This window comes from Dermacentor variabilis, chromosome 4 (genome assembly GCF_050947875.1).
Source record: "Dermacentor variabilis isolate Ectoservices chromosome 4, ASM5094787v1, whole genome shotgun sequence".
NCBI classification, from domain to species: Eukaryota; Metazoa; Arthropoda; class Arachnida; order Ixodida; family Ixodidae; genus Dermacentor; species Dermacentor variabilis.
In genome coordinates, this window is record NC_134571.1 from 18,150,196 (window position 1) to 18,420,116 (window position 269,921).

Below are 269,921 nucleotides of genomic sequence, written 5' to 3' on the forward strand. Positions count from 1 at the left end.
GCTGGTGGTTGTATCCATCGCCTCTTGCGAGGCGCTGGACACGCGCTCTTCCGAGCGCTTTGTTTGACGTAAAGGCCTCGGCACGTTGGACGAGACCTTCGAGGTCACCTGCCCGGAGGTGGATGGTCCCTTCTGCTGGGGTGACGGAGCAGCGCTAGCTGCAACCGCCGCGGGGGCAGTTAGCGTAACTGCCGACTCACTGTTTGTGGGTCGGACAGCCGCCGGAAGCCGTTGTGTCGCTGCCCCTGACGCGTCACATCGACAAAACTGCTCTTAGGCAAGTATGAAACCCGCCTACGTGCCTCCTTGAAAGATATGTTTTCTTTGACTTTGATTGTCACAATTTCTTTTTCTCTTTTCCAAGACGGGCAGGACCGCGAGTATGCGGCATGCTCGCCATCACAGTTGACACAATGTGGAGTGTTCTGGCACGTTTCGGAGGAATGTTCATTGTCACTGCACTTGGCACATGTCAGCCGGCCTCGACAATTCTGTGAACTATGGACGAACCTTTGGCACTTAAAGCATCTAAGAGGATTGTGCACGTATGGCCTAACACGAAGTTTGATATAACCGGCCTCGGTGGACTCGGGAAGGACACTTGAGCTGAAGGTAGGTATCAGGTGTTTCGTCTTGATCTCTTTACCATCTCGCCTCATCTTAATTCGTTTAACATTTATTACATTCTGTTCACTGAAGCCCTCCAAGAGTTCAGTTTCAGTGAGCTTCAGCAAGTCATCGTCCGAGACAACGCCGCGGGTGATGTTCATAGTACGGTGCGGGGTTACTGTTACTTGGGTCTCCCCAAGTGACACAAGTTTCGGCAGTTTCTCATACTGCTTCTGATCGTGGAGCTCCAAGAGGAGATCACCACTTGCCATTCTCGACACCTTATATCCTGTTCCAAAAACTTCAATCAAAGACTTGGAAACAAGGAATGGTGAAATGTTTCGCACTAGTTTGTCTGGATTTTCCGAGTGAATTACGTGGAATCGAGGGAAGTTGTGGACTCGTCGTCCGAAAAACTGAAAGACAACTTCGGTGCGCCCTCGTTTCTGAGGGCGATCAGCTAGGTACTTTAGGAAAAGCATTTTTCATAAGTATAGTTGGGTTTTCGGCCGCGATGCCAACCACCCACCATGGAGCCCAACAGGTGGACGTGACAGAAGTTCCTGCAAGAAAAACCCTGTCAACGCCAGCTGTACATCGCTGCTATAACCAAATACAGCATAACCAAGGCTGGCCAGCCACACAAGGTTAACCCTTGCCGTCAAGGAGAAAAAAAGTAAATGGAAGAGAGAAGGAGACAGGAAAGATGATAAAGGCGATAGAGAAAGACGAAGATCGTTGAGGAAGACAGGAAAAGGCGACTGCCGATTTCCCCCAGGCGGGTCAGCCTGGAGGTGTCGTCTATGTGAAGCAGAGGCCGAAGAGGTGTGTTGCCTCCGCCGGGGGGCCTTAAAGTCCAGACAGCCAGCGTCGGCTCAACCTCCAGGATCCCCCTTTCCCCAGACCCGGCTAAGCCGCGCACGGCTACACGCGGGAGGGTCCAACCCTCGTGTGCTCGGGTACGTGGTGTCGCAACACACCAAACGCCTGCTGACGCACACGCCCCTGCGGGGGCCAACATTCCTTCCCCTCCGTAGTTCCTTAGTGGCTATGGTGCTCGGCTGCTAACCACGAGGTCGCGGGATCGAATACCAGGCACGGCAGCCGTATTTCGATGGGTATGAAATGCGAAAATACCCGTGTACTCAGGTTTAAGGGCACGTTAAAGAATCCCAGGTGGTCCAGATCATTCCGGAATCCCCCACTACGGCGTGCCTCATAAGCAGATCGTAGTTTCGGCACGTAAGACCCATAGTTTATTATTTAACATTCTCTAAGGATGTCCTTGGCAGTCGCCCTACTTTTGAATACAAGTGTCAGGCCTGTTGTGCGTAGCCTTTATGGCATTCGATATCTGCTAGTCTACATTGCGGCTATATTATAAAGGCGGAACGGCAACATGATAGCCAATATGGAGAACAGACAAATGCCGCATATATCACTGCACAATAATTTTAAATAGCGGTCTTCCTTCACGCATGTGGATAACCGTGACAGGAGATTACTTTGGGAACTAACTTCAAGTACTGTATATGTCATACCCAAAGGTGTACATGACCCGGTGGCCAGTAAATGTGACGTAATATTGCGAGCAGCTTCGGCGATAGCATGCTAACGGATAGCTTGCACAATTCTTGTGTCGTGCCTTTTGCCTCAAGATGCAAAACCAACATATCCATATATCCAAGCTTAATACTTAAGCACCTTTCGATTTTCAGCTGCTGCGGTATACCCCATGAGTGCGGATAGCAAAGCTGTTCGGGAAATAGCCCGTGAGCTTTTAGAAGATTTTCATGTCAAGGAAAAGGGCGATGACTTGCGTAAGTGATACTTCTGTTGCCTTATATCACGCTGAACAGAATTTGCTGCGCAGCTTGTGTTGACAAGAGGCAGGCTTGATTTGCCCTCACCTCCTCTTTCCCCATCCTTTTGTAGTCACGTGTGAACACTGCCTATTTATGCAGATTCGACACAAATAAACCCAGTTGATAGATTGCGCTCTTTTCGTCTCATCATCATCATCATCATCAGCCTGGTTACGCCCACTGCAGGGCAAAGGCCTCGCCCATACTTCTCCAACAACCCCGGTCATGTACTAATTGTGGCCATGCCGTCCCTGCAAACTTCTTAATCTCATCCGCCCACCGAACTTTCTGCCGCCCCCTGCTACGCTTCCCTTCCCTTGGGATCCAGTCCGTAACCCTTAATGACCATCGGTTATCTTCCCTCCTCATTACATGTCCTGCCCATGCCCGTTTCTTTTTCTTGATTTCAACTAAGATGTCATTAACTCGCGTTTGTTCCCTCACCCAATCTGCTCTTTTCTTATCCCTTAACGTTACACCTATCATTCTTCTTTCCATAGCTCGTTGTGTCGTCCTCAATTTGAGTAGAACCCTTTTAGTAAGCCTCCAGGTTTCTGCCCCGTAGGTGAGTACTGGTAAGACACAGCTATTATATACTTTTCTCTTGAGGGATAATGGCAACCTGCTGTTCATGATTTGGGAATGCCTGCCAAACGCACCCCAGCCCATTCTTATTCTGATTATTTCCGTCTCATGATCCGGATCCGCCGTCACTACCTGCCCTAAGTAGATGTATTCCCTTACGACTTCCAGTGCCTCGCTGCCTATTGTAAATTGCTGTTCTCTACCGAGACTGTTAAGCATTACTTTAGTTTTCTGCAGATTAATTTTTAGACCCACTATTCTGCTTTGCCTCTCCAGGTCAGTGAGCATGCATTGCAATTGGTCCCCTGAGTTACTAAGCAAGGCAATATCATCAGCGAATCGCAAGTTACTAAGGTATTCTCCATTAACTTTTATCCCCAATTCTTCCCAATCCAGGTCTCTGAATACCTCCTGTAAACACGTTGTGAATAGCATTGGAGATATCGTATCTCCCTGCCTGACGCCTTTCTTTATTGGGATTTTGTTGCTTGCTTTATGGAGGACTACGGTGGCTGTGGAGCCGCTATAGATATCTTCCAGTATTTTTACATATGGCTCATCTACACCCTGATTCCGTAATGCCTCCATGACTGCTGAGGTTTCGACTGAATCAAACGCTTTCTCGTAATCAATGAAAGCTATATATAAGGGTTGGTTATATTCTGCACATTTCTCTATCACTTGATTGATAGTGTGAATATGGTCTATTGTTGAGTAGCCTTTACGGAATCCTGCCTGGTCCTTTGGTTGACAGAAGTCTAAGGTGTTCCTGATTCTATTTTCAATTACCTTAGTAAATACTTTGTAGGCAACGGACAGTAAGCTGATCGGGCTATAATTTTTCAAGTCTTTGGCGTCCCCTTTCTTATGGATTAGGATTATGTTAGCGTTCTTCCAAGATTCCGGTACTCTCGAGGTCATGAGGCATTGCATATACAGGGTGGCCAGTTTCTCTAGAGCAATCTGTCCACCATCCTTCAACAAATCTGCTGTTACCTGATCCTCCCCAGCTGCCTTCCCCCTTTGCATATCTCCTAAGGCTTTCTTTACTTCTTCCGGCGTTACCTTCGGGATTTCGAATTCCTCTAGACTATTTTCTCTTCCATTATCGTCGTGGATGCCACTGGTACTGTATAAATCTCTATAGAACTCTTAGGTGTTAGAACTCTTAGGAACAAAGGTGCAGCGGTGGCGTAGAGGTAGAACACCCGCCTCGCGTGCAAGAGGTCCGTGGTTCGAATCCCGGTGCCGGCAATTTTCCACCGGATTTTAAAAAAAAATCCGCGTGTTGATAAAATTGCACAAACAGGCCTGGAGTGTGGCCTGATCCCGGTGACCAGAACCGGTAACGCACTCCCTCACCAGAGCAGGATTGGCCACCCTAGTGCAGTACTTGGCCACAACCTCCTATGAACACAACAATCTTTTCGTCTACCTCGTTCTTTTCCTGTGTTTGTTCTTTCTTAGGCGCAACTCTTCCTAAAACATAATGAAATCGATAAGTCAAAAGCAAGAACCGTCCACCACGGGGTCTCTCGTAGACGCTGTGCGATGTTCGGACGTTAAGAATGTGCGCCGACTGAAGAAAGGCTGCCACGGAGTGCTACTGACGATTACCCTAGCTTGTTTACTTCGTAGCATAAAAATAGAACCATATAAAAAGCCCACAATCAATCATCGCTCGTCGCGACTAAACGGCCTTAGGATGATAAGTCGTTTCCAGCCGACGAGCGGCTACGCTTTATGAAGAACGCTGATAACGCCAGTGGGACAAGCATTGTGGCGAAGTTCAATGCGAAGGGATAGCTTTTATTTTATTTTTGTTTTGTTGACGTCGTCACGGCGCAAACTGAAAAGTTTAAGGTCAGTACGCCACGTGGTTGCACTCACGCGAACTAAACCCTCGTGTCCAGAAAAGCTGCATACGGTTACATTTAAAACAAGTACGTGCAAGTTTCGCAGCGCGTCACACTAAAAATCGTCCAAATTTGAAGTTCGTACATTGTGCCGTTGTTTTAGGAGTCTGGGAAACATTTGGAATAATGACAGTGCACCTGGAGCGCTCGAATAAGTAACTTTCTACAAAGGCTGCAATGAGACCGCACAGGTTAAACATTTATCGCTTGCCACACAGAACACGATTCCTACTTCAATGAAATGTGAACACCGCGAAGCACATGGTTTACCGAGGGAACCAGGAAAAGCAACTGAATACCTTTTATAACGCATAAAAGTTGGGATAAAGTGGGTATTTAGTCAGTATCTTCAAATCACATAAGCAATCTACACAATTCAAACTTTCGGTATATATCACCCAAAATGTTGCCCCATTTCTTGAAAATATGAAATCTCTACCCTTTTTAGCTTCTGTCAGGGAACGTGTGCTAGTGTAACTGCTATGTTGAAAGATCCTAAAAATAAAGTTAACATACAACGTCAGGAGTGACACCGATAGAAAAAATATCAAGGTAGTGTTGCAATGGCATTATAATGATTCTCCACGTTCGACAGTGTCGTTTTATTCTTAACGCAGGACGCACAAAACATAAACACGAAACAAGAATGCAGAAAGCGAACACTAGGACAAGTGCTGCCAAGATTATTCGTCACCAACTCACCCAAATGTCGACATTCCTGAAGATCGTTTTCACCAACATATCTAGATTAGATTATAGGGTTTTACGTGCTAAAACCACTTTCTGATTATGAGGTACGCCGTAGTGGGGGACTCCGGAAATTTTGACCACCTGGGGTTCTTTAACGTGCACCTAAATCTAAGTACACGGGTGTTTTCGCATTTCGCCCCCATTGAAATGCGGCCGCCGTGGCCGGGATTCGATCGCGCGACCTCGTGCTCAGCAGCCTAACACCAGCCACTGAACAACCACGGCGGGTATAACACATCTAGGATAAGTGGTGACTACACAATGAAATTCGACAACTTCTGGAAATTATATATATATATATATATATACACATATTCAATATAGCACCGATATTTGATAATCCAAAAATGTCATGCCATAAGGCAGGGCATCGTTGGGCGCGGCTGTTTATAATACTTTACAAACCCTCGCCCTTAAGTTAAATACATCAAGATAACTTTATGTTCTCCAACATGATTAGGCGGTTCCAAAAGACTGGGCATGATGGAGCAAGCGCAGCGTGAAATTTGTTATGGGGGGAACTGCGCCATACACGCCAACGTGTATGGCGCACCCATGGCGCACCCCGTTCGTCGTCTGCTACTGCACTTCGCGGCGAGGCACAAAAGACATCCTGACTGCCCAAACAGAGGATTGCAAAAATGAAAAGCATTACTTACGTGGCTAATGCATTCCCAAAGAAAATTTAGCCTCAGCTGTTGATTTGTTGGATTTTGCAGCATGCAGCCAAAAGCGCCTGCTTTCAGAAGTGGCGGGGGGGGGGGGGGGTAGTACAAATGACACATGTTGCCCCTCCACTTCTGATAGTGGTGGGAGGGTCAAGTGCCCCTCCCCACGGTCAGAAGTGGAGGGGCAAAAGTAGGGGACGTAGACTTTCGTCAAGCCTGTGAAAGGCTTTTTGTCTACGTCCTCATCATCATCTTAATGATGTAAATAAAGTTTCCGTCTGTCTGTCTGTCAAAATCCAGCGTCGGCTTCCGGCGTCCAACGTAGGCTGTCGCTCCGGCAAAAAGATTTTCGAGCCACTCATACCCAGGCCCTCCATGTGGCGTGCGAAAGTTACTGAAGTAATTGAATTTCTCAAGCTAAAGTACGTAGAAAAATTGTAAAGTACTACTTACAGGCCACCTACAAACATGGTAACGTCGGAATGTAAATTGACTATACGAGAAAACCTGTTACGCGAAAACTCAAAGAATTAAACCCCTTTTCCGGGTATCTCGAAGGCCTCGGAGCAGAACGTCCGGTTCCTTGCAATACCTCCAGATAGCGCTCACCTCCGCCTCATAAGGGCCATTCAGGAGGCCGCATTTCTACCCGAAAGCCCGCGTTCGTGCACAGCGTTCGCGGCCAGCGTTTCCCGGTAAACATTACGGTTACGTACGCTCCAGTTGCCGGGAAGCGTGGGAAGCAGTCAGGGATCTTTGGATGCTATCGCGTTCCACTCTTAAAGGTGAAGCTTAAGCGTTCTCTATCTTTTTCGTTTTCTGAAAAAAAAAAATCGCAGTCCCGCCCGAAAGGCAAAGCACCACTTGCGATAGCAACTTTGTAGATAGCTGTACGAAGTAAGGACAACAGTTTTATCGGCCGTAGAAACTTGTAAACATTCCCTTACCAACTAAATTAACAATGACAGAATGTGTAAGCATGACTCAACAAGAACGTGGGAAGGAACAGACAGCAACAGCTCGGCCTCCTCCTCCTAGAATTTGTCGAGGGATCAAATAGATGAATAACTGCACTGCCATTGCGAAAGGTGCTGCAAACGAATTGTTGAACGCGACGCACTGCCAAGACAGGTAAAATATGCATTTTTTCGTAAAAGAATATGCTCATATATCCAAAAAATTGTGCCCAAAATGACTGATATCAATGGTTCCATGTTTTCTGTCTACTTAATAAGTAAAAAAAAATATCGCACGGACTTTAGAACTATATCAGTTTGATACCGGCAAAGCAGTGCATGCCGCTGATATGAAAAATGTAAAGACTATGAAATGAACAAGTTGACAAATATTTTAATGACACTTTGTCATTCACGAACCTTGTTTACATTTTTGTACATATGCAACCTCCAGGAAAAAATCTCAATGACACTGTCCCTTGTTCCAATGTACTGCGCAGAAGCAGCTGTCACCGGCCGTGTATTGTAATTGCACCGAAATTATAGTCGCAACAGAGAGCACATATACAAAGCAGAAGTTCTGCAAAATATACGAGGTCGAGTCAAATGAAAGTGAGCCAATTCGAATATATGAAAAACGGAATATTTTATTTAAAAGTTGTCTCCATGAGCATTGAGACATTTGTACTACTGACTAACAAGTGGCGTGATTCCCTTCTCAAAGCTTCTCGGGTTGCTGCTTCAAAATGTCGGTAACTGACTCTTTCACGTCATGGTCCAACACGAATCTGATTCCCTTGAGCTGGTTTTTTAATTGCCCCAAAATGTGGAAGTCGCAGGGCGACAGGTCTGGACTGTATGGCGGATGTGCAGCGTTTCCCACTTGAAAGTTGCCAGTTTTATGTTAACCATATCAGCGACGTGGGGACGGGCATGGTCGTGCAGCAAGATGACCCCATTCGTCTATGTTCCGCATCGTTTGTTTTTGATTGCGACACGCAGCCGATCCGGTGTTTCACAATGTCGGAAGCGGTTCATAGTCTCTCCAGGTTTAGCAAATTCATTCAGTAATGGCCCCTGACGATCTAAAAAAAGTCAGCACCTTTCCACCAGAAATGACGGCCTTTGCTTTCTTTGATATCGACTTTACATGAAAAATCAGGACGACAAAATAATTTTAAAAAAACGGAGCAGAGAAATGCCAGGGTGCAGCGGGCAAATTGTGCCTGATAGTCTTTACTTTGCTCTGAACACACTTTTCTGGAGCCGCATAGTCAGAACGAAAACCCGTACAATGCTTTACAGCATGCATATGAAATTTTCTCACCGAGGCCGGAAGGCAAGAAATATTTTAAAAGGTGTTAAAAGAAAACTTCACACACATAAGGTGGACAATTATGTGAGCGCGTTTTGGCTGCCGAAACCAGCCAATTAGTGATCGCTGCCAAGAGAACTATCGTGCTCGCAGTTATGTCACGAACCGCTAACAGAGCGTCATTTATCACTAACCGTCGGTCACAGGAGCTACACGTTTTAGATATGTGGTGCCGACACGTAGATTTAAACGCATTTCAAGTGTTCACATGCGCACATCTTATGCAAAGCTTATTTTTACGATTCATATCGCAAACTGAACAGCTGCTTCGTAGCAGCAAATATGCAAGTGGAAAAAGACTCAAGGTGCACGCGAACTTCTAGATCAAATTTATTTCGTACAAGGGAATGGATCAGCAAAGGTTGGTGGCAGAAGGGCAAGAGTGCTGGTTGTTGGAGTCTTGGGGGCCAGAATTCAAAGCAACTGGAAAGGCAACAAGTTATTAAGAGTAACAGTTTATATTTATTGGACTAATCACATAAGATGACAAACTGGCAAAGTAACTATTCACACATTGCAGACTGTAATATGACAGCACATTTTTCTTTATCTCTTCATACTACTCAAGTTAATTTACTGTAACGCAGCGCTTATTAAACGTACAAAAATAATTTCACATTCCTCATGTCGACTAAGGCTGATCGAACAAGCAATATATTGCGGGCGGTAAATGCTGAAGCTATCGCAGCTGTCTCATAAGCGGGAGCGCACGGTGTTTTCGCTTACTGCAATACAATGAACACCAGCACATCAATCGACTTTACATGAAAAATCAGAACGACGACAAAAAATTAAAAAAAAGAACGGAGCAGAGAAAAGCCAGGGTGCAGCGGGAAAATTGTGCCTGCTAGTCTTTACTTTGCTCTTTTCTGGAGCCGCATAGTCAGAACAACCGTACAAGCAACAAAGCGAATTGAGCGAGTTGGTAAGTTAACATTCTTGGCGTATATGTGCAGAGCGACACAGACGTGTCGTCCTTTCTTTGTACCACGACTATGACACGCGCTGCACGTATACACCAAAAATTGCACAAGTGAACAACCTCTCGTGCCAGACGTGTACAGGAGTGTTACTCGAGATAAATGCCGCTTTAGTGTAAACAAGCCGAACTCACCTCTGTAAACAAGGCGAACGGACCTCGCATATCCTGGTCCCTTTCTGAGCCGGCCGGTCTCGTCCATCCGCACGGCGGCTCATAAAAAGCTTTGCCACCTCCTGTGCGATTTGCGCAGTTTGGTGCGCTGCAACCAGTCATACTGGAATACAAGTGTCAAAATGATCTGCTTCGTAGCACTTCACCAAAGTTATTCACTTAATATCCTCGAATACCGTACCTACAACCCGGAGCCGATCGTTGCTACGCACGCTCGACGGTCCGCTGATTGCAATATCGATGGCACTGACGAAGCGAGTCGGCGCCGTTTCCGTAAAGTTGGCTTCGGAGCGCGCCGTTGATCATTAGACGTCATTTTTACGCGATAGCGTTAAGCAGCTCGTGTCGCAGAAAAGCCGGTGTCGGCGTCCGCGGCGTTGGCCGTGAGCGATAAATCACGGCAGGCACTTCATAAATAAAAAGCAACTTCCAGGATGGGCTGGGTGGGAATCGAACCAGGGTCTCCGGAGTGTGAGACGGAGACGTTACCACTGAGCCACGAGTTTTTTTTTTCTTTATTGTACTGAGCCACGAGTTCGATGCTTGAAAGCGGTACAAAAGCGCCTCTAGTGAACGCAGCGTTGCCTTAGAAACGAGCTGTTTCTAAGGCTCAGGCGTGCGTCGCTTGCTCAGGCGCACATTTCGTTGTCGCGCCGAACGCTGCGTTGCTCGACGCTCAGCGCGTCCGATGCGGGGCGCGTAGTCGCTGCGCCGCAGCCCATTGTCTTACACCCCTTGGCGGGTCGACGGGAACGCTGTCGCGTTCCACTCTTGAAGGCGAAGCTTAAGCGTCTTCCAATTTTTGCACCACGTGATCGCGCTCGGCGAATAGCAGTGCGAGCGACGCCGGAAAAGATGTGCGCAACTCTGCTCCCTGCGGGAGCATATACCGAACACGTGGGAACACTAGGTGCCGCGCGGCTCAGCGCCGCCTGTGCAAAGTGGCGCGACACTGGAAAGGTGGGAAGACCGCGAACTTTAAACATGTTAAAACTACGTGCACATGTCGCCGAAAGCCGCACGTACACTCTAAGAACAGTTTACACCCTTTGGCGTGCCCCTTCTGCCACACAACGATAATCGTCATCTGCCTTGATGCGTTTGACACTCCGTATGGCTCCCATTGGCCGTTTTCGAGCAGACGCTCTTTCGACGCTAGCGCCAAGGTCCCCTTCAGTTACGGCCCTAGCCAATGGGCGACGCAGAAGCAAAATGGCGGCGCACATGATTGTTTACGTTGTCATGGCAACAGCAACAGCATCCGCGCGGCACCTCCTCTCCCAAACGTTTTACTTTTCTTTTTGTTTTTATTATGCCGACCCCCTCTACTCCCTATCCCCCTTTCCCCCATGCCGCGCGCGCCGCTCACTTTTTTTTTTACCCGTAAGCGGGGCGCTTTTTTTTTTATAGCGCGCTTGTTACGGCGCGCCACGCGCCAGCTCGCAAGCAATGCGCGCGCTACGCAGCGCATTGGCATTGCTTGCGAGCTGGCGCGTGGTGCGCCGTGGGCTATGCGTTGGCATGCACGCAGTCTTGCCCTACTTATATTATACCAGCATGTGCCGGGGCATAAAAAAAATTACACTTCCAACACAACAGATGTTTAGTCTCGCTTTATTGACTTCGTTTCCGAAAACAGATTTTTCTTACAATGTGGTGTGATACACGCTCAAAAAATGAGCAATAGTGAAAGGTGCATGACATATACAAGAGTACTAAAGAGAAAAGTTCACAGATGGTGAAATAACAAAAGAAAGCGCTAGAAACCGCGAAGGCCCTTTCATGTACACACATTAAAAAAATATTTTTATATAACGTCCTCAAGACCGAAATGTAGACGAGCTCCTGATATATGCACTTAGATATTGCACAAAATTGGACGACGTGTATGACATAGTCATGACAACTATAAAAATGGAAAACTCACGGGTAATGGCAAAAACAATGACACGCAAAATACCTGAAAAATAGAATAAAATGCTAGCATTGTTTGATTGAGAGCCATACCAAAAGAAAGCTTATTTATAAATCTGCACGAAAGTATATGAAATGCGTGACCTGTTCATTACTGCTGAACAAATTGAAAAAACATGGCAGAAAAAAAAATAACATTGTACTAAAAACTGAAACACACATTATCACATTATTTTGCACTTGGCCACAGCTTGAGTAACCATCGCAAGGGGAACAGAAGGAAGTCGGCTTTTGCAGCAGCACATACAAAACATTCGCAGAAAGAAAGGCTTATTCCTCAATCAAATACCAGGTAAAATAAGCCAACGACACAACTTTTCTTTCGACCCGAATGCAATGCTTAGCAATAAAATTACGTCACTTAAGGCACTAAGTCGTACCTACTGGGCTCTCCTTTGTATAATAAACACGAACTGCAAAAATCTGCATGTAGGACAATTGCAATGCTCATGCTTTCCAGAAGAAAAATAAAAGCGTATCATGCCTACACATGAAGGTTGTTCGCGCGGTTTTCCCATCGGGGGTTACTGAGATAGTACACAAACACTAACAGTAATTTTTCAGCTCTTAGTAGGTTTGTAGAACGTGACACAGAAAAAGCAGTGAGGGCGGTATGGAAAGCTGGGCAAGTTACTGAAGTTGCAGAATGAGACTTGGCAAAGAAAAAATGGCTGTGGCTTAGCTAAGGTTAAGCCCAGGATGCGAAGCATACTAGCCTTTATTTTAGTTGTTGAACCACTGTTTAGCCTGGTGAACTGCTGTTGCTTGGCTATATTTGGTTCGGCTAGACGAAGAAACAACTCATGCAGGCGAGCGCACGAGCTGAGACCCGGCTATGTAGCTACGCGGCCGCAAGCGAGCGCACGAGTTGAGCCTCCGCTTTTGCAGCTGTTATGACGTCATATGGTAGCTACTCCATGGTTCAACTTTCATTTGACGCTGATAGTACATGCGCCTTCTGATGTCCTTGAGTCTGAGCGCTCACCTGTTGTCTTTAGGCATACGGAACAACCCTGCAGGGCTTGTTTTTGAGGTATTTGTGCACCACTGCACGATGCACGAGCGGTACGAGTCGTGAAACGTGTGAAACATCGCGGAGCACAAGCACACAGCTACTGAGGACCCGGAAACTGACGAAACTGGCCACGCCGGTCAACGCACAGCAGCGCACGCTTCGCGATAACAGCAGATAACATGAAACTTCATGCAGCGGGCTGAGCTGGCTCCGGGCCGGCGGGGCCGCACGGCGTGCGCGCGGAGGCAGTCGAAGGTGAGGGTGTTGCGAGGGTAGTAACGAGGGAGAGCGATTAGAGAGGAGTTGGGGAGGGGGAAGGGCTCGGCCACCTGGATCGGCGCGCGTGCGCGCGACGATCTATGAGGCCATGCAAGGGAAACGGATTTTTGCGTTCGCCCATTACAGAGATGGCGCCAATTTCCTGTGCCGCCTAGAGTTACTGTATATGCTGTGCCGCCGAAACCGAGGAGTGTCCCCCCCCCCCCCCCCTGGTTTCGCGTCGAGTCACTGGCGTTTGGCCGCGTTTAGCCGCGTTCTCCCGATTGCGACCCGTGGCTTTGGATCAGCGCGGCGACGACGTCTGCTGGTTGATGCGCACGCTCGGATCGGATTGCCCTTTGCCGATACACGGGATCGTATCGTCAGGCGCCCGTGACCGTTCATAAATCATAAGGGGCAACTTAATGAAATGTGTCTTCATTCAAATTCAACGTTCAAAAAATACGGGTCCCTCAGAATTTCCTGAATTCGTTGCGCGGTCGTTGGTTTTGGACATAGATTCAGTTTGGATGGGGGGAAACCTTCACGTTCAACCATCTTTCTTTAAAAGAGGGGCTTTGATTTTTTTTTTCTTTTTTTTTTTTGTAGATGAACGTGCAAGCGTAGACCTCGGTGATGTCGCAGATACTTTTTGCGGTTTTGGATATATTAAAGGAATAGGAGAGTACTTTCATGCTGCTGCGTTAACCAGCGGAGACAAGCTACGCTATATACTTCACATGTTCTCTCCGCGAAAAGAGGCCGGCCTCACGCAAAGAGCCGTTCGCAGCAGGGAAAACAACTGTACGAAGTCACCCTGCACGTGATTAAAGTTTACTGCGACACTAACACTGAAGTCACTAAACTGGCACCCTGAAAACCTTGTGTTGACTGATTTTTAATCGACGCCTGTTGTTGGCGATGCATGCCTCGTTTCGCTCCAGCGCGTTGTAAGCCGCGGCCTATCATTTGATGCGCATGTCGCATTATTACTTTACATCGTCATATAGCTCAATCCCGACTGGGTACAGCTGCACAGTCACTTTGGATCGCGATTTTGCCCGATATGCGTTCAGTCAATCGCGATCCGCGCATCGAGTTCGAGCTTCATGATCGCGATCGTATATAGGCTGTCGTCGGCACCGTCATGCCGAGTGGGCTTAACTAACTCGATTCGAATTGTTGGACCGTGTAGCAGTGACCATGTTTGACCGAAATTGAGAAATTTGATCCGGTCGGGCGCGATCTTGATTGAAAGTTACTGCGTGACCCAACCGCAAAACGCAGCACCTCGCGACATCGACATCAAGAAAGGAATGTAAACAACCGAGAAAACGCCACGTCACGAGTTTGCACTGCCGTCGAGGCGGGCCCTGCGAGCGAGTCTCTCGCCCCTCCGATCGTCCCGGCGTCTTTCTTTTTTTTCTCCCTGGTCGTGACGCTGAACTCTTTCGCCGCTGACGGCGGCACAAAAATCGGCTAAAATTTGTTTCTGAAACGAAATAACTCACAAAGTGACCTCCAAAGTGGGCATGTTATAAAACGTTGCGCGATATAGTAAATCGTTGGCGTCGGCGCAGTGCAATCGTCCCTGCGAAGCGGCTCGCCAGGCTAACGTGTTTTCTCATCGCTACGAACGACGACGGGAAAACTATTTGTATTGTCACTTATGAGCGACATAAATCTGTGGACGTCGATTTTGTTTACGAATATAGATGCTTTATTACCAGCTGCGGACGGTTCGCAAGGGTCGTCAGCCTTGGATCCGACGGCCAGCTAGCTAAAGGCCCATATACCGTTTCCCAGCGATCGGCAGCTCGCATGGCTTGTCGGTGTCGATAAGCGGCAGAAGTGCGTGCCACTGGACGCTTAGAATTGACTCCGTTGAAGAGCAGCCAGATTTGCTCGTTTCATTTCAAGCGTGCTTGGTATAAAAACCGGCTAAGCTTAGAGAAGTCCGACTATATTCCGCCGAGACTACGTACCCCCCAGCCTGATGCTGTGCCGACATTTACCTCACCTTGTGTTAATATGCTTCCTTCCCAAAGCGCCCGCGACGAATGGCTCATACAACTTGTACCAGTGCGTACGCATATTGATAGCGGTCGCTAGCCGCACTTTCCGAGTCGCTGCTTTGTAGTGGATCCAGTCAAATGTGGTTGGCCATGTCTAATTCGGCGGCGACTAACGAGACGTTCATTTGAGGGATCGCCAGCCGTTTGTACGCAGGCCCGAGTAAGAGCGGGCGTGAGAGAGAAAATTTTTTCACGGGCGCCACCATAGATAGATAGATACTGTGGCTTTGCCCTTTGTATCAGGCGGTCACACCAGTGTGTCCTAGCCGGAATGAAAAGAAAAAAATGTTGAACACATACAACATATATACGTCACAGCGCGGGAGTACTGTGCCCACAAGAGTCTGGCACAGTCAGTCCGAGTCTAGTGACGCGTTTGCCACCCACCATTCAGAGAGCCGTCGCTTAGTTACTGTCGTCTAAGCGTTCGTCTCGTCCATAAAAGCGAGCGCCTGTGCCAGCGTAAAACCCCCTCCTGGAGTCGGTGAGAGGCCGGCACAGCCCAGGATGAGGTGCTCCGCAGTTTCCTCGTCCACACCACACATCCTGCACGTTGTGCTCTTGAGTCGAAGCGCTGCCGGTAGGCAAGAGTGCGTAGAGCTCCCGCTCGTGCCTCGAAGAGAAGGCTGCTGCCCACGCCATTGTCAAACAGCCGCTCCATTCGAATTTCCTGCTTGGAACTCCTGTACAACTCAAGCGTCGGCTTCACCTCCATCGCCTGCCTCCACATCTCCCTTCCTCTTTCGCGGACCTGGGTACCGGCAGCCAGGGCCCACTTGCGCTCAGTTGTCTCGCTCACAGGGTTGAAGAAAAAGCCGTATCGCTTGCACAGATGTTGCAGGCGCTTGGTCCACCTGGTGCGCACCCCACAGCGATGTAGGTAGTCAAAGACCCGCCGGGCCCAACGATGGGATTGCATCAGCCGTAGTCTCCCATCGTATGCAACATTGTTTCGCGGCTCGCGCGCCTTGAAAGTCGACCACCCGAGGTCTCCCTGCATGGCCTCATTGGCAACGTTGCCAAGGCATCGTGGTTCCAGCCTGCCCATCACACGATGTGCGCGTTCTAGCCATTCACGTGTCGGTGCGGTCAGACAGATGATGGCATTGGCAAAAGTTAGCGCGGGCACATCCTTCCACAGCTCCCGGACTGTGAGGAACCGGTTACATCGCCAGAGGCTTTGCCTCTGGGTGATATTCCCGGCACGTGTCGAGCTCTGTTTGAGGTGGACTTCGTGCTGCTCTCCGCACCATCGCCGAACTGGACACCCAGGTATCTGTAGCTGGCCACCACAGCCAGAGCCTCACCATCTGGCAACTGCAGAACATCTTCGATGGCAGCAGAGCCCGCGAAGCACACCACGGCCGACTTTTTGGCATTGAAGGTGAGCTTCAGCTGCGCCATACCATTAGCATAGATTGTGAGCAGTGCCTGCAGTTCTTGCGCTGTGTTAGCCAGGAGCAGTATGTCGTCCGCAAACACCAGTGCCGGCAGATTAGCCTGTAGCCTTATACCCCCGCTTACAGAGGCCAGCGTGAAGCCCAACTTCGACGCTATCAGTTAACGCTCCACTGGGGCTGCGTGGAGCATGTAGTGTAAGGGGGACATTGGACAGCCTTGTTTTAAGCCTTTCTGCACTAGCACTTCCTGAGATGTCACCCCATAGATGCTGGCCCTAGCTGTGTTGTTGGTGTAGAGGCGGCGCAGGATATTCAGCCATATTTGTGGCATCTGTAGACTCTCAAGGCGGGTGAAAAGCTCTCCATGTGGTATGCTGTCATAGGCCTTTGACACATCCAAGAAAGCGCACATTAGGCCATGTTCTTCCTTCCGTGCAATCTCAATGCACATGGCTAAACACGAAAAGATTGTCCTCAAGCCGCCGACCCCTCCGAAAGCCATTCTGAAGTTCGGTTAGGTGGCCGTTAGTCTGTGCCCAACCGCTCATCCATGTCTTGACCACCTGAGCAAACACTCTGTTAAAGACGCTGGTGACAGTGAGGGGTCGGTAGTCGCTAAGCAGGCCTGGGTCTCCGCCTCGTTTTGGCACAAGGGTCACCTTTCCCCGGAGCCAATCTCTCGGCACTGGATCTCCTGCCAGGATGCCATTGAAGATATCAGCCAATTGATCTCTCGTCTGGGATCCCAGGTGCTTGATGAGTCCAGCTGGGATGTTATCGAGACCCTGTGTAATGCGAGCGCTAATACGACCGATGACTGTGTCAATGGCTTGTCTCGACACCGTCCACAGCCCTAGGTCGCTTGGTTGCATTGGCGAGTCTTTCCTGCCTACTGGCTCACCGTATGGATCATTAAGGGAGAATTGATAGGGTTCGGCTGTGTACAGATCACGGAGGTGCTTTGTTAGGAGGTGCTGGAGATCGTCCGTTTTCTGTCCTGATTTTTCATCACGGATTTCGGGCTGTGCTGCTTTCCTATCCATGGATGACACGTATGACCACAATTTCGCTGTTGCCCCTCGCCCTGCTGCTCGGATCTCCTGGAGCTTGCGATGCTCCGCTTCGGCTATCTTGCGCTGTGTCAGTGTCTGCATTTCGCGCTTACATCGAAGGTATTCTAGCCAGTATTGCTGGACGTCCTCACTGCCTAGCGTCTTCACAGCGTGGCAGTGTTGTCGGTTCGCCAATCTTCAGGCTTTGAAGGCTGCCTGGACTTCGGCGTCCCACCAGCTCTTTCTCCGAAATCCCCCCTGAGAGCCGACACGCTTTTCATGTCTGCACATGACACGCCATAGTTCCGAGATGGATGCCTCGTAGGTCTCAGCTACCTTGCGCCGCTCACTATTTTCAAAGTCTGCCGCGATTAGCTCGTGGGCTGTGCTGGGAAGAAACCAAGTCGACATTTGCTGCGGTTTCCTCTCTGGTCGGTGGTGCCACGGCGACGGCACGTAGTCTAGCCGAAGCCAGTTGTGGTCGCTGCCCAGACTGTAAAGTCCCTCTTCATCGATGTGCATTGAGTGTAGTAGGCCACTCAGGCCGTCAGAGAGCAGTGCGTAGTCAATGCAGGTGCGGATTCCACGTGCGCACCAGCTGAAAGAAGTACAGTCTTCCCTCATGTTCGCTATGTCAAGATGCAGGTCTTGTGCCAGCGTTTTTATGAGTGTTACATTGTGGTCTTCATATCCATCCAGGTCCTGTATATGGGCGTTAAAATCACCCAGTAGCAGCACTTGTTTGTTGAGACCCCATCTCGCAACATCCTGTGCAATGCTGCGCATAATGGCAGAATTCTCGGAATGTTGGGCCGGGGATACCCCTAGGTAAACCACGCCCACCACCACTTGAACATCATGTATGCGTCCAGACACCCATGTATGATCTGTGCATGGGCGTCCATGCGCTGTCATCTCGCCACAGGAAACCCACCCCACCAACTTTCCGGGACGCACTGTCACGGTTAGACTCAGTCCAGTAGTGCCATCGAGTGTGAACTGGGGGTTGCTCCAGGTCTCGCAGGTGTGTCTCCGTAACACAAAAAGGCGTCATGTCCTCCTCTAGCAACAATTTGTACAACTCTTCCCATTTCTAGAGACGGCGGCCACCGTGTAGGCTCAGAAACCCCACTGTCACTTTCTTTACCTGCTTGTGGTTTCGCCGCTTAAGTCGACATGTGGCTGCGGGTGCAATACCCTCTCTCGTGTTTATATTCGTCCCAGCAGTCACCGCTTGTTGCAATCTCCGTCGCATGTCGATAGAGGTGCTTTGGTTCACATGCTGCTGCAACTGTGCTTTTCTCAGCAAGGCCATTGCTTGGCCATGGAGGGCTCTCTGAACTACTGTCTCGATCAGGTCGGCTAGATTGTTTCGGCGCCTCCGGGGCAGACTTCTCCCGCCATGGTGCAGTGTATGGCTTTCGTTGCTCTCTTTGTTCGGACAGTGTGTCAGCGCTAAGGCCTCCGCGCTCCACGCCTGTTTTACATCTTGTCTGCCGGCTGGATTTTCTCTTTTACCGATCGTTCCTGGCTCTAGAAGTGTCCTCGAAAGTGGTCTCGAGTTCCGGTCACTGGATCCATCTTGAGTGCTGGTTTTTTTTTTTTGTGTGTGTGTGCACGTTGGAGGCGTCAATCGTATCTTCGACTGTGGTCTGTGCCGGTGTATTGCTCCAGGGCATGAAAAACGAGCCGCCACTTCGCCTATGATCTGTCCGACCGCCAGCGCGCCTTTTAGCCCGTAATGTATGCCATTTTTAAGGAGCCACGGTGATCGCTCTGCCCTAGTCACATCAAGATAGCGGTTGCCTGTGTTCCGGCACCACTTCTTCAGTTTGGCATTGGCAAGCACTGCTGCTGCTCTGATCTCCCCACCTTGATTGATCAGTTCCGGGATTGAACACACAATCAAGTCCACCGGGCGGCCTGTCCACTTTGATACTAGAATGTGAGCCACTTTTTCCGGCTGCCCTTTCAGCACATCCTGGACGCCCACATGTAGGAGGTACTTACGCGACACTTCGCGTCCTTTGAGCTCATACTCCGTCACAAGCCTCATTGCCTCTTCTACTGTAGCATTCCTGCTATATATTGCTATATATTGCCATGGGTGGATGGATGATTGAGGCTCAACCCTTTGAATCGGGCGGCGGCGCGCGCCACCTAGCCTTGAATGGTACTATATGCATGCATACCTATGTATTTACTCCTTTACTTTTGCGTTGATATTATCCACCAAATAGATAGCCTCCGTTTAGTTATTTCTACCTGTTCAAACTCTATTTTACTTTTACTGTCTTTAAAACCCAAAGCTTTGAATAGTTCCCCGTTACATTCAACTGCAGGGTGGAGTTGTTTACAAGCAAGTATCAGGTGTTCAGCCGTTTCCTCCTCCTCTCCACACGCCCCGAACAACACATCTATCTCCTGGTATCCTGTCCTGTCGCCTTTTCTTGTGTCCGTTATTTTGCGCTAAACGAAGTATTTATGGATCCTGGTATCTGGTTCGCTACGTTTTAGTCCGCGGTACACCTGTCCTGGCGTCAAACAACAATGAGCTTCCCTTAGAGTTATCGTAAATATTTTCTTTGGCTATTTCTTGCTTAAACGTCCTGTATGTCTCTAATGCTGATTTGGTTTGCATCTCTGTTTTCCACATACCCCTCTCTGTCTCCTTAACCTTTTTCTTGACGGATGATTCCTTACCTGCCTCCCACTGCTGCCCAAGTATTTGCTTGTCAATTTTCTAGTTTGCTTCCTCCACCTTGTGTCAACATTCCTCGTGCATAAGTAACTGAAAACCTTCCTAGCCCACCGCATTTCCCCCATTTTTCTTAATCGCTCCTCAAATGCTACCTTGCTACTAGCCTCTCTGCCCTCGAAAGAAGACCATCCCAGATCCCCCTGCACCCCAAGATTTCGTGTCTTGCCATGTGCTCCCAGAGCGAGCCTACCCACACCACGTTGCCTAGTTTCCAACTGTTGCGGGGTCTCTGCTCTCATACATAGAACTGCATTGACAAAAGTCAGGCCTGGAACCATTACCCCCTTCCATATCCCTCGTACTACCTCGTAACTATTGTAGTTCCACAGTGCCCTACTCTTCATAATCGCTGCACTTCTCTTACCTTTAGTCGTTAGATATTTTTCGCATTCTGTCAGATACTCAATGCCATTATTTATCCACACCCCAAGGTACTTGTATTTATCGACTGTTTCCAGCGTGGCCTCCTGTATCTTATGCTTGCCGCAAAGGTTATCATTAAAAATCATGACTGCTGATTTTTCTATGCTAAACTTCAAGCAATCTGTTTTCTTCTGTACCACATATGTCCATCAATCCCTGCAGATCTTCTGCATTGTCAGCCATCAATACAATATCATCCGCCTACATCAGTCCTGGTAATGACTGTTCAATCAATTTTTCTTGTTTGAAAAATGATAGGTTGAAGCCGAGTCCGCTTTGCTGTATTTTGGCCTCTAAACCTTGTAGGTACCGCATAAACACCAGAGGTGACAATGGGCACCCCTGCCTAGGCCCCCGCCGAATCATTACAGGCTCCGAAACCTGCTTTTCCCATTGTATAATCAATCACCTGGTCGCATTTACAGATATCTTTTAAGAAATTGGTTACTCCATCTTGCACTCCTAAAGTTTCCAGAATGCCCCACAAACCCTCTTGAAGTACACTGTCATAGGCTCCCTTGATATCCAAAAAAAAAAAAAAAAGCCAGCCATAGGGGTCTGTGTTCCTTTTCAGCTATTTCACTGCACTGTGTTAGTGAAAACAGATTGTGTTCTAGCCTCCTATGCTTCCGGAACCCGTTTTGTAGCTCTCCAAGTACCCCCTCGTTCTCTACCCATGCCTGCAGTCTGTCCTTTATAATCTGCATAACCACCCTGTAAACCACTGACGTCACTGTTATAGGCCGGTAGTTATTTATGTCAGCTTTGTCCCCCTTTCCCTTATGTATCATTCTCATTCTACTTAGCCTTCATTCGTCAGGTACATTACCATCCATTAGCATTTTGCTCACCACCTCCCTTAATGCTTCCTTAGAATTCGGGCCCAATTTCTTTATTAGCATAATTGGAATACCATCGGGGCCTGCCGATGTGCTACTTGGTACCCTCTTCTCGGCCCTTTCCCACTCTCTTTGTCCAAGCGAAAGCAGTGGATTGACCACCGGGCTATCTCTCTCCGACATACTGCATGTACCATTTCTCTGTTCTGTAAATTTTCCCCTCATCATGGTTCCTATATGCTCCATTGCCTCCTCACCGAGTACCTCGAGCTGTTACTATATACCTCTGCTCTAGGCTTGTCCTACTACCCAAGGATTTCAGATGTTGCCAGAATTTCCTAGCTGCCTGTTTATCTTTTTTTTATTGCTTATTTCTGACAGCCATTGGGACCCTTTTGTCTTGATTTTCTCGTTGATCAAATAGGATGCTTCCCTTCTGCATTTTATGTAGTTTATCCATTTCCTCTCTACTTCTACTTCAGGTTCTCCCTTACTTTTGGAATACCTGTGTTCCCCGGAGGCTTCCTGACGTTTCTTTATGGCCTTCTTAACCTCTTCATCCCACCAGCTCTTGAGTTTTCGTATCCCTTGCCTTGTTTTCCTGACTCGCGCCTTACCTAGCTCACACTCAAATAGTCTCATTAACTTTGGTTAAGTCCAATCAGTTTCACTACCCTCTGATATTTACTCTTCAATTTGTTTGGCCGCTATTTCCACTTGGTCTTCTGAGTAAAAACTCACATCTGGCATTTCCTCACGCGTCGCTCGTGCTTTAGTTTCCCTCTTAAAACTCAACTTGATACGTTTGTGGTCGCTACCTATACTTCTGGAGCCCTGTTCATCTATAATCACGGCTCCTAATCTATCGTACATCCTATGTGACATTAACGCATAATCTATTGTCGAGTGTCGACCCCCTACCTCCCGCGTTATGATCCCGTCACACTTTTCAGTAGAGTTACATACAACTAAGTTAAGCCTCTCACACATATCCAGCAGCATGTTACCTGTAGCGTCTGTGTACCCATCCATATCTTCAACATGCGCATTCATGTCTCTTAATACAATTATTTCACATCCTTTTCCTAGCTCATTGATGTCCGCTGCTATACAGTCCAACATTTTTTTTTTCCTCTTTAGCATTTGATCCTGTCCAAAGGTATACAAAGCCTAGAACTGTTTTCGCACCTGCTACTTTTCCTTTTAGCCATCAATGCTCCTTGCATTCCTGTTTGACCATTTGCCAATTTGTATATTTATGAATGAGTGCTCCATTTCCCCCGCCCTTTCTGCTACCCTGCACTCTGTTGCAGTATTCCCATGCATAATCAGGGTTACAGGGCGGTTGTTCCATGTCCGTAAGATGTATCTCTACAAACCCATAAACCATTACGTTCTCCTGCCTTGGTTGTTCTTCGATTTACTCCCATTTTAGCCTATTTCTGTCACATTGCATGTTAATGAACCCTATGTCTTACTTAATTTGGCTCTGGTGCTTACTCCTGTAGCCTCTCCTACAGTACCGATGTTTGCTTGTTTGTGGCTCCTGCCTCGAATCGTCCACGCCTACACTGCTTCTTTCAGGGCTCTGGGTCCCCCTAAAAAAAGCTGTTGCCTGGCGACCCATCCTGCCCCCTATCCTTTTGCCAGTGACACCACTGTAGTGAATGCCATCCTGCACAAAAGGCCGGAAGCCGGCTCCGTACACGTCCCTGTTGACCTCCATCACGCTGTACCCGAGTCGTCCGCTCCGACTCCTAATGACCCGATTGGCCCCAACCACCCTCCTTTCTACCTAGTAAGTCTGGCCCTGGACCTCTTGGATAGTGCATATGGTCACATGCACCCTCCCGGGGGCCTCTCTGAGGTTACTCAGCCCAGTCTCAATGTGCCTCTCAAAGTCCTGGCTTCTCCCCTTAAGCACGTCATTGAGCCCAGCATGCATAATGACCAAGCTGTCGCTCTCTGTGCTGTCCCCTACCACTTCCCGCGCCTTGGTCATTGCTTCCGCATTGCTACAATTGCTTCCATTTTGATTGCATTCCATTTGCTTGCCGATTGCTTGCATTGCTCATAGCTTCCATATTGCTATGCAGTGGCGCCATCTATGGGCAGTAGGCGTGCTGGCTTGGGCGAGCACCGTTTTGCATGGCAGGTATACGCTCGGCGGTAGTTTCTGGCGTTTGTTTTCGCGCTCGTGCGGTCTATTTAGTATGACATGGTGTCTTCTACGTGAAAAACAGTTCTGTGAGACACACCGAAGTCGGTATGGCCGAACTTTCTGCTGGCGTTGAGGCGGACGGAGCACGCAGAGCGATGAGTGCGCGTATGTTTTAGCCTATATAGAATCATCCTCGGAGTTCAATAGTGTAATTCTGAAAGTTCCATTCACTAATATGATCTTATTACAGTATTATCCTCTAGTTCTACGGTTTAGGAGCAATGAAACATACCCGACGATCGTACCAGCGTGGGTACCGTTCTGATGCGATCGGAGCTGTGCTGTTATACTTTGACAAGCGTTCAAACTGTTACCTGCAGATTATGTTGCGTGACTACTTGGTTCGGTGGATGAGGTTTCCACCCATGAATAAAATAGTTTTGGTTAGTAATAACAGTATACCTTACAGTGTGAACTATACTAGTCCAGCAAAGCGACCGTTTACGAACTGCGCGAGCATCCTAAGCAGTGGTATATAGGTGCTAGATTACAGATATCTATGTTCTATATATCGTATGGTCCAAGCATGCGACATCAACGTTTATAGATCTATAAAGGTTGTGCGGCGTGACTATGCGAGGTCGCATTGCGTCGTTAGCTCTCTTTCTCTTTCTTGTTCGAGAAAGAGGATGATAACCGAAGTTTTCTTTTTCGGTTGTGTTCGTGGTCCGTTCTCTGCGACGCACTCACACGCATTACGGAAATTTTGTTCTCAAAAATAGCTATCGCATTCTTTTTATGCGATCAATCTCGGATATTATGACTTTACAGGGCAAAGAGGTAATGCCGAAACACATAGCTTATTTATGTATCATGCCGGTTTCCCAATTAACTGCAGTGATCGCTGTGTTGAGCAGCGCCATCGGCCTCATGCAGGAGGATAGCGTAGACATATAGTGATTTCAAGGCTACTAGACTTGAAATGCGTGAGAACGATGCCGGTGTATCACAAATATTTGATAGCGCCTGCCGCTTATTATTTCGTGGTTGCCTTGGGTTGACTGTACACGAGCATGCGCTCTTATGTTTTAGTTCCTACGCCAAGCGATCAGATAGTGAGCAGATTTACCATTTCATGCTGGTAAAACAGAGACGCCGGTTCTTTCGTTGAATTAAAACCGATATACGCAAAATATTTCACAACACATACATGCACTGCGGATGATAATGCGCGTTGCATGTTTGCGCCCCCATGATATATTTCCGCGTACTGTAGTTGCCGATGAACCGAAAGGCTTCCCTGAAGACGTCATATGAACGGTCATGCGTGAATTTCACAAAGTACGATCTAAAACATCTCGAAATCGTTCAGCAGCACGCGACAGCAATTCTTTCAAGCAGCGCCGCGCCGGACCGCACAAGCCCGAGAGGAGGATGAGTGGATAGATGTTAAGAGCGTCCCCTTTGGAACGGGGAGGTAGGTTGCGCCACCAAGCCCTTGCTATTACATTGTTTAATGTTCTCCCTAGGTTAAACAATAAAAAAAAGAGAAGAAAATACGCTATCAAGTACCCCACCCAAATTTTCTGATCCGCTATTTCGAACTTTGCTTTTGTCAGTCTCCGTTATTTGTCGTTTCCCTACTTTTCTTCCACCAATCCTCCAATCGCCGCTTGCGAATGCCTACTGCGGACATGCTTACTTTTCCACTGCTCTCGCTGAACCCAAGTGTTTCAAGGAGGCCAGTGGCACCTAAATCGACCGCTGGGTAGACGTATTCACATTCCAATAAAACGTGCTCCATAGTCTCCCATAGCAGCGTGTTTACAGGAGGTATTCAGAGACCTGGATTCAGAAGAATTGGGGATAAAAGTTAATGGAGAATACCTTAGTAACTTGCGATTCGCTGATGACATTGCCTTGCTTAGTAACACAGAGGACCAATTGCAATGCATGCTCACTGACCTAGAGAGGCAAAGCAGAAGAGTGGGTCTAAAAATTAATCTGCAGAAAACTAAAGTAATGCTTAACAGTCTCGGGAGAGAACAGCAATTTACAATAGGCAGCGAGGCACTGGAAGTCGTAAGGGAATACATCTACTTAGGGCAGGTAGTGACGGCGGATCCGGATCATGAGACGGAAATAATCAGAAGAATAAGAATGGGCTGGGGTGCGTTTGGCAGGCATTCCCAAATCATGAACAGCAGGTTGCCATTATCCCTCAAGAGAAAAGTATATAATAGCTGTGTCTTACCAGTACTCACCTACGGGGCAGAAACCTGGAGGCTTACTAAAAGGGTTCTACTCAAATTGAGGACGACACAACGAGCTATGGAAAGAAGAATGATGGGTGTAACGTTAAGGCATAAGAAAAGAGCAGATTGGGTGAGGGAACAAACACGAGTTAATGACATCTCAGTTGAAATCAAGAAAAAGAAATGGGCATGGGCAGGACATGTAATGAGGAGGGAAGATAACCGATGGTCATTAAGGGTTACGGACTGGATTCCAAGGGAAGGGAAGCGTAGCAGGGGGCGGCAGAAAGTTAGGTGGGCGGATGAGATTAAGAAGTTTGCAGGGACGACATGGCCACAATTAGTACATGACCGGGGTTGTTGGAGAAGTATGGGAGAGGCCTTTGCCCTGCAGTGGGCGTAACCAGGCTGCTGCTGCTTAATCTCGATGGCAGCTGCTACGATTTGGCAGGCAACAGCGGGGCGTGGTGCTTTTGACGGCGCTCGACGTTTCTGCGCAGGCACGAGAGAACATCTGGGGGCTTTTGCTTCTTGAATATATGACGCAGCCTTGGCACTACAGAGGAGATTTCTTAGCGCGCGTTGTATTCGTTTGTCCCCTGGACATGCCGGCATTGCGGAGTGCGGTTGAGCGCTCCGCCGCTGGCTGTCCGCGCGGTGAGGCAGTGGGCGCGGACACGCGGACACCGCTTGGTGATCGCTGTGTCTGAAGGGGCAATGTTCTGACTGGTGTTGTATAAGTCGCGGGTCGCTTTTATCGTCGCGACGATAGATGGGATTCTTTTACAAGCACTACTCCAGCAGGGCACATGTAACCGGCAAACAGAGGCCTCAGGGGAGCACCTGAGGTTATATTAAAGCAGGCGGCGCAGGATCTCCGGAGCACCCAAGCGGTAGCGGGGGTATCAAAGCTGGAAGCAAGGCGGCGGCCCGTAGGTTTGGGCAGCGGAGGCCGAAGCATGCCAGGGGGTGTTCGCATAAAAAAATGGCTGTCCGCTATCGCGGACAGCCGATCTTATACTCTCCTGGCACGCGCAGGCCCCACATTTTCTCTCACGCCCCCTCTTACTGGCGCCTGCGCATAAACGGCTGGCGATCTATCAAATGAACGTCTCGTTGTCGACGCTCTCAAACCGAAACTTGTTCTGGTTGCTACAAATAAGACTCCAAATAATTACCTGTAGCGCTCTGAAGCCAATGATGTTTCGTGCCGTGGTTACTGGGTCATTACTGGGTTACTGGGACAGTTTCAGTATAGCGTACGCTATACCATTGCGTACGCTAAAAAATAGCGGATCGTCACTGCGCATGCGCTGAACGCTAACCGAAATAGCGGGTATAGCGGGCGTACGCAACGCAAACGAGTTAGCGTTAGCGTTTTTGCGGGGTTTGCGGAGCTTGCGGGAAACATTGCGGCGGTCCCGGCTGCCCACTTCGGATTGAATTTGGCGTTGCTTTTGTAAAATGCACTTCGTTCGTAGCAAATGACTGTGTAAACGGCTTTCGCTTAGTCTCAGGCCGCTTCGACGACAGAGTATTATGGATAACCTCGTTGTGTTTTCGAAATCGCTTCTCGTTTCGAACGAGTCGAAGCCTAACAAAAGAAACGTTCGAGATGTCAGCGCCACCTGTCGCTAAAGGCGCGAAATAGCCGCAACGACGGCATATGGCCTCTGCGATCCGAAGATATCGCCGGCCAACTAAAATTTGTGTCAGTACTCCTTTAACGTCTGCTTGTAAGGTGTGCAAATATCCACTCCATACGTTTTTTTTTAGAAATCTCCTTGGTATAGAACTTCAATGTCTTTCATGTGATGTCATATTCTGCAACGTAAAAGTATGACACCTAACTTTACATCAAATTGCGTAAAATTATCACGTAAATGAACCTTCTTGTGATGGTTTCATAGGAAATTTCCCACAGGTTAGTCGAGTGGAAGTCACAGAAAGTTAAATGTTAGTGAAAATAACAGCTTGGCTATGTTGCTTGCATGGAATTTCGCTACACTACAAGCAGTCACACTATATGTAGGGTGGCAACACTTAGCCATGTGAATATTTTGGAAGAAACTGCTGCTCATTATTGGGTGTCCTTTGAATTTGCTTACATGTAAGATGTTCTTGTGCAGAGCTTCTGGAGTGAAGGTTCTTTGTCCTTTGCACCCTGGTTCATAGTCCACTTGAAAGCTGCTAGTGCAAGTGATGCACAGTAAAGGGGTTGTGTGGGGGTGAAAAAAAAATGTTTATTTTGTGTATGGTTGTCTACAGCATGGAAAACACTTCTGAGCAATCTCGCCCAGGTGGAAAATGCCAACGAAACTTGCTCTGGCAGCTGTCAATGGGACAATTGTTGCAGTGCTTGCTCTTCCATCAAGTTACAACAAAGTGGCTAAATGATGCCTTTCAGAAGTTGAGGTTTTTTGGATACCTGGTGCAAGTTGTAACCAGTTGGTGCAGGGCCGGGGTAATTGGAGATCGCTAGGAGAGGCCTTCCGGCATTGAATGTAAAAATTGGCCGGTGGTGATGATGATGATGGCAGTACAAGTGTGGTACTGCCTTGCTTTATGTTTTCCGCAAAGATTCAGCATACCGTGGCATAATCCATGGCAATGTTTCACTGCTGCCCAAACACTTCATCTTGCAAGCCAACATGAGCATCCTCGTTCCCATGAACTGTGACAAATTGGTCTTGTGAAAGATTGGCACCACTCTGCCCGACTAGGAAGCAGTGCTAAACATTTTATCTAGAAAATTTATGAAGGACCATATGGATGCAAAAGCTCCAACAGGCCACTCAAATGTGGCGCTGCATGTAGTGTGTGGCATTGTGTTGCTTATGAAGTTGCAAGAAGTGCACTTACCACTGCTTATGCTGCATACAGCATTGTACAGCTGATGAAGCTGAAGTACATTTGGTACCAGAGGCACGTGGAGAACAGGTAATTGCATACAGCGGTGGAAAAGTTGAATCAAAGTTCCCCTGTATGCCAGTACAGTCTTACGTTGGCACACAACTGATCCCAGCAGAAGTAAAGGTGTCACACGAAAAACAATGCCTAATGCAAAGGACCAAACAATCTACTAAACAATTTCTGCGCTTACCTTCCCATGTAGATAAAGCAATAGCCAAAATGCTGGATTTCTGAAAGTAGCCACAGAGGAATGAAAGAAAGCTTTAGGTACGTCAGTGTTCTACCTTTATTGTCCAAAAAGTAGAGGGTGTTGTTTCCCCGGGCACAGATGTCTTGGTGCGGGAGGCCAAATGGAACAATGGAAAAACAATGTCCAAAAAAGTGGTGACGTTACACATGGCTCCTTCCTGTACATCATAAGGCCAACAGCATCAATCCCTTTTTGTACTTTATCACAAGAAAAAAAAAAAGCATTCAAATAATTTACAGTAGGCACAGAACTGTAAGGCACTTCTGCGGCAAAGAGGTAAGACGTGTGTTGGTGGGCAGCGGTGCTTCGTAAGTGTCCGTGACCGAAACCGTTACACCGGGGCGCAGGCTGGGCACAGCATGGCTATGGCTTGACCTTGGCTTGGGCTTAGAGCAGCAGCCATGGTTGGCGCAGCGACTACGGCGTTTGAGGTGGTCTCAGGTACGTACACAAGCTCCGAAGGGACGCTCAGGTTTCGGGCATTCGGCTCTGGTGGTCTGCCGACGGCTAGCTGGCCCCGTGAGAGACTTACTCCTCATGCAAGGCCGTACTTTTGATCGATGTTTCAGTGTGTGGCGCGGCGGTCTGCCGCCTTTGTAGACTTCAGGCACTTGGGTGTCTTGACGTCACACCTGTACACCCAGCACAGGATCTACAGTGTATTCGTAGCGCTGTTGGGTGGATGCAGCGGTTGGCATTCCTGGGGAGCGCGCCACTTCCTCCTCCGCGATGTCTGCCTCAGGAGGAAGCACAGGAACGGTGGACTGGGCCCGTGTGAAGAAGGCCATTTTTTCTCTGGTGGGCAGAATGCACAACAGCACTCAATTAGCACCTGAGAGTCTCATTGCTGTGTGCAAGAAAACATGATGAGGCAGAAATGCATAAACTTGCAGGACATTGTACTTGCAACAGGGTTTATGTTGTAGGTCACGTTGCGGGTTTGGTTACCAGCCATGGGTGCTAAATTCCAGTGGGCGCAAAATGCAAGAACGCTTGTGTGCCTTGCTTTGAGTGCTCGTTAAAGGGACCCTGAAACGATTTTGACAATCTTGTACAAACATACTGAGTCGTTAGAGTAGGTCCTTCTGATCATTAATTGAAGCATCTAAGTGCTCTGCATAAAGCGTGTAATTTATTATAAGGCTTTAAAAAATGTACATTGCTGCTGATTGCAGCATACTCCTTAGTGGAATTTTTAGCCGCCCCTACCCATACGACGTAAATCACCCAATCGATGTCAGTAGGGTGAGCTATCCGATTGGCTGTCCAGGGCGCATCATCAATAATTTTTCCACCTTCATGGTGAACAAATGACGTTCGTAATAGTTGGAATGTTAGTTCATTTGTTTCTATAAAAAGAAAGTAACAGAAAGAGAATGCAGAAGAACAATTTCTCACTACACTTAAGCACTTCCGGCACACAACAAGCGTCGTCTGCTTGTGTTACAACATGCTCCATCTTGACGAGCGCTCCGCGGTCAGAATCAACGTTTATAGATACATTAAATGTTGGTAAGAGTCAGACTCAGTCTTTTCGCGAACACTATGATTCGACTTTGTTGCGTTGTGGACTGCAAACGCAGCGACTGGCAATATGGCAAGCTGCAACATTGCGTCCCTCTTCAAGGCAGCAGACGAGCGGACTGGCTGCAGTGCATCGGACTGCCGCTATCCGATCGGCGCCAGGATTTGCACCATTTGCGGCTGTTACTTTACACAGGAAGGTTACTAATGCAATAGCGTTTCGCGAGTCTGGTATTAGGGTAAACGCAGGCGGGCCTGGCTGTTTGACTGTGTCGTTTCACGGGATGAGCAAAAGTGCAAATGTGAATGGTCTGCATGGTGTAGCCACCTGGTGGCACAGAGCTCAACCACACACAGTAGCAGTAATGAAATGTATTCTTCTTCTTAGCTGCTGGTGTAAATTTTTCGCAGGAGTGTAATTGTTAACACATGCTTTTTTGTAAATGTTTAAAAGGTTTTACACTTGGTTAGAACAATATTAGCTCTTTGTTTGGCTGGTTAAGCTCTGCGCCAACGGGTGGCTGGACCGTGGAGACCGATCAGGCAGCTCACATACGTCTACGCTAAAGTACCTTCATCAGCTTGAGTTTATGCCTCCACCGTTCTGCCAAAACGCCCAGCTCGCCTGTGGTTACCGGAATAACAGACACGTTCGGCGCTGCGACAGAATGCTCGCAACGCACGCTGCTTCAATAACTCTCGTTTGGGGTCGACTGCCAAGCAGCTGGCAAAGAGTGTGGAGAGGTGTTGCACGCTCGCGCCTATAGAACCGGAAGTCGATGACACGACATGCCATAATGATGCAGAGCCAGTGAAGGCGGAGCTTAGCCCTGATCACACGGCGAACGAGTTGAGGAGAAAATGCATGACTATGGAGGAGGGTAACTTGTAATTGTCCGTAGCTCTCTTAATATGAGACGTTTCACATAAATTGTGGTGCGAATGATTAGCTGTGTCCTACGCGTCTACAAAATTTGTTTCAGGGGCCCTTTAAGGAAACTGTGGTAGTTAAAATTAATCCAGAGCTTCCCCAGTGCAGTGTTTCTTCAAGCTCGCGAGTTCCTTGGGGACAATAAACACCCTAACATAACATTTTAATCAGACAGAAAGAGTCAAAGATGGGGAGGTAAAGTGAAGAAAGTGTCTGGAATGGTTATACTGAGCAGGGCCATTTGCACACATTTGAATGCATTTTCCTTTTGCATCAGCATAGCAAATAAGAGTTGTTTACAATGGCAATATGCATATTTCTATTTTCTCAAGTGCTCAAACACACAAGAGCTGCGCTGCTTTTGCCTGACGCATGTGCGCATGGGCGAGCTGCGATAGAGAAATCTGGACACTGCGCCTATGTACTATGGAGGAAGGAATGCTTTGCCCCATTCGTCTCTAGCCGATGGCAATGTGCAGTACGTGAGAACCGGTGCTTGACTTCCATCCAAATGGGATCACAGCAGCCGACACAGAGCACCGAAATGGTGAAGCATAGAACAAATTTGCAGTGACATGTCGTTATTCATTGGTCTGTGGTTGCTAAAACGAGATACACCGCCACCCCCCTACCCGGCACCCTACCACAGTGTCATGCTTGGTGATGAAGTGTAGGTAACGAACAACTACTGCAGAAGTCAAAAGGAGCAGCAATATATGTAATGCAAATAAACAAAAAAATTGAATGACGGATCTCCCAACTGAGAGTGCAGTGCTGCGACTGTTACGCCATGACGTCTTATTGCAGAGTATTCATTCGCAGTCAGATAGTGCAGTTCAGCTGGGGAAAAACAGAGCAGAGTGAGTCCTCCTCCACAGCAACTAGATGCAGTCCCCTGATACACTTCTCTCACAACTCACTCATGCACACAAGAGTCAGGCAAACATGGTGTATCCACTCACGTGTCTGGGCCCCTGACAAAATGGAAGTAAGTTGCCCATATGGAAGCTCAAAAATCTATGCTTTAGAGCCCATAAATCACTAACATTTGTTTCTAAACGAATTATAATGAGATACCCATAATTATTCACATCAAAAATAAAACTGGAATATTCTAAAAACTGTCGTGAAGGCTGCAAGTGCAATGAAAGACATACATTTTTATTCAGTTGCGCACTACATACACCTGGAACATGCTTTAAATATGCCTTGCTGCAAGTACAATGCCCTGCCAGTTTGCTTCACACTTTTGCTAGCACCAATGTTGAGCATGTCAGAGAAAATTACGCCATCGGAGCAAAACTGTGCTACGGCAGTTATGATAACCATGCACTACACGAGTCACATGACAGGTTATAGGTTAGCTTGACGAGGGAACAAGGTAGCCGATGACCACAAACACAAGCAGCAACATCTTTAGTAGTAAGCAACTCCGCACATACTGTATTTACTTAATTCTAACGTGCCCTTGATTGTAACGCGCACTCATTTTTCGTGGCAGCAACAACAAAAATAAAAATAAAAAAAATAAAAATAAAAACATCCGCGATTGTAAGCACACCCCTTTGCCGTGACCTAAAGAAAGAAAAGTCCTTAGCAGTACCACGCACCCTTTCATACAGAAATACAACTTTCTCTCATTTGGAAAAAACAAAGATTTACTCCCAATGCACTAAGTTGCAATAAAAAAAAGTTGCAGTTTCGTGCGAAAGGCGAAGCATCGATTACGATAGCAAATTAGTAGACAGCTATATGAAAAGTAAGGATAGCAGTTTTATCAGCCGTATTCGCTTACTAACTAAATTAACAAACATGGTGTCATGCGCGCACAAGCATGAACACGTCTAACTCAATGACTGCAGAAACTCTTTAAAACGCTGGAGTGAGGAAGTGCGATAACAGGAGCCAGCGAATTGACCTTTGTGCGGCCTCTCGCTTCGATGCGAACTAAGCAACGAGAACACAGCGTGGTATACCTAGATGCATAGACTCTTGTCTCTGCCCCAAATTGCTTTCAAGATAGGGGCGGTGCGGCAACGCTGTATGTAGCAGCCGTCAGTGTAGAACGCCTCTCCTGTTTACACCAGTCCTGCATGCAAGTTTCGGGAACTCCGAACGCCCGTGACGTGGCCCGATTTCTGTTCATCTGTGCACACGTGATCGCTTTCCTTTTAATGGCGGCATCATGATGAACTCAGCATATCTTTGCAGTTGGCACTTCCATGCTGATAGGGCAAATGTAGAAAACGGGAAGACGGACGGTGCACTAACAGGGTGTCTACCAAATTGACATTTACAAATTCCCCGAGTTTTCCAGGTTTTCCCTGAGTGCCTTTGCGAAATTCCCTGAGTGATGCAGTACTATGTTTTATGTCAAGACGGGCTGAAACCATATCGCCCGATGCTGTCACTCTTTAGTAAGCAGATGAAAAAAATTCAAAAAGAAAACAACTTAATCCAATTTGAATGCTAAGGAGTACTATGTCATTCAAAACGAGTATACAAGGGAAGGGCTAGTAAAATGCACAGCAAATAAAATGCCTTCGAAAAAATTGCAAATAGAGTCGGACATTCTGAAATACGAATAAAAAGGAGATGCATACAGAGGCAAATATTTTCGAATACGAACTATTTATATCAACTTATAGCAAGCTCAGTGGTATGAGGCCCGAACTTCGTCACAATTGAGATTCTCTCTCAATGGCTCGTAAGTCAACCTCAATTGTCCTGACATACTCTCAGCCCGCGCACGACGCCTCAGTGTTGTGTTTCACTGCTTTAAAGAGTTTTTATTTAGCATCAGCCAACACTGTTTTTTGAGCTCAAAACGGCGGCAGCACGCTTCCTTTCCTGTTCATTCCCCAATGTGTAGGTCCTTTCTGTTCTTGTCCTCCTTCCGCCACTCACTCGCCCCGCAGACCATTTGAAGCATCTTCTTGCTCAGTTGCATAGTCCACGTCCGATTTTTCTAACACCCTAGGGGCCGCGAAAAGGTCTGAAAAATCGGCCAGTTATAAAAAATAAATGCAAGTCATTTACTGCCCTTAAGGGCTCAAATCACCACAGGCACATTCGAAAAAGCTCTTAAGGCCTGCCAGTACACCTATTAGGCATATTGGTGATGGTACTGTGACAGGGGACGGGGGTGCATGCGTGTATAACTAAGGAATACATACTGTGTCCCGTGACAATTGCCTCTTCGAACGCTTGTTATGCTTCACCGCGTAACACTGCTGCACAGAGGCTAAGCTCACTTTTGGAGACTGGCATTAAGCAACACGCTGTGTTCTGCGAGCTTCGAAGCCAATCACGAGGATTACAAAGGCGGAGTCGGTGCCATTGCTGACAGCGGCGAATTCTTTCAATGCAAAACACAGCATCGCACGGCAAGAAGCTTAGTAGCGAACATAGAAGCAGCTAGGCTTAACGTTGCCGTGGTGGTGGCTACGGCTGCCAGTGGATCTGCGTGCGAGAGCGTCGGTTCAAAGCGGCGAGGTAATCGAAATGGCAGCAGTGGTGGCTTTGATTAATGCAGTTTCGAACCTGCGGTCATGGCAAAACGTTCAGAAAATTGGACGGTGAAAAGTTCTTGCGTCCGAAATTTCAGACGTTCTGATACATTGACTCTATAGGGGTAAGTGGTGGTGCGGCGAAGCCGCTCAAATTATCGGGAATCCGGACAGTCGGTCAAAGACGACTCATTACGATTCCTGTCTGTTACTCGAGCCAGTATTCGTGACTTTCGACCCTTTCAATAAAATTACAGCTAATTTTCCGTTACAGCACAAATTCCCTGAGTTTTTCCAGACTACTCAAAATCCCTGAGAATTCCTGGTTTTCCCAGTTGGTAGACAGCCTGACTAACCTAAGCAAAAGGAAGCATTGCCTAAGCACACGTACCGCAGCACATGGAGAAAGCTACGGCAGCTAGTCTCGAAGCACGTACGAGGCGGCCATGTTGAAATGCTGTTGGCGATGTGGCAATGCAGGTTTAGGGTTGTATTCAATTCTAATGCGCACGAAATTTTGGAACCCGTTTTATTGGAAAGAATGTGCATTAGATTAGAGTAAATACAGTATTTCTCACACATTTGGCTGTTTCAAGTGAGCAGAAGAAAACGTACTTGAAAAACGCCATGTCAGGTTGTTTCTTGCGACTCTTACGCAACCTGTATATCTCCCGAGAAGTTTTCTTGAGCAACTTTTCCGTCTTTTTCTCCTCCACTGTTTGCCTCGAGGCCTGCAGCAACAGCAGAAAGAGATGTTGAGAATGCAGCACATTACTGGAGCTTTACTTCGCAACAATAGGCTCATATATTTTACCTGGCGGTCTGCTGCTGCTAGTACTTGTCGCAATCGTTCATCATCAGCCAGCCAGGCAGGTATCTCAGTTTCACCTGCAAATAAACACAAATGTTTACTTTACTTAGTAGAAGCAAAAAATATAAGACATTTGCTTCAAACACAGATATGCAATAGAGCATTGTGGGGAAATAAAAACAACAGTGAAGTGCGTCGAGCTGTAATGTGCTACAGAGAAAGCTCAGTGTCAATGTTCAATGAAGTTGATTGTTCAAACCTGTTGAAACCTTATGTGATAAGTGATGTCTACTATGCAACCTCACCCAGTTGCTTCACGGAACTAGGCTTGCACAATGTTTGTAAAATATAGACAGGGTGAGAAAAATTTGAGGAAGACAGAGGTTAGCCTGGGATAAAACTCCACCTTTTGTGTTCTACTCAGTAGTGCGTCGCCTAACATTAATTTTACATGTTGCAGTGTTACTGTAACTACCCAAACAAAGGAGTGCGCATTACCTATGTCAACTCAATTCAGTACAACCTCCACCCAGTGCTTGCTGCCCTCTGTATTCCAGTTTCAGATGTTGAGCTCCGTTTGATGCAATGCATACGAGCACAGACCTACTTGTCTGGTTCACTTTACAAATTCCCTTTGCAGTGATGCAATGACATTCTTACGTTGCCACCCACTATAGGGCTAGATGGCATGAAATTCATCCTTCAGTACACCATAATTCAAGTTCAGTTACGTTCAAGCAGGGTTATCCCAAGTGGCGACTAGAACAAAAATAGACACAGGCAATGTTCAAAATATGCAATTGTAAGTAACAATGTCTCGCAAGTGATTTGAGTGTCACATTTCAAACATGCGATCAGTGAAAAAAGCTTAAGAACAACAGAAGTCCCAATAAAAATCAACTTTGTCAGTAGCTATCGAAGATACACAGCAACAGCAATATTAACTTTTTTCGCAATTAGTTTCACATTTAAATATGACTCGTGTGATGTTACAATATCGAGACATTTCTGTAGCAATGTACTTTTGGTTGAAGCTGTGACGTTTCTGCTTGCCATTTTGTCTATGAACACAGCATCAATGTAAAAACTAACACTGACACGAGTACGCAGAAGCTAATTCCCTATAAGACTTCTACCGTTTGCTTAGGCAATCGGCAAGCCCTGAAAGTGATGTCAGCAAAGGGACAATCAGCAATGTGCTTCAGAACAACTCCTAAAAAGAGCAGTGAAACAGAATATAGAAAGGTAGAAACACTTCTAGGTAATATAGCCGGAATATATGCATAAAAAGACAGGCCCTACCGTAGACAATAAATGTGCCTCAGAATTTTTGCCTACTTGGATGCTTCACTAAAATATATATTTATTTACCATTAAAAATATATGTGCACAGAACAAAATCAACAGTGGTTGAAAAGAGGACTTGTCTTTGTCCTGATAAGCTTACGAGTCCCCTCGACGGAACATTAGCTCCACTGCCATATCGCTATTGATAATTTCAAGCCTATATTTTCCTGCAAACCTCTCTCTTACATAGAAAGACATGCAAAGTATGAAAGTCTGTTTCTTTGCTTGCCATTGTCACTTTGTGCCAGCATCAATGTTTCTACTTTTCCGTGTTCTCATCTTGTCTTTCTTTCAATGGCAAATACGTATCTTGGTCAGTAATATATCCACATTGGCGCAAAAATGGGACTTGCCTCTTGCTTTTGTGTCCTCGAGGCGCCTCTTCATCTCCCTGAGGCGAGCCAAGTCCTGCTGTAGCAGCTGCAGCCGCGTCTGTGACGCCTGCAGATCCAGTGCCAGATCCAGGGACGTCCGGGCCCCTGATGCGTGGCTGGCCAACTTGCCTCCCTGAGCCATTGACTGCACCCAAAACCACACAATGAATGCGCAAGCTTCCCAAATCTACACGAAAGCTGGATGCTTTACCTGGGGTTAGAAAGTTTGGGAACCCCTCCCTGACCTAGGACGCATAAAGTGCAGAATGGCTGTTGCCAAGCTTGCAAGTAGAGTTCTTACCATAGGTGTCCGGACAGATCTACAGATCTTCTGCCTTAACTGACATGCAACACATTTCAAAAATAGTGTAGCACGTTTACCCAATTTTAACAAGGCACCAAAGCTAACCTAAAGTGCACCCGCTTCCTCCAAGGAAAAAAAAAATTGAAGTGATAACAATGGTGATAATGCTGGCTCTGCCGCAAATCCAGTTTCAATGTCCTTTCTGATTATAATATGTAGCCAATTTTCAGACCCAATTTTTGGGCAATATTGTACAGATTATAAATGGATAAGTAAGCTGTGCTAACGAAACAAAGGGAAAGCTACCATGATGCAAAGAGAAAAAGATGATAAAGTGGTGGTTATTTCACGTAACCATAGTGCTTCAAAGTGTTCACAAGCTTTAACAGACGCTGAGCATAGCATTATTATCTTATCGCATTCAGCATGTCCTTACCTTCTTGCATCGTAGGCTTCTACGTTCCATAGCATTTCTCTGAAAAGGGCCACTCTTCCGATACAGTGGCATGGCACTGTCACTGTCGCTGCGGTTGAGCTGCATACAAACAAGCACAAACAAATCAGCAGAACTCACATGTGCACTCTTGGGCATCCTCATAACCACTGTCCATGTTTTGGGTGAACTCGGCTTATCTGCGACATCGCACTGAAAAAGTGCTCCAAACTTTATTGTTGCACCTGCTTTTGAACTTTCTGAAACAAGCAGGGCTCATCCTATCACTTTCCTGCACTGATCACGACCGTAACGTTAAGAAGAGGGGCTGTCCTTGACCACAACTTTATTTGTTTCTTGAGATGTCTGCATGACAGTTTCAGGGTAGGTTCAAAGCCCAGGCTTAAAGAATTTACGAAATGTTCTGGCACTGTGAAATTCATTATGTATTATTTTACTGCATATGTGACCCCAGAAAGCTTGGTGCCTTTAGTGGGTTGCACTACAGTACAATTTGAATGGTGTATGTAGCAGCAAGAAGGCAAAATGGTGATGGTGATCCAAGGATAGATACTTTGGGGCAAGACAGAGCCTTTTTTAAAATTTCTTTACAGAAACATTTTACTACAGCACTGAATTAGTGTTGTTGATGAGACAGCTATTTCTGAAACAATATATAGAAAAAATTGGCTGGTCTTGCCCTCAGAAATTTATTCAGGACCTCGCAGAGTAGCTAGAGATGTCCTTGCGCACTTTCTTTCTCTGCTGCTTCTCTTTTCTGGTCTTGTCCATGCGCATGCTGCAATTGCTGAGGCTGATGCACTCTGGACTTACACACGTACACACTTACACACTTACAATGATGCATTTTTCTACCGATGGCACAGAAGATAAGTGCAGTAAAACCGCGTTAAACTGTACCTGCTTAAACAGTAGTTTCGTTTTAGAAGTAGTAAAGTCCAATCCCTGACTCAGCGGCCACTGAATATAATGAGTCTTGTATGCGCATAAACCGTACCAGCTTATTGCATACGTATCAGTTAACACGTAGTGTTTCCATTTTTCGTCGCACGCTCACGGTGGTGCATCGTCCCTATCGGGTGGGCCCAACAAGCCTCAGAGATTGGAACAACGGCCTTCAAGCACCCTGTGCGTTTGCGCGTGAAGCCACTCAACAACACTTCAGCGTCATGCACGCAAGGACTCACGTCATGCCGAAGCTCGGATAAAAAACACCGGGTGCTAAGCATAAGCAGAAAAATTGGACATCGTTTGTGCTATCGTACGTGGCACGAAGAAGTCGGCGCTGGCACGCGACAGGAATCTACTGCTGACTACATTGTGTGGCATTTGGAATGCAAAGAATGCTGTTGCGACCGCCAAAAGAAATGTTGGCTACGAGGTTCGATTTTTTTCCATCGTTGCCTCTGTTGTTGCCGAAGTGTTGCCTAACGACAGTGATGAGGATAACACGGAAAGCGACAGCACGGGCAATTCAGGCCTGACAGTGGCAGAAGCTGCGCGTTATGTCAGCCTCATGAATGCAATCGTCGCATTAAGAACAGCACCCCGTAATGAGCACCACAGCACCCCAGCACCCCCTGCAACTTCTGCAGCGCTGCTGTGCCCGTGCAAGGAGAATAGGCAACGCCAATGAGGAATTTGCCATGCTGGTGTTTGCCGAGAAGAGGGGGCTGGCTGAAAAGCTGGCTTGCAGCTTCAGTAAGTTTGAGGCCGCTGTCGTCGCTGCTAGGCCGCCGCGGCATTAAAAAAAAAAAAAAAAAAAAAAAAAAAAAAAAAAGACCTTTATCACGCGAAGTGAATAAATACTGCATGTTTTTGCCCTTTCATTGCACTCTCACCGAGTTCCATTTTTGACAGGTAAGTGGGTGATCTCATGCTATTTTGGTTAAGCAGTACTACCGTTTAGTACGTACTTTTTTCCGAGGTCCGGCCAACTACAGTTTAATGAGGTTTCACTGTAGCTGGTAGCGTCTATGCAATTGTTTTGTACCAGTAGAAAATATGATACATTGCTAGACAAGTCGACGTAATTGTTTGTGCCACGCTGTGCCAGATTCAGCTTTGCGATGTGGACAAAATTCATGGAGCGCTTCCACGCAACGAACGTGTGTAGCTTCTTGACCTTCATTCCACACATTAAATCCAACCACACAATGATCGGGCAGGCTACAACTACTCAAGCAGAAGGCAGGCCAAGAGATCCTAAAGGCAGGGAAGACTCAAGAGAGTGGAGCGAGTGATCATAAAGCTAGCGAGAAGTGAAGCGGAGCCCACAAAGACCTAAGAAGCAGGCAAACGTCTGCAGCAGATGACGGGCTGGGCAATCGTTGGACGAGACCACTATGTCATCGTGCACAGCAGCCAATAGGAGCCATGCATTACCCTGCTTGCTCAAGGAGCGCCCACTTGGTCTAATCACAAGCGGTATATTCTTCACCCAAGCTGCCACCAAGGGCAGCGAAAAAAAGCTCCATGTTGCCACGGCTCGCAATATATTCGATTTAAAGTAGCTTCGTGGTGAATTAGGCACTGATAATTACAAAAAGGTAATTTATCACACATAGAGCCCAAATATGCGGTTTCCTAAAAACTGGGTTTTTCACCAAGATAATAGAAAAATATAGCAGAAAACTTTAGTGGGATGCAGTCATTGTGTTACTGCACGTTGCATACCTGCCAATACATGAACTTTAAAATACGTAAAGATCCAGCACACACCTTTTGCAGGATACATATGCATTTCATTAACGATGATTTGCCTTTAGATACAGCACACTAAGAGCAACAAACTTGGCACAGCAGAGCTAAATAACATCATACTTAGTAGTTAGATGAGAAAGAAGCTGACACAAGACCAGACAGACACAGACAGACAGACAGACAGACGTACAGAACGACAGACAGACGTACAGAACGACAGACAGACAGACGTACAGAACGACAGACAGACAGACGTACAGAACGACAGACAGACAGACGTACAGAACGACAGACAGACAGACGTACAGAACGACAGACAGACAGACGTACAGAACGACAGACAGACAGACGTACAGAACGACAGACAGACAGACAGACAGACGTACAGACAGACAGACAGACGTACAGACAGACAGACAGACAGACGTACAGACAGACAGACGTACAGACGTACAGACAGACAGACAGACGTACAGACGTACAGACAGACAGACAGACGTACAGACGGACGGACGGACGGACGGACGGACGGACGGACGGACGGACGGACGGACGGACGGACCGACCGACCGACAGACAGACAGACAGACAGACAGACAGAGACAGACAGAGACAGACAAGAAACTTTAATTGGTCCTAAGGGACTATGTTGTCGTAGTCGCGGGCCGCATTCGCACACAAGAAGACAATTTTTTAAATGTCAAAGAGAAGGGGCAGTCAGAATAAACAGTAATGGAGATTGTATTGCATGACTATACTTCACACCATTATAATAGTAATTAAAATTGTCAGAGTATGGGAGAAAGAAAAAACAGTGTAGAATGAGAAATAAAGTCAGACCCTCAAAGGAGCCAGAGAATATACTAGCATTGCAATGTGATCTCACTCAAGCCACTCCTGCAATTAGAGGCAAGAACAAGAAAAGGCATGCACTGACCCTCACCCTGCAGACGTAAGGGTGACTTGCAGGTCCGAAAGTTTGTGAGCGCTTGACTGGGGAAATCGGTGCTGCAGGCACGGCCAAGCTCACAGCCAGGTCCCCCATGACGCCCTTGCGGCCTCGGCGCCCTTCTGGCTGGAACACGCACTCAGTATTGGTCTCCTTGTCACAGTGCACCACAGGCTCCCCAGATGACAGCCTCAGGGTGCCACCTTTTCTTGGCTCTTCCCGAGGCTGCTGCTCTTCCCTGCAAGGTGCACCTGCAGAAGGGCATACAGTTGAACCTCGCAATAATGAAATCGGTGGGGAACACAAAAAAAAATTAGCTTTAGCGAGAATTTAGTTGTTGTGAAATGAGACAGCATAGACAGGTAATGCATTGCAGAACGAAACTTTACTGTCAAAATTCTGTAAGCCTACTTTGGCAAGCTTGGTCAAGGATGTAGAACTGCATTGCTGACAGCACAAAGTGCCTGACATGCGTCGATCAGCAACGGCAGCACTGCCATGTAGCAGTATTCTTGGTCAATTGCTTTCGGAGGCATGATCACTTTGTGAAATTTTGCATAACTTGGCACAAGGCACAGAACAACAGTGCTCCATGCATGCAGCAGCATTTCTCCAGCGCATGCTATCGTTCGTAGGCGCCAATAGGTCCGGTGCGGAGTGTGAAAGTTGTCGTATCTCACATACCCGAAGGCAATCCATCGAGATTACGACCCTTTCGCGTAAATCAACGTCCGGACCCAAATTCCTATGCTATGCCTGTTCAATGGCATCAAAACCAGCGCTCTTGAAGAAAGGGTGCGTATTCGCAGACAATTGCTCAATCACAGCCCGATGTGTGGTACTCCATGCTGTGACTGCCATCTCAAGTGCCATAAATAATTCCACGTCGGTGGGACATGGATTTCCTTGTCCTTGCTGCATTTTTCTCACCGAGGCGTATATTACGCACTGCACTAGAGGTACGTTCAATTCACCTGCACCCAAACGAACCAGCTCACGAGGTGCTGCACACTGGCATTTGTTTCAGCAGTGCAGCAATGGTGCCCTTTGAACAGGTGCAGGAAGAGTGGAGGGCTGCTCCATGATTTTGATGCGCCCTCTCTACTGTCAGTGCCGAGTTGGTGCAGATATACTTGTGCGAAACAGTCGCACAGCAGACGACACAATGCACATGCGCAAGCACTGTTAAAACCCGGCTTACATGCATCTGCTGTGTCTACACAAGCACCACCCAGATGTGCTTGCACCTCAGGAGCTGGCTATCCTAGCAGTTCAGGACTTTTTTTAAGCTTACGCACTCCGCGCACATTAATCAGAAAAAAAAAATGAAACACCGGCATTGCATCTGCACCTTGACATTCGTTTCTAATGTCCTGCTGTGCCTGCACCGAAGAAATCGAGCTGCACAATTTCTGAACTTCTCGTGAACAGCCTTGAACTGGTTCCCTGTGTTGCAGGCGAATCGAATGAACCTCTAAGTGTGCAAAAACCGTTGTCACGTTGGTAGCAACATGCATGCTGTTTCAAATGGGTGATCAACAAACAAGATGGCGGCTGTGTTGTATTTCCAGCGCACGTGATCACTTCTACACTTGGTTGTTTTAGTAAACAGAAATGGTGGCACCCACACAAGCATCATGTGGTTGTATTTTACACAATTTCAGTGCAAAGCAATTGCATTTGAGTACATTTTAGAGCCTGATAGCCTTGCCTGAGTAAATAATATGGAGGGTTACGTTCTGACAAATTTTGTTGATGCAGGATTGTAGTACAGCGACATTTCATTGTCTAGAGGTACAAAATGCATTGAATCCTATGGGCGTTTGCCCGGGATATGAAAATATTTCACGAGAATCTAGTCGCAGGATTTCGTTATCAACTGTAGTACAGACATAGCACAAGCATTGCACAACTGCTCATTTGAGCTGTTTAAAATTGTATCAAATCAAATTTGCAGCGTAGTTCCCTTTAGCCATTCTTGTTTTGTTTTCAGCTCTGCAACTTTGTTTTTCTTCAACCAAAAAAAATTTTGGCTATAAAAGTCTATAACGCCTCCAAGTGACTGCAAGGGCTTTTTTTGTATCTTGCACCTAGGTGCACCTACACGAGTGTTGTATTCGGCCCCACGTTGTAACGTGGCTGCGGAATCCAGAAAACAAACTCGCAACGTCGCGCTCAGCAGCAGCATGCCATAGCCATGAAGCCACTGCAGCAGGTCACCAAAGAGTGTGCAAAAAGCAAAATTTCGTATTCATGTTTGAAATTTAGAATATTCATGCACATCTATTACACATGATGAGTCAAAAACTTAAGGACTGCAGGACTTCACAAAATGTCGAATATTTTAGCAGCTTGTGTTTGTAGCCAGAAAAAGTATACAGCATTATGTTGTTTACAGGCTGGAAACCCAAATATCAGGCTGTGAAAATATTCAGCTTTTTCTCAAATTCTGTGGTCTGAAAACTTCTGATAGCGACTGTATACACACACACACACACAAAAAAAAAGGGCGTGCCTTTCATGTCTTCCGTTTCATTTGTTGCAATTCTACACAAAGAGACAAGGATATGCACCCCGCAGGCCCTGGTGAACTCTCACAAAAGGGAAGCCATGGCTGCAGTGCAGTACCTCACCTATGTTCCTTGTGAGCGTGGATGTCTGTGAAGAGATGACCGTTGACTCATCACTGCTTTCATCTTTTCCTGCCACTAGCATTTCAGGGGGGAAAAGTTCCAACCAACGCAGCAAGATCGCAGATGGGTTCAGGCCACACAGAGGCAGCTGAGCACAGCCCTGGGAAGGAAGGCAGTGATTAATATGTTTTCACGTTTGAGTTAATATATTGTTATTTTTTAAATACAGTGAATGCGTTAGAGACAACGATTAGAGATAATTCTGCTTGCCACCAGTAATCTTTAGGTTTTGTCCTCCGGCATACCAAAGGCTCTGCCCTTTGCAAATGCAATATGTTTGCTACTTCAGAAGCATGAGCTACAAATCTAGGGAAGGCCTCCCCCCTATACCATCCACAGTATTTCCTACAAAAATCACCAGAGGGAACTCGGGCACTGCATTCACACAGCTACAGTAAGAATGAAGGGTAGTACGCGGATTTGTCTAATATTGTGCTTCATACATTCTTGTGGCATTATTTATTTAGCTTTATCTGCCTAAATTTACTGGCCACCATATTTTTTCTAAATGCACCAAAGAAATAGGTCTCTGCAAAAATGCATAATCATTGCGAATTGTTGCTTTTGTAAAACAATATTTTGTTGAAAATGCTCAACTTGCAAGGTCACGAGGCTGCTTGAAAGCCACAAGGATGAGCTTCAGGCAGTACTACTCATCCTTCACATGCTGGCTGAGCTGCCATACTTCCAGCTGTCTACACAGCACCTTCAATTATATTCTGTAGGAAGTGTGGTGTAGTGATGGTAAAGCAGAAGCAACTCAAGAATGAATGAATAAAAAATAACTTTTTTTTTTATTCACCACTGTGTATGTTAAATGTGCGTCATGTCATCGACGTCTATTATATTTTTTCTTTGTTTGTGAGTTCAAAGTATGCTTCTTGCTATGTTACTTGCTAAAGTAGACTTCCATAAATTCGACTCTGGTTAATTTGATCCTGAACAAAAGTCCCGGCCGGCATCTATGCATTTCTATGGGCCCTAACTTCCATTATTTCGATCCTAAAATTGGCCTTCGCCGGATAATTCGAACTTGACCAGTCAGCATGCATGCACTCATGATGAGAGCGGAAAATGTTCTCAAGTTATGCGGTCCAACTGATGTGGTAACACAATTTCTGGGTCACCATATGTCACCGCAGACCCAGAGCCGCGATCAACCCTCGGCTGGTATGATGCAGAACGATTCCAATCTGTATCTATTGTGATAGGAATTACATGGACACTCCAGGTGCATTTCTGCCATTGGCGTTGCCATCATGTTTCGTATAAAGTACAGGGGCGATAATATCATTACTGTGCTCTGTCTGCTGTATGTGCGGCTGCGTGGGCCCTATCTTGAAGGCGATCTGTGATGTAAACAGAGTGAGAACAGAGTGTGCTCTGTGTTTTTGCCACTTAGTTCGCATTTAAGTGAGGGGCAGCACGAAGGTCAATTCGCTTGCTGCTGATGCACTTCCTCACTTGAGCATTTCGACAGCGAGTTTCTGCAGTCGTTGAGTGAGATGTGTTCATGTCTGCTTGTGCAGCCTGCTTTATAATTTAGTTAGCAAGCTAATGTTTACAAGTTTATACGGCTGATAAAACTGCTATCTTTACTTCATATAGCTGTCTACTACAGTAAAAGCTCGTTAATTCATCATCATCATCATCAGCCTGGTTACGCCCACTGCAGGGCAAAGGCCTCTCCCATATTTCTACACTACCCCGGTCATGTACTAATTGTGGCCATGTCGTCCCTGCAAACTTCTTAATCTCATCCGCCCACCTAACTTTCTGCCGCCCCCTGCTATGCTTCCCTTCCCTTGGAATCCAGTCCGTAACCCTTAATGACCATCGGTTATCTTCCCTCCTCATTACATGTCCTGCCCATGCCCATTTCTTTTTCTTGATTTCAACTGAGATGTCATTAACTCGTGTTTGTTCCCTCACCCAATCTGCTCTTTTCTTATGCCTTAACGTTACACCCATCATTCTTCTTCCCATAGCTCGTTGCGTCGTCCTCAATTTAAGTAGAACCATTTTCGTAAGCCTACAGGTTTCTGACCTGTACGTGAGTACTGGTAAGACACAGCTGTTATACACTATTCTCTTGAGGGATAATGGCAACCTGCTGTTCATGATCTGAGAATGCCTGCCAAATGCACCCCAGCCCATTCTTGTTCTTCCGATTATTTCAGTCTCATGATCTGGATCCGCGGTCACTACCTGCCCTAAGTAGCTGTGTTCCCTTACCACTTCCATTGCCTCGCTACCTATTGTAAGCTGCTGTTCTCTTCCGAGACTGTTAAACATTACTTTAGTTTTCTGCAGATTAATTTTTAGACTCACCTTACTGCTTTGCCTCTCCAGGTCAGTGAGCATGCATTAATTCACTACTCGTTAATTCAAAATTTTAGACAATTCAAAGTAGCCGCCGTGGTCCATCCAACAATGTATTGAAAGCAACATGTAACACATCCTGCTAATTCGCACTGAGATCTGCACTGCCACTGAAGAAGGTTCCTTCTAAAACAAGGAAGAGATGTTCCTCTGCTGTCACGCAACACTTGCCTGGGCGGAGCATGCGCTCGCAAAGCCCGATGTGTTGTTGCCTCTACAACAGATAAAAAAATTCTCTCCCACATTTTTTTCGTCTTTTTTTTTTTATTTTGCGTCTCAGGTTTTCCAAACTCGTGTGCTGCAGCATTCTTTTTCTGCGCCTTGTTGTCTGCTAGCCTACTGTTGAGCTGCCATAAAGGAAATAGAAATCTTAGAACTCCAGATTTCGGAATATTATTTCATAGTACTGAGGCGGTGTTAACATGGCACGGAAACTGAATAATAATTGTTATTCTGTACAGTTCGGTAGTCTGAAGTTTGCAGTACTGAAATATTTTTACATTGAGTCAGCAGGGGATTTTTGAAAAGCTTTTTAATGTGGTATTCATAGTAACGAGGTTTCACTCTATCTAGTTTGCTCGCAGTGCCGTCAGCCTACATTTTGTTGTTTTGTGCCTCAGCTATAGGAAGTGCCGCACTGCACAGCCCACTCAACCGTATTCTAGTACACTCTAGTGGCCGCATGCGCGCCAGCCATTAGCCGGACGCGCCAGAAAGTCCAGCCCAGTGCGAAAATTCTGTGCGGGAGTAGCCCTCGCACGGTGTACGGCATGTAAATGGCTGCACTCTTTTTTGGAGAATGAATCTGCTTGCTGTTCGCGGCCACTGCCAGAGCACACATGCCGAAGCCATTTTGGTGCAGTGTGGCGCAATTTCTATCAATTTTCCATGTTTGGCGCAGTCTGGCACAGGAATTTGCGTTTGTATCAAAATGGCGCAATTGATGCAGGAGTCCCACGACTGTCAATGCCACCTCTACTTTAGATTTCTACTTTGGACACATAGAAAGCGCGGGTGCATATTACTGTGGGGCGTGTTACAATCGCACAAATACTGCCAAATAAATGAGTAGGATATTCAGCAACTTTTTTCTGCATCTTGTTTAGTTCAACCCGCCACATAATTGAACAAAAGAGAAGTTTAGCTTGTCCAGTATTTAGGGAAACGCAGGCAGACTGGGCATTGGGGCGGAGATGTAAACGTGAGATTACAGCATTGTCGCAATCGTGTTGCTGCAGAAAAGTCGAAAATTTACACCAGCAGCTAAGTCAACACACTTGGTTACTGCCCCATGCAGGCCGTTCGCGTTTACGTCTCCGCCCCAACAACCAGTCTGCCTGTGTTTACCCGAATACCGGACAAGCTAAAGTTCTCTAATTTTGTGAGTCCCGCCAGGGTTGAATTAAAGGAAGTCGACTGTATGCACGTCTGTGCATGTCTGTGATCGAGAAAAGAAGAACAGTCAAGCTGTTTAGTCTGCAGCATTTACCTGCCCTTCCTCATCGCAAATTGTACAAAGTACATTTGTGAGAAACAAAATCAACATACAATGTTAAGAACTTGTGACCTGAAAGCAAAGCCCTGCTAATGTCGAAACGATAGCAGTGAGTGTGATTGGAGGCTGCTGAATCAAAACACGTCTCAAATTCGCCCAAGATTTATACATGTGTTGCCGTACAGTCTAGAGCAATCGCTGGTGCTCACGTAGATTCGAGATTGCACAACACTATTTGTGCTGAACATGCAATATGATTAAGCACACCTGCGTCACCACTGAATTTGCGACAACATTTACGAAGCTTCCGGTAGTGCAAAGTGCACCTTGCTCGTTAGCAATGATCTGATAATCCAGCGACAGTTCGGTGAAAGCAGTCAGTGGAAAAAAGTAAAGCAACGTGTGGCAATATAGACAGAGTTTCCCACAAGAAATATTGTCGCACTTGTGTCAACAGGCAGTAAAGGTACGGCAGTTCAGCCAGCCTGGGAATGATAAGTAGCACACGAATTTACGCTAAACTTCATTTCTCTGGCTTAAAAGAATTTTGTGACATTGCAACAAAAGATTTCACTACAATTTCTACAATTTGTAATGATTGTGCATGTTTGCAGGTGCCTTCATGTGTTTAGAAAAGTGTGACTGCTTGGAAATTTAGGAAATTAAATCATAATAAATGAAGCCATAAGAATGTCTGAGACACAAGCACAAACAGACAAATCCACATGCAAACTAAAACAATGTGGTGATATTCAGAAATACTAAACATGTGCACAGAAGAGACACCACAAAGAAGAAGATGGACAACAATCGAGTGCTGCTACCAACTACTGCACTTTGTTGTCCATCTTTCTTGTGCTGTCACTTATGCACACAATGTGTTTATTCACAGATACAAACCATCATTCCCATGGTAGCTGAACAATTGCAGCACTAGATCTCCCTCTAGTAGCTGCTATAGGAAAAACTATGGCAATATAAAGAGCCACTCACCAGGCACTCCTGGACCATGCGGGCTTTCTGGCACCAGAGCTGAAGCTGCAGGGTGTGTCCTGACAGCCGAGGTCCCACAGGAAGGTGAAGTTCCTGACCCAGAGTGTCTTCTTCACTGCCAGTCTGGCCACTGGCAGCATCTGCAGTGGTGGTGCCTACAGGCTGGTGACTCTCGAGCCGCACCCAGGGTGATGAGTGCCAGCCACAACCAGGGCCCCCAGGAACCACCGTAGCACGCACACAACTGCAGAGTAGACAGGACACACTTGATAAGCCATGTCAGTACATGCCATAATGCAGTGCCAGGCCAAGTTTGCTGCCCAATAACGTAGGTAACTCCAAAGTGTGAGAAGGAAGAGCCCCATTACAAGCGCGCTCAAAGTTGTTTCACCACTTCAGTTTGTCCACATGGTATCACATCACACTGCTCCCTCCCCATCAACACCTCACCCCAGGGTGCACTGTTTCTACAAATAAACAGATGATTCTTGCCCAGCTCTTCAAGTGTTGAAATGTGCCAGCGGCCAGCTATTGACACCTGTTCACAAGGGCCATGTTGTGCTCTCAGTTTCATATTCTCACAATTACTGCTGAAAACCTACTTAATGAATAGCCAGACATTTTAATTATGCTCTCTTTTTAACAAACACTGCTCTTTGTGCAAATGTAGAGCTGAAACGAACAGCATGAAATTCAATAGCAGCAACACTTTATAGCATGTCACTTTGAAAAGCTCACTGTTAAGCCTAACGAGCACCTGCAAATGCATGCACTTAGTGTTTAACAGTTATGCCACAAGTGCCAGCACACTGACTCCAAGATTTTTAGCATGCCGCAGGCATTGTCCAATCACAGAGCTCGTGTCCAGAAGCCATGCTGGTTTTCAAGGTTCTGGGTTTTACGTAATTTCCTGCATGCATTAATGATGGCGCTTAATCAGAAATGTCTATTTCTGCAAGTTGCTCATGATGCATCCACTCACATTTCAAACTTAAAACTTTGAACAAAGGCTGCTTCTTATATACACTATATGAAACTACGCTTTTCACACAGTCTAAAACTTCGACAGTGTTGGCCTTCAAACTTGCAGTGTACGCTGTTTACTTCTCTTGAAAGCAATAAAAGGATCGGATGGTAAGTCAGGGCAGCAGTAATGTGGCACTTACACAGAGGCACAGTGAGCCACAAGAATGCTGAGGTGTCGTGCCTTCTCTATACGCAAGTTCAGCGTGCCGTCCTTGGTGCAGTGCTGCAGCCTCAGCTGGAGCTGGAGGCAGGGGAAGTCCACCTGGTCCAGCGGGTTCTCGTCATCCTCATCTTCATCATCATCGTCTTCCTCCTCCTCCTCATCATCATCCTCCTCATCCTCTTCTTCCTCATCGCCAGGCCTGAAGGGAAGGCAAATCAGAGTGCTATGGCCCCTATCGGCTGACAAAACAGCAGCTTCATTTTGAGAGTATTCACTCTCAAAATGAAGCTGTTGCTTCAGTTTGTGGCCATATGTAACACTTTATTTTCATAGTTTCAATCAAAGGAACAGTAAGCAGTTGCAGTGAGCAGTTGTTTTGTTTTGACCCAGTGCAGTGCATGCATAAAGTCACAAACACGACGGAAGCTGTCGGATGAAAAGAGATTATATTGTGACCCCACACGCTGGTACCAAACCCATAGGCTGCATTGAGATGGACAGATATTCTCTCACTGACCAGCTCCCTGTCGAAAAAATAATCGGGATGTGCCCACGATAGTGAAAAGCATGTCTCAAATGAAGACACAGGCCTTACAAGTCTTCATTAAGTTACAATTCAGTCAGAAATCAAGTCACAATGACTTCGCCGATGCGAGTGCTAATCAGTCACGAGATGATGAGAATTGGAGTTTCTGCACTGCTTCTGCGCAAAATAGAAACATGACTTGTTATTCATTAAATAAAAGCATGTTGATGTAAGCATTTCTTTATTGCTCTTTTGATACCCTCAATGAATTAATTTGACAGTTGGTTAATACAAACATTTTTCTTGGTCCCGCGAAATCTGAATTAATTAGGTTTTACTGTAATTCATAATGACTTTAATGACTGTAATTCATAATTCATAAATCATAATGACTCTTTCAAGTATTCATTTTTTCCACGAACAGCCAGAGACTGGAATAATCTCAGCAGCTGTATTGTTCAAGCAGACTCTTTGTCAGCTTTCGCATCCCTTCTTGATGGCTGAAACATAATTGTTTATATTATAGTGACTGTCTATATGACTTATGCGTTGAGTGTTCGTCTATTTCATTTGCACATTTGATAAATGTTTTGCTTAATTTTTCTTTTGTTCTTTCTTGACTGTGACCTAGGCATGTACATATATTTCGTTTGCCATTATGTTGTATTTTCTCTCATGTATTGTAACCCGCCCTGCTAAAATCCCGGTGGGGATTGCAGTATCAATAAATAAATAAATAATAAATAAAAAATGGGGCAGATCAAACAATGCATAGAGAAGATAAAATAAGCAGTGGTACAGTAGAGAAGCACAGTAAGTGACAAGGGAAGCGAATTGCAGTTGAGAGTGGAAGAAAATTAGAATGACTTATGAAATATAAAAACTTGCAACTATGCAGTGAAACCACCACTTGATTAACTCTTTCGTTACCACGCCTATTCAAATCGATCACTGGTGACTGATGCCTTAGATCGCTGATTTCTACATGTTGGAGTCGTTTCTTAACCACTTAAGGCCATCCAGTAGTTAGTACCGGCACTGCACTTTCAGAATAAGTTTAAATTTTCGCACTCCGGCGACATGGTTTTTGACGGACCTTTTTATGAACTAATGTGCATATGTTGTTGCGAAAAGAGGCGTGGCTGTCACCTTCTGCCGCGCACGAGAAAAGAGCATGCCACGCTGTACTAGCACCAACTTTTTGTAATCAAATGACTCCACGCAAGTCAAGAATTAAATTATATTGCTGGCTTTGCCGTCCGATAGTGCTGAGCGGTGATAATTAACCGAAAATGATGCCAGCTGTTCCCTACTGAGCTTTGGTTTGGAGTTCAAGACGTTTTATTCTGCCAAAGTGTGTTTCTGAAGGTCCCCCGCATATGTCCAACATGTGGTCCTGGCATTATCAAGGAATGTCCAAGAGTTTCGGTAACGCTTCTCTCGCAAAATCCTGGCAAGGGGCGCTGCCGGTGTCACTGCGAAGTTATCGAAAGTCGCTCCCATGGCGTCGTCCCGTGTGGATGCATCGCAAGAAAAGTGTCTTGCTCGAAACCATGCTGCACCCGCACTTCAATTTAGTGATGAGGACTCGAGTTAAGATTCCGAAGATGACAGCAAAGCAGTCAAGCTCTGAGAGTGGCAATGTTTTGAGTCAGCATAAGACATCCGCAGCTGTTCACCAGCGCATTTCATTTATAGCCTTGAGCGGTCTCTTACTTTGTGCGCGCTTATCTGCCTATCTTTTTGCACGACCTGAGAGCTCTACTGGTTATTTTCAGGGTGCCTGCTTGGTTTGGTTATGATGTGCTGCCATCGGCAGCAAAGAAACTTCCAATCACGCCAAGAAGGCCGCCCGTAGCCCATTTCTGTCCAGGACTATGGATCAGCGCAAGACAGTCTACAACGGCGTGGGATTTCTTTCTACTCTTTTCCTCTGTAGAGGTGATAAAGACAACCTCCAAAAATGCAAACAGATGTGCTTGGATGCATAATCTTGTAGTTGTCCAGCTATGCTGGGAGCGATCGGTCCTGGAAGAGGTACGTGGCTCTAGACGAAATGGTGAAGTATGTTTCTTGGACTTATTGGACCCCCATCCTCAGAAGATGCCAAAAAGACGGAACTGCAAATTGTGTTACAAGGACCGCAAAGTATAACAAAACCCAGACGTTTTCTGGGAAAAGTGCGGAATGCACCTATGCTTCACAAAATCCAGAAACTGCTTCACTGCATGGCATGAGCGATGAATTGGTCTTAGTTTCTTTTTTGTATCCAAAAAACAGCGGGGTAATGAGCATTTATTTTTTCAGACACTATTCCTGGGTTACCTTTCAAATGTATATATTCTGAATCTCGTCTGATATTAATGTTTTTGTGGATATCATGTTCTTTTTTGTTGTTTTTATCAATTGGCAGCGAGAATGGCACTTTCTAGAACTTTTATGTTTTACCTGATAAACTTTTTTTGTTTGGCAACATATATTTTTGGAAAGAGCATTTTATTATGCACAATATACTATGCTCCAATGTGTGCTGGAATATTATTTGTAGTGGTAATTATTGTTGTTTTTATCAATTGGCAGCGAGAATGGCACTTTCTAGAATTTTGATGTTTTACCTGATAAACTTCTTTTGTTTGGCAACATATATTTTTGGAAAGAGCATTTCATTATGCACAATATACTATGCTCCAATGTGTGCTGGAATATTATTTGTAGTGGTAAATAATTTTTTTCTGAGACCTACAAAAAACGACCATTTTCATGTGGTAACGTTAAACATTCTTCGAATGAAATTCGCAGATGAATGAACAACTACAAAACCCAAGCGCCGATAGCAAGCTTGTTCAAGTGAAGTTTTACAGTACTGCACAAACTCAGTTGATGGAGAACAGGGTTAACAAAAGACACCTCGAAGTGATGGCTGCCCCATAGTGATGATGACGATGACAACGCCAAGAAAGCAAACAAATGTCCAATGACAGTCAACTTACCTTGGTGGCGCAGCCTCGTAGACACCGCTGTCTCCAGCCACGGACTCGTCACTGATGGCAGCAGACACGCCACCCGTGCGAAGGCATTCCTGCTCACAGATGGGGCTCAGTGGAGGCTCCGGTCCCCGAGGTCGAGGAACCTCCACCATGCCTTTGCACCTGCCACAGCATAAGTATATATGCATTCACTCGTGTGGCAATGACCGACAAACAGTTCAAGAATACTGTATTTCCTCGCGTAATGATCACACTTCTTTGCCAAAAAAATTGACCCAGATTCAGGAGTGGATTACACGGGTCTCAGTGGGTTGGGGGAGTTCATCCTGACGCACAAAGCCCGCCTTTTTGAACCAGTTGTATATGGTTGACTGCTTTACTTCATACCATGCACCATAAACGAAGCGCACAGCTTTCAAAAGGCTGCTCTTCAGGTCAGGGGGCCCGTCTGCATGACCCGACGTGGCGGGAGCTGCGCGGTCAATGGCTAAAATTAGCCACTCCAGCATGTGCCGCCGATACAGGACTTTAATGTTGGCGATCATGCTGGCGTCCAACAGCTGCAGGCCCGCCGAGTATTCGGAGGCAGAAACATCAATTCGACAGATGTTAGCTTCGCGTTAACGCTGTGTGCGCTACAGTTGTCAAGTATGTCAAGTAGCAACACTACTTTTCTTCCTTGGCCTTCAATTATACTGTCCAACTTGAGCAGCCATTCTTTGAACAGGTCGCGGGTCATCCACGCCTTCTTAATGCTGCGATAGTGGACCGGGATGTGCTGATTCTTAAAGCATGCTGGCTTCTTTGATCGCCCGATCATGAAAGGCTTGAGACGATGGCTCCCGTCCATGCTAACGCACAGCAAAAACGGTCACCCTAAGTTTCGAGTGCTACCCGCCGGGGCATCGATCTCCTTTAAAAGCGTCAGTCTTCGACGGCAACATTTGAAAAAACAGAGCAGTTTCATCACAATTATATATGTCCTCCTCCGTGTAGCGCTCCAGAATGCCGAGCAGCTTTGTCTGCAGCCACTGCTGCTTTGCCTGTGTATCCAAAGATGCCGCTTCCCCTACCACGTTTTTGTAAATGATTCTGTGCCGCTCTTTAAAGTGCTGAATCCAGCCTCCCCCAGGCTCAAAATTTGGGCGTCCAAGAAGAAAAGCGAAGTTTTTCGCTTTGGTGGCAAGTATTGGCCCACTAATAGGCACATTATGCTCGCGTGTTGTGATGAACCACTGGTAAAGCGCTTCTTCAGCATTGGCGTACGAAGGGTCTCTAACCCTTTTCCGCTGTCGGCATGGCCACTGATAGCTCCTGCCTTCACAATCGTGGTGCTCCCGGTTTCCAAGATGGCTGATATCGTCGACTGGGCGAGCTCATACTTTTTCACGAGGGCGCTCACCTTGAAGCCGTGTCGAGAGTCCTGCAATATATCCATCTTCGTGTCAAGCGACACAGCTTTGCGCTTTGTCAGCGCCATCTTCGAACTGGGTCACTGGGTTGTACCGTTGGTTGCACGTTGCTTCGGTGGTGTCAGCCTGCCATCGCGAGAGAGAGAGAGAGACTGAGTGCGGGACGGGCGCCACTGCGTCACTTTGCTTGTCACTTTTTTTTTTCTTTCTCTCTCTTTCGGACGGACTGTGGCTGACGTGCATGAAGCAGCTAGCGCCATCTTGTGCCGCGCTGCGTCTGCTCAGGTACTCTCCGATGTGCGGGCGGGGTGCGCAGCGCGGTAATGGCGGCAGATATGAACTTGCGGAGGTAAACATCGCCTCGTCTCGACATCGTTCGTTTCAAGGAACTAAGCAACGCAAATGTCACGATTATTTGGCACGGAAAACGCCGTCCAGACGGCAAAATTTTGATCGTTATATCCGATATGCGGTGAATAACCTATCGTTATAAATGATTTTTTTCCCCATAGACCTAATGCATAAAATGACACTCTCATGTCGACCCATCGTTATAACCGATACATTGTTATATGTGGTATCGTTACAAGTGGACTGCACTGTAGCACCCTCTCTGTGCACCTTGAGCAAGTTTCAAAGTGGCACAACCCCCTGGTGACTCACCGGTGGGTCATTACGCACTTCAAGAAGTACAGCCACAGTGAATGTGTAAATTCAATTACAATGCCATTCATACGGCTTCTGTGTTACATCAATGAGATACTGTATAGACTCGCGCAAGGGCTGCACCCCCGACTGGGCAGCCAAGAATGTGTTAAAAAAAAAAAAAAAGTTTCCAACGAAGTAGCAATCACATTCGGTGTCTCTATGCCACACACTGCGTACTTCCGCATGCCGCTGCAAGAGCTGCACATTGACCGCTGACGCAATGGTACATCTGGGGATCTGGGGTGTGCATGCGTCGCCAACTGTGCCAGCACCATTTTGACCAAAAGGTTAGGTCCCGTGCAAGGGCCGCATCTCGTTGAAATTGTGAGAATAATGTGCAGCCCTCACACGAGTCTATACAGTAACTAACACAAGAAAGTCTGAGCCAATGCCAACATGTTCTTTTGCCAAGCCACATCCTTGCACAGTCAGCTTGAAAGTAAGAAAATGCCAGCTTGGCAAACACTGTGTCTGCTGTCACAGATGCCATCTAGTCCAGCAAGGACTAAAGCATCAACTGTATGAAACACATTTTTGATGTATTTCCAGTGGAGCACAACTGCATCTATTTCACGCAGTCGCCCATGCTGTGATCACAATGGAAGTGCATTATATATGTTGCTGCTGCTTTATGATACAACCACACAGAAAATTACTCAGCTCCAATTATAGTGTGGTCATTACAAGAATTAAATTCCGTGGTTCTTCATGCCAAAACCATGGTTTAATTATGAGGCATGTCATAGTAAGAGACTCCAGACTGCCAGATTAATTTTGACCACTTGGGGTTTTTGAACGTGCACATAGATATAAGTACACGAGCATTTTTGTATTTTGCGCCCATAAGAATGTGGCCACCATTGCCGGGATTCAATCCCTGACCCCAAGATGAACAACACAATGCCATGGCCACTAAGCTACTTTGGCGGGTAGTGTGCAGTCATCACACAAAAACAACACTGAGGACCCACCGAAGCACACCACATCTACCATATTTACTTGCATAATACTTGCACTTTTTTCACAGCAAATTGGTGCAATGTTGGGGGGCACCGTCATTACGTGGGAAAACTTTTCCAAGAAAATGATCTATATGCTAAATATAAAAATAAAGTAGCTTTAAATTATGATTCTCAAGCCAGCCACAGTAAGTACAAACAAATATTACTTCCAAGCATCACTTACCTTATACAGAACCTGTGCTCTTGTTACAAGTAGGAACTGCAAAGGTGTTTTATTTGCATACACTAGCTGAATGCAGTCACTAAACCATTATACAAATAAACTGACTCTGGCCTGGCCTATTCAGAGTCTGTGTCAACAGTGATGTCACTAGTTGCTGCATGATCGCTGCCCCAGTCATTTTCAAGGATGCAATGACTACCGTAAAGGAATGAAATGGGGCATCTGCTTAAGAAAGTTCGGTGCGTGCAGACCACTTGGTATGTCTTGAAGATTAATTCTCGTAGCATTCGACAGACGGTGAGCGCGATCATCATTAGCTAGACTTGGCACACGACATATCGCCGTGGCAAGTTCGGGGTGCGATCATTACAGCGGATAGTAAAAAAATTGAATTTTGATGACAAAATTCCATTAAAATTCAGGTGAGTGATCATTATGCGAGTGCGATCCTTATGCAAGTAAATATGGTACTCGAGGTAGACAAAATTTTATTTTTGATGGCCAAAGTGGAGGGCACGAGCATTGTGCAAATATATATCGTATTTGATAAGGGTGTGCAAATATATCGTATTTGATAAGTGTGCCCTACGAGCGGTGTTCGGAATGACGGCCACCGTGCGGTATTTCGCAAATATGGTGGCCGTGAACATGCTACAGCCATACTGTGCACTCGCTTTCGTTGGCAAGGCGGATTGTTGGCTTTCTGAGGGTCGCGCGACCGCCGTGAAGAGATCTGCGCAGATTCGGTAGCCGTAACTTTAGTCGCAGACACCCAATCATGATGCAGCTCTGATAGGCCTGATGGGCTAGACAGAGTGGCCAATGGTTTGGCCGTGGCCATGAGAAAAATTTGTCACCGGCCGATGTGATAACGGGCCGTAAATCATCGCTAATATGTTGCTAAGAGTAGCTCATCCATGACTAGTCGCGAGATCCCGTGTATGGGTAAGACTGACGGCTGTTAAGGTGGCATTCGGGTTTGCAGTCAACCAGCCGGCAACTATTGCAAGCATGCAAGGGAAGTTTGTCTGGGTGTTTACATGTAAATAGAAAGCTCTGAACTGCGCGAATCTGCGAGTGTGAACTCTGAACTCGCGTATTTCATGCAATCAGCACACTTTCTGGGGGGCGTTCTTCCTGCAGAATAATCGTGACATTTCTGTTTCTAAGTTCCCCTTAAACAAACAATGCCGAGCTGAGGCGAAAATTTGGCCTACGCGAGTTCGGATCTGCCGCCATTACTGCACAGCGTGTGCCACCTGCGCATTGACTGCAAAAGCCATGCATCGCGAGTGGGCGCAGCACATCCCAAATGGCGCCAGCCATTTTGTGTCCACATCGCCCACAATCGTGCTCTACTATGCCATGTGACTATGCGCCCCGCGTGATGAGAAAGAGGGGAAAAAAAAAAAAGCAAGAAGATGAAGTGGCTCCTGACCTTTCTACTCTCAGTGAGCGCAGAAATGCGCTGTGGAAGCAGCCCTGCAGCAGCGGACAAGCCAATTAGTAGAAGACGATACCGACGAAGCGCAAAACTGTGCTGCTTGAGAAGAAGCTGCAAATTTTGCAAAACTCATAAAAGTACAGTAAAACCTCGTTAATTTGGAAAATCTGATAATTTAGACTCATCCTTTGGTCCCGGCAGGCACATGCATTGTTTAATGCAATGAAACTAATTAATTTGGACATATTCGGCCATGCATTGGTTAATTCGGACAACTGTCGAAGCTCAGCAAGCGCTGGAGCGCCGCAAATGTGCGATGCATAAAAGAAAAGAATGGCATTAGCGAATCGCTAGTCCGCATTGCCATAGTCATCAGCGGAAAGTGTATGTCAATGACAGCAACGGCAGAATGCTTCGTGCTTATTTGTGCCTTTAAAGACTTTACTTTTGAATTTCCCACCATGCACAGCACCACGTTGGCCGCATACTTGCAGGACTGTTTAGTTGCCATACATGATTGTACTGATAGCGGCTGGGGTTTCAGCCTCAGCGGTTGCAACAAACAGTAGTTTTGCTTTGACACAATGCGTGTGTCGGCCGCATGCTTTCAAGACTGCGTAGTCGCCATCTATGATTGTGTTGATCGCGGCAAACATTAGTTTCGTTTTGACTTAGTACACGTGTCGGTCGTGTGCCTTTGTAACTGTGTAGTCGCCATCCATGATCACATCGATACCAACCACAGTTTTGTACGTAATTGTAGTAAACAATAGCTTCGTTTTGACTCAGCGTGGGCGTCGGCCGTGCGCCTTCAGAACCTCAAGGTCGCCGTTCATGCTCACCTCAACAGCGGCTGTGGTTTCGTCCACAGCCGTTGCGACAAACAGTAGTTTCGTTATGACAAGAGGATGAAGAGCACTGGCTACACCGTGACACCGTCTCAGTGAAGACGTTGCCGCGGCCGCAATGTACAGAAAGTCGCGAGGCCTTTGCAGCTGTGAGCACTAATCAGCCACAATATGACGAGAACTGCAGCTTCCGCACTGCTTTTGTGCAAAACAAACTTGATTGGCTCATTCATTCAGTAAATAAAAGCGTGTTGATGTAGTAAGCACTGTTTATTGTTTTCTTGATAGTCTCTATATTCGACATTCAATTAACTTGGACATTTTTTTGTCTTATGAAATCCAAATTAACGATGTTTTACTGTATGAACCCGCAGCAAGAGCCGCGATCATGGTGGCTGTAAGCAGGGGTCATGCCGATAAACAGAAAAGGTGGGCTTTGTGCATCAAGGAGGAACTCCCCATAGTAATGAAACCAACACGTGAAAGTCGCTGGTGCTTCGATGGTGGAGTTTGTGAGTGCAAATAGTGCTGCCTCGGTCAGCGAAGAGATATCTGATGGGGCACGATCATTGTCGCGATAGACAGCGACATTGTGCGACGGTGGCGATAATAGAAGCAGCAATGACGGCAAGATTGACAATGGCCCGTCTTTGACACCAAACCCGATCGAGTCACTCACTGATTTCATAAAAGGTAAATTATTTCCGCCAGTATTTGCGAAGCAGCATGATGCGACGCACAGCACATTTGTGGACCTGAAATTCCTGTGTAAGCAAGTGTAGATTTCCGACTATTTCAGTGCGCCTAACACGCTTTTTGACACACTGATTAGAAGTATAGATCAACGTTTTATTTTTTACTGCCTACTTTGTACAACATATATTTTTTAGTGAAAATGACAAATTTAGTTTAGGAGCTTTGAAGGCATGTTTGATAGCTTTCTTTCTTTTTTTATATGGCAGTCCAGATATAGCGACGACTAGTTATAGTGATAGGATTTTTCGTTCTTCTTGATAGTGTTATAAGTGAACTGCACTGTATTTGCACACCCCCAGTATTTGATGCTTTGAACCACTGCCAACTGTCCCGGCTGCAACGATGCTTGTTGTGAAATTGGTCCATCTTAATAGACAATGCACAGCAGGCTGTGGCAAGGCTTACCCATCACAGTGCGGTGACACAGGAGGTGACAGCGATGACAACGAGGAGCGTGGTGAGAGTGGGGGGCTGCAGCCTGTGGGGCGATGGGGAAGGCGGCAGGCCATGTCCATGCCTGCCGTGCACCCACCGTAGATGTCGGGAAAACTCAGGCTGGCCAAGGAGCCGTGAGAGCTGCCAGTGCTCAGGGATCCCAGGGAGGAGCTCGATGATGCGGACAGCGTGCTGGCCGATAGGCTGTGTAGTATGGACATGGTCAAATAGAGTTAAGCTAGACTACAACAGGCGCCATTCTAGATGAACTCGCTTCAGCAATATTTTTGTCTATCTCTTTCAGTATTTCGCAAAACACTTTAGCATTTAAAGAGACCTTCTACCTGCATATAACTAGTTTCTTGCAGCAAGACTTCACAATTGTGAGTGTGGGAGTGCCTCAGAAGTTTTCCTTTCTTTTGCCTTACCTACCAATCCCCTTACTGTCGGCGTAACTTGTGTATACGCTATGGATAAAGTATTTTCACAGCAATTGATGCTTAGCAGAAAAGAAAATGGTGTTCCTTAACAAAGGCTTAGTTGTCCATTTGCCCTCAGTCAGCACTTATATCATGAGAGAAATTTTCATAAGTAATTGAAATTCTGCCAGATTTCTTAGAAAGAAAAGGAAAATGGCAGACAATGTTAAGCAACAGCAGTGTGAATTAAAAAACAATCTAGTGTCATTTTAGGCAAAATTGAGGAAAGAACGTGCCCTTAGTCAAAACATGAAAGGTGCATCAAAATAATTGGTTTCTTTTGTGGCAGCAGTCCAAGCACCATGTCTACACACCTTTGGAGGCGTGTCTCGAGACAGGCAGTGAGGCGTGTGGCATCCCTGAGCTGCTGCAACAGTTGCTGCTTCTGTTCATGCAGCCGCAGCCGTTGTGCAATGGCACGGTTGGAGCTCTCCAGCGCGTCGCCCAGATCTCGCTCTAGCCGTGAAATCTCCTCTTGCAGTGCAGGCGAGTCTCCCCGCTCCAGCTGTGCTCGAAGCTCGTGTAGAAGCTGCTCCTTTTCACGCACCAAGAGTAGCCTGCGGGTATAACAACACAGGTGGGTGTGAGAAATAATACCTTGATGGCGTGGGCAAAGGTTCATTGTATACTGCTTCATTGCAATTAATTGTGCTTGCAAACACATGCCATGGCAGTGCATTAGTTAAGACTTTGGCAAGACTGCCAGCCAAACATGTAAGCGAATGGGGGAGAATTTCACCAAGAACAAACCTTGATCAGTGCCTTGGTGGCAGTATGCCATTCACTCAATGTAATGCCATAAAACAAAGGACCATCCAGCACTGTTTTCCCTCCCATTGAGAAGCCATTTATTTCAGGTCAAGTCAAGCAATCTCGATGAACAGGTGTAGCATTACTGACAGCACTTACATGATTAAGTACAATTTTTGAACAAATTTAGGCACTCATTCTCTTTCTGCATGCCTGTGATGACAGAAGTACAAGAGGGTTCCTTGCTCCGGGATAGAAAAAAAAGAGACATGAATAGACACCTCACCCGCACACGTATGGTATGCACACTTTCCAAAATACAGTAGAACATCATTATAACGAAGTCACATCTGACACGAAAATCCTTCATTATATCCCAGGCATGTGCGAATAATGGATTTGAGTTTGAAGCAAACAGTGGTTTGGGATGAATACTTTCGAATCATATGAAATAGCTGTTAGGCATAAAGGTGGCTGCGAGCTCATGTGCATAAGAACTACTGCATATTGGAATTAATGACTTGTTCTGCAGAAGACTGAGACCAAAATTTAGTGCAGCAGAAGTCATTAATTAAATGGCAAAAGCAACAAGGGGTTAATAACAAAGCATAATCTGACTGCCTTTGTGCCTGTAGGAAGTTGAAAAGAAATGAAAAGAACATGAAAGTAAAACAATGCACAAATTAAAGATGCAATGACTAGAGAAAACGTAAGTATTAGATAGTGGCATAACATCACTTTTATTCTGATTAGACATCTTGGGAAGACTTACATCTCATTGTTCGGACTATGACTGGAGATGGTGCCTGCACACATTTATGATGAACACATACTTGGTCCTGTTACAGTGCCCCTTTCCACTCTCAGTATGCTTCACAACACAGCAGATATGCTTCACCGCATAACAAAACTCTATTGCAGTGAAGCTAGACAGATTTATTATTTCACTTCAAGTAGAATTAATTTTTTTTAAAGTAAATAGCAGAATATTCAAAACTACTATTCAGGAATTTGAATATATGCACAACCCTATTATATCCAATATCTGTTATATGCACACCAGATAAATAGAGGAGGAGGGAAGGGGGAGGAGTTGTATCATCAAGGTTCAATTTCTGAAGGACCAGCGCTTAGACGAAATACACAGGAAGAACAATGCACAAACTGCGCCTTGCTCATCTCTGTGTATTCTGTCTAAGTTCTGGTCTTCCAAAATTTTGAACTACGCTACACCAAGCAGCGAAAACTTTCTGCCGTTCTAATTTCAAGGTTTCACTGCAGTCAAGCATCTCTGATGCTGTCCAAAGCCCACCTGTCTTGGTCGGATTCAGCTTGTCCTGGAGACAGCCGGTCCTCGAGATCTGCCAACTCACGCTGGATGCGCTGTACCTCACGCCGTGCCTCATCGTAACTGAGCCTCGTGCGGGCCACCTCGGCGAGCCGAGCACCCAGGGGAGCCAGCTCGCCCGACAGGTCCGTCTGGGAGGCTGCACTTGGTCGCTCCACTGGCACGCGCGAGTCCAACACATCCCGCGACAGCTCCTCTTTTAGCTGCCACAGCCGCTGTTCCACAATAACACAATGTGTGTCACAAGCCATTTTAAATGTGAAACCGTAGCAGCACTTTCAGCAGCCTTATACATTACAGCAATGAGAGCCCCCGATTTGATAAAACCAGGCATGAAAACTGCATTTATTTGAGCAGCATTAAAAGCATTTCAATGAAAAGAAAAAGCAGCTATCACAAAGACTAGTTACGGTAGCCAGCTAAGATTGCATGCCGACATGATGTTAACACAAAGCAAGAAGCGCTATGAAGCAGATGCTTCAGCACATTATTCAACTTCACTTATTGCTCATGTTAGCAAGGCCACAAATGAGACTACCAGTTCATATTTGCCATGCAGTACTGACACTTCATGGCAAAGTGCTCTTGCTTTTTGTGGCACTAGGTGTCTGATTTGTCGTCACAGACTGCCCAGGACTGCCCAAGGGTTTTCAGCCAATCAGTGTTGGTATACGAAGATTCTCAGACAGTCCTGGGCAGTCCGGGACAAGCGATAGAAGACATGGACATATTTTAATGCCAGGAGCAGATGATGCCCCTGCGAAGCAAGCACAGGACCAATAGCAAAGCACACCAGAGCCACGTGGCAGACGCAACCAATCGAAGACCTCTGAACTGTGTGTGCTTGTTTCCATGGGGAAGAGCAGCTGACGTGGCAAACTAGAAGAAGAAATGCACTTTCTGACGAGACCAAGCTGGCAGAGCTTGCTCGCGCTGTTGCGAATACCGTGGCTTGAAAAACACCAGTTTTTCATGATTTCCACAAAATTGTTCATCTCCTTGGCTGCAGAAAGTTTTTAAAGCAATTCTACTTGGCTTTCTGTGAAGATAATGGAGAATCGAGTGAAAAAGAGTTACATAAACTGAAAATGCGATTTTCAAGAAATAGATTTTTGCTCACTTTTTTGGCAACAAAATTGTCAACAACAAGACAACAAGATTGCCCTTTGTTTTGCTTGCGTTTTCTTTTACGTCCGCTAGTTAGGTGTCCACGTAACTCAGTGCAACGAGCAGTGCACTTTGCCACAAAACATCACTCGGTTGCTGACAATAAAAACTGTACCATAACACATGCTTGTCCCCATAGTCTTGAAAGATTTATCAAGTTGACAACTCACCTGTAGCAGCTCTGTCTTTTCTCTGTGACCTTTGCCTAGGGAGCGCTGCACACTGCAAAGCTCCTCAAGCACTGCCTTTGCCTGATCAAGGCTGTAGCCTGCTGGAAGCTCACAGAACTGCTGCTCGACTCGCCGCAGAGCTTCTAGTCCTTGCTCCCGCTGGTGGACTTCCGATCTCACCTGGAAAAAAGAAAGAAGCAAGCAAGAAAAATGAAAATTTAAGCCGAACAGAGCATACTCACAATGGCACAACAATTCATCTCTTTTGCTTCCCATCATTCCGGGTATCCTGTCTGCCAATTGCTATGGTGTCTACAAAATTGTTTATCACTGGCAGGGACATATGACAATTACTTAGCTAAAACATTTGAGGTCTTAGTAGAGCATTACTCAAATTTCATATTAATACTAGTATATGAAAACTAACTAAATGGTATTCAATCTCACTTTATCCCATATTGAAGGCAGATATATAATGCAGCCAGTCTATGCCCTATAGAGGATCAAGCATGTACCTGCCCCATAGATAAGCTCATTATTGTGTGAGCTATTTCTTTCCCATACAAACCAGTTCCTTCAGTTTGGAAGCAAGATTCTGCTTGAGCAACAAGGTGCCTTCCAATGGCGCTGCCAGTCAATTATATTGTCAGTTTCAATTGACCTTCTATGAAGACAGCTGTCCCCTGCCCTATGTCCACTTTCTTGGGTATTCATGTGCACTAGATCTAGACTTATGGAGTTAGCCAATGCAACTTATGGCCATGGTAGCAGAGGTAGAACATCCTCTCAAATACAGGTAGGTGCTTAACGTAACCTAACAAGCAGGCAGCCAGCTAATAAAGGCATACACTACTTCAAGGCATAAAGGCTTCCAAAGTTAGGACCCTCACATGGCATGTTTCTCAAACTGTGCAGTTTTCTTTTACTATTTTATTATGGGCAGCTCACACACAGTAATTCAGCAAAGCTTTCTTAGCACATAGAACAATAAGGCAGAGGGAAGAGAGTGAATTCACTTGTTAAAAACTAAATTTATTTAGATTCTAGGGTCTTACGTGCCAAAACCACAATATGATTATGAGGCGCACCAAAGTTGTTGACTCCAGATTAACCCTGACCACCTGGTGTTCTTTAATGTGCACTTAAATTTAAATAAACGAGTGTTTTTGCATTTCACTTCCACTGAGATGTGGGTGCCATGGCTGGGATCGAACTCGCAACCTCGAGCTCAGCAATGTAATGCCATGGGGCTCCTGCTTTGCTTAGGGGGCGCTACGAAAATTATGCTAAAAAGCGCCCTCTGTCCTGAACTGGGTAGTACCAAGCTCGATCGTCTGCTTCAGAAAGCACGTTTACAATATGGACCCGCCACTTTCGGTTGCGTTGTACCACGGCTTGCAGTGAATATCGGGTGCCAAAGATTTTTTTCAGGGGTGGCACGCTGTGTAAAGGGAAGAAATTATGCAACACCGAATACGTGTACGCCGTTCAAGAAACAAATGGATAAGTTTTAGCGTGGTGTCAATCGCAAGTGAAGCGAATTGTGTACGAAGTTGAACTTCAGGTAAGGTTTGCATGCTGCTAGATTCAGGCACACAAATGCAAGGAAATGCTTGCTATAAATGGTTCACCGCAGCGATAAGCAGACATCATGTGTATGGAACTGCTCGAGTGCACGACGGTATGCGCTGCGATGGTAGCGGTCTTTCAACACGACGCGAAACAGCGGGCCTCCTGCAATCTTTGTCTGCATGCCGCTAGACAAGCAGTTATGCCTGTGCTGTAGTAGCGGCCATCTGTCCCTTTAGCAACTGATAAATAACTGATGGAATGCATATGAGCTCACATTAAGCTTGTGCGCTGCTCGCTTGATGTAACTTTAAATGACAGCGCTCGAACATCGATGAGCTGTAATCAATACTACCTTGCTGCGCTGCCTCAGCATGCTGGCTTGAGGTCAAGGATGAGCACATTTAACTCTCTAACCTGTGCTGCTTGTAGCGGGGTTGTGAATTGTCACTGAATCAGCCCAGCCATTTGTGGTCATTTGCACACACCTGGTCACTTCACCACTTCGCATCAGTCGAATTGTTAATTGTCGCTGTGGCCGGGTCTCAAATCGTGAATCACCAGCCATGCCTGCTGTTATGTCGGTCTGCCATTTAATAGTGATTATCTAAGTGAGATGCTCGACTCGACCTGTAAATTACATACTGCATCTCTCATTTTTGCTACTTGCTGTGTTGTGCATTCCCTAGACACGGTCTGTAAATTATGCTATGCATCTCTCTTTTCAGTGCTTGCTGTGTTGCGTATTCCTTTGACATGATCTGTGAATTATGCTATGCATCTCTCACTTTTTGCTGCTTGCTGTGTTGTGCATTCCCAAATTTTTGGTGCTTGCCACGGTACACTTTTCGCTGCTTTGCTGCTTGGTGTGGCACAGCTGCCTATGTAGGGACGTACTAGGCAATTTGTTTTGTAGAAAGCATGAATGCTCATTCTACGCATGCACATGCAGCTGTTCACTGCGTATATGCTTTCAGCTTTCACCTCAACGTGCCATAATCTCAAGCAAATGCACATGTAAGGCTGCCCTAGGCAAATGCAAGCATGCTGCTGCTGTGGTGCTCTGGGTGAATGAGTTCCAACCGGCATCATGTACAGAGGTTCTAGCGCGACTAACTGCAGTTATCCAGCACGCCCGACGCTCCGCTCTGCGAGGCCTTGAAGGAAAACGGTAGAATCTGATGTGGGGATTCAGGCCTTCTTGTTCATGGCAGCCTACGACGCAGCAGTAATGACGGTGATGCTTTCTCGAGGCTGAGCTAGGTCTCTCCGGGCCGGCGTCACCGATTCCTTCTGCTTCCATCATTACATCCCGCGGCACACAGAGAGTACGAGAGAGTACAGAGAGTATGAGGCCACGCTGCGGCCAGCTCGCAGCATGGCCTGTAAGAAGTGACGAGCCTTTTCACACTCGCAGCAGAGCAGAAAAAAGTGCGAATCGACGCAAAACTCGGGCTAGAAACGTGCTTCGCCACAGCCAGGGCTCAGTACTACCCAAGCTGGTACTACCCAGACAACGTTTCTTGCCGCCACCAGGCGCTGCTACTATACCTCAAACTCCAACGCAAGACGCCCATAGCCACTGGGCTGCCCCACTGGGTAACTCACTTGTTCCAGCTCTCTACGCAGCCTTGCCACTCGATGTCGTGCCCGGCCCACATCCGAGCGCAGCAGCTCAGGATCCAGTGAGCTAGCACGCGACGCCACTGATGTGCAGGAGGAGTGCAGGGAAGTGGTCGAGCTGCCTTGCAGTGAGAGACCTTTTAGGGCACCTGACAGGTGGTCAAACTCGTCTTGCGCGAGGGCTAGTCGCTGGTGCTTGACATCCACCATCTCACGTTTAGCCTGCAACAAAGGAAGCATGGTTCACACGTAACGCCTGCCCTATAATATACAGTTGAACAGCATAATCTCTTATGCAGATGAAAACACAGAAGTCAAGAAGATGCAGGACAAAGATGGGACAAATGCTGATATATACTGTGCACCAATCAGGAATTTACCAAAAATATGAGGTGAAATTTTGCAATGCTTATAGAAACAAAGTAAATTAGTTCAAGTGAACTATAAAATAATGCATTTGGTATGCTCCCTCAGAAGCTCTAACAGAAGCATAAAAAGAATTGCAATATTGATTTTACTTCTGTACTTCAATTTAAATTTCCCATTTTCTGCATATTTTGTAAACTATAGTTGAGAGCCTAAAGAAAAGGTCTATTTCCTGCAACCACTAGAATGAAATATATTTTTTATGTGACAAATCTCATTTGAATTGATTCAGCGGTCACATGATGAGAGTTTTTCTGTATTTCACACGTGTTTGAAAAAAATAAAGGAAGAATATGGAAAAGAAATCCCCATGTTTACCCCCCTCCCCTCCCTCCCCAGCTTTGTATCAAATACAAATCCAAAGCTATGCAGCAAAGATACAGAGGTGAAAAATTTCAACAAAAAGCAACAATGAAATTATGTTTAGGTCTCTGGTCAAAAAAGAAACAAACAATAGAAAAAATATTACAAAGAATAACATGCACTCACCGCAAGATCATCCTGAGCAGTAAGCAGGTACTCTTTGAGCATAGCCTCTTGAAGTTGCCTCCATTGTTGCCTGGGGTCTTCAATTTGATTTGTTTCTAGCACAGGAACAAAATAACATAGTAAGAGCAAATATAACCAAAATCAAAAGGCCTCAAAAGTTCAAAAGACCTCAAAAGGCAAGCCGCTATCTCTTGCTTTTTGATAGATCAGGCCTGCCAACATACTCTTTGCTCTACTAACATGGCAGGTCACGCAATCAAACTTCTGCTGCTTCACTGCCAAGCAAGGCATGCACAAAAAAAGCTTATAAATGACAGCTGCTTGTGTTCATGATAAATTAACGTCTTTTAATGTTCTGGCGAGCGTAACATCACTTTCTTCATGGGCACTTCATAAATGATAACAGACAGGAATTGTACGCCTGTTGCCAAAAGATAAGAGCATGTGTCAGTGTCTTGATGGGATTTCTTCAACCACATTAAACTGCAACTTTGTATTGACACATGCAGGCGGTGATGTGTGTGTGCTCAGGCCCATTTAAGAACTGCATGACATTTAAATTCTTGAACAAGAGAAACACAGCTGCAATATGACAAACTGCTTCAAGGGCTATAACAAAGAAAGTGGGTCGCGAACTGCAAAGACTAAGCAAGTATTTAGAAAGATTATTTACTGTTGCAAAAAGTGACCAACAACCAAAAATACAGTACTATGGAGACATTGGGTATGATTCACATTTACATGCATTTAGCTAAGCAAAATGGAACAGGAAAAAAAGATCACTTCCACAAACTATCATGGAAGCACAAATCATGATTGGTATGATGATTCATCAATTATTGGCCATTGTAATGCACTGTATGTTAAGTCAGCGAACAAAAACCCGTTTTAGAGCAGTGCCGAGCACAGCCAGTGGGCATTCTTCGCCACTGAAGATTGCGCCACATGGTCTGCGACACCATAAGGATAGCAATTTTTTGTTAATATTTTAACAGTTATTGAAACTGCAGGCATCCTTGGTTTCTATTTACAGTGCTCTTACAAAAATAATACTCACTTGCAAACACTGATGAAGCTGCTTAAAGGGACACTAAAGGCAAATACGAAGTCGATGTGGACTTAAAATACCATTCCAGAAACCTCACACTGTGTTTGTTTTGTTTCGTGTCAAGAAAAGACTTAGTTTACGAGAAAATTGTGCATACATTTAGTGCAATTCAAACCGCCCGCCACTGAGCGTGTAGTGGTGACGTTGCACACACTATCACCACCATTTACTGCCGTCGGGGAGTAAAATGGCACCCGAAAGAGGGCACTATGGTTTTCTGTGTAAAACACAAATGTGCGGCCATGGAGAAACCAAGCCAAGATAGTGCACTGAATTCGCTGCTGCAGCTGTTCTTGGTCAAGTGGTGTGGACCGTTTCGGAATCCAGCAACACCACATGGAGGTAGCATTCTCTGCTCCTCGCATTTTATGCTAATTTTGCGAGGGAGCAAAACCAGCGCATCACTATGCAATAATAAAACGATTTAAATGCGAAAGCGTGGCTGGTGCAGGGTGGAGAAACGAAACCTCTCGACCGCTCGCATAGTTGTTGTCAAGGGTAACTCCAATTAGCTTTTTTCGCCTAAAAATTGTATAGAACTGGACAAGCAGCATTTTCTTTTCGTCTTATAATTCAATACAATGATCTTTTTATTGTGAGTGGCTGAGTACTAGTAACATAAATATAATGAAGAATGCCTTGGTCATCGGACTAGTACTTGGATGTCCCGGAGAAGTATTTAAACGTGTTCAACATTTACCTGAATTTCTTGATTACTAAAGCTCAGTTAGAGATAATATTGATGCCTCAGGCGTTCTTGAGCAGTAAACTATCACTACTTTAGCTTGATTTAATATTTGCCTTTAGTGTCCCTTTAAGCATGCTTTAAACTGCTGTTCAGGCTAAAATTTGCACACAATGCATGCAGTTACACAAAGTGCATCAATATGATAAAGAATAAAAAATAATTGGTAAGGAGACTGCACCTAAGAACTACTTCCAAGAAGCAGGTGTACATGTTAGGACTACACATCACATTTCAAGAAGTTGGTACGCTACATAAACAGAAATGCCTGCAGTTGAAAAATTGAAATGTTAACTTGTTCAGAGACAAACACCTCTCTGCATGTAAGAAATTGGGGAGGTCTTTTGGCAGAAAAGGAAGGTTTTGTGTAAATTTGCCCACACAACGAGCTGACTCAGATGCATAGGGCATGAAACAAGCTTGAAAGATGGCAGTCTTTAAGGTGTAGATCATGTGGTGGCAGATATGAAGCATTGATTGATTGATTAATGGGTTTTCATGGCGCAAGGGCCAGTTCAGGCCAAAGAGCACCAAACCCACGTAGTTTTACAGAGATAAGAGCAGAGGTGGTGTGACAATGGTTAGATGATTCAATGCTCATGTAAAATTTGGTTCAGGAACTTTGGCAGCTGTCCAATTCATAAGCATGAACCAAGCAGACACAGGGCATGAGGACAGACTAAAAGCACTTTAGTGTGTTTTTGTGCCCCGTATCTCCTTATTCCTTTTGAATTTCCTGCCTCAGCAGCATCAAAAATCCACCAGATATGTTCTTATCAGCCTGCATAACCCAGCCTTGTCACACAAATAATCTGGTACTTCACCAAGGCAATGGAAAAGTGCATGAGCGTGAAAAACTCACTGTTCGAATGGTCAACGTAGTAAACGCCAACTTGCTCATCGTAGCATTCCTCCCAGCCAAAGGGAAGTTCATTACCTAAGCAATCTGCAAATGACTGTGGCTTTGTCAACCTGGAGCCATTCAAGAAAAGAGAACAATGGGGGGGCACTGATCAGACCCCACTGATAGCACAGGGAAAAACGAAACAACCTTCCTTCAAATGGAAATGCACACCCGCAACACCACATACATTCCTCCCTTGTTAATGTTTATTTCGCGCTGTTTTTCCATCAATGGATTCATACCAACTAGCTCATATTCATACCCTTTTAACCACATACACATCTGCAGAATGACATGTGCAAACACAAAGCGAGACATGCACCAAGCTGAAGCATGAAGAGGATGCTACCAAAGATCTGAAGTGTCAAGATAATGGTGCTGCAGAAGACAGGTCACAAAAGATTGGCACTTTCGCTGCACTTTCGTTTTCCATTTTTACTGGCATAACAAAGAAACAACACTTCATGCGGGCTGATTTCAGCCATTTTTTGGTGAATAAAGGGTAAGTGCTTATTCGAAGTGCTTGGAAGCGAACCTAGTTACCTATTCCCTTCGTAAAGTCAGCTAATCTATGCAATACAGGTAAAATTCTGCCACAAGCTCTCACGAGTCACCTAAGGAATTCCATTAAGATACTTTACTGTAGCATACAAATGCAAATTCACTCTCAATAATTAAAGCTCCTGTTTACAATTACCGACTTTATGCAAGATTGCTTACAGTGACCTGTCGGGATAAAATTCACCCAAATTTATATGCCCACAGATAAAAAATATCAATAAAGACAAATCAATTAATGCTGCCAAGAAGTAGAAAGTGGCTTGAATAAGCTCTCAGGACAAAGATTTACTACCATCTCCAAGCGAAGCTCACAACATTTAAGGCAGACAGTGACAAATCACCAAGCCCATGCTTCAGCCATGGACTGCATGATGACTTTTAAAGAAAAAAAAAAGAGAATGAATGTGGGAAGAACTCATGGAACAAAAACAACAATGCACTGCTGCAGATTAAATAAGCAAAATAATTAAACATTGCAGAAGGAATGCAGCATGCTGGTACCAGAATGCTTTTGCAGTGACATAACATAAAGGTGTGTCATGCTTTTTATATATTGCCTAAGTTTATTAATATATTTGTTTTAGAATAAAATATTGTATATATGCAAAATAAAATAAGTGCAGTGAATGTTACTGTCTCTACACAGGGTACAAGGTAGGTCCTCAGGTTTCTTGCCTGTACTAAGCACAGATTAGGAGATAAAGAGGATATCTTAATTTTCCTAAATGTAGCTGATAAAATGTGAGCGACTTGTCTGTAAATAAGCTTTCCGAAAGAACTAAAATTCACTGTTGGCTATTTCTGTAATGTAAGATTGCTGTAGTTAAAGTGAGCTTACGACTGAGCGGTGCAGATTGAAACAAGTTTTCTGGAAGTACTGGAGTTCAAGCACTCCTCCAACGCACTAGCAGTGACTGCCAACAAAAAAAGACGCGTTTTCAGAGTTTAGAGTGGGTGGTGATGGTGACAACAGTTAACCTCTTAATGCACATGAGACACGTGTCCCCGAATTTGAAACTTCGGTCTCGATGACAGGAGACATATGGCAATCTCAATACACATTTTGCCCCTACAAACCTACTGAGGGCAATTTACAGAACTAGCTAGCTTCCGCTATCGAAATTATTTATTTCGGTTGACAACTATATGACAAAACACTGATGAAACGGAGGTGGAGTTGCCCTACAATTGACAAATTAAGTACTAGTTTGGCAGATTTTTCTAATATATGTAGGAAGATAATGTATGGAACATAAAGTTCAGTGATCGAGGGTTCTTAACAAATAAAGATTCTTTAATTTAAATGAGTACAAAATACTTTTTTACCAAGGAAGAGGCATTGGGACATATGTGTGCCAGTGTACCGTGACAGAATGCTGGATGCCAACTGGCAGCGTTCGGTTGGGGGTGGCACTTTCATTTTGTAATAGCCGCTTAAAATTAATGAATTTGCATGTTTTGTGCCTTTACATATGACCTCGTTTATTTTTGATAAAAGCTGTTATTTTTAAATATTATGGCAGGAAAACAAAGCAAATTCTTCATCTTCATACTGCAAGAAAAAATTCCATAAGATTTTGCTGGATTATGACAATGAACCTGCTTTACAACTTGACAAAAAGGATTTTTAACAACGTTCATGCAGAAATAGAGGCAGAACACCCTGAGGAAACAGAATATTCAAAGGCACCGAAAAAGTGAAAGTGAGAAGGTGTGTCAGCTAAAAACCTCACAATTACTGCTCCCAAAAACTGTGTGTGTAGTCAACAGGCCATGAAATGGAAGAAGACATCCAAAACAATGAATCAAAGCTCATTGCTGCGTGCGATGCAGGGAAATAAAGTGTATTCTCCAGTGCAAACAACCAGCTGATCTTCATAACAGAAAATATTTCATGTTATGAAGCTGGAGTGCTTTGTAAAAGTGCTTGTAAAAGACGGAATTTGGTACGCTGAGCAAAATGGGAACATCTTCATAACATTGGCAGAAAAAATCAAGGTCTTTCAAGCTGTCAACCTTCTGGCGAGCTATCATGTCCTGTCTGCTGAAAGGTAACTTACAAAGTGGACTGGAAGTTAAACAAAATACTGACTTCAAGTGTTCTTTGAATTCCTGGACATAGGAGTAAACATTGTCTACATCATGCACGTCAAACTGCAAGCTGACGAGCCCACTACGCTCGCTCTGACGTCGCTGCAGTTCTGCCAAGCAGTCGCACAGTTTCTCATTGAAACTTTTTCAGCTGAGAGCAGCGCATAAGTCTTGGGCAGATAAACAAGCGCATAAGAATGTGCTCAAGACAAGACACTTCCCCATGCCAGAACTCGAAAACCACATATTTACCTGCTGCAGCATTTGCAATGTTCACTTGCACTTCCCTACTCCAAGGAGTTTTACAGCAGCTAAGAAGCCCACGTAAATGTTCAACTCCCTTAAGTACAGTTCATAGGGACACACATGTTCCAAGGTATAACCTACAAGCTATCGGAAATATATTTTTGAAAAGCATTCCAGTACTGTTTCGAAGGCCCAAATAAAGAATAAAATACAACACATCGATAATTTCTCGGCTCATTCGCTTATGTACCTGAGCGGGTTAAAGAGAAATCAACATTAATGTCAAATCTTACTGCAGTATGCTCAGGGGTAAAGTGCACAAAGCTGAAGTTCGCCACCACGGTGTGAAAACTGATGCAGGCAAAGAAAAAAAAGGGGGGCGAGGGAACTGTCAGTCGAGTTATGGGCAACACAGAAAAACTGACACCACTCATAGATTACGAAGCCGTGGCACAGAGCAAGCTCGTTTTTCCTTTCTCTCTTTCTTTAATTCCCAGTGCGGACTGCGACCTGCTTCACGGCAGTGCACAGGAGCCGGCCACTTGCGGCGGGAACTCGCACCTCAGCTTATCGGTACGCACATGCTGACGCTCATTCCAGGCGCGAAAAAAGAGAAATACAAAGCGCGGGCGAGAGAAAGTAAACGGAATTTCGGCGAGAGAAAAGGCACTACAACAAAAGCCGCGACGCGCGCGCGGGGCGCGCTCTGCCATGCGTGTGTGTTTATTGCGGCGTGCGGGGGGGTGGGGTGCCATTAGAGATAGGCGTCCGCCGAGCGCCGCTAACATTCCTCGCGCTGACGTTTCACCCGTTCTCATTGACATCATTTTTGCGGGCCCTTTTCTTGGAATGCGAAGGAAGCGCTGGCTTGGGCCACCGCCGTCTCCCGTGCCTTTCTTCTTTTCCTACGCGTATCTAAAAACGCGCGCAATCGCGGGCGACCCTATCGTGCGCGGCGGCACCCGTTTCCGTGTGTTCCGTGCGAGCCGCAGTATCTGGGCAAGACGACGAATGCGGCAAACTGCCGCTGCATTCTGTGCCAACGCCGCCGCTGGCGCGTTCGGGACGTTCGACCTTCCTGAATGCACGCGGCAACTGACCTAGAACAGCGTTCGGCCTGCGCACCGGGAACAGCAAAATTGTGCGGACGTACCTCGACGCCCGATCTTTCGAACCTAAGTTTCTAACACGGTAGACACAAGGAGCACTCGCAAGGACAATGCGCAGGAGCGCCGAACAGCCGGCCGAAACAAGCAGACACCGCACGCGAGCACATGGGTGTCGATCGTCGGTCAACTTTGTTGCTTGCTAAAAACTTGCTTCGCAGACATGGTGCCAACGCACTCGGAGTGAGCGTCTACGCCACCGACACGGAGGAGTCAAAAAGTTTTCGCCGAGTGGTCAACAAGGGTAGCAACACAGCGCATTCCGTCCGCGGTTGCCGAAACGCGATGGCATCACGCGTGCCAAACAAGCCGCATATTTTCTTTAGTCCTAGTCGGCGCGCTAAGTAGCTGCCGCGAGGCCCCGTCCTCGAAAGAAAAAATAAATGAATAATAATAAAAAAAAATCGCCGCCGGTGCCGCTAGCTGCTCACGAAAGGCCTGTTCGGGGAAATGGGGACAGAATGTCGAATGTAATCCGAACCCTGGACCTCTTGTCACAGTACTCCTATCGTAACTTGTTTTTGTTGACGCAACACAACGCGCTCCAGCAAACCCGCATCTCATCTGTGTGCGGCAACGACATTCCTTCGAATGCTCCTCTTTCCTTTCATTTTTGTTTTTTATCTCTTCCTCGGTACATCCGAAATGGAAACGCCGTCGTTGAAGGCATTTTTTCTGTGACAACCCGCAGAACACACAGCAGTTGTTGCCGACAACGAGTACGGCGCACATTCGGCGACGATCAAGCGCAAAAATCTGGAGAACATTGGGCCTTTAGCCCGAGGGGGCCTTCACGGGGAACGCACATTCCTTTGGCCGTACCCTCGCTTACCTGTCTCTAGGATCAATCCATGTCGTCTGTTTGTTGATGTGGTCGATGAAATAGATCTTGCCGTCGTAGTCGGTTCCGATGTCCCATCCGGAAGGTAGCGGGATTTCACCATTTCGTCTTTTCGGCATAATTTTCACGCCCCAAAGTGAAGAAATGATCGAAATTCCTTTCGCCAGACAGAGCTAAACGCTACCTTCTGCCGCCATCTTGAATAGCACATTATCGTAGAAATGACGTTGACGACGTCACAGAGGTAGTGGCCAATGGAAAGCGAGCATCCGACAGCCGCGCTGTTCGCGGGACGCCGTTTAACGCTTGTTTTTGCGAACGTCGAACAAGTTTAGAACGAAAGTATAACGGGAAACTTGGCGCGATGCAATAATTTCGCTGTCTGTATTTATCACTATAACACGTCTCAAACTTCAGCTGTGCTAGACCCGGATACTAGTTTGGAGATACATACTACACATCACACAGTGCAAAAAGAACTGAGAACTCGCACGGGAAGAAACTGTTATTTATTGTGACATCATAGCATGGCCAGCATCAATGTTGACATGTCACGATTACCTCATGAAGTTTTCCTAATGAAATTCATGCGTGAATTTTGTGCTCGTTTCTTTACAGAGACGAATGAGTGAAATTGTGTGACATTTATGATAAGATTTTGTACCAGCCAATTTAATATGTTTCAATGCCTACAGTTACCGCTTTTTGCTGGACAACTAAAAAATAAACCACATGCGGTCAAGAGCGGAGACACCGTAGCAGAAGCAGCGGATGTATTTGCGCACTAGCAGGAACATGGCTGTATTTTGTCACGTGATAACTTTTATCCAATGAAACGCTCCATATGCATATATCTATGTGTCTGAAGGTGAGATTGCACCCTACCCTAGATCTGTTATAATTCCGCGGTCAGCGCTGATGCGGCTATTCACGCGTTCACGTTGGCGAGCAGCCGATCGGCTGGTCGGTTCGCTTCGTTTGTCCACAGATCATCGAAGCATAAGTTAAATGTTTAGTGTGCTGAACTGTCCGTAGCCCGGGCTGCGACCGTGGCAGAGTTGTAGGAAGCAGACAAGCCGCCTCTGCATTTTTTCCACGCAGGTCAGTATATGGTTCCGATTCGCAAAATTCAAGTCTTGCTGTTGCAGTTACCATTGCGTGGTTTGCGTGTCTTCCCCGTACTACACGTTTGTCGTTGACCGTGGTTTTGCTACGCCTCCTTGCTCCTCTTTCTCGGAGTTTTTGCTACGCAGAGTTTGCCTGCTGAGCTTTAACGATATTTGACTGTGCCTAGAGCAGAGTGCAACAAACGCTTAAAGAGGCAAACTGTCGGGCTTCTTGTGCAGCACGGTAGCTTGTGGTGACGTAGATGTGTTCTCAGCCGTGCTTTTCTTGCTGAACCTTCTTCAGGCATGGATCAACCGCGGGCGGCTGGCCGTGGCAGAGGAGGACGCGGCCGCCAGAGACGAGATGATTCCGAGAAAAGATACAATGCTTGGGGAGTGCCTTTGCAAACACAACGAACAGCACTACCGGCTTCGTCAAGAGCTGCGAGGAATGGAGATGCCGACACGAAGCCTTTAGCGCCGGTGGTTAACCGGAAATTCGAAGAAGCCTGTGCTAAAATACAGGCGAACGTGGAAAAATTTCTACCACAGTCTCAAGACGATCGGTCGTCTTCAGAGGAAGAGCTTGAGACGGAGGGAATCCTTTCTCGCGTCGTTGGTTCTTACTCAGGTCGGTGTGCATTTCAACACGTCCTTAAGTGTCTGTGCGCGAGGGTGGTTTGGTTGGAAGGCGTTAAATGGAAAAATGCTTGTATTCGAAGGAAAGGTACGTGGGGCAATATATGCGATGGGGACCACTGACACTTGCTACTTGTAAAAGAAATCGAAGTGAATCGGACATTTTTCACAAGCTCTTTGCTGAGAAATATTGGATACTGTACAGTCTGCTACCACTACTATTGCCAGTCATGTATAAAAAAAAAAAATGTATATGTTGGCACATAACAGAATAGCTGTCAGCATGAATGTAAGGATGTAGTGGGTGCTGTGTTTCATCATTCTTTCTGTTCACCGTTTTCAGCTCACTGCTCAAATTCAAGAAGTTTAATTTGTTACCAAGAGGTGCAAATGTTCGTTCTCTTGAGTTCTCATGCATAATTTCGTAAAATGTAGTTCTAGACTTGTTTAAATTATGGTTACATGAAGTTTTCCCTAGCTGCTACTGCTACTGCTTGTTTTACTCATATCAAATTTGCAGTTCACTTTTTCTCACACTGCAAGCGAAAGTAGGGGAGGATATATGCAGGACATTCATAACAATGCCTAAGAAAGTTACTACAAGTGCTTTGTGGGGTTTTACTTCGGCCATGGTCATTGTAAAAGAAATAACCTCAGGGTCCGCTTCTTGTTGTTTTCTCAAAGCTGAAGTGACATGCGTGGGTCTCTCATGGTCTGCCATTGTAGGCTGTTCTTCTAGGATTTCGCACAACAGTGTTTAACAGAGCGTTGCTCTTGTCACTGTGGCTGAAGAATGCCAAGTCGGACTGATGGCGGCCCCTTCCAGCACTTTCTCTCTCTCTCTCTCTCTCTCTCTCTCTCTCTCTCTCTCTATATATATATATATATATATATATATATATATATATATATATATATATATATATATATATATATATATATATATATATATATATATATATATAGGGCATTTCAGCGAACACTTTCAAAAATATTTAAGAGCTGCCTGTGGCAGGTTAAACAATTCTAGTTCATGAGCTGGTCTACTCGAAGTGGCGGACAATACTTGCACAAGAAATTGAGATGCAAAATCGACTAATTAATACAAATTGACTAATTAGTTTTAATGAATTACATTGTGGCCCATATTGCAATTTACAAATTCTAGCCGTGGAGTTCGCAAGGTGGATCCACTTGTAACGAATTTTCAAGATCACACCAGTTTCGGGATATAAATTCCTGAACTTTACGGAGAAATGCATTGGCATTCCAGTTAATTTGTTAACAAAATGTCGTTTCACGCACTGAAGTACACAAGTAACTGGAACACCAATGCATTGCTCCGCAAATTTTGGGAACTTATATCCTGAAACTGGTGTCGTCCTGAGAATTCGTTCCAAGTGGTTCCGCCTTGTGAAGTCGACTGCTAGAATTTGTAAATTGCAATATGGGTCATAAGATAATTAGCTAAAAAGTTAAGTAGTGAATTCTTGTTAATGAGTCGATTTTGCATCTCATTTCTTTGTGCAAGTAGTGTCTGCCGCTTTGTGTAGACCGGCTCATGAACTAGAATAGTGATATCTGCCACAGGCAACCTTTAAAAAAATGTGAAAGTGTTCGCTGAAACACCCTGTATATAAGCATGTGCACAATACACATGCACCATGTGCTTCTCGTAATAGAACCAAAGTGGCACCTTTTAGACTAATAAGATCAACAATATCTCATTCATAGTTATTCTGTGTTACTAAATTTTGGGAAGTGTGATAATTTAGGTAATTGGCTATCTTTTATTATCTAAAATGCCAGACATTTGTTTTAGGGCATAAGCCATGCTTTCAAAATTGTAGTGTGTGCTCAAAGCATAGGCAGAAAGATTTCATTTTTCCCAGGAGGGGAGAGCGGCTGGGGCCCAATCAGCTTTCAGAACCCCGCATGCATGCACATATATATATATATATATATATATATATATAAAAATTTAATATTATCACTGAAGATACGCCCTTATGTGAGTAGTTACAAGACCTCATAGTAAGAGAAAAGTTCAATTTTGGAGTCCGAGTCCCCCGCGCTACCAAGAGGCTTGTGTCTCTCGGATGAGCCATACAACAAGTGAATTCAGTTAAACACATTAGGATGATATATGTGTTTTGTGCGTATTAAGTCGCACAAATACACATCAATGAAAAGAGCCATGTAATGCCTTCTCAATGTTTTAATACATACATACAATCAAGAAATATTTCCTTGACAAAAGGCCATTTGAGAAGATAAGACATGACATACATAAAAATTTCACTACGTATAGCAATTTCTGAGCACAACTTGTGACCATAATTATTAGCATAAGGCAATGGGACTCCATGACGCAATAGTTTAATTACTTGTCAAAGCATGCCGTATGCCATTGGCTTCATTTCTTTCCCAGCACTGGAATAAAAGGTTATAGGGTAATAAGTTAACAGGCACACAAATGAACTACCATATTAATAAATAATTCAATATATAATAGGACACAGCAATATCTCAAAAGTGCGAAAAGACATGAGAGCAAGTAGGAACACCATGGATTGCGTTATTGAGCATGTGAGAAGTAAAAATTAATGAGGAAAATGCATAGCATAGACTGGAGATATTTACAAATAGCACAACCAAGCCTCTTTGCATACCCGAAAGGCCTTGCCTTGCTTGCACTGTTATGTAGCCGATTCTTGTTCCTTTGTATGACTTTTTTGCGTTTTCTAAGCCAGGTCGTTTGCTTGAAGCTTCCCTCACTTGCTCCTCGCGCCTGATAAATTTTGCCAACCAAATACTTCATGTATGCCTTACTCTCTCTCTGTAAAACTGGCACCCTGGTACAGAATGGATGAGAGCTACGCGATAGCTCCTCACTTCTTTCTTTTATCAAGACTCATTGCCATGCAACATTCATGAAGGTGCATTCCTCCATTAGAACGAAAGCGAACAATTTTCCAGATCAATCAGTTACGCCAGATAGGCAAGACAGCTGTAAAGAACCACGTGCACATTTTCTCCTAGTTTGTAGTAACTGCACTTGTTTGTTCATACGCCTGAGGAGTACTACATGCGCATATTGTGCACTTTATTTTGGAAGTAATCTGCTCCGAGTTCAAGCTTCAAATCTGAGATGGCTTGTCCCTTCACTTATGCTGCCTTCCTGCGTGCCTTGTGTTATGTTTATGCTGGTGCTTATACGGTGGAAAATGCACTTCCTTCTCAGCGTCGAACGGGTTCTTGTGAAGTACCGATAAGCGACGTGCCCATTGTTGGCGCTCATGCTGTGTTTGTAGTGGATGCACATGGCGACGTCTGTAGCCATGGTAAAGGCGAGCTCGACTCACGTTTTCTATTTCTCATTTTATTTCTCGTCGTCGCCTTGACGTTCCATATAAAGTTCAAAAGTCCAATGAATGAGCTACCCATACATCGTGGGTGTGAGAAAAAGCATGTAACAGTGAGCCGAAAAGGATGGTGGCTTTTGATTGGCATTATATTCCCATGCGCTCAATATTCGGGTTAGTTGGAGGTCACATCATCGAACATGCGCTTGGGAACGAGAGTGTGCGCCTTCTCTTCTATCCCTGCTGTATTTCCGAATGAGTGTGCATCGCTGACATTTATACAGCCCACGAGCTGTCTATAATTGTTGTTAATCATTGGTGGGTGCAATAATAAAACGTAAGGGTAAGTAGGGATGACGGCAAACTTCATGTCACTGTATTCCTTTCCAGGCTGTCTTTCTGTGTCCCTAGTGTTTCAGATCGCTTAGTCTAAGTCATGAGACAGTGGTAATTGGAGATCACTTACAGAGGCTGTCCTATACTGAACATAAACATAGACAGAGGATGATGAATTTAATTTGCAGAGTTGCGGTGAATCGCACAGCTGTATGAATCATTCGCCCCTGCTGCCGGCGATCTTCATATCCCAGTGTTGTGACAGCGAGGGCTCGTGGTCATCCAGTCAGATATTTAGAGTTTTAAATGGTCTATGCATTAGACTATGATTGTTATTTTAATTAGTAAGTGAATGTCTACCATAATTTACATCGCCCATATAACTAATGTATATGCTCATGTAAGGGCCGCACTTTCTTGTTGCAATTTTGACGAGCCTTGCATGGGACTGGTCTATTTGACCAAATTTTTCCAATATGGGTATGAAATCTGCCATACGTATGGTGATCGCCTCCTCTCACTATCTAGTAGCGATGCGAAAAAGTACGCTGTGCGCAAGATTTTGCTGTTGAGCATGATCGGAATCAGTGCACCGAATGTGATTGCATCTGGGTTGTATTTTTTTTAAATACTGGCTGTTAAGTTGGGGGTGTGGCCCTTACATAGGTGTGGCCCTTACACGGATTTATGCGTTAAAAATTTTCCTTCGAGTAATCGTTTTATACTTCGCTATCACAATACTGCTTCCCCTTCCTAGCAAAACTGCAGCCCCCTTTCCTTTTTTTCCACTGTGAGTCCAAGTATGGAGGCTGATGCGAATGTCTGTTATTATTCTGATTTCGAGGGAATACGGCTCGGCCTCAAGTTCAATTACTGAGTAAATTATATATATTTATATGTATATACTAGTTGCTATATGTATTATAAATAAATAAAGAAATATATATATATTTATGACCTCTGCATGCAAGTGGCGTTCTTTCTGTCCCTAATAAAGAAGAGGTTACTTTTTCTTTTTTCGTGAGTCGTTAGTATTGCCTACTGAAAGGGGAAGCAATACTGAGACGCATATCATTCATGTACATTTCACGCACCATTGATAAAAGATTCTACAAAAAGGTCACTGAAGTCTGCAGGTTTTTTTCAGGATAAAAAAAAGCAAGGAAAGCAATTTGAAATGAGGTGAACATACAGCAACATATTCATTATCTAAGAATATGCTATCCATACCATTAGAAATAATTTTTAGTGGGTTACCTTCTTCTCATGAAAAAGTATAACAAACTTTTACCTGCGTATATATTTAAATATATTGTGTTTGTGCATGGTTTTCATGATGGAAATTTCAAAAAATGTTGTTAAATATACGCATGAGGTAGCCGTCGCTAGTGCTTCTAACGAGCTTTTCTTCTTATTGTCAGGATTTGCAGAAATCAAGTGGAAGTATCAATTAAAAGCTATGCACATCTGCACCGACAATGATGCAGTAAGCTTTTACCACAATAAAATTTAAGTGAAAAGCTAGAGGCAATTCCAAAGAAACCTCAAATGATCTGAGTAACAGAACTCTGGTAGGGACACTTTATGTGGGGGAGGAGGCGCTCTGCTCCCCCCCCCCCCAGAACCCCTGAACACTTCGAGGGGGCTTGGGCCTTGAGCCCCCATTCCCCCCCTCATATTCGGTGCCAATGGCTCAGAGCCATGGCGTTATCTTTTCTGTGGTTCTTTCTTCTGGGCTCTGAAAGAAGCCTGCACAGTATGGGGAAAAACAAAAGACTGCACACTTGCATGTCTGGATTGCAGCACTCTCAGTCGTGTTTCAAAATTCTGAATGGTCTCTCAGGTATAGAACTTTTTGACCATATTAGCTCATCTGGAGTGTATTATGCTCATTCTGTGTTTTAACTGCCTTTCAGAACTGAATGATGTGGGATCCGGCGATCTGCAAAGAACTGTCCAGTTTTTGACAGACAACCTTGTGTCTGGGGCTGTAGTGTGCCTTATTTGTATTGAGTCAATAAAGAGAACTGAGAAGGTGAGTAAAAAAGCAAGAGATGTTAGGGCATTCAGCAAAATAATGCACATTCTTTTTGCTCTCAGGTCTGGTCATGTGGTGGATGTTATGGTATTCTGCATCTCAGCTGTGTGCAAAAATGGGCCAAAGACAGCATGTTTCAGCAGCAACAGCAACAAGAAGATATAGCTCAACAAAAATTGCAGTGGCACTGGTAAGTTTCATATTTTATTTTTGAGTGGCGGCTCTATTGCCAAGTAGATCCACAGGAGAGTACAAGATACTAAGAGAAAAACTTCCGAGTTACGTGAGTACCCACAGTTTATAGTTATTACAATCCCGTTGAGCTGACTGTTTTACAATTTCGATTTACAGATTTGTGTAAGCAAGGTATCTCCCTCTTTTCTTTTTATTTATCTGTGACTGAAATGAAAAAATTGTCATCCACCTGAATGTAGCACGAAGCTACAAAGGAAACCTACACAGGTTTCTCAGAAAGAACCCATATGGGTTTCCTTTGTAGCTTCGTGCTACATTTGGGTGGACGTCTATTTTTCCATTTCATGATACTTCCTCCACCTCGCGGGATTCTGAAGAACTGATTTGCCAGTCTGTGACTCTTGAAACCTTTTTAACATGGCAGGCATAACTGAGCACCCCGGCACAATTAGTACCCTCTTCAGCACCTTCGCCACATGTCACTTCGTCTGGTATAGCCTAGCATTTCAGCTTGTCTGGCACCAGGCTTTCCGGTGGTCATACGAACGAAGAAATTGTTTTTTCTCAAAAACAATGGCACTGATATTGATGAGGTTTGTTGCGTTTAAAAAAAACTAGAAAGCTAATGTCTATTGACTCTAGGAAGTGGATTTTTAATTTGTGTCAAAATGCTTTTAGAAGAATTCCTGAAGATTGCAAGAAAGATTATGACTCTAACTCGGTAATTAAAAAATATATCAGAATTCTGTAAACTTCATTTAGTAATACATCTAAAGTGGAAAAAATTGATGTGTTACACACCGCTCTCAAGTATACCATTAATTTGCAAATAGGACTTTTCTGAAACCCCTGTAAACATTGTAATAACTTCACATGAGCTGTAAATTGATATAACCCTTTTGTCTGCTCCAGATGCCCAAACAGATGTAATTTACAGAATTGTGACATCTGTTTTTGGTGTAGAGTTACGGATTTGTGAACTTTGTGTTCCTGTTTCTTTTTAGCTTGCTCATCTAAGGCAGCTTTTGCAAAAAAAAAATAATAATAATAATTCTGCTTTCTAGTTGCTAGAATTTAACGTTTTTTCTCAAATGAAACAAATTGCATTCAAATTGGCCCAGAGATTGTCTGAGAAAAGCATTTCTGTGCTTGACATGTATTTGAATAGTAAAATCGTAGGTAGGCCCATGCTAAAGCTTCCTCTTTCTTAGCTGCAACCGTTGTAACCGGGACTTTCATGAGCTCGCTTTATGTGCTCACAGTAGCTAAAGATGCAGAATGTTTTACAAAGATGGCTGAACATGTGCACAGAAGCAAATCATAAAAAGTACATGTTCAACTATCCCTGTGAGATCAACTACATTGCACTCGACCTCGAATTTGAAAAAAAAATTTTTGTTCACTTGGAAATCAACAGCCGGATACTTAGGAGCACAGGGTCTACTCTGTCTACTGTGGGCAGACATGTTGTGGCCACTTCATTGACAGTGATGATAAAGAAGTGTTAAATACAACGTATATTGAAATTATTTAAAGTAGGGATCTCAAAATTTCGTTTCCCGCTTTCTTTGCTTCTCTAGGTAGCTACCAACTCCAGAATCGCCGTACAAAGCCTCAATTTTTCGAGAGCACCATAAATAATTGCAGCACCTTTCATACAATTTGTTCAAAATGCACATCAAGCAGAGCACAATTTTGGAAATGAGAAAGGCTCGTCACATCACCAAAAGTGGTGGTAGCAGTCCATGTGGTGTTACAAACAACTTAAAAGCTCACCAGTCATTCCAGTGCAGTGGTTGAAGGCCACGTAATGACTGTGTTACTGAAAAGCTACAAAATTGGCCATTCCAATTGATTGCTTTTCCTGTAAATGGCTGGGGGACATGCTCTTGTCCTGTTGAGTGCGAAATCTACTCGGCTGTGGGCAGCATGGCGTCAGTGGCATTTGGTACCACGAGACTGCCACAACAGGTTTGGATGACGTGATGAATTTTCTTTTTCACATCCAAAGCCATAGTGAAGTTGCGCAAATCTTGTGCCGATTGCATTAAAAGATAATTATTTGTCATGCTCTTGGGAAGTTGAGCCTTGTAAGAGTTGAGGAGGACGTCGGGATGAAAACTTGGGAGGTTTATTTACATTATTTACAGTGAGACGTCCCAAGAAATTAACACTTAAAAGTCATTACGGGCCGGCAGCAACTCGGACGCTGCGGCTCGTGGCAAGAAGCTCGAAAGAGATGAATCAAGGAATGCTCTAGGAATGCCCTCGGTCTTTGTCTTTTAAGCCCTTCGGTGTCTCTAAGACACGTCACGTTCGGCTGATGGGAGAGCCCGCTCAGGTGACGCCATTTTCGGCCAGTCGGCCAGCCTGTCGGGTGTCGTCATTTTCGGCCAATGGTAGGCGCCCGTGCGATGGTGTCACACCCGGCGGAGAGGGTCGCTGCTTGGTCCCCAATTGTCCCAGGGCTTACTTCTCCCTGCGGTCTTGCCTTGCTGACTTGCAATGCGCTGTCACAATAGGCGGATGGGGGCGACGCTGCCAGGGTTTCACGGTGCATTACACCCGTCTTGCCTCTTGGACCCAAGTTACCTGGAACAGTGCCAGGCTCTCGCTTCACTTTTGGGAAGAGTCAAGCTGGGAATAGCTCCACCTGCGGCACACGAGGTGGGGGCCGCCAACTTGTTTGCACGTGCCGCACCTCGGGAATGTGGTATCCGTGCTTCTGTGCTCCTTAATTAGCTATGGTGCGATTCGATGTGGTCTGTTGAACTCGAAGTAGGCTCAGGAAACGGTCCCGTATCTAACAGCCTCCATAGTCTAATCACTGGGTCACCTGCCATCTATTAACGCAAAACAAGACCCAAATTTTCTGTGTGCACTTCTTTGACACCTTCTTAATGTTTCATTCAGCATTGTTTGCAGTTTATATAAATACCTGCAATTCCAGTTAGACAAAAAACATTTTAATGAAATGTAGGATACTCCTGGCGCTCTTTGGCCTTAGATGCCCTTGCACCATTAAACATCAATCATCAATCAAATGTAGGATACTGGCTGCTGTGAGATTTCAAAATAATTTGCAGAAAAGTGAATGCGCATACTTCTTAGTTTTGTTTATCAATTGAGAAAAATGAATGTGGAGCATTGCATTACTGAATAATCTTTACATGTAAAACACTACCTGTGGCATGGGTGCGCCATGTAGTCTGATGTAGCATTCCTGTGTACGATCTTGCAGGAGGTACAGTTATGCACTTGGTTTTCCACACGGCTGTTTGCACTGTCATTTGCTGAAAAGCCAACTTTACAACTGCTTTGTTTATGCTGTGCTAGCTTTACCATTAATGATAACACTAATACTTTTACTATGCTGCAATGAACTTGCCTTAGTATTTGCCGTGCGATTTTGAACTGTAGAACTGCCTTGAATGCTATGCGTTGCTAAAATTCTAGGATAGAAGTGCCCGTCCATCGTACCTTCATTGGCCACACATACAAATGCCTATCTGTGGTATGCTGCCTCTTTTCTGTTGCAAATGAGCATTGAGATGGCCTTTTGGAGCATGCTTTCTCTGAAACCATGTTTGATATTGGTAGTTTTATGTTTAATGCACAATGCGCCAAACTGCACTATTAATGGCAGGGAAGCGTGACCAGCAGAAATGATGAGATTGTCACTGAGAAAAGATCAGTGGTGCTGTTGGTGGGCAGAAAGGGACTCCATTGCTTCTATGGCATCTAGCTAAGCGGCAAGCTTTCACTTCAGCCTCATTAAACACTCTCTTCATGGCAACAAGGCTCATGGGCATAATCTTTATGCATGTCTCGTTTAAGCGGTAGCATTCAAGAATAAAGCTCTTAGTATAGAATAAAGCTTGTAGTAGCCCCTTGCCTGGCTGCCACAAATGTGAGGACTGGCTCTGCCACATACCTTTGAATCCCAAGAAAGCAAACTTTCAGAGAGCTGTGCTCCCTACAGGAGCATATACAGGAAACCTTATGTGTAGCACGTATGGCCCAGTGTGTTTGGTTACACTACATCAGTTGTCACATTTGCAGCCCGAAGTGTCGCAAGGACTACAGCAGTAGGGATGGTCTGAATGAGTATCGGTGCTTCTGTGGCCAGAAAGTGAACCCCGAGTATGACCCTTGGCTGGTGCCACATTCATGCGGCCAGACCTGCTCACGTAAACTAGTGCCTGCCTGTGGCCACCGTTGCTTGCTGTTGTGTCATCCAGGTATGTGGAAGTTTCAGTCCAAGCCTTTCACACTTCCACTAAAGTCTTTAGCAGACTGGTACTGGGAATCGTGCAGCCACACTTGCTGCGGTGGCTCGATGGGCATAGTTATAATATTCAACAAAAATTACTAGATGGAACCACTGGTGTTAATGTCTATGTGAGCTGCAAGTATGCTGGTTCTGGCAGCGTGGGAAGAGTAATTACATGGATTTGCCTAAACTTAATTCTTCTGGCTGTGAACGACCTTGTGACTTGCAAATTGATCATTTCGAGCAAAACATTGCATTATAGATGCACCAATTTGCAATGATTATGTATGTGCACTGAAACCTACTGCCTTCATACATTAGGAAAAATATGATTGCTTGGAAATTAAAAAAGCTAAAGCTTAATAAGTAATGCCTTCAAACATGCTAAGTCATAAACAGAAAGCTAAGAGAAGTCCATGTACTACCCGTCATTCCAAAGCTGAATGATTGAAGCGTTCAAGCAATTTTTGTAGCAAAGTGTTCGACTGTGGCATTCTGCTGCAGAGCATAAGCTCATATGTTCATTCCTTGCCACTGTAGACTCATTTTGATGGAGACAAATTACAAAAAAGCTGGTGCACCTTGCTTTAGGTGCAAGTTAGACCTCCAGGTTGTCAAAAAGGAATCGGGAGTCACCCACTACCAGGAACAGCTGCACTTTTCTTTTCTTTTTTTACGTGGAATACTGCATCACACATTGTAACTGCTGCATACTCCTTTTGGAATGCATGTTGTATTGAAAATCAATGTTAAACCTTTCTCACTTCTGCATGTTACTGCAAAACCACAGTGGTGAAGTAAGATTTAATTTCATTTGGAATTAAGCAATCATAACTAACAACATTGCATTGTTGAGTGATATGAGTTAATGTGTTGTTAATTTGTCAGCTCTTTCTGGGCAGATGATCCTTGCGATTAAAAGTTGGCCATGGCACGTATGGCTAAACCAGGGCCAGTGCTATCTGACAAACTGTTGCCGTGAGCCATTACTTTACTACTTTGTGGATTCAGCTAAGTTCACTGTGTGCATTTCTTGAGGCTGAAATTGTGCATGTAAAGTGTGTGTAGTGAGGGCCGGACATATTTTGTTTTTAGGCCCATGCCCTCCTTGTCCCAAGATGGTGCGAAGCAGTTGCTATTGTGGCAAAGCCGATCCCACTGCCAGGCGCTGCAGCTCTCGTCTCTGGTCATGTGGAAACGCATGTGGGAAGATGCTTTCATGCGGTCAGCACACCTGTCAACATACGTGTCACGCAGGTATGTGTCATCATTCATTGTCATAAAAGTACGCTGCAGAGTGCTTGAAACATGCATTGCTGGAGCTTGCAACCCGTGCCCATTATGGTAGTTCAGTGGCTATGGTGTTGCGCTGGTGGGTTTGAGGGTGTGGGTTAATTTTTCGTTTGCAGTGGCCACATTTTGATCGAGGCAGAATGCAAAAAACACTCGTGTACAGTGCTTTGTGTGCACGTTTAAGAACCCAAGGTGTTCACAATTAATCCAGAGACCTTCACTATGGTGCCTGTCATAAGCCATTTTGCAGTTTCTGGAAATAGAACCCCACAGTATTGTTTTATTTTTTTAGGTCTTATACACATTCGAGGGACACTACAATAGTTTTGAGGTACTTAAAAACAGAGAACAAGATTATCATTTGGATCTAAGCAACATGTCAAAGTAATAGCCGCAGTATTTTATTCACTTTTGCATTCTCGGAAACCTTTCTGGAAATTTTTTTTGATAAATCAGTGTCAGTTGTCACGTTATGGACAAATGACAGCTTTGGGCAATCTCTTGGTAAGTAGGCAGAAGCTAACGTAGCCTAAGTACAGCAATCCTTTAAATTTATTGGTATTCAATTACATTGATGTCCTCTGTTTTGTTCTGTGCTGCTTTGATAGTAGTTACAACTGTTTTAAGATTGATGGTGCTTTCTTTTTTTCCAGGTGAATGCAAGCCTTGCCCACGAAAAAGCCGGCAGACTTGCCTATGTGGGGCGTCAAAAGCAGACAGGCCTTGTGCTGATCCATTGTGGCAGTGTGAAAAGGTGAGCTAATGCTTTTATTGATTCTTAAGAAAACTACCTGTGCATAAAATGCAGGATGGTGTTTAACAGGTTGTGCTGCCATTGAAAATTGCTGTTACCACGGTATACAAACGTTTAAAATATTGCCCTTTATCATAAATGGCAATTGGTATCTTTACCATCACTTATAATGTCTGATTATGTTATTGTCTGTCACTGTCCTGGTAACAGCTGACTCTAATAAATAGGGCAAGTGTGCTGACAAAAATGATAAACGTGTGAAAACAGCGAATTGGACGTTTGTTTGATTGCACAGTCGAAATGTGGATGATGAAATTGATAGCAGGCACTTCATAGTTATGAGAATTCTGCAGCTCAGCTGTATGATGTATGCTAAAGGCTGCCCCCTGTCTACCTAGTGCATTAATGTACAAAAAATTGAAAGTTTTTCCACCAAAAGGTCTTTTGAAATTATTTTTTAAACATTTTAGTCTCCTGTAACTTGTCAACCTCCCTCATTCTCGCTAAGGCCATCAAATTAGTTAGTTGAAATGTTTTATGCTTAGACACGTGGTGAATGAATGTAGTTGGGGAGCCTGGGATCTTTCTGTTGCTTCTCTTAGTATGGGGGGATGGTGGGCACATGCTATGTCAGCAAGTAATGTTGAAAGTTACTTGAAAACGAGGAGTTGGTGTTTATTCAATGACATGCACCTTTGGTTACTTCAGATGGCCACTCACCTAATCTTTAAAGTTTAATGTGGCTTTCTCATTTCCTATTATCTGTTCATATTACAAGCTTAATGAATAGCGCATGTAGTATTTTGATGTCTGTCTCTGTAAGTGGAAAGCTTCTCTTGGGTAAGTGCCACCCACGATTGGCCATCTTCGCTGCAGTGGTCTCACTTTCAGCCAATTTCCATATTGAGTGAGGAGGGGTGCAATGAGGAAGTACATAGAAGTTTCATTAAAAAAAAAAGTATTTAAACGTACTACAGGTCATGGTTGGGCCCAAGCAGGTGTGAAGAACAATTATACATTGAATACAATGAATGACATGTTTAAGCATACAAGGTAACAATATCACAGAAAGATTAGATTTGAGTAAGTATAACATATAAATACAAATTTTGTGACCTTCAGTGATGCATTGCATGTTGTGAAACGCTACTATACATGATTAAAGCTAGACATGCGTTACAACGAAGTTCTGGCAGTGTCTTGCTGTTGATGCCTACACACAACAGCTGCCTAGTTTTGCTGTCGTGCCTGCACTGGACCGCAAGTTGTAGCTGGGCAACATCCACACAAAATGATAATACTTCAGCTAGACAAGATATAAAAAAAAAGCTGCCTGGAGACAAGCACAGTGTGGTACATAACAGTATCATCTTCGCTTACTGTGACAATCGTCTTCAAAGGGTTCTGCACAAATGTTTTATCAAGACATTTATTATCTTGATTGGCACTTTGTGGTGAAGTGGCATGGTGTGACGAATTGCAGATGCACTGCTCTGTGTTTTACAGGCCTGCGGTAAGCTCTTGTCATGTGGAGAGCACAAGTGTGAAAGCGTGTGTCACAAGGGCCCTTGCTCGGTCTGTCCAAGATCAGGCCCTAGGGAGTGCCCCTGTGGAAAGTCAAGTAAGTTAGAGCTTGGGCCGTATCTTGAATTGACCACTTTTGGGGACAGTTATTACATTTGTGCAACACACCCATTGAGACTCTTTGTTGGTGTGACAGGCATGCTGTGAGTGCATTTGAGAACAATATCATTTAAAACTAACTCAATTGAGAGAGAGAGTAAAACATCTTTATTAATAATATTTGAATGGCGAGAGCAGTGTGGGAGGAACCCTCAGTCCAGGGTCCCTAAGATGATTCCGGCGATATTTCGAGCCCGTTGTATCACAGCTCGGAGGACCTCGGGAGGTCCATCGCGGAGGGCATCGTCCCACAGCTCTTTGTTGCGTAGGGGGTAAAGGAGAGTTGGCAAGGGAGGAAAGAGGTTTGCAGTGCACTCAATCGTGACGTGGAAGATTGTGGGCGAGCTGCCACAGCCAGGGCAACGATCTGCATAACAGCGTGGGTAGAATTTATTGAGAGAGACATGATTTGGAAAAGTTGCGTTTTGTAACTGGCGTAATGCCACTGCTTCCTCCCGCGAGAAGGACGGCGGTGGTGCGGCGTGGGTGCGATGAATGCGTGTATAATGACGGAGTATGTCTTTGTAACGGAGCAAGGGATCCCCCCACTCTGAACTAGTTGCCTCACCATGCCGAGTCTCCCGGAGGGAAATTTCTCGGGCAACTGTATGTGCTCGTTCGTTACCCGGCAGCGAGGTATGACCAGGGGTCCAGAGTAAGTGGATGCGGGGAGGTGTGGTTGGTGTATTTTGCGGGATCTGTTTGAGAATTTGGTGCGCCGCTCTTGGGATGCCATGTCCTGATAAGAACGGCCGGTATGCCTGTTGCGAGTCCGTCAATATATACACTTCCTCAGGAACACGGATGGCGTATCGAATTGCAAGAGCAACACCGAGAATTTCTCCGTAAGTGGCATTTGTTCCGCGCATTGCAGCAGAATCTCTCAGGGATTCGGTGCCATCCAAAACTACCGAAGTATAGCCCTCTTGAGTGTGGGATGTGTCCGTGTATAAAGTATGTGTTTCCGCGATTTTTGCAAGCATGCGGCCAATGTATCGTACACGGGCTTTGCGCCGCCCTTTGTTATGCTCGGGGTGCATATTATGTGGCAATGGATGAATACTTAGTGCTTGGCGTATCACTGACGACAAGATTTTTGGACGGGTTTCAGACTCAAGGGGTGGGACAGAGTATCCTAGCCGTGTGAGAAGATGGCAGCCAGTAGGAGTGAGTAGGAGGCGCTGGCGATGGCTGACCCAATGTGCCTCTAGCAGCTCGCCTAGTGTGTTATGTGTCCCTAAGTTAAAGGGACACTAAAGGTTACCAGAAAGTCAAGTTAAAGTGGTAGAGCAGTGTTCTAGAACGTCTAAGGCGTCAATATAATCGCGAACAGAGCTTTAGTAACCGAGAAATTGAGGTAAATGCATGACACGATTTGAGACCCCCCAGCGACATTCCGGTACTAGCCCGATGACGAAAGCACTCCTCATAATTTGTGTTACTAATACTCAACTACTCGTATTGAAAATATCATTTCATTCGATTATAAGACGGAAGAAAATGCTACTTGTCTACGTCTATTCGATTCTAAGAAAAAAACATTTTGACGTTACCCTTCTGTAGTATGGGTGGTCGAAAGGTTTCGTTTTCGTTCGACTCTGCGGGCTCGACTCTGCGCCGCGCACACTTTAGAGTTTCAGTAGTTTCGTTATCGCGTCGTGCTGTGCGGGTTCTGCTGGCTCGCGAAACTTTCATTTCGAACAAGCAGTGAGAATGCCACGTCCTTGTGATGTCGTGGGAAGCCCTCGTTGCTTTCCCGCTCCGGAGAGCCGGTGTCGAGGCCGCCGTCGTAGTACGCAACGACGCCGGCAGCGCGAGCCCTCAGCAGCAGGTCGCGCTCGTCAGTGCTCAAATCACTGAAGTTAAGCCCAGCATCGTGAGCCAATCTGTCGTTGTCAGGGTCCATTGCGACGAGCATCGAAGTTTGCTTCATAGAATAAAGTACCGGCTTATGGTCGCGCGTTTCTCCTTCCGCTAGCCACCATACTCCCGCTTTCGCTCTGGTGTCGGCTCTGTCTTGGCTCTGTTTCTGGCCGCGCGTTTGCGTTTTGCGGAGAAAAGCCGTAGCGCCGTCTGCAGACGCCGTTCTACTCACCGATGGTGCAACGTCACTATGAGACCATGATGTCAGTACTCCTCGATCGGAGGGCGGGCGATTTGAACTGCGCTAGAGGTACGCGGATGCTTCAGAACGCATTTTCTCTTAAAATAAGACTCTTCTTGGCACGAAACATGCGTTTCGAGGTTTCAGGGATGGTACCGTATTTATTCGCGTATAACCCGCACCAAAATGTGAAAAAACGCGTTTAAAAAGTGGGGGTGCGGGTTATCTGCGAATTTTTTCCTTGGGAGGGGGGGGTCGGCTTCACCGCAATGTGCGGCGGCCTCCCCGTGTAGTCCGCCATCCCCATCGTCATCGACGCTTGTCAAGCCGATGAAGGGCCAACGAAAGGCCAGCATTGTTGAGCCTCGCGTTAGGCGCTGTTTAGTGTACTTACCCCAGTTTGCACTGTTTGCCTGCTTTGTTTTGGCATCATGAGTGCGACTCGACGGCAGTGTTTCACAGCGAAAGAGAAGCTAAAGATTATAGCCGCTGCCGAAGAAATCGGCAACAGAGCTGCTGCAAGACAGCATGACGTCGACGAGTCGTGCATTCGCGACTGGAGGAAGAAAAAAGAGAGTCTCGAAGCAACGAACCGGAACAGGCGAGCGTTTCGGGGTCGAAGACTGGCGCGTACCCCCACCTCGAGACGCAGCTTGCGAAGTTCATTGAGGAGCAGAGAAGTCGTGGCCACGCTGTTTCGACTGAGATGGCGCAAATGGAAGCCCTGAAGTTGGCCCGGGAATTGAACATTCCACGTGAGTTTCGTGCAAGCCGTGGATGGCTTCAGCGCTTCATGCGAAGACATGGATTTTCTATGCGGCGGCGAACAACCATGTGCCAGCGGCTTCCTGAAGCCTACGAGGAAAAGTTGTTGAACTTTCAACGATATGTGATCGCACTTCGGAAGGAGCACAGCTATTTGCTGTCTCAGGTGGGAAATGCTGATCAAACACCTGTGTACTTTGAGATGCCGATGGACACGACCATGGAAAAAAAGGGCTCCAAATCAGTCAGCGTGCTGACCGGCGGAAATGCCAAGCTGCGCTGCACAGTCATGCTATGCGCTTTGGCTGACGGCACGAAACTGCGCCCGTATGTGATTTTCAAACGCAAGACGCTACCTAGCATTCCACTGCCCCCAGGAATCGTTGTGCGTGCGGAAGAAAATTCGTGGATGAACAGTGGCCTAGTCGGTGACTGGCTTCGAGTAATCTGGGAGCGAAGACCAGGTGCCTTGCTGGCACGCCGGTCGATGCTCGTACTAGATTCCTTCAGAGGCCACTGCACTGATGCGGTGAAGGCTCGCCTTGCCGAGACCAGCACCGACCTCGTCATAATACCTGGCGGCATGACGTCCATGCTACAGCCACTCGACGTGTGCCTGAACAAGCCGTTCAAGGCACACGTGAAGCGGCTGTATGCCCAGTGGATGGCCGACGGCATGTACGCCCTCACACCGACGGGACGCGTGCGAAGGCCTGATATTCCATTACTGTGCCAGTGGATCGTGGATGCGTGGAAAGCGATACCGGCCGATTTGGTGCGCAAAAGCTTTAAAAAATGTGCGATCAGTAATAGTCTGGATGGTTCCGAGGACGACTACGTCTTTGAGAGTGGCGATGAAGCCTCGGATGGCAGTAGTGAGAGCGGCGTCGATTAAGAATCGGATAACCAGTGACGTGGTGGCGGTCGTTTGAATAAATGTTCTGAAAACGAAATGATCACTGAGTGTGAGTTGCATCTTTCTAGCGCTCATTTTTTTTTTTTTCAGGTAAACGTGCGGGTTATACGCGAGTTTTTTTTTTTTTTTTTCCGCCGAGTTCAAAGTTAGGGGTGCGGGTTATACGCAGGGGCGGGTTATACGCGGGTAAATACGGTATTTCAACAGTCCACGTTCACTTAATAGTAACCTTTAGTGTCCCTTTAAGGAGACGGTGTGTGGAAGTATAGTTCAGGAGGCCATGGGCCAGCTTCGTCGCTTTGCGAATCATTGCGTCTACGCGAAGTTGTTGCGCTTGGGTCAACCGCTGAAATGGGAGATAGTAGGAAAGGCGGATGATCACGCATGCCTCCACCAAGCGCAGCAGGTCCTCTTCTCGAAGGCCCGAGCGCCTGTTGGAGACCCTCTGGATCATGGCCAGAATTTGCTCAATCTGGTCTGGATAGAAGGGAAACAGTGTAGTTTGACCTGCCATCCGCTTGGACGTGTAGGCCGAGGATACGAGCACGATTAACCTGTGGTATCGGTGTGCCATCCACGTGCACAGTGATAGGGGGAGTAGAGGAACGGCTCCGGGGGTGAATGATTATGAGCTCCGACTTTTCCAGAGCACATCTTAAGCCGCATTTTCTCGCATACTCGGAAACTGTATCGGCTGCTTGCTGCAGTCGGTCCTGGATGGCTCCGTCGGAACCCCGTGTCGACCAGATAGTAATGTCGTCCGCATAAATAGCGTGGGCGACATCAGGGATCTGGTCGAGTAGCCGGGGGAGCCCTGCGAGCGCGATATTGAATAAAGTAGGGGAAAGAACTGAGCCCTGGGGTGTCCCACGTCCTACAAGGTGAATCGTACCGGATCGATGCGGTCCCATTCCTACGGTGGCTGTGCAGTCTCGAAGAAATGCGCGGATATAGTTGTACATACGAATTCCACAGTGTGAATGTGCAACATTGCGAAGGATGAGGTCATGTTCAACATTATCGAATGCCCCTTTTAGGTCTAAGGTGATGAGTGCTCTCGTTTGGGCGGACGACGGAGGTCCTATGACTTCCTCCTGCAACTGTAAAAGCACATCTTTGGCAGACAGATGAGCCCGATATCCGAATTGAGAGTTAGAAAAGAATGATTTTTCTTCGTGGAAGGGCTGCAGACGGCGCAAGAGTACATGCTCCATGAGCTTACCAATGCAGGATGTTAGGGAGATGGGTCGTAAGTTGTCAACCTTAACAGGCTTGCTCGGTTTGGGGATCAGTGTGATGTCGGCATGTCGCCACGCTTGCGGAAGCATGCCCTTGCGCCAGCAATCATTGAAGATATGGGTGAAGTGGTTAATATCCACGTCACTGAGGTTACGAAGGGTGGCGAATCGGATGTGGTTGGCTCCCGGTGCCGTGTTGCAGCGTAGGTCTTGTAGGACCACCTGCACCTCGTCAGATGTGATGTCTGCATCGAGCAATTCGTTCACTTCGCCTACATAAGGATAGTCAGGGTACTGCGGCGGCGGGCCTGTGGGTATGAAATGCTTCTCTAGCTCTCTGGGGAGTGTCGAGACATCATCCCTGTACTCGTGCATTAGGATGTGCAGCTGTTGAAATGTTTTTCCCTTTGTTGTGTTGGGATCTGTGAGTGAGCGAAGAATCGACCACGTTTTTGCTGTGCTCAATGTGCCTGAGAGGCGATCGCAAAATCCACGCCAGTTATTCCTCGTAAGGATCTCTGCATACTCCTGAGATTCCCGTGTAATTTGATCTATATGTTTCCTAAGTTTGCGGTTGAGGCGTTGTCGTTTCCATCGTCGTGTCAGCACTCTGCGGGCGTTCTAAAGATGAAGTAAATGCGGGTCTATGTCTGGTGTCTCGGTTGTGGTGCGCAGTGTGCTCGTGGTGGCCTCTAGATCTTGTGCGAGAGAGTCAAGCCAGCGTTCGTACCCTTGGCGCTCAGGTGGGTCCTGGCGACGTTCCCTGAATTTCGCCCAATCCGTTATACGCACATTTCGCTCGGGCCTGCGCGCGCCGCGTAATGACAAGGTGGTCGCTACAATGTAGTGGTCACTACCAAGGTGCTCCTCTAAAGGCCCGTGCGCAACGACTGGGCCAGTATTGTGCACGAAGGTAAGGTCAGGGCAGGTGTCACGAGATACGCTGTTGCCCATCCGAGTGGGGTGCTCTGGGTCGGTAAGTAGTGTGTATCTCATGTTACAGATGGCATTCCATAAGCGGGTCCCTTTAGCCTGAGATTTAACGCAACCCCATGCAGTATGCGGAGCGTTAAAGTCGCCGGCCACCACACAAACCCGTCCGAACCTACCAAATTCTGTTAGTAGGTGCTGAAAACATTGCGTTCGCGAACGGGGGGAACTGTATGCATTGAGTATAAATAGACTCTCGCTGCATTTACCTTGCGTAATTATTTCCAATATTTGGTGAGGAATGTCAATGTTAGTGGTATGCATGCGACATGTAACATGTTTCTAAACTAAGGCTCCCACAAGAGGAGAGACACCCGAGAGCATGCTGTAGCTGGATAAAGAAGGGGTGAAATTGACTTCCTGTAAGAGGATGACATCGGGAGGGTTCGTGGATGTGGCGATATACTGCTGTAGGGAACCTCGTTTTCGGCGGAATCCCCTACAATTCCACAGCCACACCATTAGTTGCTCCGCGTTACGCGGCGCCATCATCATCACGAGAGGTAGCAGGCGGTCGTGCATAGGGATGCGGGCGCCGGGTGCCCGCATTTGAAGGTTGCGGCCAAGAGCCTTGGTCGGAAAGCGCGCTTTCATTGTTACCGCTAAGCTCAGGAACTTGCATGCGTGCGAAAGTGCACTCTATACATGATTTCACTTGCTCAGTAATCCCTATTTGAAGGACCTCCATTTGGCGTTCTATCCTGTCCAGAGCCGCCTGCATACTAGTGCTCATGTCTGCCACTAGCGCATCCATTTGTTTTTGCAGGCGCTCACAGTGCACCTCCATGTCACGATGTAGGCAGGCTATTTCTATTAGAGGATCGGGATTTGGTAACGAATTGGTTATAGGGGAAGGGCTAGGGAGAGATTTACGGGGCGGAGCGAGCTGTGGGGGACCCTCCGCCCGACGTACCTCCCGAGGCTTTGCTGTTTTCTTCTCCAGGGTCCGCTGCACCCCTGAAGGGACCAGGGTCACCTTGGCTGGGGCGTTGGTCTGCAGGCCTTCTTGTAGGGTTGTTGGGAAGATGGGGAAGGAGGGCGCTTCTCCGGGAGGCGCACCGATGCCTCGCGGGATCGGGACCGAGAGTTGAACATGTGATGGGATCTCGAACCGGTCTCCGACTGGACTTTTCTGGTCTCCTTCGTTGGGGCGCGCGACGTTCGGCTCTCCGCCGTGTCTGTGGTAGTGGTCGGGTCGCTGGAGGGTTGGAGTTCACGCTGCTCTTTCTCGAGAGCTTTCCGAACCCAAGCTTTGTTCAGTGTCTGCCTAGCACGCCGCGGGCAGTTTGTATCCGTTGTAGGGTGGGTCCCGTCACAGGATGTGCAGTGTGAGGTGCACGGATGTGACGGGGTGGGGTTGTCAGTCCCGAACGTCGCGCAAATGACCACGTGCGGCGTAGGACAGTAATCAGCCCAATGGCCGAGCTTGTGACATATCTTGCAAACCAGTTGGCAGGGTCGATGGGGGTAGCAGCGGAGTTCTGCACCATAGAAACGCATGTAGCGAGGCACTTTAAGTCCTTCAAATGTTACCAACGCAACGTTGGTTTGACCCATCATTCGTGCTTGAAGTATTTGAGTTCCAGGAGCCACAAGCTCATCCACTAGCTTGGAAGATGGTGTACAGGGCAAAAGGCCAGGAACAATTCCCTTGCATGAGTTGTCTGGGGCCGCAAAATATGTCGTGATGGGATAGACCCGCTGACCAAGGTTCAGCTCCCTCACCTTGTACAATGCGTCGGCCACGTGTGACTGGGGTGTGCTGATGATTGCAAAGTTCTGCTGAGGTCGCAGTCGGAATATGATGTCCTGACGATCATCGGTGGTCAAGCCGGCTGCACTCCATAGTGCACTGGCGAGTTCTGGGTGCGTCCACTTATCAAGACGAAGTCCTCCGTGAGGCCGCAGAATTATCTTTTCATCGTGCAAAGGAAGTTGAGGCAGGTTCTGATTCCGAATGCGCTTGCGTACGGTGGGCTGGGAGGCGTTCGGAATGCCCAAGATGTTCTCGGAGGGTTGAGTCTTAGCGCGTGTTTGACGAATGCGTCGCTTATGTATGACTGTCTTCCGACAGCCACTTGTGTCGTCGTCAGTTTTGTCGTCGTAAATGTTCGGGGCAGCATCTTCCTCCATCCTTTCCCCGGTCGGAGTGTCCACCTCTCACTGTTGGGAGGGAAAATTGGCGACGATGGGATCGGCGGCCACTCCCGCGGTATCCACCACGGGCGTCTTCGTTGTTGTTGAGAAATGCGCGCCGGCATTCTCTATCGCCGTGTGCGTCTCCTGCTCGTTGGAAAATGATGTTGCGGTAGATAAATTCTCCATCGAAACGGACCGGTGAATTGGCCGAAGGCCCTTTGCACGCCGGTTTAGAACATGGGCCTTGGAAGAGCTGGTCGCTTGGTGCTCTTGGTTCATGGTGTAGAAAACACGCCAAGGCAGCTATGGCAGGGGCAGCGGCGTTGGAACTGCCTCAGAGCTGTAGAGGCGCGGGGAGTGGCAACAAAGTCCCGGGAAGAAAAGGCAGTCGGTGGGAAACGGCGAGAAAGCCGCTTCCCACATGACTCCCGGCAAAAGCGGCCCGGTCAAGGGCGGTCAAGGGCGGTCGGTGAAGGTCGCATAGTCTCGGTGGTTGCGGAGCGCACCGACAACATGTCCATTCACTTCGGCCGACCGATTGGAATTCCTCAAAAACTCAATTGAGAGGCATGTCATTCTTTCATGCTCATCTCATCGTCTTGAATTTCCATCTTCCGCCTTTCCTGTGTTTTTCCTGGATCTCCTGTACAGTTAATTTCTTTATTTGCCTTGTTTTGAGAGGGACACTAAAAGCAAATATTAAAAGCTGACAATTCAGTGTATCACAACTGGACTCTCATATCATGAGAAACCAACAAATAAAGACACCAAAGACAGCATAGGGGAAATTACTTGTACTTAATAATTGAATTAAAGAAATGATAAATTAATAGATATGAAAGGAGATGAAAAAACAACTTGCCGCAGGTGGGGGAATGACCCCACGTTCACATTACGCATGCAATGCTCTTACCGATTGAGCTACTGCATCCACTTTCTTGGATATTTATGTTTTGCTGCTAGAACTAACCCTGGAAGTGTTAGCCAGCACCACCACTCGCAAACCTTGGCGGCGGATGGTGAACAACCTTTCTGCTGCAGGCATCACAAGTACGAGATCTCTTTAGGTGAAGGCAACTGGTCAATAAACCGCACATGCTACCTGGAGATGTCAATGTTGCCGGATTCAAGACCCTCGTTATGCAATGAACGAGAGGAAAGGGGGTCAACCGAGGGGCCCAATATTTATTAATCATATCATAAGAAACCAACAAACAAAGACATCAAGGACAACAAAGGGAAAATTATTTGTACTTAATAATTAAATTAAAGAAATGATAAATTAGTGGAAATGAAAGTGGATGAAAAAACTGGACTCTGATATTGCATAGTAAGAAGGAAGGAGTGAGGACACTGACCAAATAGATTTAAAAGGGTTTTTAATGTTTCAGCTCCACCGCTGGAGCCTTGTTCATCACGCTCTGCTACCAAAAAAAAGTGAACAAGGATCCTGTGGGGGAGCTGAAACGTTAAAACGGTTTTAAATCTTTTTGGTTAGTGTCTCTGCTCTTTCTTTCTTGCTATGTATCATCCTGATCAGACGGGCTTCCACCATACACCCGACTTCATTTCATGTGGCAGGTTTCAAAGGAAACCGATTGTGCATTTGGTATGAGTACTTATTTTAAGATGAAAGCCTTTCTAGGCTCATGGTGAAGTTTGTGTCAGCAGACCTGACCTCCGGAGTGTCCGCTTAAGCATCATCACGCCATATGAAGACAGATTAAAGAATGAAAAATGATTGATAGTGACAGCTAGTGAATGATAACGTTATAATAGAGATTGGTAGAGAATGACTAGTAATGACTAATAATGACTACTGATGACTTGTAATGACTACGAAATGACCAATATGTCTAACAACGGCTTGTAATGAACACAACTGGTTACAAATGACTAAACTTGCTTACTAGTGAGCAGCAATGACTAATAATGACTGAAATGACTTGTAATGACTATGAAATGACCAATATGTCAATTGTAACAATTGTAACGACAATTGTAACAACTACAATTGATTAAAAATGACTAAATATGCTTAGTAATGACTAATAATGACTGAAATGACTTGTAATGACTACTGATGACTATGATATGACCAACAGGTCTAATGACGGCTTGTAATGACCACAATTGATTACAAATTACTAAAGATGCTTAGTAGTGAGCAGTAATGACTAAAAGAAAAAAGAGAAATAGGCCAATGATAAGAGGAGGAAGAGTAGGCTTTTGTCGTTCACCTCTTAAGAGAGATCTTAAGAGACCCTGTAATTTTTTATCAGTTCTTACATTCTTGGAAAACTCAATCTTTTGGCAGCAAAGTTCAGTATGTAGCCAAACTGTGATTGTATGATACGTTTTCTGGCTGCTAGATTCCATGTAAACAAGAAAAGACGTAAGGTGTGCGCGATCCAGAAGAGTAGCCGCCCGCTGCATCCGCTTCCCTGCAGTACTCGTCTGCTCATCTCACGTAAGAACGCCGGCGCGCACACAGTTTCTTATTCAGGTACCAGCAATTTGCCTCCCTGGTAATTGCACACCGCGTTCACAGCTATCACCGCCAACCCTATTGCGATAAGCATCTTTACAGGGCGTGGGGTATAGGGCCATTGGAAACATACTGCACACTTTTAGTAGGCGATAACTCGAATGCGCTGCTGTACCCCGCATCAGGTGGCGTGATGTGAGCATCATGTTTTCCTCCTGTGGCATCCGATGTCGCCCACCAGCTCAATTTCATATTGGTTTCCTGTCACCATCTTAATAATAGAGAGAGAGAGAGAGAACAACTTTAGTAAATATGCCTGCAGAGTCGGTTAGGCTCCCTCCACGCAGGGAGGACAAGCTTTTACCGCGACGCGGCCACTACGTCAGTCTCGTGCATTGTGCTCCTCGAGGTCTTGGTTCCTCGCTACTTCCGCGGATCCGAGAGGGCCGCCATCCCCTTCCTAGGGGTGCTCCCCCCTTCTCCTCGGTTTCGCGAGGTCGCTGCCTCTCTAGAGCTGCCGAGACCTGCTGGACGGCCTTTAGTTGTGTATCTTGGTCATAGGTCCTCGTTGCAGCCTCTAGCCGCGGCGGGATCGTCGTCTTCTCACTGGCTTCTCGTGGATTTCTACTACAGTCCCAAAGGATGTGAGCCGCGGTGGCTCTCTCCTTAGCGCACAGTCTACACACGTCTCTCGCGTAGACGCTCGGACACACGTGCTTAGCTAGCACCGGGGAGAGCAGGGACCCCGTCTGTAATTGCCTGTATAATACTGCCTCCTCCCGGGTAAGCCCCGGGTGAGGTGGCGGCATAGTCTGTCTGTTAAGTCTGTACCACTTCACTATTTCGTTGAAGGTGGTCATCTTGTCCTTGGCACTGCACCGTGACCAACACTCCGAGTCGGCCGTGCTTGCAGCTGCGCGGTTGGTTAGTCCTCGCGCGGCCGAGTTGGCCGTCTCGTTGTGGTTCACGTTCCCGCGTTCCGACACGTCACTGCCCATGTGGACCGGAAACCACTTGATCACCACAGCGCTTTTGCGTCCGATGTCTTCGGCCTTGCGCAGTATGCGCAAGGCCTCACTACATACCCTACCCTTGGCGTAGTTCTTCACTGCCGTTCTAGAGTCACACAACACTGTAGTGCAACCGGGGTCGGAGACGGCCAAGGCGATGGCCACCTCCTCCGCCCGGTGTGCCTCTCGAGTCCGGACGCTCGCCGCGGTCTTCGTTGCACCCGTCGATGCCCCGACAGCCACCACCGCGTATGCGTCGCTGCTCCCTCGATACTCCGCCGCGTCCACGTAGATGGCGCCTTCTTCTCTGGCGTGGAGGTCCACAAGAGCCCTGGCCCTCGCCAACCTCCGCTCCTTGTTGTGCTCGGGGTTCACGTTCCTCGGGATCGGGCAGACCCTGAGCTTTCTGTTGATGCTATCCGGTATATAAGCACGTCTTTCTGCTGCTCGCCTTCCCTCGGCTCGAGGCCAAGGTCCCGCAGTATCTTTCTTCCGGTTCTTGTTTCAGAGAGACGCTCGAGTTGCGCCGTTCTCTGTGCTTAGGCTATTTCGTCCAGCGTGTTGTGGACTCCCAGCGCCATGAATTTTTCGGTGCTCGTGCTTCCGAGGAGGCCGAGTGCTGCCTTATACGCCTTGCGTATGGTGGCGTCTATCTTGTTACGTTCGCTCGGCCTCCAGTTGTGGAAGGCGGCCACGTACGTTATGTGGCTAACTGCGAAGGATTGAACGAGCCTAGTCAGGCTCTCCTCCTTCATCCCCGCTCTTCTGTTGGACACCCTCTTGATGAGTCTCATTGCCGCGGCCGCTTCGCCCGCGAGCTTGTTGACCGTTTCACCGTTGACTCGATTTCGCTGGATGAGCAGCCCGAGCACTCTAATCTTCTCGACCTCCGGTATCACTTGTCCTCCCGCTGTCTTGACCGTGATCTGTGGTCGCTCGTACTTGACTTCCATGTTCTTTCTTTTCCTGCCCGCTCCTGTCGGTGGAATCACCAGCAGTTCTGACTTGGCCGGAGAGCAAACGAGTCCAGACCCGCCCAGCTGCTCCTCGATGGCGTTGACCGCTTCTTGCAGCGTTGTCTCGATGTGTCCGTCGCTTCCTCCCGGTACCCATAGCGTAACGTCGTCGGCGTAGATGGTGTGCCGGACTCCCGCTACTCTTTCCAGCCGGTTGGCCACCCCGATCATCACGAGGTTGAAGAGAAGCGGGGAGATCACAGAGCCCTGCGGAGTTCCGACGCTGCCCAGCTTCTTCTCTTCGAGCTGCAGGTCTCCCGCGCAGATTTCGGTGGTCCGTTCCGTCAGGAAGTCTTTGATGTACTGGTATGTCCTTCTGCCCATGTTTAGTCTGGATACTTGGGCCAGGATAGCCGAGTGCCTCACTTTATCGAAGGCGCTCTGCAAGTCCAGCCCGAGTATCGCTCTGTTGTCCTTGGTGCCCGTCGTATCGTCGATGATCTCGTTCTTCAGTAAGATCATGGCGTCTTGCGTCCCGAGCTTCTTCCGAAACCCGATGATGGAATTTGGGTAAAGCTCCGATTCTTCCAGGTAACGCTGCCACCTGTTCATGAGAACGTGCTCGAGGACCTTTCCCACGCACGAAGTGAGCGAGATCGGCCTGAGGTTCTCTATGTTGAGCGGCTTGCCAGGCTTGGGGATGAGGATCGTCTTGGCTGCTTTCCATTGCTTGGGCAGCCTTCCTTCTTGCCAGCACTTGTTATGCTACACAAAAATTTAGAGAACACTTAAACTTCGCCTTTAACCCTTTCGCTGTCGGACCTTTCTGGCCGTGACGCCCCCCCAGTGTCGGCTTGGTTTCAGGGAACGAGCATAACAGGGAATGAACATAGCAATTTATTTTTGATTATGATTGGTATACAAACAACATAGTCAATGCATTATGCACATTTCAGTGTTCTGCAGCTGTTGTTAGTAAACATCATCATCATCAGCCTGACTATAACATCCGTTCAACATCCGAATCTGATGATGCGGAGCTCGCCTCCTCCTCACACGAGACTGTCCGAGTCCGAATCCGAGCTGGGCTCGTATTCTGAATCGGAATTGAGCCACCGCTCCAATGAGCAGACGAAGGTCCGCGCGCTGAGCCATCCGAAAGTAACTGCGCGCAGGGAGGATGCGCTTTCAGTCGCCCCCACAATGGAGAGAAATGGGACATTGCGTGATCAAGAAGACAGGGGAAGATGGAAAAAGGCTAAAACAAAGTTCGAAGGGCTTTACGTTTACTGCTGCTAGTCGGAAGCGAGGGTGCGACGAGAGAGCGAAAGTAGCAATCGAGTCACTCTTTTCGGAGAGGCAACGGCGTGTGCCTCTGAACTTGACGCGCCGTAGCAGACACACCAACAGAAGAAAAATAAAAACCTTCAAACCAGCGGAGATGGCAGAACAACCCTTGAACCCATAACCACACGTGTGCGACTCATGATACAGCGAACGCGGAGCCACCGTGCCACTCAGCAAAGAGAGAGGGGCGAGTGGCAGTCGCGCCGTACTCTTCAATACATGTACTGACACATGTCGAGGCGAAAATACAAACTTGTAGAAAGAGTCAACAGATGGCATGGCCAGTCCAGGAGCGGCAGCTTTGCGCTCAGGCGCGAAATTTTGAACGCATGATAGAGAACGTACCAGTACGTCAGTGACACTGTGGGGGGGGGAAGTGCGAAGACGTACCGGTACGTCCGTGACAGCGAAAGGGTTAAGAGTGGAATGCGATAGAATTCAAAGATCCCCGACTGCTGCTTGTTGTGCTTCCTAGCGACTGCAGCTTTCTTGTGGATGCGCGGGGCCAAGCGCGACAGTGTTGTTGCAAGGAACTGAGTGGGCCGTGCTGCTCGGAAATTGGGTTTGTGTTTGAGTGTCCGCGTAACAGAATGATGTTTTCTGGTATATTGAAAATAAACTCCCAACGCTATCATGTCTGTAGGTTGTGTTTAGGTCGTACACTATGATTTTCGTGACAAATTTTGCTTTTAGGAATTCAATTTTTTCAGTAACGCATCTGCGCCACGTGGAGGGCCTGCGTGGTCGTGGTTCGGAGGGATCTTTCACCAAGCGATACCTGACGCTGACATCGGATTTTTTGAGACACAGGGTCACGTTAATAGGAAAATAACAAAACACGTCTAGGGCTGTGGAAGCCCCAACAGCCCAATGCACGTCGACATCTCGTGCCTCGTGCCACAGTGATTCATGTAACGCTTTGCATTATGTAGATGTCAACTACAGTTGAGTCCATCAAATGTTTAGTTCCTTCGGATCATATGTTTTCTGGTTTTTTACATTTCCCTAGCATTTTTTTTTTCAGGAACGTATGAACGAGGTTCTGCATAATTCTACATTGTTTTCTGCTCATTTTTGTGCCTTGCGTCTTTACCTTGTGGTATACACTTTAGTTACTTCCTTTTGGTTATCTTTTATCCATATTACTGACATTTGCTATTGGCCCAGCAGCTAAGGCGTTTTGCTACTGAGCACAATGTTTTGATACCTTGTCATGGTGCCCGTATTTCAATAGAAACAATGTGAAAAAGAGTAGTGTTTCTATTTAGGGCATGTGTCAGAGTGCCAGATGCCTGAAATCGACCCTTGGTACACTTTTGACGTGTTGTTGCTTTACTGCTTCAGAGTGGGAGCTGCCATGCACCGAAGATGTGGGACCCTGCGGAGACACCTGTGACAAGCTGCTCGCTTGTGGCATCCACCACTGTAGTCAGCGCTGCCACCTAGGCAGCTGCCCTCCAGTAACAAGCAGATTTGTTACCATTTCTAATGCAGCACAAGACCATGTGTTGAATTTTCTAGTTGACTTGAAGAAAGTTCATTTCTAATACAGTAGAACCTCATTAATATATCTTCCTGCTCGTCATGTTTTTCTTGTTCTTTTGCTCTCATCCCGTTTTTCTGGTTCTTAAGAAAAGCATGACGAAGCATGAAATTGAATGTCGCAGCCAGTAACGGTACACACTGATACGGCATGCTTTGCCTGGCAAGCATCAACTGCATTGTGCTGTATAAGTAATTGTCGTAACATGCCATCATTTAAACTTTGTCTCACACGCTTCATCATGGGACGCTTCTCTCCCTCTTCTTCGCTCCCAGTATGCCCAGTTTTGATATTGTCTGGATTGAACGTTAAAGTACAATAATGAATATTTCAAATTTAGTGTGATTTTCAATATTGAAAAAAGAAATGGGAAAAAATGTGACTGCCTCCAAATTTCACTGCCCCCCATCATTCTAAAGAAAAAGTTAGCGTATTTATTTGAATCTAAGTCGACCTTTTTCTTTTTTTGAAATCATTGCCCCAAATAAGCTGTCTATCTACATTCGTGACCAAAGTATCTCCAAGTGTATTCATGAACAAAGCTAGCAAAAGTATCGAGCTAACGCAGTTCCTTCCTCACGCTTGTCGTAGAGCCAGCCTGGTGGTCATCCAGACTGGCTTGTGATCTAGCTTGTGGAATTGAACAGCGAGATTCAGCAGTCCAGCTTACGGTAGATAAAGGTGTCTCATGTTCAAATCTATTCGCTTCACTACAAACATATGGGTTGACCTATGTACGAATTATTTTTTTATTTCTCGGTGAGTTGATTATATAGGGCGCCACTTGTATTTGTATTCAACCTATCTTGGAGTAAATACGGTAATTAAGAAATTGTAGATTGTAGCTCTTAGGTTCCTTCGGTGAGCATCAGTGGTCTTCCTTATAACCGAGCAATAAAGCACAGCGAAGGATGAAAGCAAACGCAGAGTGCAGCGGAAGATGAAAGACGGCGATAGTGAGGAGAGTGCGAGGAGGAAAGCAAAAGAAGGGAAGGTGCAGCAGAACCATGAGGCGGAACGTCAAGGAGGAGGGTATGGTGAAAGCGTAAGAAAAGCGTAGTGTCATGCAAGATGGACTTTGTGGTGACTATGGCTATTAGATGGCGCCAGAGTAGCACGCATTGTTTGTATGGAAACAAAGCGCTGCATGAGTGGAGGCCTGTCTGTGGCAGCTGATGTGAATTGCACCCATGTGTCATCCACGTGCTGCCTCTCATGATCTCCCGATTAGTGAGGCAGTCGCGCCAAACTTTGCTCCATTTGTAATGTACCGCATGAGATGAATTGTCCGCATCAGCCAATATATTGCGAAAGGAAAACACGTATAGAGCTGTGCTCTAACTTTGCATTAGGGAGCAATTGTCGGTGAATTTTTTGTTAAGTCTTTTGAAACTTGCATTATTTGAGTTGAAGTTCATCTGCCTTGCCTTATACTTCCTCTGCAAAATCCACATTCATTATGGTAATAACATTTTGATGCGGAAGAGTTAAATGGCCCATTGAGCGAAAAAGCCAGCATCTGTCGTCTGTAGCAGCAAAACAGCAGATAAATTTCCATTGGCTGCAATGCCACGTCATGAGTGCGCCTCGATGGAGCAGAGTGGGCGAAAGGGAACACCTGCTTCTGCTGTAGCACGCAAGGTGTTGTAGTGCGTGCTGCTGTTGTGCGTGCGGAGAGAGAACATCGCCGTGATGCCACATCATCCTCGTTCTCGGAAGCTGGTGTGTGATCCGTATCTCTCACTCGCGCTAGGCTTAGCTACTGCACACTCCTGCCAGCTTTGGTGGTCGCTGCTGCTGCTTCGGTCTCTCGTCGCGCAGGACGTTGGTGGCCTGCAACATTGGCACCGCAGGCTGCTGCTGCTGCTTGCTAGCTCGGGCACCACGTACCAATATGGTACTTGGTGCCATAGTGGTAACTCGAAGGATCACTGAGCAGCGTTTACTTGGACAATAATTCTTTCGCATTCACAAACCATAAGAAGTGCTCAGGTGTCCTCGGATTTTTAAACCGAAGCGTTCGTTGTCTCTTCCTTCGACTTTCCCACTGCTGCTGTTGCTGCTGCTGTCTGGCACACTGCATTGGGGGGTGGTTGAGAGCGTGTGCATACATAACAGAAGCATGGCAGAGAGGAAAGGCAATCTGAGAAAGAAACTAATTTGGAGCTTTCCATCATGTCGTATGTGCACAATGCCCTCTGGAGCTCCCTCGGCATTTCCAGGTTAGTTTCTTGACAGCTGTAATTATCTGTGACCCCCCGCTAAAGCATTGCGGAAACTGCAGAGCCTGCCTTTCTGGTAATGTGCAAGACCAGAGGGAAGCTAGATAGAATGGCAGACAGGAGGGGGGAGAGGGTGCAGAGAATGGGTAGAACCGACACAGTCACGAGACAAGTGAACAACAGCCTCGCACCTCTTCGCTTGCAGCTTCTATACAAGAGCAAGGGGAAGGTGAGATGGGGAGAAGGTGACGTGAGAAGGCAAGGAAACGCTACTACTATAGACACGACAGCGCTTGCGGGCACTCTATAAATTTAAGTTCAAAGTAGGGTACGGTACATTTCTGCTATTTCTGAAAAATAAACACCGTGTGAATTTGTCAGGCGGACAACTTATGCTGGCCATACAGAAGCAGAGCCGCACTAAAGCGCACCATAGGGTCTACGCGACACAACAAAAGCAGTCGCACATCAAATCAACACTTCTATGCCCACCGCGGTGGCTTTGCAACTATGGCATATCTCATGGTCGCGGGTTTGATCCTGATCCTGACCCTGGCAGCTGCATTTGAATGGGGGCGAAATAAAAAAGAACGCTTGCGCATTTAGATTTAGGGACACATTAAACAACACAGTGTCAAAATTGACCCGGAGTCTGCCACCAAGGCATGCCTCGTAACCTGGTTGTGGTTTTGGCACGTACAGCCCCATAGTACAATTAAAGTTTAATAATTCTGCCACAATGCGATGTGCCATGTGAGGAAATGACAAGGCTCAACCCTCTCGGAGATTATTAAGTATAGTGCGCAACGCCGCCTCAAGCAAACGCCACTCCCTGTGTGTTCTGTGTACTACGCAGAGAAACAGCCGTGGTGCACGCAAGGCAATGTTTGACATCAATTGACACCACTCTCGTGTTGGACTAAATGTTGAATAAATAAAACATTTGCTGTCAACATTTCCACTAATTATGGCCAATCAAAGCAAACAGCAGAGAAAGCTTTGCTTACGTTGATTCCCACAATGCATGGGATCCGCATATTTTTTAAAAGAGGTCTGTATAATCTAAATAAAGACACTCTGTATATGCTAGTGTAACAGTATTAACATGGTGATTGTGTCCCTATAATACCCCTGTCACATGTGCACCCGCAAACTCCTTTTAACTCCATTGTCTTTATCTTGAAGGAGATGCAATCGGTATCACACAGTTGCCCTTCCGCTAAGGGAGTTTAATGGAGCTTTTGGTCAAAGGAGGGCAATCTCTCTTGGCTGCTGAAGGGAGTACTCTTGTGGCCATACTGGTTGTTGTAGAGCTTGTAATTTAATGACTGTTTGCATTAAAATTAATGTTGTGTATGTTTATACATTTCAATTGAATTAAATAAAAGGTCAAGCACAATTCAGCAACAGTTACGCTTGCTGCTGCACAATACTCGCGACTTGGGCCACTTGGCACCATGTTTCTTTTCTTTTTTTTTTTCTTTTAGGGCATTTTCATGAACCTGACAGAAGAGGGCCGAGTTAGCTTGCTGGGCTGGAATATGCCTGTCAAGTTTATGTAAATGCTAGCTGGTTGGGCTGAACAAGTGTAGTCGGGCACAGTCAACTCGACTGTATAGGGATAGGTTGACCCTGCCTGACCCGTTTGCAGCATGCATGTTAACGAGGATGAGTCGTGCCTGCGAGCATCGAGACTTGTGTGGGACCATTGTGATGTCGTGATTTAGGCACCAGCAGCAGGAATGGTATTCAGACAAGGCCAAGGCAAGCACTGTGCAGTGCAACCTAATCATAGTGATAAAACCCATGAAGACAGCAGCGTGAACCAGAAGCTCAGTTCGAACGCGTTTACATATTGGCTCGACGCTGTGTGCCGTCCTTGACGAGACTCATCAGAAGCGAGTTCATGTAAATGTGGTCACATCAGGCTCGGTCACCCAAATTTTTTACTTGACCTGCTCGCATTGGGTTCATGTAAGCGTAACCTCTGTCGTGCTAGTCATGCAGTGGTTGGTGTGGTCACTCGTGACTCACACCAACAAAGTACACAAAATAAAAGGAAAGCTCATAAGCTCACCGTGCACGAAATGTTGCGTTTTGAACATGCTAGTTTGCAGCAGTTCTAGTCTTAGAATGCATAGCATACTTGCCACGTCGCGAAGAAAGACTCAGATAAGTACACGGCGACTAGCGTCGCTGTCGGCACTACGGTGTATAGCGAGTGCACTTTGGTTTTTAACGAGTTGTATGTTTTCCACGTCATGTATATTGAATAATGTATATTTTATGGAAGGGGTGTTAATTATTATATCTATGGACATAATTAGAAGTTACATTTTTATACTTCTACAAAAACCAAACACCGCTGAATGTGCCCAAAGCAGTTTCTTTTAATAACTCTATATTGGCTGTGCGGCACGACCATAACTTTCTTGAGGTTGAACTCCCTTAGGAAGCCTTGTGCTCCCTTATCCTAAAGGTGTTTGTGCATGGCCGTGTGACATGAGTATAAGTCACTAGGGACATGTAGTTTGACACTTAGGTTTTAGCGTTATACTAGTACTTTTCTGATACTTGATGTTTAAATGCAGACAATATAAGTGGTAATATCTCGCAGATACTGTGTTCAGCTAAAGCATGCAGTACCCTTATTTCAATGAGTGACGGTGTTCTACTTATATGCTGGTAGGGCACAAAGTGGTCAGTACATAACCTGCACACAGATAATTTTTTTTCAACATTTGTACTACACAAGAATGAACTTGTTGTGTGCAAGAAGTACTTGTTGCACTTAAACTTGGCATCAGAAGGTGTATTATACCTTCTGATTGTGCGTGTGTGTGCGTATGTGTGTGTGTAAGTAAGATACAAATTGCCGAGAACTATTTCTTTCTTAATAAAAGTCACCTATACACATGCATGGCAGTTGTGCTTGAAGACACATACTCATGTGCAGACATGGCGCAGTTGAAGAAACCAAAAACACAACAATGTATGTAAAATATGCTTCTTGGCTTTTAGGCATCATGGTTGCATAGACACACACTCGTTTGTGGGCTTGCGCACTTGGAGAAAACAAAGAATACAGCATATACGTACCATACTTGGTTTTTTTCTTGGGCATTGTGGTTGTTTCTTATGGTATTTATAACGTGATAGTTTCTAAACATGCAGAGAGCTCATGATGGTTATGTAATTTGTGCTGCATGACCATTCATATATAGATGTATGGTCATGCAGCATGGTCATATATACTATATCTGCAACTTGAAAAATAAGAGCCATGGGTTGTTCCCAATTGTTTCCCTCCCAGTAACTAAACTGCCTATACATTGCTGTCTCCAGTGCCTTCAGATATGTCCCAAGCGATGTCGGTGTGGAGCACGAGAAAAAGAGGTCCCATGTAGCCGGGAGTACACCTGTGAAACAAAATGCAAAAGGCTTAGGGATTGCCGAAGACACCCATGCAGTCGCAAGGCAAGGGCATTGCTCTTTTCTTTTTAAATTTTATTTTGTGAGAAATGCAATTCCCTAAACATTTCTTTTTCTCTTTTTTTTTTTCTTTTTATGTTGCCATAAAATTTAAGTGCCATTCCCAAGTTGCTACTCTTGCTTCTGTTTATCTCTGGAGTTCAAGCTGTAGCTTTCAAGCTGTTTGTCCAGGCCAGAGCTTCTTAACTTTGCTTGTTGGGAGCAAGCCATGTTAGTCAACTTGTGTTGAGTCGTACAATCAACATGTTGTGGGTTTTGGCTAGTTCATGGCAATCCATAGTTACTTTTGGCGCAAAAAGAATAAAACACAAATTCAAGTTATGACTCGTAGAAGCTGAAGCCCCACCATAAAGGATTAGGATGTTTAGTGGCAGTTGCTTGATCACTGGTGTTGTAGGCAAATTTGTGGGCATGGCAGGCTGTAATGGCTATAAGAATGGTGCCTGCCTGAAATGCCCTTGCTGTTTTCGGTGGCGTTTCAACCTTTGCAAGTTGTGGTTTCCACTTTGTTGTTTTCCTGGTTTTTAGTGGCAAATGTAATTGTGTGGTAGAGTAAGCAGCTGCTTGCACCCCCCCCCCCACTTTTTTTTTGCTTTATCTTTCTGTCGTTATGACCTGCTCGGACATTTTCACATTTCATGAGGAAAAGGCCTCTTTTTTGGAACATATGTTTTTCATCATTGCCTTATTGACGTGAAATTAAACACTACAATTCTAAGCACTTCATTGCCTTTTTACGATTGTAATTGTGCGAAAAAACAATAATAAATTTGATCAGTGTGAACGCAATTTCATTATAGCAGTCTCTGCTTGTTCGAGGTTGTGAAAGTTAGACAGAAAAGGGTTGCTTGTTTTTTAGTTCTTAGACAAGCTGAGGAGTGTAAGCCACAAGGATGCAATGGCACTGCCATCGTGTAGCAGTGTGATGCAGGCAAAAAGAAGTTTGAGCAAACCCGTTTGGTGTGTATTTTCTTGGGAGGAAATGTTAATATACAGTGCCAAGTTTTAAAAAGTTCCTTTGTAAAAACTGCCTGAAGTGTCCAACAGTGAAGTAGAGAGGCATCAACATATTCATTGGTTCCCTTTGCCAACACTGAACCTCCTTGTCTAGAGATGCAGCTTGCTTGTACAATATTTTGCGTAAGTATAGGAGACAACTGTACTAGCATATGTTGTTGGTACATCCTATTTGTGTGAATGATGACAGCTGCCATTTCTAAGGGATAAAAAATGCTAAATATTAATGTAAACCTAAGGTTAGGAAAACAGTATTTGGAGAAGGAGCAAGTTACCCTCATTGTTTTTGGCCTTTCAGTGCTGCGATGGCAGGTGTCCTCCTTGTGAGCAGCCCTGTGGACGCTCCTTGGCTTGCAAGAATCATCGTTGCTCCAGTTGCTGTCATATGGGTGAGATTCTTCATTAGAACAGTATTGGCCTAAGTAATCATTCCTTCTCCAAAGTGATCAATAATCAACAATTATGCACCACATATTTGTTTTTGGCGCGTGTGTGTAAATAGGTTGTGCATTGTCATCTAGTCTCACATTATTTACAAAGGGAGTGCTATCAGAAGTTATTTCACACTAGTTCGCTCGCACCACACAAGGGCCTTTTGGTAATGGAATTGACTTGTGTGTCATACAACTGTGCTTATAATACTAAAATATTTGCCGTTAGTCATCCTAGACTATAAAAAAGTAACGGTTATACTAAGTTTTCTTATAATGAGGTTGAACTGTATTACTATACAGATGGCTCACAGATGTACCCCTCTCGTGTATGAAAAAAGGGGCTTAAATTTTCAAGGATAGACATTTTAAGCAGGTACGCATGGGCACATGCATGCTGCATCTATGAGTGCATTAAAGAACAGTAGTAAATGGAGTGCACTTAACCATTTTATGTTAATTCACATCCGTCCTAGTACTACTGGGTGCTAACTGTATGCCAGTGTGTAGTCATGTCAGCAGCACTGTTGTGCATTTACAAACTAGGATTCTTCCTACTTGCCAGGTGACATATAACTGGAACAAATGCTAAAGCATGTTTCCTTTAATTTGTTGGCATGCTTGCATTGCCATGTCCTGCCAAGTTCACCTACACTCTGAATAAAGTTTACTCCATTTGGGGTGTATCTTTGTCCCCAAACAATAAGCACTTTCTGACCTTTCTTGAAAACTCTGCACTGGCCTCTTTCACGTTAGGAATGCAATGTTGCTCTGATAACGTGCTTGCCGTTAGTGACCTGGAAGTACCGGATACAAAACGTTAAAGAAAGGGAAGGAGTAGAAAGGTGGTTAACCTTTAGGTTAACCGAGGGGCCCGATTTTTATTGATCATATCATGAGAAGCCAACAAGCAAAGACACCAAGGAAAACGGGGTAAATTACTTCTACTTACTAATTGAATTAAAGAAATAAATTAATGGCAATAAAAGTGGATGAAAAAACTACTTGCCGCAGGTGGGGAATGATCCTATGATGCATTACGTGTGCGATACTTTAAAGAAAGGGAAGGCACGAACGAAAGATGCCAATTATTGTTTGGGAACAAGTGCCAGAAGGTGCAAACTTTTTTTAGAGTGTAGTCAAGTAAAAATTGTCGATGTAAACTCTCTATTCTGAGAACCCTGCTTTACCTTTCCTTTGTAGCAGTAATAGCCACAGCCGAATGAGTGTGTTGTTGCAAGAACCCTGGTCTTACTACATTCTCTGGAACGTGAAAACTTAGCAGAGAAATGTTTATGGCATACAATGTTGCTGGCACTCTGGGCTCTAGGTCCCTGCTATCCATGCAACGAGAAGGTTGAATTGACTTGTCGATGCAAGGCAACCAAGGTAGCTGTGCCCTGTGGACGGGAGCGAATGACCAAGGCACCTGCCTGCCATCAGCCGTGCAGGTCAGTTAGAATTTTATTGTTGCTTGTCTTTCAATTTTAATGCAAACAGCTGCTAACAAAAAACTATTTCCCACATCAAAGGCGTTGGATTCAGCTTCTTCATCCCTCTCTCGGACATGCCTTTGTATGGAGGTGCAACTTGCTTCATGCAATGACAGAAAAGAAGTAAAATAAAGAGAGTGACTGCCTGCAATTGGAATCCTCTGTTGATGAAAGATGCTGTGCTTTTCTGTTAACGTGCAAAAGCACAGATGTGAAGTGGGTTATACATTCGAATCTCAATAGTTCGAACTCGAAGGGGCCGAAAAATTTGTTCGAATTAAAAGAAGGAATTGTTTTTGAAGTATTTGTGCACCATAGCACGATGTACGGAGGGTGCAAGTCGTGAACTATTGCGGTGTGCAAGCACCATAGCAAGCGAGGACCAAGAAACTACCCGTGCCAGCCATCGCTCGCTTCCCGATAACGGCAGAAAATGAAACTTCAAGGAGAAAGTGGGCACCGGACTGGCAGAGTGGGTGGCGGCAGCGCCGAGGCGGATGCGCGCTAGGCCGTCAAAGGTGAGGGAGTTACGAGAGAGTTGAGGTGGGCGAGGGGTGCGTAGTGGTGAGGAAGAGCGGGAGGGAAGAGGATTTGCTTTTCTTTTAACTTGATGGATGGTGCCAATTACCTCTGCCATCTGTCTCCGCTCATGGCTCACTTGCCCTTGGCGGTGAGCCGTGAAAAATCGGTTCAGGACTGATCTCTCCCGCGGCTAGGGCATTACGGTGTGACACAGAAACGGCGACCTTGCCATTCGAAAGAGGGTGAAATTTCTGTTATGTTTTTTTTTTAACTTCGAGCGCTGCATTGAGGGGTCTCTCCTAAGCGTTTCCACTATGGTGGGGTAAAACCAATGCTGGTAGGAGGTGCCGATGCATGATTTGGGGAGTTGCTGAGAGCATTGTCGGAGCGTGGTATGTTTGAATTAATCGTCACAAATACTTGCACGTTTGAATTACCGGGTGTTATCGCCCAATAGAATACACATAACGTTGACGAGACCACAGTGTCAGTTCGAATAAAGCAGAAGTTCGAATTATTCATGTTTGAATTAACGAGATTTGACTGTAGCATGAAAAAGAGAAAAGAAAGAAAACTGAGGGTACATTCATGCAGAGGTAAGTCATTGTCATCGATGGCCTGACAGGTGCATGCTGCACACCTGCCCTCAAGAGCTTTCAGAAAACACATGGTATGTGTAGGAAGGATCAACTAGTTCATTGCCCATGTGTCGGGTTTGGAGTTGGAGTGCATGTCGAGTTTGGAGTTGAGTGCATTTCGTAATGGCCTAAGCTCAGGTGCAGAGTACATTCACCAATTGCAGGCAGCATGCTTAAAGGAACATTAAAGGCAAATACTAAGTCGAGATGGACTGTAAGAATACAATTCCACAAACTTCGCAGCATTTGTTTCATGCCAAGAAAAGACTTCATTTAAGAGAAAATTGTGTCTGAAGGGTCCGCATACCTTTAGTGCAATTCAAATCGCTCGCCCCCAAGTGAGGAGGGGTGATGTTGCACACACCATCGTTGCCTTTCACTGCTGTCAATGAGTAAAACGGCGCCCAACAGACAGCGCTACGTTCCTTTGCGCAAAACGCAAAAGTATGGCCTTAGAGAACTGAGCCAAGACAGTGCATTGGATTTGCTGCCTGCAGCTGTTCTTGGTCACGTATTCTAGAGACCACAGCCAAGTGACGTGGAGTGTTCGAGTATCCTGCAACATCACATAGACAGGGCATTCTCTGCTACTTGCAGTTCATGTAAGTTTTGCGAGCAAGCTAAACCAGCGCAGCACTACGCGATAACGAAATTACTGAAATGCAATAGCGCAGGCAGCGCAGAGTCGAGCAAAAGGAAAACCTTTTGACCACCTGCATCATTGTCAAGGGTAAGGTCAATGAGTAAAAACTCGAATATAACTGGACGAGTAGCATTTTCTTCCGTCTTATAATGCAATTGAATTATCTTTTTATTATAAGGGGTTGGGTGCTAGTGGAAGAATTATATAATGAAGAGTGCCTATGTCATCGGGCTAGTACTAATGTCCCAGGGAAGTCTCAAATCATGTCCTGCATTTACGTAAATTTCTCTATTACTAAAGCTCTGTTCACGATAATATTGATTGACGTTATTGACATTCATGATCTATCACTTAGATTGACTTAATATTTGCATTTAGTGTCCCTTTAACTACGAAGTAATCCAGCTCTTTTACAGGTACTGTGTTAAAAAGAAACTTTGTGAGCAGTTGTCCATATGAGGACACAAAGAAATCGCATAGTAATAATTCTATAAGGTTTAGTTTTTATACATGGTAGCTGAACTTTTTTTACATGAAAATCAAAAGTGTGAAATTTTTAGCCACCGTTTATTTATTTCATAACTGCTGGGGCTTAGCCACAGTTTTCTGCCTACAAGATACGACTGAACAATTTCAGACCATAAGACCTATGGCCTGAAATTGGTCAGTGTCAACCAGTGAGCCCAGCAACACATGCTACTAAGACAAGGATTCAAAAGACCCATTATCATAGTGTTGTGACTTGCAATGTAGTATCTTCAACTTTATAAGTTGTGTTTTGCTCTAAATAGCTGAATTTTACTGCCACTTGTTTCATGTTGACACTAGAGCTTATGCTGCACCACATGATTTGTCTTTTGAAAATGGATTCTCCATGATTGTAGCAGCATGTGGCAGTGTTTCCTGCCACATTCAAGAAAGAAAAATAGTGTTTGAACTGGAAGACATTTCAAGATATTTGACAGTTTCTGTATTACTATTCCTTTATTATGTTGACGAAAAGTTGACAACCTTTGGGGCATATCTTGTCCCACAACAATAATCATCGTCTGACTTGCTTGCGTTTCCTTTCCTGAAAACTCGGTGCTCATTATTTTCCTGTCGAGAATGCTGTGTCACGCTGATAGCATGCAAGCTGTTGGTGACTTGAGAGTACTGCGCTCACAGCACTCAAGAAAGGAAATGTGGACAAGACAGATGGCGACCATTGTTGCGGGACAATATATGACCGAAAGGGTGTAAACTTTTTAAGAGTGTGATTTACTCGAGTGCTCTTATGTATTTGGTTATGTATTCTCATTGATGTTCTTTTCAAATGGAAGGTGATGTAAGCTAGCTAGTATTTTATGTTTTATTTTGTATAGTTCTATAGAATGTCCCAGCTAACGCTAGCCATACTTTTCAACGAAAAAATAAGATGAAAAAAAAACTGCAAAGTATGATTTTAAGGCCTATGGCGTTCGGTTGTCAGAAGTCTGCCGACCAAACACTGCAGGTGTTATATTCATATCTTGCACCATGTCTTCAAATCTTTTTCTTTTACTTCTTTATTTTTTAAACAGCTTGGCTAACGTTAGCTGGGACACATGGTACAGAACCGGCATTATTTATTTTGTTATCTATTCTTGTTATTGTTTGCTGCAGTTTAAAATGATGCTATTAATTAATAAACCCATGCTTTCTTTGAATAGACACATTTTGCATGTATAACACTTGTATAGTTTTGCATGTGTGTGTGTTGCCAATTGCTGATAGCAGTCACAAACCCAGTGAAGTTGAAAGTGGCTTTTGTCCATGTTAGTGTCATCTGTACGTTTAATGGTTATAAAATAAAATTTAAAGTTCAGTTCATAGTTGTTCACTTAAGTGCTTTGTCTTAGAAAAGTATCCACACTGACATTTTTGTTTTGTGTGTGGCATCTTCAGCATCCCTCCAGAGTGCAATCATGAGAAGCGAGACCCACATTCCTGTCACGACGGTCGTTGCCCGCCTTGCACCCAGAAGTGCAACCGCACACTGAAGTGCGGCCACATATGCAAGGCTCGCTGCCACTTGGCTGTCTGGACCAAAATTGTACCCAAACAGGTTTGTTCTATTGCAGTTGTCATTCGGGGAACGTGTATATAAAGTATCTTGATCCATACATTATGTTTGAAAACACAGTTATTTTTTCTGAAAATGTGTGTGTATATATATGTGGTAATTATAGCGTGCAAAAGTATAAAGTTAGTTGTTTCCATGTGGCTTATCTAGAAGTGGGTTTGTCTCCAAGCTTGAAATAAGCATAGCAGTGTTTGTGCGCTCACTTGTTTAGGAATCCTATACCCAGTTGTTCATATGGATGTACAGTCGAACCTCGTTATAGTGAACATTTATATAGCAAATCTAAAATATGTTTAATCATGTTTTATTTCATTGAGATATTATAGTGCTATAACAAAACTGAAAATATGAGATTCAGCACAGTGTCAATGTCAAATGCAATATCGAAGCTGGTATCAGTTATAGCAAAGGAAATTTTTGTTTTCACTTGGCTCCAAATATTTATTTCAGTAGAACAAATTTCCCTGTCACCAACTGATTTTTCACAGCTGGTGATTACTCGGACTTTCTTTTGGCGTTTTCACCTACCACTAAAACCAATGTATAACAACAATTAAAATTAAGGATACTGCACTCTGTGCCACATAGCTTTTTGGACATAATCCGTGTGAGACATAATCTGTGCACAAGATGCTGGAAACACAGCAGCCATGAACAAAGTTGCCGCCATGTCAGCTCAGCATCAAAGTGCAACTTTGTGTGCACTTTGATGGCCAGTACTGGTTAGGCATAGTGGCCTGGGCACTTCGGCTGTGATGAAAACTTGCTTAGAGCCAGTGCAATTACTGGCAGTAAGCCTTGTGGAAAACCTGCTGTCCGTGTGTTCACACTGATAGAACATCGATGATTTAGTGTGAGGTTACGCTCACATGCTAGACTGGTGGCTTTAGTAGCGGAGTTCAAGTTTTCGTATCGCTCCTTCAGTGTCAGAAAAATTGGTTGGCAGCTGTACTCACTGAGGGCAATTTGAAATGGCACATTATAGATGCATGGACACATTTTGGCCAATGGTTTGGCTTGTTTGGACCACAGCCAGCAAGTGAATGGGCTGATGCTGTGTTATCGTAGTGATCATACAGCTGCAATTAATGACAATGTGACGCGTATATATGTAACTTATTGTTCCCCTGCAACGTATCGACATGGCAAGCTGTTGACAAGCCATCAAAATTTGGAGAATATTCCTTGCTGGCTCATCAGAGACAGCACGCTTGCATTTCTTTGGCCTACGCCTGGTCGTGTTCTCATTCTTTTTTTTCTTTTTTTTCTTTGTTTCTTGTTTTTCTTGGTATATTAGCCTGTATGCTTATAATGATTATTGGATAGAACAAAGGTATTTGTTAAACATTGTTAAAACAAGATTGAACTTTCTATCAAAATACATATGTGTATGGTAAGCTCTGGTTTGCTTCACAAAATTTTGTGTAAAATTGCACCACTACTGTGAATGTGCGTTTGCACCTAGCATCCTTCTCTGCTAAGTTTGGTACAATATGTTCTTGTGGTATGTTATGTACATGCATGGAAAGCTTCATTGCAAAGATGAGAAGGATGCAGAGGGAAAAAAATTGCAAGTTAAACCTCAATATAATAAAAAAAAAAAACTGATACAGTATAACGAAATTGGTAAAATTGGCACCTCATTTCGTTCCGTCTAAAGTTTGTTATATTGAAATTCAACCTTTTATTTAAAAAAAGTACAGTCATGAAAGGATTTTTCTTGCCTTGAAGAGGCTCTAAAAATTTCTGCATTATCAGGCAGTAGAAAAAGAAGGAAATGACAAGAAAGTTGCAGTTTTACTCAAAAGGCAAAGCATTGATAATAACAATAAAATAATGCAGAGCTACACAAAGTTATAGTTTTGTCAGCCATATAAATTACAGCAAACATTGTTTTAATAATTAAATTAGAAAGGATGATGTCATAAACACACAGGCAAACATGATCAGATCTCACTCGTTGACCGCGAACGCTCGCTGTCACAATGATGGCGTGATTGAGAGTGCAAACAGAGGGGAGCGAATGCATTTGCTGCCTCCCTGTTCAATGTGTCTCTGAAACTCGAGATTACTTTACTTCCAAGACTGGGCGCGCACAGTGACAGCACATGTGTGGTTCGTGTATGCGCAGACATGGCTACGTACGCTTTATCACATTATCCCTGATGTTTGAATCTCTTCTGCACATTCCACGTGTTTATCCCCATCATTACCTTCCTCAATGTGCTAGAATACCTAACTGTTGTCATTTATGGCTCTTTTTTTTCAGTGTAATCCCTGTCAACACCTCCATATAACTTGCACACGTATGCATAATGTGACATGACATCATCTACGAGGGCTATTGCTCCAAATTCAAACCACGCTTTCCAGAAAAAAAGAATGAATGCAACCAGCGTTTCCCACATCCTGTTCCTTTGCCTTCTTAGACAGTTTCGTGTTGCATGCCGTTGCGGCCCTGAACGTTAACTAGGAGATGTTGAGCCGTTTCACTGCCTCCTCCTCCTTTGATCATCATTTCTATTTTTTCACTACTGATATTTAATTTACTTGTGGTATTATGCTGACACTGCAAGTGTTGTCCTAATTCTTTTGTGTATCTTTATTCTACTTGTATCAAATCTTGCGTAAGTGCTTTGGGTACGTGTCTTGTGCACGTCTGTTTATAGCGTGTACAGCCTCCTGCATTTTTTACTGTACAGCACAAGCACACTATGATATTGGCGTGCATCATCCTGACGGGAACAGCGTAGCAGATGCTTGCACTGGAGAGTGCTTTGTGCACCTATGCTTACTGCTCTTGTCTCGCTGATGTTTATCATTGGAAGGCACTAAAATAGCATGTGGTTGATGCCCGCACAATGTATTTAAAAATGCAGGAGGCTGTACAAGGTTAGCTGAAGTACTTGATTTAGTTCTCCTAGGTTCATTTCTAATTAGGTAAAGTTTACTTTGATACATTAAGTGTAAGATGTATATACAGTGTTGGTGCTATCTCGTCTAATGTAAAATGGCTGAGACCCATGTCAAGCTTTCTTTTTTTGATGTAATAGCATTAAAGAGTCTGTGCAGCAGAAAATCCGGTGTCGGCGTTGGACGTCATTTTGGCAAAAAAGATTGTCGTACCACCCATACCCAGGCCCTCCATGTGATGCAAGGAATTTACTGAACTAGTTAATTGAATTTCTCAAGCTAAAATACGTGGAAAAAATCGTAAACTGTGACTTACACATAACCTACAGACGTGATAGCTCTCGGATCGTAATTTGAGTATACGAGAAAGCATAATTCTGTTATGCAAAAAGTCAAAGAAACACCTTTTCCAGCATTTCTACCATTCACAAACCAGCCGCGGCGTCCGCCATTTGCGTGGGCCGGCGCGCGGATGTTCTGGGGGCCGCGGAGCGGTGTGCCCGGTTACTTGCAATACCTCCAGCTGGCGCTTGCCTCCGTCACATCACGGCCCATGCAAGAGGTCACGTTTCTATCAGAAATCGCCGCCTTCGTGCACAGCTTCCTGGTAAACATTACGGTTACGTATGCTCCAGTTGCTGGCATGCGTAAGAAGCAGTCACGGATCTTTGAATGCTATTGCGTTGCCTTCTTAAAGGCGAAGCTTAAGCGTCCTCCAAATTGTTTTGCTTTATTTTTGTCTCGCTTCTTTCATCAGCTTGTACTGATATAAAACAAATATTATTATATTGAAAGATTATTTGACAAAAGCTTTAGTTCAGGTGGGCGCTGTGGCACGGAGTCTTTATACACCCACTGTGAGCGAGTTGTATAAACAGCGACGCCAATTTTTTGAAGGGTCAACGTGTTGGACCGTGGGAACCTTTGGCTGCAATTCGGATGGAATTGGTCTCTCAATCCTGCCCGCCGTGTACTGTGCCCATGCAACTGGCCTGCCGTGGCAAACATTCTGTAAGAACAGCTTTTATTATGTAAATAGTGTTGTGGTCGCGCTTCTTGCATTGAGACAAGTTTAGTGCTTTAGCATTTGAGTTCATCAAATTATGTAAGTTGATTTCAGCCAGTGGCTGTTCCAGCAACACTACAGTAAGCAGAGTATGCAGACAGTAAGAAATGCAGCACTGAGCATAGCCTTAAATGTTATTATGGATTAGGGATTTCTCAGTTAATTTGATCTTGACTGAAAGTCCCTGCATTTCTATTAGCACAATTTTTTGTTATTTAGATTCTAAAATTGGCCTTTGCCAGATAAGCTGCATTTGTCTGTTCAGCACCCATGTGCCTGAACCGTATGGTGGCCCCTGTAGCGATTCTTCAGTGGTAGTCTCTGTATAGGTGGAGATTTGGGAACAGTGCGTTCAACACATGTCATCTCTCATTAAAAATGCCTATTTTCTGCCTGTCCTAGGGAGCTTTTCAAGCAATAACCGTAGCTCATAATGTCTGATTACACTATTTATCCAATTCGAACAGGCGCCTTTTTTTCCTAAGAAAGTTGGGCTGAAAATTGCATGCGCGGTGCTATCGGATACAAAACCGAAACCTCCTTTGCAGCGTTCATATGCTTTACCGCATAATACAAACGTACAGCTGCAACGTTGACTTTAGAATACTGGCGATCATTGTGCAACACATAATTTTCTTGCTAAAGAACCAAGTGCCTGTTAGATATTTACTTTGTTTAGGAGCTTTAATCGTCGTTTTTAAGTTAATTTTCTACTTTAGGTACATAGAAACTGGGTGTGCAATTGACTCGGGGGCGTGTTCTCCCAAATACTGCCAAATGAATCGGCGGTGTGTTTTGACATTTCTTATGCATCTTTTTTTAATTCGAACCACCCGATAATACGATCAATTTTGTCCGTCTCTCACGGTTGAATTAACAGAAATCGACTGCATTAGGTAGCTGTGGACTCCATAATTAATACTCGAGATCACCTCAAACATTTAATTACAGCACCTTTGAAACAACCCGTTCTAAGCGTGCATCGAGCGCCGCACAGCTTCGGACAGGAAACAGGAGACCCAACACGTCGCTGAAAGTGGAGGTGGGAGTCGAGTAGTATCACAAACAACTTAAGAGCTCGCCAGTCAGCCCAGTGTGCTGTTTGAAGGCCATGAAATGACTGCATCGTAAAAATCTGTAAAATTCGCCCTGCCAATTGTGCTCTTTTATTGAAAACGTAGGGCACGTTCTCTCCTCGAACGAAGTATCGTTCCTTTTCAACATCTTTGCTTTTACAATCGCGGATCCCTGCACAACCCTACCAACACTGTACTTGGCTGCGATTCTTTTTCCTTGGAGCCCACTCCTTTATTTCAAACGTACTAATATGTTATCTGTTCTGTGCATTCTACATCTTAATCTCAGTCAGAATGTCCCTAACACCTGCATGCTCTCGCAGGCATACTGCTGTCTTCCTGTCTCTTTAATGTTAGTATTAGGCATAATTATGCCTCTTATTTTGTCTCGTGAAATGCTGAATGAAAACACACAATGGCAGCAGGATGGCCATAGTGTGTGCATACACGCCAGTAGTATCTGGTACCACGAGATCGCCACAAGTTTCGATGATAAGATGAGCCTTCTTTTTCACGTCCGAAGCTGTATTGCTCTTTGCACACATTTTGAAATGGTCGCATTAAAATGTAACGTAAATTATTATTTGTTGCGATCTTGGGCAATTGAGGCTCTGTAGTGTAATTACTGTGTCGACGACTTTCCAATAAAGCAATAAAGACATGACAGACATTTATTGTCAGTACTATAAAAAGCCTGCTGACTTTTTTATACTGTACTGGAAAAGTGCATCGTCATGATTAGATATCAACATGTGATGGTGACATTAGCCAAACACACTTATGACTGAACTTATCTAATAAATGACCACTATTAACAAATAATCACATAACAGGATAATTGTCAATTTAGTTTGAGAATGTAACTGAACTTTGTATTATATCTGAACCAAACATCTTTGGAGTTTGTTGAACAGAGCCTGTAACGTTATCTACTTGTGAAATAGGACTTGTAATACCTATCTAATTGCTATGAGACAGGGCATGAGTAAAGTCATAATAGTGCGTGTACAGTTAATGACATTTATTAGGTGATACATAAAAGTGCCCTTAAACTATTTTTCATATCTAAGAGAATCATTTAGACATAGACAGTATCTCTTGTGTTATGCTGTTTCATGAATATTTCATGATAGCTTGCAATATTAGCACACTCACTGCAGCAAAAACTTTTGAAGCCCCAATTCCTGTGCGTGATGATCCACCGGTGGGTCACTTGTCATATTTCTCTGGTGTGTCCTGACCCACCAGTGAGTCACCAGGGACTTGTGCTTCTTTTTTAACTTCCTGAAGCTGCAAAAGGATAGCACCACAATGTATCAGATTAGAAGGAACAGGAATTTTGCTTCTCCTTTGATTTCTAGTGAAGACTTTGTAGCCTGTAGTACGTTCAGATGGTCTACTGGGGCATACACATGTTAAGCTACTGTGGGATGCGCATGTTCATTACGTCAGCCTTGAAGGTTGATCTTGATGTTGGTAGTTTACATCACCGTGGAAAATCTTTTCCTACCAATGTGAAACTTCTTCCCTTTAGATCATTATTCATGTCACATCTTCATTACTGTCATCTTGTTTGAGGAACTGCTACCTATACGAGCCTTAACAAACTGTATTCTTTAAAAGAAGGCCCTAAGAATTATATTTAATCTTTGTGGAGACTGCTCCACTTCAGAGATTTTTCTTAATACAAACATACCCAAACTGCTATGATGTCTGTCTTTTGCTTCGCTACAAACAAGAACTTAGACGCAACATTTAAATTATTTCTGGTACAGCTTCACTCACCTTTCACACACCATCATACCCTTTATGTTGTATAAGATATTTTTGCACTAGCACATAATGCTCACAACTAGGCTCACAGATGCTGAAACACTATTTATCTAAGCTGCTCAACACCATTACATTTGCAGGCTTCAATATAGGTACATGTAGTGATGCTCAACTTGGCTGTCGTTTCACAATATAGCCGTTATTGTCCAGTATTTATTCTTTTCTTGTAAATGTAAACGTGTACTTTTGTTTCTTTTCATTTTACTCTTCGATTACTTGTTCTTTATCTTAATAAGCCTGAAATTTCTGTATTTTGGCACATTGTATGCTCTTATGGTTTTTTTTTTCTTGCTAACTACTCAAGTGTTACTATTTTAACCAAAAGTGACCTTATTTTCTTTTTTTCTTTTATTTTATTTTAGGGGGGGCTTATTTTAAGGGTGTGTGAATATTCGAAACTTTTGAATAACGAATCGAATGGTTGCCTTTTCGATTTGGTCTTTGAATCGAATAGTCATTATGCATAAATGCAAATATTTTTCTAATACTTTTTAGAATATTTCAGAATGTTAACTGTGCACAGTTAACCGTAAAATTGGAGCAATAGTACAGTATATTTTCACCCCAGCGGGCATAGTATAGACACAAAACATGAGAACTTGCATAATGGAGCAGGTTGCATTGCTTAGGTAGCCATACTTTACACACTATACAGCAATCATTTGCACTTTCTAGAGTCCCATGCATGCTTTAAGAAATAAAAACTGATGTTTGCTTCTAATGCTCGATTTGCATCTTTAATAAACAACACTTCATAACGTACTACGTAATGACAGAAACTTCTTAACTTTAAGAAGATAATAGGATACGAACATCATTTTACATTAATGGTGGTAACAGCTGTTTATTATTCAAAAAGTGTTCGGTTGGATTCGCTTCTCACGCTATTCTATTCATATTTGATTCGGTCTCAAAAATCGCTGTTCGTACACCCCTACTTATTTTCAAACTTCCATCTATCGAAAACCCTTCTAAAGCTTTCAATCAGTTTGCTTCAAGTTTTAAGTGTAAAAAACCTCATTTTACCTCTTCACTATGCAATATACTGTATGTACAGTCAAACACAAAAGTTTACGGACCACGAGACCTCAAAAAACATTAAATTTCCAAGCAGCCTGTAATAGTAGTCAGCAAAACAGAGCATCACAATGTTGTTCACGTATAGTGGTAGAGGCTGCAAGAGTAAATACTAAGCTGTGTTGTGAGGCCTCGCAGATATTCAGCTTTTTCTCAGATTTCGTGTTCCGTAAAATATTGTACTTGACTGTACTTGCGATTGTCACAAACGATACAGTTAGAAATTAGGAATAATGCTTTAATTTAGCCTGTTTCAAAATCAACTATCCTGCAAAGCAAAGTTCTTCACTGAAGAAAATTTTTCATGTATTCTTGCACGACAACCCCCCTCCGGATCCTGAGGGGAGCTGTCAGCATCCGTGCTGCACCAATGTTGGGCCAAGCCATTGTCGTCTTTGCTTTCCAAATCTTCACTTTTGGTTGAAGTGACAAGAAGACTTCCTCTTTGATCTAATACCAAAACTCTAGTGCATCATTTCCACTCCCAATTTCAGTGAGAGTTGAGCGGTGCTGTTATTTTGCACACGCCACTCACATGCGAGCTGTCAGTGAAAGATGCTATTGTCCTAAATCTGTAAAAAGGCTGAGCTCGTCCAAAACACTTACGGGGTCAAGACTGGTTGTCTTTCTGCTCACTGTTGTTATGCGTGTGTATAATCTTTCTTGAAGTCAGTTTTGGTGTCCTTCCAGACCTGATTTTATACCACTGTCTAACTGTCTAGGACTCAAAAGCTCATAAAACTACGGCCTTTTCTTCTGTAGCCCTCTGACAATTGAAGCAGAAATAAATAGTGATTGATATATTGACTGATTGACTTCACCACTTGCACCCTGCAGGGAAGCACTGTACAGCCACACTGTGCCGTGGCCCACCTGTGGACCGCATCACAGTAAATGTTTAAAAGAATGTTGAAAATTAACGAATGTTGAAAAAGAATGTGTAACAGGTTGTTGAAAATTAACCAAATTAATGCGTTCGTGCATTTATCATTGCATTAATCCATTCATCAATATAGCTTCAGGGTTTATCCATTCATCAATATAGTTTCAGGTTTTATTTAACTAACACAGATGCTCTCGTTTGTGCAGATTAGCACATTCCCCTGTTCAGAGCTGCGGTCATACTCGTGCGGGAAGCCCTGTGGTCGTTCCTTGGCCTGTGGTAACCACACTTGTGCCATGGAGTGCCATGAAGTCGAAGGAGCACCCAATGATTCACAGGTATGACAGAGAGAGACCATCAAAAACATGATCGTAATGGTTATTATTAGCACCTTTGACTGGTTACTTTAGAGCACTCTCGCGGTGTGGTTTACATTTGGTTGGTCAGATCGAGCACTCGAAGCAAATTTATCTGGCTTATTCAAAGGGCTGTGCTCCAGCTCGGAGCACTCGAAGGGGCTCTTGCCTTCACTCTGGTAGGGTGACCGAAATTCTACAGAATATCCTGATCACATAGTTTGTCGCATTGCTCTGGGAGAAGCTGAACATCAGCTTGGTTCGGCTTTCTCAGACTCCAGTTTCAAGAAGGCCCCACATCTCTGCGAACTTAGTTGAGATGCAGTAGAAACCAGTCGAATGTACCAAAAATGTGATTGCCTTTAATGGGTTAATAATTCCAATTAAATTTATTTTCACAATTTTGTTAAAGGGACACTAAAGGTTAATATTAAGTCAACATGGACTGTTGAAATACCATGCCAGAAACCTCGAAACGCTTGTTTCCTGCAAAGAAGAGACTTATTTCAAGAAAAAATGCATTCTGAAGCGTCCATGTACCTCTAGTGCAGTTCAAATCACCCGCCCTCCGATCGAGGAGTATTGACGTCATGGTCTCATGGTGACGTTGCGCCGTCGGTGAGTAAAATGGCAAGCCCGCAGACGGCGCTACGGCTTTTCTGTACAAAACGCAAAGGTGCGGCCAGAAACGGAGCCAAGACAGAGCCGACAGCAGCACGAAAGCGGAACTATGGTGGCTAGCGGAAGGGAAAGTGCACGACGATAAGCTGGTTCTTTATTTTATGATGCCAACTTCGACGCTCGTTGCAATGGATGACCCTGACAACGACACATTAGCTTGCGATGCTGGGCTCGAGTTCAGCGATTTAAGCACTGATGAACGTGACCTGCTGTTGAGAGCTCGCGCTGCTGGCGTCGTGGCGTCCTACTAGGACGACGGCCTGCTTTGAAAGGTACTTCACGCGACTTCAGTAAGTCGGTGTTGAACTCGTAATCCTCTGGACGAAAGTGCAGCGAGCTCACTACGTGATTTTTCAGCTCTTTGCCAGCGCACTGTGGCAGAGGTACGGCACTTAACCACTTTGAATGGAGAGGTTCACTCGTTGGCACACAGTGATAAGTAATGTTGGATTCGCCGCTGCAACTGCCCTTGGCCAAGTTCCGCGGACCGTTCGCGCATCCCACGACATCACATGGACATGGCATTCTCACTGCTTGTTCCAAATGCAAGTTTCGCGAGCCAGCAGGGCCACCGCAGCACGACATTATAAAGAAACAACTGAAACTCCATAGCACGCGCGGTGCGAAGTCGAGCGTGCAGAGTCGAGCGAAAACGAAACCTTTCGACCACCTATACTACTGAAGGGTAACGTCAAAATATTATTTTTTCTTAGAATCGTATAGAAGTAGACAAGTAGCATTTCTTCCGTCTTATAATCTAATGAAATTATCTTTTTAATACGAGTAGTTGAGAACTAGTGACATAAATTATGATGCGGAGTGCCTTCGTCATCGGGCTGGTACCGGAATGTCGCTGGGGGGGGGTCTCAAATCGTGTCATGCATTTAGCTCAATTTCTCGGTTACTAAATCTCTGTTCGCGATTACATTGACGCCTTAGACGTTCTAGAGCATTGCTTTATTATTTTAACTTGACTTTCTGGTAACCTTTAGTGTCCCTTTAATACGAAAGGTTGTTGACAGTAGATTTGGATCCCGAGAGATCCACTAGTTCGAATCCAATGTTTTAGTGTGCGCTATAAATCTATCCTCCTCTCCATTGCTGCTGTTTGCGCAGTAGCCTTAACCCCCTAACTTTTTAATGGGGTGAATTGGGCGTGTTGGTACATATTTGAAAAGGCGGCAGCACAACAAAGACACAGACGGAGACGAGATGACAAGGACGAGCGCTGAACTTCCAATAACATGATTGTGAATAGTTCATGAATATATACATGCTGTCCAATCCAGGGGTTATCATCTTTGCATGCGTAAATATGCCAGTTCTTTGTCTGAAAGCGTGATGGATGGAGGAGGATGTGTCAGCATGGCCTCCATCACGCTTTCAGACAAAGAGCTGGCATACCGTATTTATTCGCGTATAACCCGCACCAAAATGTGAAAAAACGCGTTTAAAAAGTGGGGGTGCGGGTTATCTGCGAATTTTTTCCTTGGGAGGGGGGGGTCGGCTTCACCGCAATGTGCGGCGGCCTCCCCGTGTAGTCCGCCATCCCCATCGTCATCGACGCTTGTCAAGCCGATGAAGGGCCAACGAAAGGCCAGCATTGTTGAGCCTCGCGTTAGGCGCTGTTTAGTGTACTTACCCCAGTTTGCACTGTTTGCCTGCTTTGTTTTGGCATCATGAGTGCGACTCGACGGCAGTGTTTCACAGCGAAAGAGAAGCTAAAGATTATAGCCGCTGCCGAAGAAATCGGCAACAGAGCTGCTGCAAGACAGCATGACGTCGACGAGTCGTGCATTCGCGACTGGAGGAAGAAAAAAGAGAGTCTCGAAGCAACGAACCGGAACAGGCGAGCGTTTCGGGGTCGAAGACTGGCGCGTACCCCCACCTCGAGACGCAGCTTGCGAAGTTCATTGAGGAGCAGAGAAGTCGTGGCCACGCTGTTTCGACTGAGATGGCGCAAATGGAAGCCCTGAAGTTGGCCCGGGAATTGAACATTCCACGTGAGTTTCGTGCAAGCCGTGGATGGCTTCAGCGCTTCATGCGAAGACATGGATTTTCTATGCGGCGGCGAACAACCATGTGCCAGCGGCTTCCTGAAGCCTACGAGGAAAAGTTGTTGAACTTTCAACGATATGTGATCGCACTTCGGAAGGAGCACAGCTATTTGCTGTCTCAGGTGGGAAATGCTGATCAAACACCTGTGTACTTTGAGATGCCGATGGACACGACCATGGAAAAAAAGGGCTCCAAATCAGTCAGCGTGCTGACCGGCGGAAATGCCAAGCTGCGCTGCACAGTCATGCTATGCGCTTTGGCTGACGGCACGAAACTGCGCCCGTATGTGATTTTCAAACGCAAGACGCTACCTAGCATTCCACTGCCCCCAGGAATCGTTGTGCGTGCGGAAGAAAATTCGTGGATGAACAGTGGCCTAGTCGGTGACTGGCTTCGAGTAATCTGGGAGCGAAGACCAGGTGCCTTGCTGGCACGCCGGTCGATGCTCGTACTAGATTCCTTCAGAGGCCACTGCACTGATGCGGTGAAGGCTCGCCTTGCCGAGACCAGCACCGACCTCGTCATAATACCTGGCGGCATGACGTCCATGCTACAGCCACTCGACGTGTGCCTGAACAAGCCGTTCAAGGCACACGTGAAGCGGCTGTATGCCCAGTGGATGGCCGACGGCATGTACGCCCTCACACCGACGGGACGCGTGCGAAGGCCTGATATTCCATTACTGTGCCAGTGGATCGTGGATGCGTGGAAAGCGATACCGGCCGATTTGGTGCGCAAAAGCTTTAAAAAATGTGCGATCAGTAATAGTCTGGATGGTTCCGAGGACGACTACGTCTTTGAGAGTGGCGATGAAGCCTCGGATGGCAGTAGTGAGAGCGGCGTCGATTAAGAATCGGATAACCAGTGACGTGGTGGCGGTCGTTTGAATAAATGTTCTGAAAACGAAATGATCACTGAGTGTGAGTTGCATCTTTCTAGCGCTCATTTTTTTTTTTTTCAGGTAAACGTGCGGGTTATACGCGAGTTTTTTTTTTTTTTTTTTCCGCCGAGTTCAAAGTTAGGGGTGCGGGTTATACGCAGGGGCGGGTTATACGCGGGTAAATACGGTATTTACGCATGCGCAGATGATAACCCCTGGCTTGGACAGCACATATATATTCGTGAACGATTCAAAATCATGTTGTTGAAAGCTCAGCACTCGTCTTTGTCATCTTGTCTCCGTCCACGACTTTCTTGCGCTGCCGCCTTTTCCCTAACTTTTTCCTTACTGGGCCTATAGAAATCAATCAATATGATCGACAGTTCTTCTACATGCTGTTCAAAATTTCTGTTGGAATTCTTTTATGATGAACACCATGCACTGTCTGAAATAATGACTGAACTTTAACTGCTGGCAAGATTTGAAAATTTTACAAATTGAGGAGTCTGGAAAAATAAAACTTCAGCCAGTGGTATAGTTGAAACTAGCATCCAATGCTCCTAGCACTTTCTTAATAACACAATGCGAAATTTGTGCTTTGGTCAATTTGCCAACCTAATTCTTAAATGACAGCAGCAGTGAAGACAGAATCTTTTATCGGGTTGCCTAATTTTATGGTGCGACGTCTAGGCTGTCTTAACAATGCCTGAAACAACAGTAGATGCCCATCAGTGCTTGTTATTTTGATAGTTGTGTTTGACTAATATCAAGTGCAACTTTATTTTTCCCACCATGGGGGCTGCTTTTATGCATCAGCGTTTCGACAACATATGTACAAATTCTTATGAGCAATCCTTCCCATCGTGCGTGGTTTTCACTCACACAAGAACATGCAGTTGGTTTCAGACTGACCTTCGACCGAAGCTTGGCTAGCAGTCTAATCTCTTACATTTTGAACACCACCCATGCAAGTGCCCTCATTTATTGCTGTACAATATTGTGCAACACTCCACATTACTGTACAGTAGTGTACAGTAACTGAACAAAGCATGTGGAGGCTCCAGCGCCAGTTGAATGCATCCTAGATCGGCTTGCTTGCACAAAAAAAGCTGATCGAACACAGTAATCAAATATGAGGAGGCTTCTGCATGCTCCCTAACTTCACAACCCTTTCTTCGCAAGCATAATAAAACATGCAGTAAAAAAAACGAACCAGGTGCCTACTGCAGTAAGTAAAAAACAAATGCTCCCTACACAATAGGAACTTTCCCATTTTCATAGTATTTGCGAAGCTACTGCTTTCCTGCATAGTTTGGGCATCACTATTTGGGCATGGCTATTACTGACGCTAACAAATCTGCATGATAATTTTTTTGCATGGTTTGACTTGCACAAGTTGGAAACTAGGAGCCAGGAGCATATTTTATGTGTTTCAGATATTTTTTACTCTCAGTACTAATAATAGCACATTAGCAAAAAATGCCAAATTAACACTTTAATTCATGCTCCTTGAAGTGCTTCTTTGAAGTTTCGTGTAAGAATTCTCAAAAACTGTCTGAGCAATTATTACTGCTTTACATCCATTCAAAATGCCAGCGATGAGGCTATAATTTTATGTATTTCGATGTGTGCTGAGAAGTCTTGAACTAATACTTTAATGTAGCACCAAAAATGAGCACATTTCTAGAAGTGTAGAAAGAGTTAAGGGCTCTTTTACAGCGAAACTGTTAGGGGCAACTTTCCCCGCTATCGTGTCTGCGTGTACAAAAAAATCCCGGAGATAGTGCAATGCCGGGCCGACCTGCGGAAAAGGTGACAAGCATTAAGCACTCCCCATATGTGGGCCGATCCCAAAGATAGTGCAATGCCGAGCTGACCTACAGTGGAGGCGCAGTTTGCCATTAAGGGGCCCACATATACAGCTTCGCTGGTCATCGTTCACAGAGTAGAAGGGCACTAAGCTTTTTTTTTTTCTTCTTCTCTAGAACCAGATCCAAAATGGCTCATTTTCTTATGACATGAAATGCTTCAAAACATGCTTAGAACACAAAAATATATCTGGGACACTTGTATGGCAAATTAAAATTGCTTATTTACCATTATGAACTGTCCATTTCATTCCTTGAAGCTGCATGGAAAAGGTTATTTGATGTTTAGATTGCAGTGTTCCTTAATTGATACTGTGCAAACTATTGAGGACTACCAGTGATATGATAGCACTCAAAACATGTCACCCCGGACCGCCCTTTCTCACACCACATACCCGAGGCCCTGGTTTCCTTGCAGATGTTTTTTCCATTGGTGCGCCCTTTCAGGTAGCAGATGACACAATGGCGTGTCTGTGCTGGGCACACTACCTGCCACCTTATGTGAAAAATCTTACTGAAAGTGCAGATGATACAACAGCTACTACGATCTATGTTATGAAAGGAAAATCACCCGTTGATGGCCTCTTTTCATCACAAGGCATTCCGAAAGTGGTGAAATACCCATGACAAGGCGAGTTTGTCTTAAGCAAAAAATTGGCAGTCGCTCGTGATGAACTGAGGTCACCAAGGGCCCTCGAAGGGTTAAATGGCCATTAAACATTAGCATTGAATCAATGTACAGTTCATTTTTATTAATTTGACCCTGCCAGAGCCAACACATTTGATCAAATTATCTGGCATGTCGAATCAAACAAGATGCGTGAAAAACGTTAAAATACACTGTTTGATTCATTTGGTAGTATTTGCCCGATTATAACAGGCGCCCGAACCAAATGCACGCCCGCTTTCTATGTGTCCATAGTAGAAAACTAGTATAGAAATGACATTAAAGCTCCTAAACAGAATAGAAATCTAATGCGCACCCAATTCTTTAGCAAAAAAAATAGTAATAAAGAAAATACGGGAAGGGTTTGATATGTGTTGCACAATGATGGCCAGTTTCCTAAAGTCGGCTTCAACGCAATACAGCTGTCTTATGCGGAAGGATTACAGACATTGAGAACGCGGTTTTGATTTTGTATCCGATTGCACCGTGGAGGCAGTTCTCAGCACAATTTCCCTGAAAAAAAAAAAAAAGGTGTGCATTAGAATTCAGCAAATACTGTAATCAGACATTGTAAGCTACGGTTATTACTTGAAAATCTTCCTTGGGCAGGCCAAAAATAGGCATTTTCAACGAGAGATGAACACATTCACTGTCCCCTAAGTTCTGCTGAGACATGCTGCCACTAAAGGGGTTGTTGTTGGGGTCACTTTAGGGGTCAGGCGTGTGCATGCTCACTGGTGGAGCTTGTATTTTCTGGCGAACACCAACTTTAGAATCGAAATAATGAAACCTTGGGCCTATAGAAATGCGTGGGTGCTGGCTGGGACCTTCGGTTGAGATGGAATTGAATGAGAAATCTAATTAATGGGAGTCGAATTAGAAAGGTTTACTGTATATCATTTGGTTACCCTTCTAGAGACCTTGCAATGTTATAGCAACAGAAAATTATGACTGAAGGTACCGTACAGTTCTCTGCAATTCAAATCTCCTATGACGGCAGTCACTTGCACTGGCTATTCTGATGGTCATGGCCAGGCACTGCTACCAGCTTTGAGCTAAGAGTCGGCCACAGAGAGGGTGTCACACTTCCATGATAAGTACTGACAGAGTGGTGCGAGTGTGTCTAACTTGTCTGTGGATATCGCAACAAAAGATCATGAACTTTCTAATCGTTCACTTTGAAATGTGACATTATTAATTTTCTGTTATTACTGTAGTCAGTGACAAGTCTGGGATGCCGGAGTAGCTCATTGTGATGTATTCGCCCTTTGACCTCCGTGAAGTAGCTTCCTTACAATTCAATCCAATTGTAATTGACCTAAAGCGTACAATGTAATTACAAGATATGTTTGGACCCGTAGTCAAAGGCTAGTAATGGGTAATGAGGCTGATACTTCAGCTAGCTAGTTGAAATGCATGCTAGGATGGCATGCCAAAGCATACACAGAACACAGAAAAGGACCACAAAATATATTAATGATCCAGCGCTGTTTTGTGGTCCTTCTTCTCTGTGTTGCATGTTTGCTTTGTGCTGCCATTCTAATGTGCTAGTAATGGGACCAGATAGAAGTGCAATAGTACATGCAAGTGTTGATTGTTGTACACACATTGACAGTGATCATGAGCAAGTTTTGCTCTATGTTCACACTGTTTATCTTGATTGAAAAGAATGGAAAAAGAAAAACTATTGAAGGCATAGAACATTAGACTGCAATATAACAGCGGTGTGCAAACAGATGCATCTGACAATTTTATTTTACAGACCACATAATACGTATGACTTCGCTCTGCCATCTGCTAGCCGCCTGGTTAGCCCAGATGGTAAAGCGGCTGCCCCGGAAAGGCGGTGGTCTCGGTTTCTAGTCCCGGACCAGGACGAATTTTTCTTCAACTGCGAGGCCTTTCTTTCGAGGAACCCGTATGGGTTTCCTTTGTGGCAATTGCTTTCGAATGGGTGGATGTCTGATTTTTCCTTTATTAAGACCACATAATAGAAAACTGCGTGCGAGTTCAATGCCATGGATACAAAGGGAGGTGCCCCAGAACCTCTGAAGTGTTAGAATTGATAATCGCCATGTTTTGCTTTGAATCGTGTTCTGTTAAGAATGCACCAACTCGCTCGCTTGTCAACATGGACTTTGTGCTTTTGAGTGAGTGAAAATATTGTGGCATACGAGGAGCAATGTGAAGTTTTTCTTCTTTCTTTTTTCCAATTTAAAACAGGCTGGAAGCAACTGCAGCACATGTGACGAAGGTTGCCAGAAGTTGCGCCCACCTGGCTGCAGCCATCCGTGTAATAAACCGTGCCACCCAGAAGACTGTGCTCCATGCACCCAGTGAGTTTGCTGGGTTGTCCAGGAAGTTCTTTTAAATCAGAAACCAGATTATATTTGAAAACGATGGTACAGGAGAAATAAAATATCACTGTTTTGCCATAAGGGTGAAGCAATGAATGCGATAGCAACATTTTAGAATATTAGACGAAGTGCAAGACACGCAGCTGTAGTGCCAGTATGAATTGAAGTAAATGTAAGCTGACTAAGTAAAAATGAGCTGTTGTGTTAGGGGTCCATATACAATTTTATTTATGTTTATGAATTAAAGCCAACTTCTTTCTTAGCGGCTTTACCACTTTTCCGTATTGGGCATGTATCAAATTTCTTTCCTGAGCCGATGCCAGAGTTAGTGCACAGCCACGCAATAATATCACATCATTTCCAGGTTTAAGCTCTGTTATTGTTTAGCAGCTTCAATACAGTCTACGCTCGTTACAACGGAACCGCGTACAAGAATTTTGGATATAACAGACCATATTTCGACCTTAGCTTCTTCTACCTATTTTATTAGTGCAACGAAGTTCACTTTTGACGGACCGCGCTTCAATGCACTATCCACTACAGCGGACAAAATTAGCGGAAATTTTTTCAAGATCGGGCGTATGAAACCTACTTTTGCCATGTTGACACGGGCTGACAACCGACTTGCGATAGTCAGCCAATGATCGTGGTTCAATATCGCGCATACGCAATAGGAAGGTGGGACGGACCGCACAGTCTTCTTTCGTGCGCGAGGCACTGAGGGAGGCAAAGGATAGGGGGGCTCTACTCCAGCGGCTGTTGCTTATGGCGCAGCTATGTGGGTGCCATATCTTGAAAGCGATCTGCGATGTGGACAAAGTGGGTGCCTGTGCGGGCATCATCTTCAAAGCAATTAATGTGGCGAATTGGGCGTGTTGGTACATATTTGAAAAGGTGGCAATGCTAAAAAGAAAGACACGGATGGAGACAGGATAACAAGGACGAGCACCCGTCTCTGTCCATGTCTTTCTTTTGGCGGCTCAATCTAGTGCGCGCAAGGGAGGAAAGCGGCGAGGATGCGTGCTGTCTTCCGTCGCATGCAAGGCATTGGGGAGAGAGGGTGTTCTATTCCTGCGGCTGCTAGGTATGGCACGGCCCCACGGGCCCTCTCTTTAAAGCGATCTATGTGGACAAAGTGCCAGTGGCTTCATCCAGTGCCGGTAGGTTCATATGTGCTGTGCTTTCGACGTTTATTTGACGTTGAAGCGAGAGACAGCTGTCAATTCCTTTGCTGCTGCTGCTGCTGCGCTTCCTCACTCCAACATTTTGACAGCTACTTTCCGTGGTCATCGAGCGAGATAAAACTACAATCCTTACCTCGCACGGCTGTCTACTAATTTGCTGTCGCAATCGATGCTTCGCCTTCTGGATAAAACTGCGGTTCTCTTTTGTTTGTCTTTTACTTTGAACATTCATAACTCACTCTTTGCAATAACGTAAGACATCACTACCAAAGTTTCAGAAGTGAGGTGTTTTGGATATTACGGACTTCAGATAAAACGGACATTTTTTTTATATTATCAAGGTCCATTGTAACGAGAGTTGACTGTATTTAAGTCTGAGAAGATTTCAGATAAAAGGCATGTGCTGCCAGCATTTTGTTTCATGACATTTGTTTGTGGGCTGCCATTGTAAAAATTCTGAGAAATAGTTTTTTCAGGAATGTAAGACTTGGTAGAAGCAACTTTAGTGATAGAATGGTGTGGCAATGTAACCCGCATATACTGCATGTCATATAGCATGGCATGGCATATAGCATAGATATACCTAAGTATATATGGAACATCACGGCAACGACGACAGCGAAAATTCGCTTGGGGTTCCTATATAACTGCTATTGCAATAAATAAAAAGAAAAGCAGCACCATTTTTTGAACAATTCACAAGATACCAATTTGATGCAAACTAAAGGAATTTGGAGCAGGGACGACATGTAAGCAAACATGTTCTTGCTTCTGATGCCGCGTTTTTTAAAAAAATGTTTGACTCTGTGTATAGCCTGCACTTGAGTACACGAGCATTGCAGCACAACCACGATCTACTTAGCTTGTTATATGGTGGGGAAAAGAATGAAAAAAAGAAGCAAAGGGACAATCATTCGTCCCATTGGTTTTTTTTTCTGCATCCCAGTCCCCTTTCGCAGAGTTTTACATCATGTATTTACATTGATTATCCAACTTTGTTTTGCGAAATGCAGGCCAGACGTGCGTATAGCAAGAAAGCTTATCTTGCTGATACCATGCTTTATGACAAAGAGGCAGCCAGAAAACGAGTACTCACTATGGATATCAAACTGACAACGTGAAGATAGAACTTGGGCAAAAAGACCTTTGTTCAAGTTCTATACCCGCACTGTTTATTTATGTCATGTCCAATCAGTTATACAAGCCTGCATCGGGCTTCACTATGAAGAGCCATTATCACCAAGTTGACCAGATAAACTTTGGTCAGAGACACAATAGTCTTCTTGAAGCTGTCTCAGATACACAGAACAGCTTGTCTAAAAATAGTCCAAACAAATTTGTGAAGAGATTTGTGTGAATGTGTGAAGAAGAGCATGTTAAAAAATTAAATTTACTTGAGTCGCAAAGACATTTTATACTGACATGCGTGCTTGTTTATCTTTCTCCGATGACCACTGTTCAGCGGCTAACAAATGTTAAACGTTATCGCATAGCGCAAGATGCGCCTGCATGATTTGGAACTTACATGAATTTATTGTCCATTCTATCTGTTGTGTATGTCCTTGCCAAACCTTGTATTACATTAGAACTTTTGACAAGCGGTGTATAAAAGATGACGCCCTTGACCCGCTGATCAGATTTCGCCAATCACTGACTGTGTTCACCGCTATCGTTGTGCTTTGAGCGTTCCTTTCGTGGGCACAAGTTCACCCAATAAAGATGTTGGTTTTGTCATTCACCGTCTTGCTCCTGTGTTCGTGACGGTTGCTACTATGTGACATCTGGTGGAGGTGCTTTTGGATTCATGTACCGGATGCTCCCGTCACACCCACACTCTAAGGACAACAGCAGCGTTGCCTTGGACTATCGAGCAAACCACAGGCTACAAAACCTGCTCCCCAGAGCATGGACTTCATCCTGAGCAGACCAGAATGACCCACACCAAGACAGTAGGCACGATGACAGCCCCAGCATCGCCTGTCTTGCTGCAAAAACCTCGAGAGCCAGTTACCTTTTGTGGATCATCGGCTGATGACCGAGAAATCTGGCTGGAGACTTTCAAAAGAATCGCAACATTCAACAACTGGAACTCGACGACAAGCTGAGCATGTATACTTCGCCTGAGAAGACACCGCCAGGACGTGGTTTGAGAACTGGTAGTCGACCTTGACAACATGGGACCTGTTCCGCAACGGCTTCCTACCAACCTTTGCGAGCATCACACACAAGAAAAGGGCAGAAATTGCTTGAAGCCAGAGTACAGCTCCTGAACGAAAATGTTGCCATTTACACGGAAGAAATGGCCCATCCTTTCTACCATGCTGATCTGAATATGTCCAAGAAGAAGAAAATTCGCCTACTCATGCGTGCTGTTAAGCAAGAACTTTTCTCTGGAATGATATGAAACCCACTGAAGACCGTTGAAGAGTTTCTTTGCGAGGCCACCAGCATAGAGAAAACACTAAAAATGCGGAACTGGCAATTCAACCACCACACAATCTTAAACTCGGCCGAAATTCAATTAATGCACACCGACGACTTGTGCGCGACCATCAGAGTGGTAGTGCGGGAAGAACTTCAGAAGTTGTTCCCTTCATCACAGCCTCAAGTGACTGACTTCGATTGCTGATGTTGTACACGAGGAGATCCTCAATTGAGGAGTCGGTGATTGAGAAGTCCCTTAATTGCTGCAGCCTCGGCCGGAAGCTGACGTACGCCGCTGTAGCCCACCGTCACGTTCTCCCTCTGCACCCGTGCCAGGGCATGGTAATGCTGCAGTTCCATTGTCCACCGTTGCCCTCTGCAGCATTCCAAGGAAGACGGATGTTTGGCGCACCCCTGACCACTGTCCGCTCTGGTATCACTGTGGAGAAACTGGCCATGTCTACCACCGATGCCCACACCATGAGATGGGCCTAATAGGGTTCACCGTCAACGCGCCATGTCCACAGCTTGGTGAACAGCCACGTGACAGTGTTGACTACATCGCCACAACACAGTAGAGGCCCTAACGTCCTTTGTGTTCGCCATCGCCAGGACGCTACCTGTCGCCGCAGCGCCGACCATACACTAGCCCAGCCCAGGCCCGGTCTGTGAGCCCATATCGGGAAAACTAATAGCAGTAACTGATAGAGGTGCAGTTGCTGTATGTTGAAATGCCGAAGACCCTTTGTCGCCACCGCCAATGCTTCAAAATCTATCTCAATGACGCAGCAACAACACACCGCCATCCCGACGAAGCCTCGAAGCCAAGAATAGGCCGACGAAAGAAGACATGTACCAGCCACAGGTCAATGCGATGCAGCTGTGATCCGACACCAGGACCTAACTTCAGTGCAAGACAAAGAACCAAGCCACCAACCTGGACGTGCGTCTTGACGGCCACAAAGTCGCCGCTTTTGTAGCCACTGGAGCCAACTACTTACTCTGTCATCAGTGGATTATCCACCGCCAAGTTGAATAAAGTCAAGACTGCATGGGACGGCCCTCAAATTTGGACAGGTGGAGGACACCTGATGATGCTGACTGTAATCTGCATGGCAACAATCACAGTTCATGACCGGACCTACCCTGCAACGTTCATTGTCCTCTAACAATGCTCGCGAGACGCAATTCTCGGCATGGACTTCCTGAACCAACATGGCGCAGTCATCAACCTGAGGTCGAAGTTGATAACACTGTCCACAGACCAAGTGATACCGTTGGGGAGGACTTCCAGTCAGCGTGCCTTGAGTCTACTTGATGACCATGTCAGTATCCCCCCTTGTTCCAGCATCGCTATTTCCATCGGCACTGAAACACCCGCAGATGTAGAAGTAATGGAGGGCGACTGACGTCTACTTCTTGACATCGAAATTTGCACCACAAGAGGGATCGCTCGACTGCTATGTGACAATATGTATCATGTGTAAACCTAGGGTAGAAACAGTCAATAGCTAGCCACCATGACAGGCTAAAGTGCCCCTTCATGCTAAGTAATGATTGTGATATTTTTAATCATCTCTTGTATTCTTTTACAAGGTTTACAATTGAATGTACCAACCAACACTACCTGGAGAGTTTACTGGGCAAAAATATTTACAAGACAAGAATGTATACAGTCAAGGGCAAAAGTCTAGAGACTGCATCATCAGCGAGAAATTTAAATTTCTTCTAGCATAGTTGTGCAAAAGGTAATTCTCTTAAGAGGAACCTTTAGCTCAGGTGCTCCTATCTATATACATGTAAAAGGAGAATTCGTTTTTCTCGGCAACCAGAGCACGAAATTTGACGAGGTTTCTTGGATTTAAAAGACAAACTTAAGATCTAGTGACTGTTGTTTTCAAATTTTTGATTTAGGTCGTCAATATTTTATTAAAAATTGGCAAAACTCAAAAATTTTCAGAAAACGAAACTCCCAAATTTGCAACTCTCTAATTCAGCAAGGAAAAATGATATCACAATTCTGTGAATTGCATCTAATAGTACATCTAAAGCGGACAAAATTGATATGTTACACGTGAATCTAAAAAAATTCAGCAATATGGAAATACGGTTTTTTGCAGAACCCTTGTACACAACGTAACAAATTCACGTAAGATATAAATTGACATATCGAATTTGTCCGCTTTCAGCCATCTAATGGATGCCATTTATGGAACCGCGATATCTGTTTTTGATGCAGAGCTATTAATTTATAAACTTCGTGTGTCTATATTGTTCTACTTCCGAATTTTTGAAAATATTTTTTCACAAAATTCAGGCCCTAAATTGAGATTATGCTTCCAACAGTCACTAGAAATTAACTTTATCTCTCAAATGCAACAAATTTTATTAAAATCGGTCCAGGGGTTTTCTCAGAAAAGCGTTTTTGCGTTTTACATGTATTTGAATAGGCCACGTCAGAATTGGGCCCGAGCTAAAGCTTCTTCTTAATGCATGACAATGGTTGAACGAATGCACATAGGCTGAATCTCAGGATTTCAGCTTTCATGCCTTGGCTATGACGAAAAATTTTTCTTTCGCAGCACCTGTGGTCGCTAGATATTTGCTCGCAACTGTAGAGTGTGTTCTGAGATTACGAAAAAGGAATAAAGATATGTCAGCACGGTACTGGATAATTTGATAAACAGCTTGGTCAAAACAAAGCCTAAATATACTTGTAGTAAGAAGAGCTGTGCCCTTATTTTGTGACAGTCTAGTTATTTTACATTCATATTTTTTGCATAGATTGGCTGATCTCGAAGGTCTTGTTTGGCAGATGCTGGCATAATAACAGTGGCGTCTGATCCATTGACAAAAGGACCATTACCAACTACAGCCCCTGATAATTCTGACCATGTGTGAAAGCATCAATTACAGTGCACTATTTAATTAAAGGCATTTTTGCAACTGGCAGGTACGTCAAGATGAAGTGTCATTGTGGGCTAAACCTTGTCTACGTGCCCTGCCACCAATGGACGGTGGAGTCCAGGGACCGGCAGGATGAACTGCAGAGCTGCAAGAACAGGTGCTGTAAGCAGGTGGGTGGCTGCAAATGCAAGCTGTTGTGCTGCTCTGGTGGCAGATATAATGTGTGCTTCTACCCGAATCATTTCATTCCATGACTGAAACAGTTCTGAACTAACTGTGGTGTACTATTTTCATTGCCCCCCCCCACCCCCCAACAAATGACCAAGAGTGGTCATGAAAATTAGCATTCACTGGGGAATGTGGCCATCTATGCAACATTTGTACTGGTGCATATACAGCTCAACGTTGTTGCAACAAAATCTCATTTAACTGGGTAATGTGACCATGGCTGTGCAACATTAGTACTGATGCATATACAGCTGAACATTGTTACAACAAAATCTCATTTGATACAAAAATGCCTTTAATATACCTGGTATTTTTTCTGAGCAAGTGCACTGACATTGGTGGAAAGAGAAATTGCAATCGGGTCTATGCAAAGGAAACAAGTGTCATGCTTCTGACAGGCCAGCAGGGAGTAGCCTGTTGATTTTGATGGCCCGGCGGTGGCTTGCCATGACAATAAGTGGCCTGTGAGCAATGCAAAATTACAAATGTGTTTCATGACGTCATTTATATGCATCCGTGCGATAGGTATGATTGCATGGGATTGGCATGCTTTCTAATGGCTGCAATCCAGCCAAGCCAAGCCACTGGTCAATACACATTTATGCTTCCAGAATGTCCCGTTCAGAATGAAAATTTGTTTACACCTAATGTCCGTTGTCGCAAGTATCAGACTGATGCAGGACAGAAAGATGTTAAGCACGTTCACTGCCAGTGGAATTTTTGGCATATTTTTTTCATTTCTAGTTGCTAACACGTATTTAAAAAATATTTTGGTAAAGTTACACTGGAAGGCAGAGCAGGTGGTGACATATTTATAGCATTCCTAAGGAACTAGTGCATTTAGTAAAGCAATGAAGGGGGCTAGTTGGTGAACGTTCATGGTTATATTGCGCTCAGTTTTACAAACACGATATTAAGGAAGGACAGGACATGGACGGACGCAGCGCAATCCGTCCACGTCCTGTCCTTCCTTAATATCGTGCTTGTAAAACTGAGCGCTATATAACCATAAACTAGTGCATCTTTTCCTCCCAACACAATTGCACCAGATTGGTTAGGTTTTACATTAGACTGTACAGGATTGAGGGGTACATAAGATATTCACTGTGCAGTACTCTGCAAGCATTGACATGTGAGGTGTGCATTCTTCTGGCCTCTGCAACAGGGAATTGAATTTGCTGAGCACAAGGTTGTAAATTTGATCCCATCCATCGTGGCTGTTTTCTGATAGGGGCAGACTACAAAACCCCTCGTGTACTTAGATTTAGGTGGGTGCTAAAAAACACAAGGTGGTCTGAATTAATCTGGAGCTCCCCACTATGCTGTCCCTCATAACCCATGTGTTGCTTTGGGGCATTAAACACTATAATAATATCTTTTTAAAAATTGTGTTTTCTTCTCACTGTTTCTCTCTCCTTTCAGCTGGAATGTGGCCATCGGTGTCCCCTCAACTGCCATCCAGGCACATGCGCCCCACGCAGCCAGTGCCGCAAGAAGGTCACGCTGCGCTGTCCTTGCAAGTGCCGCAAAGTAGAGGGACCCTGCTGCGAACTTGAGAGCAGTCTTGACTGCACTAATGAATGCCGTTCCAGTGTACAGGTCAGTAGCAGCGTCCTGTGTGCACACATGAAACTGTACTGTCTCACTAAAGCCACGCATGTGGTCACAGCCACGGGTTAGTGGCAGCATACCAGAAATAAGGCCAGGAGAAGTGCCCAAATTCCGCTCACTGCTGTTTCCTTCACGCAACACCAGCTGGACTGAGAGATCATGGATGGACTAGCAGTATACAATGTGGATAAATGGAAGCGTGAATGAGGCCCTTTTCATGGTTCTCATGCCTAGTAGCCTAGTGCAATCTGTAACTTTGACTGCACTACATGGATTCAGTGATATGCGAGTACAGAGCAATTTTTCATTTGTACAAAAGCCATTAAACCGGATGTGTCCTTGAACACTACTGCTACTTAAAAGAATTTTAATGAGCAAAGAGAACATACAGTAAACCTTCATTAACTTAACCGATGTTTTTAAATACCAAAGTTAAGTTGAATTTTTTTTTTTTTTTTCTGGCCGTGGTGTAAGTCCATTTTCTTTTCACCTCTTATCTCGAAAAGCTTTTGCAGCAGAGCCTGGATATCTCGAAATCTTGACTCCAAAAATACAGGAAAAAAGCATAGGGCAGCGTCGTCATTAGGATCAATAATATTGCATTAGGATCAATCGTCTTGACTCGGCGTCAAGCAGCTACGTCGTATTGGTACAGTGCCAGTAATGCTGTTGCCTATAGATGACGACATAAATGGTTTTGTTGCATATGAAAGTGACTGACAATATATTAGTGGTGGCATTTCGAAAAAGCTTTCTACGCTCTATTGCATGGCTGAACAAGTTTATATTGTAATTTTGTCTATCTCGAAATTTTTGCTGGTTTTTGCAACATCGAGTTAATGGAGTTTCACTGTATATAGTACTGCTATCAGAAAAGCACAGAACATTGGTGTGTTTACGTTAACCTATTAGTGCCCACTGTACTAGAATCAGTACACTTTGTTTTGCATCCCTACCTCTTGAACAGCTGAACATTCCCTTTTGGCTATTTGCGTTTGTTGTACCCAGAGGGCACACTCACACACTCTAATACAGGGTAGAATATACTGTTTACACCATATCTAAAAATTTCGTGCCAATTTCTGCAAAACTGTGGACTTGTGATGGATTAGAATGCGCACTCGCTTTTAATTTATTTCTGCTTGCCTGCTTTACATATTTTCGTTGTCCTTATTACAGTGTTTAGTATTAGTTCATATGTTGAGAACATATGTTAGAAACAAACTGTCGAACCTGCCACTTCCTTTCAAAGAATGGGACATGTATATAATGTATGGTGTACTTGATATAGTACAGTGGGCGTTAGCAGTTACAAATCAACACTTTATTTTTAGTTGTGTTCCAGCGTGAATACAGAGTTTCCCTTTGGAAAGAAGCTGTTTTGTCACTTTTGCGATGCTCTGGGAGCAGTTGAGAGTGCAGAAAACATTGTGGAGGACATTGATATTGTGATGGTGCCGCCAGAACCAGCTAATGATGCAGATGAGGAGGAAGATGACAATGTCAACACCGATGCTTTTGCCGTGAACAATGTCTGCGGTTAGTGTAGGTTAGTAAAGCCTGCAACAATATTCTGCCAAAATGGTTTCATTGCAGTAGCATTATTGAGGACACCTTAGCTGCACTCGTGATGTCGGCACTGCCATTGCTGTGCTTGCTGGTTGTCATTATGTGTGTGTTTGGATGCTCATGGTGAATGGTCACGGCTACTACGCTGTAAAAATCAAGAAACAGCTGCGATGCCAATTTTGTCATGCTCGAGCATCATGGAGACTGCTGAAATGCCCAGTCACTTCGTGCCTCGAAAAAAGGTGCTTCAAAAAATTCATACAGGGAGGTAGGAGCGCAATCATAAGTGTCTTGTCCATTGAAACCCCATGTGCCCAGTGCACTAGATGTAGTACACCATTGTAACTTGAGAACCAATAAACTTCTCTACATTTTTTGAAGACGTGATATTCGTGTTATTCTTTTATTATTTACAAACTTCGATGAAAATCACACTGGCACCTTTATCATGGGTCATAATGGGCCAAGAAATCCTTACATACGGTCAGGGAAAGTTTGCAAACAGATGAGGCAGTAACCTTTTTTGATCATTTTCCAAGGCACACAGTGACAAACTGGAGCACCATAGCACTCTTGCATGGAACACAGAGCTTAAACATTGTAGGCTGCCTGCCTACACCATGAGGAAATTGCTTTTACAGCAAAGCTGCTTAGGACTAGTTGCCCCAGGGTCGTGTCCGTGTGTAGACACAAAATCCCGAAGATAGTGCCATGCTGGGCCAACCAATGGCAGAGGTGAAGCAGGCGTTAAGCATTCCCCTTACGTGTGCCGATCCCAAAGATAGTGCAATGCTTGGCCAACCCGTGGCAGAGGTGCAGTTCGCCATTAAGGGGCCCACATACACAGCTTCGCTGGCCATCCTTCATCACAGAGTGGAAGGACATTGAGTTTTTTTCCTTTGCATCTACTGAACATGAACCTTTTTCCCTATTCATTCTGATTCAGTCCACCAGCATGCACAGCAATAAAAACCTAGTTTACTAAACATGCCTATCGGAGTGCATTTTCTATATTGTGCGGAGCTAGTAGAGTCGACTTTTATTAGTTCGATCTTAATGAAACTTGCTGCTGGGCTAGTTGATTCATAATGCATAGAAAAAGATATTGTGCAAAACAGACAAGGACAAGAGGGTAGAGTCACGGACTGGCACAAACTTTATTGCAGTCAGAGTCGGGCAATATAAGCACATGATGACACATGCGCAATGAGGTAGCACACATTCACTACAGGAGAAAAAAAAAAAGAAATGGTGAAATGTGTGCAAAATGATTGTGTCACTACAGCATGCTGTGCAAGAACCTCTCCTCGCTACCAAACAAACAAATCAATGTATCGCTTGTGCATGCATCACCTTTAGAGGTGACATAAAATGCTTCCATCAGCTCTCTGGCAGCGGAATCTTTGCTTATGCCCAAAACTTTGATCTCCTGAAGTCTCGCAGTGCACATGCAAATTCGACAATGACCAGGCAATTGTGCTATACCATTGTAGTTTATCAAATGGTCATGCTCCCTAACACAATCATTAATGCAACATCCAGTTTGCCCAATATGACTACGCACAGGACAGCGGAATTTTATATGCAGCACCTAAAAATGCCTGAGTGTGCTTCTCGTCGCGACTACCAGTTGTTTCCCTCTCGGAGGCAGTGAGGCAATTTTGGAGCATAGGCCAGCAAGTTTGCCCAAAGCATGTTAAAGCAAACAATTTCTTCGGTCCCGCCAGTGTTGAATTGACAGTAGTAGATCGTATTGCTGATTATAGTTGAAAGTTTGAGCCAGTCCCTGTCTCTATTCTCTCGTCCTTGTCTGCTTTATGCAGTATCGTTTTCCTAATCCGATCTTGATGGGGCTGGCAAAGTTGATTTAATAGACAGTTTTATTTAGCATACACAATACCATTATGTACGCTATATTATAGTGGTTCGTCGCTGCGCATATGTATGCAGAACGCTACACAGTCCACAGCATATAGCATGCGGACGCTATTTCTCAGATTTAGCATAGTGTCTTTGCATGGTTTGCGTAATTTACGTAAAACATGGTGGCAGTCCCAGCTGCCCACTTCAAATTGAATTTGGCGTTGCTTTTGTAAAATTCACTTCATTCGTAGCGAATGACTGTGTAAACAGCTTTCGCTTAGTCTCAGGCCGCTTCGACAACAGAGTATTGGAGATAACCTTGTGGAATTTTCAAGATCGCTTCTTGTTTCGAACGAGTCAAAGCCCAACGAAAGAAATGGATGGATGGATGGATGGATGTTATGAGCGTCCCCTTTGGAACGGGGCGGTGGCTTGCGCCACCAAGCTCTTGCTACTATGCTGCCTAATATCCTACCTAGGTTAACCAATAAAAAAAAAAACACTATGAATTACCACGTCCAAATTTTCTGATACCCTATTGCGAACTGTGCTTTTGTACGTCTCCGTCTTTCGTCGCTTCCCTACTTTTCTTCCACCAATCCTCCAATCGCCTCTTACTGATGTCTATTGCGGACCTGTTTGCTTTACCACTGCTCCCGCTGAACCCAAGGGCTTCAAGGAGGCCAGTGGTGCTTAAATCGACCGCTGGGTAGACGTCTTCACATTCAAAGAAACATTCAAAACATTCAAGAAACATTCAAAAAGTCAGCGCCACCTATCGGTGAAGTCGGGAGATAGCCGTGACGACGGCATGTGGCCTCTGAGATCCGAAGATCTCGCAGGGCAACTAAAACTGTAACAAACCTGCGCTGCTTAGCATACACTATACTCTAGCGTGTAGTGTACACTATAGTTGCATACGCTGTACTATAACTGTCTAATTACCCGCCATGCTTGCTTAGTGGCTATGGTGTTGGGCTGCTGAGCACGAGGACATGGGATCAAATTGTGGCCACGGTGGCTGCATTTCGATGGGGGCGAAATGCAAAAACAACCATGTACTTAGATTTAGGTGCATGTTAAAGAACCACCGGGTAGTCCAAATTTCCGGAGTCCCCCACTACGGCGTGCCTCATAATCAGAATGTGTTTTGGCACATAAAACCCCATAATTTGTTTTATAACTGTCTAATTATTCAGCAGGTCAAAGTAACAGAGGCAGAAGGTATGCCCTAACGCACTGCTGCTTCATTTGGCAGTATTTGCCCAATTTCAACATGCCCCTGAATCCTATGTGTGCCTAGTTTTCTTGGGTTGAAAATACAAAACTAAAGTAGAAATGAGACTGGACCTCCACTGACATTAGTATAGAAATGATATTGGAGTTCTTAAAGTAGAAAAACAACATGCAGCCAATTTTTAAACGAGAAAAATGTGGCATGTTTCCAATCGTGACAGTTGGAAAACGATGAAAGCGAAGTTTATTTTCACAGAATGCAAATTTATTTGCATCTGACGCTCAGCATTTTTGCTCACAGATAGAACTTTATTGCTCGGCAATGAACCACAACATGTCATTCATTACGCACTTGAAATCACATTGATGGAACGACTCCACAACTGTATTATGACCCACACGTAGACTAACACGCCACTAGTTTCTTCTATGACACGTTCAATCCTCTGGAACGCTGAAAACACTTGATGTGACTCTGTTACCACTAGCTTAGCATGTAAAATAACTTGCCTGTGGAGTGAACTTTTGTAATTGAAGACTGAAAGCAGGACATCGTTGTAGCCACCACCATGCCATGTGAAAACTTATTGTGTGACCATCTTATAGTGACAGTGATGATGACATTGGCTTTGATGGTAGGCTGCTGCAAAAACTGCAAACGTAGTTTTGGGTTCGCTTCCAATTGCACTGTGCAGGCTTTTTACAGAGCAATTTTCTTGGTAAAAGAAGGTGCATTAGAATCGGGTAAATATGCCAATTCCTAGCTGCTGTTTTTGCCAAATACACATCGTTGTTGCCTGCTATTTTCTTGAGAAAATCTTCCTGAGGCATGCTGAAAATGAGCATTTTCAGCTGGAGATATCGTGTCTTCGATGCATTCAGTGCAATCAATGTCTCCCAGCACTGCCAGGACAGACGGTGCAGACAGTGAGGTCTCGACATAAGCCATTTGGGTCAGGTGCATTCTAACAACCAGTCATTTTCAAATTCTTTAGTGAGGGACAATTTCAGGTTCAATACAGTGAAACTTTTGACCCATAGAAATTGATGGGTGCTTGCGATCAGGATTATATTAAGTGAAAGATCAAATTAATGGAAGTCTACTGAATTTCACTGTTTGGCAAGTCAGTTATGAGCAATTATTTTTTTGGACTTGAATGCTTTTCAATATCTTGGCGATGCCACAACATTTCAGGTTACAATTGTGTTTCAGTAGAGCTGTAGCCAAGGATTTTGTGTGTGGAATACCATCACTAACTTTTTTCTTCTTCTTTTAGGAAGAAGACTTGAAGGCAAGAGAGCCCAAGTCAGAGCCAGAAGAGAAGACAAAAGGCCACAAATTTGGACTGATTCAGGCTCTGATTGCACTCAGCGCTGTAGTGCTGTTTGCTGCTATGGCATTAGCCATCTGGGTAACACAGGGGAACGAGTAAGAAACGACTCAAACTACACCACTCTAACAAAAGAGAAAGAGAAAAAATAAACAGACTACTGCACATATTTATAGTCCATTGCTGACATCATTCATCAGGTGCATTCATGTATATTTCAGGTGTTCACATGCCTGAATCGTTTTTTGTCCGTCTCTGTGAAAGATGTATTTGTTCATTTATGATGAACTCGGAATCATCTATGATGATTAAGCTCTAACATCATGTAGAGGTGGCATTTTGCAGTGCATGCCACATTTGGGTGCATTACTTGCCGGTTTTACAGAGTAAATCACAAGTAAGTGTCTGCGGCAAAGTCCAACAAAAAAATTGTGGCAGAAACTATCTCAGGATGATTGATGACATTACTGCGATTGGCATTAAAGCAATGTAGCAACACACCATATTGCGACTGCCTAAACGTGTAATGTGCAGGGCATATACTGCAGCCAGGCTCCTCCTCTCAATTTCCTCCGTACACGCTGCACCATTTAGTGATGGTGCCAAGAAGTCCGCACATGGCGTGTCTGAATTATCTATATTTAGACAAGATTTCTCAACATAGGTGACATGGGTTTGTTTCTGCCCAGCAGCGGATAAAGCTTAAAGGATCTTTTTTTTTTTTTTTTTTTTGTCATTGAAAAGCTGCACGTACCCAGTGAGGTCAGAGGTTCATTGACGACTGGCACATGGCTAGTAACCCAAGTTGATGTGTGAGGTTCATGCGAGTTCGATAGCTGGCTTCATAGTTGGTTCCCTGGCCACAGTAGCTCAATGCTCTTGCCCATTAAGCCATTGACTACCCAAGGACCCAAATCGGTGAAGAGAAATGCGCACAGACATAAATACCAGAAAGTGTGTGAAGTATCCCAAGAATGCTTATTGCATTATAATGTCGATTCTGCTGAAACAAAGGCCCAATCTAGGCCTCTGGTTAGCACAAGATGGTGGCATCATATGTCAGTTGGGACTAAACTTGCCACAAGGGATGTTTCATGGTTCGAGCAAGAGATGGCTTCATTGTTCTATCCTTGCCATTTGTTTGGCATTGCAGCAGGAGATATGGACGTCTGGTTGATCGTGTATGAGAAAAGCAGGCGATGCACTTAAATGCATTGTTAAACAGCATGCGCTGCAATGTGCCACCTCTCCGCAAAGTTTGAATGTGAACAAGCCGGTGGTTTACTAGAAAGACTGTATATATGCACACCTATTCATGCAATATTCGGTAGTGTGCAGTGCTACCAAATATGTCACTGGACACTTTGAACTTCTTGAAGATTACATTACTTGCATAATGTAAAAAAAAAAAAAATTCCGAGGACACCTAAGCACTTAAGAGTTGTGAATGTGAAAGCATTAATGTCCAACTGAACGCCGCATGCCACTGATGTCCTGTGTGACAAGACCGAGGAAGCAGCAACGGCCACCAAGGCCTGCAGGCACGTGCAGCAGCTAAGCCCAGTGGGGGCGAGAGAGATATAGACCGTGCGCCGGTTTCAGAGAGTGAGGGTAATGTGGCATCCTGGTGATGTGCTCTCCCCTCGCACACCTGGCGTGCTATAGCAGCAGGTGTTCACTTTCACCCGCTCTGCTCCGTTAAGGTGGGCTTGTGACATGGTGTCACAGCCAATGGAAACTCTGTCGAGGCATGCTTGTGATATGGTGTGCAACCAATGGGAATTGAGATGCTGTTTCACTGCTACAGAGTACAGAGGCTGGTTTTTCCACTCAATGGGCCATTCGATGCTTTCGCATCAAAATGAAGTAAACCACTTGCAAACAAATTAGCTTTATTGCGCAAGATTCCATAACAGATTGGTCATTGACAAAAGCAGAAATTACAAACGGGTACAGGAACCCAGTTCCTGCACTAACAAATATCACAGTATATACTCAATTTCATAAAATACGAAGTCCTAGCTTAAAACTGGTTTCCCTTCGGCGTAGTGGAAAGGACAATCCTAGAGGGTTTTATTTACATATGCAAAGTCGGAGCCTCTGGTCGTAGAGTCTTCGAGGACGTAATTAGATCTGGAAAGAAAGCGCCAGACGTTTCAGTGGCAATTTTTTGGTTTCCTGGAAATGTGCAGATGTCCAGTGACACGCAGCACATTGAGGCTAGGGGAATGTTGATGTTCCTGTTCAAGGATCTTTCTCTCTGTGGCACAACCAATCAAACATCTTGATTCAATGGCAGCAGTCGTTCCTGCAAGGAGACAGCGTACAGTTTATAGGTCTTGCGTTACGTGGGACTCCAGAGGTCTGAATGCAGTACCTGTCACCAAGAGCAACTATGTGGAAAAATAGCTATATGTTGAGGACACCTGTGCAACCCTTAATCTGATTCTTATTGCATGCAGTGATGGTTAGAATACAGTGCTGTTGCCAGTATCATTAATTGCCAGAGTTAATCATGGGTAACAAAAGCATTTGCCTGTTATGCAAAAGAAAAATAATTTTTGCGCTTCAACTATTCCTCTGTCTATGAACTTGCACATTGTGGCAACAGCAGGCTCTCGCAGAAAACATTATTTTCTTCAAAATGGCTACTTTCGAACGCACACATAGTCTGCAACAGTGTTGCCTGTTGTGGCCTCCAAAATGCATGCACTGGATGGCACCACTCTCATTCTGTGCAACAGGCAAAACCCTGCGCTATTGCCTAACCCCAAAGCCACATGAAAGTGCAATGGTTAGTATGCTCGGCTCCCAACTAGTTGCACAATGCCACAGAGGAAAGACCTCCTATCTGCAGTGGTGGTAGCGAGTAAAGTTCCTTCTGTTCAACCCAAGGTGAGGCTGAGATGATCGCCTGGTGGTAACACGATAATGAAGATGACAATAACAACGACTGTCGGTGACGGCATAGGAAAAAGGACAAACGCAGCAAACTCAGTTTGGAGCTTTTAACTGCCGCTTCATTAAAAGGGCACTAATGATAGAATTCTGGCTTGCAGCACATAAAAATTCTCTCCCAAGCCTATATTTTGCAGGGATTCTTGCTCTGTTTCTTTTACAAGAGTGCAAGTACTTGCATGGTGTATCTCTCTCCAACAAGCATGTCCATTAGTTCGAGTGTCACCTGCTTGATGATGGAGCCCATTATAATGTGGCCAAGTTTTCTGAAGGACATTTTGATGAAAAATAACAGCCTGATATGCCAAACAGAAGTAAGCACTTTTATTATGCACCACTCACAGTACCTAAAGAAAGCAAACTCAGTACTTTCACTTTTTATAGTAACACATTTAGGCACATAAGGATTTGCAATCTTAAAAAGCATACAAATGTGAAAAGAACACTTTCAGAGTGTTCGTAACATTTGTATCATACATCTACTTGGCTAGACGTACCACTTTCTCATAACCACAGTAAAAAAAACAACTGCATTTCAAGTTCACTACTGTGTGGAAAGACGGGAAGGTTTTGAAACTGGATGTGGCTATGTGAATGTTATTAAATGTAGGCTGAATGTTGGCCGAGTGCAGTGTTGCTGCATAGTTATATGGCATAAACTGGCAAGGTGTAGTGGTGGCACTTGTATTTACATCACATAGAGTTTGCATTTTGTGAAAGCATAAGCAAGCTTTCCCATAATTCGGCACATACCATATATACTTGTGTAAGGTCGCACCCCCACTTTGGAGGGCAACATTTTGGGGAAAAATTAACGTCCCGCCGGAAAGCAAAGTTGGTTTCGTTGCTGCTGGATGATGCTATCAGCTTTTCCATCGACTCCGCTTAGGCTGGCGCTGCCGTGCCACAATTTCTTTGTGTGGTGTGTCGTCTCGGCTGTGTTGGCAGTGTTTCCAGTCTGATCGGTGGCATTTTGTCTCTAGAGAAGGGAGCCGTGTATGGGTCGGCACTAGTCAGGGATCATAGGCCAGCACCTGAGGTCGTTTACTGCAGCATTAAGTCATTTGCGGCTCTCTTACCCTCTGCTACAGTTGCAGAAACAGTACGAACATTCAGCAGGCGGCCTGATTCGTGTAAGGACCGCACCCAGCCAAGATTCTGGGAAAGGAAAGTGCGGCCCTTACACGAGTATATACAGTACTTGTAGCACTCATCTACATGTCAATCAGTCATTTTGACATTACCAGGTTGAACTAATTGAAGCTGAACTTCAATGGCAGACATCTTTCTCCCTCAAGGTTCTGTGGCTCAACTATGCTTAATTTAAGCAATTAAAGTATGATGTCCTACTGCTCAATGGCAGACTGATGGGGCATGTGGTCTTAGCGGACGAAATTAACTTCAGGTTCCCAAATGGCAAAGAAGACCACCTAGAAACACTACGCCTGCCTGCAAAGCAATGAATGTCTTCTTCTCACGGCTATATGCAGTGCAGAAGTTGAAGTCATTGGCTGCTTGATTGTGTAACAGTGTTCGCTAATTAAAGGGACAATAAAGAACAATATTGATATGTATTTTGCAATAGCTAAGTGGCAGCTCTTGCCATGCCTTATCTTGGCAAACGAGAAAAGATTTTAGCGAGTAAAAGATTAGCAGCAATGTCACCCTAAAGTTCTCACACCAGCTAGCTGCAACATCATGAATTTTGATAACATCTGCTCGTATTTGGTTGATAGTTAATTAGTAAAGGACTACAATGAACTCTAAAGGAAGAAAAGACTTAACTAACAAGTGTCAAGAACATCATTGCCTGGATGAAATGAAAAAAATAATGAATTGAAATCTGCAACACTGCACAGACCGTTACTACTGTTTCAGCACAGAATTTAAGTAATGGAAGTTTGGTCTTTAGTAAGGATCAAACTTTTTATAGCAAGTCTATGAACATAAGATATTAAAATAATTTAATGTTAGTGTCCTTTTAAGAGGAAGTATTACCGTGGAGAAATATATAGAAATGGTTTTGGTCAGCACCCATTGAACTGATTTTCGTAAGGTTTGCTGCATTTAAGTAACATCTACTGGCTGAGGAGAGCAGGTTATTTTTTATTTACGCCTCGAGTTTTTTAGAGGAATTTCCAAAAGAAAAAGAAACGAAAGTCTTGAAGTTTACAACTTTAAACAATACATACAACTGTCGTGATACTGTGAACACCACTCCAAAATATACCGCTAGTCTGGATAGAAGTTTGAGTTAATGTTACGATTTTGTGAGAGTTGTAAGCGAATAAATCACATTTGTCTGCTTTTTGACCCTAGGAGATACAGTTCATAGAATTATGATATTTGTTTTTCATGTAGAGTTCGAGTTGAGAACTGATCACTTAAAATTTTATCTTTCTGGCTATTTCTTTTACTGTGACCCCAAACTGAAGTTCAACTGTAACAGTCAATAAAACGTAAATTTCTCTCTAAACTGCACCAAATTCCTTAAGAATCAGTTCAGTAGTTGTCCAAGACAGCGTGCTTGCATTTGACCAGTGTCTGAGCTTGTTCTTAAGTCGCAAACATTGGGCGAGGTGTTGCACACGGGTGGGACATGGAGAAAAGAGCAAACACAATTGCCAACTTTGCCATCATTGGTTTTCCAATTGGCAATGATCACTGGGAAAGGCTGCAACTGCCTGCCTTATGATGGCTGCCATTTCTCTTAGGGCCATGCACAGTATGTAACTATACATCCCTGACTATGTGATCCTGTAATTGCAGCAATCATTTATGTTGGACTGAATTCATCGTACACCATGCAAAAGTGTTCAACACTGTGTTAAATGCTCTGAACTCTTTAAAGACTGTCCTAGGCATACCACCTACTGAACTGTATAACAAGGACACTCCCAATACAACTATTGCAAAGGAAGCAAGTCAGTCACAGGGCACGATTATGAATTAGTTGAAATTGCTTGTCAAACAGGAACCAACATAACCAGTCTACGTACCAGACAGGAGAATGAACATTTCAGAGCAAGATAAGCTTTCGAGGTATGCCCATTTAATTTGCGCAGATATATGCACAATTAGAACACTGGAATCAGCTATTCAGTAATGGAACAGAGGAGGAGATCAACACCCTCATTTTATCAGCAAGAAATGGAGGTGGTGGCATAATGGTTTTAGAAAACAAAATGGCTTTCTGAACAAGCTGATCTGGCTTTCAAAGCTGCCAAAACGGTAGCACTTTAAATATCATCAGACTGCAATACTCTATGCATTGTCATCTGTGCATTGATATTCAATGATTCCTCCCAAACTGAGAAACTTTCTTAGAAATCTTTGTTGTAACAGATAGTGTAATTGATAACTTGAACAATATTACTTACAAAAGAAAGGAGCACTTGAAATATGAACTTGCATAACCTTTAACTGAACATGTAACGTGTGGACTTCGTAACCAGACAACGGCATTGCATCCAAAGTGCAAGATCATGATCATGTTGCATTAACATTCGCTAGAGAGGAAAAATAATGCCATGGCCCTGAAAAGCAACACTACAGTGCAAGTTAAATAATCATAAGGTGATAAAAGGTTGATAGGAGTGCACTATCTGCTCATGATTATTTGGACTATATGAGCTCATCGCTAACAAGCTTATCATACACAATTTCCAGAAAGCAAGCTTGAATACTGGAAAAAGAAATGAATGGGCAAGGAAACAAAAGTACAATAAAGATTATTATTAACAAAGCATAATTTTGTTACAAAGGTTAACAGTGAAGGCAAACAAGAATGAACTTGCGGAAATCAACAGTACAACCTGCTCACAAATGAACAAAAGATTCTGGCCTCTGAAGGCTTGGAACACTTGCAACTTGCCAATGAACATTTGTCAGCTTTGAGCCGAAGAGTTTAGTGCCCCGTAAATGAATAATTAATCAAAGTGAAATGAGAGCCCCCCATGCAAGTTTTTGGAATGGGGAAGCCACAAGAAGGTGAAATTTCCTCGCACTTTGCCTGGTTATATAGTTACATATCAGGAAGTACAGACACCATATTTGGGCTATGAAAGAAATAAGTATTGTATATATTCGAATAACATCTGTGAGCAGCAGTCTGTGTTAAAAAAAGAAAAAAAAAATAGATGGAGGTTCAACGTCCGAAATGTTACACAAGAGGCCACTGCCATCTTGACTAGAGTAGCTGCTGTAAAATGTGTTGGCATTTAGATATAAATGCCAAATGTGCTGTCAAAAGTATGCAAGGCAGTTTTCCATAAGCCTGCGCAGCAACTTTGTAGCCAGTTTTGACGAGTACTGAAGATGGGACAAAGAGCATGGAAAATAAACACTACCACATGCTTCCTTATAGGGATGGCCTCGTGCTGGCTAGACTTAGCTCAAAGCCAATAAGGGGCAAGGTGCTGATGATTGCAGCTATGGAAGATTCGTTTACAACGAGGGTCAGTATGCATCAGTTATACAGCACATGTGTGCCAAGGCAACACAAGCAAGTGCACTGCACCTAACCAGAAGAAAAAAAGTATGCAGGTGTTCATTTCACATCAACCTTAAACAATTTGATTGCTCAAAGGTCACATGTGCACACATGACGAGGGGCACTCAGTCTTTCAGCTGCCACAGAACCACTTCATGTTGCGTGGTGCTTTTTCCATAGCAAATCATTTGATGTATTAGCATTCATTATGTGTTATTCATACTCTGTGTGCCATTTTTAGCACTAAGGGTCGTCGTACATGTGGCTGGAATTCGAACTCGTGGTCCTATGTACTCCCATCATATGAACTATGCCCCAACAGTGTAAAGAGCTGGGAGAACCAGAGTTCTTCAAACATAACAGTTAGAAAACCTCTGCCTTGAGCTCAAGATATTCCTACACACCAATCTGTCGAGGCTAGCAATGCACCATAATTTAGTGACAAAATTAAACATAGTTGATATGCTGTTGCTGTCCACTGCCTGCTAAACAGAAAATACTGGAAATAAAAGAAGGAGGGGGAGTGGGTGGTGGCAGGGAAACGCTGGACATGCAAATTGGAAATATTTATTGTTTTCATAGCCGTGTATTTGAAGCACACCTTTTTTTTTTTCGGCTATTGACAAAGTAGTGTGATTCGTGGGCACAGCATTTTGTAGATAGCTTTCTTTCCCACAAGTGGTGTAACAATTAGCCAAAGCGCATCAATTTTCACTGTCAATCGGCATGTCTGAAATGTGAAATATCTGCAACCAGCATGAGTGAAGAACTTTGGGAAGCTCTTTCGCTGCACATGCCTCTTTAGAGGTTTGCAGTTGCATGAGAGGCAGCAAGACCGCCTAGCTCCAACAACATGTTACGTCACCTGCACGCTTTTGACCAAGAGTGTATGTCACACACACACACTGTATCATCTTGCGTCACAGCTCCAAGCCCAGTGTTAGGATGCCAACAAAGAGGCATCTGGAAACATGGCAAACAAGGCTTCCAACACAATGTGCAAGAGATGCAACTTCTAAAGAAGGCTTATGCCAAGCAATAAACACCACTGGAAAAACAATTATTCGGAATAATGTAGAGCTTGCATAGAAAATTGCCAAGTCCAACCACCACGCAACTAAAACAAAACAAAAGTAATAAAGTGCCAACACTATCACGTACAACAAGCTTGACGAGGCAGAGCAAGCAAAAATGCTGCAGCACCGAGTAAAATAAGTGCCCAGTGTTCCAGACTTTTGAACTGAGAAGTCCAGCATCAAATGAAAACATCAGACTCGAATCTGATGCTAGCCTAACACTGGTAGCGCAAGTGATATCTTTTTTCCCACTTAGTTTGCCATGCGGCATAACATCAGTATGAAGCTAAATGTGATATTTATGAGGAACACACAATGCGAGTGCTAGACAGTGCTCTGTATATGAGGGCAATAATTTACATAAAAAGCCTGGTTTGTAAACTTGGCATGCAAAATATACATAAAAAATAATCGATAAATTTAAGGCAAGCATTGCTTTTTATTCAAGTAGACAGACAGCAAAGCTTCATAACATTTGGCTAGGTGAAAATACCTGCCAGCATTTCTGTAGCCTGCTTCAGCAAATAGTTGGGTTTCTAGCAAGCTTAGCATTATTCACTGTAACACTAATGAAAGTGCAATGATAACCTGAACTTCAGAAATGAAAGTACAATAGCGAATCTTGTCATTCTACAGAAGCCACAACAAAAATGAGATCCCTACACCAGTAAAATAAGATCACACTTCAGATTCTAGAGACAGTCTCTACAAGCAGTAGACAATTTAAAAGAAATTGTAGTTATATATATCAAAATACATTGTCCCCCATACAAGAATGCTAATAATGTACAAAGCATATAACCATTAAAACACACAATATTACATGAAAAGGCTGCATCAAAAACAAGGACATTTTTCTTCCGTTAAACAACACTGATGAAGACTTCCACAGAACGGCTACCTACTGCAATATTTTACAAGCGAAGAAATATCACTACAGCACTAGTTGTGCCTTTTACAATGTAAAACTGTCATGCAGATTCATGCCTCCCATATCAAGATCAAAATGGAGATTGTGTTGTAGGTTTGCCAAGCTATGACAGCAGAGAGCATACACATTTATCAGATTTCACTAAGCTGACATTTACACATCTTATTGCTTAATTCAATTCTGTTTTATAGTCTCAATGGGCAATTAAGCAGGAAAAGCCTATCTTTCAATGCCAAATTCCAGTTATTTTGAACAATGAAGATACAATGGCTGCTGCCACACACATGCTTTGGCTGCACCAAATGCATAAACAAGCCAGGTTTAGTTTTAACCCATTTCACAGAGTGATTTTAGAGAACAGTCAAGTCATACCTCAGCTTAAAAAAAGGCATAGCCTGATAGATGAAACATTTCAAGACAGCCTTAGTTGCGACCTCAGATTGCTCAAAAGAAATATACACATCTTGATGAGGTCGAAACACTAGAGGTCAAGTGTTGCCTTTTTTAGACAAGCTGGATTGAAGACCACAATATATGCCAACCCCCTCTTCCATTTTTAGCTGTTATACGATGGACATTTGGTCCCACCCCGAATGACAGGAGTTAGCCCAACAACTGTGGTGTCAATTCAGCATCATTTGGTATTTGCAGGCAATTAGCAGCAGCTCGGAGTACCAGGAATGATGGAGCAGACTCATATGGGCTTTCATAGTATGAGATGATTATGTAAAGCTGCTTGCATGAGATACGTGCACATGCTCACAATGCGGAAATGTCGATGACGTGTTTACACCACGCTGAACTCCAAGCGGAGCCAAGCTCACTCTTAATTGGGATCAAGGGCATCTTTCAGAGAGATATCGGCACACTATGTCGTAGTGACTCAGCTGACCTTGTCCTCTGTGCTTTCACACTGAAGGTTTGAAACATAAAGCGCCTTGTCTGCAAAGTCCCAGTAGGAAGTCATGTGGAATCCCATGTTGCATATCACCACAATGTATTCACTTGCTGAAAAGAGGGTGTACACTGAAAAAAAAAAAAGGGAAAGGGGGCATAGAAAAACATCAACTCTCACACATCTCATTATGGCTTAAAGGGTACTGTCTAACTAATGTGCAGTGTGAATGTGCTGCATTAACACAACAATTCGAAGTACATGTGCAACCTCTCTTAAATGGCTAGCAAAAGGGCAGCACACTTGCTGAGGTCATGAAAGGGACAGCAGTTAAAGAGCCCTCGAATGCTATGATCTATAGTTTTTGTTTCGTTCTTCATACCTGTAGTTTTTTTATGACAGGCACACAGACTGAACGCAGGCGAAAACTTCTCAATTTAAGATGTACTGCTCGAATTCTTTTGTGTACACACTACGTGAAACATTGAATTCCCACCGATCGACAAGCAGTTTTAATCATGATCACTAGACAACAACTCCATCCTAGGAGTGTGGCAGGTCTTCACAGGAGCACAAGACAATGGTTCACTCAGAATTGAATTAGAAACGAATAAACAAACTTAAAAATTAATAAGTTTAATAAATATCTGCATGCTCATCCTAAACACCTTCAATGATGAACAATGACAAACTAGCTGAACCCATCATCATGTTACAGCCAGAGTCTTTAGACATTAGCCATATAATGCATTTTTCTCATCCATATTCACACTAGAAGACTATTCAAATCTGCCACAAGTCACTGATCTAAATTACCAGTACATGCAATCCAGCGATGTAACAGAGGATGGTATCACAGGTCTCATAAATAACCTTAAGTTGACTACTTCTTCGGGTGTCGATAATATTAACTAAAAAATTTTAAAGAATACAGTCGCACTATCTAGCAAATTTTTGTCTTATTTTGCGCCAGTCGTTATCATCAGGCCAGCTTCCCTTAGACTGGAAAATTGCAAAAGTGATACCAGTACACAAAAGTGGCAGCAAGAATTCCCCAGAAAACTATAGTCCAATATCATTGCATCTCACATACATCATCTGGAATCGAATATATTTTTATTTATTAACCAACATGGGTTTAGGAAAGGCTTGTCATGTGAGACACAGTTACTGGAATTCACTACAGACTTGCAGTCTTCACCATAGTCTTCAAACAGATTGCATTTTTCTCAACTTCTCCAAAGCCTTCGACTGTGCAGCTCACTGCCATTTAATTTCCAAGTTATCCGTTCTCAATTTAGACTGCTTAATGCTCTCCTGGATTCGTAACTTTCTAACAAATCGTCAGCAATTTACAGTCATTAATAATTTTACGTCACCCCTTGCATATGTCAGTTCTGGTGTATCGCAGGACAGCGTACTAGGACCTTTGCTTTTTCTTATTCACATCAATGACTTGCCCAATAACATCTCACCCTGCATGCATGTTTTTGCCGATGATTGCATATTATATTGACCAATTCGCAGCCTTGATGATCATCGCATTCTTCAAGAGGACCTTCATCTTGTTACCAAATGGTGTGAAGACTGACAAATGAAACTTAACTCATCTAAATGCAAACTAATGACATTCATGCGAAAATAATCAATTCATAGTTTTTCCTATTATATACATATAAATCTAGTACCTCAGGCATCAGTATATAAATATCTAGGCATAAATCTTACACTGAGCCTTTCCTGGGCCTTTCACATCACAACCATATGCGCAAACGCTTCCAAATCTCTTGGATATATTCGTTGCAACTTGCATTACTGCTCATCTAGCATTCCTATCATTTGTACGCCCTCAGCTTGAGTTCGCGTCCCCTCTATGGTCTCCCTACCATGAATACTTAAACCACATGTTAGAAGCCATCCGAAACCGAGCTGGTCGATTCATTTCCTGAAATTACAGCTACCAGTTGAGCATTACTCAAATAGAACTCTACCTTTCCCTTCAATCACTGAGTAGCTGACGTGACCTAGCACTCCTGTTCTTGCTCCGTACCTATGTTCACGAAATGAAGCCATCAAACTTGCCACTGGAATGCGTGTCTTGCACATCAGCGCTTTATAATGATTTAAGCCTCACTCGGATTTATGGCAACACTAATGCATTTAACTTCTCGGCTTTACCACAAGCAATTCGGTTATGGAATTTGCTTCCTAACAGCACTGTCACGCAAATGAGCAATGATAAATTCAGACAACTACTGAACCCACAGATTTCATCATAACAAATATATTCATCTGTACATATGTCATGTCATATAATACGTGTCACATATGTGCCATGTCTTCTTTTTTTTGTTGTTGTTTCAATATTGTTTGTTTTATGTGCTCGTGCTATGTACATTATTTTGCGCAAGTGATAAGTCGCTTTTTATGTTACCGAGAACTGTACTTTTCATTCCTTTCCTGACAACTCTCTATATTGATTTAGCGTTTTTACTTGTAACACTGTTTTGCCAAGCATGTGATCGTTATAAACATATTTAGCTCACATGTTTTAGTGCTCATATATTGGTTTTCTCTTGTCATTTGTTCAACGACGGCCCCCTTACTCAATGCTCCCCTTGGGGCCTGTAAGGTACTTTGAAATAAATTTTTTAGAAATACCATTGTAGAACTCCCGAGCATTAATGTTACTCAGCGATAACATTTAATGCGAAGACAAGGCCTGTCAGTGGACCTTGGTTGATAACAGCAACCAGGCTCTACCACAGGCTTTCTTCATACTAATGTGACATAACTAGTCACAGTAAATTCAATATAGTTGAGCCATTCGAGCACCTCATATGCTCAGTAGCTTTCACAATCACTTCAATGAATGCTATCTGAGCCAGAATGACTCAAAATAATGTTCTTTACCTGCTGTCATTGTCAACATATGCAAAGAGGCCTGCAAGCTTTACTGTTTATATTCTGTAGGTACCATAGCACACAGGTGTTCAGGAACAACACTGCTTAAAAAAACAACTTTGAACAGTCATCCCATTATGTCCATTTTACAGAATGTAAGGTGCTTGCGCACAATGCAATTCTTTGCAGGGGGTACATATTATTGCATCATGGAAATTAAAACTTAGTATGAGGGAGTAAAAAAGAACAAGGCCAGTGCTAATATGTCACCTGTTGCACTAACATGTATCCCCTATTCTTGAACCAACCAACATATTCTACTCGATTCTGGAGTGGTAAGGCAGCAAAGGTTGCTGCTTTCAAGTGCAGCAAAGGCTGGCAAGGTCACCCACTGAAGTGTCTGTCAGATAAATTTCTAGTGCTAATCGATATCATAAACCTTATGCCAAATTTTATTGTTATGTGATACATTTTAGTGATGCTACAGCCTGCAGAAGGTTTGCAGGAAAACCTCAGAGATTAAGAAACTGCAGCATTAATAAAAGGCCATTTCTGGGCCTCTTAAGTGCCACTGTCTGTTGTAATGCCCCCTTAAATGTCAACAAAGACTACTCACTTCCTGGTTCGCAGTGTGTGGTATGTCGGACGAAAAAGAAGGTACACAGAAGAGAAAGGATGACAGACATTGTAGTCAGCTGCTTCTTCACCTTCAAGGAGTATGCTTCCTATGAAAGAGAGGAGGGACAAGAAAAGCAGGCAATAAGCAATTATTACTGATAGGAACACATTCAGTAGCTCCGCTTACCAGTCCTGAGAGTGAACGTCTTCGACCGAGACTTGGTATAACACAGCACAGTATCATGTACATAAGGGAGCACAATAGGAATGTTACAAACATCTTTTCATGGACAGCTGCAAAAAAAAAAAAAAAGTGGAATACAGTTTTTTTACAGAATACAGCAAAGCACAAGCAATAGCAGCTAAATGCAAAATGGAACAATAAAAAGCGAATTTGGCCACTTCTCCACCAATTATTCAAGAAAAAAAAAACATTTTCTGTGAATTTGTCTGCCATGGATAAATAATCGCAATTGAAGTTCTCTTGGCACAAAAAGTGACACTACCCTGGTAAAGCTTCTGACAAAAAAGTACAAGGTGAGCACCACTAAAGAAGGTCTATGCACACGTGAACAATGACTGTTGTAAAATTTTTAACTGAGTAGGCTGGTTCAATGTATGTTTCTACTCACGGACAATTTTCTGTGGCAGTGAAGGGAAAACTAGGGAAGCAAGGCTCCAGAAAAAAAGTCCTGCATTCTATTTCATGCTAGCTTAAACTGTGGAAGATAAAACAAACATCTTATTTATATAACAAATACACGACTGAGTGTTAGATTTCAATTATTTTGATGCCTTTCTATTCCATGTTAAGAGGAAGCTTTAGCTCAGGCCAAACTCCGACGCGGCCTATTCAAATACATGTAAAATGCAAAAACGTTTTTCTGAGATAACCCCTGGACCGATTTTAATGAAATTTGTTGCATCTGAGAGAGAAAGTTAAATTCTAGTGACTGTTGGAAGCGGAATTTCGATTTAGGGCTTGGATTTCGTTAAAATGATTTTCAAATATTCGACCGTTTGAAAAACATAGAAGCACGAAGTTTACAAATGCATAGCTCTGCATCAAGAACAGATATCGCGGTTCTGTAAATGGCATCCTTTAGATCATTCAAAGCAGACAAATTCAATATGTCATACTACATCTTACGTGAATTTGTTACATTGGTTACTCAGGCCAGCTTTTACAAGGGTCTTGCAAAAGCTGTATTTCCATATCACAAAATTTCTTTATATTCATGTGTAACATACCAATTTTGCCAAGTTTGGTGCAGCAGTTGCCAAGAAAAACGAATTCTCCTTTTACATGTATTTAGATAGGAGCACCCGGGCTAAAGCTTCCTCTTAAGACAAATGGAAACCGTTGTCTATGAAAACGTTGAAGCTATATTGATTTAGTATCTGTCCTAAGAGACCGAAAGCCATGGTGCCAAAGGTGCTGTCAGACCCTACCAGTCTACTTGGTGCAGAAACACAGTGCGCGGGCAGCTTTTCTTTCATTGCCACAGAAAGGTGTGTGTGAGTATAGTATCCCTTGGAGACAAGCCAAGTGTTTGGATAAAGCAAAGCACTTGCCATAATTTTCAGTAGATGTGACATTGGAGAGGCCCAGCAGTGTGAGGATCTCGGCAACGTTTATCCAGAAGGCAATTCGGGCAACATACTGATGTTGGGTGTCAAGCATGTTCTGGTAGTAGCGATGGTACATAGCACTGATGAGAATCCTAGGAGCAGAATGTAGGGCGATCCCAAAGCGCCAAATGTAGCGTTGTGGTGTGTGGCCCCCTATCGCTGCACTGACAGATGGAAGATAGTTTGCCACCTGCAGGAATTCAAGAGGGCAGTGTCTATAAAGCAGATTTTTTTTTTTCTGTAGCTATGTTAAGGAATGAAAAAGTTCAGCAATACTTCTTCTCTTTCGACAGCAAACTCTCACACAGCTTGTCAACTTCCTCATTTCGTGCATGAAGTTCATGCTGCCATACTCAAGCAGTTTTTGTTTGCATAAGGTCACACATTCAATGTGTGATCCTCCACACAGCAGTGAGTAACGTTTACTGTGATTCCATTCTGTTTCTGCCATCATGTACAACTAAATAACTGTGAAACAAAGATTCCTCATGTTTCAACCAAAGTTTAAAAAGGTAACCGTGATGGGTAGACCAATATTAAATGGAGTAGGACTCAGTGTTTCACGCTGTATCACTTGTGACAAACTTTTGCAGCGACACACAAACAATTTGCTCATCACTGCCTGAAGTAGCCTTGCTTTGTATGCAGCTCACCCGTTTGACACAAAGGTACTTTGGTCTGGCACTGGCCCAAGCCAGAGACAAAGGAGAGTAAGATGGCCTGAGCCTGTTCTGAGTTGCATACAAGCTCTCAGGCCATTGTGTGCCCATGCAGATGTGTCTACATGCTCAATACTTATTTCTTAGCTAAGGAGTTGCCATGCAGCAACCAGCTTCGTACATGCTATCTTGTGCAACTATCATTGTTGCTCAACAGCCCTCTGCAACTTTCATCAAAATATTTCTTTGGCAAAACTGAGGATTCACAGTAGTGACAAAACAGTTCTGCTTTGGCAAATGCCTTTCCGCCTACTTCTGCTAATACGATGAATTGAAAGCTACGAGAGATGTTCTTTCATACTTGCAATGAAGAATGAAGCTGATGGAAGGACACCGTCCCACCAGTGCAAACACTGCATGGAAATGCTTACAACAGCTTTTGCTGCAAGGAACTCCTACTGGTAACTGTGCCTGCCCACAAATTTCTTTTGTCGCATCCACTTCTACTTAGCTTCCTGAAAAAGATCATTCTACAGCACGACCACAACACACCAAGTTTCACACTCAAACATTTAAACAAGCTGGTACAGCAGAACATTACAAGTTAGCACAGTTAATTTCAGTAATGTAGAATCTTTTATTCTATTCTGATGTCTAATCTAAATGCAGTAACTGTTATAGGACACTCAGCCAAACACTGCAAAGTGACTGGCAGGATTCCTTATCTGCTGTCTCGCTATACGAGAGTGATCTAAAAAAAAAAAAAATGATTTTTGCACATACTGAAGTCAGCTAGTACAGTAATGCAGGAAAGCTAATGCCTATATGTTTCATCTTTTTCTTAATCTGGCTGACATATTGTGCTGTTTTGATTAGACTGTGATGTTCATGAATGAAAACTCAAATATAGAGTAGACATATTTTTCAAGTTGGTTAAGCAACAATCAGAATACAGCATGTAAGCAATGCTGGTTGAGCGGCACAGCAATAGTTTCACAGCATTGTTTCCCCAAAACAAGACTGGCAATATTCAGATTACTGTGCATTCAGAGGTCGTTTCTAAAATTGCTTCATCTTTATGGACATGTGTCCATTTACACACACACACACAAAAAGCACTTGGCTTTACACACGAACCTTTTTGTCCAAATTACTATATGTCCTAGCAAAAAGCCCAAAGTACTGAAGCTTCAGTGATAGAATAGCCTTTGCATGAGCTGCACAGAAATGGTACACTTGCTTTAATTCAAATGTATAAGAGATTAACACACACAACAGATAGCATCACAATTATATTTAATCAAGTATACCAACGAACTGATCATTACTGTGACAACCAGGTCAGTGATGTTACTTCATGGTAGTACCCATCAAGAGACACAAGAGTGTCAAACGAGGTGTAACGTTTATTTATACCTTATGAATGTCCTCTCATCAGCTGTTATGACTGATATGGCATTAAGTCTGGCGTAATTGTCATTCTGGTCCAACTTATTTGTATTAAGCTGCGCCAAAATGCACTGACACCGATTTTTTTCTTATTTTTTTCGAATTAGCCATAATTTTTCGTTATCTAAGCTTGATTTCAAATTCCAGGTATTCAGTTCTTACCCCTTTACTACATATTGCATTATACGTAGTAATTTGACCGTATTATAAATAAATAAATAAATAAATAAACAAACACACGCCTTCACTTTGCTACTGTGAAAAAACAGCCTGTTAAATATGTTTAACCTTGCTTTCTTTCACATGTTTACATTCCGAAGCAGAACGAAAATATCAAGTTTTACTCCGCTGGGAAAAAAGAATATAAATCCAGGCTGAAAGTTCGTAGCAGATTACTATGAGGCGGAGGATGCAACGGAAAGTTGACCAGTTGACGATTTACCGCTGCTTGAACTCCGTGTTGATCAATGACGTGAGCATGTAATATTTCTTTTTCTTCGTGCCATCTGCGCGGTACGGGTTCTACATTGCGGAAAAAATAAAAGAAAGGATAGAAAACAAAGGGAACGAAGCGGACACAACAGTTAACACCTGGGGCGCGATCGGGCATCCCCGATAACGCCCCTGCTTTCAGAACCGTAGAACGCCGAAAAAAAAATAAAGAAAAATAAAGAGGGGCTAGTGTGTAAAGTGCAGCAGCATTAGTAACCGTAGCTGAGCCCCTCTCACATACAATTATTTTTATTTCTACCTTTGAATGGGGAATTTGTGTATCCAGTCTTTCGGAGGCATTAAACAAAGGAAAACGTACTGTACGCGTTTACGTCGAAGCAGCTGGGAGCAATGAATTATGCAAAAGGTATACGCGTACCCCACAGTGCGTCGACGTGACTGAAGAAAAGTTGTACAGGAGCGACCATAGGACACAGAAGACGAACGAAGTGAAGGGAAGCAACACGGTCACCACTGCTAATATCCGAAACGGTATGCGGAGAAGTTCCGCCGGCCGTGCCATTGTCGGTGTCATCGGAATGTCCAGTAACACACGCGTGCTAGACAGCTAGCTTGACGAGTCCAGCGTTTGGGTTTCGTTGCTGTGCCGCGAATGGACTGTTGATAGCGGGCATATTGCAGAGATGTTGGCCTCTGTGGCTAAAATTTTGGCGCTGCTACACAGACAACATTACGGAACCAGCGGACAGAGGGATGAGGCTCATTCACAGCCACCAATGCGAACTTTTTTCTTCTTTGTTTTCTTGATTTGTTTTGCAAACCCCTATAAGCTAGTCCCCTAGTTGGCGTTTTATTAATCGCTGAGCATGTTTTTATAATGTTTTTTCAAAATATAATGACCATTTTCTTGCGTTGAATTTTTTTTCTTTTTCGTTATTTTCGAAAAGATGCTGCATGCTGGGATATCTATTAACGATGTCGTGTTGTTACGCTCGGCGCAGTTTGGGCAGTGCAGTGGTATTTAGGATGAATTTATCAATTATGATGTGCCGGGAAAGTGAATATACAATACTGGCGAATGCGCGAATGAAGCGTTCATCCGCACGCATTGTAGGCTGAAGCTCGCGCAGTCGGCGAGTGAGGTTTCCGAATCGTTCGGTACACTCGGAATCCCCGCATATTGGAGATTGTGATTAGAGGTGTCTTCGTCCTTGTTTATGCGTGCTGTCCACTCGGCGCCGTGCTTCGTACTTGGTTATGAGGCCCATGCCCGGGGACGGGCCTTTGCTGCGACGGATGTGGTACCGCGGACTTGCAGCCATCTAGAAATCTCGGCATATAATCGCGCCTTACCGCAGCTGTCAACATGTCGACAGTCATGAAGCTCTCCCCGCACGATAGAAAAGAACTGGACAAGTTCACCCTGTTCTTGGCCTGCAAGTCTGTTCAAGTGATCGTGCAGTCTCGCTTCGGCGTAAAGCAAAAAACGAAATCTAAGCCACACGCCTCGTTGTCGGACTGGGTAAGCGTGCCTTTTCCTACAACGCGACCCTAACGTCACGCGGAAGCGGCGACCTTCGAGGCCGCCTGCAAGCCTGGCATATCGCGATCTTTGTGTCGTGTTTTGCCCACAAGTCAGTACGCAACTATTCTATTGGCGGTGACACTAACGAAGGGCAAGTGACAGCGCTGCTGCGTTTTGTCGACCTTGCGCAAACCGGCAGGCAACTTCGATGCGGCCCACTTTTACGCATCTCGAGACAGTGGTTTGCACCGTGACACGCTTTGAAACGTGAACACGTGTGTTATTATTTCTTGCAGCATGTTTTAATTTGAATCCAAGAAGTTCATATGCACTAAACGTCTTTGTTGGCATTTCTTTCTTTCTTTCTACAAACCAATTTTCAGTCGGGAAGTTTATATGCACTAAGCGTCTTTGTTGGCATTTCTTTCTACAATCCAATTTTCAGCACCGCTGAAGATTGTATTGTAGAAAGAAATGCCAACAAAGACGCTTAGTGTATATGAACTTCCTGGATATAAATTAAAACATACGACAAGAAATAATAACGCACATGTTCACGTAATTCATCCGTTTAACGAGTGCCGAGCAGATGAAAGCATTAAAGAGCGTGGTTTCGTGAAGGCAATTATTTAGCACGCCGTTTGGCAGTGCGCTATCTTCACGCGGTGACCTTTCCAGCTTTTGTGACCTGGCAGTAGACTATTGCTAATGTTTAAGTACTAGAGCCTGCCTTAAAATCGGCACACTCACCCTACAATGCATTAATAAAACATCACAAATTACACCCATTAGTGTTTGGGCATGCGTGTACGTTTGGTATTTATTTCAACTACTGCTGCTTAGTTAACGAGCATGTCAATAAATTGGCAATGTGAAATGCGTGTTCTGTGATGCAGTATGATTTTATATTGCTGTGTGCTACAGCTAGGCCAACTAAATCTAATTGTGGTGATGGTGCAAAAGAACATTTTAATTGGTCTATTGATTAGATTTACACTCTTCAAATAATTTTTGACGCCCTTTTGGCTTTTATCTTGTGCACATTCCCCCTCTCCTGCTGTGCACCTTGTACTTTCCTGTCAGGAACAACATGAACATAGTGGGCATTGAGTGTGCATGATAATAGTTTGACAAAAGAAGCCCTAGAGGATGTGAAGTTTTGTTTAGAGTATAGCTGTTATTGGGTGTAAAATATAATGTGGAAGTTATGATACTCAATCCTTGCTGCTCCAAAATTTAGGCCAGGGCTTTGCATGACAAGATTTGCATATCAGGAGAGTGAAAGGAACAAGCCTGGTACTGTTTAAATTTTTTGTGGTCTCTTCTGAAGCTCCGCTTGAAGATCATGATAATTCACTTGTTTATCTAGATAGTCAGCATTTTTGAAGGTGTATCGTTGAGAGGTGCAAACTGCAGTCACACATTTGGCACCAGTGAGATCATCGGTCTTAAACACATTTTGGAGCAATTTTGCAAACACTGCACTCGATGTAGTCACAATGGGATTTTTCAACTTCAGTCAGTAGTGACAGTATTGGGGAGAGAAGTGATGTCTTGAACAGACCAGTTTCATGATGGGTTTCCTTGAACTTGTAAGCATGATATACCTACATATACCGACCAGCTTGTGTGCAAAATATGACTGGTTTTAGCAGCCAGGGTATAACTAAGCTTAGTTAAATCTGATGGGGCAAGCCTTCTGAGGAGCAGTACACTAGGCTCAGCAAAAGCGCATAATACATTTGTAGCCTAGGCAAGAATTTGGCTGCGAGAGCACTGCACTACACCTGTTTCATGTTTTAGAGGCTTCTAATAAGTTCTGGGGTCTGTTTACTTTATTGGCTCACTGGCATACATAATAGGAAGAGCATAACGCTAGAAGTGCATGTTTGTTTATTGTGCTTTGGCAGCTTAGTGAGTACATATAATTATTCAGTATTCCACTAACAAATGGCTGCATTGAGCACAGATCTCGAAGTAAAAAGCAAGGTGGCCCCTCATGCATTCATTTCCTTGATATGGTAAACAGGAATGCTCCATTTTTTAAATGGAAAATTTTATCTAGCTATTGAAACTTACTGCATAAAACAAATAAGCTCAAAATACCCTAAGGTCTTTCCATTTCACCTAATCTCTGTAGTTAAAAAGTTTACGTCTAATTTTTAATCAATTTTATGAATTTGGGCTTGTTTTATGATTTTACAAATGTTGCATTATGTCTTACAACAAATTCTGTTTGCAAGAATGTTTTAAAGCTCCTGAAAGATTTGCGAGGCATTATTGCAAAAAAAAAAAAAGAATTAAGCGTGCTGAAAAAGAAATTGCGATGGTACATACCTATGCCATCCTGTTGTGGAAGTGCAAGGCACAGTATAAACCAGGGAGTACTTGCTTTTGGTACGTTTATTGCCCATAGCTTCTTAAGAAAGTGAAATAAGCAACCGCAAGGTTGCTGCAAAAATTACTGTAATCTATAAACAGTGTGCTGCTTGTTAGTATCTGGTGTTGCAAGTTTGCTGCATCTAAAGGAAAGTGATTGTTAATAAAGTGTGCATGTGTCAATGCAAAAAGTGTGTGCTGAGGACAAGACATACAAAAGAATGCATGCTATGACTCTCCCCTTGACATGTTCACAGGATTTTTTACTAACTTTAATGTTCACAGGTTGGCAAGTATGAAATTATAAAGCAGCTTGCCACACCATATGATAAAAACTGCAGCATTTAATAGCCCTGTATCATGATAGCTGTGTGTCATAAAGTATTTGTCACAAGATTATTAGGTTTCACAGTAGTCATCAACTTCAGTACCTCCTCTAGATTTAAACCCCACTTTTATCAACCAAGGACGGGTTGAACTTGAAACATGCACTACCACAGTAAATAAGTGCAGGCCTCTGATATGTTGGGCAGTTACTTGGACCAGCAAAGATGCTACAGGAACAATGGGAGGATTTTGTGAAAAGCGGTGCTAATGTGTTATAGATCATTTGGAATAGACGAAACGTATGCAAAATGATACAGCAGGACTGTGCACCTTAAAGGGACCCTGAAACGATTTTGACGATTTTCTACAAGCGTACTGAGTCGTTAGAGTAGGTCCTTCTGATCATTAATTGAAACATCTAAGTGCTCTGCATAAAGCATTTATTTATTATAAGGTTTTTAAAATGCACATTGCTGCTGATCGCAGCACACTGCACGGCGAAATTTTAAGCTGCCCCTACCCATATGACGGAAATCGCCCATATGACGTCAGTGGAGCGAGCTATCCGATTGGCTGACCAGGATGCGTGATCGATAATTAGAGAATGCACAAGAAAAATTTTTCAGTACACTTAAGCACTTCCGGCACACAGCAAGTGTCGTCTGCTTGTGTTACAACGTGTGCCGTCTTTGACGAGAGCACCGCAGACAGTGTCGGTCTGTCTTTTCGCGAGCGCTATGATTGGACTTTGTTGCGTTGTGGACTGCAAACGTAGTGACTGGCAATATGTCAAGCTGCGACATAGTGTCCTTCTGCAAGCCAATAGACGAGCGGACTGGCTGCAGCGCATTGGACAGCGGCTATCCAATGGGCGCTAGGATTTGCGCGATTGTGGCCGTCAGTTTACACCGGTAGATTACTAATGCAATATCGTTTCGCGAGTGCGGTATTAGGGTAAACGCAAGCGCAAGGGGACGGCCCCCTTGCGTGTCGGTTCAGGGGATGAACAGAAGCGCAAATGTAAATGGTCTGCACGGTGCAGCCACCTGGTGGCATAGAGCTCAACCACACACGGTAGCAGTAACAAAATGTATTCTTCTTTGCTGCTGGTGTAAATTTTTCGCAGGAGTGTAATCGTTAACACGTTGTTTTTGTAAATATTTAAAGTGTTTTACACTTGGTTAGAGCAATATTAGCTATTTCTTTGGCTGGTTAAGCTCTGCGCCAACAGGTGGCTGGACCGTGGAGACCGATCAAGCAGCTCACATACGTCTACGCTAAAGTTCCTCCATCAGCTTGAGTTTATGCCTTCACCATTCCATCGAAACGTTCTGATAGTGTGTGATTACCGGAATACCAGACACGTTCAGCGCTACGACAGAATGCTCGCAACTCACGCTGCTTCGATAGTTCCCGCTTGGGATTGACGGCCAGGCCGCTAGCGGAGACGTTTCGCACGGGCGGGGGCGGGCTCCAAAACAACTGGAAGTGGACGATGTGACGTCGCATCGTGACGCAGACCAATGAAGGCGGAGCTTAGCCCTGATCGCTCGGCGAATGAGTTGAGGAGGAAAAGCGTGGCTAGGGAGGAGGGTAACTTGTAATCGCTTGTAGCTCCATTAATACGTAACGCTTCACTTAAATTGTGGTGTGCATGTTCTACTTAAGCTGTACCCTACACGTCTACAAAATTTGTCCGAACCGTTTCAGGGGCCCTTTAATATGACACAGAAATCAGAGAAGGGTGGTGTACTTGAACGCAAGGATGTAGTTGGATGATTCAAGTGGGAAAAAATATGATTCTGATGTAGAAAGAGGACTCATTGAAAGATGGTGATGCACCGCAGATTTTAATAACTTGCATTGCCTAGCAGAAATTTTATTGGAGCCTACAGATAATCACAAGGTATGGGGAGGAGGTATCTTGATGTCATTATGAAAGACACACCCTGCCTTTCCCTCCCACTAACAGCAAGGTCATGCATGGCTACCAAGAAGACAACCCTCCAGAGGCCACATTAGCCCTCCGACAAAGCCTCGCGTTTCTAGCATCACCGCACTGCCTAATGTAGGCAAAGGCAGAGATGCAAGTTTCAAGAAGGAAAATTAAACTCGGGTAATTGGCCGGTGCACGTGTGCAAATTTCCTTTGAGCTGTATTATCTAAACGTAAGTAGACGCTAGCATTATGTTATCAATATACATGGCGACTCTCAATGTTTTTGACAGTTTATTTGTGGTGCTTTACATGCTTTGCAGCTCTAAGTTGGCCCTGGAGTTCATAAAACATTTAGCCTTTGACGGTGCTTTACAGATGTGTATGAGTACACCGTTTTATCTGATTGTTAAATTGTGACTCACATGCAGTGTTTGATGAGTCACCTTCATTGCATACAACATCCCATCACTGCATGTTGTTAGGCTGCATACTTCTGCCACTATTGCACTGGTGGGTCAACCTTCCCCGAGAGCCAGCTCACAGTGAAGCCTCTGTATCACTTTAATGTCAGCTTCCTTTCATGGCAAAAGTTTACTCCTCACAGCGATACTCCCTTTACCCAAAATAAACATTAGGCCTTTTCCAGGCATTTTGCAGTGATAAGAGGTATCTAGTGCCGTGCTAGCATTCTTTATTTTTAGCATGGAAATTCACTGTATGTCAAATGCTTGCATAGGTGGTGAGTTCATATGCATTACACTAGAGAGGGCCTGTGCTCAACCAAATTTTGAACTCTGGGAGATGTTGCACCGACATAATGGAGAACTTTTTGCTGTGCAGAGAACCTTGCCTGGAGTTTTTTACAAATGGTCTACAGCAGGATGTATATGAACTGTGGCCCCGAATAGGCACATTTCTCTGTCGCTGGGTTCTCTTGTGTTCTGCTGCAGGCAGCTTGGACAAGTAGCAGTTTTCTACTGTCATCTTTATGTAGATTACTTTGCCACTGTATTTTGATCCAGACACCATTAATGAACTTAGTCATCAACTCAGGAGCTAGGCTAGTATTTCTTATCAGAGGAAGGAGTGACAGAAAATAGTCAAAAGATAATTAAAATATGCAAAAACTGTGCTAGTTGCGATGCATCAGCAAAGTGGTTCCTTCCTGTGGTCATTTAAATAGGTGTAAGGCCACTCCTGGTCGATGTGTACTGATTGCCCAATTTACTAGCCATGTGCTGAAGTCAAGCGGTGCGTTTTGTTTCTGTGCCAGCAGTTCAACTTGGACATACCAGACCTGCCCGAGATCCAGACACGAGTGAATGAAGCTATGGCCGGCCAGATACCCGAGCCAGGCGGGCCCAGCCTCTGTACGCAGATTTCGCTTCAGACTGTCGACGGTGACACTCTGGTGCTGGAGGTGTGGCACCTGTCTGTGAGCAACGTCTGCGACTCTTCCGTCCGGGCCATCTACACAGTATACAACCGCATGAGTCTCCTACTGAAATCACTCATCACCATCACGCGTGTGACGCCAGCATACAGGCTTTCACATAACCAAAGTCGTGACTCCTACATCATCTGCTTCAATGTCTACATGGGGGAGCCCCAGGTGCGTTCTAGAAGTTTTTCTGCTTTGATTCTGAGCCTCACAAGGATATTTCCACCAATGCCACACACACCGTTCAGTTGACCGAACAACAGATATGCTGTTGACAATGTGGTTAAGAGTGACTATGGGTGAAAGTGATGCATTTGATATTTTGCTATATGTGGGCTTTCATTTACGACTGTGTTGAACAAAACAAGAAAGTGTCTATACTTTCATCTTGGATCATATTTTACTTGGTTTATGGTAATCTAAGCCTGTGATTACCTGAGCAAAAAGTCTTGTCACTTGGAGTACAACTCAACAAATGCAAGCTGAAAAGATGCAAACGGAAGCTATTGGACCACTGAGAAAGAGAACAATAAGGGAACCAAATTCTCATCCTGCTTGGGCGCTCAGCTTTTGTTTGCAAGGCTGACTTTGTTGTCCGAACATCTGTCAGACTGCACCTCATGGTGCCTGGCAAGACACTTAGGCTACAAAGGAATTAAGCATTTTCGTAGTTTGCCTCATGAAAATTTAAGTGCATGCAAGCACATGTATACACATGCAGGTATGGAATGTCTTGCTAATGTATAACCCTGTCATATCAAATAACTTTTAACCAAGCTAGAAATTTATTGAATCAGAATCGTTATCACAAGGAGATCTGTTTTAAAAAAAAATTAAGGCCAATCCAATGAACATTATTAAAATCTGCATACAGCGAAGCTTTGTTTAAATGCATAAAGAGGGCTGAAACTTGTGTTAGTTTCTCTGTTATTGTAATGTCAGTGCAAGGTCATACCGAAGGCCTTCTCCCAAACCACATATCCACTTTACAAGCTGTCCAAAACAAAGCCCCTTCGCATCTGGTCAGGTGCGCGTGCATGTACTGTGCAATGCGACACATGCGGCGATAATCTCGAAAGAGCTAGTTGGCATTAGCACGATAGAAGTATATGTGTAATTGTGGCCTAATGGTTAGAGCAGGAAGCTGCTATGTTGGGGAACCAAGGTTCGATCCGACCATGGGGCACATAGTTTTTTTTTTTTCACTCTTTCGTTACTGCTAGAAACGCGCTTATTTTCGGTGATATTATGTTTTAAAATGTTATTTCTAGACGTAGTAGTCGTATGCTGTGATGCATAACATTTTAGCCTGACCATGGGGCTTCGAATGAATGTATAGCGTTAATAATTGCTCCGATAATTTTTTAGAATTCTTATGTGTAACTTCAAACAGGCACTCAAGGAACATGAATAAAAGTAAGAATTTGATATTTTTAGTGTATATACTGAGACCAAAAAAAATATCCGAAGCATACAAAATATGCACCGCATTCCGACCTTTGTAAGTCAGATCATGCAAGAAAATTATTATGAGGATTTGTTGGCATCAGTACTAGCCATAGCGATGCGCATGCTATACGGGAAAGCAATAGCTCCATAAATGTGACAATGTGTAAGTTCCTATTGTACAGGGAGTATTTGTTTTTACTCATTGCAGCAGGCTTGTTTTTTACTGCATTCTTTAGGTTCGCGAAGCAATGGTGGTCAGGTCAGTGAGCATACGGAGGCTTCCGCATACTTGATTATTGCATTCGATTAGCTTTTCTGTGCAAACAAGCTGGTCTAGTGCGCTTTCTGCTGGTGCTGGAGCCTCCACATGTTTTGTTCAGTCCCTGTTGAGTGCTGTACAACAGTGAGGAGTTTTACACAATATTGTACAGTAATGAATAAGGACTGTGGGGTTCAAAATGTCACGCTTATGTTGAAGGTCGGTCTGAAGTTGACTACATACTCTTGAGTGAAAATTTCACACGAAGGGAAGGATTGCTCGTAATAATTTCTACATGTGCTGTCAAAGTGCTGATGGATAACAGCAACCCACAGAAAAAAAATAAAGTTGCAATGATATCATCGAACGCAATTATCAGAATAACACGCACTCACGAGCATCTACTGTTGTTTGAGACACCGACAAAGCATTCTACGCTGGACTGCAAAATTGACAACTCGAAAGAAGCTTCTTTGTTTTCGCTGCTGCTGTCATTTAAAAATTTCGTTGCTGGGTGGGCCAAACCACAAAGTTTGCTTCTTTTTATTGGAGGAGAGCTGGAAGCATTGGTGGCTAGTTGTGGCAATGTTTCCCGTAGAAGATTTCTTTTTACTGACTTCCCATTCTGCCAAAAATTGTCAAGTCTGACAAATAGTTAATGTTGAGCCATTATTTCAGTTCTTATACGATGTTGCTAGTAGAGGAATCCCAATGTAAATGTTTACCAACTCACAGAAACACTATCACTCGAATTAATTGATTTCTATAGTTGTGGTAGCGAAAGAGTTAAGTGCAAGCTATTTGACAACACTGCAGCGGCACCCAGCAGTCACAGTCTGCAAAGTGCGGGAGGGTTAGCAAAGAAAGCTTCGCTGTAAAACCGCTGTGGTGGTGTAGTGGCTATGGTGTTGCGCTGCTAAGCTTGAGGTTGTGGCATTCCGGCTGCAGTGGCCATGTTCTTGTGGGGGTGGGAATGAAAAAATGCTTGTGTGCCATGCATTGAATGCACGTTAAAAAACCCCATGTAGTGAAAATTAATCCACAGCCCCCCACTGCCACGAGCCTCTAAATGTTTTTGTTACAAGAACCATACCATAGCTAACAAGGTTGCTTCCATAATGAAATGAAAGTTTGTTTAATGTAGCTGTTGATAAAAAGCATGAATGTCTGATCATCAATGGATGATAATGTCAGCAGGCCTAGTTGATTTTTTCTTTTATCTGTCAGTTTTTTTCAACATCATAGATAAACCTAACTGATGTGGTTTGACTTTGTTAATTTGTTCTGGCACATTTTCAGTGGCATGAACATCTTGTAAATTGAAAAGCTTTGCTGTTGGTGACAACTGAAGGGAGGATGTACCATAAAGACGCTGAGTGCATGTTTGCACCTGGCACAGAGAGCTTTCATGTCACATCTTCAGCTGCTCCAGGATTGTTTGTTTCTGATGCATAATGACATTGCCTTGTTTATAAGTTTATTCTGTTGACATTGTTATGCTTTACTTATCATTACTTCCTGCTACAGAAAACAGCAATTCAGTAGCAACCATTGGCTTTTCTCTACGTGAGTGTGCTTTTGCAGCATAAAAAGTTATGAAAGCAGGTTCTGCTGTGTTGTGTTAAAGTGCTGGCCCTCATGTCTTCTCCTCATGTCTTCTCCCTGCCTGGCTGCAATAATGCAGCTAGATATGTTGGGTGAGGACTACAAGCGAGTGCAGGTGGGCCAAGTGGGAACACCCACAGGCACCCTGACCCTGGGAGTGGTCTACCGCACCAAGATGACCATCTCCCCTCAACAGGCTGTTAACCAGACCCACCCTGCCATGATGCTTAAAAGCGACTACTTCAAGCCAGACCTCAGTCCTCGAGGAATGCGGATGCGACCCAGGTATGCGTGACCGTGGCACAGGCGTTTCGTACTTATCTTTTAACCAATAACACACTGCGGTCAAACTGATTTATAGTGAGCTGCAGGTCATGTGAAAATTTGCTTTAATTCCAGTAGTTGTGGTAGTAATTGTACATCTTATTCAGTCAATCCGTACTAGTAACCAGTCCATTGGGTACCTCACATAGGTGAATCTGTACATTGTGTTTTTTTTTTTTTTTAGTTTGTTTGCTGCCGTATTTACTCTCATGATGCTCACAATTTTTTCGTGATAAATTAGTGCAAAGTTGGGAAGCGTGATAACTACGTGGAAAAAATTTTCCGGTAGAACATTCTAGGTGCTAAATGTAAAAACGAAAAATGAAGTGGTTGTAAAGTGGGGGTTCTTAAGCCAGCTACAGTAAAAAAAAAAAAAAAATCTGAACAACTTTTGTGATAGGAGAATAGGTTCTACTCAAGCAGGAACGGAAAAGGCCTTTTCTTGTTTTTTTAGACACTTGTACCTTGAGTCACAATATGAATAAATAAAGTGGCTCTGGCCTTAGCTATTCCGAGTCTGTGTCAGCACTGATGGAACAAGTAGGCAACTGTCTTTGCAGCAATTTTAGAGAGTGCGGCTTGTGGAAAACATTTTCATTTTGGTTGCCAACTTGGGGCTGCATTATGTCAGTAAATACAGTATGCTTTGGTCATATTAAAGAGACCCTGAACCACCCCTTGGGCTTGGTGAAACAGTCCGCGGGTAGCATATGCTGCTGTGAACATTTCAGCCTAGTTTTGCTCTTGTATGCGATGCGTGAAGCTCGCAAGCGGATCGCAAAGTCACCTTTGTCTCAAATGCTTTCTTTTAAACAGAAGGCCCTGTCCTCACTCTTTTCTAGACCCACTATTTTATCATCGGACGCACTATTTCGTCATTCCCTTAGGCGGCTGCTATTGGCCGATAGCTGACATGAAGCTGCGCTCAGCTACATGGTGTAGATACCGCAGTCGCCGTGGACAGAGCTTCAGTTGGAGTTATGTGTTTAGTAAATCTAGAAGGACATTTCCACAACTCCTGCGTTAACAAAATCTTGATTAAAGGAAGTGTGCTATTTAAGTGGCAAGAAAAAGCACTCACTCCATTTTATGCAGAATCATTAATTGCTGGTTTTACTTATCTGGTTTGTTGCCTCTACTCTTGGAAGGGACATCAAAAAGAAACATTGAGTTTAAGCGGGTAGACAGGTAGAGTATGTTCCAAATATCTTTACTTCCTTCATGCAAGAAGGTTGATTATTAGTGGAAAAGATGAATTTCAAAACTTACATTTAAAAAAAGAAATGAGACCCAACCAGCATGTCCATGACAGCAACGTGACAATACAAATGTTGTGGTGCCTGTATTGTGTGGGGAAGCTTTCCAGAAGTTGCCACGCTGGGTTTTTCCTTACTTTAGAATTCAGTGTTATCTTAGTAACTTTTTCGTGCCGATAATTAATCAGTCCCAAGCAGATACTGCCAAAACCCATGACTCCATGGGGAGCTGGCGTGGGAGGAACAAGGTAGCATTGCCACCCATTTGCATCTTCGCATTCTTTCTGACTTGCCTAGGTAATAGTAACCTGTATGGTACCTCAGAATTGTTATGTACCAGTCTAGCTTAGCTACTTAGCTATTTAGTCGACTGATAAAGTATCCTTTCAAGAGAGTTTTCTTAATTTGTGATAATATGTTGATTATTAAAAGAGAAACTGAAGGTCAGTCTCATTTTTGAAATTTTGCTCTGAAGCCTGGGCATCAGTACGTCTGTGTGATGTCACGAATTTCAAATATTTCAGCTGTTTCGGGCTGACTAAAATTTCTTGAAGCTTGCCAAGTTCAGTCTTTGGCTCTTTTAGAATACAATGGGGTCTATCTTTACCAATAAAAAATTAACTTGGCCCAAGCAAATGTCATCAAAATTTATGAGTTCCTGGCAAGTTGGTGCGGGAATTTCAAGGTGGCAGCGACAACTGTGTTTTGTCTTTTAAATTTTTTGGCTTACCAAGCCTCTTCTCATGGTAAAGGTGCCCTTAATGGTATTTTACAAGTGTAGTGTACTAATATGGCTAAGCTTATTTTTATTTTTAGTGTCCCTTTAAGCATAATTTCTTTCGCGATATCAGTGGTCCCCGCCAGTGAATAGTGCAGGAGGTTCTAGTTCGTGATTGGAAAAATTATTGTCGGGCACGCTGCATTTTCTGTATTACCACTATTTGTGCCATATTAATTTTTGGTATAACAACTTACCGAATTTACTCGGGTAAGTCCTACACTCTTCACTCCCCACCCCATATTCTTGCAGGGTGCAGGCCTTGCACAAAACAGGCTTATGGTTACACAAGGCTTGCGGGCATAAACTCCGATATTGCAACAGTACTCCAGTACGACCTCGGAAGCCGCAAATGCAGGTGTGCATGTGACGCTTAGGGAAACATTTTTGTCAAAATATTCGCTCTCCAATGTGGAGGTTTCGGTCTTGTACAGCAGTGGGACTTAAACGAGTAAATACGGTAGACACCTGATCATTACTTTAGCTCATGAGACTTCGCTACCATTCTATCATTGGTATCAACCATCACATCTGCCAACGTTACCTAAGGTAGGGCCAGCGGTCATTGGAAGCAGTTTTGTCTTTAAGTGAAATGAAAGTATTAGTTTTATGTTTCCTTTAGATTATATATAAAAGAAATGAAGCAGAAAAAGTGTCTGCTGGCCACTTTTGTCTTTCAGTGACTGCTGGCTCTTTGGTATTTGTGCGTGAAGGGGCTCTACAACCTCTCTTGTCAACGTAGCTGTCTCTTAGCAATCCTTTCTGCTGTCTGTATCCTCTTGTTGTATAAACACACTCATTCAGGACCACTGCACCACATATATAACAGTGATGTGCAGCCATTTGTAAGCATGTTTTTCTAAATTTTTTTTTATTTTGTGCCTATCCGTCAGTGACATGCACTGCCAAACTTATAGGGTTTGCAAAAAGAAATGGAACCACTATGTGCATGGCTGTATCTGGTCCTGTGATATCTTGAAGTCCTCCTGGTGCATCTGCTCTGCTTGAAACCACTCTGGAGAGAGGGCTCAAACTCGTGTCCTCACCCTTCAGAGCTTTTGAGTGCCAGGAGTTTTGCAAATGTGATGTGACACAGTGAGGACTTGGTGGCATTCAGGCTTCTGATAGCTACATTTCTTTTGATGAAAACCTGTGCGAGTACCACCACTTGTGGGGTGCTCGTACAAGTGCTCTATATTCAGTGACAGGATGATGTGAATCTTGGTGCCATAGGTGGGAGGACAGGGAAATGTGTAAGCATGAGCTGTAGTCAGCTAAGCACTGTAGACCCCTACCTGCTGGTAGACCAGTGGCTATGGAATTGTACTGTTGAGCTGTAAGTCGCAGGTTTGATCCTGGCCACATGGCCACATTTTAATAGGGGTGAAATGCAAGAATGTTTGTGTACTGAGGTTTAAATGCATTTTAAATAATCCAAGGTAGTCATAATTAATCTGGAGGCCCCACTATAGCGTGCCTCATAATCAGATTGTGGTTTTGGCAGGTAAAACTCCAGAATTTAATTAAATTTGTTTTAGTAGAGCCCCTTCATCAAGTCCCCTCCTTTCCCATCCTGAACCAGTCTCCTGATGTCCTTTTTTTGAGGCTTTTTCAAAACTTGCCTTTGTTTGCCCCCCAGTGTTCACATTGACTGCACCGGATTGAGCATGAGAGGAGGTGTCTGTTCATTACGTGTGCCCCACCATACTCTTGCCAGTCCTGTTTGATTTGCCTGACCGCCTCTCTGCCCCATGTCTTTCTCTCTCTTCTTCTTCTTCTCATCCTTCCACATGCGTTGTAGCACGGACGTAGCAACTGATGCCGTAAAGCGAAGCGACAAAGACTTGCCTCCAGAAGGGATCAGGAGGCAAAGCAGCGTTGCAGGTCACAACGGATGTGCTAATGGGTTTGTGCTTGTTTGTTGTCTATGCTGCTAATTAGATGTTCGTTATGCCCTTCACTTTTGTTTGGGCTTGCACTGATGGAAATAACTTGCCTACATCACTTTGTTTTGCTCGTTTCATACATACATACATACATACATACATACATACATACATACATACATACATACATGTGTGTGTGTTCATCTATATACACACACACACACACACACACACACACACAGTGGAACCCCAGTTATACGTCGCCCGGTTTTGCAACAACCCAGGTTTTACGACGGATTAGCGCAGTCCCAACGAAGTCCCCATAGAAGCAGTGCATTAAAAACCCCGGTTATCCGACGCACTTTTATGCCTGACCCACGTTGTATGACGACCCTTGCGAAGCGTGGAACGGAACGGCGGACAAAAGTGCCGCGGGTCTCTTTCCTCGCTCCGTCTCTCTGCATGCGGAGTGCTTGACACCGCTCTACCAGTTCGCTCCGGCGCAGCTTTCTTCCCTGCCTCATCTCATCGTTCGTTTCTCTCTCTCCCACCAGCAGCCGCTCGCTGTACTGAAATAGCGCCTTTTCTTCTCCACAATAACTTTCTCCCTCTCTTCTCGGCGGCGTCGCCTCTCGTCGCGTTGGGGAAGCATTTCTCTCCTTCCAGTTTCCCAGCAGCAGATCCCCGACAAGGTAGCGCGGAGATGCGTAGGATTATCGCACGTGTTTTTCATCTTAATCCTAGCGACCAGCGTTCAGGGGAGGTATTGAGTTGTGTGGAGCAACGCGACGCACGATTTTCCTGAAAGCAGACAGTTCTGTTGCTTGGCGATAAACTGTATATTATCGAGGAAGTGGAAAAGTGGCATGAAGCCACAAAAGCCAGCATTGCCCTGGACCTTGAGATACCCGAATCTTCAGCATCATTAAGTGCGTCAAACAAGGGTACCGGAAGCGGTTAGTGCAGCATCGGCTGGCGGCTATGGAGCGCAGCGAGTCGGGAAAAAAAGATCACCGTGCTCGACACCATGCATCTTATTGCTAGTTCGTGGAACTCAGTGTCGTGAAGCACAATTGCTAACTCGTTCAAACACTGTGGCTTTAAGCAAGACTGCCTCCCCTGCTGGGGACGCAACAACCTCGATGCCGCTCGAGGTCGGTGCAGGCTTCGCCAATGACGATTTTGAGGGTTTAAACCTTACCACGACCTTTGCCGAGTACGTGGAGGCCAACGACAATGTTGCGATCTGCGGTGAGGTGTCGCTGGATGATGCCATCGAGCAGGCTTGGCCTAGTGCCGACACCGCTGCAACATTGAACAAGGACAACAACAATGTCACAGATGCCGTGCCTGTGCCTACCACATTCGCTGAGGTGCTACGGCACATAGACGGCATCCAGAACTTCATCTGTTCACGCGATGCCGCAGAGGACCTCCTTTTGGACGTTGCTCAACTCGAGCGAAAGCTCTTTGTTCACAGATCAGACATGGTCCAAAAGAAACTTACTTTTTTAAAATTTCACACTGGCTGGCGGGAATCACAGCAGTGGGCAGTGGAGTGCTGTAAAGGTTCGTTTGAATAAAGCATCATTGGTACCTGTACTGCAGCATTAATTCTTATCGCATTTCCTTTTTGGTAATTTGGGTTTCCAAGCCCTGCAGAGTATGTTAGTAGTTTACATTGAAGTTTCTCGTAAATCCGTCACGCGAAATAAGTAGTATTTTTATAGGCATAATTTATGTTAGGATTTTACAATGCTTTTTCGCGATCCCGAGAAAGTCGTATGATCGGGGTTCCACTGCATATATATAAGCCTGAATCTTAAACTGGTCAGCCTTGCAAATGTAGTGTCACTTTGAGCAAACCCGCCATGTTTGCTTAGTGGCTATGGTGCTGGGCTGCTAAGCATGAGATCATGGGATCAAATCTCGGCCACGGCGGCCGCATATCATTATCATCATCATCATCATTATCAGCCTGGTTACGCCCACTGCAGGGCAAAGGCCTCTCCCATACTTCTCCAACTACCCCGGTCATGTGCTAATTGTGGCCATGTTGTCCCTGCAAACTTCTTAATCTCATCCGCCCACCTAACTTTCTGCCGCCCCCTGCTACGCTTCCCTTCCCTCGGAATCCAGTCCGTAACCCGCATATCAATGAGGGCAAAATGGGAAAACACCTATGTACTTAGATTTAGGTGCACGTTAAAAAACCCCGGGTAGTCCAGATTTCTTGAGTCCCCCACTACAGCGTGTGTTATAATGAGATCATGGTTTTGGAACCTAAAGCCCCATAATTAAAATTCTTTTTTTTTTTAGCTTCACCTTATTGAATGCCATTTTGGTCGCTCACTGCTACATGACAAAACAATGTCATTTGAAATCAGTGTTTGGCTACAAGAAGCTACAAAAGCATTTGAGATGATGATTGGACAGCAGAACTGTTGCTTATCTGGCCAATTTTCTCATTCACTGTAACAGGTATGTGCACAGCAATAATGCAGTAGTGATGGCCGCTGAAATTGAGCATTGGAAGGTCAATATGGTTTGTTTTGTTTATCAAAACAGATGAAGCTGGAATAATACTTGTAGAAGAAACGACAAAACCTTATTTTTTCACTGTAGTATTTGTTTACTCGAGACTGAGAAAGTTGGGTGTTGGGAAGGCTGGATGTTACAGTGTCCACCTTTGAAAAGTAGTGCCACTTAAGGTGGTGGTGCTTAAGTAAAGTAAACTCTGAGGACCCTTAGCTGTAAATGTCACTATATCATCTCACATGACAGCCTCTGATGACACCCATGTAAGTTATGCTTGCTCAAAGTGACACTGCATTTGCCTGCTTAACACGGGCACCATTACATTATTTTAACAATTACTTTCTTGAGGTTGTGTGCCCGCATTGTTGCATGTTCTTGCTGGAATGCTTTTGTTCTATTTTTTTAAGGCACCACATTTTCAGAAAATTCTTGGTGCACCATAAACTTGGGCTCTCATTCTTACCGCAAACACTGCTCGTTTTATTTTTCTTTCTGCGTGTAATGACACTGGAAAGCTTACAACATTGGACCGCTGCATGAGCAGCTTGAACCATCGTCATGTTCTTTGCTAATAATGGCTTCGTCTTGACATGAAAAAAATAACCATGTCACACGGGAAGATTTGTCATTTGTTTTGGATAACATTGATGTTTAATGACATCCATTCCTACATGGTGATGCTACATTTTGTTAGACTAGAAGTTATTCTTAGTCGTAACTTGTTTGAATGTGTTTCAGAACCTAATTCACATGATCTGCTAAGAATAGCAATAAATAGGACAGCATTGTAGTTTAATTTTTGATTGGTCATTTACACATTTTGCCTGGTCAGTGATAGACATAGTCTTCACATTATTTTATTGTGTTCCACCATGTCGCCCATTTTGTCTCTTGAGAACCAGCAGAGTTCTTGCCTGGCTTAAGTCTTGTCTTGAATTGGCATGCCTAAGTGCCGTCTGGTTAGTTGTATGAATTTGATTCTATATTTTCAATCAGTGCAAAGTTTCGAAATTAAATTTAATGACAGTGCATGTACTTAAGAACATTTTGCACATTCACTATGACCCTATCTGTGTCTTTTGCATTTTCAAATTGTAATTTCTATGTTCAGAAAGGCATTATTTTTGCATCTAGTACCGCGCGGAATATATGTGATTGTATTTATCGAATGTCATTTGCTGCATATTAAGATTGAATTTTCCCGTGTGAAAAGCGTTAAGCTCTCTGTCTTTTGTTTTTTTACTATTCTTTTCTTCTTGGCCCTGTTGTGCGTGTCACTAAATCCACTATTGATTCCTGGGCATAACATTATGTTTGGGCTACCAGACTCTAGACAGATTCATTGCATGCTTTTTGGCCATCACTTCCTTTTCCAAACTCTGCTGGAAAGACGAGTGAAATTTGTTGACTTTGCAGAAGCATTCGTAGCTGCATTGTAGTCATTGCATATTTTAATTATCTTCATCAGCCAGCTAATATAGTATGTAAGTTTAGAAATTATTGGACCAGAGTGCATGAGCCTTCTTTCCAGCAATTATGTATGTATATAACTGATATCTTTCTTTTGCTCCGTATCACAATAGCATAATGGAATAAATGTATCATGCCTCCTTGCATTCTTTAACCTTTTGTTGCAGCATTTAAAAATGGTTTATTCTTATAAAGAGGGCCACAGCAGCAAAGAAAGGCCACTGCTAACCTGTTCTCGGTGATTGGTGGCAAGTTTCCTGTTGCCTGTACTTGTTCACAAGTGTGTCTGTGGTCTTCTAGTCTTTCATTTTGCTATTTTGAGGCATCCTTGGGCTGTCTTACGAGTAAGGCAGCGCCATTCTGCACTAGTTAATGTGCGTAGTGATGTGCACATGTTTCACTAACTGCACTTTCTAGCTCTACATTCCCAGCTCCACACTAACACATCCTTACATCACTCTGAACTCTTAAAAATGTGGCCTTCCATAGCCAGGAATCAAATCTTCAGTGCAGCCAGGCTGCTTTAGCATTTAAAACACACAATAGGGTCATTGCATATTTTTGTGATTGTTTTTGCCCGATTCTGTTCAATTCTTATTACTCATCTTTCCATGCTGGCCAACCCTGGTCATACCTTATGTGGAAGCTGCTCAAGCAAGTGACTAGCAGGAATACTATAGAAATGGAATTATCACATTATTACAGCCTTGTCCTCTGATGAAGCGCTTCACTGTAATAGTTTGTAGGGAAAACAGTCTGTATCACGTTGGGAGAGCCTGTTTAAGGCTTGCAATTAATGAGCAGTTCTAATCTGCAATTGCATGCCTCACAACACGTGCTTGGTGTGTGGGTCAACTGCAGGCGCAAAGACGGGGGTGACAGTCTTGGCGAGATGCAACAGGGTGCCTTTGCCCCTCCTTGTCCGCGAGATCTCAAGGAGATTGCGGCCAGGGAGGACGAGAGCCCCTGGCCTTTGCCAAAGCCTGCCTTCTCTTCACTCCTCTCCATGCCTGCCAAGTCAACCACGAGTAACAACTCGCGATCAGAAGAGGACAATGACTCTGACGTCAATGAGCCCTTTGTTGAGCCCCGGGAGGTGCTGCTTCCAGCCGAGGACTTTGTGCTGGTTGAATTGGTACGTGTGAATGTGATCACCTTTCTGCCTCTAGAGGTGGTGTTAGTGAAGCAGTCCCTGTGAATGAAATGATGCCACTTCCCAGACCTCTTGTTTCCCTATGCATAATGTAGTACATGCTTCTGTGTCTTAAGGCAGATTTCAAAGAGAGTGCACCTTTCTTCTGGAACTTCCTTCAGTGATCTTAGCACTCACTTAGCTCACAGCATGCAGGTGACTACTGCAAAAGCACTATAGGACTACCTTGTGTTGTTCATTCTAGTGGCCGCTTTTCATAATGCTCATCCTTGTCACGAAGGGAAACGGGCCAGTTGATAAGGTTAAAGTGCACTTTGAACCCATGGCCTGCTGAAACAGTAAAAAATTATGCTCCCCTTGCACGAGCGTGAAAGTATTCCTTGGTGTATGTTTTAATATCAGCTAAGATGTGACGGAAGCCTGCTAGAGTGATCATATCTTCAGGTATTGTCAATGATATTAGGCATATTGATTCAACCCTCACTTCATGAATCTAGTTCCGAGTGCCAGAATGAGCCTGCCTACTTTTGCATGAGTCCTGCATAGCCTCTCTCGCAATTGCAGAGAAAACTTGTCAACTCTACCAGCATGAAGCCTACATTCTGTACAACAAATGGCAACGCTTAGATGCTGCTGTTTTGAGCTCGCAAAATGAAGAACAATGCAAATGTAGTTGAGAAAGTGCAGGCAAATCAAATGCCATTTGTATAAGTAGATTGCAATGTACTATACTCAGTGTCGTAATTTGCAAGCAATGCTGCCGAAAGCTATGCAAGCCATGCGGTCATAGAAGTCTCTCTCTACAAATTTCACAGTGCATTTGTCTTTGATCTGCAATTCCTTTGATGAAATAACCACTTTATGTATTGCAACTAAACCTTATACTCGTACGGTCACACCAAGTCATGTATTATTTATGCACCTTTGTGGCAACGCATATACTCTGTTGGTCTCGAGTGCTAGCAGTATGCTGTGGCCACTGTGTGCCGCTCTGCTTGTTCAATGTTTAATAGATTCAGAGTTTCAATGCTTCTCATGTTTTAATTATATCATGTATTGCTGACAAAAAAATTTGGGAACCTAAGGTCACACTGAATTACTCAATCCATACCCGTATCTTTCTTTCATATGTGACCCACTAAATTTTTACCATGAATGTGACTAGTGTGAGTAATCTCACTAGCCTTCATAGCATTGCCTGCTATGTTTGAAATGTAATATACCCTCTATCTACTGATGCTATAATCATATGCTATATTATTTCACATGTAAATACTTCATGAAAACTTTTCTGAGCCTTGCAGGTCATGCATGCAACTCACACACCTGTGTCACACTTTTTCATTCCCACAGAAACCTCCATTTGCTGATGGCGAGGAAGGTGGCACTGATTTGGGCACATTCTTCCAGGAGTGTCAGAGTGCACCGATGCTGTCTTCATTTTCCTGCCAGCCAACGCTAGAGCAGCAAGTGTCCGAAATTAGTGCACATCTGGCCGCGCTGGAGTCCAGTCTGCCTGACCTGGATCAGTTCGTCGAGTCTGTTTGCCAAAGTGATTCTCTGAAGTGAAGATTTGTGTCAAATGTGGAATGTGATTAAGGGACAGTCTCGGGCCAGTGGCGAGTCAACAGGACTGTGCAGGGAGGATTTCCACGCCTCGATGCAGTGGTTGATGGATTGTTACGAGTGTCATTATCATGAGAACGTTGACATCATGGTGTGCTCAGTCATGGACAAGGACTCAAGTACAAAGTGCATGTTAAGAATAAAAAAAGGAAGAGAGAGACCCCATGTAAGCAGAAAAAAAAGCATTGTGACTAGGCAAAACAAATGGGGTTTGCTGTGGCACCCATCTGTTGCCTGTCAGTGAGACCGGTGAAACACCACACAGGTGGCTACTGCACATGAGAAAACCAAGGATTGGCACAATACACCCAATGTTGCTATGCTGTGTTTTGGTGCTTCTGATTAGTTAATACCTGTGTTAATGGGGAGCTTGAAATTGCCCTCTCAACCTGCTCATGAATGAATTAGCTACTGCCATGCCCATTGCACCATGACCGCTTTTGCACTCAACATTCAAGCTTAGTAATTTAAGGGTGTGGGGTGGGGGGATATTGAGTAATTGTACCTCACAGACAACATATCCCTGCCCAGGTTTTTGTTGGGATGCTTTAGCTTTCAGTGCTATATTGGTACCGTGCATACAGCAGTGCAGAGCTGCAGTGGTATGAGCCAAGTATGAACATACCAAGCACATTGAGCTATGCTCACTAAGCTGGCTTGCCTGACAGGTGCTTTACGTGCTTCACTAGATTGTAGAGAGGAACCATAAAAAATGCAAAGCGCATCCAATGGATATCTTAAGGGGCCTTGCAATACCTTTTATGAAAAGAGTGGTATGCGGAGTCTCCTCACAAAAATATTTTCCAATGCAAAGTTTTTGAATGCCCCTTGTATGAAAAGAATTAGCAATGAAATGGTGCCACATTTTCACAGCCGGCTGCTTTTTAAGCTGCACTTGAAAGGTGTGCTGCTGTGCCCGCTTGATAAAAGTGCCCATTATCGCATTGAGCTTTTATATTGGCATGAGCTCGAGGCCAGTTGGTGCAACCCACAGTTACATCCCCCCTGACCTCTGAGGCCAGTAGTATCAGTGCAGTAGTATCAATATCTATCACCAGGTGGCCCCATCATCATATTGGGGATTAGACTGCTCTGCTTTTGTTTCTGCTAGAAGTGCTGCTTATTCGTGGCTTCTAGAGATAAGCCAATGGCCACCAAGTTTCTAAGTATGTGAATTTGCAAGAATATTGGTGAAGATTTCGTAATGTTGAAAAGCAGACAACGTACAAAACTATAGGCTCCCTAATGCAAGCACAGGAATGATATTGAGCTCAGATGTCCATGATGACATTGCCACATGGTGTGGTAGACCAGTGACTGGAGAAGATTATTAAGGGCCATGCATCAATGCGTACGCTGTGTATAGTGTTCATGTCTGAGGACTAAACATCTACTTCTATTGAGTACGCAACAATTGCGGTGGAGGTGCAGGGTAAGCTCGACTTGTGCACCAGACCCCTCCCAGTAGCAGGAATGTCGACCTATGCTGGCGATTACACCAATAAACAGTGCCAGCTGGAAAATTCAGGGACTTGCCTCAGAATTTGGACTCCTGCCTGACAATTATGACCACAACGGAAGATATTGTTGTGTACTCGGTTGAAGTAGATTTTGAGTCCCGAGGTGTGAGCCCTTTACACAGTGTATGTGTTGATACCAGTCCTACGCATCTGTCTTCTTTAGTCACTGGTCTGCTACACCATGTGGAACTATTGTCTACCATTTAAGCAACTTCATATACCACATTCAAACGTACCACATTTAAAAAGTTGCCAGATTGACTAGGTCCTTGGTACAGTGAACAGTATTTACTCTTTCTAAAGTGAATGACAAGGCATGTGGTAGTCGCCAATAGGGTCTTACGACAGCCCAACTCAGCTGTCACTGTTAGTTGAGTCCGTTGTGCACTAAATTGCTTACATGGGGTGCAAAGGGAATGTTTTTGAAGTCTGACAGAAGGGTGTATTATAAATTGTTGCTGAAGTGTTCGGTCTGCGCAAATGATGCCAAGTCTTCTCGCAGCTGTTGCATTTTGGCGTTTGATCAATGCAAAGGAGCCACTCCTCCACTTCCTATCACTCTTTCCTGTAGTTTGCAAGATGGTGAAAATTCATTGTCCTTTGTGATAGCTGTGTATGTTGCCCGTATAGTTGAACAAATAGCATGAAGCAACGTTCCAAGAAGAATGGCTCCAAGTTGTCTACTTCAAGCAACTGAACCAGGTGGCACTTGGCAGTGTTTGTTCTAGAAATGATGGGGAGTTGTGTTGAAATTTAGATGTCAGGAATATATATGGTCAGATACGCTTGCATCACTGTTCTCGAACCAGGTTAAAATTCAGTTATTGTTTCCTGTTGATGGCAATTCATGTGCGATTATTAATACTACTATTCAATGCATATCCTGCAATGATCACTGAAATGCACATGGTGCTGCCAAGTGAAGTTTGACATGTTGATGATGACCATGTTTCTTTGCAGTGTGACTTGCCTTGTTCCATGTTTCTGTCTGCTTCTGTCAATAAATGTGGCCAAAACAATTCCTCTGTGTGCTCGTGATGCATATTGTGTGATTAAAACAATATATTGCACAGTATTTCGCTTATTTCTGCACAACTTGTGCTCACCTCTAAAGAAATTTTATGGTTAATAACAACCGTTAATAACAAGTTAATAACAATAATGGTTAATAACAAGTTTTTGCCACACCACAATTGAGGCGCGGACAATGACTATAGTATCTGAGTGCATAGGCGGAAAGTTTTCATTTCTCCATTGGGGGGGGCACGGAGTAAGACATTTAGGAGGTGAAACTCCGGTCAGCGCAAGCGAGTGCGGGCGACCAGATAAGGTCACAATTGTTGTATGCGCCGACGGGGCTGTATACAGTGGCGGTGCCATGCAGCGCGTCGTAGAAGCCGCAGCGAAAAAAAAAGAAATGCAGTGCCCGGGCAGGCGGCTCCGGCGTGCTCTCAACGGCGGTAATTTCTTTCCTGGCTGCCAGGTGCCGCCAGCATGATAACGGCTCCGCAGGCTTGTGACCTTTTCTGGTCGCTGCAAGCAGTGGAGTTTCCACTCCTAAATGTTTCTTGCTCCGTGGGCGGGGGGGGGGGGGCACTCAGCCTGCCGAACCCCAACCATATATATATATATATATAACCTTCAATACCGGTTGCAGTTGATACTTTGTGTGACCTGGAATAATTGTTCACTGCCTTGTACGAGTATTTACAAGACGTCATAGTAGGAGAAAGTTCAATTTTACAGCCAGAGTCCCCGCGCACCACCAAGAGACTGGCGCCTCTCAGTGGTGTAATCTTCCTTTGTGTAATTGTCTTTACTTTGCTATCACTAATGCAGCTTCGCCTTTCCAACAAAACTGCAGTCTCTTGTGGGGTCAAGTATAAGCACTGCTGCGCATCGCTGCTATTCATTCTGATTTCGAGTGAGTCCGACTTGGCCTCATTTCACTTATCGAGTGAACTAAACATATTTATGACCTCTGCAGGGAAGTGGCAATGTTTCTATCCCTAATAAGTGTTATAAATTAGAAGTTTTTTTGTATGATTTGTTAGCATTGCTTACTGGAAAGAGAAACAATACATTCATGTGCATTTAACATGCCGCTGATGAAGACTGCCGAAGGGGTGACTGAAGTCTGCAGGTTTTTTTCAGGGTCAATAAAACATGCAAAACAATTTGAAGCGAAGTGAACATACAGCAACGCATGCATTATCTAGGCATCTGCGATCTACACCATTAGAAATAAATGCTAGTCGGCTAGCTTGTTCTCTATAAAATATAGAATAAACTTTGTACTGCGCGCGCGCGCGCGCGCGCGCGCGCACGCACACACACACGCACACACACACACACACACACACACACACACACACATCGTTTGTGCGTGGTGTTCACAATGGCAGTTAAAAAAACTGAAATACGGATGAGGTAGCTTGTCCGGTCAAGATTTGCAGAAATAAAGTGAGAATATTAATTAAAAGCCGTGCTCGTCTGCGCTAACAATGATGCAATAAGCTTTTAGCTGCAATAAAATTTTAAGTGAAAAGGTAGGGGCAACTTAAAAGAGACCTCAAATGATGTGTGGTAACAACTTGGGTAATGACACTTTGGGGAGGGGAGAAGGACTCTGCCCCTCTGCTGAAAACTCTGGAGGGGGCTCGAGCCCCGGAGGCCACCCGTAGTTTGTGCCTATGTCTGAGTGGGCTTATCTTGGATCGAACCAACAATAATGCAGTGCAAGCTATTCTACTACTACACAATAGTCTCTTCATGCAAATGCACAGATAATACTTAAGTTCTTAAATAGATCTTCCAGGTTGGAAAATGCCAGGAATGAGCAAAATTCAGTGTTCCAATACTCATTCTGTGTATACTTGTTTAAAGAGTGTTTGTGTGGGAATCAACAAAATCTCGTTATGCTGCAGTTTATGAAGTCTTGCATGGTACATAATGTAGGTCTGAAATGTTACTTGGCAAATAGAAAAAAAAAAATGTTGAAATATACTTCAAAGGAATTTGTGCACACTTGCACTGTTTCCAAACCCTTTTCAGATGGTAAAGTTCCCAGGGTACGAGGAGGTCCTCGGTATCATGTGGGGATCTCTAAACGTATGACGGGCTTACGGGAATGAGGACTTGTTAATACGCTCCATGAATACGTTGCACTGAATTTTACACTGGCCAAAAGTTGACGAAGAAAGGAAGAAGGTCGCAGATGGACGAAGCGCAACGATGACATCATCTTTTGCCAGTGTAAAACTCAGCGCAACGTAATCATGAACGTGTAACAACTAGCTGCTTTTATTGCTTTACTCTTGTTAATAGTGTTCCAGTAATAAAGTGAATTGACTCAAACGTGTCGATGGAGTCAGGGGCTCATTTGACTTGAAGAATCCGTGATTATGTATATATATATACAGTTATGGCTGAGGAAATCACGCTGGCCCCGGTAGTAAAATGAAGAATAGTACGACTTACGTTCAAGCACAGTATATTTGAGTGACATTTCGGCTGGTGGACCAACCTTTGAGAAAGGCTGGTCCACCAGCCGAAACGTCAGTCAAATATACTGTGCTTATTGAACGTACGTCGTACTCTTTTTCATTATATATATATATATATATATATATATACACAGGGTCCCGAATATTTGGCTGTGCGTGTTCAAAGAAAGATTTTGCGCCCCCCCAATTTCGGCGTCGACTTCGTTTATTCAGACTTCGTTTAGTATAACACTTGGCACAATTAATTGCCTGGTTTCTAAGAAAAAAAGTGACAATTTGCCTGCGCTTATGGAGATGCGAGCTGCTGCCGCGACGGCGCAAGCATAAACTTGAGTCGCCAGCTATCGTCATCTGCAGAAAGCAGCGTTTCAGGAAGAGCAGTCACCTGTTCCAGGAGCGGGCAACACGCGGCAGCCCTCCCTGAAACGCTGCTGTCTGCAGATGACGGCAGATGGCGAAACAAGTCTGTGCCAGGGCCTGCTTTTCAAACGCAATTTTTCCCATAGACGAAAACAGTTTCTCATTATTGTCTTTAAAAACAGGCGACTAATCGTGCCAAGTGTTTACTAAACAAAGTAGACGCCGAAATGCGATCGTTCTGCAAAATTTGAGCAAGAACAGTGCAGCGGTGAGCGCAAAATCTTTTTTTTGAACACGTACTTCCGGCGTGCCATTGTACGATGACCCGAAATGTAACATATAACAAGAAATTGTTGAAGTTCATTGTGAACTTTCTCGTGGGCCTGCACCTGAAATATGCAGAAAATGTCTCCTTGGTTCCGCGTAAAGACGTTTGTTACGAGTGTACGTTAGCGCGCACACTGACATGTTTGAAAGAGGCGCGAGGCGATTTTATTTCACGCCGAGCCAATGTCAAGCGCTTGCGGCTGGTTAGAGCCAATCACGGCTCATTTCCGGACACATGGCGTCACGTGGCCCGAACGAACCAAAAAGAAAGGAAGAAAAACGAACAGCTGGTGCGCGAGCCGCGGCCGCGGGACGGGGGTTGGGATACGAAAAGTTGCTAACTAGTTTCTAAAGTAGTTAGAGAGTGGCCATAGCGTTGTTAGTGCGCTGAATTTGGGAGGTTTTTCGTGCGAGGACGTTACGACAAGGTTGCAGGTGAGTTGGTCTTTTTATTTCTTGCCTTTTCCCCGTGTTCGCGTCAACTTATTTGCTAGAGGAAAGGGGGCGGATCTTGCTACTTGGTCATGCAAAGCGCGTCACAGCGTACCTGTTTGCGTATATAGGTGTAAGAGTACAGTGCGAAATGAAAACAAAAGCTAGAAAGTTTTACATAGGTGTTCACTCTCGTTCCGCGCGGAAGCGGATCGATTTCGCTTCGCCGTAGCTCGGCCGGTCGACTTACTGCGCCAGCTGCGGGAGGAAAGAATTCGACAACGCCTCAAGTTTCTCAACAGCTGCCTCGTGGCAAGCCTGCCGCATTCAAAAGCCCAAGTACATATGAGGGGGCCGCAGCGCTAGGTGTAACTTGGAAAGGTCTTAAAGGTTGTTGACGGCCCGAAACACACTGCCCAATGAGCTCGTTGACACCTGTTGTTCGTGCTATTATGACGCTAATTGCGTTGAATTGGCTATTGGCAGAATGGTGAAGTACACGCAATTCGCAAACGAAAGCATGGAGCAAATAGGCGCGACGAGCAGCAACGGAACGACCGGCCAAGAGGCATCAGAGGTGGTCGTGATTGAGAAAAGTCACCAGCTGAACAGCATCGCTTTTGGTCAGCCCAGCGAGCAAATCCCAAGGTAGGTACCGTCTGTTAGCTTTGTGCCTTATAGCCTGTCAGAGTGAAACACGAAACTTATTGTGGCACTTTTTCTACAGGCATGCAATGCTAAAGAGATTTGTGGAACACCTTGGATTTAGGTGCGTGTAGGCTCCAACTACTGTGAAGAATATTTGCTTTGGCAGTTCCGCTGTATCGTTGCCTCTCGTTTTCTTCGTTTTACAGACTCTTCAGTTTTTCTCTAATTATTATTGACATAAGTGTGCTGATAGCAGACTTATGTCAACCAAACAAGCCGGCACATGCTGAGAATGCATATGACATTGTGGCACTATGCTTTGTTTCTTTCTTTGTCCTCGAGATCCTCTTTCGGATGTATGCTCAAGGGTAAACAACCACTTGATACTTCACATACGTATGCATTGCAGCTTCAACATACATGTTCCCATAATTTTTCCTTGCAGTACTGTAGAGTTCCTGAAGCATTGGTACAATGCTGTGGACTTCATTGTAGTCATGCTGTCGTTTGTTGCCACAGTTGCATATGTCTCTGTCGAAATATCCGGATACTACAAGTAAGTGTAGCATTTCAAGCATTAAAACTGAGCCTTTAGGGCACATCATTTTCATTTACTTGTACAGGCTTCTGGTAATTGGTCGAGTGGTTCGCATAGTTGGCCTCCTTCGAATCTACACTGAAAAGAAAAATTTGACCAAGGGCGCCAGACTCATGGTCTCCGAGAATAAGCGACGGTACAGGCAAGATGGCTTCGATCTTGACCTTGTTTATGTGACTGGTGAGTTTGTTGCATCTTTCATGATGAATTACTTGCTCCAAGGGTGCCTCAATATACTATGTGTTCCTGGCTATTTTGTGCAGATAGGATCATTGCAATGTCATATCCATCATCTGGAAAGATGTCATGGTATCGGAACCCAATTCAAGTAAGTCATTTGCTATACTTCTGGCTTTTTCGTTAAGGTGCACCACTGAATGGCAACATTGTTATTGGCCACTTTTTTCTTTCAGGAAGTGGAGAGATTTTTCAGCACAAAACATCCAAACCACTACCGCATCTACAATATGTGCAGTGAGGACTTCTAATGCATTCAGTCCTGCTATGCCAAGGCATATTGCTAATACTCAAAATTGTCATCAGGTTCTTTATCCTGCTGCATGACGAAGTTCTCTTCTATTCACCCCTACCTTATGCTTACAAATTTTCTAGTATCATCACTCTACTCAATATGCCCTGCTGTCCATGATTGCATTTTTATGCTGATACTAATGCTTAACTTCCAGGTGAACGAACTTATGAGAACAGCCACTTCAATGGTTGCATTGAACGCTACTTAATTGATGATCACAATGTACCTTTACTTAGGTGCGTAGTTAGAAAATTCTAGGCATGTGTAAAAGTACAACGAACCTTTGTACATAAATTGCCACTCTTCCTCATATTTTTTTGCAGGGATGCAACAGATTTTGTGGCAAAGGCTCAAGCGTTCTTGAATGAGAATCCTGAAAATGTAGTGGCTGTGCATTGTAAAGGCGGCAAAGGAAGGACAGGAACAATGATTTGTATGCTGCTCATGCACAACGGCCTTTTTGAATCTGCCCAGGTGAGAAACAATGTGAGATGAACATGCAGAAGACTGCATTGCACAGCATTGCAGAATTGTTATAAATTATTTGCTTCCTAAAGGCAAGTCTGGAATACTTTGGAAATGTCCGCACAGACAAGACCGTTGGGACCAAGTTTCAGGGTGTTGAGACCCCTAGTCAGGCATGTCAACATTTTCTGAGGCATTTTTAAATAATGACAAGTCAGGAAATGACTTTTGCTTTTGTATCTGCAGAGCCGCTACGTAGAATACTTTCAGGAAGTGAAGGAGAAGCATGATGGAGTGGTGCCTGATGAAGTTTCATTAAAAGTCAAAGAAATAAGGATCTACAAGTTGTCAGGCGAGTTCATTTTGCATTCATTCTCAACACCAGGGGCTGTATTCTTGACCGAACATGTAGCACATCACCTCATAGGAGTGATAGGCATCATGCCTGCTGGCTCAGCCGGTCGGTCGCTTTAGCTCATATCTCCAAAAGTGATTGACCCAAAGTACAGCCCAAGTTGGCTATCTTATCAGTTTAAAGATGCAGAAGATAAACTAATCTCATGAGTCACAGGTGTCTTGTCAGTGGAACCTTCTCTTACTGGCTCATATTAAAATACACAGGGGTTGGACAAGGCACAGGAACAGACTTTTCATGTGAAGTCTTTGAAGCCAAGTCAAAGGTGTTCGAGATGGACTTTGGACGTCAAATGAACTGTCAGGTTAGTATTTGCTAAAGCGTTTGTTTGAAATTGCAGTGAGTGCATTGCACCACCATATAGAATTTAGCAACTCCCTGTGGCCATACAAGGGAAAAGTTTTTACTTGCCCTAGTGCCAAATTGTACGCATAAGATGTGCTCAGTATTAATGATTTTACTTCACAATTCACGATTTTTTCACGATTTTGTGATGAGTTTGACGCTGTGGGAGCTATTTCTTGACCTCCACAGGGTTACAAAAGGCTACACCAGTAAACACTGCCCTATGGGACATTTTCTTAAACTTAATCTGGCAGAATTTTGTTTTCATAGTTTTGTGCCTGCATTTGTTTATTTTCAGGTGCACTACCGTTCTGAAGCTGATGTTCTTGAAGTGAGTCCCATTAACTTCCCTGTTGTTAAAGGGGACGTGAAATTCAAGTTTTCCTGCCAAAGTGTAAGTGTACTCAGTAATGGCCTTCACTGGTAAGTTTTGCACACTAACCACTCTCCACTCTTTCTTTGTAGCCATCTGTGCCTCGAGGTTATGAAGACTGCCCGTTTTACTTCTGGTTCCACACCAGCTTCATCAAAGACAACAAGTAAGTTGTTATACAGCAAAGTCTTTTAGCCACAAAATTGTAGTGTGGCAATTCACATGCTGCAGGTTGTGTTACATAATAAACTGTCAACTGAACTGCAAAAAAGGAACACGAGAAGATCAGGCACACTGCTGGCTATCTGCACTTTATTCAGAGCAAAATGTGTTCATAGATACCAAAGAGTACAAAAGGCTTTTTGCACACTGCAAAGGATATCGGATGGTGCCAGCGATCTCGAGATACGGTTGCCATTGATGTTACTTGTAGTTTCATGTTTTCCTAATCACAATTCAGCTGAGTTTGTTTGCTTACCAAATGACTCGGATCCAGACTATGTTGACAGTCGGAGCATAACTTCCTGCTTTCTTGCAATGCCTGCCCAGTTGTGTGAACATGCATGGGAGCCACTGGTCCACTGTGGCGGCATTGCCACTGCAGATATTTTATACCTGTCATTGCTAGCGCACCAACAACTTGCACTTTGTGCTGCTCCCCTTCTGCTTCCATACACTAACCTGAGCAGTGGTGACAAGTAGTGAGATCGTCACCATTATTCTATGTACGCCCCCACAATGTGGCTAACATATGGAAAGTGGTGCCCTCTAAAGGACATGGCCCTTCCACAATTTGAGTGCACCTGGATTTGCATTGCAATAATACAAGTTGCTATAGCTGGAGCATCATTATTCCAATACAAAGTCTGCCGAATTTAGTGTTAGACACTAAAATAACTCAACTTGGACTGGCAAAGTACTTAAAACTCAACCTTCATTCCTATGACTGGAAATGGATTACTAAGGCAATACAAAAGCCAAACTTCCCTTTCCTGAATTTTGTGCCTAAATCATAACACAGCTGTGTTGTGTGGCTTCATGATCTTATTTTTTCGTATTTGGGATGTTCTAAAGCAGAAAGTTCTCCACACTTTTTAGGCTCAGCCTTTGGTATACATTAGAATGCACTGTAATATATTTTTGTTTTTAAAACAATTAGCTGAACTGAAGGAGACTCAATTTTTTTGCTTCACAACACTCTGGTGGGGTCGATTGCCATGTTTTGTGGCCTTTTGTAGCTCTTTCAATGTATGGTTAGTTAATGACCAGAATGCACATTTTGTTCGTCTCGTGAAAGTAATTTGTGCCCTTATCTTCATAGTAAGCACATAGTACTCAATCAGCTAACTCGTGTGGACATGTCGAGTAATTTACTATTAAGAAGACTTTTATAAAGGCTTGTATGAGCTCTTTAGCTGTTGCCTTTGATTGCCTTAGGCTGTTCTTGCCGAGAGATGTTCTTGATAACCCTCACAAGCCGAAGACGTGGAAGGTGTACGACGCCAGCTTTGCCGTCGAGCTACTTTTCACCAATCCGTCCTGAGCCAAGGATGCTGCATGCACAACCGGTGCCTCCTGACTTTTTTCCCTGTGATGTGCAATCCTGGCCAATCTACTCAACTCAGCTGCACTCCACATTGGCAGTGTGGAGAACCACAGACCACCACAACCGACGGTTGTATTTATGGGAACTCTGCCTTCAGGGAGCCATGTACATACTGTTTATACTACAAATTATGCTCTTTATTAATATATGTTTAGGCTTGTGTAGTATGTTACGAATAAAATGGAGCAGTGCTCTACATTGTACCTTCAAATCATGGTTTTGCAGCAACTTGTTGGGTAAGGGACAGATTTTGTAATGATTAATGTTCCCTTTTTTCCCTCAATCATTAGCTCACCTGCATATATTGGCCATTTGCTGTGATGTTATAGTGGTAACAGAATTGAAGGAAGAGAATGCTTTATTTTTGCATAGTTGTATCTCTCCACATCCTACTTATAAATGCGCCTGACAGGGATTTTTTTGCTCAGTCCCTACAAAGATTACCAGAGGGGAAATCTGGCACTAGTCTCTAAGCTATAAGTATGATGGTTAAGCCAGCATATGGGTTGTACATGAATGTGCCTAAACTTCGTCCTTCTGGCTTCATATTACTTTGCAAACGGATCATATGCAATGAAATGTTGCGCTATAAATGCAAGAGTATGTACTATGTGCATGCACAGAGGCTTAATGCGTTTGTGTGTTTAGAATGATTGCTTGGGAACTTCCGGAAAGAAGGCAGTGTATTAAGCCACCAGCATGGATATGGACAAGTCTATGTACTAGTATACCCATTGGTCCCATGGTAACAATGATCAGAGCTACAGTTTCCTCGAGTAATTTTAGAGGAAACTATGCATTGAGGTACTGAAAGGGGCACTAAAGGCAAATATTAAGTTATGCTAAAGTGATAGATAAGTGGTTGAGAATCTCTAAGGTGTCAATAACATTGCAATCAAAGCCTTAGTAATCGGGCAATTGATGTAAATGCAGGACATAATTGTAGACTCCCCCAGGACATTCAAGTACTTGCCCGATGATGAAAGCACTCCTCAGTTTAATTCTGTCACTAGTACTCAGCCACTCGTTACAAAAACATTTCTGTATTGCATTACAAGGCTAAATAAAATGCTACTTGTCCAGTTTATCTCGTTCTTACAAAAAGACCATTCAGATTACCCTTGACGACACGGGCAGTCGAAAGGTTGTTTTTGCTAGACTCTGGATCACCCACACCTTCGCGTTTCAGCAGTTTCGTTCTCACATAGTGCTGCATTGGTTTTGCTGGCTTGCGAAACTCGCACAAACTAAGTAGTAGAGAATGCAACTTCCATGTGGTGTCGCGGGCTGCTCGAAAGGTCCACGCCACTTGACCAAAAAGCAGTTGCAGCAGCGAATCCACCGCTCTGTCTTGGCTCAGTTTGTCCATGGCCACGCGTTTGCGTTTAGTGCGAAAAACTGTGCCACCGTCTGTCGGGCGCCGTTTTACTCACCGACGGCAGCAAAGGGTGGTCATGGCGTATACGTCGCCACTCCCCAGTTGCGTGGTGGGAGATTTGAATTGCGATAAAAGTATTTGGACCATAGTTTCTAAATAAGTACCCTAGAGGGAAATGTGGCGCTAGTGGCACTAGTGTCTACAGGGGTTCTCCTGAGCGTTGCCTCAATCTAAATGGGAAGTACAAGCTTCGGATCGACTTCGATCTTTAGACTAGCGGCTTTTGCTTGCGGCGCAGTAAACGAAGCTATAATCAAATATTATCGCGTAAAATCTAATTTTATTTCTGAAGTGTCTTATATAATGCAAAACACGTTACATGAACTTTGTATGACTGAGATTGAAGCACGGTTTACTATGGTTTACACCAGGGTATGCCTTCTTGTGCAATTCTGTTCCCGATTTGATGCCAAAGAATAACTTATTTCTTTTTACAACAGCAATAACAACCATGCATGTACTTATATAATACTTGTGAAGTATTTATGGAAATAAAATTTTCGTATTGTGAGAAATTGTTGCGCCCCTGAGAGGAATGCTACAAGTGTTGTCTGCTACGACGCCTGCTCGCTGCGAACGCGAGACTTTTCTCGCAGACGACAGGCACTTGCGAACTCTCTCGCTCTTTCGAAAGGCTGCTTCGGCTATCACGATTGCTGAACGTCAAGTACTTTTAAGCACATCTGCTGCACTGCTAGCAGGGATGCTTGAGGCCACCTATGAGTACACTTCGTTTTATTTTATGTTGACGTACCGCTTCTGAAGCATTACGGCGTGGCTTTGCACTTACCCATTTTGCGACACTAGACTACAGCCAGGAAGCAGCAACCTTTCCTACCACGTTTGTGTTCTCAAAGTCCTAAAACACGCATTTGAATAAGCTCATAAACGAGCTATGCATAATGAAGCCCTCAATAAAATTTGATTGTCAAGCCACTAGAAGTACAACTGTCTGTCTTGTATTAGTAGTGCCTTCTTTTTCCTATTCTGAAGTTTCATAAAGCATGTAACGCTACAGCACCAACCTAACACACTTAACAAACCGAGGTCAAAACAAGGTCTTTCAACGTTTGACGCCGTCGCTTTCTTGTCAGGGCTTCGACACCACACCGTGACACAAACATCGTCCTAGCCGCTGGCCCACCGCGCTATAGCCACTTCGAGCAACAGAACAAAGGCAGAGAGCTTTGCGTTGCACTGTCCCACTGCAGGTTATAGCAATTGTGCTTGGAGCGAAATCAAAACTGCCAAAAAATACTTGTAGACTAGTTTGCCATTCAACAGAATGCCAATCCATAGCCTGTACTTCCCATCATTTCCATGATGGTTGAACGATCGCAGCACCAGATTTCCCTCTAGTTATACTAACATGAAACTCTGATTCGGACCCTTCAGATGCAATTTTCTTGTATTTTCTTGGCACGAAACAAGCATTGCGAGGCTTCTTGAGTGGTATTTAAGCAGTCTACATCAACTTAGTATTTGCCTTAGTCTCCCTTTAATGTGGCTGTTGTGCAAGCAGTGTGGAGAGCACTAACTTTCAGCTTTAAAAATTCTCTTGAATGTTCAAATAGCTTGTTCTCTATTGCATGTTGGGATGCAGGGGACATATAAAAATTTATTCAGCCAAGTAAAAAAAATATACAATGTAAGCCACATTGTGGGTCTAGCAAGAAGATATATGCAATAGTGCAAAACATTTCGGCATGCTTCAAGAAAGTTGCAGTAAAATAAGATATGAAAGTATGGTGGTGCCAAATGATTTTCTGTACAAATGAGTAGGCTGCATTCACACTATGTGAAACGCACTGTTCAAATGACATGTGCTGTGCCTTCTATTGTGCAGCTTCAATGACAGAGTAAGGCTATTGCGGAGCCCTGGTTCCATTTTCTGGGCTAAAGTTGAGCCTCGTCTGTAATGAACCTGTGAAACCGTGCAGTGTAAGTTTGCCGTGCAGTCCATTGGCTGCTTGTTGCTGCAGTCGTTTCAACTCTTCCTTGCACTTTTCCCTGCAGAAATTGAATGTACAATTTGCATGAGTTTTTGTTCCTGACCAGTGGGATGTTTAGGAGACTGTTTTGTGGCCTACAGCTCTCTAGTCTTTTGACAAGGAGTTGGGGCTACTACAACTATCGTAACTCCTGCCTTTTAGAGCACCCTTTCCACTCCATGGCATGGTTTTACTCCTGTCCCTTCAAGCAGTGGACCAAATTACATCACCGCTAAGCATTTTCCAATTTTTGAACATCACACTTCTTTAAATTTTTATGCCTTTTATAATTTGTTTCATCCCAGAAGAATAATCATCGTCAATCTTGCATTTATTTAAAGCTTTGCACTTGCTACATTCCTGTTGGGAATACAGTGACATGCTGAGTAGTGTTCCCAACTGTCGAGTGGATGAAGTTGTGGCTGGCGATGACTGAGGCTGTCAGTGCCAGGAGCCACCAGTCTGGTACGAGAAACAATCTTGCACATATTTTTGTAGTCCTCCCATATCGTGATTTACATCAAGAAAGGTGCAGCACTTCCCTAGGTAACATGGAGTTACAGCGGTAATACTGCGAATGGTTAGGGCCTACAACAGAACTAGGACCGCAACAAAAGAGAAACTGGCTTTACGTTTATGATAATGTAGCAGAATACGGAAGAATGTGCAACTGAGCTGTCGGGCATTAGAAAAAGGAAATTTCGTTCATTGATTGTTACTCAGTAAAAAAAGAAATGCAAATGTCTGGACATTTAGCTGTCCCAACTCGGTCAAGCTGGGACTTGGGACTTTTGCTCAAAAGCCAGCATGGAATGCAAAGACTCACCTGGTGCTTTTGGCAGGAAAGTGTTGGGCAAGGAACATTAAGGAGAGAAAATGAATGCAAGGTTGGTGATCACTGTTGTGGAATAAAAGTTGCACCCCAGAGTGTATGCACTTTGTAAGAGTTCACATCACGATTTAATACAATTTTGCTTTCTGCACTGAGTGCCTGTTCGTGCCTTGACCTATCACGCTGAATGGCATGGCAATGTGCAATGCCTTTCCCTTCTTTACTCAAAGTAAACAAGTGCAGTTCCTACCTTTTAGGGCACCGTGTCATGATGCACGCATGAGGCAATATTAAAGGAGTATTGACATACGTATATATTTTTTTCATTCTAATTGAAGGCCCAAACCCTGCAAACCTTTAAAAATATACTAGCAAACGCCCGACAGCCCTAAATGATTTACTATCATACTTGTTCCTCTGTTAAATAAGTCCTCGGGAGATATATGTGTCATGATATCGCAATACACTGGTTCAATTTGTTCCTCTGATTGCTGCGGTTGCCACACGCGAACGCAGCCAGAAGAAATGCCCACAGCCCTCTTAATTTTTTTTTTATTAGCTGCACCGATAGCCTTATTGCGACAAGAAATCAGCGAACTCTGCTCTGTCACAATATCACGGTAATTTCGATGAGACCATGTCTGACATTTCCAGACTTTAGTATCAAATTAAAATATAAGTGTTTCCCAACCTTTGTACTTGTTAAGTGTGATTCTTTTACATGGAAGAAGTGTGTGGTAGGGTTTCTACAACTTAAAATATGTGCTAGTACTCCTTTAAACAAACCATTAGGTAGCTGCTGCTGTCTATGGTGTGTCGTAGGTGCTAAAACCTACACTGTCCTCTCCTATTTTTTTTATATTAATACTATGCAATATTCTTATTGCATGTGTAAATTCTGCTTTGTTTACTATTTACTGTCACTGATACTTGCACTTACAATGCATAACACAGATGTGTGTGCACACATATGGACAAGTCACATTTGATTGCCCAATTAATGAAATGCAAAATACTGCAAGCTGGCCTCTCTTCGTAGTTATGATGCTGCCAGTAAAATGGTGGTGCTTGTGCTGGAAGGTGGCCTAATCACACGGGGACACACAGGTAAAAAAAAGAAGCCAGATGGTTTTTTCAGGGAAAATCCTGAACAAGCAAAATTGCTTCTCTAAATATGGTAAAAAAAAGTGCAATATCTTTGCTGAAGAAGACTTTAGTGCTTAGAAGTCTAATACAATTGATGTAACAATATACTTTGTACGACACATTGCGATACTTATCTTTGGAGGTTGCAGGATTTGGATTATAACATTGAGATGAAACAAACGGTCGTCATCGCTGCCGACAACACTAATTTTCACCACGAAATTACTGTGGTAAGCATTTTCTAGCTTTCAATTTAAATAAATGTACCAAGTGAGACTACATTAAACTACAATACAAAAGGTGCATACATAGATGCCAAGCCTCCATGTTTTGGAACAAGAAGATCGGATAGCCAAACGAGCCTTGAGAAGCATTATAAACTAGAGAAGTTTTTTACAGTGATTTGATAAACATGGTAAGCCTGAGATGTGCTTACAGTAAATGAAGCTGGTCACACTACTTGTTCGCTAGGTGGCGGACAAGTCCCCTGCCTTGTATTATCCTGAAGCATAAGCACCACCACACCACACAGCGTTATAAACTGTATGGAGAAAGGCTGCTGCGTCTTGTGTCTCACCTTTCATATTGCTCACTGATGACTCGTTGCTTTAGTTGCTCCACTGCATGCTCAAACTCCGACAGCTTGCTTCTGAGAAAACTGTTCTCCTCATTTTGGGCTGCCCTGTAAATTAGTGCAGAAAATGACAAAAGCTCATTGTGAGCCACGCACCTACTGGCATTGCCTCATTTCATTTGGCAGTACCAGTTTCGAACCATTAAAGCCAGACAAGCAATGCTGCTGGCATAGTTTCCTACAATAAGTACTGGAGGAAACTCTGGTGCTGTGATCATTCAGCCACCGTGGGAATGATGGTTGGTACATATATTTGTCTGATTTTCGTTCTTGGGGCTTCATTTATTTTACGTTATCTGCCTTTGTTGGCCTAAATTTCAAAGCAATCTATACTTATTTTTTAATGCAGAATGCAATAATAATCTGCAAATACGTGTAATTACTTCTAATTGCAGTAGCTCCGCTTGTCCATGCATCCTTGCCATAATTATGTCAATATTGGGCTTCTGTGTTAAAATACTGCCATTGGACAATTTAAATAATGCTTATTAAATTATTTATAATGCCGTAGTTTCATGAAAATTGTCAGTTTGCAAATCATGAAGCTGTTTAAAGCCGGAAGGATGAAGTTAAGGCAAATCTATGTACTAACCATGATACCCATGATGGCTGAACCACCCTGCTTGCAGCTCCTGTAGACACTAGCACCACAGTTCACTTTAGTAATTGTATGAAACTCTGTGGCTGCTAGAGGAGAGGAGTGAGCCCACACCTCCCTTTCTCTGACCCATGTCATTTGTTTTAACCTGGAGCACAAAATATTGTGCTCCAGGTTAAAGACTCTTGGCCATCAGCCAACTAAGCTTCGCAGAAAATCCAGCGTTTCCTTTCATTAAACTTCCTTCACATTGCGAATTTTCGCAGAACTCTTGCGAGAGACAAAAAGTTTTCCCCTCTTTTTCCTCGCAACTGTCCTTCTGCTTAACTGTTTCACTGATCTGGTTATAAAATGGAAGGCCTGCCACCCCCCCTCCCCCCCATATTAAGAAGCATAAAACCTAAGCACACTTGTTGAAGATTCTGCTGAACAGTAATGTTCCGCTGGACTTAAACCTACAAAACATGCCCTAGCATTCCAAGACTGCGACTGAGCAGATGAACTTCTGTCATGCAAGGGCACGCGAATTCACATGACTGTGTGTATCCTGATAGCCCGACACCAGTTGTAGCTTTTCCTCCAGTGCCACATTACTGCAAAGTTTACATTCATTCTAGTAATGCTATGGAAGCAACACAAGCATTGCATTGCATTCACATATATCTATCACTCTGCGCTTTTGTAGTAAAATGGTTCAGATCAGCTGCACCTTCTATAGAGTACCACCTTCACATAGTACAGTCGAACCCAATTATAACGACACCGGTTTTAACAATACATTGGTTATAACAATGAGCAGCTGCTGCACCGTCAACTTTTGTATGTTTTCCATGGTGCAATAACCCACTTACTACAATGTCCCAACACCACATTATTGGTTACAATGATGAAGTCTGGCTGCAGGGTGTCCATGCCGAAAGGTCCTTGAAAAGGTAGTGGAAATCCTTGAAAACAAAAAAGAAAAAGAGAAATTCGAGCTGCTGCACAATGGCCCGCTGTTGCAACAGCCGCCGCGCGCTCATTTTCCAACCTTCTCCGCGTGCCTCCCTCCCATCGCCCTTCCACCCCTCTGAACATGAATGGACCGCGCCAATTGCGCTGCTCCCAGATTGCTCACTGGCTCCTCATTCAGCACAGTTCTGCAAACAGCTTAATCGCTCGCATTCGTCTTTGTTGGTTGCATCGAAATTGTTCCTGGCCATGTGGTTTCTCAGCCTCGTTTGACTCGCCGCCAGTACAGAAGATGGCTGATTTGCCCGATCAGCATCGGCAATGCACGACGTTACCAGTGAAAATAAAGTGCATGGCTATGGATTTGGAAACTAAGTGCTTCTGACCGATAAGGCGATCACTGCGAACGTGCTTGCATTGGATAGCGACGGCAACAATGGCAGTGATGACGAGTTAGGACAGGCTGCCTCAACATTGTCCTCACAGGAGCCTTGGCAGATGATTCAGTCCCTCCGGGGCTTCGTTTCTGCGAGGAACCGTCTGCTGCACTACGTGGAGCACCTGGATGCCTTGGAGAAGGATGTCGGCAAGCTTTGCATAAAGCATGCAAGGCTGATGGACACAGGGTTTTCTCATGCAAGCCAGTGAGAAGTACGTGGCGAGATGCTCGTAGCGATCTTGCCTCAGCCTTTCTTCTGGATTTCTCAAGCTGACAGGCTGCTGCAGCAACCTTCTTGCATTTTTTAAAAGGCCCCTTTTGGGGCCACTAACTCGATGCCTTGGCGGAGCTCGCATATCACTTGCCGCCCATGACACCCCTTTGCAGTTATTACAGCAGTGCCATTCTTTAGTGCGAACAGCCGCGGCTTGTTACACAAGATCGGAGCACTCAGAACTATACAAGATCGGAGCACTTCTATGTTACCAACATGGTAACGTAGAAACTGAACAAAAAAATAATCTTGTACCAGTTTCATCGCAAAACTCAATAACATACCCTGCAGCAAAGCTCAAAAACAGTACTCGCAGCACAAAACTAAAAGGACCGCTCAGCGCCACTCAATTTTACAGTTGTAATATATCCAGCTAATGTTATACATTGTCACATTTACTTACCACACATGAAGCACTATTTTTTGATTGCAAGTGCAGGCAATGTGAAAAGTTGCTTGAACTTGCATAGTGTTGCCTGCTAATTGTGAAATGAGTAGTTTCCCTGATGGCTGCAGCTTAGTAGTCTACAGAGGGCACTTAGATTTAGCTGTATGTTAAAGAACATCAAGTCAAAATTAATCTGGAGGCCTCCACTGTGACATTCCTCAAACCCACTGAGCAGCTTTGGGATGTTAACCTCACAATTTAACCTGCAAGGGCACACTCTACACAAAACGTGCTCACGAGGCACACTCGCCACATGGGTGGTATACCTGCTTGTGGCTCCTGCTTGCAGTTCCTGCTTCATGTTTTCCATCTCGGTAGAGAGCCTTTCGAGGGCAATGTCTGTTTGGCAGCGCTGCTCCCGAGATGTGGCAAGCAAGCGCTCCAGGCTGGTTGCGTCGGAGCGAGCCGTAGCTGCTTCAGTGCGTGCCAGAGAAAGGTCGTCCTCTAGGCGTCTCAAGTGCCCAGAAATCTGCAAGCAGGCGTACCATATTTCAAAGATATAATTTACAGATCAAGATATTATTTCTAACTGCGTGTGAGGCTTTTCAGAGCAAGAAATTTCAACCGAGCAGCACACAGAACATGGACAATGAGAAGGAAAACAGACCAGAGAACTGAGAACGCACACAGCACGTCATGTGTTTAGGTTATTTCTTCATACCTGTTTTATTCTGCACTGGATCACAATATATATGTAAGCGAAGTGCTAATTTGGGCTTTGGTAATACTTGGTAATACTTGGACTTTGGTAATAAGAAAGTGCCTTAGAACAAGACTACAAGCAAACTTTACACAAAAGCATTGTATGGTACCATGATGTAACAACTTCAAATAAGGTGTATATGCACCACACAAAGTTTTACTAGATCTTTAAGAGCACTTAAGTGTAAATGGCAATAGTGCTGAGTGCAATAGTGTGCAGTAAGCTGCTGGTCTTTCATTTCCTTCTCTGTCAATGCGTATTGTGCACTTCTTTGCTATGCAGACTCATTATTATTATTATTGTTATTATTATTTATTTATTTCAGCTTCACGGCCAAAGGCATTACACAGGGGAATTGGTAAAAAAAGAAAAATACTTAGCACCCTTCCACTTTGTGAAGAAGGATGACCAGTGAAGCTGTGTATGTGGGCCCCTTAATGGCAAACTGCACCTCTGCTATGGGTCGGCCTGGCATTTCACTGTCTTCGGGATTGGTGCGCGTATGGGAAGTGCTTAACGCCTGCTTCACCTCCACTGTAGGTTGGCCCGGTATTACACTTATCTTCAGGATCGGCCCATGTATCGAGAGTGCTTAACATCTGCTTCACTTCTGCTGCAGGTCGGCCCAGTATTGCACTATTTTCGAGATCGGCCCACGTGTGGAGAGTGCTTAACACCCGAGAGAGTAAAACATCCTTATTATTAATATTTGAATGGAGAGAGGAGCGTGGGAAGAACCCTCAGTCAGGGGTCCCTAAGATGATTCCGGCAATGTTTCGAGCCCTTTGTATCATGGCTTGGAGGACCTCGGGAGGTCCGTCACGGAGGGCATCGTCCCACAGCTCTTTGTTGTGTAAGGGGTAAAGGAGAGTTGGCAGGGGAGGAAAGAGGTTTGCAGTGCACTCAGTCATGATGTGGAAGATTGTGGGCGAGCTACCACATCCTGGGCAACGGTCTGCATAACAGTGTGGGTAGAATTTATTGAGAGAGACAAGATTTGGAAAAGTTGCGATTTGTAACTGGCATAATGCCACTGCTTCCTCTCACGAGAAGGACGGGCGGTGGTGCGACGTGGGTGTGACGAACGTGTCTATAATGACAAAGGATGTCTTTGTAACAGTGCAAAGGATCCCCCCACTCTGAACTAGTTGCCTCACCATGCTGAACTGCCCAGAGGGAAATTCCTCGGGCAACTGCATGTGTGCGTTCGTTACCCAGCAGCGAGGTATGACCAGGGGTCCAGAGCAAGTGGATGCGAGGAGATGTGGTTGGTGCATTTTACGGGATCTGTTTGAGAATTTGGTGTGCTGCTCTTGGAATGCCATGTCCTGATAGGAACGGCCGGCATGCCTATTGCGAACGCGTCAGTATGTACACTTCCTCGGGAACAAAGATGGCGTATCAAATTGCAAGAGCAACGCCAAGAATTTCTCTGTAAGCGGCATTTGTAACGTGCATTGCAGCAGAGTCCCTCAGGGATTCGGTGCCATCCAACATTACCGAGGTGTAGCCCTCTTGGGTGCGTGCTGTGTCCGTGTATAAAGTCTGTGTTTCTGGGACGTTTGCAGGCATGTGGCCAATGTATCACAGACGGGCCTTGCACCATCCTTTGTTATGCTCGGAGTGCATATTATGTGGCAATGGATGAATAGTTACTACTTGGCGTATCGCAGGCGACCAGGTTGGAGGGGCTTCAGTCTCAAGTGGTGGGACAGAGTATCCTAGCCATGTGAGAAGATGGCGGCCAGTATGGGTGAGTAGGAGGCGCTGGCGATGGCTGATCCAATGTGCCTCTAGCAGCTCGCCTAGTGTGTTATGTGTCCCCAAGTTAAGGAGACGGCATGTGGAAATATAGTTCGGGAGGCCGTGGGCCAGCTTTGTCGCTTTGCGAGTCATTGCATCTATGTGAAGCTGTTGCGCTTCGGTCAACTGCTGAAAGGGGAGTTGGTATGTAGGCCGGCTGATCACGCATGCCTCCACCAAGAGCAGCAGGTCCTCTTCTCGAAAGCCCGAGAGCCTGTTGTAGACGCTCCAGATCATGGCCAGAATTTTCTCAATCTGTCTGGATAGAAGGGTAACAGTATAGTTAGAACAGCGATCTGCTTGGACATGTGGGCCAAGGATGCGAGAACAATTAACCTGTGGTATGGGTATCCCATCCATGTGCATAGTGATAGGGGAAGTAGAGTAACGGCTGCAGGGGCGAATGATTACGAGCTCCGACTTTTGCGGAGCAAATCTTAAGCCGCCTTTTCTTCCGTAGTCGGAGACTGTGTGAACTGCTAGCTGCAGTTGGCCCTGCATGGCTTTGTCAGAGCTCCGTGTCGACCCAGATGGTAATGTCGTCTGCATAAATAGTGTGGGTGACATTGTGGATCTGGTCGAGTGGCCGGGCGGGCCCTGCGAGCGAGATATTGAATCGGGTAGGGGAAAGAACTGAGCCCTAGGGTGTCCCACGTCCTACAAGGCGAATTGTACTGGATCAACGAGGTCCCATTCCTACAGTGGCTGTGCAATCTCGAAAATATGTGCGGATATAGTTATACATACAACTTCCACAGTGCGACTGTGCAACATTGCGAAGAATGAGGGCATGTTCAACATTATCGAATGCCCATTTTAAGGTCTGAGGCGATGAGTGCTCTCGTTTGGGTGCACAAAGGAGGTCCTATGACTTCCTCTGTAGTTGTAAAAGCACATCTCTGGCAGGCAGATGAGCTCAATATCTGAATTGAAAGTAAGAAAAGAATGATTTTTCTTCAAGGAAGGGCTCGCCATGAGCTTGCCAATGAAGGATGTTAGGGAGATGGGCCGTGAGGTTTCGACCTTTACAGGTTCGCCCGATTTGGGAATCAGTGTAATGGCGGCGTGTCGCCATGCTTGGCAAAGCGTGCCATTGTGCCAGAATTCATTGAAGATATGGGTGAGGTGGCTAATATCCGCGTCACTTAGATTACGAAGGGTGGTGAATCGGATGTGGTCGGCTCCCGATGCCATGTTGCAGCGTAGGTCTTGTAAGACCACCCTCATCTCGTCAGATGTGATGTCTGCATTGAACTACCTTTGGGATTGGCTCATGTATGGGGAGTGCTTAATGCCTGCGTCACCTCTGCCATGGGTCGGCCCGGTATTGCACTATCTTCGGCATCGGCCCATGTATGGGCAGTGCTAACGCCTGCGTCACCTTCGCCGCGGGTCGGCCTGGCATTGCATTATCTTCGGGATCAGCCCACATATAGGGTGTTTTGTGTCTACACACAGAGAAGATCCTGGGGTAACTAGCCCTTAACAGCTTCGCTGTAAAAATAGAAATAGTAGTAAATGGAACAAAATGCAGTGAGTAATTAATAACGATGAAAAATTCAAGTAACATGTTATTATACAATGCTGGCTGGTGCATTGTAAAAATGTTATCTTTAATAGAAGTTATGTTAGCAAGAAGGCAATTCCACTGAGTTGCTGCGTGCAATGAAAAAGAACCAGAAAATGTTCTTGTTTTATAGGATAGAATACCTACCTTAGGATGATGATCGATGTGATGTTACAAGTACTGCGGTGCTAGAATAAATTTGTTGTGAAGAATGTGTGGTGGTGTATTTTATGAAATAAACTCAGGTGGTGAAATATTCGACGAGATGCTAAAGATGGGAAGAAAAGGCTGGCTTTCCTGGCTGTTATGCTCATCAAGCGATTATATCGAGTTAAGGAGGATAAAACGATCTTGAGTTGTTCTGCATACGCCTGAATAGCAATTTATAAAATGCTATTTAGGCATATTTCATTGTTACCTGATTGTTGACAGTTTGTTCTTTGGCGAGCTGGTCCTGAAGCAATTCCACTTGCTCAGTGAGTCTTGCCCGCATGTCTGAGCTCTTTTGCAGTTCTTCCTTCAGCCGACTTCCCTCGGCAGCGCTGTGCTGCAGGGACTCTTGCAAGGCTGCCACTGTTGCGCCCAGTGAAGCCAGCTTCTGCTCCTGGTCTGTCGTCACACTCATGTGCTGCAGAGAAGCAAACACAGGCACCTAATGGCGGCCAGCGATTCTAACTACAACACAGTCAGATACCTAACAGTGCAGTGACTGCACAACACTAGAAAAAAGGGAAGATGCAATGAATTAAATGATGCTTAAGTTTCATGTGTGCAAGTCTGCAAATGGACTAGGGCCTGAAGCGCATCAGCAGAGTGAATGCTGGCCAAGTACTAGAATGTAAAACATGCAGTTCTTTTTCACCATGCTATTAATTCTTTCGGTGTTACACTTTGTTTTCTTGCCAATACAGTCAATCTGAAATTAAAACAGTCTTCCGAGTTCAAACTTCACAACTTTTTCCGAGGAAGCATAATATGGTTGTTTGTCGGCCAATGTTAAGTAGGATATCACTGAAGCGGCAGAAATGTTGCGACATTTAAGAAGTGAAAAAAAAAATGAAAAAAGAAAAAGAAACACTGAAAAGACTAGTGTGACCTTGCAAAGCTTCAGCCCAAGCTCCAGAGAAACAGAATATGGGATGACAAAACTGTGCTTCCTGGCACTCTTCGCAGCATTTTTCCAAAGAATAGGCATTTCTGGATCCCGTGGAACGTTTTCACAGGCCTCATGCATTCTCCTCACTGCCTCCACGTACCACGCTGCTCTTGGCCATGGCTGCTACACTGGCAGCAATGATATTGAATACACAGCTGCTTGTAATTAATGCACTCAAATGAGCACATCAGAACTTATAAATGTACTTCCAATGGTTGCATCTAAGTGTAATTAATTAAACTAAATAATGGGGTATTGTGTGCCAAAACCATGATCTGGTTATGAGGCACGCTGTAGTAGGGGACCCTGGAAATTTGAACTGCCTGGGGTTACTTAAACTGCACCTAAATCTATGTACATGGGTGTTTTCCCATTTAGCCCTCATCGAAATGCAGCTGCCGTGGCCGGGGTTCAATCTTGCGACCTCGTGCTTAGCAGCCTAATACCATAGCCACTAAGCAACCACGGCGGGTCTGTCTAAGTGTAGAGGATCTCCGATATACATTACACATACAATGTTTTAAACAAGAATAGTAAGCCATTTGCTTATGGCAGAAATTTAATTAGCTATTTGAAAGAGTATTGCTCCGATGGTAAGTTGGAAATATTTTTGTAACACAAGTGCACCAATATTAAGGCTTAAAGCTGTTCTTGGGCACTTTAAGAAAAATAAACAAACAAATAAATAAATACCTACAGGGCACCCAATATATCCACATCTGTTAAATTTATCCAGCATGTCCCCTTCCGATGCACAATTTTTTCCCCACAAATAGTTCTCGATAAAGCTACCAGCTTGCAAATGGCGAATATTTTAGTCCCTCAGCAACCACATAGAAAAACCATAGTAAGCGCAAATTTCATAAATTCCTATGGCACGCTTAAAGCTATAACTCTTCTGCGGCATGTTTCTTAGAATGCACACTTGATTCGCACCACGTTTAGCCTCAATAAACATGATACTCCTGGTACAATGCACTGTCGAGAGCTGCAGCATACGATTAGGAAAAGCTGATAATTTCCCACAATGTGCCTAATTAGAAACATTAGCTACTGCAGTTTCCAGCATCTCACTCGTGCAAGCTGCTGACGCAGACTGTTGAGTGTGGCATCACTGCTGTCTTGTTCTTTCTGGCTCTGCTCGGCCTGAGTCCGCAGATCAGCGTTGGCCGAGATAAGGGACCGGTATTGGTCCAAAAGATCTTCCCTCTCTCGATCCTGCAGAGAAAACAAGTGAGAAAGGTGCAGCTGCTCGTGCATTCCAGATGCTCAGGGGTTCATATGCAATAATCCCAATTGACGCTACTAGCATACGCCTATCTTACATGAATTAATAGATTTTAAAGAAGATAACAGTTTAACAGCACGGGAGCTTAGCTGTGACTGTAAGCATTTTGTTTTTCCAGAAATAGGATGCGTTTATAATAGGAAGACAACCACATGCCTTTCGCAAAGACAATGTAATCGTGTTCCTACATAAGTACATTCTACTTCTGCAAAAAAAAATAAATGTGTAAAATCGGCAATTGTGTTTGTTTCTTTCCTTGTCTAAGTGCTACCTGCAGAGCAGCAAATCGGTCTTTAATGATTAATGAGCGTGTCTTAATGTTTCAGAAGTGGTCGTTCTATGCCTATGTGTTACACCAACAGGGCATTCCCACAGGTAGCAGTCAATCTTTACGAACTGCAAGCTGGCTTGTACGCAGTTATGCAGGACATGTTATCATGTTTCATGGCAAGTCTGGGCTGCTTAATCTTTAACAGTTCAAACAGCGCTCAATCATCAATGGAGGCATTCTGCTAAACTCACCCTTGTACGCAGGAGCTCTTCTATTTTGGCCACTTTAATCACATACTCTTGGATTTGAAGTTCAAGATCTTTCTTCTGTTGTACAGCATTCTCCAAGTCAGCTGCCATGTTCTGTATGCCAAAGAAAGGACATGCAGAAACAGTGTTCCTCTTATATGAAGTAAAACTACACACAAAAGCAAAACAGTGGTGTCTGACATGTACGAAGTGCTCATAAAAATATCACAGAAATTAATTCTTACTATTTTCTTCTTTTAGCGTCACAGGGAGTCACTCATTTACCATAAATAGATTCCTCAAAGAGCGTTTACGATTTCCACATACAGACCTTGTGCTCTTTCGCCACAAGTGTTAAGTTCTCATGAAGCCTTTGGTTTTCTTGCAGGAGGTGGGAATGGGATTCAGCTGCTGACGCAGCTTCTGCTTCCAACTCTCTCACTCGGCATGTGAGCCTCACGACATCACTCTCCTTGCTGTTTAGGTTGTCTTGCAGTTTGCTGTGGACATTAAAATGATGTTTATTAAGTCAAACAGCATCCCGCATGCTACAGCGGAATTCCTATAATTCGAACTAGTCTGCTGGTCCCGGCAATGTCCTATAGATTTGAATAAAGAAAAACTCCTGCAAATTTGAACAAAATCTCTCACTCCCACGCAGCGCTTTTTGGACAAGTCTGAGCCAAAAGTGAAGGTTCGATGCGTCGCTAGTGCGGGAAGAAAGATGAGACCGAACCTGAGCAATCGGAGCAGCCTGCGCCCTCCTTTCACATCAGGCTTTGCAAGAAGAAGCCCCCAGCGCATGCTTGATCACATTACCGTGCACTCACCATGCCCCTCTCCTAGCGCGCTCACTCCACCATGTTCTCTCCAACATTGGGCATGTGGGAGTGAAGTGCACATCAAGCGACCATCCTTCTCAGCTCACCTTTGCATGTTTTCCCTCGCACTCACGTGATCTTATCGCACTTGGACTTTATACAGAACTTAGGGATCCTAGGTTTCTTCTGGTACATCTAGCACGCTGATGGAGGGAAGATAAGACTTTTTCAATGGGAGCCCAGTGACGGTTTTGGTTGCTTTGCACGCTGCACGCTGTACTGCACAATTGATCGAGTGCTATATTTAAAGGGGCTCCCCTTAGATCGAACTCCATTTTATTCGTATAAATTTCTGGTCCCCTTAGAGTTTGAATTAATGAGATCTTACCGTATACTGGATAAAACAGGCCTCACCTACTGCAGGAACTTGCAAGCAATGCGTGGCCTTTACATAAGTTTATCTGCCATGAACGAGTTTCGCTGCAAAGTAAGCTAGGACGTGGACATGCTGGAGAAATAGAATGTTGTGCTCGCACTTGATTGCATGAGAAAATTTTTCTTTCACATGAAAATCGTTAGTCGAGAGACTTGGGAGCACCACAGCTGCCTCTACTGTCATGTCTCGCTTGTCCTGTCCTCTATTGATCGAAGCAAACGAAGTGAATACGAGGCCATAGTTTGCAAGTTGGCTCAATGCTTTCTTCATAAGCTGTCCGAATGACCTGAATTTGATCGGCTATCAGCCAGTAGCTGTCTCAAGCCAAATGTGGTAAAGTAAACATGAGATGCTGCATACTAATACTATTGCATTGTGAATTCCTATTTTTAGCAAAACACTCAAATATGATATGTACAGTACTTGGGCTTAATTTGCTGCTGTACCTTGTCTGACAAATATAGACAACGACTTACTCAATGTGCGATTCTGTAGCTCGGCATGTAAAGTGGGCAGTCTGTGTATCTTTATCCTAGAAAGGAAAAGGAAAAACACAGAAAAACGAAATATAGTTCAGTGTTTTCTTTAGTTTACATAATCATTTGCTCATGGAAACTAGGAGCAAAATACAGTGGAACACCGGTTATACATCCCCCGGTTTTGCGACGACCCGGGTTTTACGACGGATTAGCACAGTCCCGGTGAAGTCCCCATAAAAGCAATGCATTAAAAACCCTGGTTATCCGACGCAATTTTACGCCTGACCCATGTTATACGACACTCGCGAAGCACGGGACGGAACGGCGGACGAAAGAAAAGTGCCGCCGGTCTCTTTCCTCGCTTTGTATCTCTGCATGCGGAGCGCTTGACACCGCTCGACCGGTTCGCTCCGGCGCAGCTTCCTGTGCTGAAATAGTGCCTTTTCTTCTCCACAATCACTTTCTCCCTCTCTTTTTAGCGGTGTCGGCTCTCGTCGCGTTGGGGAGGCGTTTCTCTACTTCCAGTTTCCCAGCAGCAGATCGCCGACAAGGTAGTGCGGAGAGGCCTAGATTTATCACATGTGTTCTTCGTCGTAATCCTAGCGACCAGCGTTCAGCGGAGGTTTTGAGTTGTGTGGAGCAACGCGACGCACCATGTCTTGAAAGCAGACAGTTCTGTCACTCTGCGATAAGCTGAATATTATCGAGGAAGCGGAAAAGCGGCATGGAGCCACGAAAGCCAGCATTGCCCACGACCTTAAGATTCCCAAATCTTCGCTTAAGACGATTCTGGCAAATAAAGAGGTGATGCTGCAGAATTTCAACAAGATCGGGCTCAAGCGAAAAGTGGCAAAAGAAGGACAGCATGAGAAGTTAGAAAATGTTCTCGTCAAGTGGCTGCATCAAGAACGGAGCTCTGCGATCAACGTTGACAGCGCCATGCTAAAAGAAAAGGCGGACGTTGTGGCATTGCGTCTGGGTATCGACGACTTTCAGGCATCGAACAGGTGGCTGGATCGCTTTAAAAAACGAAACAGGATTGTGTACAGCCACTCCTGCAGAAAAAGCACTTCCGTGGACGTTTCGGCGGTGAACGAGTGGATGGAGTTGCTGCCGGAGATGATTGCTGCATACAAGCCCTGCAATGTTTTCAACACCGATGAGAGCGGTATTTTTTACCATATGCGGCCTGAGCAAACCCTTGCGTTTAAGGGTGATAGCTGTCATGGCGGCAAGTGTAGCAAAGAGCCTGTGACGGCACTATTCTGTGCTAATGAGGACGGTTCTGAGAGGCTGCCCGTGCTCGTTGTTGGAAAATTTGCAAAGCCACAGTGCTTTAAGAACTTGAAGACGCTGCTGTGCAGCTACAACTTCAACAAAAAGGCGTGGATGACGTCTTCGCTCTTCAGCAATTTTTTGCAGCAGCTGGATAACAAAATCGGTGCTAAGGCAAGAAAAATATTGCTTTTCGTGGACAATGCACCATGCCACCCACCCGATACGTCCAGCCTGAAAAACATAAATGTTGTTTTTTTTTCTGCCCAACTGCACAAGCCGGCTGCAGCCGCTGGATGCCGGCATCATTAAGTGCGTCAAAAAAGGGTACTGGAAGCGGTTAGTGGAGCGTCAGCTGGCGGCTATGGAGCACAGTGAGTCAGAAAAAAAGATCACTGTGCTCGACGCCATGCATTTTTTGCCAGTTCGTGGAACGCAGTGTCACGAAGCCCAATCGCTAACTCGTTCAAGCACTGTGGCTTTAAGCGAGAGACTGCCTCCTCTGCTGGGTACACAACCTCGATGCCATTTGAGGCCAATGCAGGCTTCGCCGATGTCAATTTCCAGGGTTTAAACCTCACCACGACCTTCACCGAGTACGTGGATGCCGACGACAACGTTGCGATCTGCGGCAAGGTGTCGCTGGATGACGCCATTGAAGAGGCTTTGCCTAGTGCCGACACCGCTGCGACATCGAACGAGGACAACGCCGCCGCCGCAGATGCCGTGCCTGTGCCTACCATGTTTGCCGAGGTGATACGGCACATAGACGGCATCCGGAACTTCATCTGTTCACGCGACGCTGCAGAGGACCTCCTTTCGGACGTTTCCCAACTCGAGCGAAAGCTCTTGGTTCATGGATCAAACAAGGTCCAAAAGAAACTTACTGACCTTTTTTAAAGTTTGCGCCGGCTGGCGGGAATCGCAGCAGTGGGCAGTGGAGTGCGGTAAAGGTCCGTTTGAATAAAGCATGATTGGTACCTGTACTGCATGATCAATTCTTATTGCATTTACTTTTTTGGTAATTTGGGTTTCCAAGCCCTGCAGAGTATGTTATTAGTTTACATTGAAGTTTCTCGTAAATCCGTTGCGCGAAATAAGTAGTATTTTTATAGGCATAATTTATGTTCGGATTTTACGACGCCCACATTTTACGATGCTTCTTCGCGGTCCCGAGAAAGTCTTATAATCGTGGTTCCACTGTATGTGATTCACCGCAGCATGCCACAACAGCAGCGGCGAGCCTACATGAACGATGACATGCTCTCGGTGGCACTGCACGAAACATGCAAGAACCATTAAAAGGACATTACTATAAAGAAGAACATTAAACCTGAAATTATGAGGTAATAAGTGGATTTATTAGTACAGCAAATGAAAGTCACAGTTCCCCTCACAAAATTTTTCGCTGAAACACCAGTGCCCAGTGTGACATCACATATTTCAAAGTACTTTTTCATATTTGACCAGTGGTGGGACAGTAAAAATTCTTGAAATTGGCTAAGTACAGTCTTTCGCTCTTTCAGGATGCAATGTGGTACAACTTCACTGATGCACAGTTACCTGGGCCCGAGCAGACGGCATCAAAGTCTGATGTCATAGCGAGCTGGGGAATCTCCTTTTCTGGCTGCACATGGCTTTCAGCATGGCTGAACGCCTACACAGCTCACACACCCTGTTTTCGCGATAATCTGCTGCGTGCGCAGAGCTGGCGTGCTGAGATGGCATGGCATCATGTGTGCTGTCTTCCAGAGCGTTTAGTACTGGCGGTTGCATAATTTCGAGTTTCAGAGACACATTGAAGAAGCAGATAAAGCATTGCTGCCACTGCTCTTCATGATATCGTCGTGCTACCAACGTCAATTCAAATGGGTCGCGAAGTTTCAGCTGAAAGGCGGTTCAGAACTAATTGTCATCGACATCATCAAAGGCAACTATGAGAACAGTGATTGAAGTGTGAGTACGTGAGGAGGGAACAAACATTATTAAATAAAAACCTTTTTTTAATTGAAAACAAAACACAATTTGATTTCGTTCAACAAAAATAAAATTCCTAATTAATATTATATACATGTGGCGCGGAAAGAAAGGACAACTCTTTTTCACTTATCATTACCAAAAAATATATTTTTTTCAGCATGCACAAAAAATGGGGGAGTTCACATCACTATCAACAGCAATGCAATGCAACTATTATAGTGTTCCAAAAGGTACACTTGTAAAATTCACTTGCTACTATATGCCCGCCTCACATGTATTGCTTGGTTGTTGACATTTGTCTGAATACTGATGGAGGGTTTGTGAGGCGTGTTTCATCGTGGGGTAACATGCTCAGTCAAAAGTAGTGAGTTACGACTGGCAGATAAGTGTTGACTTAGCTGTCTTTGTGCGGCTGCGCTAACCGATGGGCTTGATGTCTGACTATGCGACTGGCATTCAAAACCTAAAGCATTTTTCAGCCTGTAAAGAAGCAATGTTGCATGGGTGTGTTTGTGAGACCTGTACGGTAGGCATTTCTTTGCATCGTTTTCCGCACTAACAGCTTGAAATACCCAACAAATCAAGTTGTGGGACATTTGAAGATACTGTGTCTTGAAGCCACAAAAATTCAAGATACAAATGCCAAACCATACGGGAAATAATCGAGGCATTTCCCATCAAAAGATTAGGAGAGACTAGCAATAGCCACGCATCTTTGTCTCTGCTAGAATGTGAATTTCAGTATCTTCACAGCATGTGTGGTAATCTCAAGTAGTGCCTTTTTGTTGTTTTCTTTTTTGGCTTCCCTACCTCTTGATATGTTTAACTGATGTCTTTAGACCTAGTCATGTTCATATGCTGTGGTATTTGCAATCACCTATATATATGTTGTCAGTTTCAATAAAAATTTAGTTGAGAGTTAGCGCTCGTCATGTCTGCTTCTAGTCTCCGTCCGTGTCACTTCGCACTACAATCCAAGATCATGTTGACATTGATGACGTTTTTGTCTACAAAGCCCCATTGCGCATCAGCCCTCTATGCACAAAACTACTGTGTTGATCATGCAATCACAAAGCTAGCATAGCCCCTCCCAACTCAATGTAGGCTAACACATGCCTCATGGTTGATGCATAAAGATAGGAATTGATTCTATTCTGTCGGCTGTCATAATGGCTGTCTCACTGGTTGTAATGCTGTGAATGAATGCCGCCAATGAATGTAGAAGTGACACGCTTTGTATTGCTTACATAGCAGCTTTGCAATTTTAACACCGCTGAAACTATGTCGTGGTGCAGTAATGGCACAGATTAGGTAAAAAAGACCCCTTTGAAGCAGTATGGAGCAACAAATTCTAGTTGGCAAAAATTGGTTTGCTCTCGCTTCAATGCGAACCAAGCAACGAGAATACAGCACACACGAAGCTGTCAGCACTCGGCGCACTCTGTCCCCATGGCAGATTGCTTTCAAGATAGGGCTCCCGTGGCTGCGTCGTTCATCCACCACCGCCACAGTACAGTTGATCACAGTTGGTAATGGTTTGACGTGGATGGATAAGGCTCTAAAGAGCGATAATGGCCTATAATGATTGGAACGTCATCTGCAGTAGTTTCCTTGTGCCATTCGCAGCAGTTCGCATCACCGCAGTGCTGTCGTTTGTACTGGTCGGATCAATGAAGTTTCATAACATTCATAATGACTCCGGGCTGCATGGAGATGGGCAAGTCGCACAATGCTTACACATTAGACAACTCCAAGAGGAGTTGCTGCATGAATTTTTTATTTTGTTTATTCGCTAATGGTCCTTATGGCCCAGTAACAGCAAGAAAACACAGGGAACGCAAGAGATTAGATTTAAAGGACCAAACCTTTTCCTTCAGTTTTCCGGTAAGCAGGGCAAGTTGGCGAGCCTGGCTGTCCCTCTCCACAAGCAGGTGATCACGCTGCTTGGACAGATTATCCACCGTGGCTGTCAGTTTGTCAACTTCCTTCTGGAGCAGCTCCAGCCGACTCAACAACTGCTCATCTTCTGCAGACAGCTGGCTGGCTTGTAGATTCTGTGATGAACCATCAGATAAATGCTATAATTCTACACACTAAACTACAGAAAGTAGTATGATATGACAGTTGGTCATATATAGTTACTGTTCCCTGCCTAGGACAGCTCCTGAAATGCTTCACAGCTCTGAATTTAATGCCTCTTTGAAGGAGAGACGTTTAATTTGTTAAATCCATTCCGGTTAGGCATTAGCAACAAAGCGCTGTTTGTCACACAAGGTTATATCTTAACCTTTACAGCAAAGGTCAAGAAGCCGCCAGGCTGAGGAACAAGAGCACTTGTGGGGCTCTTTTGCATCCCTTGTAATTAATTTTCCCTGCATGACAATCATACAGTAGTGGGAATCAACTCATTGCAGTTGTGCAGCCATGAAAAGAGATGACACTAGTGCTCAGATGCTGGCAGAAGCTGGCACTGCAGGTGTGTGAAGGGCTTTGTTCTCCACTTTAAGCTTCATAATGTGAGCACGCTTAAAAATTAAATTAAGTTATGGGGTTTTACGTGCCAAAACCACTTTCTGATTATGAGGCATGCCGTAGTGGAGGACTCCGGAAATTTCGACCACCTGGGGTTCTTTAACATGCAACTAAAGCTAAGTACACAAGCGTTTTCACATTTCGTCCCTATCGAAATGCGGCCGCCGTGGCCGGGACTCGGTCCAGCAACCTCGTGCTCAGCAGCCCAACACCATAGCCACTGAGCAACCACGGCGGGTTGTGAGCACGCTTGAATATAGTACAGTTAAACCTCAATATAATGAAGTAGATAAAATCGACAATTTGCTTTGTTGTATGGAAATATTGTTGTATTGAAAATCAACCTTTTATGCAAATAGTACAGTTGCCAATCGATTTTTTTTACATGGAAAGGAGCCACAGAATTTTCGGAATTATTGGGCAATCGAAAAAAGCAAATCTGAATGAAAAAACAACTAATTTTGATGAATTTGGGAGTCGACGACGAATGATACGGTTTCATGCCACGTTAACGATATTTTCACATCCGCGGTAAGAATTAAGCGAAGCAGCCGCACTTTCACGTGCACTCCACCCCCACGGCTGATAGCGTCGCCTGCACTGGGATAACGCTGTCAGGAAAAGCACTGACAGCAGGGAGCGAAAGCTTTGTCTGCCTCTCACTCCAACAGGTCACCAAAACTCAAGATCACATAACCTCCAATACTAAACACGTGAGAAGACAGCCTACATAGTGCCACTCCGTCTTGGCATGCCCACTCTTTGCACATGCGGCAGATTACCTATAAAGCAGGGTGTGCGGCTGCATGGCTGCGTATGCGCTCAGTCGTGCTTGGCACGGCCGAGAGGCGCACCAGAAATTGCGATACGCGTCAACTTACCCTCTCCCTCCCCTACCCCCACCCTTCGCGCGCGCTTAAATGTGTTATTGCGAGCGAGCTCCTCTCCCCCTCATTTCTCTTTGCTTTCACGGGAAGGCAGCACTCATGAAGCCTCCATATTTCTTGTCTCACTCTCATACACTTTCACTCGCACCTAAAGCACAAAGTGTGCGGACCACGATAGGATCTTATTGCACTTTATACGGAACAAGATGTGGCTCCACTTCGGCGCTCTTGTCGCACCACGCGATTTGAGAGGTGCGCTTGCAAGCAGCCACTTGTAATTCAACCATTTGCCCATCTGTGTCGACGGAATTTTCCATTTATTGTCTCGGCATTCCTTTGTGGCATAAGTGAAATTTCATTACATTGAAATTGCATACGAACATACTTCATTATATTGAGGTTCTAAATACATGGTGCCCTATAGACAAGAGGTTATGAAAAGTTAAACTTTGTTATATTGAAGTTCGTTACATCAAGATTTAACTGTAGTAAGTGCACATTAGCTTCGAGTTACAATATTGTGACGGTGCCAGCCATAGGACGCTGTTGTAATGTCCCATTATTAGCGGTGAGAATTAGAAGTGGCGCCCTCTCGCGAGTGATGTCACGGCCAGGACACCGCTCGCTGCGGCTCGCCTGGCTGCTGCGCGCGCTCGTTCCCTTCGTGTATGCTTGGGGTATGGGTGGCTCGAGCCGTACTTGTTGAAGGGTACGTATGACGGCTTCTTTCTGCTGCCATGCCTGAACCACGGTTTCTTCTTCAAAAGCGTTTGAGTCAAGAAAATTTGCGGCTTGGATATCGCAAGCTATGTAGCGTTGAAGGGGTCTACTGGTTTTACAATGCATATATGTGCCGTGTCTGTCCATAAATTTTGCGTAAAAAGAATTTCTGCAAATTCAACACGCGAAGTTGTGTATGATGCTTCGCTAAACACTTAACATTCCCTTGGTATTTAGCGATGAGAGACATTGTATTTTACATGGAAGAAAAATCTTGGTAATTGGCGTCAATATGTTAACTGTGTTAGAAAGGCACTGCCCAGCGAAACTGTCATCATGATTCTTATTACTCTGGTAAGTTGTTCTAGTGAAATATGGCCATTTATTAATGCCTAAAAGAGAGAGGTGCGCATTTCTTATGAAAAAGATTGCTGTTATTTTCACCCCTCTCTGAAACAGGCCTCCAAAAAACGAATTGCTCATGCCTGCTAACATGACGGTGTGTCATGTAGAGCATTTACATAGTTGATTCATACCGACCATAGTAGCAATCGCCTGAGAGAAATGTTTCGTGGTTAAGATCGAGAGCCAATCAATTGCAAGCGATGAAATGTTTCATGGTGGCCCTCAGTAGCCTTTATTGAAAATATATGGCACACACCTCACGCAACAGTAGCAACCGACTGTTGGTATGGCGAGGCATGCATTGCATGCGGAACCCATCAGTTCACTACAACTTCGAATTGAAACCATAGCGGCATTTTTTTTTACAGCACCAATTGCAATGCCTCAAGTATTCTCGACTACAGCGAAGCTTAGATTGCCTATAAAAGGAAAATTCAAGCTTTTTCTGCCTCACCAGGCCTCAATGTACTGTTGTTTAAATATACAAACGGAGAACTATTCGCTTCATCAGTACATAAAAGAGAACTTGTTTTTTGACCCTCCACCGGGGAATTATATCTTCACATTGTCCCATACTACTAACGACTGATGCTTCGACTTCTTTTCGGCTGCAGCCATATCGTCCAAAAGGCATACTTCACTAAAAAATTTGGGCCGAGCAGCCTGTGTCAGTTCGCCAAACAGATTCGTCATGTATATTCCTCGAGCAACAAGCACCAGTAAATTTCTCAAATGAGTTGAACGTGTAGCATGGAAAAGGGAATATATATTGGTACATCCCTTTTCGTATTCTGCAAATAGCTGTGAGCCTTCATTAGCTTTACTTCAAATTACCGCCACTTAAAATAAACACGTGAAGAACTGCGTAATTTTGAGAAGCAGTTAAAGAAGCAAGTGGTGCTTGTAGAATCTAAACTGCAGTGTTAAGTCCTCGTATTACTGCCAAGCGCTTCTTTGAAGAAATGCAAAAATTCAATATTATACCACGAACCACTCGTCATGAGCAAACCTGTTTTAGCGGATTAAAATCAAGGTAACTGTTGCATAGGTCATCTATAGCCAGCGTTTGTGACGTACTTGTTGCACCGCGGCAGGTATGTTACCATAACGGGATTATTATATGCTATGTATTTGCAGTTGTCGATCCGCGCATTAAAAACCCGCAATGGGCTGGTAGGCGCTCCTTCGGCTGGCACTGCAATGTTGCCTTTGAGAGCGCATTGTCATCTAAGAAATAAGCTCTTTTAATAAATTTTCCTGACTGAAGACGTCGTAAAAATATATTTGAGATTACCGCCATACGTATAAAGCAGAGAGAATGAGGGTGAACAAATCAAAACACCGCAGAAAGCGCCCGGACACGGCCCGAACTGTGGCAGACGACAGGCGCGAGTCCTTGCCCTGACGTCACGCGAGCGGTGCTCGCAGCGCCCCTGTAGTTCGTTCGCGGGGCTAATAGCCACCATGACCATGGCAAATTAGTCCCCATCATTAACTCATTGTTGTTCAAGGAAGACGGATGTCATGGGATGCAGTAGAGTGAAGTGTCCACATGTACATTACTACCACCTGTCCAGTACTTCAAGGGCCTTTTGACCTGAAGACTAAGCCAGCTCATGTATATATAGACTTCTAGTGACATAGAAAGTCATAATTTTACTCATGCTTTGAGGTTGTCAACGCTCCTGTGACGCCAAATGCCACCACATGCTGCTCAATATGATTTAAGTGAAAACACCTTCACAGTCAGCTTTTGCATTGTCACTTCAGCTGTTTATGTAATTTCAGAAACTAAACTTCACTGCTTAATGCATGCCTTCAAGTCACTAATCTGCATGGTCACACCTTGGAATCGGTCTGGTTTCCACTTTCGCTACCACTTGATGATGGGAGTTTGTGTCGTGCATTTCCGGACTTGAGCACCTGATGTAATCGCATCAGTTCGTCCTTGTAGTGGTCTCTCTCCCTCTGCAAGGCATGCAATTCTGTACTGCTGTCTGAGGCAGCTGACTGTCCCTTGTTGGCCAGCAGACCCTGTATCTCAAGGAGGAGCTGTCGTTCTGCAAGAACACCAACAGGCCAGCAAGTATGCAGTCAGCTTATTTAAAACACCTAGGAACCACAGATTTCTGTTTGACTTGTCAGACGTTTGAACTATCCGAAATTGAATAAAGCATGGTGCAAAACATAATTATGGCTTATTGCACCCAACAGGTGTACACACCAAGTTGTTTGAACAGACAGAAAGCCAGAAAAGGTGCACAAACAGATATGTAGATGCAGGTGCAATAATAGTCGGTCTATTTTAGCTGTCTATTTGCAGTTGACTATTTGTGCATTATGAGTGTTCCTCAGTCAGACATTTAAGCCATGTTGCTCTGCTCCTCAGAAGCCATAAAATTCACATCCATGATAACTTTGTTCAAATTTGGCATCTTCAAGATGTCTTGAAAACATAGCAGGTTGAACAAAACATCGAGATTAGCTTAAGTTAAGTGGCATTCTTATGTAATTATCTACATTAAAATTATCATGAGTCTACCCTACCTCAATGTTTTGCGATGCTGCTGTATAAGTAATTAAAAAAGCATCAAAACACAGCCAAAATTAGTAATGGTAAAGTGGTAACATTAAAACATACACAAATAAGCAAAAGAATACCGACATGCATCACAAGTACTAATTAAGTTGCCTTATAAATAATTGATTGTTCTTGATTGCTAGTTGGGGAGTATGTTAGACTTCCGTTAATTAAATTCTTTGGTTATTTCAATCCACACCAAAGGTCCTGGCTGGTATTCGTACATTTCTATGGGACCGAACTTTTGTTATTTCGATTCTGAAATTAGACCTCACTGGATAATTTGAACTCGGCTAATCATCCCCCATGTGCCCAAACCATATGGTGACTGCTGTGATGACTCCAACAGCAGCAGTGTTCGTCTTGGCGGCATGTAGGGTACAGTGAATGCATTGAACAAACATCATCTCCCATTGAAAAGCTATTTTCAGCCTGCCCCATTAAGATTTTAAAAGGAAAACGGTAGTTCACAGTGAATTATTACAGTATTTACCCGATTGTAACACTCACCTTTCTTTCCAAGAACATTCATCTGAAAATTACCTGGGTGGTGCAATTTGATACAAAACTAAAACCAAAACTGCGTTTACAGGAGCCTACTGTAAGAGCCAGTATAGCCAGTGCCATTGCCATGACAAAATGACCACAATGGATGCCAACAGAACAAGTATGACAGCGACAATGCGCCGCTTTCAGTCTGATAACGAAAGTGCATTCAAACATTAAGTTATTTTAGATGTTAAACTAGGCAACAAGTTCCTTCACATGTTCTTCACATTCCGGAGCACAGCATGCGTCGCAGGATGAACTGGTGAAGTGATTAGTCAAGGCATGGGCCACCGCCCCATTTGTGATGTTGCAGAGTCATTTGATAAACGTAGAATAATAAATGTGCAATCGACCATACGGAAGGTGACATGTTGTGGTTCTTCATAGACAGTTATGAAGTGTTGTCCGAGAGTGATCACGATTATGTAAATAAATTTCGATTCCGTGTAGGTAAAGTTTGCTGGTTTCGTCTATTTTCCTATTGCCAAAATTGGAGGCATGCCATGTTTTTCTTGCTTTAAAGTGGGTGTGCGTTAGATATCTGATTTGTTTAGAACCTCTTATGTCATTTTTATGTTAGTTTTCTGCTTCCAACCCACAAAAAAGTGGATACGATTTCGATTTGCAGACATTCAGGATCGGGGCAAATACTGCCTAATAAATCCGTGAGTCTTGGTGTTTTTTCTGCTTCTTGTTTAATTCGGCAAATTTTGTCAGCCCCATCAGGGCCAAATTAACGAAGTCGACTGTACTAGGAACTTGTTTCATGTTTAGTAGTACTAACCATTACTAGCCAGTTCTTTCACTCGTTCCTGCAGCTTTCTTTTTTCTTTTTCCAGTGCTTGTATCTGCTCCTCAAGCGTGTCACCTTTTGACTGTTGGTCAGTGTGCCTAGTGGCACTTGTCGGATGCTTCTGCAGAAGTAAAATCAATCATGTTTTATTACACTTTGATGCAATACATTTCAAAAAAGAGACAATCACTCACACTTTTTGTTGACTTGGGGTCTCTTGCCCGTGGGTCTGTTTTCCGATGCAGGTGTCCAAACTGTGCAATTTATGCATGGAAGCACACAAGAAAGAAAACAATAAGTAAACAGAACAAGTGGAACATCATTGACACAGACGCGTGTAAAAGGAAGAAACTGTATGCATACACCGATCTAAGCTCTGGATGCACCAGGTCTCAGCATAGCGACTCCAAGGTCTCGAAAATTTATTTATGCTCTATCCAGAACATTCAGAGGTCAGATTTCTCACAAAACTTATCTGCCTCGTGGCTGAGCTCATCTGATGCTGAGGCATGAAATTTAGGAGGATAGAAAGTCTTGTGTTATGTTTGAAGCATATGTTTGTGCATAACCTAATGTGTTTTTTAAGGTGGTAAATATGTAAAGCAGTGTAGAAATTTCGCCTTATTGGTACAACATACTGCAAGTGAAATGCAATACAAAACGGCAGAAGGAAGGTACAACACATGCACTAACTTCTTTGTTGTTGCTGTTAAAGCTGGTGCATGTGTTGTACCCTCCTTCTGCCCTTGTTATTTGCAGTTCACATGCAGTACGTAAAGAACATGCATTATGTTCATGCAAGCACATTAGTAACACATTAAGCAATGAGGGGGAGAAAATTGGGGAGAAGAAATAAAAGTGATCGTAGATTTTGCCTATCAGATTTTGGAGCTCTGAGCTACACATCTGAATTTTAAAAATCCACACCCTTGGCCGCATGATATTTGAAGAGGCACCACAGAGGAAGCATTCTGCAGCAAAACGGTATTAACTACATGCAGCAGCCTTATTTTATAGTGGAATATGCTTGTAATGATATTACAGTTAGTCATATCCTTACGCACTGATAAGGGCAAGGCTGGCATACCCACGTGCCACTAACACTAATTATGGCCTGGCGCAAAAAATCACACAAGCAAGTTTAGGAGAATGGTAAATTGGTCAAGTTGATAATGGTTCATTATTTCTAAAGTACAGAAGACAAGCGTAATGAAGAGACAGAAATGCATTGTTCGGTCATATCTGAATCTCTCTTACTGCTCTCTTGTACTGTAGAAATAATGCATGGGCAAGAGCTTATCGTGGTCCGTCTCGGTTGTGTACCAAGTTTGGAGACATGTAAGTAGAGCAGCGAACACTCAATTGTTAACATTCTGGCAATAAATTAAACAAATGTCTCAACTGATTACAACATTAAACAGCTAAGGCTGCCGCTGCACTCTTTTGGAATATGTACTAAATAATATTGAGGAGTGGGCAACCTGAAAATTTTGCACTGACCTTTATGCAATAAAGAAATAAACATCACAAATGACTCACATTAACTTTGCGAACTTGCTTCACCGGTTGTTTGCCAGAGGCTCGCTTCTGGGGCTCATTGGAGCGAGGGTTTGTAGAGGCACCCTTTCCCTCTTCATTAGGTTGAGGCTGCACATGCACGGAAAGGATCGCTATACATCCCAACTTCTGGGAAAGGAAAATGATAAACATTTGCTGATGTATGCTGCAAAGAGTAAGCCACGATACTTCCACTGATTAAGTACTATCTTGTTTCCTCTTGCCCTGTTATCTACAGGAGGCATTCCACCTTAATGTTTTCATATGGGCTGTGGTGAAGGGGCCTGTCATAATAGCATATGCACTATTATAACGGGCCCCCTCACTGTATAGTTGCAGAGGTGAGGGAACCCCTATTTTTTCCATCGCATATTATGTGCACAGTTTCGCTATTCAGTGGTTGGGCCCATCTCACTCGGGTGCACAGTAACAACGTTATAATGCATCATTATTCATTGGGCTGCAGTCGCTAAAGCTGTACAATTGCACAATTGGGCTGCACAATTGGTCACGGTGCTCCCCTTGGCGGGAGGGCTCCGTGTAAGGCATGGTGGTGAAGCATAGGACAAGAGAACAAGTCAAGGAGAATAGTACTACAGCAACGTAAAGATTTAAAAAAATTACCAGGAAGCGATTCAAACCCAGGACCCCACAATCGTGAGCCCAAAGCTTTTGTGCACTGCCATGAAACCACACATAAAGATCAGTTATTACACAGGTTCGGCAATGGCTGCTGTTACCCCATCACCATAGCGTTTGGCTAAAGTGAAGGGTCCCCTGACTATAGTCAGTTCCTTTCATGTAACAACACTTGGGCACTCACTACTCACTACGGCAATTTGCATCCTAACTAAACAATCACAATAGTGAAGGCCAATCTTCATCAGCATTTACATAAGACAAGTTCTGTGAATTTGGGCCATGGACACAGTTCATCCTAAAAATGCAGTAGTTTACAGAATACTTTGCAAGGGCTGCTACTTCTGTTACAGTGAAGACGTCAAGAAATTCACATTACTTATTAACAAGCCCAAACATGACCTCAAGTTAATCAACGTGTACGATGCACTTCTAGAGAATGTGAACAAGTGTAATCACATCATCAACTGAGGCGACTCATCAGCCATTGTGAAAAAAAAAAAGAAAGATTTATGCTCAAATCATTACTACAGGCGACAGCTAGCACTATCAACAAAGACAGAAGTACCATGTGAAAGTTTTTCTCCCTCAATACCTCACATGCTATATCTTACCAAACTTCACCTCTTGTGCTATTAATAAATCAGTGAATTGAATAATTATCTGTTGCCACACTTTATTGACATGCTGACGCAGCCATCAATATTTCATTCAGCACTACAAAAAAATGTTTTACAAAAAATGTTTAATAACTATGATTTTACTATATGTAGTTGTTTTTTCCAATGGCCTACTATATAGGGCGTCTCATGTAACTTTAGCCCAACTTTAAAGGGCCCCTCACCAGGCCACATAGCAAATTTCGGTTATATGCTTGAAGTTGTTACTGTATGTGCCCTCTAGGGAGCGTTCTGTCGCAAGAATTTTTCAAATTGATTCATTACTAGCCGAGACAGAAATATTTCAGTACCACGAACCCATGATTTCAGGAGGCGAGCGCTGTTAGGAATGGCCTGCCAAGGTGGCAACGTGCAAGTTATTTCAGCCCGCTGCACGTGTTTCGATCCAACAGCGCGGTGGCGCACTTCAGAGAACTGCGGATAACCGGCAGCCACGCAGCGAGGGGTCAGCTCAGGGGAGTTCTCGAGGGGAGGTAATTGGCGGAACCTCCCCATGCGCTTTTTGAGACACCAGACAATGTGCCACGGCGGAGGCCCCTGTGCAAGGTCCGCTCTGGAATTTAGAGGCGACGGCTGTTCTGCAAAGGTCGTCAGCCCTCGGAGAGAGCACTGAAACCTGTGCGGCATGTGTGTGTGTAAAACCCCTACCCCCTTCTCTCAAAGGCGACCACGAGGACTTTCTACGATGACGTCGAACGATGATGTCGAACGAAGTGGATATAAGCGGCTGTTGTCGGCGGCTAGATCATGCTCGTCGTCGTGCTCTGTGCTCGTCAATGTACTCGTGAGCTGCGTGCTCGTTTGCTGTATGCTTCGTCTTGCGGGCTCCATTTGGGAGTCACACTAGACTGTGTAAATGTATCCCATGTTCCAATGTAAATGCTGTAAATAAACCCTGTACGCCTAGTTCCTCCCAAGTTCCTCTCTACGACCTTCAACTCCTTCAAATGGTGGCAGCGGCGAGATCGTCCGACAACTCCTACAACTGGTAACAACGGTGGGATCATCCGGTGAATCTAATACTGCCACTGTCAAGAGAGAAACTCTCACCACTTGCCCCGTCTAGCCTCCACAAGTGAAATTCCTTCCCTGCATTCTCCGATACCAGAGTTTGAGGATCGCGTGATGCATACGTCACAGGCTCCGCCTTCAATTTTTTTTTTCCTTGCTTTCTTGCTGCACAGCGCATTTCCACTGACGTTGTGCACGAGCTGTTGCGTTTGTCTCGTTTCGCGCAGCGCACAATTTTGTGCTCTGTGCAGTACAATCCGACTAGCGGCATAAGTCAGAGCTGAGGCAGACACAAGAGAATCACAGAGCACGATCGCGCGCTCGAACATGGTAGAAAATGTCATAGTTTGTGTCTGCACCTGCAACTGCACGACCTGGGAATAAGTAGACGAAACGGAAGTACATCTCTCTCGCTGCGGTGCAAAGTAAAACAAAAACATGCAGACATTTGATTTGTGTGTTTTATTGTTTCTTTAACGTTTAATTTTTCTGTTGAAGCAGCAGGTTACACAAATAACAGATGTTGCCTTGAATAATGCTTGAAGTGAGGTGTCACTATGAGCAACATCACAGCATAGACACATATACCTAGGCGCACTTGCACAAAGTGCACATTTCTCACTTGCACAAAGTGCCAATGAGAAAATTATAGAGCAACATGAACTCCCGATACAGCTTTCTGCTGCTCAATACGTGCTACATAAAAATGTTTTTCCGAGCACGAAAGAAGCCCGCGAATACACACAAAGTGCCTCGAGCGTGGCCAGTCGTGCAGCAATTTTGCATGTATTTGTAGGCTTCTTTCATGCTTGCAAGAGCACTTTTATAACTTGTATTGAGCAACAGAATGCTGTATCGGGAGTTTTCACATTGCTCTACAATTTTCTCATGGACACTCTTAATATCATTATAATATTTGAGAAGTTGATTCAATAAGACTAATTATGTAATTAGGCAGAATGCAAAAAATAATTTGAGTATCTCCAAGCGACGGCAAACAACATTACCTTGGTTCTTTCCAGCTACATGGCATTTGCGTATTTTTAAAGTTCGGCTAAAGTTACGTGGGACACCTATAGTATCCACATTGAAGTATTTGTGTACATATTTTATGCTTTTCAATCCTGTTTTAATTTCCCTCCTATGTAATGTCTGGGCCTGTAGTCAAATAAACAAATAAACTGACTGCGACATTGTACCTTGCTGCACTTTGAAAAAGGTACTCACGTGGATTCTGAAATGTCAATAATTGACTTGGTCAATGACCTTAATTTTTAACTTTTTCTAACAAGCTACCCGACCAGACAAGCTTCCATCAAAATCTTGACTGAGAGTAGTACATTAGAAATATTGCACCGAATGTCACCTGCAATTTTTGGCCGCAGCTGCATCCGTCTTGCAACGCAGTGTGTGGAAGGCCCTCCCTCAGGGTCCTTGTGAGGCGCTCAATTTCAGCATCTCGTGCTTCAATCTGTAACCAAGGATATATTGTACATACACAAAGCTGGCTTCAGCTCCCAAGTAAATTATTGTATGAGCTGCGCATTACTTCCTGTTTAAACAGCAATTATAAATTTTCTCACCCACCAGTAGGTGGATGAAATTGATGTTTTACTGGTCGAAATTGATAAATATTTTCTGTGCCACGACTCCACCTTGCCACATGGTTTTACATCACAACCTTGAATACATACTTTTTTTAAAGGAGGCTGGGTTCTTGTGCAACACCTCAAGGTTACAAAATGTATTGAAGTGGACTGCCATCTTTGCCCACTGGCCTATGCGTGCAATGTAACATTCAGATACCGGGCTCTTTATTCCCATTAGATTGAATAAATGTTTAGAGAGGCTCTAGTAAATGAATTAGTATGCAGTAAATTTAAAAGGGTGACAAAAGGGGTTAGTTGGTGGCTGTTCATGCTTTCTTTTTGTGTAATGTCCCCGTTGATGTCGATTTTGTACATAGCGCAAGGAGAAGGTGTGAAATAAGTACCATTATCGCTGGCACAGTGCTGTGAGCAACGCCTTGCCACTCACTTTCAATACCTTTTTACTTTGAGTGGCAGCACAGTGTATTGATGCCCATGTAGCACCAAATCCAAGTGATAATTTTGTAACTTGAGGCAAACTGCAAAGAAGCACGTAGGACAACAGAAGGTAACGAAGACACAGTGTTTCATTCTTTTCTGTTGTCTTACGTGCATTTCTGCATTTTGCTCCATTCTATGCAGTACCAACTAGCCCACCAGTCTGTTCTCTTGATAATTTTCTCATGCACTGCTTGAACACAGCGGTAAGGTTTCTGGTTGTTATGAATTTTTTATTGTCAACATGATGCTAGGTTGTTTCCTTGCCAAGAAAGGCAGTAATGATAAACCTAAACGTGGGCCAGTCACAATGCACCAGCTTGCACTGGCAATGTCAATGTGGTGATTATGGCAGCCTAATGAAAGGTAGGGGCAGCGAGATTGATGTTGCAGACTCTTTTTTTCCGAGTCAGTTTTGATTTCAGCAAGGATAATTGCTCACATAGCTCCCACAAGAGCTTCTGCAATCAAGGGGCAGTATTCTCGGGTGATAATTTTCAGCAATAGCTTCACTTTAATGAGATTTCGTGAGACTCACACCACGAGAGCTTCTTTCTTGTGTTTGCCCGAACCTAGTGCGCATGCATCCAGAGCCAATTCTCACAAAGTCTGGCTGAAGGTAAACTATTTCTGAAAGTGATCGTCCAAGAATGTGTCATAAGATATCATCGTCTGGCTGAAGAATGCCAGGAATGGGCTTACAACTGTTTAAATGTTAATAACTGTGACAGACCACTTCTTATCTAGAAGCTACCAACTCGCACATTGATATCGTAAACAAAGAGTCACTGTGATTTATATTACTTTAATTTGTTTGAATTTGATGAAGGTAGGAAAAACACTATGTGTGAATATGTATGTGGCACGTGTGGGAGTACAATGCATGTTTGTGTGTTGCATTCCACGAGTCCTCACTCGTTGCTGTAGCAAGTCTGCAGAAACTCTTGACTGATATAGTGATTCCTTGAGATCTCTTCGTTCATGTTGTAGCTGGTGGATTCTTGTATCAGCCATCCGAATAATGTCGATTTCTTGGGCATCTCGTATGGCTGTTTGGGGCCATGGTTTCCGACCAGCCGGTCCATGCCGCCTTGGCAGTAACGATGTTAGTTCAATGCCTTGAGTTCGATAGGATGCAGGTACTTTTGCAGCATCTATGAGAAAACACAGCATGAAAAAGGTGAGCACATCTCATAAGCATGCTACACATTACTCAACAAAGCTTTAACCCAACTATCAGTAACAATAAAGTAGCGTTGTCACACTTACTACTCAATACATCGGCACAATGACACATTAAACGTAACGCCATGCACTCATGTTGACTGAAACTGCAAAGGTGCCCAAATTTTCTTTAATTATCAGAATTTAAAATGAAAATAATTAAATTGTGGGGTTTAACATTCCAAAGATATACTACGAGGACTGTGTAATTTAACTATCTGGGGTTCTTTAATGTGGTACAAGCATTTTTGCATTCTGCAGTTGGCTGGCTACAATTGGCTGCAGTAGGCAATTCCTGGCTGTGGCAAGTGCAGAATTAGGTTGTCGCAGAAAAGAATTGAAATGCGACTTTGTGTTCAGCAGCAGAATGCCACTGCCACTGAGTTGCCACAATGGGCTTTATCGGAATTCTGAATCATTCAAATCTAAATAAGTTAAGTTTAGAAACAGAGTCATGTGTTATTGCGTCAAATAAAACCTACCCAGTCACATTCATTGCAGATATGCGATCAGAATAGCTGCGCAAAAAATTGCATATGATCCAGAATACACAACTGGGCCAGCAGTGCCATCTGGTAGTATTGTATGTGAATATACACAGCAGCAGGCACAATGAAAGTGCACCTACTTTATGCACCCATGCCTCGTATATATCCTCTCATCAGTTATTTCTGGCCACATTGTTCTGTCCTGGGAATTCTAAAAGTATGTATTAAATGAACCTCTTGTTTGATTTAGGCTGCTTTAATATCCATCAACAACATAGTTGACCAATGAAAAATTTTAGACAAGCAGAAGTTTGCATTGTCCTAGTTTTAATTATCACAATTTAACAATAAATATCTCTGTCCACTGCACAGAAACATGGAAAGGTTAGGTTAGGAGTTTTCAAGGTTCCTGATATAAGCTGCAAATAGTGTGTGACTACATGTCTGGCACATCAGTTCACAAATTAATTTAGGCACACTCCATTATTATTGCCCAAGTTGCAAACTTAAATTGGTTTACTTTCCACTTCAAAGCAATGGATGTAGACAAACTGGGGTGAATTTTGTGCTATACTCGTGCAGCAAAGAACACAAGAAGAATAAGTATCGGCAGTACCTGTAACATGAACAACTGCTTGCGTTGACAGTGCTGACTGCAGCTGCAGGATTCTGTCTGATTTCAGCTGCAGTTCTTTCTCGAGCTGTTTTATTTTGTTTGCACAGTCTGCTTTCACAAACTCAAACTTCTTTTTACAGTGTTCGGCTTCATGCAGCCTATTTTCCAAATCTGGAAATAGTGAACAATAATGGGAGAGATGATGTCAGTTACACCACACAGCGACACATTAATTTTCACTTTAAAACTCGAGACACTGATGTTTGAGAAATCGCACCTGAAATTCTTGCAGAAAGTGTGCATGTACTTTGAAATCCCTTTCTGGCTTGTTTAAGGTATGTGTTTCTGGCAGTAAAGTATGTGTAAGCAACATTTGCATGTAACTAAATGGAATCATGCAAATTTTAACTTTTCAGCTGTTGTACTTATTGTGCGATTTCAATTAAAGATGGAGAAAGTAGCGCAATTCAAGATACTGGGTGGGCGTTCATAAGCAATAGGGCATAGGGAATATATGCGATGTATGGCTAATGAAGTCGATAAGGGCCACACAGCATATCGATATATGCTCATTTATTTACGAACAAAATTCAATATTCTAGGAGTCCAAGCAGGAGGGTGATCACAAAAATAATATGGAAGAAAATGTTGGAGTAAATGAACTCTGGTCGCAGTGCTTGTGTTGAATGATTGCGAGCAAGCGATCAGCATATAAAAAAAAGAAAGAAAGAATCCACAGCCCCAACTCCTCAATAGCAAGAACAACTAAGTAAAGCATGTGATGTGACGAGTCAGGATAGCGGTTCATGTATCTAGTGCAACAAGCAATGCGAATATGCTGTATGCGAATTTATTGCCAACAGTAAACATAGCATCGAGATTAAAAAACGTCGAGAAGTACGCAAGAGACAGCGAATGCAAGCTCAGCTTTATCGAAATCACTATACACAGACTCCCGTGTAGTAATGCTTGAAGCATTGTGTGATCATAAGTACAATGCGATTTATACATGGCTCACCCTTCAGTTTATCTGTGTGTTTCTCTTTTAATTGCATGACGCAGGCGTGCAGGCGATTCACCTCGGCGATTGCTTTGGCGTTCTCCTTTCGATAACACTCGGCCAGGTCCTCTTTCTCTTGCCTTTCCTGAACGGAAATTGGTTAGGATGTTATCATTATATTACGGTAGATACATGGCATTTGAGAACGAACTAGCGATCACCTGCACCGTCCTTCGCAGAGCCGTATTTGCATCCACGCTCTGTTCCTGGTAGCTACAGAGGTCCGACCACAACCGAGCCACCAGAGGCGCAGACTCGAGGCTGAAGTCTTCCGTGTAGCCCATTTCAGCAAGATCGCTCCGGAGAGCGTCATACTTGAAACCCATCGGTCGCCCGCACAAGTTACGTTAGGCTGGCACCGGAGGGGAAAAAAATTCAAACGCGCCGCGGACTAAGTGAAGTTAAACATTTTGGTAAAGTAGGAACCATTATGTACAGTTCTGAGGTACCTTTCGGTCATCTTCCGCAATATTATAGGCATCCCGATCACAATCACCATAGTTTAAACAAAACCGCCACTGGCCAAGCCACCCGAGTACAATAGTACGCCACCCATGACGACATCCATCTAGGTGTCCAGGTCCCTTTCTCTAAGGCAGGCCCGTATAAATAGCACAAAAGGTTGTTGTTTAGAAATAAAGGGGGCGCTACTTACAAGACATATCTAATTAGATTTTCTTTTCTTGAGCCGCGCTTAAGTCGAGCTGTCAGTGAGCAGTGCAAATAAAAAAATGTATGATTATTTAGCAAACATTGGCGGTATCTCCCGTATCGCCATGACCACTTTTGCATGGCGTTGCCACGACCAACGTTGGCCACGACATTAAAGATGCAATGAAGGAAGCTGTAACGAAGGCTGGAAAGTGGGTTGGGGCCGTGGTTGGGGCGTTGGGGCATTGTTGGGGTTCAGCCGGTTTTTATACCAAGCCAGTCGAGCTGGCGATCGCTGGGAAACGGCGGCGAGGAGTTACGGAGTCGCCATCTGTCGGAAGCGCCTCCCTTGTGTAGTATGAGGGATCACGTAGCGCGCTCCTCATAGGTTTCGCTTACGGCGCTCAATAAAAAAACCACGCGGCAGCCCCCCTGGACAATTATGTAGGTACTCTCAAAACGAGGAAAGCTTTTGACTGTCGATATAATAATCTTCGGCAAACTGAAAGCACAGAATGGTTTACAGACGCTATCTCTTTACCGAATACGTACAGTGAACGCCACTACGCGCGGTCGCCGCGATGGAGTCTCCCGAACAGGCCTCTTGCGTGAAAGGTAGCCAAACGCTGAGAGTAAACTATGTGAAATCTGTTCTTATAGTGGGCTGTCTGTGTAACCAAATGGAGCATAACAGAATGGATCCTCAATCCAGCGATCGCACGGGTTCGCAGCGACCGACTGCGCGTCTGCATGCGTGTCCGCGCACAATCTTTGGCTGTCGCTGTGAGCGCGTTTTCGCACCATGCCGTGAGCTTTAGGCCGCAGCATATGAGCATTTGACAGCACACTAGCAACCACTGTTGCGCGGACGCTATCAGAACTGTTCAAAAATAATTTCCTTATAGAGACTTCGATGCCTACGGCTACTGTGATGTGCTGTCACGACCTTTTTTGCAATGCAATCTTTTTTTTTTTTGTCTTCTAAATTCTTGGACATTTCAGTATTATTTCTCAAGTTGCGTCGCACTGTATGTTTATCGGTCTTCACAGCGTGCGATTTCCCTCTGCTTCTTTTTTCGTAATCCAGTGCATTAATTCATAATACAAGCATGATCATATGTCATGCCTTTTTTTTAATGTGCGTCTTATCGCCCCCTTTCCGTTCCAGTGAACTTGCCAGTATCTAGCATCAACAAGATCATTGACCATACCGTCATGACATTAGCCGGGCAGCGGGCGCGGGCGAGCGTCTCAGTGCGCATTTTTCTCCTACTCACCGAACATCGCAGTCCCAGTGCCGTAGCAGAAATATTCCTCGCGTCTGTGCTTGCTGCATACCCGAATTGTAGCTGTTTGCCGGTTCTAAGTTTCGCGAGCCAAGCTTCACGCAGCTCCTTTCCCTGCAGCTACGTGTGAAAAATGCTGACACCGGGCTCCGTTGCGTACGTCCGGCACTGCCGCACTGAGCAGTAGCCTACCATGCTGGCCTCCAAAGGCAGCCACTAACTATTATAGTACTTATCAAATGTTGTCAAGCAGACACCCAAGGCGGTAAAGCCTCACCACTTAATCAGAACCGCGGCTGCAGGTGGGACTTTAAACTTTCGTTTTCAGCTCGCTTCGGCGCTTCCAAAGCAGCCGACGCGGCCGCCGTGTCCACGTGATCCCTCACGCCACGTGACCCCTCGCGCCAGTTTTTCCGGTGGTGGAGCTCGCCCCCATATTGAGGTATTGGGCCCGGGGGCTCGCAGATTTCAATGCACAGTGTAAAAAGTGCTTCGATGCGACCAAGGTATCCCACCTTGTATGCGAATTGATTCCGACCACCCACTTGCACGCTCTGGCCTCGGCGACCGAACCCACGGAATCGGACCGCGCTCTTCCTAGCGTTGATCCCCCACTGCTGGCTGGATGCTCTGGAGATCATGTGCCGCTTGCTTTATTGTGTTTATTGGTGTGCGATACCCGAATATTCGATTTCAAATCGAACAGCGAACGTCCGAATAATTCCGATCGCGAATCGAATATTATTCTGTTTTCGAATACCCAGCCATGATCGGTGCCATGACGCGCGCAGCGTTCCCACGCCGCATATTCTTGTCGTGGACCTTGCCTTGGTCCTCCCGATTTGTTAACCTGCGACAGGTATCAAACGACATCGAACACGGAATTGAAAAGCTTGCACGCTACTCTATACTTTCGAGGAGGCACTACTTCCGTGCAAGCCACTCTATGGTGCAAGCCATCGATCTACACTTCGTGGCTCAGTGCCACCCACGTGCCGCTATATCACGCTGCCAACAATGACAAAGCAGATAAGGTGTCAGCTACGTCATGCTGGTCCGCAGAATTTGGTGCGTCGTGTAAATATATATGCTGCGCCGATGACCGCGCGGAGCGGCGCCAACTAACGTGATGCGCGGTCCCCGCTTTTGTCTCGCGTAACGCAGTGAATCGGAAATGTAGTAAAAATGAACTATACAACTATCCTTTTAACGTTGCCGAGTGTATCTTTGAATAGTTGTTAGTAGTCTGCTCCGGGAGCTGTAGATTCATGCACTTAACTATAAAACACTGTGAGCCTGACACACAACTAGCACTGCTGTCTCCTTTCAATAAAAAGTTGCAGTTTCGCCCGAAAGACGAAGCATCGATTGCGATAGCAAATTAGTAGACAACTATACGAAGTAAGGATAGTAGTTTTATGGGCTGTATAAACTTGTAAGCATTCGCTTATGAACTAAATTAACAAGCGCGGTGTCACGCGCGCACATCAAAAATGAACACATCTCACTCGATGTCTGCGGAAACTCGCTGTCAAAACGCTGGGGTGAGCAGCGCGGCAGCAACAGCGAGCGAATTGACCTTCGCGCGGCCTGTCGCATCAACGCGAAATAAGCCGCGAAAACAGAGCGCATGGCTTTCAAGATGCAGCAGTCCGGTGTAGAATGCCCCCCCACCCCACCCCACGTCCTCCGGAGCCTTGCGCGCGACGGAAGACGGCACGCTTTCTCCCTGCCTGCCTCCCTTGCGTGCGATCGCCGGCTCACCCTCGCATACCATACCATTCCATTGAGCATACAGCGCACGGCGACGATGCTATCGCCCTTGGACCAAGCTTTTATTCAAAGAAAGCAAGACACATGGCCATGACCATGTTAAGAATACCTTATGTCAAAAGTACATCCCATCTTGGCCTACTCGACCTCACGGGCCATACAAGCGGACCTTCAACCTTGCCCTTGATGAAAATTTCAGCATGGCAAAGATTCACGCTGCCCTGCACAAGCTGCGCAGCAGTTCGGCGCCAGGCATAGATGGTACTACGAATAAAACACTAAGAAATCTAGATGACCCCTCCGTGAAACAACTCACCGAATACATTAACAAGTGCTGGCGCCAAGGATCAATTCCTCCGACATGGAAAACGGCCAAAGTAATTCTCATCCCCAAACCCGGTAAGCCATCTAGCCTCGCCAATCTCCAGCCCATCTCGCTAACTTCATGTGTAGGCAAGGTTATGGAGCACGCACTCCTAACCCGTGTAAACACTCACCTCGAAGACACATCTGTTCACTTCCACTCGATAATTGGCTTTAGAGAGCATATTTCCACACAAGGCGCTATGCTCCAACTTCAGCATCAAATCCTAGACGGCAAATCCCGTCACACGAAGGCGATCTTGGGCCTCGACCTCGAGCGCGCCTTCGATAACATCAGGCACTCCACCATCCTCGAACGCATCTCCTTGCTCAACCTTGGAGAACGCACTTAGGTAAGAGACTTTCTATCCAATCGGAAGGCCTTCTTCTCGGTCAGAGATATTCGATTGGAGTACTCTCCCTCGGCAGCACGGGCACACCGCAAGGCTCCGTCATTACCCAATACTGTTTAATCTGGTTATGCTCGGATTAGCACAAGAACTACGAAAACTCGATGGCATTGAACACACCATATACGCCGACGACATTACAATCTGGGCTGCAAAGGGCAGTGACGGCCAAATCGAAACTGCCCTACAAAACGCCATTGACGTCGTAGAAAATTATCTTCAAGGCGCGGGATTCTGCTGTTCCTCTGAAAAGTTGGAGCTTCTCCTGTACCGCCCCACACTCCGTGGACGCCCTCCACGGGGCTCCACGAATAAACGCCAATACGAGGAAATCAACTCCAGCTGAGGGATGGCAGATCCATACCCGTGGTCCCTAGCACCGCGTTCTTGGTATGGCCATAGAAGCCAATGGAGCCAACTCTACGGCTATCTCCAAGATCCCTCGACAGACCGCTACATCCAGACTGCTTAAACGAGTGACCAACCGACGAAGGGGCGTGAGTGGAAAGCCTCATCCGTCTTGTCCAATCTATTGTCATCGGTCACATTACTTACGTTGCGCCCTTTCTCAACTGGTACAAAGCTGAAAAGACTAAACTGGACGTCATCATCAGAGGAGCCTATAAACAGGCCTTATGACTACCCAACCACGCCAGCACGAACTTCTACTACAATTACGTATCCACAACACCCTAGACGAGTTAATCGAAGCTCAACGTCGATCCCAACTGGAGTGGCTTGCCCTCACGGAAACGGGCATTCTAACCAAACTTGATATCACCTACCACCGCCAACATGGAGGCGAACACCCAATACCATGCGACATTCAGCAATGGATACACGCCAACCCTATTCCCAAAAACATGCACCCAGACCACAACAAAGTACGAAGGAAGGCGCGAGCTACCTCCTTCATCATAGCTTATACCAACACCGCGGGCGTCACCTTCGTCGACGCAGCTGAATACCAAGATGGACGTCGCTTTGTGGCGGTTACCACAACAGGCAGCTTGCTCCGACATGCTGCCAGCATCGTTACCCAAAATGCCGAGACGCCCGAGGAAGTGGTCATCGCCCTGGCCACTCTTAACCCAGCCTGTCACCCCATACTGAGCGATTCTCGCACATCAATCAACAACTACATCAAGGGTCGTATTTCTCGACAATCACTCCGTATCTTACAACAAGCCCCGCATTCGTCTGAAAATCAAATCACCCTTCCTTGTCTGGATCCCAGCACATGCCGGCGATGTCCACCCACACCTCACCAACCTCAACAGCCCCGGCGCCTTCTTGGTGTCTATTTCCAAAAGCAAGTTTAAAATGCCCGACTCTGTTATCACAACTCCGCCCATCCGGGTGTCAGCGGCTGTCACAGGCGCACTCGAGATTGGCCAGCGCGTGAAAACGGATTGGAAATAGGTGTTAAGAGGAAGCTTTAGCTCGGGCCCAACTCCGACGCGGCCTATTCAAATACATGTAAAAACGCAAAAACGTTTTTCTGAGATAACCCCTGGACCGATTTTAATGAAATTTGTTGCATTTGAGAGGGCAAGTGAAATTCTAGTGACTGTTGGTCGTGGAATTTCTATTTAGGTCCTGAATATTGTTAAAAAGATTTTCAAAAATTCGGAAGTTCGAAAAAAATAGAAGCACGAAGTTTACAAATTCATAACTCTGCATCAAAAGCAGATATCGCGGTTCTGCAAACGAGATCCATCAGGTCATTGAAAGCGGACAAATTCTATACGTCATTTTATATCTTACGTGAATTTGTTACGTTGTTTACATTGGGTTCTGCAAAACATATATTTCCATTTTACTATATTTTTTTACATTCATGTGTAACCTATCAATTTTGTCCGCTTTAGATGTACTATTAGATGCAGTTCACGGAATTGTATTATCAATTTTCGTTGCTGAGGTACAGAGTTGTAAACGTGATAGTTTCGTTTTCTGAAAATTTTCAATTTTTGCCAATTTTTAATAAAATATTGACGACCTAAATAAAAAATCCGAAACCAACAGTCACTAGATTTTAAGTTTTTCTTTTAAATGCAACAAACCTCGTCAAGTTTGGTACAGTGGTTGCCGAGAAAAACGAATTCTGCTTTTACATGTATTTAGATAGGAGCACCCGAGCTAAAGCTTCCTCTTAAATTCATTTGCTACAACGCGCATGTCTTCTATGACCAAACCTGCCACTTCTATTTTACTGCTCACGCCTTCTGGCTTCGACAAGTAGCACCAAAACTTTTGCGGTTGATTCCTTATGAAATTTGTTAACTTATTTGAAAAGAAATCGTCTTTTGCAGCTTTTATTTCTAATTTCAATTTGCATGTGAGCTCTATTATCTCCGCAGAATTTATCCTTTTTCTTCGACGTCTTTTTAGTTTTCGTTTTAGGTGAATTATGCTCCGCGTGATCCACGGTGTTTTCCGCTCAGTTCTTTTAAATTTTGTAGGTATGAAATTATTTTCGCAATGCATTATAGCCTCCTTTAGTTTTATCCAAAGGCCATTAACGTCTCCGCAGGATTCAGCTGAGAAACCATCCAAGGTTTCCTCTAAGTAGTCAATAACACTCTCGTCATTACCTCGGCTATAGTCCTTGAAAGCTATTCGAGATGGTTTGGTCTTACACCCAGCGCTCATACGCAGAGTAAAAAAAAAAAAAAAGAAATTGTTAGAACCAGCATCTTATGATCTGAAATCCCTTCTTCAACGCGTATATGTGGTGTTATCGACTGCGATACTAAAGCAAGATCAAGTACTGAACAGGCATTTCCTTGGACACGCGTAGGTTCTTTAACAATCTGTGATAAAGAAAAACTAAACATTATGTCAAACAGGTGCTCACAGTTTTTTGCATCTCTGTTGCCGATAGTTAACTTATTCCAATCTATCCCAGCTAGATTAAAATCCCCAGTTAATAACAGCTTTGTACGGTTATTAATTGTGCTGTGTAGGTAATCATGCACTTTCAAAAGGTATTCCTCAGGTGCTCCAGAGTGTCTGTAAATAGCACCTATTATAACAATGACGTATTATCAAACTGAATTGTGCACCAAGCACTTTCATGGTTAGCTATTCCAGGCAATACGCGACTGTACTCATTTGGTCCAACAATAAGTCTTCGAGCAACATCACAGCTTCGCCGTGGAGACGCCACGCTTTTATATCGACTGTGGTTGAGCGTTGCCTTCACGAAAGCCTGTGCATTCCGCATAGGGATGACCGACACCGCAACCTGTGACCACTGCGGCCATGAAGAATCGATTGAACATATTTTGTGCGCCTGCCCGCAGTACAGTCCACAGAGGGAATGCCATCACCATGAACTTGACCAGCTGGACGACCAACCGCTATCGGAAAAAAGAATTTTACACTGTCGAAAGGACATACCGTCACAGAAGAAGGCCGTGCAAGCACTATTGCGCTTTTTGCGATCTACCGGCCATATAGTGAACGTCTTTAACTGGAACGCTTCTTGTGTGTCTGTACCTCCGTCTGTGCGTGCTCTTCTTTAACGTTGTCCTCTCAGTCCTCTTTTTAACCAACCGAGCAAACCGAAGACCGATATCTGGTTAACCTCCCTGCCTTTCCTCTTTATCTCTCTCTCTCTCTAGAGTAATGGGAGTAATGGTAATTTTGACAGTACGTCGCCGCCCATAGCGGTGCTGCAACAACATTGAAATCAGTTGCTAGGCTGGTCATTTTATATACGAAAAGCTAAGGACGTCACTCCTTATGTCGGAAGCTGCCGTAGCGACGGCAGCTTGCGCAACAGTGATCTTTACCGGGAAACGTGTGCGGTGAGCGCTACGTGTTTCGCATTGTTATGAGGAGCGCCTTATCATATCAATTACGCAGTTTGGATGCTTGCTTTGTGCTTGTACCTTACTGAAACGTATGCTGTTCTGTATGTTGTATGCACGATTACAAAGAATGTATGCACTGTTCACTTTAATTTCCTGAGTGCTTGAAGCCTCTTACGGGGGTACGAGTCACTGCTCCTGGCCCTGCAATTTCGCCGGGATCGGCCCACATTTTTGCGAACGGGCGCGGACACGAAAAAATGCCGATCACCGAGAGGCTAACAGCTGCGCTGTAATAAAAGGAAAAATATATGTTGAAACAGCAGAACAGGTAGCAGAGAAATTCGCCACACGTACGCGTGACGCTGTGGTTCACAAAGTGCACCGTCGTTGTGCTAACTCGGAGGCGTTGATAGTGCCCTAAGTACAGAACTTTCGCAGCGGTTAGATTGCGGAGCGCAAAATAGATGGCGCTACCGGTTGCGACGTCATCTTCACAATGTGCGCCACGTCGCCGCGCAAACGTTCTTCCACGCTATATAAACATCGGAACGTGCCGACAGTGCGTGCATTACTTTTAATTAAAATAATTTCTGAGGTTTTACGGGCCGGAACGGCGATATGATTATGAGACGCGCCATAGTGGGGGGCTCCAGATTATTTTTTGCATCCAATACATGACTTTTGTGAAAACGCTGATTGCAGGCTGGTTTATGCTGCGTGCGCATCGTAAATACAGCTCGCCATAAAAGCGCAAAAGCTATGTAGCTCAGTTTCGTGTTGTGCACAGATACTAGTCTTCAAGCAATCGCGATGCCCTTCGATGTCCCACATTTTACACAGCCGGCTGTACGGTTCCCCATCCGCGTCCGTCCGGCCCTTGTACCGACAGCAGAAGGATTTACGGCTACGTTCTTTCGGCAGTACGCATCACTGAAGTCGCGATCTGCCTTGATTGCTGCATCATTGGCAATTGCCGAAAACGCCGCAGCTTCCGTCATTCGAAGGTGCAGAGGAGCAGCACGGGCTGCTCTCTCCGGATTAAGCCCTCGACTAAAGAACTCTGACACGAGCGGCGGAGGCGCCATCGCAAAGCAGCGCCGTTCACGCCCGCTCGAGGACAGGTCTCCCGGTGCGGTCCCCCACAAACGCAGGAAGACTGCGGAAGAGGGATGGCAAGGACATGAACTGGTATGTTTCTTTTTGTGTGTGCGTGTATCTTGTACATACGTCGCAAATAAGCATCTCTTGAGTGTTATGCCCAGAAATGTTGCGCCCTTTTGTCACTCTGGGCGTTCTGACTTGAGCTCGAGCGCGTTGGCCCGCATCGACGACCAGCCGCCTTCGGAGCAGACAATCCTCGAATGCCTGCCTCTCTGTCGACATCTGATGCCGATGGAGTTGCTATTTAAGCTCCTACGTTCAATTAGCCTATTAGACTCGTTCTCCGCCCCCTCATACTTTATTTTCTAGCGTTTGCGTTTGTTTCTATCTTTCCTTCCCAACTTACACCTTCCCCAGTGGGGTAACAAACTCTCTTCCCGTTTAAAGCCCCTTGGTCGGCACGCCCCCGGCAGGGCGGAAAGCAGTGTGCATGGAGAACAAATAAACGTTTACTTCACTTCGGTGCGGGGCTACTGGATGTTTGGGTGATGGTGAGAGGTATAGCGTACTAGAAGGCGCGGCAGGAAACGGGGGCTTGACGTTGATGGCGTCGACTCCTGATTAGGCTTGATCCGGCGCCTCCTAGAAAGCGGCCCTGTGCACTATGCGCTATTGCTTCACGCTACTTGGACCGAAATTTCCATTGCCAAGCCTGGCGTGACGAAAGCGGTGAGTCAAAATCGCCGCGGCTTGCTCGGGAGCGTCCCCATATATAGATTCTATGACAGTCTGGCAAGGTAGCATGACGTCACGGATCGAAGTGCACCGGCCTTGTGCTGTCTTGGAGGCGTTGACAGTGCCCTAAGTAGAGAACTTTTGCAGCGGTTAGATTGCGGAGCGCAAAAAAGATGGCGCTACCAGTTGCGACGTCATACGACGCCTTCTGAATGCAGCCCGGTGTCTGAATCGCCATAAAAGGGAATGGACTATTGCTAAATTTGTTGATTGGATATAACATGTTGCACGTATGAATCAGTGTGGCTTGTTACAGCTGAAAGAGTACTCTCCGACACTGCGCAATATCGGCGTATCCTGACGGTACCAATAAGTGCGAGCTCGCGTATTCATCACATCACATCACTTTATTTTCCTTAAAGACCCCTTTCGGGGTGTTACATGAGGGGTGGGGTTTACAAGATGCAGGCGTTCACAGAAGTCGAAAATGTGGATGGACAGGTTATGGCAGCGACATGGGCGTACAGTGCCTTTTAGCCAATAAATGATTGTCTGTCATATATACTAATGAGCATTTTTACAAGTTGGGGTACTGAGCTTTGAAAAGAAAAGTTTAGCTTCGATATGAATGCCATGTGAACAGTTACTTGCATAAGTGAGCGAAGAACATGTGAGTGTCCTTTTGTACACTTTACAATTTGATGTCACCGCACTGTCTTGCTCCTTAAGGAAGATCTCACGTCCGAAGAGGCGACCATTCTGGGATTGTACGTACGCGTAATCGCCAGTCAAGATGACAAACCGAGAACATCCCCCGTGCAAACACATGTTCCTATGTTTCGGCAAGTACAGGGATTAAAGAAACGTTTCGCTGCACATTTTGTTCTAATATCGTAAGGCATAACGAAATGTCCTTAACCGACTGCAGTTCTGTTGAAGCTCAAAACACTAAGGTAGTGTGGGCGCAACATTATAACTTCTGACCTTCTTTTAATACGAATGACAAACTCCGTTAGTAATAAGCTATAGCAATAGCGTATTTAAGTGGCTGGGATTTCATGAATATGTTATAGCTCTGACTGTTGTCGTTGCTTGTGCATCTCCAGGGACTATCATGCAGTGTCTTTCATGTTAAGAAGAACCAATGATTGCGAGAGCTAGTACAAACAAAATCCATTAATAATGACCCTGAATATATATCGACAAATTGCTGGCACATAACGACTGTTGCGACAGATTACATGATATTGAGGCGGTAAGAACTATCTAGGGTTACTTGAAATATCTTTATTTCATTTGTTTTTTCACATTCTGCCAATCCTATACAAGATCATAGCAGGAGGGGCATGTACAAGTATAGTATAGAAGAATAGGTATATAGTACGATCAGCGTAAGAGAAACGAAACATGTCAAATAAATGAAAACTAATAGTAAGATTTCAAAGCAGGCTGAACAAAGTTTTAAGATGCTAAATTCATTGTCAATGCAATCCTGCACCGCTTTCAAAAATAAATCTAAAGTTGTAAGTTTAGTAACAAAAGGGTCCAAGCTGTCCCACTACCTAGTAGCAAGAAGGAAAAAAAAAATAGAATTTCGAAAACATTCAACGCAAAAAGAATGTTCTATTAGCTTTTGGTCATGATTTTGTCTAGTTTTTCTGGCTGTAGATTTGCATACATATTTGGACGGATCAATGTTTATCTGTCGATTGGTTATTTGGTACAGAACTTTTATTCTAGCGATTTTGGCACGGTATTCCAGTGACCATAGGCCTGCAGTTTTAAAGCCAAGCTTCGTATGCCTCACTGATTCGTCCGTGGGCGCCGAAAACGCACTGCAAGAAAGCCAGCTTGCACAACTGCGTATATATAACACTAGAGTTTACATTCGCAGTACCGCACCAGCGTCGACTGGCCGGCCGGTCAGCGCCTGATAACGGCGCGAAGGGACGAGCTCAGCAAGAGTAGCGCATGCGCACTAAGTTCACTGGAAGCGGAAGTTGCGTCTGCTAAGCATGACACCACCCCTGTCGCGATTAACTGAGCTTCCCTGCTTATTGGAGACAGCAAGTGCGCGTGAACACGAGCTCGTTTTAGGATCTGGAAAACAATAATCAAACTGTATATAACTGCATTGCATTACGCGCGTCATGCAATGCATTCCCGGCCGAACACGCCGTGGTTGCTTAGTGGCTATGGTGTTTGGCTGCTAAGTACGAGGTCGCGGAATCGAATCCCGGCCACGGCAGCCGCATTTCGATGGGTGTGAGAAATGCGAGAACATGTACCTGTGTACTTAGATTTAGGTGCACGTTAAAGAACCCCAGGTCAAAATTTCCGCAGTCCAACACTACGGCGTGCCTCATTATGAGATCGTGGTTTTGGCCCGTAAGAACCCCATAATTTAATTCCCGGCCGTCAGCAAAGGTAGGCCGCGGGTGCAGCGCACGGCAGAAGTGGAGGCTGCCGTGCGCAAACGTGAGCGCGATCGTGCCCATCCCGTGCGTCGGCAACGGCAGAAGCCACGTGGGAGACGCTTGTGCAGTCGAGATGCCTGTTTACTGGTCTTGTGATCGTCAGCGTGTACATCAGACCGAACACATCTCGTTGTGACGCGGAAACGTTCCTGGCGGAAACGATGAAGACCTTGATGACACGTAGTACGCCGATCGTCGTGTGCGGTGACCTTAACATCGATGTGGCCAAAGAGCGCGGCAAATGGATCGAGAGTTTCATGCTAGATTGCTACTGGTTGAAACTCGTTGCAACTTAACGAAATGTGTCTTCACTCAACTTCAACGTTCAAACAATACAATCCTAAACAAGCAATCAAATCACATATGCATAGCGTCGGGTCGCTCAGCATTTCTTGGGTTTGTTACGTGGTCGTTGGCTGTGGACTTTGATTCAGTTTGCATCGGAAAAGCTTCGCGTTCAACCATCCTTCATTAAGAAAGTTAAGAAAGGGGCTTTGATGTTTAAAAGCTGCGTTGGGGAAGCGGATTGTAATTCATTATATATAACCCTAACCGCCTTCCTTCGTATTCTTTCTAGTTTGTTAGTATCTTGTTGAGTGTACGGAAACCACACAATATTGCCGTATTCTAAACTTGATCTTACATAGGTAGTGTAGGCTAATAGTTAAATGTTAGAACCCGCCGTGGTTGCTCAGTGGCTATGGTGTTGGGCTGCTGAGCACGAGGTCGCGGGATCGAATCCCGGCCACGGCGGCCGCATTTCGATGGGGGCGAAATGCGAAAACACCCGTGTGCTTAGATTTAGGTGCACGTTAAAGAACCCCAGGTGGTCAAAATTTCCGGAGTCCTCCACTACGGCGTGCCTCATAATCAGAAAGTGGTTTTGGCACGTAAAACCCCAAATATATTATTATTAAATGTTAGGAGGAGCCGAGTGGAGCCGACCCTGTATAAACATCAGACGTTTCAAATCACTTGAGGTATACCTGCTCTATGTGAAGGTTCCATCGAAGGTCATTCGTTATGGTCAGTGCCAGATACTTGGTGTGGTACTCAAGGTAAAAGAGAATCATTCACTTGGTAATAGTGCACAGACCTTGTTTTCTTGTTGTTTGAAGGAGAGCGCTTTTATGTATATTCAGATTGATTTCATCAATCAGTGCACCTCTTGCTTGCGGCCTCTAAGGCGCTGTTTAGTAGGTGATGTACTTCTGAAATAATTGCGTGATGCAAAATATCGTCGTATGTGAATAATCGTATCTTTACGTTTATTTTAGTGGGTGAGTCATTGATGAAAATTTTGAAATAAAACGGGAGCCAGAACACTACCTTGATGTACGCCTGAAGTAACGTTAGTGTTATTTGAGGCTAGGTCGTTAAGTTCAACGCATTGGGTGCAGTCGGTGAGGTAATTATTAAACAACCAAGCCGAAACCGCGACACTTCGCCCGCACTGAGTACGAAAGTACAAATAACCTTCGCAAGTGTAAATGCTCGCAGTACGTTGAACAAACTTGAATCAATCGAATGCCTGCTGTTTGACATGGAACCAGATTTTTTAGTAGTAGCCGAAACATGGCTATCAGGCGATATAACGGACGCTAACTCCCCCGAATTACGCTGCTGTGCGCAAAGACAGACAAGCACGGGGTGGTGGCGTTGGCTTGTACATTAACAAAAAAATACATTTCACTGGGTTACCACATATGACCTATGTCGAAGCAATATTTTGAAAATTGGTGAATGGTCATGCGCAGTCGTAGTCGGGTGCGCGTACCGCAGTCCAACCAGTCTCCCCGAAACAATGGCGCTCCTGCATTTGTACTTATAACGCCACGCTTAGAGTGATAAACTAATCTTGATGGGCGATTTCAACCTGCCAGACATTGACTGGCAAACTACGAGTCATCACTCGGAGTGCGCAGATATACTTATGGATATCATGTTACAGCTTAACCTCAGCCAGACTGTAACAAGCCACGCACGTGTTCAAGAAATAAGTTCGAATATTCTTTACCTAGTGTGGCTAAGTGACAACTTCTCCGCCGATAAGGCAACAATAGATATAGTAGGAGGTATCTCAGACCATAAATTGATCCTTGGCTCTATTCCGGTTAATAAAAAAGCTTTGCCTTTCCAACGGCATATTACCTCCGAGACTAGCGAAGCTGACGATACAAGTATCACCGATCATCTCCTTTTCGAACTCTCGTGATTTACTGAACTTTCACGTAACGATACAGTTGATGTCGAAAGGTTGTGGCTGAGGTTTAGATCGGTCGTTTCATATTGCATCAAGCAGTAGGTACCAAGAAAAACTAAAAAAAAAAAATAAGGAAACAAACCGCGGATAACGAGGGACATTATTCATGCCAAACGGTAAGTTGAGAGGCTCAGAAAATCCCTAAAAGTAGAATGTACCCCTAGAACAAGGAAAGTACTCACCGATTCCATTAATAGTATGAAGCTAAAAATGAAAAACGCTAAACATAATTACTTCACCAATACGCTCGGTAAATTTATTAGAACATCCCCGGCAAAATTCTGGAAACATTTAAGCAACAAAGAATAAATCTAAAGCCAAACGTCTGAAGAAGAAAGCTTAAAAACAGCGAATAGTAGGAACAATTATTTCTGCTCTGTGTCTACACATGACGGCAACGTGCCATGTGTTGAATCCAGTTCGAAATACCATTTACTTCAGCCAACTGTAACAGAACAAAATGTATTAAACTTGCTCATAAATCTAGATACTAAGAGGCGCCAGGACCAGAAGGCATGCACAATGATTTCTTCAAAAGATATGCTGAAAGTTTCAAAGCGTTTGTACATATTTTTTAACTATTCTTTATCGACAGGTACACTTCCTAAAGCATGGAATAAGGGAAAAATCATTCCAATAAATAAATCAGCTACAAAAACAGATCCCTCCAATCATAGGTCCATATCATTCACTTGTACTGTCTATAAGCTACTAGAGCATATTATAACCAAGCAAGTAGTAGACCACTTAGAATAAGGTATATTGTCGCCTTGTCAGCATGGCTTCTGCCGCGACCTCTCAACCATAACTCAGTGAAACTGGTTCTCGATTTAGCATTGATAACCAAAAACAAATGGATCTAATTTTTTTTTCGACTTTTCCAAGACATTCGATCGTGCATTGCACAAAAAACTAATAAACTTAAACTAACTTCAGGAGAAGGATCTGTAGTAAATTCTGTAGTCACACCTACCCTCAGCAGCTCCGCGGCTGCTGAGGGTAGGTGTGACGTCAGATCCGCCGGCTTGTTGGCGGGAGCGCTTTGCGAGTGACGCGGTGGCCGCTCATAGAGAGTCAAAAATAAAGCCATCCGCTCAAAAGTAACCCGAATAATGACTATATACTATAGCAATCGTGTCTTAGGAATGCAGTTGTGGGGTTTTCTCTATATTCTTCGATTTTTATTCTGTATCCCTTTAAGCCAATCAGGGACTCCAGACTATCTTCATTAGAAGCCGAATTATAAAGCATTTCTGTTCTCGACAAAATAAAACGAACTGAATGTACGACAGAGGTAACGCAATTAAAAGAAGTTGTAGCATCGCTTGAGATGCATATAGGCGACCATTCACGCAGATCAAATCAAATAACTTACGGGATTACCGAGGAGGCAAAAGAAAACTCCGATGCCTGCGACGAACAAGCTAATGAAGAAAGAACTTTAAAAATATCCTCAAAATTGATCATGTCCAAAGAGAAAGGATACATAGACTGGACCTGCCCGACGCTGCAAAAGCAAGACCGGCCATACTGAAATTTCTGAACTTTCGACATAAAAGCAAAATAATTAGGAACTACGGCCGACTTAGAGGTTCCGCTTCCGAGATTAGTGAATATTTTTCGCCGCCTATAAGAGCCGTCAGAAAACAATCGTGGCAATGCACAAAAACATACTAAGGAGCGGGTGATAAATTCTCTCTCATCTTCGATAAAGTAAAGATAAACGGTGTGTTACATCGGTGGGACGAAGAAAGCAACAGTATCGCAGCCATCACCGATGTTTCTAGTTCGACTAAAGGTCTGTAGGGATTTGCTGCAGCAGCTTCGGCCCCGGATTATTCTCAATGTTTCCAGAAAGCAGCCATATTCTTTGCATGAGCTTATGCCACAGATTAGCGAACACAACAGCCCTGGGCACGGCAGCGCAACAAAGGCTGCTAGAGCGAAAACACTTCCCGTATATAGAAGAAATAGAAGTACGCGTAGTCGGGTACATAGCTTCGTTGGAGGACGCCCACGCGATGTCTTCGCTCATCTGCATCAGGCTGAAATAAGGCCTTGTGTAACTGCTAGTGCTTTCACTTGAAAGTGTTGCCATCACTGTCAAGTTATATTTCGCTCAGAATGCGAGAACCGCGCTTTTCTGCATTTACTCGGCACGTCATTCTCTATCGGAGAGGGGAAGCCAGATGGCGCCTCATGCTGGCAGCGCCAATATAGCGGCGCCGTAAGGAAATTGAAATGTATATGTTGACTGACTATAGGCAATCCCAGAGTGTATTGGTGTATCCGTCGTATTATGTTCATTTGGGGGAGTTGTCTTTTTCGACTCGCGTCAAGGAGGGACTTTATTCCGGTTAAGCTCCCCGTCTTCCCTATCTGATTTTTCTAACTTGAAATAATTTCCTCACTCTCCGCGACTGATCGGTCGCTGCGTCGGTCTAATGCTGATCGCCTCGGGTTCGCTTCCGGGCAGGAAACTAAAACCACTAGCCCTCACCGCCACCACTGTTCCCTCAACCTAATCTCTACGCATGCAATACCTACGCATTCGCATGCATGCAGCATCTATGTCATTGCGTTGTTAAGCATGATGTCGCGGAATCTAACACCCGGCCGCGGCGGCCACATTTCGATGGGCGCCCGTGTACTGTGCATTGGATTCACGTTAAAGAACGCGGTTGTCAAATTTAATCCAGGGTCCTCCACAACGGCGTGCCTCTTTATCATATCGGGGTTTTGGTATTACGTAATATCTCATAATTTTTCATAAGGACAACATTACATGCAACGCCTGTCTAAAAAGTCTCCAACCTCGTTTTTATTGCGACAGCACTTTATGTACGCTTGAGGCGCAATAATTAACGCCGTCGGCACTGCCGCCGTTGTTCTGCGCCGCCGAAAACGCGGGCGGTTAAAGGGCCCCTCACCAGGTCTGGCCATTTTGAGCTGACAAGCGCAGACCATACAATGCGCGCTAACGATCGTATTTGCAAAGAATTACATTGCTGCCGCGGAAAGGTCTGAAATTTCAGTCCGAACGACGTTTTCCTTTTCTCACGCGGCGACCGCGCTCCAAGCCGAACGGTGACGTAGCCGTGTCACTGCGCCTACGTAGTCGTGTCCGCAGAATGACGTCGCTCGTAGTGACAAGTGACTTCGAGAATTATTCAAAGTAACATCTGTTATTCGTGTAATCTGTTGCTTGAATTGACAAATTGAAGTTTATATAAATAATAAAACACACACGGAGTGTCTGTGTGCTTTCTTTTTTTACTTCGCACTGAAGCAAGAGAGATGTACTTCCGCTTCGTCTGCTTGTTCCCACGATTGTGTAGTCACGTGCACAGGAGCCGAAACTATGCTATTTTCTACCGTGTTCCAGCGCATGATCATGCTCTGCGATCCGCTTGTTCTGCGTCAGTATTCGTGTGGCGCTGTATTACATTGCTTGTCATGTGTCCTTGCGCACAGCGCAAAATCGTGCGTTGCGTGAAACAACAGTTCGCGCGCAACGCCGTCAGCTAAAAAAACGTAGCACCACAAAAAAAAAAAAAAAGTCAGGATAAAAAAATGAAAGCGGGCCTCGTGACGTATGCGTCACGCGATCCTCGTGGTCCGGTATGGGAGAACGCAGGGAAGGAATTTCGCTTGCGGTGGCCTGATGGGGCGAGTGGAGAGAGTCTCGCTGTGCTGTGGAGCTCGCCTCCTGAAATGATGGGTTTGCGGCACTGAAATAGTTCTATCTCGTACATTAATGAGCCGATTTGAAAAATTCTTGCGGCAGAACGCGCCCTGGAGGACAATTCACAACTTCCAGCGTATAACCAAACGAAGCGCGAAGTGGAGGCATAGTCAACGCTACTCTCAATCGCCTCTGTGGCGTAGCAAAGGCAATGCGCTCTGCCCTCCTCTGCCAGCGTGAGCAAGGTGTGGTGTAAGACTCCCGATAGCTGCCAGGGAGCTGTTCCACCTGCACAGCAGGAGATTCCTTGCGTCTCGCCAACATGTCGCTCACGCGTATCACCCATTGGTCAACAGGGGCTGGCATACTGCGGTAGTTCACGCATGCTAACTTTTCTTCTTCTTGCGAAAGCAAACGCAGTCGTTTCCAGTTCTCGACACTTATGCCTTCGTTTGTGCAGACGGAAAACTTGGGAGCCACGGCGTCGGCTGCACTTCGCATGGCTGCTCAACCCTGGGAACTCGTGGCAGTGATAAGTCATCTGCTGTCGCTCTCGACTCGCCGAGCTTTCAGTTCACTACACGCAGCGCTTGACCAGGCACGTTTTCTTGACTTTCCGCGCGCCGCTCGTTCTTGGTTTTTGGTTAGGGCTTCCGCGGTAAGCCCTGTGTAAAGCATTGCTAGCACATATTTTCGAAATTGTAGACACTTTGTATATACCCCGCAATTATCCTACTTAAAAGGATCACACTTACCTATTAAGAGTGAAAGATGGGAAGCTTTTGTAAGATTGTTTTAATTTTTTACTAAAGTGGCCTGGTAATTCCGGACCTGGCGTCGTCGACATTATCGTGACGTCATGATGCAAAGCAAGATTTTCTGATGTTGCAGACCGCTAACCCATGGAAGAAAGAAACAAAATAGGAGAGGCCCTGACGCCATGTTCAAGCCGGAAATGCAGCCATGTTGGTGTGCCATCTTCCTTTGCGCCTCCAATCAGCTCACCGGAGCAGATAGGCGGGAGCTTTGAACTTGCATTGCTACGAGCCGCCGGAAGTGCGTGCTGCTGACGCGCGTCAGAACAAAGCTACGAAACTTCTGTAACAGCTTCAGTAAAGCAGAGGCGCTCTTGTGCTTTTAGTGGCACGTTGAAGGCGATGACTCGCTGGAAAGGTCTTCTTTTCTTTTAAGTTTTCCTTTGGTCGGCGTAGAGCCCCGGGTTTTTGTCTACCTTTTCACCAGCTTCTAATGTCTGAATATCAGAGGTAACCAACAGGTGTTCGTAAGGGAATGTGCACGTTTATATTTGTTGTTAATAAGCCGAACAGCCTACGTTGTAACAGTTTCTAGTATTTTTTTCATGTTAGTCCTCGAGTGCTGAAACTATGCTGTATTAGCATACTCTAAATAGGGTCTCGCGAAGGTCGTGCAGGCTAGGAGTTTGGTGGACGGAGGTGATATAGCCTTAGACATCGTTCAAAGCAGAACAGTTTTCGCAGATCAGTGGTCTATAGGGATGCTTGTGAGGCGATTGTTCCATTCCAGATCAGTTAATGTAGTACCTTAATATTTGTGTTACTTTCTAAGGGCTGGTCGTTAATAAGGTAAGTCTAGTGAAAAGGTTCTTTCCTTCATGATGTGGTCATGGTCATGCATCCTATTTTGTAAACTGATATCTGCCAATTATTGCACCAATCTGCAAGCATGCTAAGAGATATGTTAAGTAGCAGGTGATCACTGACTGTTAACTTGTCTGTAAATAATGCAGTCATCAGCAAATAACATTATACTGCATTCTATATTACTAGTTATGTCATGAATAAAAATGTAGAATAAAACTGGTTGAAGCACAGATCCTGGGGAACTCCGGATGTTAGTGGTACATTTCTAGATGGCATGTTTTCTATTACTACGAATTGGCATCGATGTAACAAAAAGTATTTAATCCAGGTGGTTATTTTCCGTTTTACAAGCACGGTTTTTGGTTTCGCTATTACTTCCTTGTGGCAGAGAGAATAAAATGCTTTAGCTAGATCACGTGACAGCATAGCAATTTGACTGTGGTCATTGATAGCACGCGCAAGATCATCTACATCAGTGAGCTGGGTAATGGTTCACCCACCGCTTCAAAAACCGTATTGATTAGGTGATAGGTAGTTTGTCTCTAGAATCTTAGGGATATGCTTCAGAAAGATAGGCTCGATCAACTTACAGGATATGCTTGTTAATGATATTGGACTGAAATTAGATGGCCTGTCTGTCTACCGATTTGTAGATCGGAATTACTTTAGCGTCTTTCCATCATCTGGTAGTTTGGAATATAAAAGTGACTTGCGAAAGATCAGGCAGAGTTCCACATTTCCGCATAAAAATGTTGAGAATACCAGGGCCGGGTAGCCTTTTTGAGGTATAGTTTCAGGAGGGTAAGAATTCCGGTGTCAGTGATGTCTAAGGGACCAATACTCGCATTAGTAGCCGTTCCGAGGGGACGTACAGAAAGCAATTTTCCTTAAATACCGAATGAAAAAAAATATCGTTAATTTCGTTTGCTCTAGCCGTGTTTTCTTCTGGCGGGGGCTTATATAATACTCCATAATACCTATTAATACGTACTTCTGCAAACCAGTTTTGGTTTGGATACCCACGCAGGTGAATGTTTTACGACGTTACAACGCCGGCTCGTTTAGTTCCTGCAGCCACGTGAGCGCGGACGGAAGAAACGGACGCCGCGTTCTTGTTCGCTTCTTTACGAGCAACGCCATCATTCCTAGCCTATTCCTGCACGGCGTCAGCAAATTTAGCTCTTCGTCAGGGTGGCACAATAATGTCGCGATGGCGCGCCAGGTTTAGCGTTTGGCAATCAACTGTAGTATCAAGTTAAAAGATATTTTAATTGTTTCTCATTCCTCATACTTTCCAAGTGTCGCGTTTTTACGTGCGAGAAGGTTGCGGTAGAGTTTCCACAACATCGAATACCCGTGTCGGCGCCCGTTTAGTCCCGGGTTGTCCAATGTGCGTTTCTTGCTACGCTGTGTTTGTTCTCCGAAAGAGTGTGGGAAACTTAACGCAGGGCCAGCCGTATAGCCTTTTTCATACGCTGCAGCGAGTCTCGTTTTGTGAATAATTGAGCAACTCATTGAATAAGTAAATGCTACACTAATTGTTATTGCGGAAGTATTTCTTTCTTAAACAAACGTATTCTCAACGGGCCGAAATACAGGTCAACAAGTTGTTTCCAGTTTCTTCGATGTGGATTGGGGCTTTGTGGGATTTAACATATAAGCATTGCACCTCATTGCCCCCCCCCCCCCCCTTTCTGTTATTATTGGTGTAAGTTCACAGAGAATACGCACCTAAGTCAATCATCGCCTTCGAATCGACAATGAGAAAGCATTTTTTAAGTGCAGCGGCCCGTTAAGACCGAGGGCCGGCGCTGGGCACCACTCCGAAAATGGGCTGTCCACAAAGTAATCTCGGCGACACTTCAAGTCGAGGAAAGTATTAACACTATTGGCGTGATTTGGCGTGCCTCGCTGAACACGCTTACAATGATTACCAGGTATCGACCTTTTAATGCAACTGGTACCCCATTGGCTGCAATTGACGTGTTAGTCTTTGGCGAACCTTCTGAGCTTATTCTTTTTTATTTTTTCTTTCAGTTGATCTCGTTTTGCAATCCTGGCCAAGGCGTCGACGTCGGCGATGAGCAGTCGCTGGTCACGCAGTGTTCTCGAGTGTTGACGAAAGTGCGCACCGCTTTAGAGCTCCAGATGTCTTACGAGACGAGCTCCTTCGTGCGCATTGGGGCCGCGCTCCTCAATTACCTGAAGGTCACCCTCTTTGTGCACGGCATCTTTTCCGCATCTGCGCAGGTAACTGTAGAATTTCGTCATTCTTGCTTTTCAGGCCGTTAATAATGTTGACTCTTGTCTCCGGATAGAAAGCCACAACCGTTCGATTTCTATGCAGACAGCAAAAGACACAAACGAGTGAGCAGACGGCGCTTGCGTGGTCTGTTCATTCGTCCCTATGAGTGCGCTGTTTTGAGTGTGGGAACATGAAAACAAATGCCCGAAGCTCCCACCATATAAATTACTTGATCTCGTTAGCTTTTAGAGCGACTTTCTTACTGAAATTACCAAAGTGAACTCTGGCACTGCGATGGTTCATCTATCATGTGAACAGGAAATAGTACATGCACCTGTCTAGTCGCGTCTCCATGCTAATTGCGGCTCCGTACAAGACTTCATTCATTAGTTGATCAGCCTTTTTCAGGAAGCGTAGCAACAGAAAGTGGACCAGGAAAATCCCTAATGGTGAAACAAGAAATCTAATTGACATCACACTTTCTGCTGATCCCACCATAGTGCAGGATGTAGAAGTGATAGGTATGGTAAAGTGCAGTGACCATAGGTTAGTGAGGGCTGGGATTCACCTCAATTTGAAGAGAGCAAGAGCAAAATTGGTCAAGAAAAAACACGTCAACCTAGAGGCAGACAAATTCAGGCTGGTCTTGCAAACAAATATGCAGCCCTTAGAACAGAGATGATGATGACATAGAGCTAATGAATGAAACCGTAACTAGGCTGGCTTTGGAAGCAGCAATCGAAGTGGGAGGTAAGGCACCAAGGCAGCTAGTAGGTAAGCTGTTCCAAGTAACAAGGGACCTAATAAGGAAACGACAAAGAAGGAGAGTGTCCAACTCAAGAGACCAGATAGAATTCGCGGAACTGTCAAAACTGCTCAACAAGGTGAAAATAAGCGATATTCGAAACTATGACTTGAAAAAGACTGAAGAAGCAGTAAAAAATGGACGCAGTGAGAAAGAAACTTGGCATAGGACAAACCAAGATGTATGCACTGAAAGATAAGCAGGGTAATATCATCAGCAATGTCGAAGATATAGTAAAAGCAGCAGAAGAATTATATACTGACCTATACAGTACCCAGAGGAATAAGGATACCTAAATTAGAAACAGTAATGAACAGGATACAGAAGCTCCTCCTGTAACTAGCGATGAGATCATAAGGGCCTTGCAAGACATGAAAAGAGGAAGAGCGGCAGGAGAAGATTGAATAACAGTCGATTTAATCAAAGATGAAGGAGACATAATGCTAGGAAAACTGGCAGCTCTTTATACGAAATGTCTATCAACTGCAGGGGTCCCAGAAAACTGGAAGAATGCAAACATTGTACTAATCCACAAAAAGGGAGACGTTAAAGAATTGAAAAATTGTAGGCTCATTAGCTTACTCCAAGTACTATATAAAATATTTACCAAAATAATCTCCAATAAAATGACAACACTGGACTTGAGTCAACCAAGGGAACAAGCGGGCTTCAGGAAGGGATACTCTACAAAGTATCACATCCATCTCATTAATAAAGTTATCGAGAAATCTGCAGACTATAATAAGCCTCTCTATATGGCTTTTATAGATTAGGAAAAGGCATTTTATTCAGTAGAGATACCAACAGTCATAGCGGCATTACCTAATCAAGGAGTACAGAGCGCTTACGTAAATACATTGGAAAATATCTACAGAGGTTGTACAGCTACCTTAATTCTACACAAGAAAAGTAGAAAGATACCTATAATGAAAGGGGTCAGACAAGGAGATAAAATCTCTCCCATGCTGTTCATTGCGGGCTTAGTATTCAAGCTATTAAACTGGCAAGGCTTAGGAGTAAAGATCGACGGCGAATATCTCAACAACCTTCGGTTCGCCGATAACATTGTTTTATTCAGCAACCATGCAGACGAGTTACAACAATTTATTGAAGACCTTAACAGAGAGAGTGTAAGAGTGGGGCTGAAGATTTATATGCAGAAGACAAAAATAATGATAAATAACCTGGCAAGTAACAAGAATTCAAGATTGCAAGTCAGCCTCTATAGAGTCTGTGGAGGAGTACGTTTACCTATGTCAACTAATCGCAGGGAACCCTGACCATGAGAAGGACATTCACAGAAGAATAAAAATGGGTTGGATCGCATACGGCAGATATCGTGAGCTCCTGACTGGGAGCTTACGATTATCACTGAAAAGGAAGGTGTACAATCAGTGCATTTTAGCAGTGCTGACATTAGGGCACAGACTTGGAGACTGACTAAGAAGCTTTAGAACATGTTAAGGACCGCGCAAAGAGCGATGACACGAAGATTGCTAGGCATAACGTTAAGAGACAGAAAAGGGCTTGGATCAGAGAGCAAATTGGTATAGACTATATTCTAATCGACATCAAGAGAAAAAAAATTGAGCCGAGCAGGTCATGTAATGCGCCGGTTACATTAACCATTAGGGTTACAGAATGGGTACCAAGAGAAGGAAAACTCAATCGAGGACGAGAGAAGGCTAGGTGGAGCGATGGATGGATGGATGAATGACTTTTCTGAGGTCCGTCGGTGCGCGCGATTAGTGCGCAGCGGGCCGCTCCGACGTCGGGAAAGAGGCCAAGCCCCTCCGCCGCGTCGCGGGCCCGATGGACAGCCCAGAGCTGTATTTCGAGGTCCGAGCTGCGTTGAGCTCGGTCCGACTGTTCCTTGGTTGTCCTGGCCCCCTGTGCCAGGGGGCAACCCCAGTGCATGTGAGCAAGGCTAGCTATAGACCTCAGACTCTGCCCAGGCGGCGCTGTGGGAAAACCCGCCACCAGCTCCCCAATCGGAGGCTTGCACTGAGTAGTGCAAGGAGAGCTGTCCGCAAGCGAAGGTGCATAGGCCACAATGGACCCTTTCGTTTGTGTTGAGGCACGGTTTCCTAAAAATCAAGGACCTGGAAAGCTTCTTCCGCCATCCACGCTTCGGAAAGGAAGCTCAACAGGGCGAAGTACGTGTACAATATAAAATAAAGTCTCGAGTGTTATTTCGACGTGCTGCAGGTCGCAAGTACAGAGCATCAGGTTTGTCTATAGGCATATCAGCATAAAAATCTAAGCATTTCAAATTGGTTCATATTGAATATGTCCTGAACACAAGACTCGAGTATCTCCTATATCTTTATGTATTTTATCGTAATGTTTTGTCCCGCAATTATTTACAGAGTAAATCCTTTCATAGCCTTTTCCAGGGCAGCAAACAGAAAACGTTTTCTTCCAAGGCAGCAAACAGCATGCGATCATAACGAAAGTAAGCTTCCTACAGTGCCTACGCGCTGCAACTTTCTTTCTCGCAGGAGCTACAGCACCGCTCAGTACCTTAATTTGTACCTTAACTTTTCGCAGACGCTTCGAGCAACAAGCGCGCACAAATAAATGTAAATAAACGCGACATTTTTTTTTCTTTGCACACGTGCGTTACTTCGCAATTTCTCATCCAGTGCTCCTACAGCAACATTATTGCTCACATTTGAAAAACGCAGTCGATCAGGCTCAGCACATTGCGAAGCGTGCTTGTTGTATCGGCGCAAGACATACAATATACCTAAAGTAGAAATGAGCTCGCGATACAACCATGCTCTAGAACAGGATTTTGAATTCATAAACGAACCAAAATGCTTGGTTAAGCTGACCTGCCAAATCTCTCCGTTCCACTTGTTGTCAAGCGGAGGCGGACGTCTGTTAAAAGGTGGAGATATCGATGGCACATAAGCAGGATGGTTCGCAACGTTGTTTTTTCTGTTACCAACGAATTGGCGGCTGCAGATTCTTGAGTTTTCGCTTTATTACCATGGTCCTCCGTCAGGGCTACTCAACAAAATTACAGGACAACAAAATTGTCGCACTTTCTCATGCGAGCCGCTGTGTTGTGGGGAATGCAAGAAATCCGATTACCTAACAGGTTGAACAGCCCGTATCCAGCGCTCTCTCTTTTCCCCTTCATACGATCGCGATGGAAATCGGTAAAACTGAACGTTGTTGTTCCGTCCTTCACGTTCATGGCAAGTTACAACACAACAGTAGCGTCGATTGCGGGGTTTCTTCGTAGCGCGACGAGCTATTGCTGTTGCCGTCGTTTCCGCCATCAGACTGAAGAGTGAGCCGGCAAGCGCTTTATGGCAGTTCAGCGGCGTGTCCGACTAGCGTAAAAATTCATAGCTCTCTGTCTGGGTGTTAAATGCGCAAAACACTCGCAATATGTACCAAAATCTAGTTAAATCGTTGTTTCGCAGTCGCTAGCTGCATAGGCAACTTCGCAAGGGAGTCGGGCTTCGCACTACTCAATTACTACCTCTTCGCAACGGCAGGTGGCGCTACGCGTCTTGCAAAACTCCAGAGTCTGACGTCCATATCCTTACAGTAGCGACCACGACCTACAGTAGGTCGTGGTAGCGACACGCATTGTGAGGGTGCGCATCCGAAAAGATTTTGGGCAGGAAGGCCGGGCATGAAATTAGGAAATTCGCAGGCGCTACTTGGAATCGGTTGGTGCAGGACAAGGGTAATTGGAGATCACAGGGGGAGGCCTTCGTCCTGCAGTGGACATAAAACAGGCTGTTGATGTTGATGCTATCAGCCTTTATTAGCCTAAGCTTTCCGATATTTTTCTAAACATGTGAAAATAATACAACTCTTCATGATGCATGCATAAACATAGCGAATTGCTGTTGCATTTATAACGCAGTGTTTTGTTACAATATGATCAATTTGCAAAGTCACAATGTCGCGTAAGACCGGAGGACGAATTTAAGGTGAGTCCATATGCGACCCATCATTCCTATGCTGGCTGCACCGCCATGGTTGCGACTATTGTGTAGACGCTAGCGTAGAGAAAGGAAACAGACTATAGGAGTGAGCGTCACGTGATGTGACGTTTGTGAAGTTTCTTCATAAAAATAATACAAGGAAGCTCATGGGAAGTAGGTCCTCACTACGCGATCATCAAGCGGTAATTGGTAGCTACCGAGCATGCGGTAAGTATGGGGGAGTACAGCGTCACTACAAGATCTACCAAGAGCCAA

At 44.5% G+C, this 269,921-nt stretch overlaps 7 protein-coding genes across 13 annotated transcripts in view; 4 read left to right on the forward strand and 3 right to left on the reverse strand.

Moving 5' to 3' along the window:
• Positions 1 to 29,271: 29,271 nt before the first annotated feature.
• Positions 29,272 to 77,148, reverse strand: kibra (WW and C2 domain containing protein kibra). Of its 2 annotated transcripts, none has more exons than XM_075688235.1 (18): positions 76,887 to 77,148; positions 71,949 to 72,058; positions 69,234 to 69,328; positions 68,304 to 68,540; positions 65,127 to 65,306; positions 63,754 to 64,004; positions 62,006 to 62,248; positions 61,183 to 61,416; positions 54,428 to 54,586; positions 50,889 to 51,110; positions 49,723 to 49,966; positions 44,793 to 44,952; positions 42,148 to 42,410; positions 38,490 to 38,588; positions 37,729 to 37,894; positions 36,032 to 36,105; positions 35,833 to 35,948; positions 29,272 to 30,048 (listed from the first exon to the last, which is right to left on the reverse strand). In XM_075688235.1, exons 1-18 carry the CDS (start codon positions 77,012 to 77,014, stop codon positions 29,880 to 29,882), a joined length of 3,150 nt encoding a protein of 1,049 aa, XP_075544350.1. In that variant the 5' UTR covers positions 77,015 to 77,148; the 3' UTR covers positions 29,272 to 29,879. The 2 variants fall into 2 exon arrangements, with proteins under 2 accessions (XP_075544350.1, XP_075544351.1); XM_075688236.1 differs by having other exon boundaries at positions 42,154 to 42,410; positions 76,887 to 77,147.
• Positions 77,149 to 77,813: 665 nt separating this feature from the next.
• LOC142578726 (NF-X1-type zinc finger protein NFXL1-like) lies at positions 77,814 to 152,872 on the forward strand. Its single transcript, XM_075688237.1, has 19 exons — positions 77,814 to 77,996; positions 78,306 to 78,632; positions 84,258 to 84,376; positions 84,442 to 84,569; positions 88,637 to 88,815; positions 89,943 to 90,104; positions 90,794 to 90,894; positions 92,401 to 92,515; positions 107,875 to 107,990; positions 113,641 to 113,772; positions 115,103 to 115,193; positions 116,566 to 116,686; positions 120,458 to 120,617; positions 124,446 to 124,559; positions 129,690 to 129,821; positions 138,217 to 138,329; positions 144,912 to 145,035; positions 146,516 to 146,692; positions 152,650 to 152,872. Exons 2-19 carry the CDS (start codon positions 78,308 to 78,310, stop codon positions 152,803 to 152,805), a joined length of 2,565 nt encoding a protein of 854 aa, XP_075544352.1. The 5' UTR covers positions 77,814 to 77,996; positions 78,306 to 78,307; the 3' UTR covers positions 152,806 to 152,872.
• A 1,706-nt stretch (positions 152,873 to 154,578) lies between these two features.
• LOC142578728 (acyltransferase PGAP2-like) lies at positions 154,579 to 171,541 on the reverse strand. 3 transcript variants are annotated; one of them, XM_075688242.1, is made up of 6 exons: positions 171,189 to 171,541; positions 168,153 to 168,399; positions 166,765 to 166,871; positions 166,576 to 166,684; positions 163,053 to 163,186; positions 154,579 to 155,011 (listed from the first exon to the last, which is right to left on the reverse strand). In XM_075688242.1, the coding sequence occupies exons 1-6, from the start codon at positions 171,342 to 171,344 to the stop codon at positions 154,979 to 154,981; spliced, it is 786 nt and encodes a 261-aa protein (XP_075544357.1). In that variant the 5' UTR covers positions 171,345 to 171,541; the 3' UTR covers positions 154,579 to 154,978. The 3 variants fall into 3 exon arrangements, with proteins under 3 accessions (XP_075544357.1, XP_075544356.1, XP_075544358.1); XM_075688241.1 differs by lacking the exon at positions 171,189 to 171,541 and adding an exon at positions 170,760 to 170,942; XM_075688243.1 differs by lacking the exons at positions 163,053 to 163,186; positions 171,189 to 171,541 and adding an exon at positions 170,760 to 170,942.
• Positions 171,542 to 171,719: 178 nt separating this feature from the next.
• Atg13 (Autophagy-related 13) lies at positions 171,720 to 195,265 on the forward strand. 3 transcript variants are annotated; one of them, XM_075688238.1, is made up of 6 exons: positions 171,721 to 172,292; positions 178,213 to 178,551; positions 181,773 to 181,978; positions 185,853 to 185,957; positions 190,807 to 191,080; positions 192,452 to 195,265. In XM_075688238.1, the coding sequence occupies exons 1-6, from the start codon at positions 172,137 to 172,139 to the stop codon at positions 192,665 to 192,667; spliced, it is 1,296 nt and encodes a 431-aa protein (XP_075544353.1). In that variant the 5' UTR covers positions 171,721 to 172,136; the 3' UTR covers positions 192,668 to 195,265. The 3 variants fall into 3 exon arrangements, with proteins under 3 accessions (XP_075544355.1, XP_075544353.1, XP_075544354.1); XM_075688239.1 differs by having other exon boundaries at positions 178,216 to 178,551; XM_075688240.1 differs by lacking the exon at positions 185,853 to 185,957 and having other exon boundaries at positions 171,720 to 172,292.
• Positions 195,266 to 198,708: 3,443 nt separating this feature from the next.
• Positions 198,709 to 220,165, forward strand: LOC142578730 (phosphatidylinositol 3,4,5-trisphosphate 3-phosphatase TPTE2-like). 2 transcript variants are annotated; one of them, XM_075688246.1, is made up of 17 exons: positions 198,709 to 198,872; positions 199,356 to 199,517; positions 199,597 to 199,638; positions 199,724 to 199,885; positions 199,963 to 200,073; positions 200,141 to 200,295; positions 200,379 to 200,443; positions 200,529 to 200,589; positions 200,802 to 200,883; positions 200,971 to 201,121; positions 201,205 to 201,285; positions 201,359 to 201,464; positions 201,734 to 201,831; positions 202,171 to 202,266; positions 202,338 to 202,411; positions 214,979 to 215,058; positions 220,027 to 220,165. In XM_075688246.1, the coding sequence occupies exons 2-16, from the start codon at positions 199,357 to 199,359 to the stop codon at positions 215,028 to 215,030; spliced, it is 1,497 nt and encodes a 498-aa protein (XP_075544361.1). In that variant the 5' UTR covers positions 198,709 to 198,872; position 199,356; the 3' UTR covers positions 215,031 to 215,058; positions 220,027 to 220,165. The 2 variants fall into 2 exon arrangements, with proteins under 2 accessions (XP_075544361.1, XP_075544360.1); XM_075688245.1 differs by lacking the exons at positions 214,979 to 215,058; positions 220,027 to 220,165 and adding an exon at positions 203,683 to 204,062.
• On the reverse strand, positions 206,888 to 243,024 carry LOC142578729 (uncharacterized). The gene is made up of 18 exons (XM_075688244.1): positions 242,620 to 243,024; positions 242,417 to 242,543; positions 241,399 to 241,569; positions 239,986 to 240,224; positions 238,350 to 238,454; positions 234,636 to 234,743; positions 233,291 to 233,350; positions 233,088 to 233,217; positions 231,019 to 231,233; positions 226,495 to 226,683; positions 221,372 to 221,427; positions 219,970 to 220,138; positions 219,642 to 219,752; positions 218,906 to 219,049; positions 217,094 to 217,303; positions 212,869 to 213,071; positions 209,836 to 209,940; positions 206,888 to 207,299 (listed from the first exon to the last, which is right to left on the reverse strand). Exons 1-18 carry the CDS (start codon positions 242,782 to 242,784, stop codon positions 207,155 to 207,157), a joined length of 2,652 nt encoding a protein of 883 aa, XP_075544359.1. The 5' UTR covers positions 242,785 to 243,024; the 3' UTR covers positions 206,888 to 207,154.
• Positions 243,025 to 264,726: 21,702 nt separating this feature from the next.
• The window catches only part of LOC142577709 (uncharacterized), a 7,452-nt gene continuing 2,257 nt past the window's right edge, over positions 264,727 to 269,921 (forward strand). The window contains exon 1 of the mRNA XM_075687164.1: positions 264,727 to 264,895. Coding sequence (XP_075543279.1) covers positions 264,794 to 264,895 — 102 coding nt within the window. The 5' untranslated portion in view covers positions 264,727 to 264,793. The remainder of the gene's footprint in view (positions 264,896 to 269,921) is intronic.

Coding starts and splice junctions, on each gene's coding strand:
- Atg13 (XM_075688238.1), top strand. CDS start 172,137: ATGTCGACAGTCATGAAGCTCTCCCCGCACGATAGAAAAGAACTGGAC. Junction 178,552..181,772: donor TCTACATGGGGGAGCCCCAG/GTGCGTTCTAGA, acceptor GCAATAATGCAG/CTAGATATGTTGGGTGAGGA. Junction 191,081..192,451: donor ACTTTGTGCTGGTTGAATTG/GTACGTGTGAAT, acceptor TCATTCCCACAG/AAACCTCCATTTGCTGATGG.
- LOC142578729 (XM_075688244.1), bottom strand. CDS start 242,784: ATGGGTTTCAAGTATGACGCTCTCCGGAGCGATCTTGCTGAAATGGGC. Junction 234,744..238,349: donor GCTGCGGCCAAAAATTGCAG/GTGACATTCGGT, acceptor GTGCATGTGCAG/CCTCAACCTAATGAAGAGGG. Junction 233,351..234,635: donor AGCAAGTTCGCAAAGTTAAT/GTGAGTCATTTG, acceptor TAAATTGCACAG/TTTGGACACCTGCATCGGAA.
- LOC142578728 (XM_075688241.1), bottom strand. CDS start 170,927: ATGCCCGATCGCGCCCCAGGTGTTAACTGTTGTGTCCGCTTCGTTCCC. Junction 166,872..168,152: donor CACATCTACTGAAAATTATG/GCAAGTGCTTTG, acceptor TTTTTTTTGCAG/CTGTCCATGAAAAGATGTTT. Junction 155,012..163,052: donor GTGAAAGCACAGAGGACAAG/GTCAGCTGAGTC, acceptor GTCTCCTTGCAG/GAACGACTGCTGCCATTGAA.
- LOC142578726 (XM_075688237.1), top strand. CDS start 78,308: ATGGATCAACCGCGGGCGGCTGGCCGTGGCAGAGGAGGACGCGGCCGC. Junction 113,773..115,102: donor GACACCCATGCAGTCGCAAG/GCAAGGGCATTG, acceptor TTGGCCTTTCAG/TGCTGCGATGGCAGGTGTCC. Junction 115,194..116,565: donor CTCCAGTTGCTGTCATATGG/GTGAGATTCTTC, acceptor TCTGGGCTCTAG/GTCCCTGCTATCCATGCAAC.
- LOC142578730 (XM_075688245.1), top strand. CDS start 199,357: ATGGTGAAGTACACGCAATTCGCAAACGAAAGCATGGAGCAAATAGGC. Junction 199,886..199,962: donor TTTCGGATGTATGCTCAAGG/GTAAACAACCAC, acceptor TTTTCCTTGCAG/TACTGTAGAGTTCCTGAAGC. Junction 201,465..201,733: donor AAGGATCTACAAGTTGTCAG/GCGAGTTCATTT, acceptor TAAAATACACAG/GGGTTGGACAAGGCACAGGA.
- kibra (XM_075688235.1), bottom strand. CDS start 77,014: ATGCCGAAAAGACGAAATGGTGAAATCCCGCTACCTTCCGGATGGGAC. Junction 64,005..65,126: donor AAAAGACAGAGCTGCTACAG/GTGAGTTGTCAA, acceptor ATTGTGGAACAG/CGGCTGTGGCAGCTAAAAGA. Junction 49,967..50,888: donor GTGGCTCACTGTGCCTCTGT/GTAAGTGCCACA, acceptor TCTACTCTGCAG/TTGTGTGCGTGCTACGGTGG.